At 39.9% G+C, this 288,358-nt stretch overlaps 1 protein-coding gene across 1 annotated transcript; it reads right to left on the bottom strand.

The window, feature by feature from the left end:
* Positions 1-106,457: 106,457 nt before the first annotated feature.
* Positions 106,458-229,837, bottom strand: LOC128746275 (uncharacterized). The gene is made up of 7 exons (XM_053843324.1): positions 229,319-229,837; positions 155,667-155,734; positions 129,521-130,361; positions 107,324-107,444; positions 106,996-107,257; positions 106,797-106,920; positions 106,458-106,721 (listed from the first exon to the last, which is right to left on the bottom strand). Exons 1-7 carry the CDS (start codon positions 229,835-229,837, stop codon positions 106,458-106,460), a joined length of 2,199 nt encoding a protein of 732 aa, XP_053699299.1.
* Between the last annotated feature and the right edge of the window lie 58,521 nt (positions 229,838-288,358).

Genomic DNA, 288,358 nt, shown 5'->3' with positions numbered 1-288,358 from the left:
GCATATATAAATATTTATTTTGAAACGATGATTCTACAATTGATGAAGGGACGGTAAGGGAAAGTAATGAAGAAGGATTTTTTTCCGGGAATGAAGGGGAAGGGTGGAAAGGAAGGGGGGGGGGGGGTAATAGGTAGCTATGGTTAACAAGTTGTCGCTGTGACTCCTATCTTTTGTGATAAGATAGGAGTCACAGCGACAACTTGTTAACCATAGCTACCTATTACCCCCCCCCCCCTTCCTTTCCACCCTTCCCCTTCATTCCCGGAAAAAAATCCTTCTTCATTACTTTCCCTTACCGTCCCTTCATCAATTGTAGAATCATCGTTTCAAAATAAATATCTAATTTCAATTATTTTAATATCAAACGAGAGGTTTTCACACTACGAATATATATGCAAAATTTCATAACAATTGGTTTTACAGGTCAAAAGATATTAACCCTCGAACACTCGCGCCAACTTTTATAACACAGTTACTCGCGCGCACAATAGCCCAAAACCAAAGAAAACATGCGCACTAGAGTTTTGACTAGGAAAACTTGGTTTTAAGTTTATCGAACCTTTGGAAGAGTTTCTTAAAATTGAAAGCTCTATCGTCTGGTAGAATTTGAATTTTGATTAATCCCCCTAAAAGTGAAATAAAAAAATTATTTTCCTTCAGTTTCAATATAACACATTGATGTGTTCTGCAAAGTTTTAGAGCATATTATTATAAGAAATTTTGCTGAAGACAGTAACCTTCTATCTCTTCAACGAAGAGATCTTATTTATTGTATATGAGTTTGAAAAATCAGTTTTTCTATTTTAGCTCTTTTTGTAATTGTTGTATGACTTTTTCAGGTATTACAAAGTTGTATAAATAATAAAAATACACAACTTTGCTGAATATAGTATACCTCTATGTTTGCTTGTTTACGAACTGTAGAACTTTGATTATAAAAAATACCCTGATTTTGACCCCGAATTACTCGACTACCAGATGGATACATTTTAAACATTTTACATTTGCTGGGAGTTTTGCTGCACACAGACACCGTTTTTCCATATGAAGAAACGAAAGAAAATTCCAGTTGGGGCCAATTGCGGTACACCTCACATGCTACTTGCTTCGTTTCTGTGATGTCGGATTTTGCTAATCTATTTTGCTAACAATTTAAAGTATTAATGCATTGAATAATTCTGACATTTTGCTAACATACATTCGTAACATACGATTTGTAACTATATAACAAAAACCATTCAAAAACCTACATATGGTGTACAAAATACAACAACGTGAGTAACCGAAGGTTCATAAAAATTTATGAAATTTATTCAAGAAAACTTTATTGTTGTGAATCAAACAGAATGGCGTTACAGGAAATTATGCATGGTTCAAAAATCTATTAACTAGACCTTTACTACGCAATGTATACGTTAAAGAATAATATTTCATCTTGCAACTTACTTTTACTTGCACTTACCCTCATTAGTAACAACTTACTCAGCAATTTCATGAGAAAAAAAAACTATCAAAATTTATAAGTGCTTCTGTGCTTCTATCTGGTTCAAATTTTGTAAACTTATTCAATTTCCAAAAATTTCATGTAAACCAAACGTGTCGATTTCTATCTCAAATTGCAAGTAAGACTGTATAACAAAGGTTCCTTTCACCACTAGGTGGATTAAATCAGGTTTTTAGTTGTCTTATCGTCTAGTTTAGCAATTTTATCATCGTCCTGTTCGCTATCAAGACAATAAAAAGCAGTCTTTCTACTGCTTTTTCGACGTTCTGTCGTCTTTCTGCCGTAAAGTCGCCATCTTTTCGTCGTCTTTTTGAAGTTTTTTGTCATGTTATTTTTTGTCCCTGTTTTACAGTCTTTCATCGCCTTTTCTAGATCTATTTGTAATAATTTCGTCATCTTATTGTTGTCTTCTCTTGGTATATGTCGTCTTTTTGTCATCTCGTTGCCATATGTCTGTCGTCTTTCTCATGTTTTTTGTTGCCATCATTTCAACGTGTTTTCGTCGTCGGTTCGTCGTTTGTTTTTGGTTTGCTTGTCGCCTTTTCGTACGATTTTGCCGTTTTCTTAGTCTTTTTTATTTTGACGCCTTTTATGCACTTTTAAAATGCTCTTTTGGTCGTGTTTTTGTTAGTTTTCTTTGTCGTGTTTTTGTTTTCTTTGTCGTATTTAGTCATTTAGTTTTTGTCGCTGTTTTAGCTTCATTTCGTCATCGTATTGTTTTTTTATATCTTTTCGTTGTCTTTTTGCTATCTTTTTGTGCTGTTTTATTCGTGTTCGTAGTCTTTTTGTTATCTCTTTGTCGAATTTCTGTACGAGCATTATGCCGTTTTTGATTCAACTTTTTTGTTTTTGTTTTGGTGTCTTTTCGTTGTCATTTAGTTGTCTTTTCTTCATTTTTGTTCTCTTTTCATCGCCTTTTGCTGTCGTTTTGCCGTTTTTGTTCTTGTCTCTTCCTCACTTTTTTATCAATTTTGCGCCATTCTGTTGGTTGTCAAGACAACAACAATGTTACTTTTCCACTATCTTTTCATTGTCATTTTAGGCATGTTACGTCGCACTATTAACGCTTTTTACACATCTTTTTCTCCATATTTTTATTCCTTTTGTTGCTGTTTTGGTGTCTTTACATCGCACCTGAGACGAGATGTGTCAACTTGTAGCTAATTTCTAGACCAGCGGCTGATTGGCCGAATCCGAACGCTTTACACGCATGGAAAAACACAAAAAGGACACTCAGCAGTGCTGTCAAGAACAACATATTCATAGCTTTTGCTGAAACTGCCAGGCAACGTGGAAAAAGTATCGAAAGCTTGCTGGAAAGAAAACAAAGAAGCCAATTGACATGTCCTGTCCGAGCATCGCACTTTCATGTTGTTTCCATAGTATTTTTGTCGTTTTTCGTTATCTTTTTGAAAACTTTTCATTGTATTTTCGCAATCACTTTTTCTTTTTTTTCGTATTTTCGTCGTATTTACTGCGTCTCTTCGCTGTAGCGCACCCGAGAGTTTTGTAACTGAAAAATTTCTCAACCGTTTCCATTTGTGAAAATCCGTAGATACGAGCACTTGATCCACAGGTCCGTAGAATATTCCTGAATCCGTAGATTGGGCATCACTGGGGATGCTCTTCAGTTTGAATCAGAGTTCTTTGTATACCTAGCTAAATGCATAAGAAAACATTTATCTTCTAGATTTACACTGAAACGGAACAATAACATATCGATATGATGTTAGGTTGTAATCAAAACTGAAGTCTTGTAAGAAAATATGACGAAGATGACAGGATTCCATGCAGTTTAGTTTAGTTCATTTGCTCACAACAAAAACTTAAGCCTACTGTCTTTTCTGTTCACGATTGGATCAGCTGAAGTGTTATTACAAATACTAAATAAAAAGACAAACTATCAAAAGTAATTAATTTAATTGAAATGCTCTAAAAATGCCTTCCTAGACCCTATTTTTGATGTAATTGTTTGAAGCTCAGTCGGTAGTTTATTCTAGAAAGCAATTCCTCTAATAAGTAATGATTGATTATGATGCGACGAATTGCTTGCCTCTATTGCTTCTCATAGGTAAATCCATTTGGAACTCTCACAGTGTTTTCTCACAAGACTTCAGCTTTCATTACATCCTAGCATCATATCGATATGTTATTCTGTGCATATCTAGGTAAATATAAATGTTTTCTAACGCATTTAGCTAGATATACACTTAATATTGATTCTGATTCAAACTAAAAAGCGTTCGGTGGTGAATTTAATCGCAATAATTAGCGAATGTGCCCCCTTAAAGGATGCTCCGCTGGTGATCATGTTTTCCGCATTTTACAGCAGTTTTCACCAATTAAAATACATGAAAAGATATACTCAATCGCCCGTGTTTTTGTACGAGACTTCTGTTTTGGACACATTCTAACCTGCCGTTCGAGCCACTAATGCTGAACACAAAATCGATACAATCGATCGCGCGGACAGTAGTCAGAGATTGTCGTGCATTTTTACGGCACGGTTTACTTGCAGGACATCAATTTGGTCAACGTTCAATCGAGGAAAATAACCGCCGACCTGTTGGGATGAGAGGATCCTGTCGCTGTTTTCTGCATTTGAGAAAGAACTTTTGAAGCATTGTGATTTAAACATGAACGCCTGGATGGCGTAGGACTACGTTAGGCAAGATTTTGTTAAAAAGAAGTATGGAATGGAGCTCTGTGCCCAGTAGTACGAACGTGGGTTTCACGAAGAACTACGAATGCAGGACAACTGGAGCGGTTTGTTGTGCAAATTGATATATTACTACATTGTAACAAGGCCATTACAAATATTTTATGAAGTTTTTGTCCTATCGCTGTTGAGGATGGAGGGAGTGGGGTCGAAAGAACATTTTTGATTGAAAGTTAAATCGTGAAAACCAAATCTATTCTTGGTTTCCATGTTTACGTTATTATTTTCCATGCATAAATCTACCAATAGAGAGACAAATTCAAGAAATTTTTTTGTCTATCCGGTTATTACATTGTTTCAATTTCCTTTTCTTTTTCATGTTTGTCTGTGGGCTCGAGTAATGAGTGTAAACGATTTTGTCGACGAGATGGTACAGATTGAAGTTACCTGCCGTAACCTCAAACGATGCGATATTTGATAGAATCGATGCTTTGCAAACGATATTATCGAAATATCGATATTTTTCTGTGATACCAGTATCGGATCGAGAATCGATGCTTTTCTAAATTTCAACGTCACCAGCCGGTGCATATTTTCGAGAATGCTTTCCAAATCATTTTCAAAAATATGCAAAAATATTGAAAATCGATCGGGAAACAACTAAGCTATTATCGCTCAAAAACTTTCATTTTTTTCGCAACGCTCGCATTTTTCGATTTTTTAGATGGAACCCCTATACCAGTTACCTGTCTGAAAGACGAAGTCCTACGTCAAAAATTGTTGAATAACTGCAACCTATATTCGCCTGGCTATAGTTTTAGCAAATGCATAGAAAGCATCTCCTAAAATATGGCAACGACTATAATATTGGTTTGCTGTTAGCATGTAGTCAAATCTGAAGTCTTGTAAGTAAACATGGTGAAAGTAACGGCATGTAATCTTATAACCTTTGTCATGTTTTCTTACAAGACTTCAACTTTGATCGTATTCTAACAGCACAATGTTTGCTATTTCACATGTACGAAAACATTTTGGAAAACAACCGAAAATGTTTTCGTAGATGTGAACCGGCAAGTGACTTCAATCTATACCTATAAAAATGAATTTCTGTCTGTCTGTATGTTTCTTATAGACTCGGAAACTACTGAACCGATTGGCGTGAAAATTTGTATGCAGCGGTTTTTGGAGTCGGAAAAGGTTCTTATGACGGTTAGAGACCACTTCCCCTTCGATGAGGGGGGCACCCATACAAATGAAACTCAAATTTATGCATAACTCGAGAACTAATCAAGGAAATGGAACCAAATTTGGGATGTGGGGGATTTTGGAGGCGTGAATTTATTATTTGATGGCAGCCTCCCCTTGCAGAGATCACAACTGTCTAGGTTTATTTGTTTTCCTAGATCTACTGACCTCTATTACTCACCTTCAGTTGGGTCCGAACGAGCGATAGCGAGTAAGGAGAGGATCACCCTTGCGAAATGGTACTTTCGACAGAAAGGGTTTCCGTAAAATGGTCCATTCCGCGTAAGGTTTTTCGCTCCGAGAAGGTTTTACTAGTTTTACTTTCATAGCTTACCGCTGTTACATAGAAGAGAACATGGCACGTTTTGAAAAGAGGTGTGGCTTACTAAGTGCTATTATACCATATCATTTGGATGCGAATCAGTTGGTATACCTAATTGTCGTCTGTGCCTGTGGAGCAAAGCAATTACAAGGAAGTTCAATATACAAGTTTGCAATTTAGTTCACAGTAAAGTAGGAGGGGGCTCTGTAGCCGCATGGTTACCGAGTCTGCTTTAACAAGCGAATGGTCGTGGGTTCGAATCTTAATAGAATCAGACCATTCGATGTCAAAGTGACTTTAGCATGGGTTTATTCTCAGGCCCCTCATCATCCTTCCTTCATGCTGAGTTCTACATTATCCCGCAGACGCTTCTTATGGTTAGTATACTGGTATGAGGACCTATTGTGGAGCAAAGCAATTACAAGGAAAATGTATGAACAAGTATGCAAATTGTAAATTCGACTAAAAATTGAACCTAAAATTGGATTTAAATTAGACTTGAAATTGCTCCCAAAATCGGACACGCAGTAGAAATTAAAATTGAACATGACATTGAACATTAAATTAGGCTAGAATTTGAACTAAATGTTTTACTTCAAACCGAACATGGACACGAAAATACACTAGCTTTACTTAAAATGAGGATTGACATTTTGAAGTAGGACTACTTCTTTGATTTCTATATTGGGGTGCACTTCAGAAAAACGAAAAGGGAACATGTAACGAAAAGTGGTTATGGTTTGCACGCTTATAACTCAGTCATCCGTCAACAGATTCTAGAGATATTGGTATCAATCGATTGGAAATTTTTTAAAAAATCCATAACAATACAATAGATTCCATGTTTCCCAAACAGACGTTTAAAAATTGAGAAAATATTAGACGTATATTCATTATTTCATTATTTTCATGTTTTTGCCTTCCCACGCCAATGCTTCCCTAGCACAGATGACAGAAATATATACGAGATGAGCTATGGTTTAAGCTTCCTTTGATTGTATTTAGTTTACGCCATGTAATAGAATCCGTTCGAAAATTGTTAGGCTTTAGCTGTTGCTGCTTGCTGCTTCTCCGGAATAAGGCATCGAAGACATCCAAATTCACTGAGCGAGACGCCAACAAACCGAAGAAGCCATCGACTCGTCCGCCAGCGAACGATATGGTTTTCGCTGCTATCAATGCCCTGAATAATCAACGGATCTTCGCTGCAAGCCGTCTTCAAGTAAATCGCCGCCAGCCACAATTGTGACGTTTCAAGCTTGGTCACATTCGTGAAAATGGTTTTGAAATTAGGTAGCTGTCGAAAAGGTCGAAAAGCTGGTCCAAACAAAGAGAGCAGGCGCTTCCGATTCGTTCAAGGTTGATAAAACGGACGATAACAAATTAAATTTGCTAACTGCTGTAAAGGCGGCTCCGATTAAAGCTGTACTACTGGAGTAAATATGCGGCTGCCCCCGAACAAAAATCTACTAAGCCAATGGAATCCACAGCAAAGGCACCGAAAGCCGCTAAAAGAAGTCGTTCCAGCGGAGAAGGTGGCCCGAAAAAAGCTGCTGCCCAGATGTAAATTTCCTTGATTTGCATTACTAGTATCTGGTAGAAAACAATCAGTTCTTTTAAGAACTACTGAGTAAGTAGACGAAGCAGTTAAATTGATTTTTCTCACATTTTTCCTCAATTTAAAATGAACATGACAAATTGGAAGTTTATCAACTATGCGCGTACGAGCCGCCAGTCATGTTTAAACTGTATTACATGGCAAAATCTTCTGAAAAGCAAACTGCGCCATTTCGTAATTCGAGGCGAAGCGTTTAGTGAGAAAATCGAATTGCATCTTCATGTATATATTTGGCCCTAAAAAGGGCCAATTGTTGGATAGTTACAGAAACCTGACCAGATACATTTACTATGAGTATTTGTACTTTGGTGACTGTTTCGGTACGTTCCGAGACGGCGCGCGCATGGCAAACTCACCCGGCAGCCAGCCACACTCACTATAACTTGATATTATGCTTGACTGAGCCGTAGTCAACAAACGAAAGAAAATAGCGTAGCTCTCCTAGCGGCGTGGCTTCTTCTTCTTCCTATCGCTTTTTGCGGCCTTTCCACTGGTTGTCGGTGCCTTGACATGAAGACTATGCTTGATCTACAGAAACTGGAAGCTTCAAACAACGTACAAAGTCACGCCTTATTTTCTTCTCTGCCATTCCCTTTTCTACGTGGATCAGCCTTTGTTACAAATTGCTGCTGTTTGCTCTGATATATAACCAACGGTAATCCGAGGAACCACATCATTTTCGCATGGGCATCGGTACCGAGAATAACGATCCAAAGCCAAAAAAAGTCGTTCCAAGGAGAATGCGGTCCGAAAAAAGCTGCTGCCAAGCAGTAAATTTCTTCGATTTGTATTATTAATATCTGGTAGAAAACAATCAGTTCTTTTAAGAACTACTGAATAAGTATATGAAGCAGTTGAATTGATTTTTCTCATGAATAATATTCCTCATTTAAAAATGCACATGACAAGTTGGCAGTTTATTTATCCAAGCTTTAACACGTACAGTAATTAGATGTTTAAACGGCATTACGACAAATATTGCGAACTCATGTTAAAAGCATCAGGTTATTGTAACAAATGAACAAACAGATGCAAGCATTCACAGTTTCATTTTGTTTTAATAAGTTGCCTTCTTTCCAGCAACTTTCCCACAACAGATCCATTATGGAGTCGAAAAGACCATTATAGTTTAGCCAAATTATTAAATATAAAAGTTCCACACCAATTTCCAACAGTTTCCATTAAATGCGCTCGTTAATGAGCAGAAAAAGTTATTGAATAATTGTCCTGTACTATAACATACTTACTGAATACAACTGATCATATACCTACATACATATGCAAAATTATGCCATTTCGTGATTCTTTCTGGAAAGCATGAAACGGAAAAGCCACATTACCTGGCAAAATTCTTTGAAAAGAAAACTGCGCCACTTCGTAATTCGAGGCAAAGCGTTTAGTGAGAAAATCGAATTGCATCTTCATTTATATATTAGGCCCTAAAAAGGGCTAATTGTATAGTTACAGAAGCCTGACAAGACACATTTACTATAGGCCGGTATACTTTGGTACCTTCCGAGACGGCGCGCTTAGCAAACTCACCCGGCACAACCACACACAACTGTGAGTGCACGTCTGCCATGCCCGTTGCCGTGCCATCCCTGTCGGCATTAAATGAAAGAAAATAGCGTTGCTCTCCTAGTGGCGTGGCTTCTTCTTCTTTTTCTTATCGCGCTTTGCGGCCTTTCCACTGGTTTTCGGTGGCATGAAGACGATGCTTCATATTAGGTTCAGATCCCTGTCACGACAGTTGTCAGCTGAAGCCGCCTCCGATAGTGGTGGTAATAGAGGTAGACAACAAATTTTGAAACAAAATTTAAACGAGACAACGTTTGTATTTAATGCTGCGCAGTATGACGAAAGCAGCGTGTTGTTTCCCTTTTTTTGTTTATCGTAAAAAATAAGACTATCAAAAGTCAGAATTTTTCCTATCTTATGTTGCCGATAGCACAAAAAAACGAACAGCGTTCATTATCTACATCCTGCATGCAACATATTTTCTGAACCATAAAACCCTATGATTGCGTAATTCTTACAGATGTTGTCAAAATCGAGCCAGCAAGCCTGGCTCAAACGGCTTCAAGAAAAATGTATGAGAATGACGTTCGTGCCAGGGATGTGATTAGGTTGCTCTGCAGAAACTGGTAGCTCTTCATTAAGGAACCATCGGACACCGGTTTTGTTCAAACAATGTACGGTTTCGTTGTACGTTGTACCGCCTTTCTTTCGTGTTTCTAGTTTCTTTTCGCATTGGCATCGGTACGGTGCCGAACAGACAGCAGAGAGTTGCGATTGTATCTCCCTCACTGGACTCGGCAAGGACAAACTAGTAAAACGCAGCGCAGCGGCAGCAGCAGCGGATCATTGTTTGGTGTAGAGTGCGCCGAACGCGTTGGTTGCCGGAGCATCGATCTATTATCAGCTATATTAGAACCAAATAGTTGCGGGGAGCGGAAGAGCTTGAATCAATGGAAAATGCTCTGTCCGGTAACCATTGTCACCTGGGAGGTGTTGTTTCAAACATTCAAGCCATTCTGCTGGCCGGATTTTCAACCACATAATTTACCATAACCCGTCCTTTTTAGGACGAACGAATTTGTTTATGAAGAGATGAAAATTTTCTGGTCCAAGCAAAGAACTGGCGCTTCCGGTTCTTTCGCCTACCAAACTTGCTAGCGAGAAGCAAGATTACTAAGTCAATGAAGACCATAGCAAAGGCATCGAAAACTCCAAAGCCAAAAGAAGTTCTAACGGAGAACGCGGTCCGAAAAAAGCTGCTGCCAAGCAGTAAATTTCTTCGATTCGTATTATTAACAGCTGGTAGAAAACAATCAGTTTTTTTAAGAACTACTGAATAAGTATATGAAGCAATTGAATTGATTTTGCGAACGGCATCATTTTCGCGTTGTTTGGGTTACAAATAATAATGAGAGTTACGACTTTATCTCCCTGTCCGGATCCGGACGCGGCAAAGGTGGTAAAACTCGGCAGCAGCCGATTATTGTTTGGTGTGGAGTGGAAATTACGCCGACCGTGTTGGATTCGAAACATCGATCGATTATTGTCAATTGCAAGGAAAATTGTCCAATCAATAAGTGCGCAATCGCTCATAAAAGTACTATTTTAGCTTATATCGTTTCGGTCTCTTCGGCGCACTTATTGCTTGGAAGATAACGAAAAAGTGCGCCGAAGATCGAAACGATTTAATGCAAAATAGCACTTTATGAGCGATATCGCACTTTGGATGGTACAATTTTACTTGCAATTGACAATAAGCTGCTATAATAGAATATTAAATATGCTAGAAAACCCTTTGGTCGCGGAAGCAAAGGGTTTAAATTGGTGGGAATAGTGATGTCCGAAATTTTCAATTATTCGATTACCGATTAATCGGTGAGCCTTGTCTGCACTAATCGATTAATTCAGCTATTCGTGCTAGAGAGCTTTCTGACAGCTCAAGCACCCACACTAGCGAACACGAAATACGCGTGTATATACATGATGTTTACCTCATTTTGGGGAACAGCTGATGCTGGAGGAACAAACCGAAAAATAGCGATTACTAGTTGTGTTTCTCCGTTTGCCACACTGCAGAGCCCATATTTCGGTCAAATTTTTCATCCTGTTCCAAATTCAAGCACATATTTTGAAAATTTGCTGGTATTTAAACCAGCGGAAGACGAAACTCACTCTGTACCTTGGTGACAAAGGAATGCATCTCTTTTGTTTACTGTTGTTGTTTGCCTCATTTTCAAGCAATAATACACACATAACTGGAAAGGTCTAGTGGTCTTCGATTAGAAATATTCGCATATTTCTTTGCATAATTCGATTAATCGAACGATTATGAACGATTACCGAGCATTATTCGGGGATTATACGTACTGATTGAACTATTCGATTAATTCAACTACCCGTGCTGGCATTATTCGATTAAAAATTATTCGAATATTCCTTGTGTTATTCGATTAGTTGAATTAATCGAACGATTAACGGACATCACTAAGCCCATCTGAAGGACGAAAGTTGACAATGGACACTACGAGTCAGAAATTTGAGAATGAACGAGATTAATGAACGGACCTTTTCAGGTCCACCATATAAATTAGCTGAAGAGTTGAAATTATGAATTTCTCACATGTAAGAACACAATTCTTTAATGCGCAACTTGAGCATCTATATATGAAATTCATACAAAAATCACCGGCTTTAGCATTGGGAGACGAATTGCGCTACATTCGTAGTCCTACTTCAAGCCTGCGCCCGTGCCACTAGGCATGGACCCTTATACTTTTTTTGTCTTATTCTCTCAGGCATTTTACCCCATTACTGTTACGTTTTGTTGATTTTCGATCTCTCGATTTTCTTCCATTTTTCCTCTTTTACTTTTTTTCCTTTTTGTCTATCCTGTCTTTCGTTTTTCATAGCATTTCTTCATTTCTTGTCCCATCATTTTCAGTTCTGTTTTTACTCAAGTTTTTACTCATTTTTTGTTCTCTTATGCTCTTTTATTCGTTTTCCAGTTTTCGTCTTCTAACTCTTTTTATCTCCATCCATTCTTGTTTTTCGATTTCGTCTGTTCCGTTTTCCTCTTTTTGATGCCTTATTTCTCCTTTCTCCTCTGTCACGTTTATACTTATGTCTTCTTCCTTTTTCCCTTTCCCCCTGTTTCGTGGTTCCTGTTCCCGCTTTTTTATTTACCGTTTTTCGACTTTTTCTCTTTCATTTTACCTCTTTGATCCATTTTTCCTGTTCTTCTGTTGTTCTTTTTCTGCCTCATTTGCCCATTTTTTCCCATCTTTCTACTTTTATATCCCGTTTGACATCTTTTCCCGTTTTTCTCCATCGGTTTTCTTTTTCTCTCTCTCACTATTCATTTTTCCTTTTTGGTTTCTCTTGTCTTCTGTTCCGTATTCCCTTTCTCGTCTCATTTCCCTGTTTTCATCGCTCGTTTTTTGCTGTTCCGCAGTTTCTTCTTTCTCTATTTCTTTTCGCTCCATTCCCGCTTTAATCAAATCAGTCATAATCATATCGCTATTATAACCCTTATAATCCACCATACAATCAACGGTTACAGTACATTCCAAAAACAAAAATTTCGATGGCATCTACCATTTACATTATGGTGCAACCATTATCGTTATGTTCATCATATCCAACGCTTCAAAAATATGTATGGAAAATCGCTCTTTCTCGTATGGTAAACATTCTTAACGACCCATTGTTTTTATAGTTACTTGTCGAATAACCATAACTAATATAGTTGATATTATACCAGGCAACAGTTTTGGCACAGTGTGGAGCCATTTCACAAATGGTTCTAGATTGGAATATAGATGGTAATGTCTATGGTTAGAGTATTGTTCCAATTAATGCGGGTTTCCTGTCCCATTTTTACACTTTTTATTTTGCGTGTCCTGTTTTTCGACCTTTTCCAAAGCCCTGAATTTTCTCTGTCCTGCGCTTGTTTTGACGTAAGACTACGTCTTACGTGTGTGTGTGCAGTGCATTGTGTTGGAGCTGGAGCACTCGTTTCGCTGCCGTGATGAAATATCTGGCTGCTGAAGTTCTGGAATTGGCCGGAAATATGCTGCACGCACCAGAAGCATCCCACGTCACTTGCAGCTGGCCACTTGGAGTGGTATTTCATCGTGATTCAGGACCATACACGAACGGCTTCGTTGATCGCATAGCTGCTGAAGCTCTCCGGCTGGTCCGTTGCCACAAGCTGTGCCTGGTTAGCGGTTATCGGTACTCCAATTTGCCGAACAGAGAATTACGTTAAGTGCGTTAGTGCAAGTTTATTGCAAGCTGGATTTATGATAATCAAACAATCGGTCCTTTCAAGGGCCACACAACGATTGAAGAGTTTATTATATTTTCTTGCCCAGTTAATACTATAATAACACAGGCAACGAGGGAAAAGTTGAATTTTTCGCCATTGAGGACGGCCAACAAATGGCGGAAATAAGTTTTCTGGTCACGGGCGACATTTTCTGCGACTTCCAAAACGTCTGCAGGTTGTAAATGCTTTATCAGTGTTCTTTTGTAAGCCGCAGAAAAGTTGCGCAAAATTTTCAACTTTTTGAAAACTCGCGCTACCGTCTACCGATTACCAGAGGAAAAGCACTATTCAACGTAGAAACATATCATACAAATTTATTTACTGTTTGGTTAAGTTACTAACTTGGTTTGGTTTAATAAAATAAATTCAATCAATTCATGGATATAACTCCAAAATCGGTTGAGGATTGAATGTATACAATGTTTCTACTTTGATAAACGTTACGGATGTAGCTTGTATACATGAAGAATCGTATTATTACATACATGGATACATCCTACTATCGCTACAAAGAGACTTACGTGGTCCTACGTCACCTATGCGGTCGTGTCTTGTGCACAACCCCTCTGATTTTTGTTTGTTTTTGTCTCGTTTCGACCTTTTCTGTCTCAGGTCTTGACATTTTTGCTTTTTAACTCCTTTTATATTCCGTTTTCCATATTCGTCTGTTGCGTTCTTCCTCTTATTATGTCTTGCTTTTCATCCTTTTCTGTTACGTTCTGTTTTTATTTTCCATTCTGTACTCTAAGCCTTTCATTTAATTTTTTTCTTTCCATTTTGTTCTTTTTCTGTTCCGTTTTTCTTCTTTTTGTGTTCTCGGTTTTCCATTTTCCTACTCCCGTATTTTCTCATTATTTCTCATCATTGTTCTCATTATCCGATTTCGTTTTTTTCCGGAACAATTGTTCTCCTTTTCTGTCCAATTTTACCTAATTTTCTATTTCTTCCCGTGTTTTCTTAATGCTTTTTCCTTCATATATTTCATTTTTCATCTTATCACTTTCGTTCTTCATGTTTTACTGTAAAGTGTCCTTGTTTTTTGCCTGGTTTTCTCTCTTTTACTTTTCCTTTTTCTTCTTCTCCACATTTTTATGTCCCGTTTTCTCTCCCATTCGTTAATTTTTTTTTTCGTTTTATTTTCATAACATATTTTGATTTCTTTTAGAGTTTACAGAGCAGATGGGGCACGTGCCCCAGTGCTCCAGCCTAGGCATGCCACTGATGGCTTGAATTAAAGACTTCTGAACCATTTATTCAATCTATTTATATGAGAGGCTTATGTCTGTACCGAAAACCAGGGCTCTAACAGGACGTCATAAGAGGCTTATCGGTAACTAAATTCAGGTCCCTGATAGGACGCCATGCATTCGTAGCAATGGGTTCTATTCTCAGTCACCTCACTGGTCGACTGCTGGACTGCTCGATTGCTCCACTGGTTGACTAGACTGCTCGACTGGACTGCTCGATTAGACTGCTCGATTTGATTGCTCGACTGGACTGCTTAACTGAACTGCTCGACTGAACTCTTCGATTCGTCTGCTCGACTCAACTGTTTGATTGGACTGTTCGATTCGACTGTTCGACTAGACTGCATGATTCATCTTTTCGTCTCAACTGTTCGACTCAACTGCTCGGTTCAACTGCTTAACTCGACTGCTCAACTCAACTGCTCGGCTGGACTGCTTGACTGAACAGCTTGATTTAACTGCTCGACTGGACTGCTCGATGTGACTGCTCGACACAACTGTTTGACTTCTGTTTGATTCGAAAGCTCGATTTAACTGCTCGATTCAACTGCTCGACTGGACTGCTCGACTGTATTACTCGACTCAATTGCTCGAATAAACTGTTCGCCTGGGCTATTCGACTGGACTATTCGACTCAATTGCTCAACTCGACTGCTCGAACGAACTGCTTGACTTAACCACTTGACCCGCCTACTTGACTGAACCATTCGATTCGACTGCTCGACTCAAGTGCTCGACTAGACTACTCGATTCAATTGCTCTATTGGACTACTCGACTTAACTGCTCAATTAAACTGCTCGATTTAACTGCTCGACTTGACTGCTCGACCGGACTGCTTGACTGAACAGCTTGATGTAACTGCTCAACTATACTGCTCGATTTGGCTGTTCGACTTGACTGTTCGACTCGACTACTCGACCCAACTGCTTGACTCGATTGCTTGATTCAACTGCTCGACTCGCCTGCTAAACTCGAACTGCTAAACTGCTTGTCGCGATAACATGGTCGATGTTAAATCAGACCGGACCAAGTCGCAAAATTTAAAAAAATGAGTTAATGATAGCAAACGAACAAGTATTTTCTAAGCAACATTCTACTCTAATCAGACTACATAAATGTCGCAAACAGCCAGAAGTTTTTATTCAGGTAAATAAAATCCAATACGACCATAAAAACTATTTGTTTCAGTTTCCGGCTGATTATTTTATGTAGAACAACTTAGTGCTATATTATGCAATATAAGAACTCAAAGAACTAATACAAAGATAAAACATCTTCGCAAACACTGGCCAATGGAATGTATCCGCAGTTTTCTGAATTCTATACCGACATTTATATTTTCCGGATCGTAAGATTCGGGCTCAACTAGTTTAATTATATTTATTGTTAAATATCTAGCAATAAAACTAATACGAATCTGCTAATACATCGAATTGCTGCTTATATATCGCAGTCAGACCCGTGGATTTGTATCTTAAATTATATATGTGTAGGTTTAACAAAGGTCCTTCCACTATTAAGTAGATTAAATCGGTTTTTTGACATATACTCGGGACTTGGTTCTTCAGTTTTGGTTTCCCACGAATTAAACTCTACATTAGTGTATTTTTATTGGTGAAAAATAAGTTCAGCAACACTCATTAAGATTTCATTAGTCCACAGTTCCCCAATCCAGGAACCGTATTTGACCCGAAAGGGTCGTCCACAGAAACACAAATGATCCTTCGATCCCAATTACGGTCGTAACGGACAAACGAGCGAACCGACCGTCACCTGGTTGGCTGCAGCTGCTGCTGGACACAATTTGGTTCGACCGACTGACCGACCGGCCGGTAGGCTGAAAAAATAAACAATTCGAAAATATGTATATATTTGTAATACCGCTGCTGTCACTGTACCGTCGTCGCCATCACCGTTTGCTCGTGTTTACAAATACGGTAGACGCGAGCGATAATACATCATTTGAGGACAATGTTATTATTTATGCTGTTGGCCGGCTCGGCCGGCCCGGCAGTCGCACACTGTATTTTCCGCCAACGCCAACACAATACGGTGTCGCTCGCTCCCCAAGCATTCCTGGAACGACCCGGCCGGGAGTCGTTGCATATGATGGGATCATAACTTTGATGGACACTCATTTTTAGTTCTGTGCAGAACGGTGGGTCAATTTGAACAGTCAGTGAAACGCACTGAACTTGTTTTGCACCGTGAGCTTGCAATCATTGATTTTTCCATATAAAATGTTTAATTTTTGATGAAAAAATGATAAAACTTTTCAAGGTGACAAGAGATGTACAGCCTTATAACTAAATTACCAAATTTGTTTTCTGGTTATTCCCAAAATGCGGTCAAAATTCTGGTGAAATTAAAGCTTAAACACCACCTGAAGATGATTTAAAATCTAGTTTTATTCTTTGATAAAGTTTTTCTGTACTTTGCGTTGGTTATGATAGCTCCAGTTTAAGACTAGGAAAAAATTCTCACAAAATGTTTCAACCTGATTGAAAATAGAAACATTGCGCTGAAATCAACCCTCCCGAACGACGCGGCCTTTTCGTTGCTTTGTGTTTTTTTCACAATTTTTCGAAGTCCACGCATCGTTACTCCACAATTCAATCAGAAGTATAATTCTGACAGGCTGCAAACATCACACACTGATCGATGTTCAGTAGCAGATAGGATGATTTATTCCTTTGGTGTCCTCGCTGCTGCGAATGATGGCACACGGCAGTGGCCGCAAATTTTGTTTGCACAATGTTTCCTGACGGTCGGTTGCTCGGCGGTTGTCATTGTTCCCCCCGGGTCAAAGCTTCGTAAGCTAAAGTACCAACAACACTGCCATGCCATGCCATGCCATCCAGCCAGTCAGCCAGCCAGCCAGCCAGTCGCCCAACGCCAGTCAAGTCAGGCTATGTAGGAGGTTGCTGCGCTTCATTAAAATATGTGACCGTGACAAATTTTCTGCGCCCGTCGAGTTCCCCACACCTCCCCCCCTTCAATGCAATGATGGCTTTCATCGCCATTCGTTCCGCAGGGACATCAATCGAGGAATATTCACTGATGGACTCTCTCGAGTCTCGACAGAGCAAACAATGCCGAGGGTGGAGGAGGGTGTCCGAACGACGAACGCGAAGCGACGGTGCGGTAGTCCCTGTGGAATTTCGGGTGCCATGGCCATCCGATCCACTCGATCTACCTACTACTTACGTACGACGCACCGAGCATTGATAACGAGGGTAATTGAAAGCTTTCAAATTTATTGATGTTGAAACAAGCTTGCTAATGGAGTCGATTATTCGATTGCTTATTAGATTTATCGCCACAGCCAGCAGGGGAATCTTCTCGGTGGCGGTGGCGAGTTTAGTAAATTTTTCGTGGCTTTACGCTAAATTAAAATAACGTTACAACCAAGTAAGTGGCTTTTATTTATGTCTTCCGGAAAAGTTTACAAATATCATTCACGCAGTAATTGAATTAAATACCATTGGCGCTAGACTGCTATTGAAATATTTTTTTCGATCATTTTTTACCTATTTAGCAACCTATAACCAACAGCATCACCGGGAAATTATCAATTCGAGAGATACATGTCGGTTTGACATCATATTATGTTCCAAAGAAATGTCAAATCACTGCTAAAGTTACTTTTGACAGCAACATTACCGAAATACGGCGTTAAATTATACAATCATTATATAATCGAATCTATTTCCGCCTAGCCGTAGTTCAATACATACATAGAAAGCATCTCAAATATGGCTATGACTACAGCATCGAAGATCGAACTGTTGTCAGGATTTAATCAAAGCTATTGTCTTGTAAGAAAACAAAGTGCAGGTGATGATATTATGACCTTCATTACCTTTGTCATGTTTTCTTACAAGACTTCACGCTGTTTATATGACTTGCGTCAGCTTCACTCTGTCTCGTCAGTTGTCTTACAATATTAACCGTGTTTACATAAATATTGTTTGACAACCCACGAGTTCCACTTTACATTAAAGCGTGATTTCTTCTAGAGCGAGTTTAACTTCGTTTCATCTGTTTTTCGTAGTTTGCTCTTACTCTTTTCATTGTGCAAGAATTCAGATAAGAAACGAAAATCATATTAAAGATCGCTATTCAGCAGAATAATTCAAGTGGTATCTCTCTAAGACAGAGATAGTTATCCTGAGACCAGTGCCACGCCGCAGTCCGCGAGTTGATTTGAGAGACGGCGAAAAACATGATGGAGTACTTACGTGGGATGTACGTGAGAATTCCGATGGACCGGACCGGGTAAGACTATTTTAAAAGTTTAGTGTAATTAGTCTTTTTTCTTTTCATACTTGATTAGCTGTAAATGGGACATAATCGTGAAAAGTTTTCTTTTTCAAGGTTTTATAGCAACATTCTGTCTAATGTAGTTCTACGTCAATCCATATGGTTGTATTTCGGTAGAACTTCTGATCTTTTGTTTAAACTCAGAAGAAAATCGACAGAATCCTCTCATCCCAACAGGTCAAGGGATGGTTTCTACGATTAAACCTTTACAGAATTGATGTCCCGAAAGTAAACCGTGCCGTGAAAATGCACCATCCCTGCCGTGTGATTGAAGAAACCATTCGTATGTTTTAGCTACAGTATTTTTTAAACCACAATGATGATCACGGTTCCCTCGTTTTAAGTGACACATTTACGAATTACTGCGTTAAAATACACAACCTGACTAACTTTAGTTTGAATTGGAATCACGTTCATTTACATGCCTGGGAAAATTCAATTAAAAACATGTTCCGAGATATGCAATGAACAAAATATCGATATTATGTTAGATCATAACCAAAGCTGAAGTCTTGTAAGAAAACATGAGGAAGGGGACGATACTATGCCCTTCGTCACCTTTATCATGTTTTCGTTCAAGACATCAGGCTAATGGTATAACTTTCATCGCCTTCAATCCATCACTCCAATTGTCGTGTCATATTTAGCAGTTTTGTCTAGATATGGCGCCATAATTGATTTATTCCAATTCAAACGAAAGTGCGATTTCTTGCAGAGTAGGCTTATTCTCGTTTCGTCTCGTTTTCTCGTCTCTTGTTCTCGTTCGCGGAAATATGACTAGCCAATTATTTGCAGCTTCAATTAAACATGGTCAAATCGTAATAGTTTTGCGCACTAAATCGAGCACGTTTTCGTTATAAGATACATTTGCAAATATTCAGTTCCATTCAATTAAAATTTTTTCTCAGCATTTCGTTGCTTATAATTGCGCTGTCATATTCTTCCTAGTTGCCTAGTTTTAGTAACAAAAGAAGAAGTGAAAATGATTAAAAATGATTTAAATGAAAGATATGAAGTTTTGCCGAAAAACATCCGTATGAGTTGACGTAGAACTATTTAGGCAGATTTTTGCAATAAAACCTTTAATAAGAATGTTTTTCATGATTATGACCTATTTACAGCCAATCTAGTGTAATAAGAAAAAAAGACTAATTCCAGTAGACTTTCAAAATAGTTATATCCGGTCCGGTCCCTCGTCACTCTCACGTACATCCCACTATCATATCTCCCACCTCACGTAAGTGTGCACCATCCTATTTTTCACCGTCTCTCAAATCAATCCGCGGGCTGCGTGCATATTAGGATAACTATCTCTGCCTTAGAAGCATACCCCTCGGCAGAACCTACGTCATTTCAGTTTGGGGCCATTTGTATATCGAATTAAATTCCTTTCGCATCCATGTAAGTTAATGTCTTCCAAGTTTCAAGATAATTAACAAACATGAACTAGCGATGGAACTATTTTGCTGTCAGAATGTGCTCAAAGTTGAAGTCTTGTAAGAAAACATGACTAAGGTGATGGTATGACATGTCATGATTTCTTACAAGACATCAGCTTTGATTATATCTTAGCATTAGATCGTTATCGTTCTCATCGGGCATTATGGGAAACGTTTTCAAATGCATTTCCCTTAGTATTCGAAGAGGATTGATTCAAATTAAAACTAAAGACGGTAAGGTCATGTATTTAAATGCAGCAATTCGAAAATGTTTCTCTTCACTCGGTTGCGATAATATTGCTGTGTGCGCGATGCGATGAATCCTGGCAACCGCACACTGCATCCAGTCAACAGCATCATCATCAGGGATCAGGGGATCATCATTTCAAAGAAAACATGTCGGTTTGATACCATATTTTATTGCAAATAAATGTCAAATCACTGCTAAAGTTACTTTTGACAGCAACATTACTGAAATACGGCGTTAAATTACACAATCATTATAATCGAATCTATTTCCGCCTAACCGTAGTTCAGTAAATACGTAAAAAGCATCTCAAATTTGGCTATGACTACAGCATCGAAGATCGAACTGTTGTCAGGATTTAATCAAAGCTATTCTTGTCTTGTAAGAAAACAAGGTGCAGGTGATGATATTATGACCTTCATCACCTTTGTCATGTTTTCTTACAAGACTTCACGCTGTTTATATGACTTGCGTCAGCTTCACTCTGTCTCGTCAGTTGTCTTACAATATTAACCGTGTTTACATAAATATTGTTTGACAACCCACGAGTTCCACTTTACATTAAAGCGTGATTTCTTCTAGAGCGAGTTTAACTTCGTTTCATCTGTTTTTCATAGTTTGCTCTTACTCTTTCCATTGTGCAAGAATTTAGATAAGAAACGAAAATCATATTAAAGATCGCTATTCAGCAGAATAATTCAAGTGGTATCTCTCTAAGACAGAGATAGTTATCCTGAGACCAGTGCCACGCCGCAGTCCGCGAGTTGATTTGAGAGACGGCGAAAAACATGATGGAGTTCACTTACGTTAGATGAACGTAAGAATACCGATGGACCGGGCTAAGACTAAGTAAGACTATTTTAAAAGTTTAGTGTAATAAATCTCTTCTTTTCATACTTGACTGGCTGTAAATGGGTCATAATCGTGAAAAGCTTGCTTATTAAAGGTTTTATAGCAAGAATCTGCCTAATGTAGTTCTACGTCAACCCATATGGTTGTATTTCGGCAGAACTTCTGATCTTTTGTTTAAACTCAGAAGAAAATCGACAGAACCCTCTCATCCCAACAGGTCAAGGGATGGTTTCTACGATTAAACCTTTACAGAATTGATGTCCCGAAAGTAAACCGTGCCGTGAAAATGCACCATCCTTGCCGTGTGATTGAAGAAACCATTCGTATGTTTTAGCTACAGTATTTTTTAAACCACAATGATGATCGCGGTTCCCTCGATTTAAGTGACACATTTACGAATTACTGCGTTAAAATACACAACCTGACTAACTTTAGTTTGAATTGGAATCACGTTCATTTACATGCCTGGGAAAATCCAATTAAAAACATGTTCCGAGATATGCAATGAACAAAATATCGATATTATGTTAGATCATAACCAAAGCTGAAGTCTTGTAAGAAAACATGACGAAGGGGACGATAGTATGCCCTTCGTCACCTTTATCATGTTTACGTTCAAGACATCAGGCTAATGATATAACTTTCATCATCTTCAATCCATCACTCCAATTGTCGTGTCATATTCAGCAGTTCTGTCTAAATATGGCGCCATAATTGGTTTATTCCAATTCAAACGAAAGTGCGGGCTGCGTGCATAGCAGGATAACTATCGCTGCCTTACCATACGCTGCCTTAGCATACCCGCATACCCCTCGTCGGAACCTACGTCATTTCAGTTTGGGGCCGTTTGTAAAGCAAATTGAATTCCTTTAGCATTCATATAAGCTAATGTCGCCCCTATTCTGTATTTCGAGCGAGTTTGTTTCGTTCGAAACTGACATTTCGTTCGAAAAAACAGCGGCTCGAACGAAAGATCTTCATATGAAAAAACAACTCGAACGAAATATTTGCCAAGTCGATCGAAATATTTCAACTCGTTCGAAATACAGAATATGGGTGAAATTGAATTCCTTTCGCATTCACATAAGGTAATGTTCTCCAAGTACCAAGACAATTACCAAATATGAATTAGCGATGGTGCTATTTTGCTGTTAGTATATGCTCAAAGTTGAAGTCTTGTAAGAAAACATGACAAAGGTGATGGTATGACAAGCCATTACTTTCTCCATGTTTTCTTACAAGACTTCAGTTTTGACTATACTATAGTCATAGCCGCATTTTAGGAAATGGTTTTCATGCATGTACTGGACTATGGAAATGGACACTGGGAATGATGATGCCCTTGTGATGATCATTGTGGTTTGAGAAATACTGCAATCAAATCATACATAAGGTTATATTAGGTCAGCTGTGTTTCTTCTGTGTTCTGTGTTTCACACAGTATGGATGGTGCATTTTTACTGCACGGTTTACTTTCAGGACATCAATTCGGTCAAGGTTTGAGCGAAGAAAACAAACCTCGACCTGTTGGGATGAGAGGATTCTGTCGCTTTTCTTCTGCATTTAAATGAAAGATCTGATGTTCTGCCGAAATACAACCGTTTGGGTTGACGTAGAACTACATTAGGCAGATTTTTGCTATAAAACCTTGAATAAGGTTAAACGAAAGGCCAATTCCAGTAAACTTTTAAAATAGTCTTACCTGTTCCGGTCTATCGGCATTCTTACGTTACTTTCTCCATGTTTTCTTACAAGACTTCAGCTTTGACTACACTATAGCCATAGTCACATTTTAGGAAATGGTTTTTACGTATTTACTAAACTAAACTATGGCTAGGTGGATATTGATTCGAACTAAAGATTGTGTATTTTAAAGCAGTAATTCGCAAAGATTTCCATCTAAACTAGCTTTTGCTGTTATAAAACAACTTTTTGAGACGTAATTTCAATAGATAAATTGTGTCAGGTAAATTGCGATCTTGTTTCGTATTTCTTAACTAAATTGTAATACAATGGAAAGAGCATTTTCGTTGTAACAAAAAACTACAAGGTATACAGCCCTAAGGGTTGTACGAAAGGGTGACGTAGGACTATATCAGATCATCAGATCAAAGACTAATGTAAACTGCATTTCTGGCATATGTATGTTTATAAGAATCTGTGAGTGCCATTGTTTAAGTGAATGTTTAAAAGAGAAGAGCGAAATATTCCGATTCAATTCTTCGTTGAATGCAATAGTGGCTTCGAAAATACGTGGACGGGGGTTCATAAGCACAACGCCTGCAACCTTTGAGACATAGATTTTTTTTTTAAAATCACTTGTGTGCATCATAAAGGTTGATATGGTAATGAATGACCAATTTCTGTTTTATTTGTATGAGAGTCCTTATCCTCCTACACAGGGGGTGAGGGGTCTCAAACCATCATAAAATAAATAAATTCAAAATAAATTCATGCCTCCAAAAATCCCCACATGCTAAATTTGGAGCCATTTGCTTGATTAGTTTTCGAGTATTGAGGAAATTTGTGTTTCATTTGTATAAGAGCCTCCCCTCTCAGGCCCCCTTTAAAATTGCTCTCTCACCCCTCTATAAAATTGCTGGTCATTTTATCTATCCAACGACATATAAATTGTTCAGTTTCGTTCAGTAGTTTAGTAGTTATTAGCATTTGAAATCTTTCATTCAAACGTTACACTTCTATTTTCGTTTTCACAAAGTGCTACCCAGTCCCAGTATAGTAAACAAAGACGTAGTCCTACGTCAAAAAGAGAAGAAACGAAAATAAACTCGCTCCACTAGAAATCGCGTTTTAGTTTAAATTGGTATAAATCGATAGTCCCGCGGTATTAAGATGAATGCTAAATATAAAATATCGTGTGACTACCGACTTGACAGAGTGAAGACGTTGAAAGTATTATCATTAATCTGAAGTCTTGTAAGAAAACATCACAAAAGTTGTGAAGGCAATAATATCACCACGTTCACCATGTTTTCTTGCAAGACATCTGCTTTGATTGCATTCAATCGTCACTGCGTCGATACGAAGGTGATTTCAATAGCGTTTTCGCGAATATTGAGTCCTGGAATTAAATAAAAATATTAAGTGATAAAGTAGTTGATTTCAATTTGCCCTGAAGCTGGTCGGCAGGATGCCAGTGGCATATATGGTGTAAAACTAACCTTCGAATTTCCCATCAGTGATTTATGTAAAATGTTGATTGCCACGAGTTAACACCCTACGTGAAATTGTGGGTTTCCTTTTAAACAAACAAATTTGATTCCTTGATTATTTTCGACAATTGACAGTTACCTGGACATATTTATTACTATCCCGCGGAAACAGCCGTTGTTGTTCTATGCCGGAAGATCCGGGTAAAGAGGAACGTTATACAAGTTGTAATAAGCGTTGACGTTCAATGACTCTCCCTCCCAATGACCCAAAAGCACGAGGTTCATCTACGAACGGAATGAAATCAGCTAGTTTTACTGCAAGTATAACAATTTCCCGATTCTCCGGTTGAAAAATACATTTAATAATCATACATTTAATAATCAAACACAATCGCAAAGCAAAGCAAAATACAATCAGCCTAATGCACAGTCGTTGATTGACTAAACACAACCCGCTCTGGATGCAGTCTCGGAACAACTTTGTGATTGAATTGAGCTCGATCAATAGCACTAAAATATTAATGCTCACATCTTTACACCATCTTGCCTAGAGCCAGCCAGTCCACCCATGAGAATGGACATGGACCGAACGAACAATAATGTCGCTCCCTTTAGTCGTAAGAAATCATTACCGAATCATCATGGCCATATAATAAATATCTACGTTATCCCGGAATCTTCTGCTTCCTTAGGCAAGCAGGTATATTTTTGATATAGACAAGTTTTGGATTCACCTTTGGAATCACGCACTTTTCTTATCGCAGGGGGATTGCTCCACACCTTGTTATGAAACAGGTCAAACCATAATCATTAAACCATAGACCCCGTAAACTAACCGAAGACAAAACACAGCATCTTCTTAACCGAATTATCCGTTTCAATAGGAGGAAGCTCCAGTCTGTCCTATGGAACTGTCCACACCGTGCGAGACAGTCATTCTAGCGAAGCCATCCTACCTACAGCCATCATGATTTATTTAAAACACTATTAATTTTAAAACAACCCACAAAAGTGAATAGTAAATTAGCAACCAGAAAAAGGCCGAAAGTTTTGTCGCCGTCTCTAGTGGACTCGGGCTCGGGGATGACTTTGCGAAACTTTCCAATCCAGCCATCCAGCGGCTAGGCTAGGATCAAATAGCTATTGCTGCCGCTACCAACCCACACAGTTACGTTACCGAAACGGGACGGTTACGGCTGAAAAGTTGATGGAATTCCGAACGTCACCGTCGTCGTTGTCCAGTGCCATCCGAGGAAGGTGAGGAAGCTTTTTACAAAGTAGCGGGTTGACTTTTCCTCGCCGCATTTGCGGGATGGTGGATCCTCCGGGCTAGAAGTGCTTAAGCCAGTTAGATTGACTAAACAAACAGACAACACTTTTCATTATTCAAATCCGGTGTTTACTACTGAGGTTTAAAGTAAACTTGCCGTCGCAAAGGGAAAAACCGAATTGTGTGAAAGAAAAACACCAGCCAGGATTACGTTCTTTTGGAAGAGTTTGAGCTTTTGAGGTATTAGAGTTACACTGGATTGGTTGTCATAAAGGAGAAGCGTTCAATTTTGAAACAGACTAATCGTCACAGTTAGTCATTTCTCACCCAACCACCTCGGCGGGGGTTGGGCTTGGGGAATTCAATTAGTGCATGTTGCTCCTTCATCTCTAAAGCTTCCACTGCTGCCGGATGGACCGAAGTGCGGGATTCCGCAAGTCAGCTGAATCCATTATTAAATATGGGAAATTTAATAAGTTTCATGAAACGTGACATATTGTTCGCTTGCTCGAGACACAAGCCGTAAGCTTTGAACTTCTTGGAATGCTTTCGGTGTGCATCGACTCCACTGGCACTGGCGCTGCTGCAGTAAATAGCCAAAAAAGTGGGTGCTATAAATAGCGTCGCAACATATTTAAATTAGTTTTTCACTTCACAGCCACAGCACAGCAGTGGCTCCCGGCTCCCGGCTCCCGGTGGGTGGTGTGGTAATAGCCATTTGACTATCATTTTGGAATAAAACTGCATGCCCTCACTACTCTAATCCTCCGTTGCGTTGGGTTGGTTCGAGGCGCCGGAACGTGTGTGCGGTTCGGGTTCTGTACGTGCGTTCCTGGCCGTCCTCTATATCAAGTATTAATGTAAATCCGTTTGGAGTGCCTGCTGGGACTGTGTGCTTTTGCATTGTGGGCTTCAATGTGCATCGACTAGCCACCACGACGGAAGGCACGAGTTATCTGTTTATTTAAATGTTTGTAAATGCAAATTTTATCTGATCATGACTTTTGCCACAACGGAACGGTTTACTGTTGTAATGGAGGAAATAAAATGAAATATATTTCAGCTAGTTATTGAATCATTATTTTATTCTTCAGAGAGTCGGCACTTCTTAGTCTTTCAATTTGTATTTGTAATTTTGAAGCAAACTTCGCGTCAAAGTATACCGTAAATTGCGAATGTTGTCATTTCGGTGCAAAGTGGGGCACGAGTCCCACTTTCTTTTTAAAATTTAGTATAAAACAAAATATTTTTTGTAATCCACAAGTCCATAGCTTTTAATTTAATCTGCCACTATTTTTGCGTCAAGCAAGGTAATTGCGTACCAATAGTTCCAGTTTTAAGTCCAATTACAAGTCCAGTTTTAACTTCAATTCCAAATACAATTTCCTGTACAATTTGAATCCAATTTATATCCAGTTTCAAGTCCAATTTCAGTTCTTTCTGTATCTTTAAAAGTAGAATTACAAGTTCATAAAATTGTAGTTTTCAAGTTTTCAAGTTTCCCCCTCCTAAAGAGGAGTGGGGTCTCAATTTACCATAGAAAAAATTCTTACCTTCTGAAATCCCTACATTCCAAATTTGGTTCCATTAGCTTGACTTGTTCTCGAGTTTTGAGGAAATTTGTGTTTCATTTGTATAGAAGCCCCCCCCCCCCTCTTACGCCCTCCTTAAAATTATTCTCTTACCACCCTATAAAATTACTGGGTGGATAGATAAAATATCCAACGACATATAAATTGTTTAGTTTCGTAGAGTAGTTTAGTAGTTATTAGCATTTGAAATCTTTCATTCCAACGTTACACTTCTATTTTCGTTTTCACAAAGTGCTACCCAGTCCCAGATAGTAAACAAAGACGCAGTCCTACGTCAAAAGTGAGGTCATACCGGACAGAAATCGGCCAAAAACAATAAAGAAGAAAAAGAAAACAAGATAGAAAAGGCGAAACAGAACAGGAGAAAACACTCGAGCCAGTGCATTGAGAGGTGAAAACAGAAATTGAGAAAAATGGCTCGCAACTTGGCTTGGGAAACGCTAAACAAACAGGATCAATCGAAAAACAGGACGTAACAGAAATGGAGGAAAAGCAGGAAGAAAAGAAGTTAACGGGGCAGAAAACAGGGAAAATATTAGAAAAAAGACATGAAATGGAACTAAAAATAAAACAATAAGTGGAAAATCAGAACTGAAAAGGGCGAAAAACGAAACAGGAAAAAAGAGAAAATAGCGCGTAAAAAATGAAAAACGAGGAAGTAAAGTTGGGAAAACCAGACAAATGGAGAGCAGGTGGAAAATAAAATGAGGGAAAACGGGATAGAATAAAAAAAGAAAAAAACGGAACAGAAAACAAGAAAAACCAAAAGGGGATAAAGAATAGCGAGAAAGGAAAAAGAACACCGATAGAGGAAACGAGGAAGGCAGGAAAACAAACGTCAAATGGGATGTAAAGAGTAAAAAATGGAACATAATGGCAACGGAAATGTGAAAATGGGTCAAAAAAAGAAGCAAAGGAAAACAGGGAAAAGGTAGAACTGGAAAGAAAAAGTCGAAGAACGAGAGATAGAAAAGGAAAACCGTGGAAAGCAAGCCAAAAACAGAATAAACGTGACAGAAAAGGCGAAAAATTATCTTTAAAAAAGGAACAGACGAGAGTGAGATACGAGTAGGAGAAGAATTAGAAAAATACGAAAACAGCCCAAGTAACAATTCAAAGCCACTTGGTTTTACTTGAATTTTATAAAGGTTTTATTGCGGTATGAATCATTACCACTGGATTTATGGCGGTATTGCGCAATACCAAGAGGATACGAGTCCAAACACACTTATAGCTAGCTAGAAAACCATAATAAAACTGTTAATAAAGCGAATTTATTATGGTTGCTTATATTACCACGTTAAAACTTGTTGGCTGCACCACGTCTCCTATAAACTTACCATAAGTGTGGCGTAGCAACACAAAATGGCGCACCAATCAAAATTGATCTTATCATGGTTACTTGTCAAACTGCAATAAATCTGTTAGTTTTATAGAGCTATTAAAATGGTAACACCCTAACCAAACAGTTTTTTGCTGCTATTATGAAGAATACCAAAGTTCACCACCAAAATCATTTTTTTATGCGAAGCCATATTGCCATATTGTAGTATTTTGTTTTAGCTCACAAACAAAAATTCATCAAAGCAAAGTATTTTGCATAAAGAAGGTCAATATCAATCAGTTTTCCTGTCAGAGGAAGCAACTAAAATGATTTTGCTAGAAACTGAGATTGACTAACTGAATATTTTCAATTTGTTAAAACAACCAGTTTTCGAAAATTGCAAAATTTCATTGGCGCGCTGATTTTATCGACCTATCGTATCAAAATGCACGATGAAATTAAATGCGCACATAGTGCAAACCAACGAAATTGCTTAAAATTAATAAATATTCTATGGGATATTTTATTCTGGTCGCTATAAACCAAATCGTTCAGAATGATCTGTCAGTAAAACTAAAACTTTTCTGCTCACGGATATATTTTCAAGTTGACAAAGCTACCGAACTTATCTGGCGTTTGCTAGTAAAGCGAAAAGCAAAAAGCGAAAAGCATAACGCGAAAAACAAAAAGCGAAAAGCTTTTTTAAATTATGGCGATGGCTGTCAAGTAGCGAAAGCTTAATCGGTTTTATTGCTGCTTTTAGCAGAGCGTGATACGACTACTTGAGTTTATAGCCTGATTCTTATAGCGGTTATGAAAACATTCTGAGGCGTGGGCCACTTGGTCAGAAAGCAGTTTTTTAGCGGTCATCAGAAAGTTCTGGTGGAGCTCATAGTTTTATTAGCGGTTTTATGAAATTGGTCATGAAAACCGCTATACGAACGTAATAAAACTTGGAATTGTTACTTGGGAGGAAACGAAAAAAAGTAAAAATGAAAGAGAAACGACAGAAAACGGGAAAAAACTTAAAAAATAGCGAAAAACAAGGAGTGATAATGAGAAAAATGGGATGGGAAACGAAGAAGAACGGAACGAAAACGGGTGAAATAGAAGAAAACGGAAGAAAAAAGCAGATTAGTCAGAGCAAAAATTAATAAAATGGTATAGAAAAGAAGCAAAAATGGATTAAAAACGGGACTAAAAAAGAGAGCAGATGAACAGAAAGGAGAAGCAAAAAGTGGAAACCGGAACTGAAAAAGTGAAAAAAGGAACCAAAAAAATGTAAAACGTGTTAGAGAGTAAGACAAAATACGCTAATCCTATCACTTAGTGACTAATTTGGTGTTGACGTTCAAATTCAAGCCTACTTTGAATTCCAATTTCAAGTCTAATATCAAGTTCGATTTTAATCTAATTTAGGGTATGTTGCTACTTCGTCGTAATTGCCTATTCCCGTCCTATCCAACACAAATTATTAAAAATATCGGCATTTTTATGACACACAATGCAAAACTGGTTATTCCCTAATATTTTAGTTTGTTGTCTATCATATGCGATCAATCAAAGTGAGCTGAGATCTATTTAAATACTTTTTATCATTAAAGAAGTCCTACCAGCCAAATTTCCTACGTTTGTTCGTGCGACGAAGACGAAAATGTCGACTAATCATTTTAATTTTCGTCATTCATAAACGAAAATAATTCACACAAGGCATTGTCGTTATTCTACAGCCAGGAAAACTTGCCTGACCTGCAGACATTTTGCAGAATAACATTTGTCATGCCGTCCTACACAAATACATGCGCGTTAGCTTCGTAAACATTGTAATTTTTAGTTCGGACGATGAAAAATTTTGATGGACGGATTTTAAAACGGTACGACGAATTTAAGAAATAAAGTCAGTTGCGTAATTTCAATAATATGCTTTAATAATCGCTTTTCAGTGATTTCAAAGTTCGCGGATCCGAAGGTAAGTGTGTTTTAGTCAAATCAGCACAAGAACTTTTGGAGTATTCATTAAATCCATCCAACAAATGATGAAAATTAGAATGGCTTTCTTACTACGACGGGAATTAGAAATAAACCCACTCCCGATTTCAAGTTCAAGCTGATTATAAATCCAAGTTCATTTTATGTCTAATTCCAAGCACCACTTCCAGACGAAATTATTTCAAATGTAACTCCAATTTCAAGTCCAACTTCTAGTTCAATATGAAATAAAGTGTCAGGTAAAAATTGGTCCAAATTCCTGTCTAATTCAATGCCCTATTTCAAGTCCAATTTCAAGCGCAATTTCAACTCTAATTTCTAGTTCAGTTGGTCGGTGTTAAGTCAGACCGAACCAAATGACAAAACCCTGATTTCGAGAAAAACACGTTCAAAGTTTGCTGCTCTGTATGGTTTATAGCCATCAATCGTTCGAAATCATCTCATAACTCTGGCTGTTTGTAGCATTTTTGTAGTCTGATTAGAGTAAAAGGTAGCTTAGAAATTTCTTAATAGTTTGCAGTCATTAACTCATTTTTATGAATTTTGTGACTTGGTCCGGTCTGATTTAACACCGACCAGTTGCAAGTCTAATTTCTAGTTCAATTTAAATTTTGATCTTAAATTCAACTACAATCGATTTTTTCCCAGTTTTCAACCTAATCCGGCGGTATTTTTGTGACAAGTAATAAAATGATTCGCAATCCTATGAGGGCTGTCGGGTGCCCCACCTTTTGTTTATGTCGGGACACGCAGGTGATTGTCACGTCTATTGAAAGCATTTACTTAAGATTGACATTTCCGAATAAGCAAACTATCAGAATTAGTAAATTGAAACACAACTTGCAAAGCTGGAGCTGTTGTTGTATTTTATTAGATTTTTTTTAAATTTTTCTGTGTTACGTTGAATGTGTATAGAGTGCCAGTAAACATTTGTGTTCAGAATCAGTTAATTTGTTTACATCATTGCGTCATAGCCGGAACAGGCGATTTACAAATAGTCATAGCGTACTAACCTATTAGACACTGCGAATCCAAAAACTAGAGGTAAGGAAACGCACAAGGCAGTTTGAGTGTGTGCCAAGAAAATATGATTGCAGCATAGTCATGGATGATGGAATGTAGGTACTATTGAGACATTTTTGGACAATAATTTTTTTTGGTCCGATCGGCAGAGTTCGCTAGAAGACTACAATATGAAAAGTAAAGCAGAGGACTTGTAATTTGCAACTTCGGACTGCAAAGCGATTTTATCGCAACGCCTAGAAGCCTAACCTGGAAAATTTATCGAACGGAGTGCCTTCACAAGAGGTTACTTTTCTGAAGCAGTGGGAACTTGACTACCTTTTTTGACCCTTCTTTGCAAGCTGTTGCTATCGACAATGGTACAACGACAATGACATCACTGTGACTCCTAAAAATTCTAAATCTTCCCGATAGGGTCACTTAAAACAGTGTCTGTTTCGAATGGCTGAATAAGCAATACTGCATCACGAAACTATTTATAGCAAAGACCACGCAAGGCACGCACAAACTCAGTACCTTAGTACAAAGAATGCCCGAAATCTGCTTGCTTATTGGAGAATTAGTTGGAAAAAGAAATTTGGCGGCCAAACTGTACGAAAAAAGAGCTCCGAATGTAGATACGCACGTTGCACACACTTCTTTCAAATGCCATATCTATCTGACTCAATGAAAGCAGGGCTGCAGAACGTAGGTCGTAGTGTTGGAATATCAGAAGATGGCTCGGTGGAGTCTGGTAGATAACCATATAAGCATATTGAGGATTGAGGACAAATTCTTCAAAAACAGGGTGACAAGGATAGGTCTTTAAAGACCTCCGGGACTACGGTAATTGCCACGTTTGCTGGGAAGATATCGAGAATAGAATGGACCCCTGAACTGGAAGTTCCGGTCGGACGTTGTAGCGGCCAGGCTCGAAGGTATATCGACTACCATCGAGACTGTTTTGTCAAGTCAGTTCAAAATTGAGCATCAGTATCGTTCCAGGCTGTTGACTATTTATTTGGTAGTTATAATGTTGATTGGGCCTATCGAAGGCTTCGATGGCTTTTAAATTTAAGCTCGGTCGCAAGCGACTGCAACGACCACACCATGGACATGGCCTGCACTCTTTTGGTCTACTGTCAATTGCCGAAAGTCTGAAAGGTAAACGCTACGGCTTTTCGGTCTCGGGTTTCTTACGAAAACTTTATTTTACGTTTTCGGCTGACGTTTCGAAGGTCTATGCCTTCATCCTCGGAGCAAAACGTTAACAAATGTTTTCTCCGAAGATGAAGGCATAGACCTCCGAAACGTCAGCCGAAAACGTAAAATAAAGTTTTCGTAAGAAACCTGAGACCGAAAAGCCACATCTTTTAACACAAATTCAACGGTCTATTATAATTATCGGTAAACGCTACATTCCGTTATCGAAACTTGTCCTTCTGTTTTTTATACGATAGACTTCGCAGCCAACTGTTAGAACACAGGACAATTGTAGGGCCATTTGTTACGATCCAATTGATTCCAACAGACTCTCCCAGCCCAAGGTTAGTCAAGAGAGGTTTTCTGATGTTCAAATTTGTTTATCACCCCCGCTGGGTTACCCTTGACGATCACCGAAATTTTCAAAGCGGAAGCTGTTGAATGTGTATTAACAACGTCGATGGTTGCCAAACAATCGCTCCGCGCACTTCTGTTCTACAAACTGTGAAAACTAGATCACCTATTTTAACACACCTTGTGCCAGCCGAGATTCGAACATACGACGACTGGCTTATCGAGGCCAACCGAGAGGCAGGTTAGCTATAAAGGGCCAAACCTTACTGCCGATGATTATTACAATTTGCAGTTACTCAGCTAAAATCTTGCAGGAACACTTTATGTTGTAACCTCCGAGACAACTTCTTTCGCGAGTGCGGCCAGGAAATGTGGGAGTTACAATGAAGCTGGTGCTGGGATTGAAGAACAATTTGAGGTAATTCATGTATCTTGGTACGCTTGTGATAGCTAAGTGAAACAACAACTTGTAGCTGCGAATAGAGAAGTTGAAAAGCCGTAGTTTACAAATTCACTGCAAAGCAAGCTGATCGATGAATGTTCGAAATCTTTGAGTTGTATTCAATACTTGGTGGTGAACCGGAATATGGAGTATGGCACAGGCGCAAGTCTTCAAGCATTACAAATTCGAAGGTCATTTTTTCACCGTACATTTCATTGACACCCTACTGAGGGTAAATTGAAATTAATTTCCTTACCACTGAGTCTTCGTTAGAACGTCTTTAAAATCATTCTCGTAACGATGCAGTGGCGATAGCAGCAATCTGCCGTTAGAACATAATCAAAGCTGATGTCTTGTACGAAACCATGGTGAAGGTGATGATATTATTGCCATCATCAGCTTTGTTATGTTTTCTTACAAGACTTCAGGCTGACGATATTACTTTCATCATTTTCGCTCTCTCTCGTCGGTTGTCCCACAATATTTACTATTTACCCAAATACGGTGGAACAATCGACAGTTTCCAATTTAAACTAAAGAATTCAGTTAGGGAAGAAAGAATCGTAATTAAGAGCGCTTTTGCTGAGATAATTTATCAATTGAATTACGTTTCAAAATATTGTTAAATGTTTATACGGTCAAATAAACATTGGCATCACTACGGATCCCTCCTGCCTTGTCTTGTTCATCATTTTCGAAAGAAATTAATCTAAGTATAATGCTTGACTATTGAGACTATGTAAAAAATTGCAAGCAATTAACTGCCGCACAGCAGCTAAAGAAACATTCAAAACTAGTCTCAAATAAGAGAGTCACTGATTTTGCTCCATCACGTCACATGCATAAATATCCCTTCCGTGCAAGACAACAGTTCCGAACAAATTCCTGCAGTATCTATACAGCTACGATCTGGCAAATGGAAGGGATGACCGCTCACTTTTCTATGAGTTTCACTTTCAGGACATCAACTTGGAGACTTAGACTAGATTCAATGTTTAAATATTAACTCGGTTGAAGAAAAGGGATAGTTTTATAATTTGACAAAATGGTTTACTTTCAGGACATCAAATTGCACTAGGTTGAATATCCAAACCATAACATCGGCTAAAGAAAAGGGGTGGTTTTACACTTTGGCGTACTTCCCAAGCACAGATGTCAAATTGGTATAGGTTTTTGAACGTCGTAAAGAATCTTCGACCTGGTGGGGCGAGGAGTTTCTGTCACTCTTGTGCAAACTTCTATGACGTCTTTTCCAACCAATCAGGATGCGAGGATTTCTAGTTGAACAATGCTTAATTATTTTTCGTTTTTCTATAGTCTACACTTACGTAATAATAGCGTTCTTCAGATGCGGAAGATGTTCCGTTCGATTGGTGCAAAAATATTTAAAATCGATCGGGAAACCGCTAAATTATTAGCGTTTAAAACCTGACCGCTTTTCGAGAGATTTTTGGAATGACACCCTATCTAGCCAAACCTTGCCGTAAGACGTAGTCCTACGTCAAAAAGATGTTGTTTTGTAGATATTAACTATCGAGCAATTATCTGAGGTAAATAGCGATTTTAAGTAAGGATTTCATTTTCTAAATTCTAGCGCAATGGGAAGAGCATAAGCCTGGCATGAGAAAGAGAAAAAGAGACAAAACGAAAATTCTACAAGAAATCGTGCTTTAGTTTGAACATGATTTGATAAGTTGTCGAACGACAGGTTCGTTTTAGGTAATTTAGGTAAGTGCCAATATGTTAAATATGGTGGGACAACTGATGTGACGAAGTGAAGCTGATGGAAGTCATATCATGGCCCAGAAGTCTTGTAAGAAAACACGACGAAGATGATGAAGGTCATAATATCATCACCTTCATAATGTTTTCTTACAAGACTTCAACTTTGGTTACATCCTAACATAATATCAATATTTCGTTCATTGTACATTTAGGAACATGTTTTCAAATGCATTTAACTAGCTATGCAAAGTTTCTTATGCGATCACCATTGCGGTTTAAAAAATTTTGTAGTTAAAACATACGAAAGGTTACATTCGGAGCGAACATCCTCGTTTCTTCGATCATACGGTAGGGATGGTGAAATTTTACGGCACGGTTTACTTTCAGGACATCAATTTGGTCGTGGTTTATTCGAAGAAACCAACCCTCGACCCGTTGAGATGTGATGATTCTATCGCTTTTCGTCTGCATTTAAATAAAGTATTTGAAGAGTTCTGCCAAAGCTACGCAAAGCTAAGCACATGTTATCTTTAACTCTCCCAAATGAACCACGCCAGAACAATAGTCACCTAGGTCAACAAGAAGAATCGTCACCCAAAGAAGAGGAACCCTGAGGTCCACATCGTCCCGGAGCTTAAAAGAAAACCAGTATGCCACGTGAAGACAGACAAAAGAAACAAGGTGATCGTAACATCAAAGAACCGACACCCTATCCGAAATAGTGCAACGAGTTAAGCGCACAAACCAGGACCGGGAAAGCGGAAAATAATCACGGCAAACGGATCACCCATGGAAAAGATTGCCAAGTGGTTAGTAACCGAGTTTCAAAGGATGCCCATAAAATTCCCGAGTCGGTGTGTCAGCAGCACACGAGAGTTTGTCGAGCACCTAAAAACGTCGGGAGAACTAACAGTAGACGACATAATGGTCTCTTTCGATGTTACGGCCTTATTCCCAAGCGTCCCCGTTGAAGAATCGATAAGCCTCTTGGAAGACTGCCTATTGAAACAACATGAGGACAACGCATGGAGAAAAAAGGTGGGAGGATATTTGAAGCTGACTCGTTTGTGTATGTAGGAGAATTACTTTACATTCAGAGACAGTTATTACAAACAACTGAAAGGTGCACCGCACCGATGGGCAATCCATTATCACCGTTCCTGTGTGAACTGTTCATGGCTAACATTGAAAGCAAGCTGGAACAAAACCAAGTAATCGAAAAAGTAGAACTGGAAACCATTCTAGCAGCACACAAAAACCTACACTTCACATACGAGATGGAAGGAAAACTTCTTTTCTTGGATATCGTAGTAATCAGACAAATGGAAAGTGAAGAAACTTTAGAATTTGAAACTTACAAGAAACCCACCAACACTAAACGCGTTATAGCTAGCTTATCTAACCAGTCTTTCAAACCAAATGGCGTCTTTCCATTTTATGATACATAGGATGGAAACATTACAGTTTGGAGAAACAAAAAGGATTGATATATGTTTAGAAACTGCAAAACTGAGCGGTTATCAAGAAAGGACTCTCCAAATTATTACGGCCAAAGAAAAAAAAAAGAAAGCCAAATTCACTGACAACACGCGAAATAAAGAGAGTGGCAGTAGAATACAACGATAACATAACACGTTCTCTCCGTCGAAAAATGAAGAAATGCGGAATCGACCTCGTTTCACCAGCTGAAACAACCAGCTCAAAAGTAAGTTGGCATCAACTAAAGACCCAATTGAGGAACATAGAAAATCGAGGATTTATGAAATCAGTTGTTCACATTGCGAAAAGGTTTACATCAGTCAGACGAGAAAAAATCTGGAAACATTGAACCTAAACCAAATTGATGTCCTGCACGTAAAATGAGCAACGATTTCTGCCTCTCAACGGATCATATCGGTAATTGTAATTGTACTCGAAGCTTTACGTGGTTTGTTTTTCACATGCCTATTTTTACGCGAATTACAGAATTTACGCGGAACCCATCCTTTGCGTAAAACGCGACTTGAGTTTGAGTGTGCAATTCAAGAACATAATCTACCTTAACTTGACCTGCCTAATAATCCACAAGAGAAGATGTGACACCTGTAAACCAAATGCTTCATCGCCTTCATCATGTTTTCTTGCAAGACTTCAGGCTAATGATAAGACTTCCATCACTTTCGCTCCGACACCTCAGTTGTCCTTCGATATTTAGCATATTTGCCTTAATATCGAGCGATAACTGAACAAACGATAAACAAAAGCACGATTACTTGTAAAGCAAATTTATTTTCGCTTCGTCTCCCTTGCGCGTTACTGCTTTAAAATACACAATCACCTTTATTCTTGTTTTCGGCCGTATCCTGCATTCGTACGAATAGTTTGTTTCGAACGAATCGGAAAGTACTATTCTCATATTCGAATGAACAAAAGGAAGAGGCGATCGAACGTTCGAATTGATTCGAATGAAAACAAGAATACGAATCGGTTTAACTTTCGAACGAATAGCATTCGAACGAAAACAAGAATAAGGGTGAACTTTACACCGCTATTCTATGTTTCGAACGAGTTGGTATTTCGAACGAAAGTTTTTTCGAACGAAATTTCCGCCAGCAAAATCAAATGGGCAAAACATCTCGTACGAAACAAGTCGAACGAAATAAAGATTCGCTCGAAATACAGAATAGGTGTGTTAAGTTCAAATCTATATCCGCCTAGCCATAGTTCGGCAAATACGTAGAAACCATTTCCTAAAATGTGCCCATGTAGTGATGTCCGAAATTTTCAATTACTCGATTACCGATTAATCGGTGAGCGTTGTCTGCACTAATCGGTTAATCCAACTATTCGTGCTAGTAGTGTTCGATTAAAAATATTCGAATATTTCTTTGATTAATTCGATTAATCGAACGATTATGAACGATTACCGAGCTTTATTCGGGGATTATTCGAACTCATTGAACTATTTGATTCATTCAACTACTCGTGCTGGCTGTATTCGATTAAAAATTATTCGAATATTCCTTGTGTCGTTCGATTAGTTGAATTAATCGAATGATTAACGGACATCACTAGCCATGACTATAGTATCGCAGTGTTAGTATGTAGTCAAAGCTGAAGTCTTGTAATAAAACATGGAGAAGGTAACGGCATGTAATACCATTCCGCATCGTCATGTTTTCTTACAAGACTTCAACTTTGATCATATTCTAACAGCAAAATAGCTCCATGGCTAATTTATATTTGCGAAAATGTTTTTGAAAGCATTTTTGCTTATATAAATGGCAAAGGAATTCAATTTGATACACAAATAACCCGAACTGAAATGACGTAGGTTCTGCCGAGTGGTATCTTTCTAAGGCGGAGATAGTTATCCTGACTGAGGCCAGTGTTTAGGTGGCCCACCGAGAATGCTCACGCAGCCTGCGAATTGATTTGAGAGACAGCGAAAAACATGATGGCGTATACTTCCGTGGGTTGTACGTGAGAATGACGATGGACCGGGCCGGGTATGACTATTTTAAAGTTTACTGGAACTAGTCGTTTTTCTTTTTACACTATATTAGCTGTAAATGGGCAATAATCGCGAAAATCTTTCTTATTCAAGGTTTTATAACAAACATCTGCCTAATGAGTTCTACGTCAACCCATACGGATTTCGGCACAACTCTCATCCCAACAGGTCGGGGATTGTTTTCTTCTATCAAACCTTAACATAATTGTCCTGAAACTGTGTTTCAAAGTTATTGAGCAAAATTGTTTTTTAAGTGCTCTTTTTAAACACATCATTATAGTTTGCAACCAGTAAGAGATAGATAGTTACTATATTAAGCAAAGTTGCTTATTTTAGTACGTTCTACAACTTTTTAGAGACAAATTTTTTTTTGAAATTATTTTAAAAAACAAAAGTTCGGATCAACCTAACAGGTGAATTCGCGGTCACCCTAATAGTGCAGAAAGATGCGCTATATTTTATTACTAAACTTCTTCAAAGACACTAACCTTCTAAAATTACGCGTTTTTTGCGTAGATACTAATAATCGCGTTTTTTCGAAATGGAGCCACTGTGCACTATGACGATCACAAGGCGTTCAGCATTTTAAGTGGTACGTTTGCGAATTTTTCTGCGTTAAAATAAACAACCTGATCATCTCTAGTTTGAGTTAGTAGCAATTTCCATTGGATACCTAGGAAAGTGCATTTAAAAACGTTTTCCTAAGCATGCAATGATCGGAAAATCGATATTTCACAATGCTAGGATGTAATCAATGCTGAAGTCTTGTAAGAAAACATAGTGAAGGTGATGACCTTTATCACCTTCGTCCTGTTTTCGTTAAAGAAATCAAGCTGATAGTATAATTTTCATCACTTCACTCCACCACTCCAATTGTCGTGTCATATTCAGCAAATTTACCTAAATACCAAAATTGATTTATTTCAATTTAAACAAAACTGCGAGAAATGGTTTTAAAAAACTCAGGAAAGTCAAAATAAAACAAAAAGACGAAAAAAGTCTTAAAGAAGAGGCAATAAAGGTAAAAAGACCGTAATAGGAGTCAAAAACGAGTCAAAAAATAATGAGAAGAAACAAAGCATACAATCATAAAAGAGCCAAAAAATCAAATAAGAATTTTAAAATTATCATTAAAAACCAAACCAAAGATGGAAAAATTTTCATAAAAAAAATTAAAAACACATTCAAAACGTATCAAAAAATAAAACCAAAAAATCACAGCTCAAAAAAGAATAAAATATATCAAAGACAATCCAAAACAATATTAAAAAGAGTATAAACGATTTATTTTTTCACTGAAAAATATCAACAAAACCTAATTGATGTTAAAAAGAGTTTAAAGCAAATCATAAAAGAAGCAAAAAAGATTCAAAAAAAAAAAAAAATCAAACGCGCATAAAAGTAAGTCTAAGAATCAGTGCCAATAAATCAAAATAAATAGTCAAACAAAAGTTCAAAACAGGTCACAAAGTTATGAAGTCAAAAAAGTATCAAACATGAGTTACGTGTCAGAATCTAAAAAACAGTTTAAAAAGAGTAGAAAAAACGGGTCAGAAATGAGTCAAAGAAGAGCTAATAAATAATCAAAGCGGAGGGCGTAAAAGGGTTAAAGTAGAGTCAAAATCGAGTCAGAAAATAAAAAAAAAGAGTCAAAACGCACTTGAGAAAAATGAAGCAGTCCAAGAAAGAGACGAAAAGTGTCAAAAACAAATGGGTCATTCCACGCGAAGTGTCCGAGTCATCTGTAATCGACCTTCACGGATTTCACAACCAAATTTGGTCAGATTGTTCGTTTTGGGCGAAAAAGCACGAATTCCAAGTTTGGTGCCGATTGAACCCCCCCTCTATTAATGAGCGAACAAAGACGCTATAACCTAGGTATTTACCAAGGCAAGTAAGTAAATGTACATGTCCCATCCCCGAAGGTCCGGAGTATTACTTAACCTTTATTAGCCAAATACTCCCAACGAAAATACAATTATCAATAATCAGAAGCGGTTGGTACGAGACGTCCCCATTTCTTCTTCCCCTGTTGATTTAGAAATGCATCTTTGTATGTTGATCAAACTCGTGACTTTAGTCATGACCTTGAAATGCGGTCAAGCATATATTAATATTTTATTGAAACGATGATTCTACAATTGATGAAGGTACGGTAAGGGAAAGTAATGAAGAAGGATTTTTTTCCGAGAATGAAGGGGAAGGGTGGAAAGGAAGGGGGGGGGGGGGGGTAATAGGTAGCTATGCTTAACAAGTTGTCGTTGTGACTCCTATCTTTTGTCCAATGCTGGAAGGTGCATGGGTCGAACCAAGCTGTAATCAGAGATTATAACCGGATTTGAACCCACAACACCTGCCAGGGCGTGTCGCTCACTGGTACCCGTGTACCTTTGAACCACAGAGGCGCTGGAGTGGGAAGGGGTCTCAATTCACCATAGAAAAGATTCTTGCCTTCTGAAACCCCCACATGCCAAATTTGGTTCCATTTGCATGATTAGTTCTAGATTTATGAAAAAAAATTAATTTCGTTTGCATGGGAGCCCCCCCTATTAGAAGGAGAAGGGGTCTCAGTACACCATCGAAAAAAATTCTACCTTCTGAAACCCCCACATGTTAAATTTGGTTCCATTTGCTTGATTAGTTCTCGAGTTTTGAGGAAATTTGTGTTTCATTTGTATAGGTGCCCCCCCTCCCCTCTTACGCCGTCCATGAAATTGCGCTCTCGCCACTCCATAAAATTGCTGGTCATTTTATCTTTCCAACGACATATAAATTGTTCAGTTTCGTTTAGTAGTTCAGTAGTTATTAGCATTTGAAATCTTTCATTCCAACGTTACACTTCTGGTTTCGTTTTCACAAAGTGCTACCCAGTCCCAGATAGTAAACAAAGACGTAATCCTACGTCAAAATAATGAGAAGAAATAAAGCGCAATCATAAAAGAGTTAAAAAATCAAATAAGAATTTTGAAATCTATCTAAACCTATAAAAAAGGATTTCTGTCTGTCTGCCTGTCTGTCTGTCTGTCCCTATGTTCCTTTTAGAATCAAAAACTACTGAACCGATCGGCGTGAAAATTTGCATGTAGGGGTTTTTGGGGCTACGGAAGGTTCTCTCGATGGCAAAAGTCCTCTCCCCCCACTAAGAGGGGGGGGGGGGCTCACATACAAATCTATGCCTAAAAAAATGGATTTCTGTCTGTTTTATGTTCCTTATAGAATCGAAAACTATTGAACCGATCGGAGTGAAAATTTGCATATAGGGGTTTTTGGGGCTACGGAAGGTTCTCTCGATGGCAAAAGTCCCCTCCCCCCACTAAGAGGGGGGGGGGCTCCCATACAAATCTATGCCTAAAAAAAGGAATTTCTATCTGTTTTATGTTCCTTATAGAATCGAAAACTACTGAACCGATCGGTGTGAAAATTTGCATATAGGGGGTTTTGGGGCCAGGGAAGGCTCTTATGATGGTTAGAGACCACCCCTTCCACTAAGAGGGGGGGGCTCCCATACAAATGAAACACAAATTTCTGCATAACTCGAGAATTAATCAAGCAAATGGAACAAAATTTTACATGTGGGTGTTTTTGGAGACAAGAATTTTTTCTATGGTGAATTGAGACCCCTTCCCATTTTAGGAGGGGGGGCTCCTATACAAATGAAATACAAATTTCCTCATAACTCAAAAACTAATTAATCAAATGGAACCATATGTGGCATGTGGGTGTTTTTGGAGGCATGAATTTTTTCTTTGATGAATTTAGACCCCTTACCTTTTTGGGGGGGGGACTCCCATACAAATGAAATACAAATTTCCTTATAACTCGCGAACTAACCAAGCAAATGGAACCAAATTTAGCATGTGGCTGTTTTTGCAGGCAATTATTTTTTTCTATGGTGAATTGAGACCCCTTCCCTCTTTAGAATGGGAAATATGACCCCTCTCCCCTTTAAGAGGGGGGGCGTCCATACAAATAAAATACAAATTTCCTCATAACTAGAGAACTAATCAAGCAAATGGAACCAAATTTGGCATGTGAAGGTTTTTGGAGGCAAGAATTTTTTCTATGGTGAATTGAGACCCCTCCCCACTTTAGGAGGGTGGGGCTCTCATACAAATGAAATACAAATTTCCTCATAAATCGAGAACTAATCAAGCAAATGGAACCAAATTTAGCCACAAAATGGACAAAACGCAATCAGCAAAGTGTCAAAATGCAATCAAAATAGTTTAAAAATAATCAACAAAGTGTTTAAAAATTATCAATGAAGAGTAAAAAAGGGTCATCACGGACTTAAAAAACAAAAAAGAACAGCCCAAAAAGTAGTCAAAAATGTTGCAAACCAAGCAAGAAAATATAAATAAAGACACAAAAAAGTGGAAAACGAATCATGGAAGACAACACAAAAATTGTTCAAAAAAGAGTCAGATAAGGATCAATAAGATAAGATAAGTCTGAGAATCAAAACAAAAAACAAAATAGAGTCAAAAAAAGTTTGCTAACAAGCCAACAAGAAATTAAACAGTTAAAAAAATCAAAACTCAAAAAAGTCTCAAAAATGAGTCAGATATGAGTAAAACGATTCAAAACGCAATCAAAGAAGTCAAAGCATAAAAAGCAGTATAAAAATGCTCTATAAAGCAACGTTGCGGATCGAGCGAGAAGTCAACCATGCCTACTCACACGCGAAAGAGTATGAGAAATATAGCATTCAACGCTGACGCCGCACACGCAGTCGTTTTTACGAAACAGCTGCCGGTGCTGTGTGCAGACATTCTGCTACCCACACACTCGCGCACGTACATCCTCATAGCTTATTCCCGAGTCAAAAAACTCGATTCCCCACGAGCTGTCCGCCCGTGAGGCTGGTGGCACACTGGGATATAAATTTTGCGTTAATTTTTCTTCTTCATCTTCGCCCTCGACGCTACTCATGGGCGGAAGCGCGAGCCGTCACGAGTAATCGACAGCAGCAGATCGGGCTGCAACGAGGAATGACGTGCGACGACTGCAGCTGTTAGCTAAACACACACTCGCATCAACTCGTTACAGTGCATGAAGAAATAAGAGCAGGAGTTATCGCCATGCAAAATTTGGCTTCAAACATCCGTGTCAGAGCCGAGTTATTTGACTTTTTCTAAAAAATGTCGAGCCGGTTCTAAGTGTTCGTTAGAATAAGTACGTGTGTGAGAGATTTAGATCACCGAATGTGGGCTTCGCAAAACTGTAAATAATACAAAAAGCGAAACAAAAATATGTGAAAAAAATCAGAACACGATCAAAAAGGAGTCATTTTAAAGAGAATCAAAAAACAAGCAGGCAGAGTCCTAAAAGTCCAAAAAAGCGCCAAAACATAGTCAAGAAAGAGACAAAAAAGCACCGAAAAATAAAACAATAAAATGCAAAAACATACCATAAAAGGAGAACAATTCGGCACAATTCGAAAAGTCGAAAAGATAAGTTAAAAAAGTTTCGGAAAAGAATCAAGAAAAAATAAGTCTAAGAATCAATCGGCCTTAAAGAACCAAAACGAGCGTCACAATACAAGGGTCAAAAAAAGTTCGAAACAAGTCAAAAAGAAGCCAAACAGTTACATGAAACGAAGAAGAGTTAAAAAAGAATCAGTACACCATCACAAATGAATCAAAAATAAAAACAAATTTAAAACAAGTATCAAAGTAGAGTAAAAGCGGTTAAAACAAGTAAAAACTCAAAAAGTCTTAAAATTTCCAAAGAATTGAAAAAGAGGTTGAGTGCTAAAAGCGAAACAAAAACAAGTAAAAAGAGTCAAGACACAATCAAAAAAGAATCAAAAAATTAAAAAAAAACTTAGTTTAAAAAGAATCGAAAAACGGAAAAACAAGGCAAAAAAACATAGTCAAGATACAATAGAAAGACGAAAAAAGAAAAGAAAAAAATCAAAAAAGAAAAAAAAAGAGTAAGCGTAAAGTGCGTAAAAAGAATCAAATAATTCGAAAAAAGCAAAACAAATCTCGAATAAAAATTTAGAAAGGGCCAAAGAATTGAAAAAGGCGAAAAACGAGATTTATTTATTGTTGAAATTTTTTTGCAACAATTTTTGCCTACTTTCCAATCAATACCGGCTAATATCTCCAGACACTGCTCGAAACAAATATGAAAACCTACTTTTCGACGGAAGCAAAACGCACAACAATCACATACAATCTAATGCGAAACACTAAATTCTTATCACGTACGGCTTTCAGTGCATATAAAACAGGCAAGATACAGATCCCGAAAAAGTGGAAGAAGCAATCCGCGCGAAAAGGAAACACATTGCTTCTTCTGCTGCTCTGGCACTGACTGCTATGCAAAGGCGCTGATGATGACGGTCATGGGGGTAATCAAGATTGGGGCGATCGGCTCCCGCAGGAAAACCACAGGAATCGGCAGGCTGGCTGGCTGCCATTTTTGGGGGACGGCGGTGGGAATAATAAAACATCACCACACTTTGCCCTGGCAGCCGGCTACACCTCACTCACATCAAGCCTATTACCGGTGTATATTTGTTCTGATTTGTTTCTAACACTTGTGAGGTTACTTTACTGTGAGTGGTCGGAAAATTACCATCGACAGTTGGATGGTGAGAAAATATGCGATGCGTTGTTAGTTTCCGGCAGAGCGGGAAGACTATCAATGGCTCCCGGTTGGGATAGGTAAGTTATTGATGCCGGTAATGCGCTGCATGTGTTACAAGGAATACGAATAAAACAGGGAAATTTGCTACACAAAAACCAACGAGACATCCCTTAACTTTAAACAGTTTTATCGCTGCTCCGCATCGATTTTAAAGCTGCACCACATTTGCACACCACAAACTTAATTTCGGCGATCTTATCACGAAACAGGTGTTGTGTTTTCAGCACCGTAGGTGCGCTTGCCATTCGTTCTTATTTGTCTGGGTACGACCGCCACACACCATCCACATCTATTATCATCAGCAAAGGTGGCCTCGTTCGGAGTGTAAGTACTTTCACCTGAAAGTTGGCTTCTTTGCCAAGCCAACCTTGTCGTCCGCTGGGTGGCATTCGGGTCCTTGAATTTGTGAAACAGAGCATCGCCAATCTAACGACTTAAAATCTCGAAAGACAATCGTCTTAACAACCTGCTGAAATCCGGTGCGGAATTTTTAAGCGGTCGTAGTTGGAGCAATCTTTTTCCCAGGATGCACCGCCTCAGTGCCTGGAATGATTGTTAACGGAAATCGGTCGTCGGCAGGGCAAAAACAGACGTAGAATCGAGAGCCTAAAGAAACGGGAAGCCGGATGTACTTGATGATGGTGGTGATAGAGACGGGTACAAGCACCGCAACAACCTTGCAGCCGACTGCAGGCAGGATTGGTGACTGAAAACCGGTAGCGTCACCTACCACCACCGGGTGCAGAAGACAATGGCACGACACCGGACCAGGTAATGGTGATCGTCTTCTGCTGTGTGCACCCAAACAACAACGCCGACAACTCATCGGTCGGGCAGGCACCGGGATGGGAGGTAAATCTTCCTTTTAAAGCCGGGTGTTATTATCTCTAATGCTTGTTCTGTCGTAACTTTTTGTTCGTGTGCATCGAGGAATCACCTTTACGGAGCTCCGCCGTGCAACAAGGCAGCACAAAGCATAAATTCTACCACGAGCAGATTGCGAAGAAATTACCTTCTCCTTTCTAGGTCACCGAAATGAGGAGAAAGTTTGTGAATTATTATTTATGAACACCGGTAGGTGCATAATTTAGGATGTTTTCCTAACTTAGTGGTACTTTGTGAGAGCTCCGTAAGTACGGTTTAAAGGTGCTTACAACACATTTCCAACGGCGGCGGTTGTTGCAAATCCTAATAGAGTTCACTTTTGTGTAGGTAATTTGCTTACAATTTCAGAAAATTTCTCACACTGATTTAATTCACTGCGTCTCTTGTGACCTAAAACTATTATAATTACCGAACGAAGCTGTGTCCAGCTCGTCGACTTTAATTTGACAGTAGCTGGTAACAATAATTTGCCAAATTCGCTTAACTAATGGCCTGCTGCGAGCCGCTTGCTACTTCCAGCAGCCGTCAGGCGGTAAAAATTTATTTCGAACACGATTGAGAAAAGTTTTTCTGAAAAAATGTGAAACACATTCGTACAGAATGAAAATAGTGTCACATTTTCGAACAACTTTTAAATCATGCTTAGTGCGAGCGATCCTGCGAGCACGTTTCTCAAACTTTTTCTTGTCTGTTAGCTTGCCTGGCATTTTTCTCGCCCTTTGCATTCATTATTTTTCGGATGACAATGATTTATAAGCGTACAGCCGACAGCCAGGAGCCAGCGTAATGTTCGTTTTTCGATGTTTTCTAAAAACAGATCATTTCAAACAGTTGTGCAATTGTTTTCGCAATAAATCCTTAAAATATTCAAATTCAACCATAACATATTAGAATAAACTATCATAATCACTTAGAAGCTGAAAACGTCCCAAACTTTCGATCGATCACCACCCTCCACTCCAGCCTAACCACAACAACACCAAGGGGGTTTGGTTCGCCCTGAGAGCAAAGGCGGTCAAACTGTGAAAGCCATTGAATCGTGCCGTTGCATTAATTTCGATGATTATTGCGTGGAGATATTTTGTTTATTGTTCAGAAAACAAACATTCCTCCGAAGCTCCGGAACTCGTGCCGAGCTACTTGCACTCCGACGACGACGTATCCTCCTATGCGTATCCGGCGGCGGCGGCTGTGGAAAACTCACACGCACCGGCAGGCCGGATGTTTATGATTGTTTGATGAGATGTTCACACTCGTCCTCCTGTCGTCGTTCCTTCGTAGCCCGGGGCCGTACGATTTGCCGTACGGATTTCACACCGAGCACTACCCACCTACCTACTCTTCGCTGGTGGTTGGTGAAGCTCAGCATGACTGCATAGCTTTGAATGCTTATTATATTCCTTAAGGTGGCCAACATTGTCAAAAACAGTTTTGCTTGAACTTTAATCCTGGAAATGAAATAAAAAGAAAACTTATCCAATTTAATTCTGCAATGTTCATTTTATTCCTGACAGATACGTATTTCGCCTACGACTTGCAGGCTTCCTCAGTGTCTGTTCGAACTCGAAAGTTAGTTCGACGACTAACACGCTCCAAAAACTTCAGTATTACAGAGTTATATCACAAACTTGTTGCAACTATCGTTTTGTTTATGCTATGGCACTTTTTCCAGGAATTTTATTATCAATGAATTTTATAAGTATATTATCGACACTCTACGACCCTCAATTTAATAGCGAAAATAATTGGTCAATTTCATGCTCAAATATTTACGTTGGCATAACTCCATATATATACGCCCGTTCCCTTGGTAACGTACGGCTACGACGGTCGTGGCCTCGGAATTGCAAACGAAGTGAAGTATTTCCTATCAATTCAAGTGGATAATTTGGGCAAAATCATTATAATATCTGACTAAATAACTGTTCGGGTGGTAAATTGAAGTTTTCTGTCCCTCAAGTAAAGTTTCGCCGAAAAAAATTATTGAAAAATCGACGGCGAAAAAGTGAAAATATAGTGATGAATTTTAAATGGGCTCATCTCAGTATTTAGTGTAATTTATGCCCTAAAAAGTAACAGAAGCTATAGAATGCACTGTTTAGTGCTTAGAGTTACAAGATCTTATTACAGCTAGCAGGTTAGTTGAACTAATTTTATTTTTTTTGTGATGGTTTCCCGAGTCTATGGGAGCATGTTGGTACACTGAAGAAGGGAAGGAAAGGGTGATATTCGGCGCCATACTGACTGCCATAAATTTACTCTGACGACCTTGTCTTCAAAAGCGCATGTTTTCCTTTGGCTTAGTATTGAGTCACCCTATTAATTGTGCAGTCATCCCTCGGTTGTACGAATCCTGAACGTACATATAGAGGGATGTGACAAAGTTGCTGCGTCGGCTGCAAAAACAGTAGTCCATCAATATTATTGTTTTATGTTTCCACGCTGCTCTGTCATCAGTCACCTTCAGCTAGCGTGCCTTTTCGCAATGCATATAGTGAGTATTTTACTTTTAACACTATCCAGGAAGACGTTAGGCTTATATTTCACCCACTGTTTATGGATCTATGTTTTGTGTTCGTGTGACGAGGCGACAATTACCGAATAAAAATTAATATAAACCTCGAGTCATTGAAAATCTGGACGCATTGTTTGCTTTACTGCAGCGCTCCTAGCGGTCGGATCTTTCCTCTTTCAGTGCTAAAAAGTTCCTTATGATTATTTTGGTTTCAAAACAGTTATACTTGACGGTGATAGCCATTTAACTCGATCAGATCCAAAAATCGCAAATTCTTCGAAATTGACTAAATCAATCGTGTGCAGCATTCCCAAGCATTCCGGTGAAGTAGTAGTAGCAGTAGCAGTAGCAGTAGCAGTAGCAGTAGCAGTAGCAGTAGCAGTAGCAGTAGCAGTAGCAGTAGCAGTAGCAGTAGCAGTAGCAGTAGCAGTAGCAGTAGCAGTAGCAGTAGCAGTAGCAGTAGCAGTAGCAGTAGCAGTAGCAGTAGCAGTAGCAGTAGCAGTAGCAGTAGCAGTAGCAGTAGCAGTAGCAGTAGCAGTAGCAGTAGCAGTAGCAGTAGCAGTAGCAGTAGCAGTAGCAGTAGCAGTAGCAGTAGCAGTAGCAGTAGCAGTAGCAGTAGCAGTAGCAGTAGCAGTAGCAGTAGCAGTAGCAGTAGCAGTAGCAGTAGCAGTAGCAGTAGCAGTAGCAGTAGCAGTAGCAGTAGCAGTAGCAGTAGCAGTAGCAGTAGCAGTAGCAGTAGCAGTAGCAGTAGCAGTAGCAGTAGCAGTAGCAGTAGCAGTAGCAGTAGCAGTAGGGGAAAGCCACCATCATTTCAATTCGTTTTTTGCGTCCAGATATTAAATGACTCTAGCTTTAATTCACGAAACAAGCGAAACAAAATAACCTTTATTGTTCTGCAATCAAAACGTGTTGTTCTAATTGAATGAAACGATAGCTTGCATTTCGGAGTTGGGGGCAAGAAATGAATCTCTACTCGACTCTACGAACCAGAAAACCTACTTGTTAATGTAGTGGGCGTTGCTGAAATTATTGTGGACTAGAACTGCAACTGGGACTGGGACTGAGACTGGAATTTCAGGGCAGTATACGATACAGTCGAGCGCGAACAGCTATGGCAGATAATGCATGAGAACGGTTCCGGACAAACTGATGCGACTAATCAAAGCTATCCAGGAGCGAGAGATGTGCTACTTGCTTATTTTGGAGGTACTCCCGAGTCCTTTCGAATCGCCCAGAGGGTTGCGGCAAGCGGAGAGAATGTCCTGTATGTTGTTCAACATCACTATTGAAGGTGTGCTCCGGCGAGCGGGCATCGCGGGCAACAAGAAATACGACTGGACATTATTACTAGAAACCTTGGGACGGTGAAGGCCATCTACGCCATACTAAAAACGGAGGCTAGGAGGATAGGGTTACAAATCTATGCGTCGAAATCCAAATATATGGTAGGAAGAGGCTCCAGAGAAAGCAACGTTTGCCTCCCACGGACAATGACTATTGACGGCGCTGAACTGGAAGTGGTTGATGAGTTCATATATTTGGGATCTCTGGTCAACGCCGACAATAATACGAGTAAGGAGATTCAATGACGCATTTATGTTGGAAATCGAGCCTCAGAGATCAGATCAGAAGTTCAGATTAAAGTCCAGGTCCAGATTCAGGTCCAGTTCCAGACACAAGTCTATGTCCAGATCAAGGTCCACGTTCAAATATAAATACGAATGCAAGTCTCCAAACCCAAGCTGAAACCTAAGCCGCAAGCGTTCTAAACTTTGGAGAATGCCATTGTGGCAAAACTAGAAGACGACGACGAACGCGATGAAGACGAGGATTCTGAACTGACGACTGGAGCAGGAAGAATCCCAAGTAACAATTTGGGTTTTATTACACTCTTATGATGGCGTTTAAGACCAAAATTGGTTATGAAAACCGCCATAAGAGTACAATAAAATTCACATTGTTGCTTGGATCCGCAGACAGCGCAAAACAGTGAGTTTCTATGGGACTGGTACTGGGACAGGGACAGGGACAGGGACAGGGACAGGGACAGGGACAGGGACAGGGACAGGGACAGGGACTGGGACTGGGACTGGGACTGGGACTGGGACTGGGACTGGGACTGGGACTGGGACTGGGACTGGGACTGGGACTGGAACTGGAACTGGAACTGGAACTGGGACTGGGACTGGGACTGGGACTGGGACTGGGACTGGAACTGGAACTGGAACTGGAACTGGAACTGGGACTGGGACTGGGACTGGGACTGGGACTGGGACTGGGACTGGGACTGGGACTGGGACTGGGACTGGGACTGGGACTGGGACTGGGACTGGGACTGGGACTGGGACTGGGACTGGGACTGGGACTGGGACTGGGACTGGGACTGGGACTGGGACTGAGACTGGGACTGTCCGGATGTCAGGAGTCTAGTGTGTTCTCGGTGTAAAGTCTATTGAAGATTATCGCGAGCTTCAAAGGCTTCTCGACAACTTCGTCGACTGGTGCAAAACGAACGAGCTGCTTATCAGTGTGCCTGAATGGTTGGTCATCTCTTTCAACCGCAAAAATGGAACTACACTATCGATGGCGAGTCACTGGATACAAACGATATCAGGCGCACTTTATAGATATCAGTATCAGGCGGACTTTGTGGGGGTCCATGCTACTACAGAACAAATTTTTACTCTCCGACAAATCCTCCACAAATGTCGGGACTATAACGTGCCCATGCATTATATTTTCTTGGATTTCGGGGCAGCATACGACACAGTTGAGCGCGAACAACTATGGCAGATAATGCACGAGAACGGCTTTCCTGACACACTGATGCGGTCAATCAAAGCTACCCTGGAGCGAGTGATGTGTCACGTGCGTATTTCGGAGATACTTTCCAGTAGTAATGATGAATAAATTACAAATTACTTTCGAGTCGCGCAGAGGGTTGCGACAAGGGGATAGCCTGTTATGTATGTTTTTAGCATCGCTATTGAAGGTGTGATCCGGCAAGCGGACATCAAAATGAGAGGACCGATCTTCGTCAAAAGTCCTCCTAGCTTTCGCAGACGACTTCGACATCATTACTAAAAGCATTGAACTTGAACTAGAAACCATCGTATATCTGGTGAAAGTTGGGAAACTACGGAGGACCGGCCAAGGATGCCAAATGCTACTAGAAGAAGAAGAAATAACAATATACCGGACGTGAGCAGTTACATTTAGTATCACTAGATGTGGTAAATAAAAGCGGTCCAGCCTTTCGTATATTCGCCAAATATTCATTTTAGCAATGTGGTTTGGTTTAGCAGCGTTGATGATGAATCCCCGGGTCCAGGTCTAGATCCAGTTCCAGGTCCAGAGCTAGGTCCAGGCCCAGGTCCAGGTTCAGGTCCAGGTCCAGGTCCAGGTCCAGGTCCAGGTACAGGTCCAGGTCCAGGTCCAGGTCCAGGTCCAGGTCCAGGTCCAGGTCCAGGTCCAGGTCGAGGTCCAGGTCCAGGTCCAGGTCCAGGTCCAGGTCCAGGTCCAGGTCCAGGTCCAGGTCCAGGTCCAGGTCCAGGTCCAGGTCCAGGTCCAGGTCCAGGTCCAGGTCCAGGTCCAGGTCCAGGTCCAGGTCCAGGTCCAGGTCCAGGTCCAGGTCCAAGTCCAGCTCCAGGTCCAGGTCCAGGTCCAGGTCCAGGTCCAGGTCCAGGTCCAGGTCCAGGTCCAAGTCCAGGTCCAGGTCCAGATCGTCTTTTTATTACGTTCAATTGCGAAAGCAGCAAAGCGAAGAATAGCATGCCATCAACGCATATAATTGTGAAGAGTTTCTCTTCGCTTCTTTCTCTCAGAAGAACTCGCAAGCAACAAAGTGAGTTTTATTGTACTCTTATGGGGGTTTTCATGGCAAATTTTGGTCTTAAATGTCACCATAAGAGTGTAATAAAACCCAAATTGTTACTTGGGCCATTAGAATAAGATAAAGATAAAGATAAAGATAAAGATAAAGATAAAGATAAAGATAAAGATAAAGATAAAGATAAAGATAAAGATAAAGATAAAGATAAAGATAAAGATAAAGATAAAGATAAAGATAAAGATAAAGATAAAGATAAAGATAAAGATAAAGATAAAGATAAAGATAAAGATAAAGATAAAGATAAAGATAAAGATAAAGATAAAGATAAAGATAAAGATAAAGATAAAGATAAAGATAAAGATAAAGATAAAGATAAAGATAAAGATAAAGATAAAGATAAAGATAAAGATAAAGATAAAGATAAAGATAAAGATAAAGATAAAGATAAAGATAAAGATAAAGATAAAGATAAAGATAAAGATAAAGATAAAGATAAAGTTAGAAATGTGCAAATGAGCTTCGTATTGGGTTTGAAATAAATCATCTGGTTGAAAGACAAGCTTTAATAACCAACTAGACTATAGATACTTTCATTGGACATATTTTGATAAAGCTCATTAGTATATTCGGTTCATAGCACTACTATAATAACTAAAATTCATCGCACCACACTAGACCGGATATAGCAATGCGTGCCCTCAAGACGACCGATGGACGCAGACAGACATACAGAAAAGCGAAGTAAGATATCCAACATCCCAATGAAATCAAAAGCATTCCCCACGTCGAATGATGCTGTCCGATATGATGATTGGCCTCTCTCTACCATCAGGTTTGACGTAAAGTGTGCTACTCCAGGATCAAAACACGTTTGACTTGGCCTAGACGGAAAGCAACAATCAGATTTCCGTTTTGGATTTCAGCGTTCGTTGGCTGGCTTGAACCAAGATATGTAGGTTCGTGACGTACAGTAGCGAATCCTGTCCGAAATCATTAGCACCGATGTATATTTAGGAAATTACGCAAAATTACGGACCACTTCGTGGCCTGATACGTTGCGAACTAGACGTTGAACGACATGGACAGATCCGGGAAATTATTTTTATCATGTAACTACTTGTAAAAAGCAGAAAGTGAAAGTTTCTCAACACTTGGAACTTTATTGATGGAAACCTGTGACTGGACTGGAATTGTGGGACTTCACCTAATGATAGAATAAAACACTTCCAGTTGGATTGGCACTCCAATAGAGTTAAATCTGGTGATTCTGCGGGGGCGTTATTTGCTTTTCCCCTTTGTTCCGAACAAAAAAAAATCTAATTAAATTTTTGCACTTAATTTATCGACACAAAACTAGGGCAGACGTATAGTGTAGGAACGAAAAAAAAAATCAACAATCGAATCAAAAAAGCGACACGATTACTATTTTACACAGCCGTGTTTTACCGTTTGCCGAATGAATTAAAATTAATTTCGATATAAATGCGCGCGCGTCCCTTCCAATCTCGACCATTGCGAAATTAATTGGATTCTCCGCTCTTGCGGCGGAGCAACACACAGCGCCAGTGCGAGGATATCGCACTAATCATCCATCCTCGGTGCAACGCAACGCACGTGAATGTTTGTAAAAGCACACGTTGATCGAGAGGTCATACCATAGAAAACAAAAAAAAAACACACACACACAAACGCTGGCTTTGTGCAGGAAGTGTTGTAGAGCTTTTCCTGATTATTCATGACACCTGGAATGGGTATGGAATAAGACTGTGAAAATTTAATTATCCTCACGCGCTGGAAATGCATTGTTCTCGTGCATAGTTACGATGCACAGATTTTTCAAGCAAGCAAATTCAAAGTAAAATGGGGTTATTTTCCGCTGGTATTTTCCGACCCCGACCGTGTCACAGATAAGAGATTACCGAAGAGGCTGGGACCAAAGCGTGCTTTGCGGTTTAGACTTACTTACTTGGCGATAGTAAGATTTAACAAAGATTCTTTCAACTTAGTTAGGTCACAGCCCCTGCAAAATAAGATTTTATCTATCCTTCATTTTTATTGTATGGATAGTGAATTCACTGTAAGCAAACATCTGTTTCCTATGGCTAGTGATAAATGGACAACTGTTTGCTTCAATTATTGTTGATATCAAATTGCAAATTACAATGAAGAACGATGACTGGAAAACTTCCTGCTTGGGCTGAATTATCGTCATTCAGAGAGGTAGGGGATTAATTACAATGGATATTCACAATAGCTGCTTTTTCTTATAAAATCAGTACAAAAACAAATGTCTTCACAGTGAAGGAATAATTGCTGACTAGGTAAATGTTTTTTAGACTAATTATAAATCGATTCATCAGTTAGCATAAATCTTTATCATTCTGTATTTGATTGGAAATCAAACAATCCTAGATTATCAAAGATGGTATGATAAATTCACTTCACAATTGTCACAGCCGGTGCACAGTAGGAACAAGCACAGCCTTCCAACTGTTAAACGACACAGAGGGAAAGAGAACGCTTCTGGCGTAGCTCGTTTTTCACTAATCTCGACCAAAGTTTTGATAAATAGAACCCGATAAACTCAGCTGGCGTCGCTGTCATCGTACTGTCGTCCTGCCGCTCCGGATAAAATCTCCACTACGCCGGCCAAGTGCAATAAAAACCATCTGGGCGTCAGCACCAGAAACGTGACTCTCTTCAAAGTTTTGAGGTGAGAGGGCTTTAGCCCCCCCCTGTCCTCTAGCTGCCAGCGAAAATTCAGAAGACCACTGTGCAATCCAGACGTCTTGCTACCTGCCGTAGTCGGAGAATCCCAGCTCAATTCTCCAAGATTTTAGCATAACTTTCCTGAGTTACTGCACACTTTGGTGATAAGCGAAGTTCTCCAGACGAAAAACCACAAAGTTCAACAAATTGAGTGGAAACTGGTTCTATTCTGCCGGTGGTGCATTCACTGAAAAGGCAGAAGAAAATTGTGTCAAACTGTGGGTTGGTTAGTGGGGGGGTGCGAGGTGTGATGTGATGGGTGGAAATATAAATAACCTTCCCTCCCCACTGCGCTTTGGAACGATGAAGACTCAATCAGGTGGTGGTTGGTGGTTGGTTCGTTCGGATTGGGAAAAGTCGGACAGCAGATTGTAAAGTTTTCTGCTTCATCACGAGACGAAAGTTCCGGTCAACAACAACAACAGGTTAGAGGTTGTTTCCAGTTGTTCCGAGACGTTCGTCGAGTTGTCGGATGGTACGGACAATATTTGCACGTGGTTTGAATGTACCCTGGATAGATTTTTCATTGTAACAATGGAGGGTAGTTTGTAGGTGCATTGTTATCACTCTGTTACCATTGAAATACGCCGGTTGTGGATTCCACAAACTGAGTAGTACAAGCTTAGCGAATGGTTTTTATTCCCATTTGCATAAGTGTATGAACTTTGCGGCCTAATCCATTGGTAAATCCTATTGTAACAATCAGCGGAACAAAAGCCTGCAGACTTTGGCCGAATTAATCTTAATAATTCTTCGATTGCAAGTTTTCCGACTCGAACGAAGCAATCCATCAAATAGAAAATTCCCACTCAACGTTACCCGCGCTAAACCTGAAGGAATCATTCAGAATCTGTACCGTCCTGTATATGTAGGACGTAGGTATGTAGACAAACAACCATCTCGCATCGGTTGAGTATTGTTTGCGCAACCTTTTTACCCCAAACTTTGCCAATCCGCATAAGAAGGGATCAAGAGCATTCCCCGATACCTGAGCACACCGTCCCACAATCTTCTCGTCCGTCGGTCGGGCGGTGGTTGGGAATATAAAAGAAACTAACTTTTAATCCCCTTTTCCCGCGTGCTCTATCCCATATCAACTCATTTCTTCGTCAAGAAAAGCAAAAAAAAACAAAATGGGAAAAGTCTGCACCCGGCGCGCACCTGTTCGATCCGACGACGGACGACAAAGCTGGTGAATGGGAAAATACCGAAGAGGCTCTTTAGCTTTGATACCTCCATATAACGTTTGACTTATTTTCAATTTCGGCATTACAGTATTGCAATATATTTTTCCGTTTCTATCGTCTCCCGGATAATACGTAAAACTATATTGAAATACTTTCGACGGTTCCGACCCGGATTCATTGAGTTTTACATGTGGTTAGGTCAAGCAATTCGAAGTGGAGGATAAATATATACAAAGGTTTAATTTAGTTTGAAGGTGTAACCCGGAAGTCTGGAAGATTCATTTCTTTCAGTTCCATTTTCCATGGAGTTTCCTAAATAAACGGGACTATTATGCGAGTAGCGGCAGTAAATCAATTGCGTAAAATTAGACCTAGTTTCAAGTCCAATTTCAAATCAGTATGCTTTCAAGATCAATTCTAAGCCAATGCTAAACTCCGATTTCAGGTCCGATTTCAAGTCCGCCTGCAAGTTTAGCTTAATTTCAATTTGAAGACGGATTTCACGCTAACTCGTCTATGGAGTTGGCAGCGTCCTCTCAGAATTCAATGAAACTTTGTGTGTGTGAAGAGTTCATGTAATTAAGCAACTTTGCATACTTAGTTTTTCCAAAATTGGTCTAGATTAACTTTTGGCGCAATTTTTATCCTCTTTTTTTAATAAAAAATAAAGTAATAGCAGTAGTAATAGGGGAAAGCCACCATCATTTCAAGGACTTTCCAATGTATCCAAAGATCCAAATTTGATTATCAAATGAATTTCACACTAATGCTGTTACAGAAGGGCCAAAAGGGATTGGACGGACCCACAAGCAGAGGCACTTGTGCGCATTCCGGGGTTATAAGAGTCGCCTTCCAGCATTAGGATCCTTCCATGTAATAATCAATTTCGCTGTACTAACTTTAACCCACGTGATGATTTGTTTGTTTTAAATTGAGAAGTGCCATATTTGCTTCAGACCTTAAGGATTCAGGTTGGCAATCCACTCCATCATCCAGTCTTCCACATTTATGATATCAATAATAATACTGTTAATAATATGATATTAAGATGAAATGTGGCATATATGGGTAAAATTAGAACAATCCCACCAGCAGTCCTTCGAATGGAATAGCGTGCTTTGAGGTTCCATAAGTGCTTCTAATAGTTAATTTAATTTTTCATTCTGGTATCCATGTGCAGTATTAAAACTCGTTTTGGCCAAAGTTTTTACTATATAGCAGGAAATGCTTCATAAACTAAAACGAAAAAAATAATTAAAATAACTTGTTAGGCTTACCTATTAGCTAGGCCGTGTGGCTCCCCAAAACTGCGCAAAACTGCGGTTTTGAGACCAGGCAGCCGGGAACCACCCAGCATCGCACCTCCTAGCTTGGCTACTCAATAGAGCATTACCAGGTATGGCCACGTGGAGGCGCTAGGTAGGGGCTTGGGATGGCTAGAGCTATATTGGACGCTCCTCATTTGCCTTCCCCATTTCATACCCTCTTTTTTTTTAATAAAAAATATAACTCGAAAACTATAGGACCTACAAAAAAATGATCTACGGGTGACTTTTAGAAAATTTTCTGAATATTCATTGAAAAATTCTGAAAAATTTAAAATTTAATTTCTTCACTGAAAAAAACCATTTTGAAGACTAAAAATCAATTTCCCAAAAAACGCCACCTCAGAAATTGATGAAATTTTTTTTGAAGATAGACATAATTATGTGGCCTAAAAATCTTCCATATATTGAAAAATGGCCAAACTGAAAGGAAAAAAGTTTTTCTAACAAAAACTTTTTCAAGTGCTTACCGGGGAAAAAAGATATTTCAATATTTCCTAAATTATAGCACCTAAAAAAATGATCTATGAGTGACTTTTAGAAAATATTTTGAGTTTTCATAAAAAATGCTGAAAAAAAATTATTTCTTACACTGAAAAAAAAGCATTTCAAAAATTAAAACTCGATTTCCCAAAAACGCCAACTCAGAAATTGATGAAAATTGTTTTAGAGATAGATAAAATTATATGGCCTACAAATCTTTCATACATTGTAAGATGGTCAAATTGAAGAGGAAAAAGTTTTCCTAACAAAAACTTTTTTAAGTCCTCATCGGGAAGAAAAGATAATTCAGTATTTCCAAAGTTATAGCACTTACAAAAAATGATCTATGGGTGACTTTTAGAAAATATTTTGAGTTTTCATAAAAAAATATTGAAGAAAATAAAAACTATTTTCTACACTGGAAAAAAAGCATTTCAAAAATTAAAACTCGATTTCCCAAAAAACACCAACTCAGAAATTCATGAAATTTTTTTTAAGAATGGATAATTATGTGACCTACAATTCTTCCATACATTGCAAAATGGTCATATTTAAGAGAAAAAAGTTTTTCTAACCAAAACTTTTAGCTGTTTATATCTTTTTTTCAGTGTGCATATGAAAAAGTTTTTGTTAGGAAAATTTTTTTCTCTTCAATTTGACCATTTGGCGATGTATGGCAGAATTTCCATTATATATAGGCCATATAATTATCTGTCTTCAGAAAAAATGTTCATCAATTTTTAAGATGGCGTTTTTTGGGATTTCGAGTTTTGATTTTTGAAATACTTTTTTCCAGTGTAGGAATTTTTTTTTATTTTTTCAGTATTTTTTATGGGAATTCGGAAAATTTTCTAAAGGTCACTCATACATATTTTTTTTGTAGGTGCTATAACTTCGGAAATACTGAAATATCTTTTTTTCCCAGTTTAGGACTTGAAAAAGTTTTTGTTAGGAAAACTTTTTCCTCTTCAATTTGACCATTTTGCAATGTATGAAAGATTTGTAGGCCATATAATTATCTATCTTCAAAAAAATTTCATCAATTTCTTAGACGGCGTTTTTTTGGAAATCGATTTTTCGTTTTTGAAATGCTTTTTTTCAGTGTAGGCAATAATGTTTATTTTTTTCAGTACTTTTTAATGAAAATTCAGAAAATTTATTTTTTTGTAGGTGCTATAATTTTGGAAATACTAAAATGTCTCTTTGTTCAGGTAAGCACCTAAAAAAGTTTTTGTTAGGAAAACTTTTTTCCCTTCAGTTTAACCATCTTGCGATATATGGAAGATTTGTAGGCAATCTGCAAAATTTTTTTATCAATTTCTGAGACAGCGTTTTATGGGAAATTGATTTTTAATTTTTAAAATGCTTTTTTTCAGTGTAGAAATTAATTTTTAAATTTTTCAGTATTTTTTATGAAAATTCAGAACATTTTCTAAAAGTCTCTCATAGATCATTTTTTGTAGGTCCTATAGTTTTCGAGTTATATTTTTTATTAAAAAAAAGAGGTTAAAATTACGCCCTTTCCAAAAGTTAGTCTTGACCAATTTTGGAAAAACTAAGTATGCAAAGTTGCTTATTTACATGAACTCTTTACACACACAAAGTTTCATTGAATTCTGAGAAGGTCGTGCCAACCTTTGGTCGAGTTGGCGTGAAATCCGTCTGGAGTAAAATCATATGTTCATTCTTCATTTTCAACTCTGCTTTCAAGTCTAATTTAAGGCCCAGTCCCATTTAACGATAACCTGATTTTTCGTGGGAAAACATTCTCTGACTGTCGGTGGTCTACCTTCTGTTTATGGCTGGGTACTTGCTTCTGACTTCTACCAGCATAGAGTCAGGGAAACTCACGCAAGTCGGCTTAAATCTGGTCGATACATCTTGCACGTTAAACCCCTTTATGTGATGGATGGTGATTATTCGCTACAGAGTAGGTTTGATCAGTCCGGTTAGTTTGCCCGGCAAACCGTTCTCGCGTAGTATCTATCATAGCTGTTCGCGCTTGACTGTATCGTATGCTGTCTAGAAATCCACGGAAATATGATGCGTGGATATGTTGTACTTCCGACATTTCTGAAGAATTTATTGGAGAGGGTAAATTTGATCGATAGTAGCACGGGCCCCCATAAAGCCTACGTGATATTACCCTGCGAAATCTTTTTTATTGGGGATAGATGACGTAACAAAATCTAGGAGAGTACCTTGTAAGCGGCGTTGATCAGCGTAATGCCGCGGTAATTATTGCAAACGAGCCGATCACCCATTTTGTAGATAGGACATTTTTCCTCCTCTCAAATCTTTGAAATTATCCATTGACGTGCCATTGCTAGTGGTGCTTTTGTACCATTTTTGTAAAGTTCTGCCGGAAGTCGATCCTTTTCCAGCGGCTTTATCTCTTTCCTAGGATAATTTCTGTTCCGTTTCCTGTCGACCAGCTCGCGCGCCTTTGTTACACCTTATAGGGTACGGGAGGGTATTTCCAGCACGCTACATTACATACATTACCTTTTTTTGCTGCGCTCTCCCAAATAAAATCTTTGCCGCTATATAACAATACTGAAACGAGTGTAGCACTCATAAGTTTTAATGTGTTATAACTATTTTCATAAAAATGTAAGTAATTTGCTAAATTTTAATCAATAAACGTCAAAACCACTGTTTTCCACTGGCACGTAATCAGGCTGAAAAAAACAGCAGCAATCGCTTACGCGTATCCGCTCTTGATGATGTTTTGGAAAACACACAATTATGATCACGTTTGGAAACTCGGGACGTGGAACTGCCGATCTCTCAACTTCCAAGGGAGCACTCGAGTGCTCTCCGACGTATTGAAGAGCCGCAAGTTCGACGTCGTAGCGCTACAGGAGGTGTGCTGGAAGAGCTCAACGGTACGTACGTTCAGAGATGGACATACCATCTACCAGAGCTGCGGCAACACACACGAGCTGGGTACAGCTTTCATAGTGATGGGCGAGATGCGGAAACGGGTGATTGGGTGGTGGCCAATCAATCCTCGAATGTGCAGGTTGAGAATCAAGGGCCGATTCTTCAACATAAGCATCATCAACGTGCACAGCCCTCACCTCAGAAGTACCGATGACGACAAGGATGAATTCTACGCGCAGTTGGAGAGTGAATACGACCGCTGCCCAAAACATGATATCAAGATCGTCATCGGGGATTTCAATGCTCAGGTCGGCCAGGAGGAGGAATACAAACCGGTGATTGGAAGGTTCAGTGCACACCAGCGAACCAATGAAATGGGCCTAAGACTTATCGACTTTGCCGCCTCCAAGAATATGGCCGTACGTAGTACCTTTTTCCAGCACAGAATCCACCATAAGTACACCTGGAGGTCACCAAATCAGACTGAATCACAGATCGACCACGTTTTGATCGACAGTCGGCACTTCTCAGACATTATCGACGTCAGATCCTATCGAAGCGCTAACGTTGACTCGGACCACTACCTAGTGATGGTTAAGATGCGCCCAAGACTCTCCGTTGTGAATAACATTCGGTACCGACGCCAGCCTCGGTTAGATCTCGCGCGGCTGAAGCAGCCAGACGTCGCCGCAAACTACGCGCATTCACTCGAAGCTGCACTGCCGGAAGAGGACGAGCTGGACGAAGCCCCTCTCGAGGACTGTTGGAACACTATCAAAACAGCCATCAGCAGTGTAGCGGAGAGCTCCATCGGGCATGTGGCCCGGAATCAGCGGAACGATTGGTTTGACGATGAATGTAGGAGGGTTTTGGATGAGGAGAACGCTGCGCGGGCGGCCAAGATGCGCAGTGCCACACGTCAGAACGTGGAAAGACACAAACAGAAGAAGATGCAGCGAAACCAAATCTTTCGGGAGAAAAAGCGCAACCTGGAAGAGCAGGAATATGCGGAGTTGGAGCGGCTGCATCGTTCTCAGGAAACGCGGAAGTTCTACCAGAAACTGAACGGATCCCGCAAAGGCTTTGTGCCGCGAGCCGAAATGTGTCGGGATAAAACTGGCAGTATTCTGACGGACGATCGTGAGGTGACGGATAGGTGGAAGCAGCACTTCGACGAACACCTGAATGGCGCTCAGGCGGAAAACCATGGCGGCGGGGAAAGCGATTTCGACGGTGCAGCAAACGGGGAAGAGGTGCCAGCCCCAACGATAGGCGAAGTTAAGGAGGCCATCATGCAGCTAAAGAACAACAAGTCAGCTGGAAAAGATGGCATCGGAGCGGAGCTTATTAAAATGGGACCAGAAAAGCTGGCCGTTTGTCTACACCGACTAATTGTTAGAATTTGGGATACGGAACAGCTACCGGAGGAGTGGAAAGATGGGGTTATCTGCCCGATCTACAAAAAGGGCGACAAGTTGGACTGTGAGAACTATCGAGCGATCACCGTTCTCAATGCCGCTTATAAAGTGCTGTCCCAAATCATTTTCCGCCGTCTATCACCAATTGCAAATAGATTTGTGGGAACTTATCAAGCCGGCTTCGTCGAAGGTCGGTCTACAACGGATCAAATATTTACACTGCGGCAAATCCTCCAAAAGGGCCGTGAATACAGAGTTCCCACGCATCATTTATTCGTTGACTTCAAAGCCGCATATGATACCATCGACCGGAAAGAGCTATGGAAAATCATGGACGAGAACAGCTTCCCCAGGAAGCTCATCAAACTGATTAAATCTACGATGGATGGTACGCAGTGCTGTGTTCGGATTTCGGGTGGATTGTCAAGTTCATTCGAATCACACAGAGGGCTTCGTCAAGGTGATGGTCTTTCATGCCTGCTGTTCAACATAGCGCTACAAGGTGTTATGAACCGAGCGGATATCAACACGCGGGGCACAATATTCAACAAATCTAGTCAATTCGTCTGCTTTGCCGATGACATGGATATTATCGGCAGAACATCTGTGGCGGTGGCTGAACAGTACACCAGACTAAAGCGCGAAGCAGAAAAGATTGGGTTAAAGGTAAATACGTCTAAAACAAAGTACATGCTGGCCAGCGGAACCGAGGACGAACGACACCGCTTGGGCAGTAGTATATTGATCGACGGCGATGAGTTTGAGGTAGTCGATGAATTTGTCTACCTTGGCTCACTGGTAACGGCGGACAATGATACCAGCCGTGAGATTCGGAGGCGTATTATCAGCGGAAGTCGTGCTTACTATGGGCTCCACAAGCAATTGCGGTCGAGCAGACTAAGTCCCCGTACAAAGTGCACCCTGTACAAGACGCTTATTAGACCGGTTGTTCTCTACGGGCATGAAACATGGACAATGCTCGAGGAGGACCTGCGAGTGCTCGGAGTTTTCGAACGACGAGTGCTAAGAACGATCTTCGGCGGCGTACAGGAGAACGGAGTATGGAGGCGGAGGATGAACCATGAACTCGCACAGCTCTATGGCGAACCCAGTATCCAGAAGGTGGCTAAAGCTGGACGGATGCGATGGGCAGGGCATGTTGCAAGAATGCCGGACAACTACCCTGCAAAGATGGTGTTCGCCTCAAATCCGGTAGGAACAAGACGACCAGGAGCGCAGCGAGCAAGATGGTTAGACCAGGTGGAGCGAGATCTGGCGGAGAGTACTCGGTGTCCGAGGAATTGGAGAGCGGTAGCCCTCAACCGAGTTACATGGAGAAATTTTGTTCAACAGGCTTTGTCTTAGGACGGCAAGCCACCTAAGTAAGTAAGTAAGTAATGATCACGTTTACTTATTCTAGAAACTAAACAGCTGTGAATATGGTATCACAGAACAATTTTACTTCTTTTCATCACGGAAGAACATAAAAATTCCCTTCTGATATGAAAATATAAATCAATTTTCATTCATTAGCACTTGCAGCATTTTGTTTTTAATTTCAGCATATGGTGCTCTATTTACACTACTATCAATGGGTGAGGCAGTTACTCCTGAAAGTATTCTATCGTGTTGACATAGCTAGTATTTGGGTGACAACCACTTACTTCAGGTGCTAGTGTATATGTACGATTCAATGATACACTAGCGCCAGCAGCAAACTGTTGTCACTGCAAAACTAGTTATCTTCAAAGCGCCGGTATCTAGGCAATACAGACATGTTATCCATCGGTCTCTTCTTTGATCTGTTTTTGTAAAGCATCTAATCCCTGTTCAGGCTGTTTCGGCCGGTCGGATTTAAAAAACACAGACACCACTATAGAAAATAGGCCCAATTTAGCCGCAACGACTTCATCATTTCTTGCGACTATAACTCAAATTTAGCAGCGTTTCATTAAAACCAAAATACACGTCGATATTCAGTAAATATTATTCTATCAACTGATATAAAAATCTTGTCTCGAATGAATATAGTTTCAACGTAATTCCTGAAAATTGTTTAGGCTATCGCTTAATGGGTTGAAAATACCCTCCCATATCCTATCTGGCTTCGGCTTGTATCCTTCAAAAGACTGGTTCACCTTCTCATAGAACTTGGAAATTTTTTTGCGCCCGGCTAGCTCTAGCTCTTCACGGTCTAAAAGATTACGTGTAAAAATAACAAACCAGCGATTATTTACTCTTGAAGAAAAGAAAGTAGAGCCTGCATTGCCACCAGAGCACTGGTGTTCGTGCTTCTGATGAACAAACTACCTGAAACTATCTTCCATGCAAAAATTCTGATATACGTAGACAATGTGAAAATATTTTTTTCCATTCAGTCCATGGATGATTGTTAGACATTGCAGCTCGTTTCCGGCAAATACTGTGAAAAACACAGATCAAATTCTAATACAAACGAGTAAAATAGTATCTAATTCTTTTTAAAAAACTTCATAATGTCGGAAACATCAATTGTTTTTATTGCTTGCTATTTAATGTGGTTTTAACCAATTGGTCATTCACCACGATTGTTTCTAGTTAACTGACATCGTTATCGCAAAATTTTGTTTGTTTGTTTCTTTATGTTACAAAACACTTCGAAAGGTGACTTTAAATAGGCAAGAAGTAGCTTCTGTTTCATCTAGTCCCACTCTCACGTCCTAAACCAATTTTTGTTCATTGAACCACAGTAACTGTCTAGCTTCAACCACCAACCAAGCTCGTATTTATTCGATTCGATACCTGAAACCTTTTTGACGGATCCTTCCGTCTAAGTCCGTATCCGCCTAGGTATTCGAATCAAATGAACCATGAAATGCTGACCTTCACTCACCACATCTCAGCATACAGGATGAGGTGCTTCATCGGCTTGCTTCACGTATCCTAACAGAGAACCAATCCGAAACGATTCAAGAACCGCCTGAACTACAAATTTAATTAAAACAATTCATTTCTACCGGAGTTTGTCGAGCGAAAGAGCTTTCGCTTCGAAATGAATAACCCATAGTTTTTGCGCGTTGTTTCGAGCCGCAAGTACCGCTTCAGACGGACGGAAGCTAGAAATCAATTTTCCAGTTGAATTTGATATCCAGCAACGTACGTACACCTTGGTACTTTCATTTTCCCGCTGCAGCGCAGAGAGCGTGTAGGTCTGCCTTTTTAGCTAAAGTTTATCGTTCATTCGGTACCTACATCACATGTGGGGAAATGAGAAATCGACCGGCAGCAGAAGGCGATCCGTTTTGAAAACCAGTGCAAACTGTTGACCATTGATTTAACGTTGTCGGTTCCTATTACCTGAGGAAATAACAAAAACTTTGTTGCTACCTTTGAGTTCACTTAACGAACATTGTTGCTTTTGAGTTCGAGAATTCGATGTTGCGAATTTTACAGGTTGAATGGATAATTGATGACTTTTAGTTACATTCCATAAGAAAATTGATATGAAGGGAATGGTTAATGAAAATTAATACCAAATATCCAATCTTGTGCAGCGACCACAGATATTATTTTCGAATGCGACATATAACAATGAACTTGGGGCATACCAGTAAAATTAATTATTAATCTATTCGGTTCTTATTGGTTCGGTTTCGGCAGATTGCTATAGAAACACGTTGACGTGCTTCAACTGCAGCAAAGAGAGCAATAATATGGTCTCGAAAGCCAGATTGAAGCAGTAACCTGAAGTCATTTCACTATATATTCCACGAGAAAGCTTTTCGCTGATAATCTCATATGCCATCGACGATTGAAATCGATGTCAATTGAGAGCTTTCCTATAGCAGCACACGACCATCAGCAGAAACATTTTGCATCGTGAGATTTAAATTAAATGGGATTTAACCTAGGGATGTCTAGGGGACCAGCTTAACCGTTTTGTTACGTCTTTACTAACTCAGCTCCGTTGTACATTTGTTTCTGTTTATTGTTGTTATGATAATTGTTTTAAAAATATTCTATTGTCTTACTATTTATAATTCATTGCATTTTGTGTTAGCCTAATCTACTTTTCTGTGGTCTTCATCATGTGTAAATTTGTTGCTTTATTAATTGGTATTAGTTGTAGCAATTCCGGGACTTGAAACTAAGTTTTCCTTCTTTCTTTGCATTTTGCCTTTCAACGTAGGGCTACGACTTACTAAAAGGTAGAGGATCATTCCAATATATCTAAAAGCAAGCTTCACCGAAAGTGGTCAGTTTTTGTGCGCTAATAACTTGGTAATTTCTCAACTGATTCGAAAAATATTAATGTTACTTAGTCAGAAATCTTTCTACGTATTGGAAAATACAGTGAAAATAATCTGTTTCAAAAATTCGTATAGTGAATTCACGAAAACTAGCTTCATCACAAAGGTGTTTATAGTATTCAAAAGTGAAGGAGAAAGAGCGGAAAATTAGTAAAGGGAGGGCCATTGAAGCAACGTGCTACGGATTTAGAAAGTGTTTACGGACCTACGAATCAAGTGCTCGTATCTACGGATTTTTATACATTCTTCTGAGACAAAGAAACAAAAAGAGTAAAGAATGTTTACTTCTCTATATGAGTAAACTAAAAAGGGAAGATTTACGCTAATGCTACGATATTGTCAATATGAACTTGCGTTTTTCACTTTAACGGTTGATGACATGATTCCTCACTTTCAGGTTTTCATTCTCTAACACTTATATTTTTCCTATTAGAGTATGGCAAAACGCGAAACATTTTCGTTTCAATTTCTTTGCATATTTTTATAATAATTTCTGTAGTGAGATAGAACTTTAAAATCGTTTACTATTGTCAAGTGAATATAGTTGTTCTTTAGAACCAGGTATTCTTGTTCTATTTGCATTATGTGGCTTCCGGAGAGCCTCAGGGCAGCAACGTCGGTCCCTTGCTATTTTCGCTGTATTACAATGATGTCTGCATGATACTGCCTCCAGGATGCAGAATCGTGTATGCTGATGACCTCAAAATCTACCTTGCAGTTCACTCAGTCGCTGATGGTATCGAATTACAAAAGCTAATCGATTTGTTTTATGGTTGGTGTATATGCAACCGGCTCAGTATCTGTCTCTCCAAGTGCTCTGTAATCAGTTACAGCCGAAAGAAGGCTCCAATCCAATACAGTTATTCCATAAACGACCAGAATATTGAACGCGTAACAGTTGTCAAGGATCTTGGTGTTCTGTTGGATACCGAGCTTACATTTCAGGACCACTACAGTAGCATTATTTCCAAAGCAAACAAGAACCTGGGGTTCATAATGAAAATTGCAAAAGAGTTTCGTGATCCATACTGCCTGAGAGCCTTGTATTACGCACTTATACGGAGACGGCAGCTGTTGTTTGGAACCCTTACACTGGCCTTTGGACTGCACGGATCGAATCTGTACAAAAAAGGTTTATCAGATACGCGCTTCGGGATCTGCCCTGGACGGATCTAGTCGAACTTCCTCCACACAGGTGTACACAGGTGTAAGCTCCTGAACATGGACATATTGGAAAAGAGCAGTGATGATATGCGTGCCTCGAGAGTTCTTCGCTCTACTGACTTCCTCAGAATTCCATTTCGTCGGACATTATATGGTCAAAATGAACCTGTTACCGCTATGTGTGCAGTTTTAACGCTGTGTTCTACCTGTTTGATTTTTATATTAGCAGTGAAACGTTCAGGTGTCGTTTACGTAATCGTAATCGTTCATTTTAATTTGTTAGTTAGTAGTTTTTTTAATTTCATGTTAACCTTATTGCCAGATGATAAAAAAATTAATTGGCATTACCCTTTATACGCGATAATCGAAAACTGCTTAAGTTCAGAAAATACAACAATAATACGATGAAAAGAGGTCCAAAATAGGAAGAAAAGTCAACGAGACGTTGTAAAGACGATGAAAATACGATGAAAAAAAAAATGAAAATGTGATGAGAAGTTGATGAGAAGAAATTGACAAAAAGACAAAAAACGGTAAAAATACGACGGAAACAAAATAACGACGAAAAGAACAAAAAAATCTAATAAGGGCGACGAAACATGCTATAAACGAGTATGAAAAGATAGTAAAAGGGTTGCATTTTTGTTGTCTTGACAACAAACAGAATGATAGAATCAGTGACGAAGAGACAACAAAAAAAAACGGCGACACAACGACGAAGGGACGCCAAAACAGCAATAAAAAAAATTGACAAAAACGGCACAAAACTAGAACAATACGACAGAGAGATCACGAAAAGATTACGAATACGGAAAAAACATGACAAAAAGGTGTCGAAAATACAACAACAAGAAGACGGAAAGAAACTACAACAACGACTAAAGAACACGACACGATAAAAAGTCGTTTAAATGTGTCAAAAAGGCATCAGAACAAAAAAAAAGATTAAAAAACAGCAAAATCCGATGAAAAAGCGACAAAAAGTACCAGCAGAATAGCAGACTATAGAAAACGACGAACAGATGACGAAAATACGTTGAAACGATGGCAAAAAGGTCATAAAAAGCTAAAAGCCGGCTAGAGTATCTCTGTATGGTAGAGACATGAGAAAAAGACGACGAATAGGCGGTGAAAAGACAATTAAAAAGTGACAGAAACGGCAATGTACGCTGAAAAATATCAGAGTAGTAACAAGAAATGCCAAAAAAGACAATACAAAACGACTAATTAACTTGAAATACATGTAGAAAAGGGAAGAGACGATAAAAAGATGCTAAAATAGAGGCAAAAAAACAATCAAAAAGGTGACAAAACACGCAAAAAAGATAATGAAAATGTGGTGAATATACACCATAACGACGACGAAAGAACGACCAAAAGGCAGTAAATCGATAGTAAACGGTTTGATGTTTTCACAATAAACGAGCATGACGAGAAAATTGCAAAAATAAACGAAAAAACAAAAAAAAAACTTCGAAACGATGACAAAGACGACGAAAAAATGACAATAAAAACAAGGAAGAGATGCTAAAATAACAACAAAAATATCGACCAAAGCGTAAAAAGCGCAAAATTAACAAAAAATGTGAAAATTGAAGATAAAAAAAACAACAAACCAACCGACGACGGAAATAACATAAAGACATTATGAAAACGACGAAAACACGGCAAAATAACGACAAACGAGAAACACAATAAAAATACATTTAAAAAGTGTCGAAAACACGACAAAAATGATTAAAAACGACGAAAAATAAGGAAAATACAAAAGAAAACCGACAAAATAACGTCAAAAACACGGAAAAACACCGACAAAAATGGCAAAAGGCCGTCAAAAAACCAACAAAGACAAAAAATACCACAGAGAACGACGAAAAAATATTTGAAAAGCGTCAAACAGACGACAACACAAACAAAAAAGGCCGACGAATATGGGACACAAGCCAAAAAAAAGAAACTATGACAGTCTTAACGATTGTTTTTCGTGGCAATTTTGGTTGTCTTGACAACAAACATAATGACAGAAAAGTGACGTAGAGTCAATGAAAAACGACAAAAGACTACGAAAAGACGCCAAAATAGCAAAAGGAAATATGACAAAAACGGCACAAAGCAAAAACAAAAATACTTCAGGTAGGGGAACTGGGGGAAAAATGAACACCCTTAGCAATTTCGCCATTTTTTCCTCCAGGAACCAACCAAATGCTGATCGCACTATATGAATTGAAAGCTGGATTCATATTCCACGTAGCAATATATAAAGATGTTTAAAAAAGGACTATTTGTCATGAAAAAATCCTTTTTTTCGAAAGCGTCACATTCGAGCCTGATTTTTTTCATGTGGGTAAAATGAACATGCAGTGAGGGCAAAATGAACATGTCATAGAAAACTAAAGTTAACATGCAGTTTGGATAAATTAAACATTATTTTACATTATCATTGTTCTACATAAGCCGTAGGTATTCAACAGGACTGTTGGAATTAAATTGGAACTCCACAAAGTTAACATAATGTATCTTCGCCACGTTCATACAATGCTAGACTTTTAGCTCGCAGGATTTTCCAGCGCTCGGTCATTTTCCGTCATTTTTCGAGAGACTCGATCGTTTTTGTTGCTTGAATTGCAATTATTTCGTAGCTGCTGATAAATGGAAAGTAAAACATCATGATACACACTATTCATTTTGCCCCCATACTGAAGTGTTCATTTTACCCCCAAAACACAAATTGTTTTCAAGTGTTTATTATAAACAAACAATTGATGAAAATATTTGGAATTTTCGACAGATCCGCAGGATAGGGATAAGCAAACAACACTAAATGATACCAATAGTCGAAATGTAATTTGTTTCGCCAAAATAGCTTATTTACTAATAGTGGAAATTACCATCGGCGTCAGATTTCTGCAAATATTTTTTACTTTTTCCATTTTTTTCACATTGGAAAGCTTATGATCACCACATATTGTCTCAAACAGCTTGAAATACTTGTAGGAGAAGATACCCATTGATCTGGAACAGATTTTAATCGGTTTACTGGGAATTTGGCTGCCTGTTCATTTTACCTCCCCTGTTCATTTTACCCACAGTTCCCCTAGATCACAAAAAGATGACGAATACGAAAAAACCCGAATTAATCCACCTAGCGGCGTGACCTAGCCTTTCTACTGCCACAATAATAATTATTTAATTTCTCAGGAACATCTATAATTAACTTGACTATATTTTTAAATATCCGTTCCGTATTCCACAAAGTCCTTATTTGCCAGTAAAATTCACAACGTATTGCGAAGAATAATTATATTTTCTTTCCTTGGGTGCGTAAATACTTGTAAGCGTCATTTATGTTATTTGATGAACACCTTATTTAGTTTTATAATCGGTCGGCCTTAACTTTCGGGTTTCAGAGCCACATACGAAACTTGTTTTGAACTGACAATATGAAATATGTGTTCATAGCAGATTTTTTGATATTTTTTTTGAGTGGTTTTAGCCCAAAGGGTAGATTTTTTTTTTGATATTTTGATATTAATACCATGCGTTCAAAAGTTAGCATCTTTGAAAAACAAGAGTTCAGAAAAATTATTATTATACTTCGCTTTTGAAGAAAAAGGATATCTACAACAAAATGATTAATCTCAAAATTTTACTATTAGTTTGCTTGGCTTCAATTTTGCAATATATCTGAATTAGAAAAAATAACTGAATAGAGCATTAGATATGAAAAAGAGAAATTGAACTTTTTCTTAGCTGGCGCTCCTTCAGATAATTATTTTTGCATGAAAATCAAAACTTAAGCTTCTTTTGAATGTACTTTCATGGAAAGATAGGCATTAGCTTGATCGCATCGTTTTTACAATGTTAGAGGGTTAGGAAAACAAGATGAGGTCGAAAAATAGTGCAAAAACTGCGCCATAAACATGCTTGAGAATCAGAAATATGATCGATATGATTTCCAGTGCTTGTCATTTTTGATTTATTTATTAAAACATGATACATGGCATAAGACATCTGTCCTTTAAAATGTCACTAACGAAAACAAATCTTACAAAGTTACTACCGTGCAACGTTTACTTCCTATTTTTCATATAACATTTCTAAGCTCTAGTATCTATTGATTGAAAAGAGCATCTATTGATGCGCAGAATTTGTTTGGAATTTGTACAAATTTATTTGGAAAAATCAACTCACTAGTATTTTTGATTCTATACACCACTATACCTACATGCTTAAATAAACTGCTTTTCTTCGCTTTTCGCTTTTCTTGTTCAATTGTGAGTAACAACAAGTGAAGAAAATGACACTTGAAATTTGAAATAAAATAAAAGAAAAAACTTTTCGATTGAATCCCACTATTTAATATTTATTTGCGACAGATACGTAGTTCGCCTACGACGTGCAGGCTTCATCAGTGTCTTACTTCAAAGCGTATACGTATCTGTCGCGAATAAAAATTAAATAGTGGAATTTAGTCGGAAAGTTTTTTTCTTTTCTTTTATTTCAGAGTTCGTATTCCACTTCAAAAACTTCAGACTATTGACATGTTTCTCACTTTTCTTGAATTTCATTGCAAATTGTCATCACATACACATACATACATACATGCATACATACATACATACATACATACATACATACATACATACATACATACATACATACATACATACATGCATACATACATACATACATACATCGCACACATTGAATACAATCAACATTTGATTGATACGTTTTGATTTCACACGTTTTAACGGTTTTATATACGGTGCTTAAGTGTTAAAGTTTAAATAACTTTTGAATGAACCGTCCGATTTTAAATAACTCGGTTTCGTTTGATAGATCTCAGCAGTAATTTTCAAATAATAATAAAATGTGTGATGTTTTTCATTGAATTAATTCTTAAATGTTACAAAAATATGTTTTAAATACTATGTTTTCACATTTCTTTATGTCACTTTCAAACTACAAGTCCAATCATCATGAAATTTGGAAGTTAAGGGTTTGAAAGGCTCCTCTTTCATATGCAATCAATTTTGTTCAAATCGGTTAAGGGATCTATGAGATAATGAAGTCCCATATTTTTCGTATTTTTATACATAACTTTTGAACTAAAAGTCCGATCAGTATGAAATTCAATAGCGACCAATGGGACACCTAGACCTTTCATTTGACACTAAGAACATTAAAATCGGTCCAGCCATCTCCGAGAAAAGTGAGTGAGATTAAAAGCGTTACATACACACACACACACACACACACACACATACATACACACACACAGAAAATGCTCAGTTTTCGAAACTGAGTCGAATGGTATATAGCATTCGGCTCGCAGGACCTTCTTTCCATTTCCGGTTTTCCAAGTGATTTCTATACCTTTATACTATATATTTATATAGTAGAAAGGCAAAACGGTAACAAAAAACGGCAAAAAGGCATCGAAAAGACAACAATAAGAAGATGGAAAGAAGCTACAAGAGTGACCAAAGAACATGACACAATAAAAGGACGTTTAAAGTGACAAAAAGGTGTCAAAACAACAAAAAATTGAAAAACGGCAAGATTCGACGAAAAAGCGACAAAAATACCTACAAGCAGACGACGAAAATACATTGAATTGATGGCAAAAAGGCAATAAAAATCCGCCATAAAGATAACAAAAAGACGACGCGTATGTAAAGAGATGACAAAAAGCGCCAAAAATCGCCTCAGCAGCAACAAAAAGTGCCAAAGAAGACAATACGAAACGACTAAGGACTAAGGTCATTTCAAATATTTTATAAAGTTTTTGTTATTCCGATGTTGAACAACTTAGGGGGGGTGCCGAAAAAAAACAGAGATTTTTTTTCATTTTTATTTAAAGTTTAACCGTGAAAACAGAATCTTTTCTTGTTTTACATATATGCGTTTTTTTTCATGCAAAAATTAACCAAAATAAAGGTTAAAAATCTAATTCGGTTGTTTTTCAGAAACATTCCTTGAACCTCCACTTTTGCATCGTACTGGAAGCGTTAATACACCTTCGAGTTCTTTAGACTATAAAGCCCACAGGTAATTGATTTGATACATAAAAAATTTACTCAAATTCATCAAATTTATTTACGCCCCCCGATTTTTACAGCCAATTTTGAAGGGGGGGGAGACAAAAATTTTAATAATAATTTGCAAAGGCCTAATTAACTTAAAATAGATGTAGAAAAGACGATAAAACGACTCTAAGACAGAGATAAAAAAAGCAAAAAGGTGACAAAACACTCAAAAAAGATAATGAAAAGATGGTGAATATACGACAGAACGATGACGAAAGAACGACCAAAAGACAGTAAAACGACAGTAAACGATGGGATGTCTTGACAACAAACAGGATGACGGTAAAATTGCAAAAATAAACGAAAAGACAACAAAAAACTTCGAAACGATGACAAAGACGACGAAAAGATAACAATAAAAAAAAAAGAAAAGATGTTAAAACAACAACTAAAATAACGACCAAAGCGTCAAAAGCCGCTGAAATGATTAACAAAAAATGAGATAAAAACACGACGAATCAACCGACGACAGAAATAACATAACAACATGATGAAAACCAAAAACACGACAAAAAGACATTTGAAAAGCGTCAAAAACACGACCGAATATGCAAAAAACGATGAAAATATAACGAAAATACAATAGAATTCTGACAAAATTACGACAAAAAGACGGCAAAACAGCGACAAAGACGACGACAACACAAGCAAAAAAGGACGACGAATATAGAACAGAATGACGACTAGCGACAGAACGACGACAAGATACTAAAGGAAATAAAAAGATAGTCTTTTTTTAAAAGTTAAAAAGGTTTCGGTTAAAAGGCCATTGCGACAGTCTTAACGATCGTCTTTTGTGGCAGTTTTGGTTGGCTTGACAACAAAAAAGGACGATGAGAAAAGGTGATGGTAAGACAACAATAACAACCAATGGAAAGATGACCAAAAAAACGAAAAAAATCGACTAAATCACGATGCCCAAAAGAAGGTGTCAAAACAGCAACAAAAAAGGTGACAATAAGCCGATAAGAAGTCGATGAAATTGATAATTGATAATTTAATTAAAAAAGTAGCTACTACAATTTCCTTTGGATACAATCAAGAACGTATAAAACCTATCTTACCTTTAAAACAAATGAATCGTTTGTTTGAGAAACCCCAGAAGCGCCATTTGACATGAGTCAATTTTCATGAGTTTTTGAAACTGAATAATGGATTAACAAAATAGAAAAGGAGGAAAAACGCGAGAGAAAAGCTGAAATAATAAAGGAAAAATGAAAGAAAAATGTTGATAGAGTGGACATGAAGAGAAAAAAATGAACCCGAAAAAATGAGAAAAAAACGGGGCGAAAAAAAGAAGAATGAACAGAAAAAGAGAAAACAAATTAAAGGAAAAAGAGAAAATGTTGAGAACGAAGGAAAAAAGATAAAGAAAGCAAGGCAAACGCGATAGAAAATGAGCACCAAATAAACAGTAAAGGAAAATACGGGACAAAAAAAAAGAAAAAGTGAAAATACTGGAGCAGCAAAAACGAGAACAGCAAAAAACGAAAGAATGCAAAGGGATAAAACTGAAAAGAGAAACGAGACGTGACAGAAAAGAAGAAAACAATAAGAGGTACAACAGAGAAAATGAAAACGAAAAAAATGAAAAAAATAGAAATGTTAAAAAGGAAAAAATGCGAAATCTGGGATTGAAAAAGAGTCGAATCGGGACAGAATATGACAAAAAAGCTAGAAATAAAAGACGTAAAACAAGGTATAAATAGAACATACGAAGATGAAAAACGAAAATGAAAGGATATTATAAGAGTTCGAAAAAGACGAACACTGGTAAAGAAAAAAGGTAACACAAATAATGGAAAATGGGGGGAAAAATAGCAAAAAAGCGAGTGAAAACAGTGAAACAAGAGAAAAAACAGGATTGAAAATAAGTAAAAATGCGCCAAACAACAAAAATCAATGCAACAATGAGACGGCAAACACGGAACAGAAAAACAATAGAAAAAGAACAAAACGGAAGGGGAAAAAGAAAACTAAGAGGAAAAACGGATCAAAAAGTGGAAAATCAGACTGGCAAACATATAAAACGTAAATATGGCAAAACGTATGAGACAGTGACAAGAAAAATGTCTATCGTAATTGCAAATTTAATGTTAAATTTAACAATTCTCATGCCAAGTCTAATTTAACTCCATTTTCAAGTTCAATTTTACGTCAAATTTGAATGTCTATTGACTTTCCAATTTGTAGTACTATTTCTAATTTAATACTAATGTCAAGTTCGATTTAAATTCAATTTTCATCCAATTTTAATTACAATGTTAAGTTTAATTTCTCCTCCAATTTCAAATCCAATTTTAATTTTAATTTCATAACCAATATCAAGTCTAATTCAAAATCTAATTCAATTCCAATTTCAAATACACGCTTCAAATTCTGTGGTAAGCCTGATTTCATGTCTAATTCCAAGTAAAACCTGCAGTCCAAATTACATCAAATGTAAGTCCAATTTCAAATACAATTTCAGGTCTAATTTCCAGTTCAATTAGAAGCTTCAACATAATCGGCCGGTTTTTCTGGTGATCAATTTCTTGACCTAAATAATGTCCTTTAGACTCGTTTTTTGTGTTGTACAATCCTCCTCGTGCCTTGCTGCTTATTTTTGACCATCAAAATCCTCACTTAAATTTTAATTTTGAACCAAGACAAAGTTTTTTGTTGGTCTTTCATGAAACGCGCAACTGATGTGATATTGCAATCTTTTTTATGGCCTACAAAGATTAATAATCGATCATCCCTTGCTTCATAATCCGTATAGAGGAGATAGACACCGAAATGAAATTCAAAATATGCGAAATTGATTCAAGGGCCCTAGCAAAATATTAATCAAGAAATTATTATGAAATACCGAAGAACATGTCCTATAGAAAACAATTGTAATATTCTTATTGGTGTTCAATTTAACACCAATTTTTTATTACTATTTTCTCACTAATTATATATGTACGCATTTTTATTTTATTTTCATAAATTAACAGTAATTGGTAACAGTCTTGAATTTAATATTACTTTTATCGAAGTGACACAGACAGAACCACCAAAGGTATTCCATTCATATCTGGAAGGCATTTTCAAATGCAAAGTCTTTTTAGCTGTGGTAGCGAATCATCCGCATGGTACAGCGAAAAAAGGATTCCGGAAACCGGTAATATTTACCTACTAGTTCATTGTGCATCGTCCAATGCACACACACGCACACACTCACACAAAAATAACGCGAACCATTCAATCAATTTGATTAATTTTATTTATCTCTCTTCATTCGATCGTATTAATTATGAAAATTGAATTTACTTCTGTTCGGCGTACATCCAACGAGCGAGTTTAATCATTCCACTTCTACCGCCTGTGTGGTTGCCCTAGTTTGGGCACCAATTTCAATTGCAATTTGGTGTTAACTTGAACAGTCGGTAGGCACATAGGTAGGCAGGTTTTATAATGGCAAACATCGCTAACTGTTCTAATCTAGTTTAGGCTGATGCAAATTATGTTTACATTTCATCCGGAGAGTGCCAGCTGAATTGGCATTGATGGCCGGCAAGTAAGCAGGAAACGCGCTGATTACATGTATCGGCATAATCAATTGCGGCACACACTTGTTTGAAAAATGATTGTTTTAGAACGGAACTCAATTATTAGGTGCGATTTAAAGCTTTAAGCCCACTTTAAGTCTCTAAATCAATATACTAATGTAGAAATGTAATTTAGTGTAATATCTTTGGAACTAATATTATTGTTTACTGCTGCGCATAAAATCCTGCCCGTCAAGGCGAACAAACAATATCATATTGACAATAGACTCAGCACTGGCAGAGCTGGCAAACCCTCATCAAATGGCAATAAAAGCCAGTCGCTGCCGCTGATTTGGTCCGCCTCCGGTTGCCGTTGTTGGTCGTGCCAACAAATCTTATCGTGAAAGTTATCTTCTATTCCACCACCATCGTCATCAGTATTAAATCCAGGAGGAAAGTCACCTATCCTTCAACCGCGACAGACAGGTGCTGTCGTGCAATCACCGTGGATCGATTTTTCCCGACCATCCCGAAACTTTCACCGTTCGAATGCAATCAAAGAGGGACATCATGCTGGCGTGGACGGCATTCGAGTCCGCCGGCGCCGACCGTTCATGGGAGCCAGCGAGAAACGGGGAAAGCGAAGAAGCGTGCCGTTTTTGACTAGAAGTTCGTGTCGTTTGGTAGCTTTCGACTTTAATTAACACCACTAGCGTGCCAAGACCGGGGAACACTGATGCAAAAATTACATAAAATGATTATGAAAAATAATACAATTATAACGCAATCCTGAAAAAGAAAACAAACACGACATAAACATTTAATAAAATGATAAAAAAAAGCCTCAAACTAGTACAAACACAACAAAAAAATACCCATATTAGACAAACGGTACAGAATTGAGACAAAAATGGCCTAAAAAATACAAAACACGATTTGAAAATGATACAAAATAAAACAAGAAAAGGAATAAACAGACAATGGAAGATGTAAAAAAGAAAAAAGAAACGAAAAATTTTACAAAAATAACATAAAGTTTATTTTAACATGAAAAAAACAAATACCAGAAGAAACCCAAAAAAAAAGAAAAAAGTGAAAAAAAAGACAAACTGGACTCAAACAGTAACATAACTGACATAGAATTGAAAAATCATGCAGAAAGAATATAAAAAATGACCAGTTTTGTATATTTTGAAATCTTTTTATGCGCTTTCGGTTGCTCTTGATGGTGTCTCTTCGCAGTCTTTCTGACATTTATTGTAGTTGTCCTTTTCTTTTCGTCTCTTCAGCGCCTTTTCGGTAACTAACCTATAACTTGTCATCTTTTTGGTGTTTTTCGGCATCTTTGCATATCACATTTTTTTCATCGTCCGTTCGGTTATTGGTCACCATTTTTTTTCATCTTTTTGGCGACTGTTTGTCGTCTTTTTGCTACCTTTTCGTCGTTTTTCGTCATCTCAACGTTCTTTTTTTGACGTATTTTTGTCAGTTTTCTGTCGTATTTTTGCACTCATCTCATTATCTTTTTGCCATCTTTTTTCGTTGTTATTTGACGATTGTTTTTAACATTCTTTGGAGCATTTTTGCGGTGTCTTTTTGTCATTTTTGTTGTTTTTTTGTGCTGCTGTTTCGGCGTCTTTTTATCATTTTCTTTGAGTCTTTTCGACAATTTTCCATCGTCTTTTCTCATTGTTTTGCCAGTTTTTGTTTATCTTTTCGTCTCTTTATTCCCATTTTTGCGTCGCCCTTTGCATGTTTTGTCACTTTTTGACGCTTCTCAAACATCGTTCTGTCGTTTTAAGTGGCTTTTTTGCTTTTTGTTCCTATTGTGGCAACATTTTCATCATATATTTAGGTTTTCGTCATCTCTTTGTCAACTTTTCATCCTGTTTTGTTGTTTACAATTTATGCAAAACTGACACCAAATTATACAAGAAATAATACAATGATAATAACGCTTAAATAACAATGAAAAAAGAAAAAGCAAAAAATTTGCACAGAAATAAAAAATGGTAAGAAAATGATACAATAATGACTTCAAAATTACACAAAAATAAATTAAAAACTGTACAAGGATTAACACGCAATTGAAAACTAAAGATAACACAAAAAAGACCACAAATCCATACTAGAACCATATGAAAACCGACATAGAAATGAAAAATTGTTCAAAAGAAGGCATCTGAAAAATAATAGCAAAATATTCAAAAACCATATAAAAATGGCACAAAGTGGATGAAATTATACAAAAGTAAAGCAATGATTGAACAAAAAAAAACACAAGAGGCCTAAAAATATCAAAAAAAAACTTAGAAATGCAAAATGGAGAAAAAAATGAAAAATGATTTAAAAATAATGCCTAAAAGATACAAAAACAACACAAAATAATACAAGAAACAGTTCGAAAATAACCGCATAATAAATTAAAGATACTAGAGACACTAAAAGAATCAGAAAAACGAACGATAATAACAAAAAAATGGAAAAAATATATTGAATAGCCCAAAAATACAACAAAAAAGAATCAAAAGGAACCCCAGAACAGGCACAGAAATAAGGAAAAATAGAGGGTGTGCGACGATGCCAGGTTTTGCTGAAGAAAAATCCGTAGTTTTACTATCTTTAATTTTTCGTCTTTTGTCTTTAATTTTTCGCTTTTTTTGCTATGTGTACTCCGGCTGCATGTCATTTTTTGTTTATTTTTTAATTTTGATTGTAAGTAGTCCCTTTAACAGCTTGGTTCATTCGCGACTTCTCACGCTTCGGCGTGAATGCTAACCACCACACCGGGATTGATCTCTTGTTATTTTGTTTTGTTGTCTATTGAACGATTGTTAGTCGTTTTTCCTTTTTTAGCATATGACTTTCTAGCATTTTTACATCGTCTTTTTGACTCTTTTCACCAATTTTTTGTCGTCTTTTGTAGTGTTTTGGGTTTGATGGAGTTGTTTGTAGACTTTTTGACATTTCTTGTCTCGAGTTTGCTGTCTTTTTATTGTTTCTTTAGTGCGTTTTCAGCATTCATTTATAGTCCCTTCGTTGTCTTATTTTTTCTTTGGAGTTTTTATCGCTTTTTTCGACGTCTTTCTGACGTCATGACGTATGTCATCTTTTCATTTCTCCTTTCTGCATGTTTTATCGATTGATTGTTTGACGCATTTTTAATGCCATTTTTTGTCGCAGTTTTGGCATCTTTTCATCGTATTTTCACGTTATTTTCATCATATTTGTGTCTTTTTTTGCCAACTCTTCAACGTATTTTCGCAATCTTTTTATCACAATTCCGTCATTTTACATTACATTTTTGTCATCTTACCACTATCTTCTCACCGTCTCTTAATTGTCATTTATACGCATTTTAGTCATCTTTTCATCGCTTTCTGAAGGCTTAAATGTTCAACAATTTTTGTTTACCGCGTGAAAAGTGCATATGGACGTTTAATACATATAGAACAAGGCTTCTTTCTTCTAGAAAGAATAAAGTTAAGGTTTTTCGAGATATTATTCACTGCATGTAGCGTACTCGTGGCTTTTGTAGCTAAATTACACTTTCCATCTTTTCCGCAAAATTTAGAAAAATCCGTAGATATGAGAACTTGATCCGAAGGTCCGTAGAAAATTACCACATCTGTAGAACTAGGGATAAATTCTTAGATCTGGCATCCCTGGTTAGGCATACAGACTTTAGGCATACGGAAAGTATCCTCAGACTGAGGCCGTTGCAGGAAACCTTTGTCGGTGAATTACCAGTTGCGGTTTTCGAGAGGAACGCTCCACGACGGACCAAATATTCACCTCGCGACAGATCCTCGATAAATTCCGGGAATTCAACTTACAGATTCACCACTTGTATATAGACTTCAAGGCGGCGTACGATTCAGTTAATCGAAATGAGCTGTGGCGGATTATGCTTGAACATGGTTTTCCAACAATACTGATTAGGATGATACGTGCTACGCTTGGTGGTTCAAAATCAAGCGTCAGGATAGCGGGTGAGATGTCGGACTCGTTTGTGAGGTTAGATGATTTGCAGCAAGGTGACGGACTATCGGATTTACTGTTCAACACTACATTGGAGGGTGCTATTCGAACGGCAGGCGTGCAGAGATAGCATCATCACGAAATCTCATATGCTCCTAGGGTTCACGGACGATATCGATATCATCGGTGTTAACCGTAGAGCTGGGGAAGAAGCGTACACGCATCTTAAGGAGGAAGCTACCAAAACAAAGTATATGGTGGCTGCTGGCTGGTAGAGAGCGTGGTAGCCTTTCGGTGGTTGGAACTGCGGTGGTGATGGATGGAGATACTATTGAAGTGGTACGTTAGTGACATGTAGCAACGATGTGAGCCGTGAAGTATAAAGGCGGATAGTGGCTGCAAACCAAACTCGCGTTCTATAAGACGCTAATTCTCCAGGTGGTACTCTACAGCCACGAAGCGTGCATATAAAAAGACAGCGACCGACGAGCTCTTGGCGTTTTGGGGCGTAAAGTATCATGGATCATGAAATATACAAAGATGCGGATATTGTGAAGTGATTGAAATACGGCAGTCTACAATGGGCTGGCCACGTAGCAAGGATGCCGGATGAGAGAACAGCGAAAATAATATTTAGCAGAGAACCCGACAGAGCCCGACGACTTCGAGGCAGACCCCGTACCAATTAGATGAGCGCTGTTGCCATGGATGCTAGAGCAGCGGATGTGGACCGAGAATCGAGAAATGTGGAAATGGCTCCTGAATTCGACATGGATTCGATAAGCGGATTGTCACCGAAAAAGTAAAGTAAATAAGTTTGCCATAAAAACTTTGGCTTAAAAATAAAGGATCATTTGGCAGAAAAACATCTGGCATAACTTCGTAATCTGTCTAAGTTCATTTGCTTTCCTAGGTCTACCGACTTTTGTTAGTTTTCCCTAGCCCTCGCATCGACGAACCGGGCTGATGCCGAATGGCCGAATAATACATAGCCGAAATCCATATGGCCGAATTTTAACAACTGTCACAGAAGACCGAAATTGTAATTGACTGAACCACAAAAGGCCGGGATACGAAAGACCTTAAGCGCAAATAAGTGACGCTCATTATAAGGGGCGATACCTAATTACCGTGTCAGTAGCAAACGTTTCTTAGATTCGCAGGCAACCAGCCGTCCGAAGCGGCTGTCTAGGTGATCACTTCTGTTTTTGTGCATGCATTTTCTTAGGTTTACTGGCTAGTAGGGGTTATCACTTAGTGGAATTCAAGCGAGCGGCAGCGAGTAAGATCAGGCTGCTATGCCTTAAACAGTTTAAGTTGTTGATATTGAAGAGGGCCTCATGTGGAGACCGAAATACTTGTATATCGTTGGACTAAAACATGGTAGTAGGATTAAAGGATAGTAATAATTTTTGTTTTCTTTTTTATCGTTTCAGATGTTCTACTAAGACGTTCAAACAAACAATGGTTAATTTGAAAGTTATTGAGCACCATGTATAAAATCACGGAAAATTGAGGTAAAATTTTAACCTAGAAGTATTATACTAACTTATCATAAACTAATCATAAAAAAGTTAAAATTAAACTCAGTAAAAGCAATTCACACAAAATCGGGAAAACGAAATTGAGATAAATCGAAATATGTGACGATATGTGAAAAAAGGCTTTATTTCTCTTACATTGGAGGGAATTTCAGAGAGCAAACAGCCTACACAACAGAAGGGGAGCTGACTGGGAGAGAACCAACAGGGAGGAATAGGGAATGTGAATATAAATATATGGTCCGCCATAACTCTGAAACGCCTGGACGGGTCTTCATCCAACTAAGTACGCATGTTCCTTGACATAAAAGAATCAGCGCAGGGGGCAATAGGAGGGTCCCTGAAAAGGTGGATAAGTTAAAGGGGTTGCGATTCTCTTGCATTTTGACCGATTGCAGTTGTGTAAGGGACTGGGTGACAAGAAGCGAGGAGGAGTTATGGAGGGGGAAGGATACATGGAAAAAAAGCTTTGTTTTGCTTCTGTAATAGATTTTCAGAGAGCACACAGATGGATAATTGGCTACGTAACCCAAGGGAAAGCTGACTGCGAAGGAACCAACAGGGGGGGGGGGGGGGGGGGCGAGAAATATGTTCATGATTGTATGTCCCGTCATACGCCAGGACCATGCTTCATCAAACTTGACACACGCTTTTTGACATAAAAAAATCGACAAAAAGGAGAGATGATCTTTTATATAAAAATGGATTTCTGTCTGTCTGTCTGTCGGGATGTTCTTTATAGAATCAAAAACAACTGAACCAATCGGCGTGAAAATTTGCATGTAGAGGTTTTTGGGGCCAGGAAAGGTTTTAGTGATGGTTAGAGCCCCCTCCTCCCACTAAGAGGGGGGGCTCCCATACAAATGAAACACAAATTTCCTCATAACTCGAGAACTAATCAAGCAAATGGAACTAAATTTGGCATGTGAAGGTTTTCGAGGGCAAGAATATTTTCTGTTGTGAATAAGGACCCTTCCCCACTTTAAGAGGGGGGCTCCTATACAAACGAAATACAAATTTCCTCATAACTTGAGAACTAATCAAGCTAATAGAACCGAATTTGGTATGTAGGTGTTTTTGAAGGCAAGAATTTTTTCTATGATGAATTAGGACCCCTCCCCACGTTAGGAGGGGGGGCTCCTATACAAATGAAATACAAATTTCTTCATAACTCGAGAACTTATCAAGCAAATAGAACCAAATTTGGCATGTGGAGGTTTTTGGAGGCAAAAATATTTTCTATGGTGAATTAGGACCCCTCCCCACTTTAAGAGGGGTGGGCTTCTACACAAATGAAATACAAATTTCCTCATAATTCGAGAACTAATCAAGCAAATGGAACCAAATTTAGCATGTGGGTGTTTTTGATGACAAGAATTCATTCTATGGTAAATTGAGACCCCTCCCCTCTTTAGAAGGGGAATTATGACTCCTCTCTCCTTTAAGAGGGCGGGCTTCCATACAAATGAAATACAAATTTCCTCATAACTCGAGAACTAATCAAGCAAATGGAACAAAATTTGGCATGTGACAGTTTTCGAGGGCAAGAATATTTTCTATTGTGAATTGGGACCCCTCTCTACTTTAAGAGGGGGGGCTCCTACACAAACGAAATACAAATTTCCTCATAACTCGAGAACTAATCAAGCAAATGGAACCAAATTTGGCATGTGGGAGATTTTGGAGTCTTGAATTTATTTTATGATAGTTAAAGACCTCTCACCCCTGTGGTAGGGGATATGGACTCTCATATAAATAAAACAGATTTTTTTGCGAAACTCAAAAACTAATCGAACTCGAGAAATTCGAGACCCTTCCATAAAACATTAGTCAATAACAGGACCACAAAAACTATCTATAGTAACTCTAGATGATTCAGGACGAGACGGTCGCGAGTGTTGCCGGCGACCCGCCGTCGGAAGCGCCGTTCACTGGGGGGAGGCAACTCCCCGCAGAAATCACTACTGTCTAGGTTTATTTGTTTTCCTAGGTCTACCTGGGTTTCCTGGAACGAGCAACAGCGAGTAAGGAGAGGATCGTGAAATGGTACTTTCCACGAAAAAGTTTTCCGTGAAATGGTACATTACGATTAAGGTTTTTCGCAAAATGACATTCGGCAAAATGTTGTGCAATCATGGCGAATATTACTATCCGCTTTCTGGCTATTCAATGAGGGGACAGGGGAGTTGTTTTCTACTGTAGTGTGAGGAAAAAATGCAAATTTGTAAATTAAACTACCCATTCCTGGTAACTAATAAGCATTAACATAAGCAGCAAATCAGCGTATCTGGCATTTTATACTGCACGTTGTTGTATATTAGTTTTTTGACTGCATAGGTGTTGTAAATTGGCATCCAAAATCGTATTCAATTTCTTCGTGTCGGTAATTAGCTGTAAATTAGCATTGTCAGCACTATTAGAAGGTTATCAGTAAAGTAGCTGTATATTTTGCCAAAATAGCATTTAAGTAGTATTTAAGGCGACTTAAATGCTTATTGGCATACATTTGAATAGCATTGGTGATGCTTATTGGTAATACGAAGTTTGTCGGGTCAGCTAGTATCTTATAAAAAGGAAGGAAGGGTCAAATGGGTATCGTGGTGCGTTTCTTTTACATTAGGAACAATAGCAGTTGTAAACGTGGCTGAACGACAAGAGGGGATTTCTGAAAGGAGGGAATAGGGTGGCCATTAACAAAGGGGAGGCATAGAAAAGCTTTTCCTTCGTTTTATAGGGATTACCGAAAAGAAGATTTACAAGTGACCGGCAGAAAATAAGAGGGGAGTTGACAATGTGAGTAGACACGTTCAAATGAAGAAAAAGAATTTTGTTTTTAGCATTATGAGAATTTTCGTTACAATAACAAATGTGCAAGTGAATGAGAGACAAACGGGCCCCGAGTAAGAGCGGGCAATCTACTAGTAGTTAATAAAAAAAGCAATATCATGAATATTTAGATGAAAAAAAAAATTAAAATATGTTTGGGAATATGTTTGAGTGCATTGAAATGAAACCCAATTTAAAGTTATATTGCATTAATTAATACAATGAGCAAAACGTGTCTGCTGTAGCATTGCAAAAGCTTGGAGTCCCACCTTCTATCAAGGCCTGGGCACGCTAGTGATTGACACGCATCGTTCGCTGATTGCCGTCAGGAACCAACCGGTTTGTCGATTTTTTGCTTTATTAAGACATGCAAACCTGGCTCGATTACTAGACATGGTGAAACGGATTGAACAAGAATCTTTAGAACAGACTGCACACACCGGTTGAGGATGGATGCTAGTAAATCCCCATCGGGAAGCTTTGATTGTGCCCAATTTATCGGGCATTTAGGATTGAATGTCTTACTGGAAATACAAACCAAGAACATTAGTACTAATTCTTAACCTAGCAAAGGCCAAATTACCCATAACTAACTGAATCCAGATTTAAGGTTACTTCCATTCCCAAAATCGACCCTGCCAACCAAGTTGTGTACACAAAAGCAATCAACTAATTCCTAAATGAAACGCCATCACAGTCAACCGCCAGTAAGTTGTAACTGTCACAAACCGGCATTCCCGCAACCAATTTTCCGCTCTTCAGTGTCGCAATAAAGCTATCACTATCATCCAGCCGGATCCAGGACTGGCAAGACTGGCACGACAAATAAAACAAGTGCAGGGGAGCAAAAAAAAGCAAAAACCTCCCATACGAACATAGAACATTTCTCGTAATAAAAGTCAAATAAGCGAAATATTTATGCCACCACGGAAGGATGGACTTTCTCTCTCTCCGTCGTGCTTTCCGTTGCTCACCACCCAGCCAAACAGCCAGCCAAGCAGCCAGCCGGCTGCAAATGGAGATATATTCCTAGATCGGTGCTAGATTGTACTGTGAAAAACGCCAGACAGCTTCCACCGCAGAGTGTGCACAGCGTGCAGGTAGCTACCGAGAATATGAAATATAATCGCTCTGTTTCGTTTCATCCACCCAACTACCGTCGGGTCGCCCAACCATCATCGTACCATCGCATCTTCGTAAGGTATTTTCCTGAGCTGAAGAAAAGCCAAACGGCAACAGGATAACCCTAATGGATTTCCGATATCATCGTTTGCTGCTGCTGCTGCTGCTTCTCGGACGGACTCCTCGAGCGGAACTACGACGACGACGACGACGACATACCTGAGTCGAGAGGTGCTTCGGAACGATCTCGACTGACAGCGGCGTCGTACAGCATCGCATCGCATCGCAACCACCCACGTAAACGGAGGGGAAAAGCGGGAAAATCTTCGTCGTCATCTTGCCTTTCCGAAAACTTCGGTTGATTGGCACTGTCAGAATTTTAGCGAGACATACCACTTTATTCGATGGAATTGGAATCGTCACAAATGTAGTTGAACTGGACTGAACTGGAGCTTGACCGGTATTTATAGAAACGCACAGGGATTCGTGTTTTTTTATTGGAATTGAACTGCAAAGTTGTGTTGTCCGGTATTTATGACAACCCAGTTACGGTTTAGAATTTTCACCGTGCTCAAGCTCCCCTTCCCTTCGAGAGCCATCGCATCGCCATCGAGAAGAAAAATGTTGAAGCTCTGAACGTAAAGGTATCATCATCGTAATCGTATAGAGATGATTTTTTCCTTCTTTGTTGAAACAGACGGCCCAAGGACAGATATCTCGGCTTTTGTGGTGTGACACAAAAGGGCAAAATATTGTTCCGTAAGGTTGCCTGCCTGCGTGGCCCCTGCCACGCCAGTCAGTATCTAGTAGTGACGTTCTTCTCCGACCACCACCGGAGGGGCCGTAGACAAACAGGAAGCATGATTGTTGGTCGAGAAGCAGTAGAATCTGCGGTTTTCACTCATCACCGACGACGGTTGCAGAATTATTCCCCTTAAACTACCGGGTTAGCCACATTTTTGTTGTTTTTTTCTTCACAAAGGTAATCTACGTGATGGAGTGATGTATTTAAAGGATTGTTAAATTTTTATTCTTTTCTCTTTTTGCGAATCATTATCAAACATTTTTGCTGTATAATTGCTTATTAAGAGCTTGATTCTTGAACATTGGCTATATAACAGTTGAATAATCTACTGTTTAAATAAAATGTTTGTTGGACATGCAGCAGTTGAAAAGTTTGTTATTATTTAGTTCTTGCGATCTTTGTTATTTCATACTTCTTACTAGGGGGTAAATAGTCGGTGTTAAGTCAGACCGAACCAAGTGGCAAAACCCTGATTTCAAGAAACAAGCGTTCAAAGTTTGCTGGTCTGTATGGTTAAAAGCTATCAAGTCATCTCATAACTTTGGCTGTTTACAACATTTATGTAATCTGATTAGAGTAAAACTTAGCTTAGAAAATTCTTAAACATTTGCTATCATTAACTCATTTTTTGACAGTTTGTGACTTGGTCGAGTCTGATTTAATACCGACCAAATGTATTTTCGTGAATGTTCGTTACATTGGAAGAACTGGAAAAAATAATTTGAAAACTGTAAAAAATACTTGAACCCACCTTCTATTAAATTTTTTTAACATTCTTTAACGAATTTACAATCGTTAACCCAGAGGGTCATTCACCATTTAACAATTTAGAATCATGTATATTAATTAATATGACTAAAACGCACAAAATTTTATTAGGTACTGGCTATGTAAAACCCATCCTTTCAAGAAACGAAATGCAGTCCCACAAAAAATGTTTCTCTAAAATCAATTATTGTAAATTAATCATATTAATAGGGTATTGTCGTTATCGTCGGGCCACTGTTATGGTCGGGCCACCTCGATTTTTACAGTTTTAGTAACTCATAATATCTATGTACAAACATTGTAATACTTCTTACTGTGACAGCTAACTTTTCACAATATTGTGAGTTTCAATCGTTTATTCAAAACACGCGCACTGAATTCAGTGACTAAATCTGACCAAAAAAAGTTTTGCAGGCGCAGTAAACTTTTCTTCGAGAAACGATTCATGGAATGCAATTTTCGAGATAAATGTAGAAAATGTATTAAGTGTGTTGTGCTTCACACGAAGACTATAGAAAAATACTCTTCAGTAAGGTGTTTGGGAAAGGTAAGGTGAAATACTAGAAAAACGCTATTTGTAAAGGTCGGGCCACTTGAGTAGTCATGGTTGGGCCACCATTATTTTAAGCGCAGAAGCGCAATAATCGCTAGAGAATGTCAGTCACGTAAAATGTGATGAAATAAAACAAAATTAATACGATAAAAACCTAGATTTTTGTTTTTTTTTTATTGTAGTTGTACACTTCGGAAAAGGCGATTGTAGCAATCATGATTTTACAAGATAGCCAAAATTTCGCAAAAATGCCATTAAAAATATGGTTTTTGTACCTATATGAGCCGTTGTTCACGGAATTCATTCTTTTCATGTCTCTATATAGAATTTCAATACGTATGTCTTAGATTTTCTGCGGTGGCCCAACCTGTACAACATGGCCCGACTATGACAACATTTTTTGTCTTCAAGTAAATACCTATAACCTTTTTATTTTTCAAGCAATCAGTTCAAAACTTTCCAGAAATATGCCTTATTCTTAGACCTTTGTGACGATGTATTCAGATTTCCAAAATTCCTTTTGAAACGAAAGTTATGGGCGAATTTCAAAACGTGGCCCAACCACGACGACACTCCCCTATTTTTTTTGAAATGGTAATTGTTACTTTTGTACAATTTTGTTGTATTTTTATGAACTTTTGTGCCTTGACTATGTTACTTTGTTGTTTTCTTTTGTCTTATATTTGTAACAGCCATTTTCTGACGTTTTTTTTATCAACGTTGCATAATTTTTGTAACATTTTTGTATACTTTGTCAATTTATTTCTGTTAGATTTCTGTCATTTTTCTTTGCATCAGCTTTGTCAAATTTTTGAGTCATTTCCAGGCAGTTTTTGCCAATTTTGTGACTTTTTGTAAGATTTTCGTGTTACTTTCATGGCTTTTGTGTCGGTTTTGTTAGATAACGCGTTGGTTTTAGTTTTTTTTGTATATGTGTTATTATGTTTTTTGTATTAAATAATTTTTATATACTATTTGTTGTATTTCTGTCACTTTTTTATGCCTTTTTTGTGTCATTTTTGTCTAATTTTATACTGGGACCATTCCTGGTGACGTGGTTAGTGGTTCTGGCATGGCTTACAGCCTACATTTAGGATTCAGTCATAACACGTGATTGAAATAGAAAGATTAGGGTGGCTCACACTCGCCGATCAAGAGAAACCAATAAAGCTTATGGTTTCTTTGTCGCAAAACGAGCGCTTTCTAGACTTCGCAAAGCGCGAACGAGCAAGAGATTCTCTTACATAATTTCTATCAACCTGCTTTTATTTCATTGTGTAATGCGTGTCGGTGACCGATTTGACGAGCCACCTGTATCGCACGACTGGTCCTCTCGCTCAAGTATTATCATCAAAAGAGGTAGCATGCTTGCCAACACTTGTTCATTTCGTCTGTGAGAAGCAAATTCTAACTCATTGACATTCACAGTTTGGCAACAAAAAACTATTCACGACTATGTTCACTTTTGAAATGAGCCAAGCGTGTCAAATAAACTATTGATTGATTTCCATCAGCAAGAGTAAATTCTACGCGTTCATTTCTAAACGTCGGAGCGGACTATTGCGATTCGATTTGAATGAATTTTCCAAAGCTGAGCTGCTACACTCTGGCGGCTTATGGGAGACGGAAATTAAAACCTTGAAGAACCACCTCCAGAAGAACATCAGTTCAAGGATAGTAGAAATGGACAAAGTAGTGACTGTCAGGGTAGATGCTCTAGTAGTTGAGTTAGTACCAGTAGTGGTGATTCACCAGTAAATGGTGAATTGTTCCATTATATTTGCAGATTTTTGTCCAAGTTTAAATCGGCGCAAAACGAATCTGCTTGGCAGTGTGTAAGTTAAAAGTATATATTTTGCATGACTAGCATCTTATATATAAAAATGAATTTCTGTTTGTCGGGATGTTCCTTATAGAATCAAAAACTACTGAACCAATCGGCGTAAAAATTTGCGTCGGGTTTTGGGGACAGGAAAGGTTTTAGTGATGGTTAGAGACCCCTCCCCCCACCAAGAGGGGGAGCTCCCATACAAATGAAACACAAATTTCTGCATAACTCGAGAATTAATCAAACAAATAGAGCAAAATTTGGCATGTGGGTGTTTTTGGTGACAAGAATTTATTCTATGGTAAATTAGGACCCTTCCCCTCTTTAGAAGGGGAATTATGACTCCTCTCCCCTTGAAGAGGGGGGCTTCCATACAAATGAAATACAAATTTCCTCATAACTCGAGAACTAATCAAGCAAATGGAACCAAATTTGGCATGTGAAGGCTTTCGAGGGCAAGAATATTTTCTATAGGGAATTAGGACTCCTCCCCACTTTAAGAGGAGGGGCTCCTGTACCAAAGAAATACAAATTTCCTCATAACTCGAGAACTAATCAAGCAAATGGAACCAAATTTGGCATGTGGGTGTTTTTGGAGACAAAATTTTTTATATGATGAATTGGGACCTCTCCCCGTTTTAGGAGGGGGGGGGCTCCTATACAAATGAAATACAAATTTCTTCATAACTCGAGAACTAATCAAGCAAACGGAACAAAATTTGGCATGTGAAAGTTTTTGAGGGCAAGAATATTTTCTATGGTGAATTAGGACCCCTCCCCACTTTAGGAGGGCGGGCTCCTATACAAATGAAAAACAAATTTCCTCATAACTCGAGAACTAATCAAGCAAATGGAACCAAATTTGACATGTAAGTGGTTTTGGAGGCAAGATTTTTTTCTATGGTGAATTGAGACCCCTCTCCTCTATAGAAAGCGAGTTATGGCCCATCTTCCCTTTCAGAGGGTGGGCTCCTATACAAATGAAATGCCAATTTCCTCTAATCTCGAGAACTAATCAAGCAAATGGAACCAAATTTGGCACGTGGGAGTTTTAGATGGCAGAAATTTTATATATCCGAAATATATCCGAAGAGACGCAAAAGTAACACCCTCTTGCGGACAAAAAGGTGACTAAAAGTTTTTTGTAATAAAAATTTTGAGGCGTGCAACCAATACGTAAGAAAAAGGTGCGGTAGGCAGAATATGCTATTTCTAATGCTATGACGTCATTCTTCGAGATGGTACCGTTAGGTATAAAAATTAGTTGTGTTACTATCCATACCATACCGGTTCCTTTGTTTACATAACAAACGATAGAATCCCAGCAGAGATTCTAGTGTTAAAACGGCATGTTTGTTGTTTAAACAGCAGCATAACTGAATTAGACGAGCGGTTATACCTGTAAAATGTGCAACACACACGCTATATTCGATATAAATGAAAAAGAAAATAGTTCAAAATTTACACAAAGGCGTCGGTTATCTGTCAATTGACGGCATGATGATTTGGTTTATTTCATGAGTGCAAAAGCGATAGAGCTTCTTAATCGTGAATTGAAGATAGAACCAACAAAACGGCGAATGTCGCAGGCGCGAACAAACCGAGCGAGAGCTGATTTTCTTAAGCTGGTCCCTCTCCTGTTTTGTTTACATTTGCGACTTTCACCCTTTTGTTAATTCTATCTAGAATTGGCTAAACTCTATACTGAAAGTTGAGTTGTTTCCGATAGACGTGTCGAATTTACGGTGTACATTGGTAACCTTTTATGCCGCTATGGCGCTAGTAGTCGTGCCTTCAGGATTGTAGAAGAGTGAACTATATTGTTAATACAATATATTTGAAGATACTCTCCCAGATCCTGTTACGCCGGCTGTCACCGATAATACAAAGTTTCGTAGGGAATTATCGGGCGGATCTTATGGGGTCCGCGCAACTACGGACCAAATTTTCACCATCCGACAGATCTTGCAGAAATGTTGGGAGTACGACGTGCCCACGCATCACATTTTTGTTTGATTTCAAAGCAGCATACGATACAATAGATCGAGACCAACTATAGCAGATAATGCACGAACACGGTTTTCCGGATAAACTGACGCGACTAATTAGAGCTACATTAGATCGAACGACGTGTTTAATGCAGCGGGGTGGTGTGGCTGTCAAACTACATACATTGTCCATGTCCCACTCATTGGTTTTGGTACTTTTGGTTCTGGTGCCTACTTAAAGGTTTATTCATTTTAAGACTGCTGAAGCTTATTAGAAAGCAGTTAAACACAGCCTTTTAGCTATAATTTAACTAATATTAGCTGTTATTTTCGGTATGCTGGCTGGTTCCAAGTTGTCGCCGTCCATGAATATTTAGTCCGCAAAATTTTGACAATTTCACACCCTGGTTTCATGCGTATCTCGGGGACACACTCGAGTCCCTTTGAGACGCGGCGAGGGTTGAGACAAGGTGACGGCTTATCCTGCAAGCTGTCCAACAACGCTTTCCGACAAGCGGGCATCAAAACAAAAGGTACGATTTTTACCAAGCGTACGCAACTACTAGGCTTTGCAGATGGCTTTGATATCGCGACGGCGGAGGCAATCTACGCCAGACTGAAAGCGGAGTCTAGGAGCACTGGACTGAAAATAAATGCGTCGAAGACCAAACAGCTAGAGCAAACGACAACGCTGACAACGATGACGATGACCCATGAAAATAAAACGCACTTTTCAAAAAAAATGAAGCAAGATGGTGCCAGTATCAGTGGAAGGTTCATGTTTCCTCCTGTCAAATACGCAGGTTAATTGTAATCCTTAATCTGGAAAGTTCATTTAAGAATCCTGCTTTTTAAGACGACTTTGCGTGGAATTGCTCTATATGGATAGAGCACCGACGATTGGGGCTAGGGAAGTTAATATTACCCGGGCAATTGACAATGTACAAGCTTGTTCGAAACAGTAATGCAAAATTTAACTTTTTGGATGGACCAAGCGAGAACTCAAGTGGAAAACACCAATTTTTTTGATCAAATTAAAATTTCATGCACATGCAGCTCCGGTGTGCTGGCTAGATTCCACTCCTTGGGAACCACAGTTGGGTCGAATTGAACTAATGACTGCTTACCAAGTCGGACCAGAAAAAGCAGCAATAGTTCATGGTCCCAACAGTTACAAAAGCACTAATTTTCAGTCCGCAGTTGCGTGCATACGAAGGTGCTTTTTCGAAAAACTTCTTCTGTTGCAGGCTTCCAGATCAAATCTGACAATCGAACGAAAAATTAAATTAAAAATTAGTGAACCGGTCATACGGCCTCTGAGAGATACGAGATGATCATCAATCGCTATTTTATCGAATGCTGATGTTTTTTGATATGCGACACAACATACTTTACTGATGCTGATGCCCTTAATGGGAACCGGTTCCGGATTTATAGTGTCCCCCCGGATCCGGATGGTGCGCACCATGGCTCATAACTGCGGCAAAGTAACTGATATGTCCATAGTCGATGATATGTTTACAAAAATCAACAGATTTTAAACAAATTTTAAATATTTGGCAACTTTATTTAAAAAAGCCATTTCTCGGTCCCCCAAGGAACTTTGGAATAACTCCGGGACCATGTGACATATGGCCATTATTTATAGATATTATGAAAATAGAAAATATTTTCGGCAAAATTCCCAAATTTGGTGAAAAAATATTGAAAGATAAAAAAGTTATGGCCATTTTAGTGAATTTTACGGTGCTAAAAATGATGTAGACCTTAGAGGGGTTAATAATCCATAATTATGTAATAGTCCTTGTTACAGGGCTCTTTTGAGCTTTTCTTTAAATTTGACTTTTTCTTGTGCCTGAAAACTTTTCAAACCAGCGCTTATGTTTAGCTTCCAACCAAAGGATTACGAAACTCCGACATTTTCAGCGCGTCTTTCGATGACAATTTCGCATTCCGTTTAAAAGTTACCACCTTTGTCAATTGAATTTTAGGCTCAACTGCCTTTGCTTTTCTGTCCAAATCCGGGTGTCCTGTCGATGGTCGAATATTCTCCAAAACTCCAAATGTTGTTCAATACACTCGTAACATAGTTCAGTGAAATTTGAATATTTTCACTTACAAAATAGATAAATGGCAGCATTTTTTGTGTATTTTCTACTCGAATCTTGTTTACTCGCAGAGATCCACACACTCTGGGGATTGTGCTAGATGGAGCTGACCGGAAAAGAGAATCTTTCTGGAAGCAAAAACAACGAAAGAATGGTCTTTTTCTTAAAGAACGAATCGTAAGACGAATGAAACTTGTCTCATTTAAAGTAGCAAAGCTGGCCCTGGAACTGGAAATGACGAAAACCCCAAACTGCCCGGGTTCAAACCAGCGTGGAAAACAATTAGAATTAGAATCCGCACCAGACGACCAGACAGAAAACAAGCAGCTTTTGGTTTTTCACTAGACCAATGGAAACACAATTGTTTCCGCTCGCTCGGTTTTTGTCGAAATTGGACCGAAATGGGACTCGTTTTGTGTGTGTGTTTTGGTTTGCTGTCAGGTTTCGCTGTTCACTGTTCTGACGAAACAGAGAGAAAGGCTACCGTCAATCAGACAATTAACTCTAAGCCGCTTAGGGTGGAATTTGTCGGGATGCTGAACGTGAACCAGTTTGTTTGACGAAATTTTGTAGTGTGACCGTTACTTGCTTTAATGAGAAACGTGAGTAAATGTGCGTCAGCACAAACGCAGCACATGCAAAGTAATTTATATAAAAGGTGCAACTAATATTTTAATCACACTTTCCCTTTAAACCAGTGCCTTTAACGGTGCCTTGTGAGAGGATGAAACATTACTCACATTCATTATCGCACTCACCAATTTGCCGTGTGGCACCTCTAAAAGCTTATGAATTTGTTTTGCCCGACATTCCAAAGCGGCCAACATCAGCCAACGAACGAACGAACGAACGTTTCCACCGACAAAAACGTATATGACGGGACGGGACGGTCCGTTCTGCGTGCGTCCCAGCAGACAACGGCCAGAATCCGTCGTGTCGGTCCTCGCCTCGGTAGCGATGATGTTTTGTACATTCACGTTTAGTAAACACACACCGTACCTACCTACCTACCTACCACGTAGTATATGTGCATGCAATCTGCCACAAATGGAGACCGGAACCAAAATTTTACGAGCTTAAAATTTTCAACATACGTCTTTTCACACTTGTCGACTCATCTGGCCCCGGCATGCCGTTGCCGTTTTCCCAGTTGGCAGCAAAAGGACCGAAGCGTCGTCAACGTCGGGGATGGGTAATAAAAATGCATATATTTAATCACTTCCTGTTTATGGGAGAAAACCCTTTTCACCAGTGTTGCCAACTAATTATGAGTCGTTGAAAGGTGAAGGGCTTTCCTTTTTTTAGTGTTTTTAATGCTTCCTAAGGCTACTTTGGTTCCACTGCTTTGAATCACTGCATCACTGTGCTTCGGTCTTCAACCAGAAGCAGTAAGATAAACTTGTTTCTAGTTAAAGTACCCTGAGAGACTGGCTGATATCCGGATACAAACGAAGACCTACTTAGCCGTAGAACCGATATGGGACCACAAATTTTCAACCATTTCGATTAGTAGGTACGTGGCTATGCTGAAAAGTAAGTTGCATCTTTCCCGAAACTACAAAATAACCTCACACAAGCACCACTCATTCAAGCATGTTAAAACGAAAAGGAGATCAAGGATCCCTTTCCCACGACATCGTCTGTCCGTTCGCTGTTCATCGTCGTCGTTGTTTGTTGCGTCAGGAGATGAAGGCAAAAAAAAAGAAACACTTTTCTTGCCGTTATCAGCCAACTGGCAGGCCAGCCAGACTCACACATTTCACTTTCTGGTGCTGGTGCTGGTGTTTCGGTACCTAGCCTAGGAAACCCAAAGAGAAATTACTTTCACCCTTTGGCCGTCAACCCAGCATGCTCTCGTATGAAGACAACACAGCTCGAGCATGCATGCGATGCGGTAAAGGATGATGGGCCGGTTCGGGTGTGTACATAAACTGTAAACTGGGGAATCTGTATCGTACGACCTTGGCGATGCCAATGTTGGCCAATGCTGACTTCATCCGGTAGTAACCATACGGAACACTAGCGGAAGGCAAAAGCCGGTTGAGTTTGCAGCTGTACGACTTACGGTTTTAGAAGTTTGATGATGGGCGGATTAAAAACCATAATTGTTTAGTTATTATGGCTGGATTCGTTAGGCCACTTTTAGGCGGTCGAAACCTGGCCACCAAAGTATGGGGTTTAGTGGCTAGTTTAGTTCATCAATGTTGTACCTAATACCAAATGGTACCCAGCTAGCATTTTCATATGTATAAAAAAGGTAAAAATCAGTATTACGTACAGATATACATGCTAAATAAATCGTATTTCATGCGCAAAATTGGCATATCCGTACTGTTTTGGAGGCGATATACGTGATTACGAATAATTTTGAGCGTTACGACTATATAAGTATTTATATACGATAATATCCGATTAAGCGCGAGTCGCTCCGTACTACTCTACGAGTTTGTGCTGAAAATCGTATGTATGTCAGTCATTATCATTATATACGACAAAAAATCAACTTGATCCCACTTTATCAAGCTTTAGTTACGACTTCGAGTAACAAACTCGAAATATTTACGATAGTTTTCGTACATTGATATACGAGTTGGTGCTAGCTGGTTATCGTATTCCAAAATAAGGTTTTGATATCGTTACAGTAACAACTTTGTAAAACTTTGGAATCAACGCGCTGATGTAGTTGTAATGTAATTTACTGCGCTGCTCTCACGTAGCTACGAGAGCAACAACGCCGTCAGTGTTGAATCGCACGTTTCATTCGCTCCTTAACTAAAAAGTACCAGTCAAGGTAAAAAAAGTGCACTCAAGGTAAAAATGTCATCCGATGAGTCAGACATCGGAGAAAATCGACAAGTCCAGCACAGATTTATTTGCGTTACGACTTACAACACACTTGAAATGGTTCTTGAATGGTTTTACGCCTGCTTCCCAAATGCTTCCGAAATGGGGAGAAATTCCGGTTGAATTTTGCGTGACTCGCACGTTTGCGTTGCCCACTCAATAGACCAATGTCCCATAATAGTGAAGACGTCAGCTTTGCATTTCGACCTCGAAATGGCCAAAAAAGCGGGCGAAAGTCCACTTGGAAATGACCGGAGATGAACAGATCTGCGTGTTCATTCCAACCCCTTCAGGAAACACTGAATCTCTGTGATCCGATTGGGCATCAAGCGTGTGATTTAGGATTGAACCAGCGGAGTACGTTTGTAGAATCGAACCACCACGATCCAGGCGTAGAATCGACTATTCACGAAGAGCTGCAACACGAGATTTAGACGTTTTTAAGTGCGAATAAATCAGACCGCTTTTGTCAAGAGTTCCGGCCAAGAAACGTCATAGAATCAACCAAGAGGATAGTTCCACCGAGCGCTGCATAAAAGTTTTCTAGATACCTGTAGTGATTAGTATTCGACTCTTCTAAAAGCGCCGGGTCTTACGACCAGTCCGAGTCTCATAGCCCCTACACAACTATGTTCGCATTCATGATAACTGATCCAGAATGCCCTAATGGATCGAAAGGTATTTCGGAACCAACAATCGGAACGACAGGACCCTTGACGTTAGAAAATGTCTCACTGGGAAGAACCACAACAATCCCAGCGTTTTGAACTAATTAACGATTGAATTCTAAATTAACGGGTTTCCCAAGACACCTCAGTAGTATCATCCTATCGTTTGAAGTCCATTTTTGAAACATAAGCCCGGCTAATTTCCCGTCTACTCTATCTACTAACATTCCCATCTACTGCTTAAAAGTAGCCAACACCGACATGATCACGCACCCCGAAGTATGATGTAACATACTTAGGCCTGTCTGAACAGTTTTTTAGCTACGACTATGATGGCAAATTGAGGCATCCAAAGATTTGCGACGATCGAGAAAAATACTGACTAAACTGTCGTTTCAACAACCAAAGCATCATTCAGGAATAGTTTGGTGAAACACTTCAGATTTTTTGGTCATCGTACTCTCCCTACTAGCGCAATTGTTACAAAACAGTTGTGGCAACCGATATGTGACTAATTTTAGTCATAAATAAGTTGTTGCAACCAGAAGTGCCTACAGTGTGCTACTTGGGCTTTCTCCTCTCGCAGCTTAGAGCCGGGGTGGCTTGTGCTGTAACAAGAATTTGTCTTCATTATACTCGGTCCTGGACTACTCGTCGCCAATTCGTAGAGCATCGTGGCTCTAGCAAGTTGGCTTTAAACTGTTCGAGCTATGTACGAGGGCAATCTCTCCTAGTAGTACCTGTAGCGCATGGATCATATACCTGAGCTACTCTCCGCTTTCCGTCTGTATTCCACTTACTCGTAGTGTTGACGGCGGTGACCAGAGATCTCAAAACTATGAACTCGTCAACCAGTTCAAGTTCATCACCGTCAATAGTCACTGTCCGTGGAAGGCTAACGTTGTATCTTGAAACTGCCGGATACAAAAAAAAGTCAGTACAACTTGACTAATTCTTTTTGCGCTCCAACGAACATTGAATAAGCATTGTCGCTCCTTATATCTTGTGATTTTCATCCACTGGCGACGAAACGTTTTAGAGCCGCAAGAAACGCTTCAATTACTGCTAAGCAAACAAATATTGCCACAAAGCATATTTTACTGGCCTGTTACGGAGGCTAGGCTAACCAATCAGGAATGGACCAAATTTATTTAAATTCCCACTTTCAAAAATAGTAATGTCACTCGTTTTATCTATGTGAAGCAGGCCGATATGTGTCGAGACTCAAACGGTAATCTTCTCACGAAGGAACGTGAGGTGATCGAGAGGTGGAAGCAGTATTACGACGAGCACCTTAACATCGATGTAGCTGAACATGGAGGTGACGATATGGCAATAGATCTTGGAGCACGTGCAGAAAACGACAGAATACCAGCCCCCGACCTCCAGGAGGTAGCAGAAGAGATCGGTCGGCTGAAGAACAATAAAGCGGCTGGGCTGATCAGCTACCCGGCGAGCTGCTGAAATACGGTGGTGACGCACTGGCTAGAGCGCTGCACTGGGTCATTGTCAAGATTTGGGAGGATGAGCTACTACCGGAGGAGTGGACGGAAGGCATCGTGTGTCCGATCTACAAAAAGGGCGACAAGTTGGATTGTTGCAATTACCGCACAATCACACTGTTGAACGACGCCTACAAGGTACTCTCCCAACTTTTATGTCGTCGATTATCACCATTTGCAAAGGAGATCGTGGGGCAATATCAAGCGGGATTCATGGGTGCCCGTGCCACCACGGACGAGAGGGTTACGGCAAGGTGATGGGCTTTCATGTTTGCTGTTCAACATCGCTTTTGAGAGTGTGATAAGAAGAGCGGGTATAGACACGAGTGGCACGATATTCACGAAGTCCGTCCAGCTTCTTGGTTTCGCTGACGACGTTGACATCATTACACGTACCTTTGAGAGGATGGCGGAAACGTACATCGGACTGAAAGCTGAAGCCACACGGATTGGACTTGTCATTAATGTATCGAAAACAAAATACATGAAAGGAAGAGGTTCTAGAGAAGTGAATGCTGACCTCCCTCCCCGGATTCATTTAGACGGTGAAGAAATCGAGGTGGTAGAAGAGTTCGTGTATCTGGGCTCACTGGTTACCGCAGACAACCACACCAGCAGAGAAATACAAAGACGCATTATGGCAGGAAATCGTGCCTACTTTGGACTCCGTAGGACGCTGCGATCGAACAAAATTCGCCACCGCACGAAGTTAACAATCTACAAGACGCTGATTAGACCGGTAGTCCTTTACGGCCATGAGACATGGACTATGCTCGTGGAGGACCAACGCGCCCTTAGTGTTTTCGAACGGAAGGTGTTGCGCACCATCTACGGCGGAGTGCAGATGGAAGACGGAACGTGGAGGAATGAACCATGAATTGCATCAGCTGCTTAGGGAACCACCCGTCGCTGCCACCGCAAAAATCGGTCGCCTGCGATGGGCTGGGCATGTCGTGAGGATGTCGGACGACTGCCCGGTTAAAAAAGTTCTCAATAACGATCTGACTGGAACGAGACGGCGGGGCGCGCAGCGAGCAAGATGGATCGATCAAGTGGAAGGCGACCTGCGGACCCTACGTAGACTACGTGGCTGGCGAATTGCGGCCATGGACCGAGTAGAATGGAGACGACTTTTTCGTACAGCAGAGGAAACCATGGCCTGGAGCTGATTAAGTAAGTAAGTAAGTCGTTTTATCGTTACCTTCGGTTCGCTGTTACTTGTCCAATTTGTACTCTTCGACAAATCCTCCAAAAATGTCGGAAGTACAACGTGCCCACGCATCATGCTTTCGCAGATTTCAAAGCAGAATACGATACAGTCAAGCGCGAACAGCTATGGATGCCAGCTAATGTACGAGTACAGGTTTCCGAATAAACTGGCACGACTGGTCAAAGCTACCCAAAAGCGTGTGATACGCTATGAGCTATGTTTCGGGGACACTCTCGAGTCCTTTCGAATCGCGCAGAGCATTACGGCAAGTGAAGAGACTATTTTGTATGGTTTTAGCATCGCTATTAAAGGTGTGATCCGGCGAGCGGACATTGAAACGAGAGGAACGTTCTTCAGCAAGAGTACTCTTAGCCTTCGACTAGCCAGACGACCTAAAGATCATTACTAGAAACCTTGGGACGGTGGAGGCAATCTATGCCAGACTAAAACCATCCAAGCAACAATGTGAGTTTTGTTGTACTCTTATGGCGGTTTTCATGACCAATTTTGGTCTTAAATGCCATGATAAAAGTGTAATAAAACCCAAATAGCTACTTGGGCGAAGACTAGGAGGATTGGGTTACAAATCATTGCGTCGAAACCCAAATATATAGTAGGACGAAGCTCCAGAGAAAACAACATTAGCCTCCCAGAGGCAGAGACCATCGATATCGGGGAACTGGAAGTGGTTAATGAGTTCATATATTTGGGATCTCTGGTCACCGCCGACAATAATGCGAGTAAAGAGATCGTTGACATTCAAGCTGCAAACCAAACCAACTTTTCCCTCCGTAAGACGCTACGATCAAGGAGCATACACAGGCGCACAACGCTGTCGATATACAAAACGGTAATCAGACCGATAGTCCTCTACGGTCTTGAGACAGTAACCTGGCTTACGGAAGACATACGTCCACTTGCCGTATTTGAACGAAAGATGTTGCGGACTATTTTGAACGGAGTACAAACAACTCGTTTAACTGAATCGTACGTCGCCTTGAAGTCTGCAAACAAATTGTGAAGCTGCAAGTAGATGCGGAAGAAAATTATGTATGCAAAGTTGAGCAGAATGATGGCCCGATAATAATTGCTACATTTGAGTCGATGGCGCTTTTTGTGAATGGGCAAATGAGTTCATCCAACCAGTTTGTAGCTAGTTACTGTTCAGTCCATCCCCTTAGTATAATCTGATGGGTTGCATAATATACAGCCGTTCGCTGTCGACTTTCGAAAAGACGGCAGGGATGCATATCGCATCACAACATAGGGTACGAGTGGGTATTTCCAGCCCATTAAGCGGTAACCTGAACAATATTTAGGAACTACGTTGAAACTATATTTATTCGAGACAAGATTTTTATACCAGTTGATAGAATAATATTTACTGAATATCGGCGTGTATTTTGGTCTTAATAAAACACTATTGAATTTGAGTTATAGTCGCGAGAAAGGATGAAGTCGCTGCGGCTAAATTGAGCCCATTTTCTAGTGGTGTCTGTGTTTTTTAAATCCGACAGGCCGAAATAGCTAGCACAGCGATTAAATGCTTTTCAAAAACAGATCAAAAGAGACAAGAAAAGAGAGACCGATGGATAACTTCTCGCTATTGTTCTGGGCTCATTGAAAATAATTAGTTTTGCAGTGACAACAGCTTGCTGCTGGCGCTAGTGTATCATTGAATCGTTCATATACACTAGCGCCAGTTGTCAGTTAAATACCAGATATGTCAGCACATATATTGGTAGTAGTGTAAATAACGCACCATATGCTGGAATTAAAAACAAAATGCTGCTAATGGCTAGTGAATGAAAATTGATTTATATTTTCATATGAGAGGGGAATTTTTGTGTTTTTACGTGATAAAAAGAAGTAGAATTATTCTGTGATAGCATATTCACAGCTGTTTAGTCTCTAGAATAAGTAAACGTGATCATAATTGTGTGTTTTCCAAACCATCATCAAGAGCGGATACGCGTAAGCGATTGCTGCTGATTTTTTCAGCCTGGTTACGTGGTAGTGGAAAAACGGTGGTATTGATGTTTATTGAATAAAATTAAGCAAACTACTTACATTTTTATGAAAATAGTTAGAACACATTAAAGCCTATGAGCGCTACATTCGTTTCAGTATTGTTAAATAGCGGCAAAGTTTTTATTTGGGAAAGTGTAGCCAAAAAAGGTAATGTATGCCGAAATTAGTAGCGTGATGGGAATACCCTCCCGTACCCTATATCTGTCACACTTGACTGTTTTCGCCGAGCATGTGAAAGAAGCACTTTCGTCGGTAGATTTCTCAAAAGGTCTTGGCCTTGAATGCTTGCTGCTTCCCTCACTTCACCCGTGTCTATAATCTTCAATCGGTCACTAGATCGTGGCGATTTTGGCGTTATAGGGTAGACGCACCATTAGTGGTGGTAGTACCAATAGTGGTGGAAACTCGAATTATTCCATTATTTTTGCAGATTTTGGTACAAGTTTGATACTTATCAAATAATACTGTTACTAGTAGTTCGATACTTATCAAACTTGTACCAAAATCTGCAAAAATAATGGAATAATTCAAGTTTCCACCACTACTGGTACTACCACTACTACTGGTGCGTCTACCCTATACATTGGTTTCAGCAAGGGATTCGATTAAGTTCCACACGCAATCACAGTAGAAAAACTGAGGTGCTTGGGATTACCAAACTTGGCGACACAGTGGATCCAATCTTATCTTACCGACCACTCTGCTTTTGTCAGCATCAAAGGAATTAATTCGTGTTGTTTAGAGATACCATCTGGCGTGCCCCAAGGTAACCACCTAAGGCCTTTGATATTTGTACTTTTCGTTAACGACCTAGGTGGCTTTTTAAGCTCATCGAAGCTTATGTACGCCGACGAGTTAAGATATTTCGCGAAATTAAAACCAAACTTGATTCTGCCAAATACGTCGAGTGCAGACGATAAAGGACTTGGGCGTTGCTATTGATTCCAAAGCCAGATTCAACGAATACATTTCAACGATCCCTGCTTAGGCCTTCGCAATACTTGAATTCACGAAAACAAAACACCAAAGCATTCCAGGACATATACGCGCTTAAATCTTTCTATTGTTACTTGTCCGCAGCATTCTGGACTACACTGTTGTTGTGTGGGCATAATATTCGGCTGCTATGCATATCAACAGGATGGAGGCCGCTCAAAAGAATTTTTGAGATATGCTCTGCGTCTTTTGTCCGATGCAGGAACGATGCAGCAAATCTACCAACCTACGAGGAAGGTTGTAAGCTCCATGATCTGCATTCATTAACTGCTAGAAGAAAATTACTGCAAAGGTTCTTTGGTTTACTGAGTGAAGATGTCGATGACAGCATTCTCTCTCTTAAGCCAGGTAGACATCCATGTTGCCCGAAGACAGCTCCGAAATCGTATCTTACAGTAGCAGCTCTCCCATCCCAGTAGTTTATGAACTACGGGTACAACGAACTTTGGGTCATGTGCTACCGTGTTTTCTATGAAGTTTTTGTCTTTTTTCGGTGATTTTTTGTTATTTTTTATCATCTTTTAAGTATTTTTAGCAAAGGAATGTAGCTTTTTTGACACCTCTCTAACGTTTTTCATAACGTCTTTTTGTCGTTTTTAGAGGTTTGTAGAAAAATTGTGTTTTCTTTATTCGAAACAATGTCGAATATATGGTGAATGACCATTGGTTAAAACCACATTAAATAATAATAAAAAAATGTCGAACATGGGTACTTGGATTTGCTAGACAAAATTGAAGGTTAGGTTTTCCAACCGAGACTTCAATTGTTGTGTATTTGTTGAACTTGCTGAGAAAATTAGTCCCAAAAATAGTAGAAATAGAATTCAAAAAGAAAACTTATCAACAGACAAATGGAAGGAAAGTTAAAATGAATCAGCAATTTAAGGCCGAGTTCGGATTTCGGACGTTTCTTGCACTAAAAACCACCCGCGCACTTCACTTGGTAGCTCAGATCTTTATTTCTGTCCCTTTTTACCGCACCGACCCAGGCTAGGCTTGTAGGCTCTAATGTATATGATATGTATATTTGTATGAAAAACTAAACCTCTCTGTCAGCGAATATGACTATAGTTACGGTAGACTGTTGGTTTTATTTATTTTTTTAACTTTCCCTATTACTTCGTTAGACTGTGGTGACTCCGCCGTTTGCTTCGCTTAGTAGCTATGGTTAATTTGTTTATTTGTTCCGGTTGCTTTGTATTTTTATTTCTTTCTATTGAAGTTATCTAAACTGAATTCCTACCTTCGTTTCGTTTTAATGCCATGTTATGTTTTAATTTTATGTTTGATGTTTGATATTAGAACGCAAGGGATTAGTACGGAATCCTAAATGTCACTACTCTACTGCGCTTTTCGAGTTTTTTTTGCTAGTTTGATCGTGGTAAGCTCTGATGGATTTTTGTTGTTTTTGTTAGAAAACAAAAATTGGTTTTTAGGAAACAGATCGAAACGTACTAATAATTGTCGAATCACACATCTAACCGGTATCCTAACGCACAATAAACTCAACCAAATTTGTAACGTTTGAGAGAAATTCTAACGGATGCACCTTTTAGGCATTGGTGAAATGTTTTTCTTTAATTGTCTATACGTCGCAGAAAGTTTTATGTAACCTACTTTTGAATGCTCTATCCATAATGCTTGCAAGTAGGCCACGGAAAAAAATCTGTTGTTTTCTGTTTGGCTCCAATCTACTGAAACAGCGTTCGACTTTTACTGCTATCTAGAGATCTTCGAGAAATATTCCTATCTGGTGTGGAGTGGTTGACTAACTGCAGGAGTTTCTATGCACAAATATTACCTGCAGATGGCACTGTCGTCGGTAGCGCAAATGCTGTGGGCGGGGGCGAGGAATAGCATACCGTTTGAACACACGCACAGCTGGTAGATTTTGCTGTGTCCAGAATACGTTGTGGAAGAAGCAGGAGAAGACGACGATGATGAGCTGCTTCCGCCCGCGCCAATGTGGTCCCGCATCGATCCAGACGATCCGGCAGCAGACGTTGGAGGCTGAACGGTTTTCAAATTCGGTAGTAGGATGGTGCTGGCATCCAGTCGGATCTGTGGAAGGCAAACATCGTAAAGCCATTGTCAGTTAAGGTGGGAGAAATTTTTGAAATAGTTAAAAATACTCACACTTCCAGCAACCGAGTGAAGTTTGAGATCATTCAGGCAGTTGGCTTCGATGCTACCGGCTCGGGATTGCATGAAAATTTCCTGCGTGGCTCGCACCTCCAGTGACCGTGTGGGGGATTCCAATCTGCCATCGCAAATGAAAAGTTACGATTAGTGGATTGTTTTCGTCTCGGCATGAAAAGGGTGTCAACAAACTCACTTCAAATCCTTGCCGGCTTCGGCTCGAACCAGAGGCGTCTGGATGGAGTCTTTGAAAATGACACCCCCTTCGCCCTCGACCCGCAACGATGTGGCCCCGATGCTGACTTCGTCTCGATCGACGGCAAACAGAGTGGTTCCGTGTGTGTCCGCCACCCGAAAATGGTTCGCCAGCACCTCCAGCCGGTCGTGACCCAAGAAGAGTTGGTTTTCCAGATAACCTTCGGAGTCCCGCGTGTTCAGGCTGAAGTTTCGCGAAGATTCTAAATAGTAAATTGGCGATGGTTCCAGTCAGCCTTTTGAAACAAGAAATTTTAGTTAAATCTTACCGATAGAAATTGGTTGCCCATGTTTAGACCGTATCGAGGAAGCTCGCAGAATGTCCAACACCAACGCCTGACCGGTAAGTTGAATTCCACCGGACACAATTTTCAGCTGGCCCATTCCATCCTGAAATCAATTTGAAAACATAGACAAATTTTAACAAACGGTAAGAAAAAAAATCACCAGTGGGAACACTCGATTTTTCATGCCGTTGATTTCATCCTATAAGGCATTAAACATCTTCAGATAGTAATAGTAGTCACCCGTTTCATAACTTGCGTGACCGATGCAGGTAGTTAATCCGGATGGTTCGGATTTTCCTTTTCGCCGGTTAGGCTGAAAAGTGAAAACTGTAGACTTTCTGGTGGAATTGGATTTAAAATCAAAACTAATTGAAGTTTTTAGAGTGTCTTAGTGGCAAACGAAGATTGGAATTACTGAGAAGTTTTTTTTCACGATTGAATTCAACTATTAAATTTATTCATGACAGATTTCGCCTTCGACTTGCAGGCTTTATCAGTATCTGTCTTCGATCACCGTTACGAACACAGTTCGAAAACAGACAATAGAAATCAGACTTCAAACTGGACTAGCGTTGAAGTTGACTGGTTAGAGTTGAAAATGAACATGACATTGGACATTAAATTATACTTGAATTTGGACTAATTTCAACTTGAAGTTTTTTTTTCGAACCGGACGTGGTTACGAATTTATAAAGCTTATAGGACGCTGTATTTCTCCATATTTATTTGGTCTTTTTCGATCACCGTGCAATTTTCTTTTCAGATTTAAATTGACTCTTTTCGTTGAATTATTAAATTAACTTAATATTGTTAACGTTTCCGCTTACTTTATTCAGCCATCCTCAGAAATTTATGACAAACAACTTATAATTTAAATTCAAACTTGAACGTTTGTCGCCGCTATCGTTTTACTGTTTCCTTGTCTGTAGTGATCTGATTTGATTTACCAGTCCATGGACTGGTAATTTTCGATATAAGTTAATGCAAGAAAAGCTAGGATGAAAATATAAGTAAGAGAGGAGACGCGAAGAGAATCTCTCATTTGTAGTTATGACCTATTCAAAAATCAGGCCAGAAATTATGACTGTCTAAGTACCATTACCAGGGAATCAAAATATCATTGTTCATACACAGAAATAACCGACAAAAACGTAGAGCGATAAACCAGTTATTCTTTGCCCATAAAACAAACTTACGTAGCAACCAGAATGTATCACGATAACAAAATAACAGGACAAAAGAATGCCGCTCCACATCAGTGAGATGGACAACTTTCGTTGAGAATCTATTTGAATACACACTCGCTCTCACAAGCGCTTGTTGCTGGTGATACAATAATATCACCAATATTATTGTCATGCAATATGTCTTTGTCGCAAGTCGGCTGGTTAAAAACAATACTTTTTCAGCAACTTGAACAAAAGGGACAAATAGCAAAAACCTTAAGAAAAAGACTAGCTTGCTTCGACCTAAAGTTTGCTACGTACAATACGTATTACATACAGCAGTGTGTCTTTTTCACAGGCAACAACATAGTTGTCATGAAACATCTGTATCCACGATAAACAGCTACGATAACTTGTCATTGTCCTAACTTCCATGCAATAGTGACAATAGGGACTATATCTTTGTCTCTTGTGCTTTCGTCATTTTTGATTCTCTGACCATTATCATTATATTAAATTCATAAAAAAAGATAAATTTTAGATTTTATTTTTATAAATTCTGGCTTTCAAGAAAAGTTTCGAATGTCCAGGTTAGTCTCATATAACCGATACTTGCATGCTGAGTGTCGTTTGGTATGGCAATCGGGCATCGTTTGCTTTCGTGCCTCACTCGTTGCATTTATCCGACAGTTGTTGAAGGTCATTTAGAATGCACTTGGGCACTCTTAATAATGATGAGTTTACAAACCGGAACTAATATTGAAGCGTTATAAACGAGATATCTCATACATTCGAGTTTCTTACACCTACCTAGCGCCTCCACGTGGCCATCCATGGAAATATTTCAATTTGTATAATTGAATAGTCAAGCTGGGAGGTGCGGAGTCGTATAGCTTTCAGTTCCTAATCTTACAACTGTAGTTTTATATAACCACTAGCTGACCCGACAAACTTCTTATTGCCACAAATTAAACTATGTTGTACATAAATCGTGAATCTCGGATGACCTTTGTCATAATCTTTGCAAGTTTCTGAGGAGTTCATGGGTGTTTTAATATACAAATTTTCCTCACAATAAAGTAGAAAACAACTCCCCCCATCGCTCAGCCTGATAAAATAAAGCGGATAGCATTTAAATATTCGCCATCATTACGAACCATTTCGCCGAATACCATTTTGCGGAACACCAATTCTCGGTTGACCATAACGCGGAATATAGAGTTTCGCAGAATATCATTTCGTGAAAAACCTTACGCGGGATGTACCATTTCACGGAAAATATTTTCGTAGAAAGTACCATTTCGCAGGGGTGACCCAAACTGAAGGAAAGTAATAGAGGTCAGTAGATCTAGGAAAGGGGGGTGAGGGGTCTCAAACCATCATTAAAAAAATCATGCCTCCAAAACCCCACATGCCAAATTTGGTTCCATTTGCTTGATTACTTCTAGAGTTATGCGGAAATTGTATTTCATTTGTATAGGAGCCCCCCCCCCCCCTCCTAAAGCAGGGAGAGGTTTCAATTCACCACAGAAAACATTCTTGTCTCCAAAAACACCCACATGTCAAATTTTGTTCGATTTGCTTGATTGGTTCTTGAGTTATGAGGAAATTTGTATTTTATTTGTATGGGAGCCCCCCCCCTCCTAAACAGGTAAGGGGTCCTAACTCATCATAGAAAAAATTCATGCCCCCAAAAACACCCACATGTCAATTTTGGTTCCATTTGCTTGATTAGTTTTCGAGTTATGAGGAAATTTGTGTTTCATTTGTATGGGAGCCCCCCATCTTAGTGGGGGAAGGGGTCTCTAACCATCATAAGAACCTTCCCTGGCCCCAAAAACCCCTATATGCAAATTTTCTCGCCGATCGGTTCAGTAGTTTTCGATTCTATAAGAAACATTCGGGCAGACAGACAGAAATCCATTTTTATAGGTATAGATTTGAATGGGAGCCCCCCCTCTTAGTGGGGGAGGGATCTCTAACCATCATAAGAACCTTTCCTGGCACCAAAAACCCCTACATGCAAATTTTCACTCCGATCGGCTCAGTGGTTTTCGATTCTATAAGGAACATAGAGCAGACAGAAATCCATTTTTATAGGCATAGATTTGTATGGGAGCCCTCCCTCTTAGTCGGGGGGGGGGGGGGGGTCTTTTGCCATCGAGAGAACCTTCCCTAGCCCCAAAAACCTCTACATGCAAATTTTTACGCCGATCGGTTCAGTAGTTTTCGATTCTATAAGGAACATACGGACAGACAGACAGAAATCCTTTTTTATAGGTATAGATTGAGCCATATGACTTTATTTTCTAGGGTTATATTTTCATAGAGCGAAATAAGGCGCTCTATCCTTGGCCAATTGCAGCCTGGTTTCCGGTCTAAATGCCATTAGTTCATCCCCGAGAACCCAGAGCATCACTTAACCTTTATTAGCAAAAATACTCCCAACGACTGTAAATAAATCATTTTCTATATGGGATGCGTTTGGTACGGGAGGTCCCCGCGTTCTTCCTTTCCCTTGATTTCAACGGATTGAATGGAATTAGGTATTATTTCTGGTTTCACTTGATACCTTGAAGTTCTGCGGTACAAGCTGCTCAGCTGGTCTCGCAATTGACAAGAAAAATGATTGATTCAAGTAATCATCATTTTCCAGGAGGCTTTAAAGAATTGGCTGTGTTGGTATGCGATTAGATTATTCTTTTACATACACGTTTTACCTATTCAGGTTTACCTCTGTTCAGGTTTTTCTTTTTTCCAGTCCCGTTTTTTTACTTTTTGTTCCGTTCTTTCTACTTTTCTGTGTCGTTTTTGGTTTTCATTTTGGTTTTCGCTCTCGCTTTTCTGCTTTTTCCTTCCATTTTTCCTCTTATTTTTCTGTTTTTTATTTTCTGTCCCAGGAAACACCCTGTTTTGTTGTTACATTTTTTTCGTTTCTGTTCCATTGTTTTCATTTTCTTTCCTATTTTTCCTCTTGTTTTTCACTTGTGTTTTAAAATTTTGTTACCCGTTTTTCATTTTTTCTCTTCTATTTTTCCTTTTCCCGTTTCCACTTTTCGTTTTTTTCAGATCTTTTTATCTTCTTTCTTTCTGTCAGGTACCGTCTTTTCTGTCAGGTTTATTTTATTTTAAACTCCATTTCTTCCCTTCGTTCTACAGGTTTTCTTTTTAGTTTTCGTTTTTCGTCTTTTTCTTAGGTCCTTTTTTCATGTTGTTCTCTTTCTGTCGGTTTTTTTGTCCCAACTTCTCGTTTTATATCCCATTTGATCTTTTTTACCGTTTTTCCTCGTTTCCTTCGTCGGTTTTCTTGTTTCTTTCTCGCTATTCTTATGCTACCTGTTAGTTTCTCGTCCCGTTTTCCGTCTTTTTTCTCCCGTTTTCCCACCTTTTCTGTCACGTTTTTTCAATTCCATTCTCATTTTCTACCTTCTATTCCCCTCTTTTCCTGTCCCCTCTTCGCTTTTTTCAACTTGTTTACCCTCATTTTATCCTGCTTACTCACCCTTTCTCTCCTTTGATACTGCCCACGAATTCCTCTTTCTCTGTTCTGTTTCTTTTTTCTCCTATCTCATTTTTGCAGTCCTGATCTCCTTGTTTTTCTATATTCTGTTCCGTATTTCATCTTTTTCCTTCCATTTTTCCTTGTTTTCAGATGCGTTTTTCCGCTTTTCCACCCGTCTAGTTGGTCTCGAGGTACGATGCTGGTCTAACAAGCCAGTCATCGTATGTTCGCATCTCGGCTGAGCTGTGCTGCTAGAGTCAGTAGGATCGTTGCACTAGTCCTGTAATTATCCTGTACTCTAATTAACCGACTGCGAAGTCTATCGAAAAAAAGGGTAATGTCTAAAGTAGGGCTTTAACCGATTCTTTTTTTCTATCGCAGCTATACCACCGTGCATTCAGATTCACACCGTCCGTTTCGTGGTGGCATATGAATGCTATGCATAACACAACCAGCTCACCAGTTCGCTCAGTCATACCTCCGATTGTACAGCAAAACGAATGCGTTCTGATCTTTTTTTACATTTTCGTTTCGAGCACCGAATGATTGAAAAACAGTCAATTGACTGGCAGTCACTACAGTAACGAAAAGCAACCGCGCTATCGTAAAACTCAATACTACAAAAAATAAACAACCATTAAACCACTACATGCGATGAAAGAAGTCGGTCGGACACCGTCCGACGCAAGTGAACATTTTAATTCGCGACCAGGGTCCTGACTTAAAGGCCTATTGCTTGACGTAGCGCAAATGACAAGTGTTCTATAACGAATTGAACTATTATTTTTATTTTGTGTATTTTGTTTTGCATTGGGATAATTAGGAGAAGTAGAGAGCTCCTTCTAACTCTCAATAATCCATAACGTGGCTAAAAAATATAAATAAATTTGAAATTAAAAAATAATACTATCTCTAACGAATAATCATATTTATTCACTAAAATTTGAATACAGTGGACCCCCGTTCGTTTGAACGATTCCTCATGCAAACTAACGGGGTTACTTTTTAATTTGAACAACTGGTAACCCGAAATATGCTGAAACCTGTGTGAACTGGCCGCCCTACTCTTTGTTATTGTTTTGGTGGTTTGTTTTAGTTGGCAGTTGCAAGTGCGAATATTGCATTTTCCGATCGGATTTATATCTTAATCGTTAGGAAAACGAAATATAAAACCGATTAAACACGCTAGGTCAGTATAAACAAATCGTGTTTATGTGCATTGTCTGCATAAACAAATGATGTCATGTTGAGAATGACATTTGAACCATTTTTAATTTGCACTTCGTGCAAACCAACGGGGTTCAAATTAAAAAGTGTTCAGATTAAAAATGGTCAAACGAACGGGGGTCCACGGTATCATCGAGTCACTACTGCTCTGCTGACCTGGTACTAACCTTTAGCTGCTAAATGCTTAAAGATTTACTTAAAAAATATCTATAATACTATGGCTAGAAGTAACTACAAAGCGGAATTGCCTAAAAACACATGATTCTATAAAATTCAATAATTGAGTCTTTGCGAAAAATGCGGGTATGATTTTTAGGAAGTAGACTAAATCTATACCTATAAAGAAGGATTTCTGTCTGTCTGTCTGTATGTTCCTTATAGAATCGAAAACTACTGAACCAATCGGCATGAAAATATGCATGTAGAGGTTTTTTGGGGCCAGGAAAGGTTTTAGTGATGGTTAGAAACCTCTCCCACCACTAAGAGGGGGGCTCCCATACAAATGAAACACAAATTTCTGCATAACTCGATAACTAATCAAGCAAATAGAACAAAATTTGGCATGTGGGTGTTTTCGGTGACAATAATTTATTCTATGGTAAATTGAGACCCCTCCCCTCTTTATAAGGGGAATTATAACTCCTCTCCTCTTTAAAAGGGGGGGTTTCCATATAAATTTCCTCATAACTCGAGAACTAATCAAGCAAATAGAACCAAATTTGGCATGTGAAGATTTTCGAGGGCAAGAATATTTTCTATAGTAAATTAGGACCCCTCCCCACTTTAAGAGGGGGGGCTCCTGTACCAAAGAAGCACAATTTTCCTCATAACTCGAGAAGTAATCAAGCAAATAGAACCAAATTTGGCATGTGGGTGTTTTTGGAGACAAAAATTTTTTCTATGATGAATTGGGACCCCTCCCCGTTTTAGGAGGAGGGATCCTATACACATGAAATACAAATTTCCTCATAACTGAAGAACTAATCAAGCAAATGGAACCAAATTTGGCATGTGAAAGTTTTCGAGGGCAAGAATATTTTCTATGGTGAATAAGGACCCCTCCCCACTTTAAGAGGGGGGGCTCCTATACAAATGAAATACAAATTTCCTCATAACTCGAGAACTAATCAAGCAAATGGAACCAAATTTGACACGTGGGTGTTTTTGGAGACAAAAATTTTTTATATGATGAACTGGGACCCCTCCTCACTTTAGGAGGGGGGGCTCCCATACAAATGAACAACAAATTTCCTCATAACTCGAGAGCTAATCATGCAAATGAAACCAAATTTGTCATGTGAAAGTTTTCGAGGGCAAGAATATTTTCTATGGTGAATGAGGACCCCTACCCACTTTAGGAGGGGGGGGGGCTCCTATACAAATGAAATTCAAATTTTCTCATAACTCTAGAACTAATCAAGCAAATGGAACCAAATTTATCATGTGGGTGTTTTTGTAGGCAAGAATATTTTCTGTGGTATATTTTCTATGGATTTCCCCACTTTAAGAGGGGGCGGGGGGGTCTCCTATACAAATGAAAAACGAATTTCCTCATAACTCGAGAACTAATCAAGCAAATGGAACCAAATTTGACATGTAAGTGATTTTGGACGCAAGATTTTTTTCTATGGTGAATTGAGACCCCTCGCTTCTTTAGAAAGCGAGTTATGGCCCATCTCCCCTTTAAGAGGGTGGGCTTCCATACAAATGAAATGCAAATTTCCTCTTATCTCGAGAACTAATCAATCAAATGGAACCAAATTTGGCATGTGGGAGTTTTAGATGGCAGAAATTTTTTCTGTGGTGAATTAGGACCCCTTCCCCTTTTAAGAGGGGAGCTCCCATTCAAATGAAATTCAAATTTCCTTATAACTTGAGAACTAATCAAGCAAATGGAACCAAATTTGGCATGTGGGAGATTTTGGAGTCTTGAATTTATTTTACGATAGTTAGAGACCTCTCACCCCTGTGGTAGGGGAATATGGACTCTCATACAAATAAAACAGAAATTTTTGCGAAACTCAAAAACTAATCAAACTCGAGAAATTCGAGACTCTTCCATAAAACATTAGTTAATACCAGACCACAAAAACTATCTATAGTAACACTAGATCATTCAGGACGAGGCGGTCGCGAGTGTTGCCGGTGACCCGCCGTCGGAAGCGCAAGGGCTTGCAAAACTCGAGATTGTGACAAAGATCATCCGAGATTCATGATTTATGTACAACACAGGTTAATTTGTAGCAATACGAAGTTTGTCGGGTCAGCTAGTTCTACATAAAACATGAAAAATGACGGTTATCTCCCTTTCCCAAAAAAAAGATGCTCAAATCACATGTATGCCATTATGTTGAGATTTGTAGTTAATATATTTTAGAGTGTACTCGATTTTCGTCAATCTGCAAAATATGGTACTATGTAATCCATAACCATTTTAATACCAAATCACGTTTTCTTTGTGTGGAAATGCCTAACAGAATACGATTAAAATCAATTTTTCGAAACAACCGTTGAATGAAAAATGTGGTAAGCTGTCACACAAACTTAAGATTCAACACATTCTCCAAAAGGCTGGATCATTCCTAGCGCTCTGAAATTTTGGAATATAGTGATTTGATCTGTCTACATTCTTACAAAAATAATATTTCATGAAAAACTTCAACTCCGGTTTGGGTGTTTTATTCTATTTTTTCCAATGTGTGACGTCAGGCGACAAACTTTCACTGTGGGTAGCTGATTTGGAAACAAAGCTTCTTCCTTTTTCCTCTTTTTCTGTGCCGTTTTTTTGTTATTTTTTAACATTTTCGTAAGAAGCAGTTGCTCTACGTTGTTTGGTTCATGAGATATGATTTTTCAAATAAGATAAATAGGCTCAGTAAAACAGAGCTTTCGACCTCAACTCAGGAACAACAAAAAATATTATAATGGAAATTTTATGATTAAAAGATTCGACCAGCAAGCAAAAAAATATTTCAAAAAATTCTATGGGACAGAACACAAATTTTTCTTTCGACTTTTCTTTGCAGTTTTCCATAATCCAATTGAGCTTGACATTGTATGAGGAATTGGACTGGAAATCGTTGTTGAAATTGGGCATTAAACCTAACTTGAAACTTCTGTGGCTTGTATCCTATTTGACCGATCAACTAGTAAGATTCAGAGGAAATCAATCGAACTCTATGAATGTCAAGTCAAGACTCCTCAAAGCGCACATTTAGGACCTCTACTGTTGATTCTGTTTGTAAATGACTTATTTTTCATTTTGAGCGGAAATTTTCCTTGCGTGAATGATTTGTATATTTCACCGAAAAGTATCAATTTTTAAACAAATGACCAGAAACAAATGTCAAAATCACAAAGAAGCATCATTCTGCTAGTGCACATCTATCATCTATAGAGTAGTTTTTTTTAAATGAACAATTAAAAGAAATGCGTCTAGTTCGACCAGTAATTCATGTTATAGTTCCTTTACTACTCGTAATATGACTGTCAGATGTGTGCAGGATAAATAGATACATTCACGTGTAGACACATGATGAAAAAATCCACTACCCATTAGATCGAAAACAAAAAAAAAACAGTGTTCAATCAATAACCGAAGACTAAGTAACGGAAATGAAGAAGTTTCTTTCCACCCAAAACGAACAGCGGAAATCAAAGATCGTTATCACTGCTAATACGAGTTAGCAGAAGAATCAGTCCGACGTGGATGAAGTGAATGGCAAATAGGACCAGAAAAACACACTTCCCTTTCAGCATAAATAAACAAACACGTGTCTGTCTCTCAATCAGTGTGGTACGGTTTTCTCGCTCTACCGCCCGATTCGAAGCGGACGAAACACTGCGCCGGAGTTGTATGTTATACGACTTTTCCCACACTTTTCCCGACAAGCGGCAAACTGAACGAAAACGGCTCGCTTTCAAGACTGGACACTGCAAAACGGTACGGGATAAACGGCCTCTTTCGAGGGTAAATCATGTGCGAACGTTGTTTAATCTTGCGATATGTGCTCTTTGCACATGTTTCTCGGGCGTTGTGCCGTGAAAAGTTTCAATTTCATCCGTCATAGCGCCCGCTGCCGCCACCAGACGCTTTGCTGTCTGGGTATTTTTCGAATGAAGTGGAAAAGTTGTTGGATGAAGTCGACTTCCAGTAAACTCAATCTGCAGTTCGGGGGGTCCACCACATTTTTCAGCTAAAAATGAATTGAAATTTTGACTGATTCTTTCACTTCAAATGGAGTGCAAATTGTTCTCTACCTCGTTATTTTACGAATCGCAAAAATCTATAATTTACATCGTCAAAACCCTTGACATCCCCGAGAACAATCTGTCGTGTTCAGACAAAACGAGAAAAAAACGGAAGAAAAACACCCCCCGCCAACTTCAAAGTGACGCGCTCGATGATGCCCGAAGAAAAACTGCTCAACTTTTTTCCTGTTTACGCCTTCGCTCGTTATCCTCCCAGTCAGTTTTCCCACCATCAAAACGACCAATTCCAATAGAAAATGAGCAACTTTCGTGCTCTTTCCGGTTCACCCCCGACGCGTCGTCGTCGCCGTCGCCGTCGCCGACCCGGCAGTGAAAAGCCGGTAACCGGAGGGAGGTGAGCGGTTTTCCCCAAGAGCTCGCACCTACTTTTCGTATTTTTTGCTTCTTATTTTCACAGCACTGACTGACTGGCTGGTTGCTGGTGCGTTCGCTCACAGACGGACGAACCGCTGCTGCCGAAGTGCGGAAAAACAAAGATAACAGAGGGATAAAGTTAATAAATTGCGGTGTTTTATGGCTTAGCACATAGCTGTGGATCGTCGGGTCGTGCCCTCCTCCGTGGTCAAAGAAGGTTGGGCCACGTTTGTCACCCTCCACCTAATGGGTACGGTAGGAAAAATGCTGTTTAACCTGAAGTTTTTTTTCCTTAAACAGCTACAAACAGATTTTATCTCTCTCGTTAATGATTTAAAACACTTTGAACTGAACATGGAAAGGTAAAATAAAATTGGGAAACATTTTCCAGATTCCCTCCGTGCACTCACAGTATTCAGTCGTCAAAAGAAGCCGAGAAAGCACACCATACCAATCCAATCGAATGGAATCGGTAATCGGTTTCTGATATCTTTTGTTTTATTTTACTTTCCTGCTCCTGCTCTCTAGTCGTCTTATGGTGGCGCTAAATGGGACGACGAAACTGGGGAGCATAGCCGAACCCCCGCAGGTGATAAAGACGAAACGGGTCGGAGTCGGAGCCCCATTCACGCTGCTGGGACCGGTGAGTTGCTGGTGGGTTGCGGTTGGGAGTGTTTATAGAAGTCATTAGTGGCAATTGACCGGCTGAGTAAATCTGTGAAACAATACGGAAGAATCTTTCTGCTGTGGAGGTGGAGAGAAATTAAATGAAGAATGAAGAAGTTTATTAAGCCATCGTGGTATTGACTAAATTAGGATTGGACCATTTGTTGTGGATAGCGTGGCTAATGACTGAACAATGGACATGCCTCTGTGTGTGGTCAGCAAAAAGTAAACTTATCTGGTGTTTCACGGTGTTTGAACAAATTTTGCTCTGGGATTGACGATAACTGACTCAATTCGGTTGGAAAACTGACAATTATGCAGTACAATTCTTCGTTCACAAATATCCGGTTCGATTTATAAATATTTCTACACATTTCTATATATCTTGAACACATCTGGGGAATGTTGAAACTTAACTATCAGGAACGATTGAGACTATTTCACGAAGAATTCTCCCAAAAACGCTGAATAAATGTGATATGACTAACTGTGGTATAATCTGGTCATATTTGGATATCGGGGTCAACTGATACCACGAACCAAATTTGGCATGGGGCATGGGGACTAGAAAATTTGGCATATGGGGATTTTTAGAGGCAGCCTTTGGGGCTACCCTGTATGGCATAAATTCCACTTAGCATAATGGTCATTTGGTTATGCCGCATTGTTGTTTACAAAAGACGCATCCATGCGAGGACCTGGCAAGAGAGCTGCAGAAGATAAAGGTCAAAGTGGCAACCTTTCAAGAAGTGCGAAGCTTAAGTGTTGGTGTTTTCACCACTTTTTTCTTTTATGCCTTAGCCCGGGTCCTAGCCCTAGTCCTGACCCTAGCCCAAGTTCAGATCCAAGTCTAAGTTCAGATTCTAAGTCCAAGTTCAGATACAAATCCAAGCTCAGATCTAAGTTCCGCCACAACAACCTATCTATGTCAATCAAGCGCGCTTCACTTAACCATATATTTTCATCGGTATGTAATGTAACCACCGCGCCGCGTGGATGGTATCGCGAATGAATAAAATGGCAGGAGACCTCTGCTCAGAACACAAAATTTAGCGTTTGCTAGAAGATAAGAAATGATTCTCCAAACGTAACGGCTGATTTTAGGTACCAGTCGGGATGTCACGGGGTCGGATCCCACCGCTGTCATCACAATGTATGCCCCTTAGGGTGGCTCACATCGGTCGGCATTCGACTACGAAACAAGTTACTTAGTTTACTGTTACTTAGTTTCAATTTCATGATCATGTAATTCCCTAACCCCCAAATACACGAGAAATCTCAGTCCCAATCTCAGTGCAGATTTTTCTGCTTTTTTATCGAAGATAACTGTCTATGTCGGGACATGAATGCAACCATTCCTTGAAGCGTTGTCCACGTGCTGATTCCTGGGAAATCCCCTAAGGATCAACGCAACCTGAACCTTGGGGTTCTAATGGTAAATTCATTAGACCGATAAATGCTATCATAATAGCAAGAGAATTCGTAGGGCAGTATCAAGCGGGCTATGGGGCCCATGCAACTACGGATAAAATATTTGCTCTCCGACAAATTCTCCAGAAACATCGAGTGAACCACATACTTATGCATCATATTTTCGTGGATTTCAGGGCAGCATACGATACAGCTGTCGACTAGTGGAGCGCGAACAGCTGTGGTAGATAATGCACGAGTACTGAACAAGTTTTCTGAACAAACTGACGCGGCTGATCAAAGCTGCCCTGGAGCGAGTGATACGCTACGTGCGTGTGCGAGGATACTCTTGAGTTCTTCCTTTCGAATCGCGTAGAGGATTGCGGCAAGGGGATGATGAACTGTCCTGTATCACTGTGCTCCCCCAGACCGTTATTTTAAAAAAATGTTCCATAAAATCGGATCTCACCAGTCGACTCGTGAGGTTGTACTGAACCACTGGTGGAATTTTCAAAATTCTCCTGCGGTGGAAATTTGAGTTACGCCCTTTTAAGTGCCGTAAGTACCAAAAACAATGTAAAAACGACGAAACACTCATTGCACACCGCTTGTTAAACCACCAGTTCACGAAAAAATCTGTAGATAGTGCTCTACACATTTCAAATACAACGTTACATGATCTTTACACCTGCTGGTAAGTCTATTTTGAAAGTTTAAAGGGCGTAAGTGCATTTTATATAGCTAATATGTTAAACGTATAAATTCGGCTACCATTAACGTTAATCAGTTGTATATAGAAAAGAACAATATTATGGGGTCAGTCCCGGCGTAGTGGTTAGCATTCACGCCTCTCACGCCGAGGACCTGGGTTTAAATCCCAACCCCGCAGAAGTCACGAATGACCCAAGATGGTTAAAATGACTATAATCAAACAAAAAAAAAAAGAACAATATTTTATGAACTGGTATTTTAAAACGTGGTTTGTAATGAGTGTTTCATCGTTATTATATTGTTTTTAGTACTTACGGCACTTAAAAGGGCGTAACTCAAATTTTCACCGCAGGAGGGTTTTGAAAATTTCACCAGAGATGCAGTACAACCTCATGAATTGACTGAAGGTTCGAAAACAGACACTGAGGAAGCTTGCAAGTCTTAGGCGAAATACGTATCTGTCAAGAATAAAATATACACAGTAGAATTAAGGTGAAATTAGTCGTCATCCATTCTGCAATTTCAAACGCAGTTTTTTTTGTTTAAAACAAAAATTCTGTTCAAGAAAATATATTTGAAGTGTTCAGATTCGCAAGAAGAATGCAGTACATATTAACAATTTTAAAAACAAAACTCCGCTTTTGGGTCCAAAAACTGCTTACAAAGTTGAGCTCTCCGACGAAAAGTTGATGACTGCTAATTTATCGTTAAATTGGATTAGGTTTTCTTTTTATTTAATTTCCAGGCTCACGAATCGACTGGTGAGGTCCGATTTCTTGGAGCATTTTTTTTCATAATAACGGTCTGTGAGAGCATCGTAATATGTTATTCAACATCGCCATTGAACATCGGACATTGAAACGAAAGGAACAATCTTCAGCAAAGGTAGCCAAATCCTATCCTCCGCAGACGAGCTCGACATCATTACAGGCAGCTCATTACCACTGTAGGCACTACTTGCAGAGATTCCTATCGCTTCGCTTATTCAGCCGAGAGCCGGGGTGACTCTTGCCGTATCAAGAATTCCTCTCCATTGTACTCGACCCTGGACTACTCGTCGCCAATTCGTTGCGCGTCTCGACACACGCAAGTCGGCTTCAACCTTGTCGAGCCATCGTGTAAGTTGAGCCCATCTATTCCTGGTGCCGGTGGGGTTCTTGAAGAGAACGGATTTCACTAAACAGTCGTCCGGCATCCTTGCGACGTGGCCAGCCCACCGTAGTCTGCCAAATTTCGCCAGGTGTACAATGGGAATCTCTCCAAGCAGTGCCTGTAGCTCGTGATTCATACGTCTCCGCCACTCTCCGTTTTCCGTTTGCACTCCGTCAAAAATAGTCCGCAACACCTTTCGTTCAAAAACGGCAAGTGCACGTATGTCTTCCGTAAGCAAAGTTACCGTTTCAAGTCCGTAGAGAACTACCGGTATTATTAGCGTTTTGTACATCGTCAGCTTTGTGTGACGGCGTATGCTCCTACATCGAAATGTCTTGTGGAGGGAAAAGTAGGCTCGATTTCCAGCTTGAATGCATCCTTGAATCTCCTTACTCGTGTTATTGTCGGCGGTGACCAGAGATCCCAAATATACGAACTCATCAACCACTTCCAGTTCATCGCCGTCAATAGTTACTGTCCGTGGGAGGTAAACGTTACTTTCTCGGGAGCCTCTTATTACCATATATTTGGTTTTCGACGTATTAATTTGTAGTCCTATCCTCCTAGCCTCCGTTTTTAGTCTGGCGTAGATTGCCTCCGCCGTCCCACGGTTTCTAGTAATGATGTCGAGGTCGCCTGCAAAGGCTAGGCGTTGGCTACTCTTACTGAAGATCGTTCCTCTCGTTTCGATGCCCGCTCGCCGGATCACACCTTCAATAGCGATATAAAATAACATACAGGACAGTCCATTCCCTTGCCGTAACCTTCTGCGCGATTCGAAAGGACTTGAGAGTGTCCCCGAAACGCGCACGTAACACATCTCTCGTTCCAGAGTAGCTTTGATCAGCCGCGTCAGTTTGTCCGGAAAACCGTACTCGTGCATTATTCCTATCGTACGGCTGGCGAAAATAGGGAGGCTATGGTGGGCCGGCAACGTTGCAAGGATGTCGGACGACTGTGCAGTGAAATCCGTTCTCTTCGAGAACCCCATCGACACCAGGAATAGGAGGAGCCCGACTAGATGGCTCGACAAGATTGTAGCCGACATGCATTCAACGAATTGGCGACGAGTTACGAGTAGCCCAGGCCCGAGTACAGTGGAGAGGAATTCTTGATACGGCAAGAGCCACCCCGGCTCTCGATTGGTAGAAGTGAGAAGTAAGTAAAGAAGGATCCTACTACCTCTAGCAGCACCGCCTCGCCGGGATTCTAACATATGATAACCGACTTGTTAGACCAAAATCGTAATTCGAAATTAACTGGGCTCATGAAGCAATATTTTCCAAGAAAAGTTGTATTCTTGGTATATAGAGGTATTCTTGGGAGCTTTGATTATTTAGTACAACATTTTTTATGGACTGTGCTAATCTCTCCCGGCTTCCACCCATGTGCGCACTCTTACTCAGAAGTAAGAACATCCATTTAGTATGTGGTTTTACCGCTTTTAAGCTAGTAGTATTGTTATTGTAGTCTACGGAGTGCAATACTCAAGCTAGTTCACGTTCCGCACAAGTAAAATTCGTCCCAGTAAACCATTTGGTTTGTATATCTCGATTGCAACTGAGAAATACGACATCATATGTGAACGAAAAAGTTATATTTTACGCCAGATAAGAACATATAAGTACCACAGTGGAGGCAATATACATGTGAAAATTTTAACAATTATTTGTAATTCTATCTTACATTTCATACAGCGGTTTTTATAACGCGCAACCTAATACTCGTGGATATATGAATAAGATTTAACTTAATATTGCAATCATCTATACTGCTTTATAATTCACAGTCATGAGTTGTATATGAGGACACGCACGACTGCAAAAAAAAAATTATTGTTCACTTTGTTTTGACATATTCTGATCATTACACAATTCCAAGATAAAATTGACATAAACACGATTTAATGTGAACTTTCCATTATGTTGTGTTATCTGGGGTTCCGTCAAATTTTCGCATTTGGTACTGCGGCTATAACCACAAGTAATGCAAGTTATTCCAACAATGCACCAAAAGAAGGGCACTGTTTAGAGCAGCTTATGAGCTGGTGATATTGTTTATTGTTTATTGTACATTAGTTCATCTGACCTTTTTGGGTCTCAATGAAACTTAGGAGTGGGGCAAAGCCCACTTGAGGTCAACCCCCAAGTGCGCGTAAAAACCCCACTATCTTTTAATACTTTGACACTATTTCAAATTACAATATTACAAATCGTTATGAAGCATACACACTACATACAATTATAATATTAATATAGCACAAATTTAAAACATGAACACATTCTTAACTTAGCGTCTTACAGTATTTGTCTTAGTCTATTCTTAAAAGTAACACTTGGTAAATCAAAGTCAAATAATTCGAACGCGTTATTGAAGACGTCACGCATCACCCTAAGAGGTTCGTTTGTCCATAATCAGTGCGGTGGAATGTAAGGCGCAGAAAAACACGTGATCTTGAGTTTCTGGAGGGGACGATTTCGGAAAGACTGTCTGGAGCATCTATTTTCCTCGAAAAAAGCTCGAAAAACATTTCACCTCTTTACCAGTGTGTCGATGCCCAGCAGTCGACAACGGTCAGCATAAGATGGCAAATGGTTGGGCTTTTGCCACGGTAGAAACCTTAGAGCGAAACGTAGGAACCTGGCCTGTACTGATTCAATCCGGTTATTCCAAATTTCGGTGTAGGGACTCGATACTGTGGCCGATGTCTCCAGAATGGAACGGCCAAGTGAGAAGTACAATGATCGCAAGCAAAACGGGTCAGTGAACTTTCTGGCTATCCTCATAATAAAGCCAAGGTTTCTATTAGCACGTGCTATGATGTGAGAGTAGTGATGTTTAAATGAGAGTTGTGAGTCTAGTAGTACACCTAGGTCTTTAATTACTGTGACCCTTTCGAGCATTTCTCCGGATAATGTATAGTTAGACAATATTGGGCTTTTCTTGCGTGTGAAAGAAATTACGAAACATTTCGATACACTAATAATCAATAAATTTCACAAGCAGCAGTTAGAGAACGAATTCAAGGATCGTTGCAGTTCAATGCAGTCCGTTAGATTTCGGATGACAAGAAATAATTTCAGATCATTAGCGTGAATGAGTTTACAGCCCGGCGGGATAATAAAGTAAACATCATTGAAGAATAAAGAGAACAGCAGCGGTCCCAGGTTACTCCCCTGCGGAACACCAGACATAGTAGTGAAACTGTCGGATTCAATGTAGCCTAATTTAACAGAAAGCGTGCGGTCGCCGAGATAAGATTTCAGCCACTCAGAAAAATGTATTGAAGCTCCGAGGCGTTCAATTTTAGCTAATAAGATAAAGTGATCGACACGATCGAACGCAGCTTTCAAATCAGTGTAAATAGTGTCCACTTGCACGCCATTTTCCATGCTTTTAATGCAATGCGATGTGAACTGCAGTAAATTTGTCGTCGTTGATCTGCCAACGCAGAAGCCATGCTGATCCATGGAAATACATGACTTGAACTCACGTAGTAGTACATTTCGAATCAGTATTTCAAATAATTTTGATCCAGCAGAGAGAGAGGTAATTCCTCGATAGTTAACTATATCGTGTTAGTCTTCTTTTTTGAACACAGGAAACATAACCGATTTTTTTCCAGTACTCAGGGAATATTGCTTGCGGCAACGATTGGTTAAATATCATTCTTAGCGGGACACAAAGCGCAGTCGCACATTTTTTCAGGATAATAGCTGGAATACCGTCTGAGCTACTTGATGTTGAGGGTTTTAAGTTTTTCATAGCTTCAAGTACATCTTCGTAGGAAAAACTAATACCACTCAAGTTTATTGCATCACGACGGATGTTGCGAAGGGCATTTTCTATTTGTGTCCAACTAGCCGAAGTCGAATTGAACACGCTCGAAAAGTGTTTCGCAAACAAAGTGCAGATGCCATCAGATGTGCTAGAGCTTTCTTTCCCAAAAACATACTGGTAGGAAGGCCACTTTCTTTGCGCTTACTGTTTACGAATGAGCAAAACCGTTTCGGATTCTGACTGAGTTCTGACTGTGTGCATAACACATGCCTAGAATACAGAAAACGGTTAAAGATTCTATAATTCCTGGTTGCGGTAGTGAACACAAGTTTTGTCGTCGGATTTCGTCATCTTCTATAATTTCGGAGCGCTGCTGCCCTTAACCGCTTCAACTTCCGAAGTCGTCGGTTGAACCATGGAGGTTTTCGCCTGGGACGAAGCGATGGAACAAAGTGTCAACGAAAATAATTCTACTCTGCCATTAACGTCAGTTGCTTGGTTCAGTAAAGTTTCCCAGTAGATTGTAAGTAGAGTGTAGGTAAAAAGTAGAGCCCGGTAAAATCGTCACACACCGCCACACCGTGGTAACGATCGTCGCACTACCGCCAATGGAGTCCACTATTAGACGATGATTACGGACTTTTTGACGTAGGACTACGTCTTTGTTTACTCTCTGAGACTGGGTAGCACTTTGTGAAAACGAAAATAGAAGTGTAACGTTAGAATGAAAGATTTCAAATGCCAATAACTACTAAACTACTGAACGAAACTGAACAATTTATATGTCGTTGGAAAGATAAAATGACCAGCAATTGAGGCGAGTGAGCAATTTTATGGACGGCGTAAGAGGGGGGGGAGGCTCCTATCAAATGAAACACAAATTTCCTCAAAACTCGAGAATTAATCAAGCAAATGGCACCAAATTTGGCATGTGGGAGTTTCAGAAGGCAAAATTTTTTTCTATGGTGAATTGAGACCCCTCCCCTCTTTAGGCGGGGGGGGGTGGGGTCCCATACAAATAAAATACAAATTTCCTCATAATTCGAGAACTAATCAATCAAAAGTAATCAAATTTTGCATGTGGGAGTTTTTGGAGGTGAGAATATTTTCTATGGTGTGCTGAGACCTCTTCCCCTTCTAAGAGGGGGGGCTCCCATACAAATGAAAGGCAAATTTCCTCAAAACTCGAAAACCAATCAAGCAAATGGAACCAAATTTGGCACGTGGGGGTTTTTGGAGGCGTGAATTTATTTTATGATGGTTTGGGACCCCTCACCACCGCACAGTGGATCCTCTCCATACAAAAGCTGGACAAAAATAAAAAAGTTGTCCAAAGATGCTGAAAATGTCACCTAAAGGTAATTTTGGGTCGCTGAATCTGATTTTTGCATCTAGAAACTTCTAAAATTATCATATGAACGTCTAGGCTTGATTAAAAAAAATATTAATACTGTAAATCATATACTTTATTTTTCTGTATGTATATTTTATGTATTCTGAGTGTTTTGAAACAAACTGAACTACTAATATTAAAATAAATTGGGCAAGCTCATGTTTCCAATACATAACTGTGTTTCAATTTGAAGTATTATTTCATATTCACGTATGTTTTGAAACAGATTAAAACTGTTTTTTTGGTTATAGTGTTTCTTGCTATCCTTGAAATTTTGAAGCAATTTGAAAGATATTGATGGATAACAAAAGTAATGACCTAATATGGAAGCGACATATGAATCAGAGAAAGATTTCGTTCGATTTCAGATATTTAAGATGATAAAGAAATAATAAAGAACCAGGCATGGCACAATCATTTTGATACAATTCACATTCATTTGACAGTACCGTCTCAATCAAGCAGAATCTGAAAAAGTTATATATGGGGCATTTGTAGAGCTAGTTATTATCTTCAAATTTACTGAATAAAGCTAGGCTGTATCTTTTGTATTTAAGGTACTATATGGTTGCTACCCCGTTGGTAACCAAATGAGCGTTCACTACCAACTACCAACGAGGCAGCAGCATTGTAGCACAGTGAATACAAAAGATACAACCTAGCTTTATTCAGCAAAATTGTAGATAATAACTAGCTCTACAAATGCGACATATGTAACTTTTTAAAATTTTGCTTAATTGGGACGGTACTGTCAAAAGAATATGAATTGAGTCAAACTGATCATGCCAACCCTGTTCAGAATTCATCAAATTTGAGACCTTGGCGCAGAACGGCGCAAGATGCCACTATGATTTTTGAAAACTAGACAAAATTTCCAGTAAAATGAAACATAAAAATCGAAAGTCGATTTTGGCATTTTTGTCCGGCCCGGCCCCTCTGTGCACCGTGGTCGAAGGATAAGGACTCTCATACAAATTAAGCAAAAATTTTTGCGTATGTACCATATTTTGTGCTATACAACAAGCGGTAAGCTGTGAAAGTAAACTAGTAAAACTTTCTCAGAGCTAAAGACAGTGAATCGACGCCGTTAAATTACGTGCTTGTTGCTATTCATGTCAAAAGAGAAGGACATTCGTATTTGCGATGAATGTGCTTTGGCTTTAATGTTATTTGTAACCAATGGCCCTTTTAAAGGTCACAAGTGAGTACAAGTAAGATTGTTGAAACATGCCAAGCTACGCCTAATCATATTTACTACAATAATCTGTGGGCTGGTCATTCATTACTATTTCAACCTGCATTGGGTTTGGCCGGTATGTGATTTCAACAAGACGGCGCTACTTACCACAAGCTATTTATTCGAAGCAATGGACCAATTGAGAGGCGAATGAAATGGGAGAGCAATTTATCTTTTGTTTTGGACCTATAGGACCTGCTTGGACGTTAGTCTGTTTGAATTATGGTATAACGACCTTTTGGCATAATTCTGAAAAAAATATTTTACGACTTCTCGCAGAAATCACATCTGTCTAGATATACTCGCTTTCCTATGTCTACCAGCTCTTGTCAGTTTTCTCTAGCCCTCGCATCGACTCACCGGGTTTGCATCAAATGACCGAATAACCAATAGCCGAAATCCAAACGACTGAAACGGAATTTCAACAACTGGCTCAAAAGGCCGAAATTCTATTTGGCCGAATCAGAGAAGGCCGAAACATGAAAACGAATTGGCTGGATCTCGTCGAACACTATTTTTGAATAATATTGATAGAAATACTATTTTCAAGGCCAATTTTAAGCTGATTAAGCTATCAACAAAATAATTAAAAGTAATTTGTGTTGTGTTTGTATTTGTATGAAATGTATGTATTTGTCTTTTCATATTTTCTGGTTGTTTTAGTAATTTTCCTATAGAGTCAAAATGGTGAAAGACAGTCTTCGCTTGCGAAAAAAAAATCAAGCTTTAATCCAAACTTACAATACAAACTGATTGTCTTGTTGTTTTGATTTCATCCTTTTACCCAACGACACACTGTAAAATAGCTAAACTTTAATCATTTACTTCAATGTATCAACAAGTAAAACTCTTTTGCTTCAACAACTAGGAGGATCATTGCAGAAAGTGTGAAAAACGGACGCCACAAAGTGCAGTCAGGTGAAAAAGAAAATTCTTCCAGCCCAACAGTAAATATTTTTCCACATACCAACAACCATAGCTCTGTGTATGAGCAAACCGTTACATCCATCGGTGGCAAATGAATGGAAGAAATCGGAAGAAATAATATGGAAGCAGCAGCAGTTCAAAATTAAGGCACTTAAAAATGCTATTCTCAACAGCCAAGCTGTTTCACCCTCCACGGGTGGTCTCTCACGAGGGAATACGAGCTGTAATTGCATTTCAAGCTTTACTTGCTCCTCCATTCACGGGAAAAAGATTGCTTGCTCGCCTGTAGACGGAAAAGTGTGCTAACTTCACTCTACAACGACGGTTCACAAAGTTCATACATCTGGTCTACCAGTCTGGCTAACTGGTCAGTAGGACTTACCGAGGAAAACTCCATCACCTTCAGTATCCACAGTGTGAGCGCCAAATTGATGATAATCATAATCATCAGCACCAGTATCACCGTATAAAGGCATTTCTTCCGCCATCCGTACAGGGTTAGCTGGACGCCCGAGACACTGCCCAACGTTTGCTGTGTGACGGCAGTGAACCGAGGTGCGGCCACTTTTCCACTTGCCGCGGTCTCACCGCGAAAATTATTAACACTTGCACTAGGTTGCGCGCTACCGCTATTATTTACATTATGATTTGTGGCACTACCGCACGGTACACCCCCACTTTTCCCCAGCGGAACACCCCCACTAACACTATTCCCATTCCGACTCCGAGGCATTTGAATATCCACCGGCTGATGAGTGCCACTTCCGGGAGCCGTCGATGTGGGGGTCGTCGTGGCCGTACTGCTAGTCGGCGAAGGTCTGAAGGAAATTCGCAAATTGTCCGTAGCACTCGTCGGCGGTTCAATCGTTATTTTGTGATTTATTACGGTGGGGCTAGCACCGAAGTTGGCACTGGTGCTGCCGATGATTCTCGGTGGTTGCGCCTGATAGAGACCCGAACCGGCGGACCCAGCCAGCGAGCCGCCGGCCACGGGTTTGCTGTTTCCGAATCCACTCAACGACGAGGGCGGCACGTTGCTGGCAAACGTGGGCCGCTTCAGCATTCTGTCGGCTGCCGATGACGATGATGATGAGGTAGAAGGAAAGGCAGCAGCAGCAGCTCCGAAAGTCTCCGGCTCGCGCAGCTCACAATCGGATTTGGGTTCAGCGGTTTGGCTCGTTTCTCCGCTGGGTTGGTTAAAGAACGATGCTCGTGCGCCATTTCTAGAACAGAAAAGAAAAATCGGACCAAATGGAAACATTGCATGAGTAACGTGGTAGGTCTAGAGCAAACGAAGTTAATCGGAATGATTCAGTTAATTGCATTCAAATTGTTTCGAATTTCCATTCGAAGCTTGTTGCACAGGTTGCTCCAAAGCTCATGAATTCAAATTTACTACCCGGTCGTTTCGGTTCATTCAAATACCCTTGAGAGCAGGGAACAACGAGTGCAACAGCTGGTTTGCTTTTCAATGGTTGCATCCGCCGGCAAATGTATGCAGCTGAGAATGGAGTTAAGGAACGGTCGGCCTACACGGTAATCATTACACGGTGGTTAACCATCATCCCTGGATCGAAACCCGAGACTCATTTTCACAAAATATTCACTCATCGACGTTCAAAGCTCCGTGAAAGGCAGTATAACAAATAGTAGTTAATTATTCTATCCCAAAAATTTATTAGAAAAAAATATTGAATACAGCAATTTGCATTAAGTTGGTTCAATCAGTCTTTAAAAACTAAAAAAACAGTTAAATAGTAATATACAGCAAAACACAACATCTCATCATCAAAGCAATGAAACTGAAACCAAACACACTAACAACAGTGTAGAACAAATAAACAGAAAATTGTTAAATTATGTTTAGATACAAACCAGCTGCTGTCGGTCGTCGGCGTGTGCCGCCGGTTCGAAATTGAGTGCGGTCCGTGTCCCGATCTACGGTGGATACCAACCAGCATCCTCCACTACTAATGGTAATTTCATCGTTTGTGTGTCTTGTTTGAATTGATCTGACCATTGATTGACGATAAGCTGGACGGCAAACAGTACAGAACGGCTAGTTTAATGTGCACAACTACAGAGTATATTTGTTTGCACCAAAGTTTGACATGGTCTAACAACTAACATGCAAAACATGTGCCGATTTGCTACTGATAACGTCCGAGTTCGTGCAGTATCTATCGCGGCTCGGACATATGCTGAAATAATTACAAATCCCGCGATCGCGAATGGTGAGGTAATTGAAATTTACGAGTCCCCGAGTAGTGTATGAACACTGCGGAATAGACCACACAGGCGGTGGATGCTCAGCTCATACATTATGTTGGTTTATGCAGTGCTTTTGGATTGTGGACAGAAAGCATATACACACGATATGCTTTCTGTACACGCTAGTTTATCGGTTTTACGAGACAATTCTTAAAGATAGTACCCAAGGTGAATAATTTTGAAACATTTGAATAAACTCGAGAAATTTTCATATCATAATATAGAAAACGTTAGTGGCTGTGAGAGTTGCCAGTGCATACAGAACCATATCATCGGAGCTACAGACGAAGACATATCAGAGGAATTCAGAAGCTGACCAGAGAGGAATCGTAGGCTAAATGGCAGCAAAGATTGGGCCAGGGCCGAGAACGGTAGTTAGACGTATAGGCTTATACCGATCGGTACTGCCCTAGTAACAATTTGGGTTTTATTACACTCTTATGATGGCATTTAAGACCAAAATTGGTCTTGAAGACCACCATAAGAGTACAATAAAAGTCACATTGTTGCTTGGGTGTCGACCTGGTTGAATAGGAATCATGGGCAAGTTAACTTTTACTTGAGGCAGCTTCTTTTCGGGGTACGGTCGTTTCAAGTAATACCTGCACTGGTTTGGACACACAGCGACACGTGTCTGTCCACCATGAGCGGCTAGCACTTTCCGGTAAGCATGGTCGTGAATCGATCATCGACGTTATTTTTTGCAGCCCTTTGCTAATGGCAAACCGGAGGGTTTGTGGGGAGTATACCAATGGTGACCATCTCGCGATCCGGAACAGCGCAGGTCAACAGAATGCTGTAGCAGCACGGAGGACAAAAAACTATGAGCGGAATGGGAAGACAAATACCTTCGACAAGGACCTCTTTGTTGACGCACTTAGAGTGCCCTAGCACTAGCACGGTTGTTACAAAGTAGTTGTGGTAACCGAATTATGACTAATTTCAGTCGTAATTCGGTTGCTTCAACTAGATGGACCTAAAGTTTGCTACTTGGGTGGACGTCTAACCTATAAATCGTAACGCGGAATGGCTAACGAACACGTTAGTGGGGGCATGCGATGCAACATTGCCAAGAAAGCTGGAACCGAAGATTCAATGGCGACCTGCTTATTGATGGAATGAGCAGCACAGCGACCTCCGCAGTAGCTGTCTCACAGCAAGAAGACGGACTCAGAGAGCTAAAAATGCAGCAGAACGAGATGAGCGAAGGTTGGTCTTCCAAACGGCAAGCGCTGCATTAGAAGCAACAATGAAAGCATTCCCGGACATGCTTTGGGTGGTGCTACTCGTACAGGAGGAAGATACAGTTTAATATTACTGCCAAAACTGAGAAAGCCTCCGGAATATGCAGCATCGTGTAGACAAATCTGTCTCCTGGATACACTCGGAAAAAAGTTGGAAAAGATCCTTCGTCAACAGGTTGACGATTTACGCAGAGCGCATATGGTACGTCGAGGATGCAGGCGAGGATTTCGGAAAGGGAAGTCAACGGTTGACGCTATCCGGACAGTAGTCGAGAAAGCCGAAAAGTCGACCAAACAGAAGCGAAGGACCGATCGATATTGCTCGGTGATAACCATCGACGTCAAAAACGCTTTCAATGCTGCCAGCTGAGAGATTATAGCCGCGTCAGTGCATGCAATATCCTGAAGAAATACTCTCAAGTGTTAGTGTACGAGATGGCCAAGAGGCAGCGATCGGTGAAGAATACGGCGGGAGTCCCTCACGGTTCTATTCTCGGTCCAACGTTATGGAACGGGATGTACTGTAGAACTGCCCAAAAGGGGCAGGTATCGTTGGCTTTGCCGACGACATTTTACTGTTGGTAGCAGGTGAAACGCCAGAAGAGGTAGAAATGCTGGCCACGGAGGCAACCGGTACGATTGAGAGATGGATGCAAGGTCCGAAGTACACTTCATCACTGCCTGCAGTGCATGGTTCATTCGCCATTCTTCGCTTTCCGTTTGCGCTCCACCTACTACTGATGAAATTCTATTCGCTACAAAACACAACAATCAGAACACTCAGATAGAAGAAAATAAAGTGGCAAAGATGATATTAAATTATTTAGAAATTTTTCGGGAGAGATCTTTGAATCTCTTCAGAATCCGCTATAAGCAGATTCATCTTCGATAAAGTAACAAGGTATGAGAACGAAGTTTCTGAAGTAACAGTAAATATGAACCGAACTTTTTCGTTTTTGAAGGTTTATCATTCTAAGAATGGAAGAAACCGACAATTATTCGAAAGAAATGGCAGTTGACTGTGACCAGTCAGTGTTGCGAAGCCCGCACTTGTGTGGGCTAATTTTCTCACACACGCGTACTCGTTCTAATGAACACGCCGGCATAAGCATTCCTTTCGGACTCTCGCTCTTGTTTATTCAGGCACTGCAACGACTTTTGCGAGTGTGTATTTAGCTAACAGTCACGGTCATCGCTCTCGCACATCATTGCAGCCTGAGCACCTGATACCGATCACTCGCGAGGACTCGCACTCCCACCCGCGAGTAGAAACGACGGCGTAAGATGAAGAAGAAAACAAAAAGTAATGCAAAATCTGTATCCCAGTGCGCCGCTAGCCCTCACGGGCAGCTGGCTCTCGCTTCTCTTCTTCTGTTGGGTACCCTTACAACTGCATCCATTATTTTGAACTATTGTGCTATGCCCCGTTTATTACTTTTCTGTACGCTTCAAGCTAACCTATTACGGGCAGCTGGCTGCTTACGAGTTATTTGCCTCGTGAGTGGTTATGCAGAAAGACGTACGAAACTGTGCGTTTGTGAGTGTGTAGGTAGTAAAATGTCTGCACACCGCAGCTCCGGCATTTTGGGAATTTGCGTGGAGCGATAAATTGGCTAGCGCCGACCCTACCTGAAAGTCCGAAGTTTTCAATCTAATCACTACCGGTATTTTCGTGATATTGTTGTAATTGTTTATGACTGTACACGCTACTGTGTAGGTGCACCTACAGCTGGTCCGTGCACCTCACGAATACTCTCTTATCCGGGGCAGAATTTGTTGTGGGTTCGAAAAAGAAGTTGGTGTTGTAAACATAACAATATTCGTGTACAGAGGTCAGTGCCCTGGTTAAAACCCCAGTCCCAGAGGATAGAACTAATAATTATTATGCCATGTTATAATCGAGACATGCATCAGTAACGTTGTTGCATCTAGCGTTAGAGGTACATTAAGGCTTGGTCATACTTGGTGTCTTTTCGCTGAAGTTATAGAAAATTTTGTTGAGTACCACTGATTCGCTCTCAATTAGACGCGAGACGACACACGTGGGCTGTTGCTAGTTTTTTTATATTAGGAATTATATACAAGATGGAGTACAAGCTCATCCGGAGACTTGAAATTGGACTCAAAATTGGACATTACGTTAATCTTTGGACTTGAATTTGAATTTGAATTCTAACTTAGAAACTAGATTTGAAGTTATTTGAATTTGACTTGAAATCAGGCTTCTTTTTGCTTATCTTAACTATAAAGAGACATATGTCGCTCAAAACGACCAAGTGCTTTTGTTTTTTGTTCAACCATTTATTCTTCATATTTTTTGAAGCGGTGGTTCTAGAATTGACGAAGGGACGGTAGGGGAAAGTAATGAAGAATTTTTGAATGGAGGTGTAAGAGTGGAACGGTAAGGGGGGGAGGGTTATTGGTTGGTAGCTATGCTTAACAAGTTGGCGTTGTGACTCCTACCTTTTGTTCAATGCTGGAAGGTGCATGCGTCGAACCAAGCTATAATGTGAGATGGCGGACATGGACACATAAGTAAGTAAGTAAACTTTCTTATAAGTCAACTGTCCGGTTTCGTTTTATAGACATTCCGCTTGAAAATACTGGCTACTCTGTTAGACGTGATAGCGGCTTCCAGCTTTCGGTTTTCTTCCGATTCATGATTTCTAGCTGTCAACAAATTTGGCTTGAAAGGTTTCGCTGATTCGACGTGCGAATAGTTTCTCACTTTAGCTTGGACATCATTTTGATTACGACATGATGATTGTTGAAGTTTTTTAAATGCACGATTCACAGAAATGCGTCAAGTTAAAGTCTTCTAAATTTTTATTATAACACCCTTTAGAGGTTATAAATCACTTGAAAATCCAACCAGGACGGTGGTTCAACTTTTTTGTGTGAGAACCTTTACAAAGTGACTTATTTCCAAAAGGGGGCTTTTGGTAGTCAAAAATTTATATCTAATTAAAAGATGTGGCTTTTCGGTCTCGGATTTCTTACGAAAACTTTATTTTACGTTCAGCTGACGTTTCGAAGAACTATGCCTTCATCATCGGAGCAACTATTGTTATAAAACATTACAATTATTTAAAGAATCTTCATCATTACACATATAATTACTTACAACGTTGACAAATGTTTGCTTAGTCAAGTGTTTAAACATGAAAATGTTAATTTTGTTTAACCCTTTATACTGAAAGCATAACAAAATGAACGGAAACGGATTTTTACAAACTAACTATTGTATTAGATAACTTGTTTTCGCTATCACTTAGTAAAATTCGTACCCATTTTGTCTTTGGTTTTAACTACTACACCATCGTTCATGAAGTTTTGTATCATTTTCGGCATATTACATATGAAATGGTTTTAAGCAGATATTGTTCATGGATATCAGGAGAAGGTATTTTTTAGTGATTGTTGTGAAAAGAAAGTATTAATTTAATATCAAAGAATAGTTTTAGTTTGAATAAAACAGTTTACTAGCAGTGTTAATCATAGAAGGTTACATTTCAGTTACATTACAGTTACACGTAACCTAAGCCTTCGGCCTAGTTATGCTATTGGTTACGGTAACCAATATTAAATCTGTTGTGGTCACCTAGTAACTAAAATATTTCTTACGTCGTCCTTTCTAAGTTACACTGTAACCTAGTTTCATTGCTGGTTTCGTTTCGATGTAACTTAATCGTTTCGATGTAACTTGATCGTTTTTACGTTTGAAAATAATCAAAATTTGTTTACTTAATACCAATGTCTGTGCGGAGAAGATTCCAAATTCCATCAATTTAGTAAGTAAACGCATTTACAAGAGCATTTTACAACCCGTGCACCAATTGCTTATCTTAACCATTAGTAAAATTCTTAGGATCTAGTAAATCCGTTGTGTTTACAAGGAACAGTGAACAAGTTGTTGCGAAAATGTTACTAGCCGACTTCTTTTTTGACTTCCTAGCTGCTCGTAACGGAAAATTAACTGTTTTGCAACCAGCAAGTTGATGACAGTTTGGTAAAAGCTTTCATTTGTGTCATTTGATAACTATTTGGTAACTCGTAACTGAAAGGTGACTGTTTTGCGACGACCAAGTTGTTGACAGTTCCAAAAAAAAAGGTTTCAATTTGGTCATTTGGTAACTACCTCGTAACTTTTTGAGATTTTTGTCACTAGAAAACTAAAAAGTAACTATTTTCAATTTAATGTAACCTAACTCGTTACATGTATCCTAAATGTAACTGGTGTGCAACCTTTTTTTTATTTTTATAAGGCCATTGCAAATCATTTTAAAAGTTTTTGTCACCTCCAACCCCCTCCCCCTTGGAAATTGGCTTGAAAAATCGGGAGGGCAAAAATACTTTGTAGGATATGAGTTAATTTTTTTTTAAATCAATTGTCTGGGACTGTACAGCTTGAAAAACTCAAAAAATGAGTGTACGAGTTGAGTTAACGTTTCTAGCACGCAAACAGTGGAATTTCCAAAACTCGGCCAAAAAAATTTTCTTTCGTTTTTGTCTTTTTGTTCGTAGATTTTTGCATGAAAAATAACAACGTATTTATTAAAAGCAGGTTTTCACCTTTAAACTTTAAGTAAAAATGCCTACAATCCATATTTTTTTTGCTCGATTAAAAAATTCTCCTTGTTTTTTTTCGCCACCCCCCCCCTCTTCAGTGGCCCAACACCGGAGGGACAAAAACTTTTTTAAATATTTGTAATGGCCTAATTGATTTAGGCAAGGGAACAATACTAGATCATCTGTCCTAGAAAATTCCAAGGCAATTTTTCCGATTTTCTCGAACATTTTAAAAATTTATGTTTTAGATCAAGCATTGTCTTATAAAAAGGTTTTCTTAATGAAAATTCAATTTTATAACTTTTCTCAGCCACCCAAAAAAATACTATCTGGAAAAAAGCCAGTAACAAAGTAACTCATAGATTTTAAATAAATATTGTTTTGTCAGTTACGAATCTTTTAATGGAAAAATTGATTAAAATAGTTTTTATGTAGCATGAAATATAGTATAGCCCACATTTTTACTGCCGAAATTTACTCATAAGTACACCAATGCAATGTAATTGAATGAAAGAAATACCCTGAGTACTTCACAGTCACCCGCAAATTATACAAAAACCAGGGCCAGTAAATTATCGGTTTCCCCCCAAAAAAAAAACTCTTCCTCTTTACCCATGATGTTGTGCAGGCATTTTTCACTATAATTTAATTATGAACGAACCCCTTGGTGGCAGCAAACGGGTGCGTTTTATTTCCGGGAAGGCCGCGTTTTTATTCATTCCCGTTCCACTTCCCCTTTCAATTTCGAGCAGTGCAGTGCAGTGGTGAGATGCAGCAGCACTTTACAGAAGCAGCGGTGGCAAGGGCGCCGGCGGTTTTGCCGGAATTAACGCCATCAGAGCCCGAAATTACTTTCATGGTCACGTTTCAGACATTACGGATTCACACTCGTTCGTTCGTTCGTTCATTTTTATTCATTAAGGTTTGCGTTCCGGCCTCCGGCCGGGGAAAAAAGTACTCCGGAATGTTGTAAGAGTTAATATTTTTCCCCTAAAGTCTAAGCTACTGTAAGAAGAATAATTTTAAAATTTACGACAAAAAATTTTCTGCTCAAACTGGTGGGATCGTTTGCTGGTAAAGGAATTTATTCGTACCTTTATATTAATCAAACGGTGAGGCAAATTATTTCGTTCACCTGGCATCGTCTATGCAAAACAATTTATTTATAAACTATCGTTTGTCGTTGTCATACTTCGCAGTGAACAGTACCTACCATTCCTGATGGTACCTCATGGACAGTGACCTAGATCCGTCAGCGTCGCCGGTACAGTCGGTTGACAGGCCAGTGTGGTTCTTTGCCAAGCCGCCTGGTTGCTGGTTAGCGGTGGTACCGGTAGGTATACGTATGGGAAAATCCGTCATTCGCTAACCGAACCTCACTTAACTGGCGCACGGTGTGCGAGACCAACAGAAGAATCGACAGAGCAATTTATTTATAGTCCGCAAGTGTTTGCCAACTGCAACGCAACGTACGGCCGCCGATTACCTTTGAATACGGATTGTCCACGGTCGTCGCACGGATCGGCTCCGAACGACGAAAATCCTCCATTCATGCACAGGAAAACATCACCACCAGCGCCAGCGCCGCCGCATCCGAAAGTGCGACAGTTGACGTCACGAGAGGTCATAAATTAACTGGCGCGATCTGACTGCGCGTCGTCTAACATTAAGCCGCGTATAAACTCATACGTCATGCTATTTATTAATGGCGCAATCACGACTGTGGCGGCGAAGTGTTCGGAGTGCAAAGTGCTGTCCGAAACTGTTTACACGGAAAGTAAGTAGCATTTCGAAGCGATGTCTTCGGTTGTAAACTGCACTTAAAGTAAGCCGTTAAGTTATATGCAGAGGGTTTCCTAAACACTCTACTGATTTACAACCTTGCCGAAATTGACCTTCAAATTTTACAGATTTCTCAAATTACGCAGCCTTAAGATATTCCACAGTTTGGAAAAAAATGTTTCCTAGTTATTTTGCAAAAATCGAGTTTCAGGAAACAAAGGTCCTTTATATTATTGGTAAATCATTTCTCTGATAATTCGAAATTCGCGCTCAACTACCTACAAAGTATAATAACGCATTTATATTCGCTCAACAAAATCCAACCGGATAGCAAATGGGTGTAATTTTCCGACGATTCCGAATAATGATGATTAGTGGCCACCACATCCTAACGGGGAATGCATTCCCGAATTTACGTTGTACAACAACGGATTCGTGCACGCACCGACAAACTATTGTCCGGCGCGGCGCGGATCTAATTTCGGTGACAATTATGCCGGTGATGGAGCTGCCGCAACATAGACGGCGGGAAATTACCTAAATTAGAATAATTCGAGCATGCCATCATTATGCTCCAGGGTGCGAAAAGGACGATTAACGAATGCGAACGCAATCAGCGTACGCTGCTGTTCCCATCCGTCCCGATCCGATTGGCAGCCGGTTAGCATGAAACCGAGCGTAAAATTCTTGAATTACTGCCAACAAGTGGGGCTCACAACACGCTGCTGCCACGTACCTGCCCATATTTTAGCTTTCCCCTGCGAGTCGGGTTACAGGCCGAATGCAGAAGATGACTGCTGCGCTGCTGTCTGGTCATGGCTGACCATGTCAGAAGGATGCTTCTTTTGGAGACTGTTTCAAGGAAAAGATAAAAAACCAGACGCAAATGGCTGTCTAATGTCAAACGTCGTAAAACATCGAAATCGATGTATTTAGAGCATCGAGTCTTTATTTACAATGTTGTGCCCAGACAGGGGTTTTGCCAAACGTCTGTGCAATAAATTTTACTAGCCACGGGCCTATGTCGTAAATCCAGTCCAGCCTAGGGGAGTGCTTACGGGCAAAGAAGCAGATGTCGAACTATCCTACGGATTGGCAGTTGATAATTTGTTTTCTAATAGTACACACTTGCAGAATGTTGAAAGCCTATAGTTTTTCGTTAACGACCTAAAATTATCAGGAGAAAAGTATTCAGATTTAGAATCAAATGTCAAATTTAATGACTACTTGTCAAGCGTAGCTACCAATATCCCCCCCTCCTTTCCTTTCCGCTTTTCTCCTCCATCACCAAAAATTTTCACTTCTTTCCCCTACCGTCCCTTCACCAATTGTAGAACCATCGTTTCAAAAAATATTAATATGGAAAGGCGCCAGCAAGGAATTTTTGACATAGGACTACGTCTTGGCTGTCTGTCGGTCTTTTTTTCCTTTTCTTTTTTTACTTGAGGAAACGTTCAATGATGTATTGCTACATCACGTGGCATAGCTTGGGACTCTTACCCACTAAAAACCTCACGGGCGTCTGACCTTAACCCCCCCGGAACTACCGTTAAGTCTGTACACCCCTAGCCGGAAGATGACGACCGTCATAACGTCCACTCCTTCACATTCACCCTCGCAGGGTTCTGCCGTCCTTGATGCTATTACATGCTCCTTCACCGTCCAATTTCTTTGCACCTATCGAGACGTGTACCGATCCAGAGATGGCGACCGTTATGACTTCCATCTCCTCACGGCCACCCTCGCAGGGTTTCTTGTTGGGCTCAGCATTACTCCATCGAGTTCGCCACTGCACTTTCACTTCACCTGGCGAGACGCGCACCGATCCAGAGATAGCGACCAACATAACATCCATACTCTCACGGCCGCCCTCGTAGTGTTTCTGTCCAAGCTTGGCTTGCTCTATCAAGCTCGTCACTCCACCGATGCATCTGTCAAGATTGTCTGCTAATCGGGATTGGTAGTTCGCTGGTTGTTTCTACACTGTCGTTGCAGTTGTAACATAATCTGTGCTACAACGTCGGTGACACATTTCACCCACTAGGTTCTCCACCGTCAGGGGCGGCGCTTCCCTTCGTAGCGCGGCAAATCGAGGACATGCCAAAACCGCATGCTGCCCAACTAGCACAGTTGTTACAAGCTAGTTGTGGTAACCGATTTATGACTAATTTCAGTCATAAATAAGTTTCTGTAACCATAAATGCGACAAGTGCGTTGCTTGGGTGTGGTGTTTCTACCGTCTCTCTGCATTCCGGGCAGACTGGTGTCGCAGCGTGCCCGAACCAGTGCAGGAACCGTGACCCGAGAGAAACTGCGTCAAGTGAAACCCGACTTCTCCATGTTTCCTGTTCAACCAGGTTGACAGAACCTGTATGAGTCGGTGCGTCCATCTACCATTCTCGGCCCTATCCCACTCTTGCTGCTATTTGCTCAGCGACTCTTCTCTCGCCAGCTTCCGGGCTCCTCTGGTGTTTCTTCGTCCGTAGCAGTCGTTATCTTCCACGAGCATAATGCTGATGGGGATCATTCCAGCGATAACACATACTGCCTCCGACGATATTGTTTTATACGCATTGTCAACTCATACAGCCATGAGTCGGAAGGTACTATTCAGCTTCACGCGATTCCGCTTCGATCGTAGTGCTGCGATCCAGGCTGGAGCTCCATACCGCAGTATCGATGATGACACGATGACACACTAGCCAGCAGTCTCCGCTTGCTACTACTCGGTCCGTAACAATTCAGCATGACTCTGGCTATCGCATTGATAGCCTTCGCCGCCTTCTCGTAAGCGTAGTCGACGTGGCAATTGAAATTCTTCCGGTCGTCTATCATTACTCCCAGAAGCTGGACCGCGCACTTTGAAGTAATAATGTGCTCTTCGGCGGTGACGACTGCATGTTGTGCGGCTTTACAGTTGCTAACCAGCAGAACCTCCGTTTTATGGTGGACGATTTGTAGCTATGCACCATGCATCCAGTTCTTGATAGTTCTAATCGCCTCTTTCACCAGCATCTCTACCTCCTCCAGTGACTCGCCTATCACCGATAGCACGTGTCATCTGCAAAGTACACAGTACAGTACACCGTTGTACATCTCATTCCAGAGCGTTGGGCCAAGGATGGAGCCTTGTGGGGCTCCAGACGTAATGTTCATCGTCTTACGCCCCTCGGCGGTCTCGTAAACAAGCATCCGATTCCTGAAGTAACTCCTCAGTATTCTGCATAGATATCCCGGGACATGCATTCTATGCAGCGATTCGGCAATGGCCTCCCAACTGGCGCTGTTGAAGGTGTTTTTTACGTCGATCATTACAACGGCGCAAAAACGACCTCCTCTTCGCCTCTGTTTGGACGACTTCTCGGCCCGCTCGATCACTGTTCGAATTGCATCCACCGTGGACTTCCCTGTCCGGAACCCAAACTGCATGTTTGACAGACCTTGTTTGCCTTCTGTATACCTCGTAAGCCTATATTCAGGATTATCTTTACCATGAGTTTTCTGCATGTATCCATTAGACATATCGGCCGGTATGACGCTGGATCCCCCGCAGGCTTTCCTGGCTTCGGCAACAGCACTAGCTTTTGGATCTTCCATCTGTCCGGGAAGCTACCAGCATCTAAGCATTTCTGCAGCACGTTCCTGAACAAATCCGGGAACGCTTGTATTGCTGCCTTCAGAGCCACGTTAGGAATCCTATCAGGACCAGGGGCCTTCTTCATTTTCAACTGTCTTGCCACTGCCACTATTTCATCGATGGAGACTTGCAGACCGTCAGCGCTAGTCCTCTCTTCTGGACCGTACGGTGTTGTTGGCCACATCGTAGGGGCGTGCGTCGGGAAAAGTCCCTCCACGGTAGCCTTCAGCTTATTCCGACACAACTCCCTCCCAAGTAACAATTCCAAGTTTTATTACGTTCGTATAGCGGTTTTCATGACCAATTTCATAAAACCGCTAATAAAACTATGAGCTGCACCAGAACTTTCTGATGACCGCTATAAAACTGCTTTCTGCAGCAATAAAACCGATTAAGCTTTCGCTGCTTGACAGCCATCGCCATGATTTAAAAAAGCTTTTCGCTTTTTGCTTTTCGCTTTTCGCTTTTCTAGCAAAAACCAGATGAAGTTCGCTAGCTTTGTCAACTTGAAAATATATCCGTGAGCAGAAAAGTTTTAGTTTTACTGACAGATCATTCTGAACGATTTGGTTTATAGCGACCAGAATAAAATATCCCATAGAATATTTATTAAATTTTAAGCAATTTCTTTGATTTGCACTATGTGCGCATTTAATTTCATCGTGAATTTTGATATGATAGGTCGATAAAATCAGCGCGCCACTGAAATTTTTCAATTTTCGAAAACTGGTTGTTTTAACAAACTGAAAATATTCAGTTAGTCAATCTCAATTTCTAACAAAATCATTTTAAATGCTTCCTCTGACAGGAAAACCGATAGATAATGACCTCCTTTCTGCAAAATACTTTGCTTTGATGAATTGTTGTTTGCGAGCTAAAACAAAATACTAGAATATGGCAATATGGCTTCGCATAAAAAAATGATTTTGGTGTTGAACTTTGGTATTCTTCATAATAGCAGCAAAAAAACTGTTTGGTTAGGGTGTTACCATTTTAATAGCTCTATAAAACTAACAGATTTATTGCGGTTTGACAAGTAACCGCGACAAGATCAACTTTGATTGGTGCGCCATTTTGTGTTGCTACGCCACACTTATGGTAATTTTATAGGAGACGTGGTGCAGCCAACAGGTTTTAATGTGGTAATATAAGCAACCACAATAAATTCGCTTTATTAACAGTTTTATTATGGTTTTCTAGCTAGCTATAAGTGTGTTTGGACTCGTATCCTCTTGGTATTGTGCAATACCACAATAAATCCAGTGGTAATGATTCATACCGCAATAAAACCTTTATAAATTTCAAGTAAAACCAAGTGGCTTCGAATTGTTACTTGGGCTAATTGCCACAGGACCTTTCACTTTCGCCATAACGATACGGTACGCGTCACCTCAGGGGTTGGCGTCAGCTTCTCGGCACAGCTCTTTGAAGCAGTTGCGTTTGCTTTATTTTATCTCCCGTTTCAATGCAGCCCTGGCCACTCTAAACGCCGCGCTACGCTCTTCCCGATCTGCTACAGTTCTGGCTCTGAGACAACTAGCACGATGGTTGCTAATTGCTACATTTCACCAATAAGCCGGTCGCCGCTTTTTTCTCGGTTCCTGTTTTCTGGGCATGCTAGCATCACATGCCCTGATCAATATATCCGTCAACTCGTTCTCATTCAAGATCGATCTCCCACCGTCCACCCGGAGTGCCTCGACGAAAAGATCCCTGTCAAAGGCCGTCGTCTTCCACTTCCGCTCGTAGGTTCTAGCTGTATGTCTTATCGCTGGATTTCGTCGGCCGATACTATGTTTAATCGCCTGGTAATAACTATGGGTATACCCTTTGCAAACCCTCCAATTTATGTTCGGCATCGGGGATGGACTGCCAAAAGGGACATCCATGATGGATTCGCGATTGTCTTTATGAAAGGTGCTAACGGTACGGTGCAATTTCCAGCTTCTGTCCAGCTCCAGCTTCAGCTGTCTGTCTGTCTGTCTGTCTGTCTGTCTGTCTGTCTGTCTGTCTGTCTGTCTGTCTGTCTGTCTGTCTGTCTGTCTGTCTGTCTGTCTGTCTGTCTGTCTGTCTGTCTGTCTGTCTGTCTGTCTGTCTGTCTGTCTGTCTGTCTGTCTGTCTGTCTGTCTGTCTGTCTGTCTGTCTGTCTGTCTGTCTGTCTGTCTGTCTGTCTGTCTGTCTGTCTGTCTGTCTGTCTGTCTGTCTGTCTGTCTGTCTGTCTGTCTGTCTGTCTGTCTGTCTGTCTGTCTGTCTGTCTGTCTGTCTGTCTGTCTGTCTGTCTGTCTGTCTGTCTGTCTGTCTGTCTGTCTGTCTGTCTGTCTGTCTGTCTGTCTGTCTGTCTGTCTGTCTGTCTGTCTGTCTGTCTGTCTGTCTGTCTGTCTGTCTGTCTGTCTGTCTGTCTGTCTGTCTGTCTGTCTGTCTGTCTGTCTGTCTGTCTGTCTGTCTGTCTGTCTGTCTGTCTGTCTGTCTGTCTGTCTGTCTGTCTGTCTGTCTGTCTGTCTGTCTGTCTGTCTGTCTGTCTGTCTGTCTGTCTGTCTGTCTGTCTGTCTGTCTGTCTGTCTGTCTGTCTGTCTGTCTGTCTGTCTGTCTGTCTGTCTGTCTGTCTGTCTGTCTGTCTGTCTGTCTGTCTGTCTGTCTGTCTGTCTGTCTGTCTGTCTGTCTGTCTGTCTGTCTGTCTGTCTGTCTGTCTGTCTGTCTGTCTGTCTGTCTGTCTGTCTGTCTGTCTGTCTGTCTGTCTGTCTGTCTGTCTGTCTGTCTGTCTGTCTGTCTGTCTGTCTGTCTGTCTGTCTGTCTGTCTGTCTGTCTGTCTGTCTGTCTGTCTGTCTGTCTGTCTGTCTGTCTGTCTGTCTGTCTGTCTGTCTGTCTGTCTGTCTGTCTGTCTGTCTGTCTGTCTGTCTGTCTGTCTGTCTGTCTGTCTGTCTGTCTGTCTGTCTGTCTGTCTGTCTGTCTGTCTGTCTGTCTGTCTGTCTGTCCGTCTGTCTGTCTGTCTGTCTATCTGACTGACTACTGAACCGATCGGCGTTCAAGACCCCTTCCGCCTCTAAAAGAGGGCAAATTTCTGCATAACTCGAGAACTAATTTGGAATGTGGGGGGTTTTGGACGTAGGTTTTTTTTCTATGGTGGGTCGATAGATATGTCAATTGTGCAAGTAACTGAGGCATTCCCAACTGTTACTTCACTATGCGGCACTCTAGTGGTTTTCATGACCAATTTCATAAAACCATTTAAAACTATGAGCTCCGCCAGAACTTTCTGATGACTGCTATAAAACTGCTTATCGAACAAGTGGCCCTGAAAGTCAGATTTCGTAGTAGTTCCAGTTCTTTCAGCGTTTGCTCTTCATATTGCACCTTCCAAGGCAATGTTGAATAGCAGGATAGAGAGTGCATCGCCTTGCCTCAGTCTGTCCAACGTCACGGAAGCGGCTGAGGTCTCCCCCGCTTTTCTGATGCATGCTTTTGACCCATCAGCGTCGCACGTATCAGCGTAATTAGCTTCGTCAGAAAACCATGCTCTAGTATTATCTGTCATTTGCTCATTTCGTTTGACTGAATCGTACGCCGCCTTAAAGTCCACAAACAGATGATGAGTCTGCAAGTTGAATTCCCGAAAATTGTCTATGTTTCTTGATTTGGAATTGCTTACACCTTATTTACAAATTAAGACGTGCTTATATGTTCATGTAGTCGTGCTGTCTGTCAGCCCTGCAAAGGACCTGCTGGAATTTGGGATTGCGCGTTTAAGGGACTTCATTGTCCAGCTGGTAAAGACTGTCTTGCAAGCAACTTAATTCGAGATTATTGAGGCTAGGCTGATGGTTCACTCCCCATCCGATTGCTTTCTTTTGACTGTCGACGGGGGGACAGGTTTCATATAGGGGAGAATAGTCAACAGTGAGACAACAGGAACAGTGAGACATCGGGAATAGCTTCGCCATAAAACATACAAGATTCATGATATTTTCCTGCAAAGTAAAGTTTGTGAATCTATATCACATAATGCAGTTTGAGAAAAATTTGTTAATTTTTTAGTATATTTTTCAACAAAAGTCGTTTTTGGGGGGGCCAAAGTAAATTTTATTGCGATCATTTTCAGGTGATTTTTAACGACAAATCGCATAACTAATCCAAATTAAATTTACTACATGGCATCTCATAGGAATGAGAGATAAAAATAAAAAATATAAGACCATCGAATTGTTTGCTAACACCACTATTTCACTATTTCTTATAAAACATTCCTATTGGGAACAGTGAGACAAACAGATGTGGGTAATTTTCAAAAAAAAAATTATGTGTTGAATTGTAACTCATTCCATATACATTGATTGTAAATGAGTTCTGAAGTGTAAGTTGAAGGTCAGATAACCAGGATTTGACCTTTATATGAATATAAATGTAGATGTGAGAAAAATCGGAATTTTCAATAATGCACAACAATAATGTATCCTTTATGCACAAAATAAACAGTATGACCTCTAAATTATTCTTTGTAAACAAAAAATATGGTTTAGGTTTAATTCTAATATATGTCTCAGTATTCAATACTCGTTGTCTCACTCTTCCCACCTACTGGGGAACAGTGAGCCAAAAAGACACCTTCACATTTGCGTTTGTAACTATTTTATCTTTTAATCAAAAGGGCTGAAACTTTTTTTCAGACAACTAGAAGGATATACCTTTCAAATGGATTGAAGACCTCGTTGGTAACTATCACCAAAAAATTTTTAAAATTTTTGGAAAAAAAGTGTCTCGTTCCGCGGGTTTTTAACATGAAGCGCAGTGATACAGAAACGTGCCAAAAAACGTCTGACCAGCTGATAAAATATAAGTACTCTTTTCCTGCTCGTCATCGGGAAGTATCCAATTTTGTCCTATTTTTAACCAACATTTAAACTTATTAGAGTAAGCAGGAATTTGAGGAACAAAAATTTAAGAAACTTATTATTTTCTGTAAAGAAGTTCGTAAAATCGAATAGGATTTATTCCTATACTATACATTCCAAAGTCACTGGTTTGACACTGGGCACACCAGTAATCCGTATCAATCCCTAGACAGATAAAACTCGGTTTTTATCTATACACGAAAGTAAAAAATAGCCCGTGAGAATTTTTTTCTGCTGCTCCGAATTTTCCACCGTAATAAAGATATAGCCACACCGAAACCGACGTGTTTGGTAAACATTGCGAAATTCGAGCTAAAAACGTTTTGCAGACCAAACAACTTTGTCGGCCTGGTTCGAAATGCAACTGGGTATCTGCTAGGCCTCCGTTGTTGCTGTTAAGTGTTGTTGAAATTTTCACGCCTTCCTCCTGATGGCGGTTCCGACCGGTCTGAATGACACTCGAAACGAAACAAACAAGTGATTTTTTCGCTCGGTTCGTCCCGCACATTCACGTCAAGAGGATTGAAAACTTTTGATATTGAGTGCTGATGCGGACGCTTAATAGATAGATCGGTAGATAGGTAGATAGATAGATAGATAGATAGTGATCATCTGCTGTGAGTGGGTGTATCCGAGTGCAAGCGAAACTCAGCGATAACAGATTGATTATTTGATACTTTTTGTTTGGTAATCGATTCCACTGGTGCTGTATCTCTCTGTAAATTGCGTTCTGTTTGCTTTGGCGAATCCTGATTTTCAAATCGAATGTTATGTATTGAATAAACTTTGTTGTTTCTGAGCGCCAAAAAACAGTGTTCACAAATTTTCGATTCTTTTACCCAGCAACCACCACGCTAAAATTAAAACACTTCTATTCAGTTTCACGCTGGCTTCAGTTTCTCCATCAGCCTAAACCAAAACGCCAGCGAAAAATACGGTTTTATGCGGTTTCGGTTGTGGCCTGGAAAATTATCGTTCTGGTTGCCGTTCGATGCCGGTGTATATTCACGACCATATCGGATGCTGTACAATTTAGCCCACACACCACCCGGTGTCGGTGCTGCGTGCATCGCGTACATTATCCGTAGCGTGGCTGACCGCGGCGAACACGCCTGTATTTACAGGATAAATTACGCGTGCCGACCGCACACTTGCCGGATAATGAGCAGCGGATTCGTGCGTGGCATTTTGTTCATCCCGTCGCCGGCCGGCACACCGGCGGGTAGCCCTGAGTCCTGAGATCGAATGACATCGCACACCGCATGTTGAACATTGCAACCGGTGAGAGTCGGTCGAAAAGGGAACACGCACTAGGCCGCGGTGTGCCACCGGCGACGGCGACGACACCTTTTGCTGCTCTTGAGCTGCAGTGCCTGTGGTTGGTAGATATTTTTGGTAGAGTGTGTTTAAGCTAACCTGATATTTCACCAATTACTGATATGCAATATTTTAGGGAAGCAACGCAGAGCAACGTAAAATCTTTGAATAAGAAGACTTGTTTTGCGGCTGCGGCGGATATACCAATGACCAATTGAAAGGCCACAACTTATAGGAACTAGAAACTTAGAGAAGATTTCCGAAAAATTTCTCAAATTTGGTGAAAAACATATTGAAACACCAAAAAAATTTACTATGATATCTGAGACACCCTTTGAAATGCTGTAATAGAGCATGGTTTCTTAATCTTCATGCATTCATTTTCAATTCTTCCTATCTTTGGGCTGTGATGAATGGCAAAACTGGTATATGGGTGATCATTATGGCTACTAAATATTGTAGTCTCAAGTAAACCAAGTTAAAGTATAGCTTTATCTGCCATTTATGGGTACCAAATGATACGCAATGTTGTGTGCAAATTTCAGGTGTTCAGGTCGAACAAACTTAGACCCGTACAGAGTTTACCCTGATACAAGACATTAGACCAGTTGTTCTCTACGGGCATGAAACTAGACAAAGCACGAGAAGAATCTACCAGTGCTCGGAGTGTTCGAGGGAATGAACCATGAATTCTATGAACGCGAAACTCTTCGGCGAACCCAGTATTCAAAAGGTGGCTAAAACCAGGCGGTAGGGAGGGCATGTTAGAATGACCGATGATTATTGAAGATAGTGTTCACTTAAAATCACAGTGACCATATTCAAACTATCTGGTACACGAGTACACGGTGTCTAAGGTTTTTTAAGAGCGCTGTGGTTTTAGACTGCTGTAGATTCAGAAAATCCTACTCGCCTGTTTACCGTATGTAAACAAAATGTCACCCGTAAAAAAATATTTTTTTCCGTGTAGTTGCAAATTCCATGGGTCATAGAAAAAAACTTCGAAAACAAAAGTGAACCAAGCCTGCTACCTTGGAAAACTTCGCATACACTACGTAAAAGCATTGTTTCTTCTTCTGTACTGCGTGACTATATTGGATAATTGTAATTGTTGATAAATTTCAACAGAAAATCTGATTAAGGTCATGGGTTCGTCTATGACGAGTTAACGAATATAGCGACGAAAAAGCACCATTAGAACCAACTTTGAAGCGAATTACATTCAAACTTTGTCGTAATATTTATGCAATGCCTCATCGCTACGGCTAGGGCTAGGGCTAGGGCTAGGGCTAGGGCTAGGGCTAGGGCTAGGGCTAGGGCTAGGGCTAGGGCTAGGGCTAGGGCTAGGGCTAGGGCTAGGGCTAGGGCTAGGGCTAGGGCTAGGGCTAGGGCTAGGGCTAGGGCTAGGGCTAGGGCTAGGGCTAGGGCTAGGGCTAGGGCTAGGGCTAGGGCTAGGGCTAGGGCTAGGGCTAGGGCTAGGGCTAGGGCTAGGGCTAGGGCTAGGGCTAGGGCTAGGGCTAGGGCTAGGGCTAGGGCTAGGGCTAGGGCTAGGGCTAGGGCTAGGGCTAGGGCTAGGGCTAGGGCTAGGGCTAGGGCTAGGGCTAGGGCTAGGGCTAGGGCTAGGGCTAGGGCTAGGGCTAGGGCTAGGGCTAGGGCTAGGGCTAGGGCTAGGGCTAGGGCTAGGGCTAGGGCTAGGGCTAGGGCTAGGGCTAGGGCTAGGGCTAGGGCTAGGGCTAGGGCTAGGGCTAGGGCTAGGGCTAGGGCTAGGGCTAGGGCTAGGGCTAGGGCTAGGGCTAGGGCTAGGGCTAGGGCTAGGGCTAGGGCTAGGGCTAGGGCTAGGGCTAGGGCTAGGGCTAGGGCTAGGGCTAGGGCTAGGGCTAGGGCTAGGGCTAGGGCTAGGGCTAGGGCTAGGGCTAGGGCTAGGGCTAGGGCTAGGGCTAGGGCTAGGGCTAGGGCTAGGGCTAGGGCTAGGGTTAGGGCTAGGGCTAGGGCTAGGGCTAGGGCTAGGGCTAGGGCTAGGGCTAGGGCTAGGGCTAGGGCTAGGGCTAGGGCTAGGGCTAGGGCTAGGGCTAGGGCTAGGGCTAGGGCTAGGGCTAGGGCTAGGGCTAGGGCTAGGGCTAGGGCTAGGGCTAAGGCTAGGGCTAGGGCTAGGGCTAGGGCTAGGGCTAGGGCTAGGGCTAGGGCTAGGGCTAGGGCTAGGGCTAGGGCTAGGGCTAGGGCTAGGGCTAGGGCTAGAGCTAGGGCTAGGGCTAGGGCTAGGGCTAGGGCTAGGGCTAGGGCTAGGGCTAGGGCTAGGGCTAGGGCTAGGGCTAGGGCTAGGGCTAGGGCTAGGGCTAGGGCTAGGGCTAGGGCTAGGGCTAGGGCTAGGGCTAGGGCTAGGGCTAGGGCTAGGGCTAGGGCTAGGGCTAGGGCTAGGGCTAGGGCTAGGGCTAGGGTTAGGGCTAGGGCTAGCGCTAGGGCTAGGGCTAGAGCCAGGCTAAATGACACTGCATTTTAAAATTCGCCAAAAATCCAAAATTCACGTGAAACCTTCATAAAAAACGATTTCATTGCTAGTTAAGGGGATATGAACGTCAATTTTTGTTAAAACTCACTATTTTTAAATTCAGATTTCAATTTTACAAACTTGTTCGCTTATTTTGATAGTAATCTTATGATGATTTGACCACAGGAAGTGGATGAAAAACAATTATACCCATTCGTATTCCAGTCAAGCATTGGACAAAATTCCTAAGAGTATCGATAGTTGAATATCGATATCAAATCCGCCGCTTTATCGATACCAGCAACATATCGCTCGTGAAGTATCGATATTAGTTTTATCGATACTATTCAAGGCGGCATTCTAGGATTTGAAAATGCTACACAAAAAAGGGATTTATAAAAATAACCAATAAACAGCATGTTGAGTAAAGAAAGTGCCTCCAAAATACGCACGCAACACATCACTCGCTCCAGTGCAGCTCTATTTCAGCCACGTCACTTTGTTCAGAAAACCGCACTTGAGCACAGCTGTTCGCGCCCGACTGAATCGTACGTTGCTTTGGAATCCACAAAAATATGTTGGGCGACACATTGTACTACCGAGTCCCGACACCGCAGAGCAAAAAATTGATCCGATTGATTCTGCTACTTTCTCCTCCTCAGGATCGCGGTCAACTCATTCCTCTTGGCAATACTTAAACTGACGTAAACAGAGATGTCAAAAATAATGTTCAAGTTTTATGAACACATATTCTACTGTGACGTGTAAAAAGTTGGAAAGTCTTTGTTAATGCCGTACTCTCTATGCTCTCTGATCAGTTCTGAATTGCTGAAAATCGCGTATCGTATGCACTGTTCAATAAGCGTTAAACATTTAAGCGACGTTGTTCAAGGTTTTGCATAAGACTCACTTCCAATAAAGTAAATTTGAGAATCAAGCTTCTTAAAATATAGCTTTCTTGAGCATTTCTTGTCCCATTTTATGCCATATTTTTTCAGCTGCGTATCCCGCTTTATCAAAACAGTATCAGGAAGAAAGTATCGATTTAGCATAATCTCGGCGTCGTAGGTATCAATGAAATATATCGAAATATCGGCCTTCGAGTATCGATGTCGCGGATATCGATACGGTATCGCCCAATACGTATATCCAGTCCAGTGCCGCACGGAACAAACTCGTAGAGATATGATTTGGAGTCTTCAGAAAAGTTGTAGGACACAGTAAAATAGACCACTTTGTCAAATACTGTAACTTTCCATTCATCAAAAAATAGCATACTTTTCAACACTTTTTCTGAGGTTTCTATTGAGATCTCTTGATGAATTTTTTTTGTATTGACAAAATATAGTACTTTCTTATGAAAGTTGTTTGGTTTGCCCGAAGTTCTCCGAAATTAATTTTTTTGGATAGTGCATTTTTTTCTTAAATATTTCATAACTCTTTGAATATGCGTTAGAGCGACAAATGATTTTTACGAAAAATGTGTAATTTAACATACTGAATAATTTTGCAAAATATTTAAAAGCAATGAAAAATCGTATCTGCCCGAGTAGATAACGGTCCATCTTCACTGTGACAAAGAGCAATCATACAAAAAATAATATCGTCGCCGAGGCGAGTGTGTGGTGCAAAGATGGAACTATAGAATTGGTAAAATGAGAACAAAATTGGATATTAGATTACCTAATATAAGTCAGTAGTTAAGAGCAATAAAACATTCGACCGGCAATCGAAAAAGCGTGGGTTAGATTCCCACCTGCCATTGAACAACTCAATACATTTTTGGCCTACTCAGGGTATTCGGTAGCTTAGTGCAAATATTTCAGGAGGTGATAGAGGAAAAAAATCCTTTTGGGCATATGGTAAAATCTGAATCGTTACAATGTTATGTTGTTTTCCATAAACGTTCGACCGTGTCCGTCGCATGCTGTGATCTAGTGTGCTATGCGTGATGTATGAATTCGATCGTGCAGTATTCAGAAACAAATTTAACACTCAAAACGATACGTTTAAAATTGAATTGCATAGCCGTTTCATGTCAAAGAACGAATTGTAGAACAATACCAGAGCTTGTAATTGGTAGATAAATGCTGCATTTAAAATGCAATCAACTTTATTATGCTTTTTTAAGAGAAATTTGATGAAAACACTTTCAAAAACACTTTAAAGCTCTTTGCTTGTGAAAAGTTAATAAATTTCTTGAAGTAGGAAGTAGTTCGGAGTCAATTTTCAGTACAAAACATTCTCAGTTTCCGAATGAAAGCAACAGAATTGAATAAGCTAGCATATTCTGTGTATTAGAGCTAATTGCCTTGAATTGGAATGGAACAGAACCGAAAACTAAATACAGTGGGATGTCATGGTTCGATTTTGGCAACATAAGTATCCGTTTTTGGCAACACAAAATATTTCACTTCCAAAAATATGCTTAAATATCGTCCAGTTACCGCATACAAGCTTTAAATGACGATAAAATGATGCACTCAGTGTGTCCATGAAAAAAAGTTTGCAGTTATAGAATGTTTTGAACAATAACATTTTTATTGCCGCAGGAGTACGTCTTACCGTACGTTGCCAAAAACTTATTTGCACCGGACGGATGGCTCTTGGCGGACTTTTTAAACATACAATAGTTGCAATCGTTGATTAAAAGCATTTAGTCACTTTCTAACGCTTTTACATTCAATTTTTTCTTATCAAAAAAGGGTCTCGATTTTGGCACGGTTTCAATTTTGGCAACATCGGCGACGTGCATTTGTTGCCGAATTCGAAGTCCTACTGTATGTTCAACGGGAAATTAGTAGTCATTAACATTTGAGAGATGAAATGGCCCAATTTCGGATGCAGTTTTTTGGCTCAAAAATGGGGTTTTGTTTATAGACACCTGTATATAGAAAACTTTATGTTTTCGGCAGGACAATCATACGGCAAAGCAAAACGACACTTATTTATTCTATGCCCGAAGTTTCGATGTATTTAACATCTTTCTCAAGGAGTCAGAACCACGTATCGTATTTTGCCTGGTGGCTTCTGTAGCCATAGCCAAATAGTGTACCGATTCAGCCAGGGTGTATGTTAAAACGATCCGCAAGAATTTCGTTCGAATACACTCGGTTAATGCTAGTATTACTTATTAATGTGACTAGTTCAAACCTTCTACAGAAGCCACCAGACAAAATACGATACGTGGTTCTAACGCCTTGAGAAAGATGTTAAATACATCGAAACGTCGGGCATAGAATAAATAAGTGTCGTTTTGCTTTGCCGTATGACTGTCCTGCCGAAAACAAAGTTTGGAATCATAAACAGTCGATAGCTCCACTTCGATGTTTATAGAAATGTATTCACTGTATTTTTTTTGCCAATCTGAACACAGCGAATACATTCATGAACAGAATTTTTGTTGGAAACAAAAAAAATTGCTTTCGAAATTTGCAGAATCGATGACGACTAATTTCACCTTAATAACTCTGTAATGATTGAGCTTTAACCATTTGCGTAAAAGTTTTTTTTCCTCAAATGTGGTTCTGTTACCCCTGGAATACTTTCCAGTTCGTCTAGTTTTAGCATGCTGCACACCTCCCCATTCTACAAAAAATAGTTTACTTCTTGACCGAGTACAGAGTCAGATACCGAAAACGCACCTTGTTTTGTGCACCGCCAATTTTCCTTAACAATCATAGCATTCTTAAATGAATAGCTCTTTGTACACATACTTGCCTAGGTGTGTTTTATTAAGATAAAAAGTTGCGGGAATTTGGAAGTGTTGGCTGAAATGTAAAGTGCGCAAAATTAGGCTTCATGCGCAGAATTAGGTGCATTTACACAGTACAAGTACAAAAAGAACAAAAAGAAAAAGATTAAATTAAAAGTTTTTTTCTCGCAGTTTGAATAAACAAACCATAACTTTATCTCGAAGAGTTTGCTGTTTGTTGTAAAATTTTGATGTCTCATTTTCTAAACAAAATTGGACATTCCAAAAACAACAGCACATAAAAATCTCATAAAAATAAGCCTTCTAAAAACACTAAACCCACAATTTTTAATTTTCTTCAAGCTTGCATCAATTGTAAAAATCACTTATTGTTGGCACTTATTGACAACATTCTTCACATCATATCGGTTTTTATTTTGTGTCAATGGATTATACCGAAATACGTAACATTTCCCGCAAGTCAACCGCACTATTTGGCACCTGTCTGTCAGACAGGCAACCGAAAAGATAAAAAACAAACACGCACACACTTTCATGTTCGCATTTCGCGCTGTCAAAACTTGTCCCGTTCGTTCCTCGCCCGTTCCGCAACGGAGGACGTTCGCACGTTCCATCAACTAACCTCAAATAATAGGACATATTGTCGTCCCGGTTGCCCGAACCGTCACCGAAAATGCCGTTGTTGTCGTCCTGCAAAAAAAGAGAAGAACAGAAACAAGCGAAAGCCCAAATGAAATTGATTTCAATCAAATTGTCTCAGATGATGGGAAAAAAATTGAAAAGAAAAAAAAACGCATCGAAAAAAGCCAATAATTCGATTAAATTCCCGTATCATTATTTTTTCAGCTACCACCAGTCAGTGATACCCTATTGGAATTAACATTTGAGCTGGTCGCTGCCCGCTCGTTGAGTGACTGAGTACAAGGCATAAATTTTATTCCTGGGCAAAACACCGAAGAAGGGGAGACTTTCCACTTTCATGAAATTTAATTTGAGGATCACCGACATAAATATTTAATTTGTTTCTTTCAACATCACAGCCGGGAAAACAAAACTGACAGCACCGACCATCGACCATCGACCGTGGCGTGGTGGTTACATTTACATAGTAGTTGGTGGTAGTTAGAGACAAAAAAAAACACCGTAACGTAACGCAGCATGGGTGACAGACGTAAAAAAATCGCTTACCGAATATGCAGTTTCAGCTTTTCCTCCCCCGGCCAAAGTTGCTGGTGGTAGCCTTTAACGCGGAGTGTCACATCACAACGGGAGCGCGCGCGCGCGAACGGAAAGTTGGCCGAATTTTCCGCAAAATTATATATTATTTATTCAGCGAACAGATCACAAAAAGCGGAAAAATGATGCTGTTTGCTGCTGCTGGCTGCTACTGCTACTGGCTGGCTGGTGTGGTTACGCGCACCGAACGATGAAAACTGACCGGGAGAGAATGAGTTGACGGCAAGCGATGTCGATGGGTAGCACAAAAAAGAGTAGCAACAAAAAGCAAAAAATAAAATAAAACACACGTAGAAAAACCTCCGTAGAAGTGGAAATCCAAAACGAAAATTAAGCGGAAAAAAAGAACCTTGAAGACTCGACTCGAGAGGGATTTTTCTTTGGTCGGCTCGCTTCTGAATGCGTGATCTCACTCCGCACCGTACGTTTGTACGTAAGGAAGGTGAGCTGACTGACGACGATCGTTTAGGGGAGCTTGTGGTTCGTGATGGTCGCTGGATCGTCACTTTTCCAAACTAAACTGCCGCGGGACAGTCATTTCCCGTTTCCGTTGACCGTTAAACTGGGCAACACGCCTATCCACTTTGTATCGCCGAGCCGCGAACCTAAGTTTGTATCATTTTCCGGCGTGAAAACCTGCAGGTGTTGACGGAATTTAGCTTCGATGAAGATAGAATGTGCAAATGGGAAAATTGTTTACTATAAGCACAGTTATAGTGTTCTTCTTTTCTCGGATGCCGGCTCGGCTCTGAGAAATCCAATTTTTCTCGGAGCAAACACGTCTTCGAGCTGGTAAATACGTACAATGTGCTAAACTGATCGGAAAAATGTGAATGAAAATTGCTGCTGCCGCTGCCGTACAACAGGTCAGCAGGGCGGGCAGTCATATTCGAATTATTATGCGCGCTTTGCGATGTTTGTTTTAAATTTATCCACTCCTTCGAAAGTAGAGCGATACACAAAAAGATCGGATGAATCATATGGAAAAAACGGGTGGCAAGATTTAATTGGACGCCGTCTGATAGAGTCTCTCGTCTGCTGCTGGGGGGCACTGCTATCTAACTGGAAGATGTTTAGAAATAGTTTAGTTTCGAAGACATTTTTAAATATCAGACAATTCAAACTAGGATTATTTGTGAGTTTAATTCTGTCTTTGCCGCATTAAGCGTGTCGCTTATGAAGCCGATAAACAATCTTTCTCCTTGCTTATCCAACAACATTTGGCATGTTGATGAATGTTCAAACCGTCTTGTTGCAGTTTTTTTAGTCTGTCAGCAGCACACACTCAAAATATTAAATATATTATATACGTAGAACCGCTTTTCTTCCCGGGACGTTGTTATCTAAACTTCCACAAACAGGTACCTTCATTTTGTACTGTAAGTTCACAATCACAAAAAATAGTCGAACCAGTGTGATTGATTCGACAGTACAACAATTTTGAAGAAAGTCTGTTGAGGTGTACAGTTAAATGAAGTAGTGTACATTTAAACTAACTTCAACACTGAGAACGGCAATCGATACTCAATGATTGCCGTTCATAGTGATGAAAGCATAACAGCAGGAGCAGGACGCTGGAGATTCTGTACTCCCTGCAGCGGATCATTATTTACCGCACAACTCGTGGGATTTCTTATGGAGAATCGTAAGTTTTAAAAAATCATCATAAATAATTTTTCGGGCTTTGATCGAAAAAAATGCAAATTGAGCAGGAGAAGGACAAAACAGAAAAAAAAACATTCTGAATTGTTTCCGAGCGGAAAAGGTAAACTTTAAATGTTTCCATCGTTGGATGATTTTGTTTTCAATGAAAATTACTGCAATTTCGATCAGAAATGTTAAAATTATAAGTAAGAAAACTGAGAGCTGCAGTCATGAAAGAGACGTATCAAAAACGAGAAATGAAGCTAAAAGCTCTACGAAGAAATACAAATAAAATCTTTTCTTATATAAGATCACGGATATGGATTACGCAGGTAAAATCTATAGAGATACCATTTGGTAGAAAATAAGTTCTATGGCAGTATTAACGACTTTTTATTTATTCATTAATTTATTTTATTTGATACATTCATCTGACAATGTCTTAATGAAGGCCACACAAACTCTTACAAAGCTTCAGTTCTTAACAATTTTTGAACAAAAATTCGAGTAGGCTCTCCAAATTCGTACAGTTTTTCGACCCGAGTGAACATCCGGATGCATGACGTCACTGGTTCGTCGTACCCAAACGTGGTTCGGTGGAATTCCGTGTGCAATAAAGCTGTAGTTCGCAGAGATCTTTGAAATGCTCGGAAATTCACTTTTGAAAGCAGCGTCGGCGAATTAATGTCGTTGTTCAAAATTTTTGCTACAAACGTTGCCTGCTGAACTTTTCTGCGCTGTTCCAGTGTGTCCAACCGAGCAGAAGATAACGTTCACGATAAGAAAGAAGATTCTCTGGGTCTCTCCAAGGCTCTCTGAGGGCAATACGGATAAATCGTCTTTGGATGCGTTCGATTCTTAGAACCCGGCCTAAATAGGCAATTTCCAAATTTTGGTTTGACTGCTTTCTTTCTTTGATGTAGCACTTTGCCGAGAACAGCTTTTTGCGTTGCAATGAACTGTTGCATCGTCAGTTCTGAGTTCGGGTAGTCCCTTGGGATAATGCCTACCTTCACACTACTTACTACATCCCTGTACGATGGTTTAGTCATAGTCCCAGATGGCCCCGCCCTAATCAGATCTAACCGATGTTGAATAGATTTTCTATTCACATTCCCTCTTGATATCATGGGACGACCCTGTTTTTTTGGGACGCGGATTTTCGCCGCTGCTGTTGGACTCGCTGGTCCGAAAGCGTTTTCCAGGATCAGAATTGGGAGTGAGCAAAGGTAAAGCAACCAAACGACGTGCTTCTTCCTGATTGATTCCGCTGTCAAAAAGGCGTCTGTAATGCTTTTTTCCCGCCCCACTTAGAGGTTTGATTGAGTCAGTCCCCAATTTAGTACCAGTTTGGTCCTGCTTGGGGAAAGTAGTATTGATATCTATTTGTTGTTTCGAAAGCAGAGTTACATTTACATTTTCATCCGAGTCACTTGCATAATCATCCATTTGCCTCTCATTGCGAGGCGTATTCAAAATTGACGAAGAGCAAGATAGTACATCCTCATCTAAATTATGTTCCTCTATATCCATAACTTTATTATCCTCCATTGTATATTGACTGTATAAGCTACGTTAAACTTGACTTTACTTCCAATTGCATTGCTGAAATGGAGCGCAAAGTGCAAGTAGACGTAATATATAGGGGAAGACTGTCCAGAACGCACCGTGGGGATAGAATGGGCCATGCTATTAATTGCTTAAAAACGCGGCAACTATTTGGTAAAATTATGAATGCGCATTTTATATTGGTGTAAAACACCCTAATTCATAATTATGTAGCATGTAAAAGCATCAAACATAGCCACATCCAATAAAAACAAGCGATTATCCGCGATCTCATTCCACATGTAAGAAATCACGGTTTTCTCTTAAGCTTTTACCACTAGTCGGTATGCAAATTTCATAATAAATACAGTCTATCTAATTGATATACTGTCATACTCGATGATTCATCACAAAAACGGCATTAACTATGCATATTTTTCACATATATTGCAAAAAACTTCAAAATACAAAACAGGGGCAGAATGCATCACAGCGGGATCGAACAGTTATAAAATATTTTTAATTTGCAGTACATCTTTTGTTTCGGATTATTTATTAAAAATGTAGCAATATTATGTATTGTATAGGACTTAGAATTTGCCTTAAACCTAATTGTACATTGTTTAACTTACAATAATTCATCATACATCAGTTAGAGAAAACTAGATGATTAAATTTTATTGCCAATTATGTTGAGATATGAACCTATTATGTCCCAGCAAACAAGCGTTTGCAACAAACGCTATAACGAACGCTTTCGCCATTTCGGCAGCCTAGTTTTAGGAGTTTATTTAACACGGGATTGAATGGTAAATTTTTTGGTTGCGTTTAACGCCTAGCTGGGCAAACTAGGTGCGTTTTGTCCACGGGCTTTGGCGTTCTGCCTCACATAATGATTTTGACTCTTGCCAAAAATCGTCAAAAATAACAAAAAATACTGGTTTTTGTTAGGAAATTTCACCAGGAGTAAGTGTAAAAAAGATCCCAAAGTCTTCTAGAAGTCGAAAAACGTGTAACAAACACGCCGTTGCTGTGGAAAATGATGTTTTGCTTAAGCGGTGCATTCTGCACCACCTTACCCTACTGATTTAAAAGCTGCCTTCGATCGCATCAATCATCGCATATTGCTTGATAAAATATTATGACTAGGTGTTCGCAACAGTTTGTTACATGGTTACGCTCGTATTTGTGCGACAGAGTTTTACATTGAAATTTGGCTCGAAGATATCGTCCCCGTTTACGAATCAATCTGGTGTCCCACAAGGCAGTAACTTCGGACCATTTTTATTCATTCTATTCATTAAAAACGCTGCCTCTGCCCTAGAAAGAGGATGTAGACTGGTTTATGCTGATGATTTTAAAATCTACTTGACGATTCGTTGCATCGAGGATTGTTATCGCCTTCAACTTCTCTTGGGCACATTTGTAAATTGGTGCAAAGTGAATAACATGACTATCAGCGTTTCTAAATGCGAGATTATGACGTTTCACCGAATCAAATCGCCTGTAGTTTTCGACTACAAAATTGACGACCAGATACTAAAAAGGGTTGAGCATGTGAATGACCTTGGTGTGATTCTCGATCCGAAACTAACTTTCGATCGTCACCGTACAACGATGATCTCCAAAGCGACTCTCCAGTTGGGATTTATTGCAAAAATTGGACGAGATTTTAAAGATCCGCATTGCCTTAAGGCCCTGTATTGCTCCTTAGTTCGTCCCCTTCTTGAAAATACGTGCCTAATTTGGACTCCACATCAACTCTATTGGACAAGAATTTATTCTATGGTAAATAGAAAGGAAACCCCTCCCCTTTTTATGAAGGGGAATTATAACTCCTCTCCCCTTTAAGAGGGGGGGGGGGGGCTTTCATACAAATTTCCTCATAACTCGAGAACTAATCAAGCAAATGGAACCAAATTTGGCATTTTAAGGTTTTCGAGGGCAAGAAAATTTTCCATGGTGACCCCACTTTAAGAGGGGGGGCTCCTGTATAAATGAAATACAAATTTCCTCATAACTCGAGAACGAATCAAGCAAATGAAACCAAATTTGACATGTAAGTGGTTTTGGAGGCAAGTTTTTTTCTATAGAGACCCCTCTTCTCTTTAGAAAGCGAGTTATGACCCATCTCCCCTTTAAGAGGGTGGGCTTCCATACAAATGAAATGCAAATTTCCTTATAATTTGAGTACTAATCAGGCCAATGGAACCAAATTTAGCATGTAGGAGATTTTTGAGTCTTGAATTTATTTTATGATAGTTAGAGACCTCTCACCCCTGTGGTAGGGAGATATGGACTCTCATACAAATAAAACAGAAATTTTTGCGAAACTCAAAAACTAATCAAACTCAAGAAATTCGAAACTCTGCCATAAAACATTAATCAATAACAAGACCACAAAAACTATCTATAGTAACAGTAGATCATTTAGGACGAGACGGCCGCGAGTGTTGCTGGCGACCCGCCGTCGGAAGCGCCGCCCACTGTGGGGAGGCAACTCCCCGCAGAAATCACTACTGTCTAGGTTTATTTGTTTCTCTAGATCTACCTGGGTTTCCAGGAACGAGCGACAGCGAGTAAGGAGAGGATCGCGAAATGGTACTTTCCACACAAAAAATTCCGTGAAATGGTACATTCCGCTTAAGGTTTTTCGTAAAATAATATTTGGCAAAATGTTGTACAATCATGGCGAATATTACTATCCGCTTTCTGGCTATGCAATGAGGGGACAGGGGAGTTGTTTTCTACTTTACTGCGAGGAAAAATTGCAAATTTGTATATTAAACTACCCATTCTAGGTAACTAATAAGCCTTAACGTAAGCAGCAAATCAGCGTATCTGGCATTTTATACTGCACGTTATTGTATGTTAGCTTTTTGAATGCATAGGTGTTGTAAATTGGCATTCAAAATTGTATTAAAATTTTTCGTGTCGGTATTTAGCTGTAAATTAGCATTGTCAGCACTATAAGAAGGTCAGTCAGTCGATCAGTAGAGTAGCTGTATATTTTGCCAAAATAGCATTTAAGGCGACTTAAATACTTATTAGCCTATATTTGAATAGCATTGGTGATGCTTATTGGTTACCTGGGATGCTTTCATAGTTACGTAACTGCCAAAATGAATCATCTAAGGTTGTACTCCTCAGAAACTTGCAAAACTCGAGATTGTGACAAAGATCATCCGAGATTCATGATGTATGTACAACACAAGTTAATTTGTGACAATACGAAGTTTGTCGGGTCAACTAGTAAATAAATAAATAAGGAAGATTAAACGATGGATTTAAGTTGGAAGTCGAGCCTATTTTCCCTACGCCAGACGTTTCGATCAAGGATCATACGCCCCAGCACAAAGCTAACGATGCACAAAACGGTACTCAGACCGGTAGTCCCCTACAGACTTGGGACAGTAACTTTGCTTACGGAAGACATACGTGTACATGCTGTTTTTGAATGAAAGGTATCGCGGACTATTTTTGGCGGAGAGAAAAAGCGATAGCGGAGAGTGGCGTAGGCGTATGAACCACGAGTTGCAGACACTGCTTGGAGAGATTCCCATCGTATACCTGGCGAAAGTTGGGAGACTACGGAGGGCCGGCCACGTCGCAAGGATGCCGGACGACTATGCAGTGAACTCTCAAGAACTCCACCGGCACCAGGAATAGAGGGGTCCAACGTGCTAGTTGACACTACCAGCTTGAAGCCGACGTACGTGTGTCGGGACGCTCAATGACAAGTAGCTCATGTAACGATGTTACAAAATAAGCTTGGTAACAGACCCTATTAACCAATCCCACACACAACCTTCACCAAAAGTCTTTTCGCGTTACCTGTCGTTATCCCCGGAAAAAAGGTTAGGGTACCGCGACAGTAAACAAACCCTGCTAATGCCCACCGGATGAAACCTGGCGAAATTAGCCGAAGTTGGGTTATTGGCCCCGTTCGAAAGTCTTGTACTTGGCAGGCACAAAAGTCTGGGGAATGAGCCATTTTGGAAGACAACCACCAAAGAGACAATACGTACGGACGGAGACAGAAGTTAGTCACGGTAAAAGACAGAAGAAAGGCATAGATTCTAAAGTGAAGTTAAACGAAAAGTAGGAAAAATAGTGACAGTACGAAGTGGATAAGCAGAAATAAAAAGAAGTGCAAAGTTGGTTAAAACCCGATCGGTAGGAAAATTGAATAAAGATTAAAAGTATATTGACGCTAAACGGACAATTGGGTTACAGGTTAGAAGCTGTAGACGCTATACCTAGATTAGGTTGTGAGTGACGTGAAACTATATTACAACAGGTAAAATTAAAATTAGTAAAAATTATTATTGTACCAAATCCAAACCAAATGTAAAAATGTACTAACACCTGTGTGCAATCCGTTTGAAGCACCCTCCTTCAAACGGAGGTCTAACCCTAGGGCCGGAGAGCGCGACCATCGTCAGTCGGCCTCCCCACGTTTTCGACCTTCAGTGGGCTACCGATTTCCCACGAAGCCAGCCGAGTGGAATTGGATACCCACGTCGCACGCAGTTGCGACCGTTCGTGGCGCTATACACCACCGATCGCCCAGAAGCAAACCGTACCGATTGCCATACACACCACGTCCGTGATTGTGTCCGTTCGTGTCCCTATACACCACCAAGGCGTGATACCTGACGGTCGTCGGAGTCCGAAAACACACACACAACTCACCACGTTGTGTCCATCATCACCGTAGCCGATCCGACTCACCCGCAGGCGGTTTGAGGAATCGCTGAAATCAGCCAGCCGCCGGCTCTGAACGTACGCCGTAGGAGAAAACAAAAAAACGAGAGCAGCAAGCAGGAAGCTACCCCCCCCCCCCCCCCCCCAAAACTAACCCATAGACTAGTTAAAGATAAGCGAAACCGGTTCAAATGAAAATCTGTTACTAAGTGAAATGATGTTTGCTAATTACGGTTCCCTCAGAAAGTAGTCGTTCCCGAATGTGCTCCCCCCCAAATCGGTTCGCGAGTTAGCCCCCGGTAGGTTGGTTTAGGACGCCTAGGGGCTACTACACTAGCCGATGGTTGCCCTTTTTGCCCTTGTTTGGTCGGCCGTACGATCCACCCGATGCTAAGTTAGTCAGCTTCTTGTCCGTAAGTTTTAGTGAGACGTTTGAAGGACCTGCCCTGAGGTAACCTAGCCGGACCGGGATTGATTTACGAAACACGCCCCTTCACGGCAAGATCCTACTTGCCTGGCGCTTAAGTGAAGGTTGTGATTGCTCCCTGCCCTAAAACCAATCCCGCCCCGTTACACTCAGTACTGAGTACAGTGGAGAGGGATTCTTGATACGTCAAGAGCAGGGCTTTGACCGATCCTTTTTTTCTAGCGCAGTCACACTAACCCACATTCAAGTTCACACCGTCCGTTTAGTGATGGAATACGAACGCTATGCATAACACAACTGGCAGTCTGCTCAGTCAAACGCCGATTGCACGCAGTAGAACGAACGCGTTCTAAAGCTTTTTAACATTTTCGTTTCGATCAAGTTGCCTTTACCATTTGGAGCAGTGAACAGAGATGCCAGAAGTGAAGACATGTCTTCATTTTGAAGACATTTTTGTTACAAAAAAGTGAAATGTCTTCATTTGAAGACATGTGAAGACCATGCAATTTAAATGGGCGGAAAGCCGAAAGCAGACAAATGAAGATATTTTTCCTGGATTCGTGAAGACTTTTCAAAAAATCACCTGGCATCTCTGGCAGTGAATGACTGCAAAACAGTAAAATGACAGGCAGTCACCTCGCTAACGAAAAGCAACCGCACAATCGTATGATTCAATACTACAAAAAAATACCACTAAATGTGCATGGAAAAAGTCGGTCGGACTCCGTCCAATACAAACGAATATTTTGCTTGCGTCGGACCGACGTCCGGGTCACAAACTATTACTGTGAGCAGCCGATTTGGAGACAAAAAGAGAAACGAAAAAATACGTCACCGTATGCTTCCAGTCAGTTTGCAGTTTATATTCTCAAAGCGCAAAGCAAAACGGAAGATTGACTGTTTGTTTTTGCTGAGATGCCGCATGGATTGTAAGACGGCAGCAGCGCAAGCAGCAGATTGACTGGATTCAAAAAACAGTCAAATGATCGTTCACGACTGTCACGACAGTCACATTCAACTTGCGATCCCTTTTCAAGCCCTGGTCAAGAGTCACCGCGGCTCTCGGCTGGTAAAGCAAGTACGTATTTGTCTGAAAGCCCCCCTCCCCCCGCTTCCAGAGGACGGGTCTCGAGAGAAGGGGTCTCGAACTATCGGAAGAACATTTTCCGGCCCCAAAACCCCTGCATACACATTATAACGCCGATCGGTTGCGTAGTTTTCGAGTCTATAAGGTTCAGACAGACAGAAATTCATTTTTATAATAATAGATAAAGTGCACGCTAAACGTAAACCAGCTTCCAAATAGTTTACATCATGACCGCGTATAGTCATCTACAAGAAAATAAAAGAGAAAAAACACACCCGGTGGTGGTTTTGGATACGAGACTAGCCACAGCGTAAGTGGGCAACGCACTATTTATTTCGATCGCATTGATTGTCTATCTTCTCGACGATAGAAACAAAGAGCAGTCATACAAAAAAATATCGACGCATAGGAAGTGTTTGGTGCGCATACGGGGAATGATAGAATTGGTCAATAAACACAAAATTAGATAATAAACTACCTAACATAACGGGCGACAGTAGTTTATTGAGCAAAACATTCGGGCGAATGAGTGTGGGTGCGAGCCCCACCTGCCTTTTCACAACCCGGTGTATTTTTGGTCGAACTTGGAAAATCAAAATTTTCCAGTTCATCCAATTAATCATTTCACGCATTGGACACTTCCTTCCTTTCCATAATAATTAAATGGAACCGTTTCTAACTTCTTCATTGTTGTATTAGAATCATCGCCACAATGCAATGTTTGCTTGTTTCGATCGACGTTTTTCGGTAACCAAAAAAACAGTTTTAAATTCCAGTTTGCCCGAACATTTCGAGCTACGCACTGACTTTTGCTCATCATCTGCGGTTACTAAAAACATATATTAAGCACATTTATACCATAGAACTTATTACAAATTCTTAACTTATACCTTTTACGTCCATTATGTTACACTTAGTTTAACTTTCTCTTTGCTCTATCTTAATTTCTATTTCTCTCTCTCTCTCTCTCGCTAATATTTTAATTTTGACTTCGTCAAATTCGTTGGTATACAATAATTTTTCATATTCCTTAATGTTAAAAATATCCTTAAAGCAGCCAACACACCAGTTACCCAAATTTCATTAACAGCAACTGTCTGTCAAAGCTAATACAATGTCTCAAAGCTCATTGACATTTGTAAAATCCCCAGTAACTGCTGCCCCGTCCGTATACCTTCTCAGAATCAGAACGTCACCGACGGACGGACGTCTGCGGAAATCATTACTTTGAACTTGAAACCGGCTCCGACTCCCAAAGGATGGTAATTCAGCCGGATGAAAGCCCGTCCCGCCGGGTGCCCTAGCTGACCCTTTTTTGTATGCTGCAATATTTATCGGCCAACCACAAAACATGGAACCGATTTTTCATACGTTGTCCCAACACTTCCTTCCTCCGGCGCACACACACACACCCGTCCGAATTCTCGAACTCAGGAAAACTCATTTCCACACATGTGCCATTCCTCGGTTCGCTCCGTTACTTTAAAAGGAAATGAGATTTGCTGCTGAAGGAAATTAAATCCAACAGTCGAAAAGTTGAATGTGCGAAGATCAGTGCAAACCGTTCGCCGGTCGACCCGGTCGACTCGTCCGGTAAACAAACGTGCAATTTTCCGTGCACGGAACATGGCAAGGCAGCGAGGATAAGGTACGTGCCGAACATTCGTGCGAGTTCAGTCAAGTGGAACGCCAACAAGATGATTCCGGAGGATGTGCTGGCATTTTTCCCTTCCCTTCCAGCTGCTGTACCGCGCTGGTATGAAATGACGCGGGTACACAGTGCTAGAAGACGAACATGACGACGACGGCGACGACGACGACAAATGTGGCAGCCGTCGCCAGGTGGGCCGTAATGTCGTTTTGACTGTCGAAGGAGATGAACCGGTGGAAAGGAAGTTGTTCTTAAATTTTGCGAACTAATATGACCTGGTTGTTCCTGTGTAAAGCTACGTTTCAGCAGCTGCTGTTTTCCAACGTGATGCGTCTAACATCCTCAACTGTACATTGAAAAAAGAATGACTTAACAAAATAAAAAATGATGTATTTGAAAGCATAAATTAATCCATCAAGTCGTATTTACACATCCGTCAAGCAACCGCTCTAAACTGTTTGGACAACGCAATCTGTTCGCACTTTCCCGGAATTGCTTGAGTAGTCGGTGAAGAATTCGACAGCTTCCCTGACATCGGGAGAAAATCAACGTCAGCCGGAGTGGCCCGCCGACGCAAGAGCACTGAGGATGCCCGAAAATAGATCCAATAAACCGGAACCAACGTGGAACCAGTAATGTGTTTATTTGGATGAGCAAAAGTGCGCGCGGTCATCCAACAGATTGTAACAGATTAAATCCGATTCAAACTGACTATGAACCATTTGGCGGCACTTTGCGGCATGAAGCGGTACCGCAATCCAAAGCTGTGCTCTGAAGCTGTCCTGCAACTTCGACCGTATACTCAGTCAATAAAATTATACCATCTGAAAGTGCAACCATCAATTCCCCGCGCTGGGAATAGACCCAGAAAGTGCAAGTGTATCCAAATTGCATTCATTTTGCAGTTTGTTGTTCGAAACCCCCAGCTCCCAGAAGTAGTTAAAAACTATGGTCTCACTCAATAACGTCGGTTGTGAGCGCAGCTGGCCCGAGTGATCGGACCGGCCGGCGAAACAGAATGGAACTCGCAAATATGATGTAATAAAACGGAAGGCCCGTTTACAGCCGGTCAATGAAGAAATTTATTACCCGAATCCACTCTCATCTCCGTGTGATCGGAAAATCTGGGAGCAATAAATTTTAGTGTTTATGGTAAGATGGTGTAAGGTGGCACGCAAGGAGGGCAGAAAATCACACACAGGAATCGATTCGTGAAAACGATTGCATTTCACATTAAATCAATTTCGATCCCGTTCCGTAAATTGTTTGTTTATTTCAATCAGTGGTGATGGCGATGAGTCGGCCTGCCTGCCTGCCTGCCTACCGAAAGATTAAAGCCGATAAATTCCTGCATTGATTTATTGGTTTGTTGCTGCCCGGTGATTAACGGTTGCGATGATCGTTGCGATCTGTCGGTCGGCCGACGGACCGGTATTTAATGGTTGTTAAGTGAACCGTCGGATAATTTGTCTCGTTAAAGACACACTGATTGAATGGTTGCTACAAAAATTAATTAAAACTTGACGATGTATGATTAAGTGCTATTCTGTTTAACAAAGAAGTATTGTCAGTGGTTTGAGATTAAATGAACAATGCCAATTACTATACTTGCAACTTGCAAGATGAAATTAACTGAACTTCCATCTAGACCTAGATCTGGAGTATCCTTTTTTATCGCTCTCTACTTTGCTGTTATCAATTCTCGAAACCGCCGAAATTAAAATTGGACAAGACGGAGAGCCAGAAATTACAAGGGCGATTGTTGTTATTAAAATCTTCAGCAGCTATGAAAAGACTGTTTCCTCTTCTAAAATCCTCTTTTAAAAGTATGGAGGTCTGTGCCTACAGGCACGAACTAGGGGTTCACGTGAAACTACGTATGCGACAGTACTTCACGTTTTGAAAATGTTCAGCTGTTTTTTACGTCAATTTATATTCCGCTGCTCTATCGGATTCTTTGCTAACATCTCGAACATACTTCGAGTTCCTTCGAAGACGGTTGAAGCAGAATACGCTCCGTCAACGGAACGACGGCTACCGCGGCATTAGTTTTCCAGGCTCCAGAGTGATAGGGTATGTTGCTGCTTCGTCGTAATTGCCTATTCCCGTCCTATCCAACACAAATTATTAAAAACATCAGCGATTTTTATGACGCAAAGTGCAAAATTAGTTATTCCCTAATATTTTAGCTTGTTGACTATTATACGCGATCAATCAAAGTGAACTGAGATCTATTTGAATGCTTTTTTTCACTAAAGAACTCCTAGCAGCCAAATTTCCTACACACTTAAAAAACTCAGCAAAATTTGCCGAGATTTGGACAGCCGAGCGTTCGGTAAAAATTTCAGTTTTGCAATTCGACGTTTACGGATCTTTACTAACGTTTGGCATCATTTTTTCGTACGACGAAGAAGATGTCGACTAATCGTTTCAATTTCCGTCACTCATAAAATGAAAATAACCCACGCAACGCATTGTCGTTATTCTGCAGCCGGGAAAACTTGCATGACCTGCAGAAATTTTGCAGAATAACAGTTATCATGCCGTCCTTCACAAATACATGCGCGCTAGCTTCGTAAACATTATTGTGATTTTTAGTTCGGACGACGAAAAATTTTGATGGACGGATTTCAAAACGGTACGACGAATTTAAGATATAAAGTCAGTTGCGTAATTTAAATAAAATGCTTTAATAATCGCGTTTTAGTGAATTCAAAGGGCACGGATCGGAAGGTAAGTGTGTTTTAGTCAAATCAGCAGTAGAACTTTTGGAGTATTCTTTAAATACACATAAGAAATGATGAAAATTATAGTGACTTTCCTTACTACAGCGGGAATTAGAAATAAACCCTACAAAATATTTCGTTTTATGGGGCTGGGGAATACCAACAAGTGGTGGAGAAAAAAAATTGCTTGGAGTAATTACTTGAGCACTACCACTAGAGAGAACTTGATCAAATACTGAAGAGTAAGGAACGAGGAAGCGAATCTTATCACAACCGAGCGCGAGAACTGCTTCCACTTGTCGACCAGGTGGAAGCAGTTCTTCGATGAACACCTCAATGGCGAAGTTGCGGAAAGGCAGTTAATCTAGGAGTGCCTATGGAAGATACTAATGTCCCAGCATCTGATCTCTAGGAAAACAAACAAGAAATTGGGTTGCTGAAGACAAACAAAGCCGTTGGTAAGGAACGCCTACAAGCAGAGCTTCACAAACATGGCCGAGAAACGCTGGCAAAGGTTTAACAATGGTTTATTTCCAAGATGTGGGAGGAGGAGAAGCTACCGGCGGAATGGATGGAAGGAGTGGTTTGTCCTATCTACAAAAAGGGTGATCGGCTCGACAGCTGCAACTATTGCGGCATAACGCTGGTAACGCTTGTACCTTACCGATCGTTGTCAAGCTTCTTTACAACCAATTTTATCTGGAGTGCCACAAGGTTCTGTTCTTGGCCCTCTTTTATTTTTGCTTTTCATTAACGACTTGCCAACCATCTTAGACTATTGCTCTATTCATTTATTCGCAGACGACGTTCAAATATAAATACTGTGCCAATGATAATTTTAATCTACAGGATATCGCAGCAAAAATTTACCATGATTTACATAAATATTCCTATGGTCAAATACCAACCTTTTGTCCATTAATCCCAGTAAGACTAAGGCTGTGTTATTTTCTAGAAGCAACAGTAACATTACTCCTCCCCAATCATTCCTACAAGGAGAACGAATTCCATTTTATGATAAAGTTACTAATTTAGGTGTTATGTTTACATCCCAGCTTAAATGGGATGCTCAAGTGATTTCCCAGTGTGGTAAAATATTTGGCACGCTGAAGCAATTGTATTTGGTCACTAAACATCTTCACACATCAACCAAGTTGCAGCTTCTCAAATCTTTATTATTACCTCATTTTACATATGGCGATACACTGTTTGCTAATTCTTCCGTAGGAACTCCACCTGCAAATAACGAATCTCGGTAGAAGCATATTCCCCAAGCAACACAGCTTGTTATAGAACAGTATAATATTACATATATCAGAACTTCTCTATTACCTGAAAAGCGCAAAAAATTGAAGTCTAATGAAACAAGTATTGCAAGAAGTATGTATCAGGTTATTTCATACCAATTTAAAACGTTATTATAGCATAAGCTACAACTTGTTCTTCCAGTAGTTTAAATTTAGTAATGGAGACATAATAAAAACTTCGTGTTGACATGTTGACAAAACAAACATTATTCATTTGATATGAGCTGTCAAATAAATTCATGTTATCACAATACATCTCAAAACCTTAATAATAACGACATATGTTTTCAAAGTACGTTTATAGTACTCTTAAGCGACTACTTTCCACGAATATTATTTTCTAACTTGTTTTGTGTGTTACTTGGTGTGTTACATCGATCGATGAACCTGAAAATACTGAGAACCTGAGCAAAGGGTCCAAAGCCCCCAAAAGAGGATGGTTTCAATAGCTGTTATCCATGGCTAAAAGTAAAAACGTGAATGGATACACCCCTAATCCAAGGTATCATGCGACCCGTGTCGAGGGAAGAATGGTGGGGGGGGGGGTTATATATATACTTAGCCTCAAACGGAGCCTGTGGAGTTCCAGAACACCCTCCACAGTAATCAGCCCTACTGCTGAGGGGCTCTGTTACGGCGGATTTTTCTTTCCCCTCAACTCGTGGGATTCTTTATGAATAATCGAAATAAAACAAGCCTAACTTCAGTGGCGCGGACGGATTAGATAATCCGTTCGCAAGAGGTGGTATCCAGACATCTTCGCCGATGGATACGAGTAGAAGCGCCAGCGTAAGCGGACAGGAAAACGGCACACCTGTCGCTGCAACTGCATCTACGCCGGACGCAGCAATGAACAACCCGTCGCTAATAAAAGCAGTAGCAGGAAAGAGAGACATGCTACCAAGAGTGGTAGCGGCGTCTCATCAGCTCGATACTATTATCGATTTCGTGGCAGGTCGCAGCACCCTAGCGAAGGACCTGAAACAAAGTCTGCTCATGCTTCGGGGCACCATGCGTGCTGCGACGAAGGAGCACAGCGAACTCGAAGCGCGAATAAAAGTTGCAGAGAAAGACTATCGAGGTCTGCACAAACGGATGCCTGCTTGTCAATGACTGACCACACCGCGGCCCTCGCAACTACGGAGCAGTCCAACGACAACAAGGTATCCACCAAACGCGCAAGGCAGTCCCCAGGGGAAGAAACTGCCACGGGCCCAAAGAAGCGCCTGATCGCAAAGGGTCGAAAGCCACCCGAAGAACCCACTAAGGGTAACAAGACGCTGTTAGCGTCCGACAACCAATTGGAGTTAGTCAAAAAGAAGAAAGCCAGGAAGAAAGAGAAGGATCGAGCTCCACCGAAAGTGTCCAGAAAAAAGAGGAGCAAAGGCGATGCCCTTATCCTCAAAACTAAGGGGCCTAAATATTCGGAAGGTTTTTAAAGGCCATGAGAGGGAATGATCAGTTGAAAGGTCTTGGCGCGGATGTGCGGAGTATCCGCCGCTCTCGCACAGGCGACATGATCCTTCTTGAGCTCAAAAAGAATGCCACTGAAAAGGGTTATGCTTACAAAGTACTGGCAGAAAAGGTCATTGGCGATAGCGTACAGATCCGCGCACTAACGCCTGAGATGACTCTCCAGCTTAAAAACCTGGACGAGATCACTGAAGCGGGCGAACTAGCACGAGCTCTCAAGGAGCAATGTAACGTGGTGGTGACTACCGAGGCAGTTCGTCTGAGCAAGGGACCGGCGGGAACCCAGTTGGCAACTATAAGACATCCGCTGGTAGACGGAAATGCAGCCCTGTAAAATGGCTAGGCTGAACATGGGATGGTCCGTATGCCCACTGAGCGTGTTCCAGCAGCCGGAGGCCTGCTTCCGGTGCTTTGAGAGAGGGCACAAGTCCTGGACCAGTAAGGGGCCAGACCGAAGCCACCTGTTTAGGAGATGGGACTGTACTGCGCCGCCCAAGTGCCGGCCAACAGGACGCTAAGCACACAACAGGAGGCCCAAAGTACCCGGCAGGCACGCCGGCGAATAAAACGTAGTGCAGGTAACGCAACTAAACTTGAATCACTGCTACGCGGCCCAGCAGCTGTTGTACCATGCAATTACTGAGTCGTTGACGGACATTGCCATTATCGCGGACCCATACCGCATCCCTGTCGGAAACTGTAACTAGGTCTCCGATAGGTCCGGGACGGCGGCTATATGGGCGACAAGCAGGTTCCCGGTTCAAGAGGTTGTGTCAACTGCAAACGAGGGATTTACGGTTGCCAAAGTGGTTGGAGTGTTCTACTGCAGCTGATATGCTCCGCCGAGCAGTTTACGCGGATGGTAGACCAAGTATCAGTTGTGCTGACTGATCTAAGGCCGTGGATGGAAGACATTATGCTTCGATCTCGAAGTATTTGTGGAAGCGATCCGAAGAGAGTGTGGTGATCGCGGTATGCCCGATCCGAACGCTGATCATTTGGTTGAGGTACTGTCGTGAGCGTGAAGCGAAATTGCGGGCCCCCGCAGAACAATCGCCAGAGATGCTGGAGCAGATCATCGAGGTCCTCTTTCCGCGCCACGAGTCAAGGCCCTGGCCCCAGGCCGCTGAGTCGTCCAATGGCCGACGTTCCAGTATCTTAGACCAAAGCATAGGATGGTTGGCCTCCCAGTCGGACATCCAAAGTAACGTGGGCGTCGGCGGTTTAGAGATCGGAGAGGAAATGACGGTTACGAGGTCAACGAGGAACTCATTGAGATCGCTAACTCTCTAAAGGTGAGCAAGGCACCGAGGCGAGGCGGAATCCCGAATATGGCCATTAAAGCGGCTATTCTACAGGCTCCCGAATTATTCGGGGCAGTAATGAGTAGATGCCTGGAAGCTGGCCACTTCCCGGACAGATGGAAGCGACAGAACCTGGTCCTATTGCCGAAGCCGAGAAAACTCCCGGGTGTCCACTCGTCATATAGGCCGATCTGTCTGCTCGATACTGCCGGCAAGGTGCTGGAGAGGGTTATCCTTAACAGACTCGTACAGTACACTGATGGTACAAACGGTCTGTGAAAGGAACCAATTCGGCTTCTGAAAAGGCAAATCTACGGTGGATGCCATCTTGTCTGTCAAAGACAGCCGAGGTGGCAATCCAGCGCAAGAGGACAGGCATCCGCTATTGCGCAGTTATCACTCTCGACGTTAGAAATGCGTTTAATAACGCTAGCCCAATGTCAAGATTTTTCATATACTCTTTCCTAAGAAATTACTAAGTTGTTGTTGTTGTCTTATTATTTTACTGCAATAAAAAAAAAAACTCACATTCACTGTATTTTTTATTCTTACCGCATCAGGTATCAGGAGGCGAACAGTTTACTTCAATTTATATTTACATTTAACGAATTCCTGATTTAAGATGATTTCCATTTTAAGTACTTGATTGACATAATAATAATGTTAAATAGTAATAACAACAACCCTACAGAATAATGGAGGTTAACGAACAATAAGGGAGCGGAATTTGGGTCGAATGGGGGACGAATTTTAGACGGCTCTGGGCGAAATGTGGTACTAGAAGTTGCTGCTCAAAACTGAGTCTTATGCTATTTAATTTGAATTTTCGTAATTGGGAATAACCAAACTAGATAGAATATTAATAAATGTTTAAAATGTACAGACTAGTTGTTAAATCATAAAATGTCGTAACTACGCAGAATATGGTACCTACACGGTATCATTTTCATTGTGTTTGCACGCGCCCCTTCTGGTGATTCAGGAATTCATTCCCTCATTCATTCGATCGTATACCTACTGTTAGTCATTCGGCAAAAATTTCTTATCTAAAGCAAACAGATATTCGATGGAACATGAAAGCTGCCGAATGCGGAAAGTACCGTTATTCGGCGTACACGCGATCACCCTATACGTAAGGGACGGTGACGCTTGGCGTACGTGACCCGAAGGCGAAAAATGATTTTTGATGATGACTAATGATCTCCTTCGCTACCATTGTACACTGAGTTGCCTTCGGGTTCGGATCGCAATAATGGCCAACCAGGGCGGCGCGACGGGTTGTTCTGTTCGGCGGTGTGTCTGTTCGGTATTCGTGTTCACCGTGTTAGTTCCAGCTTCCAGTTGTGTTATAAATTACTAGCTGACCCGACAAACTTCGTATTGCCACAAATTAACCTGTGTTGTACATAAATCATGAATCTCGGATGATCTTTGTCACAATCTCGAGTTTTGCAAGCCCCCCAGTGGGCGGCGCTTCCGACGGCGGGTCACCGGCAACACTCGCGACCGTCTCGTCCTGAATGATCTAGTGTTACTATAGATAGTTTTTGTGGTCTTGTATTGACTAATGTTTTATGGAAGAGTCTCGAATTTCTCGAGTTCGATTAGTTTTTGAGTTTCGCAAAAATTTCTGTTTTATTTGTATGAGAGTCCATATCCCCCTACCACAGGGGTGAGAGGTCTCTAACTATCGTACAATAAATTCAAGACTCCAAAATCTCCCACATGCCAAATTTGGTTCCATTTGCTTGATTAGTTCTCAAGTTATAAGGAAATTTGAATTTCATTTGTATGGGAGCTCCCCTCTTAAAAGGGGAAGGGGTCGTAATTCACCATAGAAAAAATTTCTGCCATCTAAAACTCCCACATGCCAAATTTGGTTCCATTTGATTGATTAGTTCTCGAGATAAGAGGAAATTTGCATTTCATTTGTATGGAAGCTTACCCTCTTAAAGGGGAGATGGGCCATAACTCGCTTTCTAAAGAAGAGAGGGGTCTCAATTCACCATAGAAAAAAATCTTGCGTCCAAAACCACTTACATGTCAAATTTGGTTTCATTTGCTTGATTAGTTCTCGAGTTATGAGGAAATTTGTTTTTCATTTGTATAGGAGCCCCCCCCCCCTCTTAAAGTGGGGAAATCCATAGAAAATATACCATAGAAAATATTCTTGCCTACAAAAACACCCACATGATAAATTTGGTTCCATTTGCTTGATTAGTTCTATAGTTAAGAGGAAATTTGTATTTCGTTTGTATGAGAGCCCCCCCTCTTAAAAAGGTAAGGGGTCCTAATTCATCATAGAAAAAATGGTTGCCTCCAAAAACACCCACATGCCAAATATGGTTCCATTTGCTTGATTAGATCTCGAATTATGAGGAAATTTGTATTTCATTTGTGTAGAAGCACCCCCTCTTAAAGTTGGGAGGGGTCCTAATTCACCATAGAAAATATTTTTGCCTCCAGAAACCTCCACATGCCAAGTTTGGTTCTATTTGCTTGATTAGTTCTCGAGTTATGAGGAAATTTGAATTTCATTTGTATGGGAGCCCCCCCTCCTAAAGTGGGTAGGGGTCCCAATTCATCATAGAAAAAAATTTTGTCTCCAAAAACACCCTCGTGCCAAATTTGGTTCCATTTGCATGATTAGTTCTCGAGTTATGAGGCAATTTGTATTTCGTTTGTATAGGAGCCCCCCCTCTTAAAGTTGGGAGGGGTCCTAATTCACCATAGAAAATATTATTGCCCTCGAAAACTTTCACATGCCAAATTTGGTTTCATTTGCTTGATTAGCTCTCGAATTATGAGGAAATTTGTATTTCATTTGTATAGGAGCCCCCCTCCTAAAGTGAGGAGGGGTCCCAGTTCATCATAGAAAAAATTTTTGTCTCCAAAAACACCCACGTGCCAAATTTTGTTCCATTTGCTTGATTAGTTCTCGAGTTATGAGGAAATTTGTATTTCGTTTGTATAGGAGCCCCCCCTCTTAAAGTGGGGAGGGGTCTTAATTTACTATAGGAAATATTCTTGCCCTCGAAAACTTTCACATGCCAAATTTTGTTCCATTTGCTTGATTAGTTCTTCAGTTATGAGGAAATTTGTATTTCGTTTGTATAGGAGCCCCCCCTCTTAAAGTGGGAAGAGGTCCTTATTCACCATAGAAAATATTCTTGCCCTCGAAAACTTTCACATGCCAAATTTTGTTCCATTTGCTTGATTAGTTCTTCAGTTATGAGGAAATTTGTATTTCATGTGTATAGGATCCCCCCCTCCTAAAACGGGGAGGGGTCCCAATTCATTATAGAAAAAATTTTTGTCTCCAAAAACAACCACGTGCCAAATTTGGTTCCATTTGCTTAATTACTTCTCGAGTTATGAGGAAAATTGTGTTTCTTTGGTACAGGAGCCCCCCCTCTTAAAGTGGGGAGGGGTCCTAATTTACTATAGAAAATATTCTTGCCCTCGAAAACTTTCACATGCCAAATTTTGTTCCATTTGCTTGATTAGTTTTTCAGTTATGAGGAAATTTGTATTTCATGTGTATAGGATCCCCCCTCCTAAAACGGGGAGGGGTCCTAATTCATCATAGAAAAAATTTTTGTCTCCAAAAACAACCACATGCCAAATTTGGTTCCATTTGCTTGATTAGTTCTCGAGTTATGAGGAAATTTGTATGGAAGCCCCCCCTTTTAAAGAAGAGAGGAGTTGTAATTCCCCTTATAAAGAGGGGAGGGGTCTCAATTTACCATAGAATAAATTCTTGTCACCGAAAACACCCACATGCCAAATTTTGTTCTATTTGCTTGATTAGTTGTCGAGTTATGCAGAAATTTGTGTTTCATTTGTATGGGAGCCCCCCCTCTTAGTGGGGGGAGGGGTTTCTAACCATCACTAAAACCTTTCCTGGCCCCAAAAACCCTCTACATGCATATTTTCATGCCGATTGGTTCAGTAGTTTTCCATTCTATAAGGAACATACGGACAGACAGACAGACAGACAGACAGACAGACAGACAGACAGACAGACAGACAGACAGAAATCCTTCTTTATAGGTATAGATGTTAGAAAATTAAGATTATCATTTTATTCGGTTTTGAAAGAAATTGTGAAAATATATTTCCAAGTGTTTTACGGCAAGTTTAATTTCTCAGACTAAGATAACCTAGTTTTGGTAGGAGCAGAAAAGAAAGTTTGCTATGGAAATACAGCTGAATCGTGGATCGAGCTGGATCGGGAAATTTGGGAATGTGTTTTGTTCCTGCTAAGCGTTGTTCATGTTGGTTGTAGTTTTGGGCTGTGTGATATATTCTAGTAAAAAAAGAAAATTGGAATTTCCGTTATCGTGGAAATAGTTTAAAGAGTGTTTTTAGAGCAAATGGTGTAGCTTTTCAGTGCGACTGCTATCTAAACATGGTCGAGATAATAGTTTTGGAAGTAACTGAAAAGAAAGTGACTTCAAAATGTTCCTGCCATTGTTTCTATTCCTGTCGAATTTTCCGTAAGTTTACAATGAACATGGATTTGCAGCTAAACCGCCAATGAATCGCATCGAGTCGAGAGATTTGGGTATGTTTTATATATGTTTTCTGCTTTCATGTGTGCCTTTATTTTTGTTAAACTGGGAAAATGTCTAATTTCGTACTTTCGCTCGCGCAAGGAAGCAAAATTTTCACCCTGTCAAATAATTGACAGTATTTTTTGATCAATTGAGCACATGATTAAAGGAATATTAATAAGTGCAATAACAAGTCGATCTTATCAAAAGTCATTTATGTGTTGATGCCGTCCCCTGACTGAAGTTGAAATGAAGACTGGGAGCTATAAGAGATGTCCGTTAATCGTTCGATTGCTCGACTAGTCGAATAACAGAAAGAATTTTCAAATAATTTTCAGTCGAATGCTACCAGCTGAATAGTTGAATTAATCGATCAGTGCAGACAATGCTAACCGATTAATCGATAATCGAATAATTGAAAAATATGGGTTGTGAGAGCTCAAAAGATTGGAAGTCTTTGGAATCGGGTTGCTATCAATTCTCCTGTCGGGTGGTTGGACGGGTTAATATAGCACACCTAGAATATACGGATATTATGCATACAGTCAGTTGAAAAACAATCACATGCAACCCAATGGTCGGAGTAAAATGGAAAAAAGAAGACTGTTTTTAATATTATAGCACACCTTTCGCATAATTATACAACGATTACTGTTGAAAGCATTTGCTAGTTTTGATTAAAATATTTTGTTCGTTAATTATTCTCACCCAACGCAACGAAACATTACTGGCATCCCTTTAAGGGTGGTTGGTGGTGGTAATGCATAATAATTTTTGTTGTAAAATTTCGCAACAGACGAGTTGATAGGTGGTCATGGTCGACTGCGGGATAATCTGCAACATGTTGCTGCAATTGCCATTTACTTGTCGAGCAAAAATACTGCAGGGCTGGTGGTCGCTTCGAGAACCATGGGCTCTAATTAGCGTCAGCTAGTATGAAATCTGGCCCATTTATACACCGGCTAACCCGCGTCACGGTGGTTCCAGTGAATCTAGAGGACACGGGCTGTACACTTTACGACACAACTGGGGGGAAAAGTGCCTTTTACGGCGAACTTTCTATACGTTACAAGGTATTTGATTTCGTCAGGACAGGAGCGTAGCCACCAAGGGGGTACTTCGCCGTCGTTGTCCCAGCAATAATTTCGACAACTGTTTCAAAAACCATTTCTATCCTATCACGGAATCACCGGTCGCCGGTAGTTCGGGTTGTGTTTAAATAATTCAAAAACTTCTTTCGCTACTATCCGAAAGCTTCTAGAACGGAAATCTGCTGTTGATGCCGCTGACCGCCACCGGACATGCGGTCGGTAGTTGAGGCTCGCTCACCACACTTCACCGTCGTCCATCCGTGAGGTTTGTGAATAGAGTGCAAAGTCATGTTGCTTTATTCAAACTTCGCGGTTGGGCCACCACCGGACAGCATCTCACAACTTACCGAAGCTGGAAAGGCTAGCCAGCTAGCTAGCTAGCTGACTAACCTGCGAGCGAGATTGTCGCTGAAAAGGTGCAAAATTATGAGGTAGGTAATCCTGTTTTTTTTTCATTCGCCTGTCTCATAGAGTCCTGCTGGCCATGGTTGTTGGCCAACTACACCAACTGTTATGTTGGTCCGGCTCGGTCGGTATTCATGACAGAACGGTCGGCGGAAAAGTGGTTTTTGCGTTTATTTTTATGACACAATTTCAACGAGCGTTGAGCAACGTTGATGCTAATAGTTAATTTTCCACTCATGAGTGTTTCGTTTTACCTGGCCGACAGCACCAGTAGGGCCAAGGGTGGTTTGGTACGCTAGTTTAATCACAAAGTGAAAGGTTATGTTTGTTAATTTTGGAGAGTAATTTTGTTCCATTTTTTTCATAGCAAGGCTCACGAAATTGATAGTTTCATATTATCGATTCATGGGAAATCCAACCAAAATCTGTCACTTTCGAGGAGTTCCACGCTGCCGAATCCTGTGCGCGCGCTTGATGCAGCACCAAACTTTCCGTTGTCTTCAATAAGCTCAATTTCTGGTATCAAAGCACACTCATCATCACCGGCGAGAGCCGTGCGCCTCATAAGCGACCGCCAAACTTTGCCCCATGAAAGCGTAGGTACGGTGGCCGCATCGTTAAGGAAGCATCTTGTGCTGCCGCTAAGTCTATTTTGCTTATGAAAACATATTTCATTATGTGCCACGTTTGCGAAGAAACATTTTTTTTAATGTCAAAAGTTTTCCTTCCGTGAGCAGCGGCAGCGGCATCAACATCTCGGTGGTTCGGATGAACGGAATGGGAGATCGCTTTTCCTCCTCCCGCACCTGTGCTCCTGTGGCTGTGTGCTGCTGTCGATGCACCGGAAACTACAGTCGAAAGTTTAAAATGATCTTTCACCGACTTTGCGGAGGTTGAGTTTCCCACCGAAATCGCCTATTTCTTCGGGAAATATGAAATCCTTAGAGGGAAAGCACCAGAATGCAATCTAATAAACTTTAATAATACCATCCTCCCGTTCGGTTGCTTTAAGTTCGATCGGTTAGTGGTGGCCATTCTCGGAAAGGACAACGAGGGAAGTCATGGACCAACGAGCGGCGGCAACAAGGAGCCAGTCGTACGATCGTAAAAACTCCAAACCAGCAACGCTCAAAATTCGGAACCGGTTTCCTGTTCAAACATTTGGGCCGGCCGGTATTGTCTCGTTCGATACTTGGCTTGGCTTGGCTCTGGCCTAGCTGTCTCAAACTCTATTGCTTCCGATTTCCTTACCTCTATCTATCTGCAAGTCCTATATCGACAGGACAGGGAAAATTTATTCTTATGTGAAAGTTGGCACAATAAAATTTCTGTCCGTCCGAGGCGGCGTGGATTAAACTTGCCGATTGGTGCAGTGTTGCCAATTTTTTTTGTTGTGTTTTGCAGCAAGCCCAAATGATTACCACTTGGGAAGCTTGAAGCTACAAATTTGCGAACCCAATTCAAACTGAAAATACCTTGACAGTTCCTAGTAACTGGCAACATGCTTTGCATGGAATATATTGGAAACGGCAGCAGGTTAGACCGTACTGTTTAAATTTCGGCTTTCTGGTTAGTTGCATTCAGCCAATGTAAACTCGGCTATGAACTCTGGTTTGCTTCCACTTGGTCAAGTGATGCCTGAGGTGCGTTTTGGGTAAAACACTACAGTGGCCAATACAACACTCAAAATTTAATATTAGAACCTAAACTGAGGTTTCGTTGAAATTATTATTCCGAGGGAAAAAACCAAATATTCAAAATCACCTTCAAACGGAATTTACTAACCGCAGTCATGCAAACCGGTGCGGTCACTCTAGGCGGCGATGGCATCCCTCTCCCAGGAGGGATCGTAGGACCGTGAACAGCCGCCGCTCGTTCGCTTCAATTTGCTGCTGGTGATACAAATTTTGGAAATCACTTTGCCTCTACCATCACCGCCTTGCCCAGTTCCTTGACCAGCAGCAGCAGCAGCGTGTTGTGTGTAATGCAACTCGCAATAATTTCATGCAATCCGTCCTGGCAGGAGGGCAACGGAGGGGAGTGGGGCTAAAGTTTCCTTTCCATAACATTTTCCGACTCGACCTCGGCATAATTTGCCTGTATCGGACAGTTCGTGTCTATTCAAGAAGAACGTTATAAATTTATTTAAATAGCACCAGACTGCGAGGGACCCGGTACGGTTCGGTTCGGTCCGGGTTTCGGGAACCGGGTGTTTTCCGTCGGGCCTCTGCCCGACACACCGCATCGCACCGCATCGCACCCGGGATCGGGATGGCAAACTTCTCGAGCACATGCACAAAACATTTGTTTCGGGCCGTTCCGGAGATCGAGGTTTGTCAGTCGGGGTCTCGAGACGGGGGAAAAACTTTTCCCACGTCAGCAGCCAACTGCAACCGGTGCAATTCAGAGCTTCGGATGGAGAAAAACAGTTCGTTCTCATTATTTGTTTGAATTTCTTGTGATGTAGCTTTTTATTATATTGCATCGTAACGTGATTTCCGGGTGCAGGCTGCGACTCTCGATTTATGACGCTGGCGGTCATGAACACGCTTCAGTTATAAAATATTGAGTTTAAATCTGTTTTTGTGTTGATGTGTTGTTTGAAGTTCCGTAAAGTTTGAATTGGCTTTGAAAACCAAATCACATATTTGACTAAACGTTTATGACTTTCAAGCTTAAAATACCGTTAAGTCGTCCTTTTTAGCGCTGTCGTCCGAAGTGTTGACCTTAATACACTAGCCAATAACCGAATTTCTAATCGAATCCTCTTGATTCGGTCGTCAAAATCTTCCTTTCCACAGTTACTTATTTGTTTCTCCTCTTGCATCCATCGATTGCTTTCATTTTCAAATTAACCTCTTTGCATGTTATGCCAGCTATTTACAGTACAATTTGAACAAGCTTTTGAGTAACAACCTAGTGAACTAGTATTCTACATTGCGTTATACCCACACCCGCTATTCCTGGAGCCGGTGGGGTTCTTGAAGAGCACGGATTTCACTGCACAGTCGTCTGGCATCCTAGTGGCGTGGCCGGCCCATCGTAGCTTTCCGACATTCGCCAGGTGCACGGTGGGAATCCATCCAAGTAGTGCCCGCAGCATTTGGTTCACGTGGTTCCGCCACTCTCCGCTTTCCATTTCTACTCCATCAAAATAATCCGCTAAACCTTTTGTTCAAATACTGCAAGTGCACCTACCTCTTCCCTAAGCAAAGTGACAGTCTTAAGTCCGTAGTGGACTACCGATCTGATTAGCGTTTTGTACATCGTCAGCTGTGTGTGGCGGTGTATTCCTTGATCTTGCGGAGGGAAAAATAAGCTCGACTTCAACCTTGAATGCGTCGTTTAATCTTCTTACTCTTATTATTATCGGCGGTGACTAGAGATCACAAATATACGAACTCATCAACCACTTTCAGTTCATCGCCGTCAATAGTCACTGTCCGTGGGAGGCAAACGTAACTTTTTCTGGAGCCTCTTTCTATATTTGGTTTTAGACGCATTGATTTATACCCCAATCCTCCTAACCTCTGTTTTAAGTCTGGGGTAGATTGCTTCCGACCTTCCAAGGTTTCTAGTAATGAAGTTGGGCTCGATGTTAAATAACATACAGGACAGTCCATTCCCTTGCCGCAACCCTCTGCGCGTTTCGAAAGGACTCAAGCCTCCGTCGAACTTTTTTGATTTTTCGTAGAAATCGCACCTCAATCAATTTTCACACGACCGGTTAACACGTGATTTCCGGAGTACTATTCCAACACGTGGAATTTACTAATGCAACCCGTTATCAGAACTCACAGAACAGAAACGAAGTAAAGCACAGAAGCAAATAAGCGTGACCTAGTTAAGCTATCACCATTCGTTGACCAGTACGGATGGCTAAGGGTAAATGGTAGAGTTGCTGCTGGATAGATACTGGCCTACGAGACGAAATTTCCTATCATCATGTCAAGAAACCATCGGATTACGGAACTGCTGCTGGACTTCTACCATCGGTCGTGCCAACAAAGAGACCGTAGTCAACGAGGTTCGCCAGAGATTCCACGATCCACGCTTGCGAGTGGAAGTTCGTCTGACCAGAAAACGCTGCGTGTGGTGCCGTGTGTACGAGACTTCGAGCGGTACGATAGGAACCGTCTGTGCGTCCATTCACCTACATGAGCGTAAATCTCTTCGGACCATATTGGATAAAGGTCGGACAAAGCGTGGCTAAACGATGGGTAGGCCTTTTCACATGCCTCACAATTGTTGGGGCAATCCGGGTGAACTGCAGGATGAAATTAGCAGGATTGACTCACTCATACCTTCACGAATGCCCAAACCTAGTGGCAGTTTAATCCTCCTGCTGTTCCTCATATGCGAGGCTGCTGGGAGAGAATGGTTCGAGCTGTAAAATCTGCGCTTGGATACGTTCCGGTAGTAAGAAAACTGGACGATGAATTGTTGTTAGAAGCGGAAAGTATGATATGAGGTTGCAAGTGAGAGATATGAAATCATATCCGCACGAAAAAGTTATATGTCACACCACATAAGAACATATAACCCTTTAAATACGGAGGGTTTTGGTTATAATATTTTTGGTTTTTGGAGCAACATATTTTTTTTATCTCTCAAGATAACAAAACCAATATATTCTACACATTGCAATTAATATTTGATCAAATTTAGCAACCTGCACAGTTGTGCGGATTTGACCTTATCTTATACCAACCTTATACCACAGGGTAACCTATGTAACTGCGATGCATAATAAAATCGAATAGTAACTATGTAATTATTGTCTTAAATACGACTGCAAATCAACTTATGGTACATTTCGCTTTGACATACTGTAATCCCAACTAACATTTTCGTACGTATATCAAAGTGAAAAATGAGAAATATGTACCGATATACCCCAATTCTCCTAACCTTTGTCTTAAGTCTGGGGTAGATTGCTTCTGACCTTCCAAGCTTTCTAGTAATGAAGAAGTCGTAATGAAGTTGCTATCTTGAAAAATCGCACTAGATGCGCGAAACCAGCATATGCGTACTAGTTTGGAGGCGATATACGTTCTGCAGATTATTCGTAAACATTCATAAGTATTTGTATACGATGAGATCCGACTCAAGATGATTAATTCCATAATTCTATACAATTCTGTGATGGAAATCGTATGAAATTCAGTCGCCATCATTTTGTACGATTGAATATAAACTAGGGCGCGATTTAATAAGCTTTGTGTACGATTTTGATTTCGTTTAACGACATTTAAGATGATTTTCATATAGTGTAATGCGATTTGTGGTTTGCTGGGATCATTATGCAATTCCAACATAAAATTGGCATGCATGCCCAAATAAGTTAGCTGAATAAAATGTTCAGCAAAGTTAAAGAACAATAAATTTTGAATTACTTTGCCAAAGAAATTAAAGTCCTATCTGTTACGGTTGATAAGATGGAACAATTTAAAGTTTTTTGGACGGAGTGGACCTTAAAAATCCGTTTTTTATCCTAATATCTCCTTTCGTGTTTATTTCTCACAAATCTTGCCTACTGAGCACTTTCACATCCAATGAAAACATTCATTTTGTTTGAAGGAATCAAGTCGCTATCACCTTCGGATCCGTGGCTATAGGCCTTTTTTTAAAAAAAATATGCATTTTTCAAATGTCAGTAACGTAAAAACTGCTCAAAAGCAGCAAATCAAATTTTGTATAGATGATTCTTTGCCTCTCAGTTGGCTTCTAGGTACGACGCTGGCCTAATAAGCCAGTCGTCGTATGTTCGAATCTCGGCTGGGAGAGGCTGTTAGAGTCAATAGGATCGTAGCAACTGTCCCTGCAATTGTCCTGTTATCTAACAGCTGGTTGCGAAGTCTGCGTATAAAAACAACAGAAGGTCAAGTTTCGATAACGGAATGTTGCACCTAGGCTTGCTTTAGGTATTCTTTGCAGCTTTAAGCTGATCATATACAAATACCGTTGATTGATCACTCAAAATAAATTTCACGTCGAAATTACGGGAAAAATTGTGTGAATATTTTCTATCCAACTTTTCCCGTACTATTTACGTGAATTTAACGTAGTTGGCATTAGCATGCGTGCATTTACGAGTAAATCAGATAGATGTTTTTGTATTTTCCAATAATGTTCAATTGAAAGTCACGTAACTCCCTGTAGAAAAATTTGCGTGATTTTTCACGTGGAAAGGACGTGTGATATTTGATATTTATTGAATAATTTCAACCGACTCATTAGTCTAAATGAAATGCTGGCTGGGACAAGCCGCCTTGAGAATGCCCAAATCACGCATCCTCAAAGAGCCATAAAAACCCAGCATCTTTTCAGCTGTTTTTCAATTACATGGTGATTACATGGTGAACTTATCATTAACTTAACCATAAATACATTTTAGGACATGGGCGTAGCGACGGGGGAGGGGGGGGGGGGGGGTTTAGGGGGTTCTTCAAACCCCCCCTCCCCCCAAAAGAAAAATTGTTCTACACTTTCAAGCTTGAAATTTCACTGCCAGCAGCTTAGAGCAGGGCCCGACAACATCACTTTCAATTGCAAATTGTCACCCGACAATGAAGCAATATAGCTTCGGTTTCCATTGAAGCAACTCCGCTTCGCTTCAAATCTGGTTTCAATCTGCGTCAGTAAAACAGGTTTCACGTCAGCATGACGATCGGTTTTGAAGTTTCATTTTCACTTTCCTATCAAACATTCAGTAGAGGGTCAGTAACTTTTAACGCAAATAAATTTAATTTGAGTAACATTTCCTACAATATAACGCATGTAATATTTAACCTACTTAGTCAACATCGACAAATCGTGTTCGTGCCTGAGTTTCAGTTGTCGTCACTTAAAAAAGTAACCAACTTCAGCTGCCGCTTGCTTGAAACATTTTGTTCAACAAATGAGATCAGTCTCTTCATGTATGATGTGAAGGTAATAGAAAGTCAGCGTCTTTTATTTGTTTCGACTATGCTGGGTCCTGGTTTAGAACACAAGAAAATTTGCGGGGCTGGTTATATGATCTTCGTCGTCGTCGTCAGCAGCTTAGAGTCAGGGTGGTTCGTGGTGTTTTAAGCTTCATTTAACTTGATCTTGGGTTATTCGTCGCCCATTTATCAGGCGTTTCTGAAGTTGTAGTCCACCGTCCACAAGGGCGCGTATGTCCTTAGTGCGCATTGTCAAATCCCTAAAAACTATCGGTCCAGAGCGGGGTTTATACATTGTCAGCTTCGTACGGCGGCTTATGCCTCTTGATCGTGCCGTTTTACGAAGTAGGCTTGATGTCCTGCTTGAATACGTTGCTGGATCTCCTCATTTGTGTTGCTGTCCGTGGCCACCAGCGATCCCACATACGAGCTCATCTACCACTTCTGGTTCGTTGCTGCCAACAATTACCGTCCGCGAAAAGCACACTTTGCTCTTGTTTGAGCCTCTACCATTTTGTCTTCGACGCATTTATTTTCAATCCAATCCTCCTAGCCTCCGCTTTCAGTCTAGCGCAAATGACCTCCGCCGTGACAAAGTTTCTGGTTTTAATATCAAAACGCATAGTCTGCGTAGTTTGCTACATTTACTGAAAATCAAACTTCTTTTTTCGATATCCGCTTGTCGAAATACCCCCTCAAGAGCGATCTTGAAAAGCATGCAGGATAAATTGTTAGCTTGTTTCGACGCTGGCGGAAGAGGCTCGATCTTATGGACTTTTACAGCCTCTCCCAGCCGAGATTCACAACAACATACCTCGATGCCAACTGAGAGGCTAAATTTTAACATTTGTCTGATTTTATTTCAATTCGATTTTTTTGTCAAATGAAAAACACTCAATTTCAACCTAAATAGCGTTTAACTGAAAATAATTTCCCATTTCTTGAATAAACTGCCTAAGGTTAGGTTACGTTCGATTTTTTTTGTAAAAGTACAGCAGGGCTATCGTATATCCCCACTAGTATCTTGTGTGCCATACTAGCGACGATATCTTTCCGCCGTTGTTCAAGTGAGGTAATACCAATTAAACTACTTAGGATTTCGTAAGATTGTAGACTTTCGGGATTCCTCCAAGGCAGCATATGGCAAATTTTCCTGACAAAGCGTTTCTGAATTCTTTCAATTCGTTGGGACCAGTAGTTATAGTGGGGGATCCACACAGCGCAGCTTGTTTCTAAAATGGAACGAACCAGCGAGCAGTATAAAGCGCGCAACGTTGCAGGGTCTTGAAATTCTTTGCCAATCCTTAGTACCATTCCCAGTTGTCGATTTGCTTTGCTGATGATCATCTCGTAATGTTGTATAAACGTCATTTGCTCATCCAAAATAACTACGAGATCAATAACCCCATCACCACGTTTCAAGACTTGGTCATTTATGCGGTAGTCGTATACCAATGTATGTTTTTCCGGGAGAAACTGAGGACGGTACATTTTGGGATGCCTCATGCAAGTGCACCATTCAGAAAACCGGTCAATCAGTTCTTGAAGTCTCAGACCATCGTCGGAGTTGCGAACGATCATGTAGATTTTGGCATCATCCGCATAAATCAATCTACTGCCGGACGGTCGGAATGGTCGGGATATATCGTTTATAAACAAAGAAAACAGTAGTGGTCCTAACGTGCTACCCTGAGGTACTCCCGAATTGTTTTGGAACCAACAAGATAGAGACGCACCAAGTTTTATTGCCATCCTGTGGTCTCGTAGATGAGAATGGAGCCAGGCGTTTCTACCAGCAGACACACCCAGTTTATCAAGTTTAGCCAGCAGAATTTCTTGGTCCACGCGATCAAATGCAGCCTTCAAGTCAGTGTAGACTGCATCAACTTGAAAACGCTGGTCCATTGCGCGCAAGCATAGAGAGGTGTGGATTATTTTGCGTGTGCAACAGAGGCTAAGCAAGGACCACTATTTTATCCCTGGTCTATTTTATATATGCAAGTACGTGAGAGACTGATGTTACGCATTATCTAGCCGCTCACGAACCATGCTTAATTCAATGACCCTTCCTTACCTAATTTTTCGCTTGACGTCTTGTCACGCCCTGGAGATACTACCAACACCTTTGTCTCATTACTTTCTTCTACTGCTCGCTTCGTCTATTGGAAAGACAACCGATAAAAGAAATAATTATTGCTTGACCGGTCAAGGTCAAGACAACAAAGTGTGAGGTTGGTATGGTACTAAGAGGTATGTACTATAAATATGCAAAATATTGCAAGAAACTGCTTAGCTGTTTCGTTCAGTCGAATCCAAACACGTTGAAAAAAAAACAAATTATTCATTTATCATATATTGATTACAAACTGAGCACCTATTCTTGGAATTCTTGAGATCGGAAATTAGACTTTGTGTGCTGAATAATGCTATTTGCTAATAAATAGAGAATAATATAAATTTAAAATATTTAGGCTTGCCGTATCTGCGCAGTATATGGTACCTTGACGATATTATTTTCGTTGCCTTTTCGTGCGTCCCTTCTGCTGATCTCTAGAATTCATTCACTCATTCATTCGATCGCACATTAACCCAAAATTTCGCTATTCTCTGCATCTTCTAATCTAAAGCAAGCAGAAATTCGATAGAACATAAGCTGGCGAAAGCGGAAAGTACCGTTAGCCGATCATCCGGCGTGGCGTACGTGACCCGAACGCGAAAAATGACTTTTACGTTACTTTTTCTAAACGAACTAAACGAATGATCTCCAGTCTTGTCGAGTCAGTTGACACTGACTTGGCTTCGGGCTCGGATCGGATCGCAAAATGGCCAACCAGGGTGGCGCGCGGCGGGTTACTGTTGTGTCTGTATCTGCTCGATACTCGTGTTCACCGTATTAATTTCAGCTTAGAAAATTAAGATAATCAATCGGTTTTGAGATATTATGCAAATGTTTCCAAGTGATATTCCTACGTGGCAAGTGTTGTTACTCAGTTTGATTGCTATCTTATAAATATCAAGGTAGTAGTTTTGGTAGCAGCAGAAAAGAGCAGCTATGAAGGTGCGGCTGAATCGAGCTGAGAAGGGAAATTTAGAAATGTGTTTTATTACTGATATGTTTCAATTAATATTTTCTGTGTTTGTTCATTACTCGTGTTGGCCGTATTTTTGTGCTGTGTGTTAAGTTTTACTTGAAAGGAAATTAATACTGCCATTTTCAATCAGTTTTGGGCTATTGTGGAAATAGTTTGAAGAGTGTTTTTACAGCAAATGGTGTTGATTTTCAGTGTGACTGTTGTCTATTTATGGTCAAAATAGTAGTTCTGGTAGTAGCTGAAAAGAAAGTGGCTTCGAAATGTTCCTGCCATTGTTTTCATTCCTGTCGAATGTCGGAATCGCTCATGAATCGAGCCGGACTGAGTGAGATGGGTATGTTTTTATATATTTTTTATGCTTTCACATAATTTTATTTCTGTTAATTTTGTAGAATATCTAATTTTGTACTTTAAGTTTTTTACGATTGAAATAAACAACGCTTGCGGAAAAAAACACTAATAAGTTGATCTTGATCAAGAGTATCTCGTATAGGGGAAATGTGTATAATGTGCCCCCTAAGAATAAATGGTTATATCTCCGTTATACTTCCCCAAATTAACGTTACAACTACGTGTATATGTTGGTGTTTAAGCTGACAACCAATTGCAATTGTTTATTTCATTTAGTATTGTGGAATATACATGCTAGGAATTATTTCATAAAAGCAGCTAAATGTTGTGTTTCTCGTCTGCGCGGGGTAAAATGCCCCACCTGCGGTATAATATGCCCAATGCGGTAATTTGAGTATTTCTACCAGTGACAGACCAACTCTATTTTGTAGAAAGTAAAACTATTTCCTTTGTTTTGCAAAATATCGTTATTTTATGTAAAATAAACCTAGTTTCGGCCTTCTGGTGCACTTTTTCTTTTCTGCATGGGCACATTATACTGCAGCTGTGGCGTTTTGTACCGGGTAGTTGAATTACCTAGAATTTGGACGTTGGTAACAAATTATTCCCACCACGGTTGCTCTACAATACTAATTGAATTAAATAATGGCAATTGGCTTCAACTTAGATCTGTTTACCTATGTTTATAGCCACATTTGCAAGGGGGGCAAATTGCACCACCGCAAGTGGGGCATTTTGGCCTGCTTTTACTTATTTGAAAAAATATTAAATGCTAAAGCAAATAAAGCGTTTTATACCGTAATTTTTGGCAGGGATGTCTTTTTGAAGTTCACTTTACGCAATCGAATCACAACAACCGGTTATTTACAGATTTTGACAAGAAAATAGCTTATGGAAATGACGCCAAAAGTTACATCGGAAGCTGCTCAAAAACAAATTTATTTTTGTTTTGTTTTTACAGCATGTGACAACTGTCATACTTGCATAGTAGGCTAGTTCCATCAAATACTATGGTTTCTGGGTGGTTTTGCATTTTGATTTCGCTTGTTTAGCGAAAAACGAAGGGGGGGCACATTGGCCAGGGGGGGGGGGGGGGGCACGTTATACACAATTCAACTACCTGGATCACCTGATAAAATTGCAATGAAGACGTAAAACTATGCATATGGAATGTGAAAGCTCAAGGGATTGGAAGTCGGTGATCCTTTTCCGCTAACTAAAGTCTAAATTGTCAACTAAAATATATATTACTCAATTGATAACTGATATCTTAACCGTACAACCTGACATCCGATGAGTTTTGCTAAATCAACTCCAAGTCAAACGGTATAGTAGTAGGTACAGAGCGTAGACATCAATTTTCCTTCATTTCATCCGCTGAAAGGTGCCACTTGAACAACTTGAACCCTCGGTGGCAACCGATCTGCTGCTACTGTCGGCGTACCTAGAACGGCATCGGAAGTAGATTATGGCTAGGGCACGTTTTCCCCTCGAATCGTTCCAGTTTGACATGGCCACCACCAGCACTGCACTTTGCTGCTGTGTACGAATTCATCCATCGTGCCGATATTTGCAGTCGGACTATGTTGCCACCGGCTGCTGGAGAGGTATGGAATTTCCACTCCCAACCCAACCGTAACCCAACAGCAACAGCATGCAATGCACTTTATTGAAAATCGTGCCGCGTATAAATTCACTTTGCAAATAGCAAAGAGAAAGGTTTTCTTCGATTTCCTTCCATGCTCGACGACAACTTCTCTTCCACTCGTAGATTTGGGGATCTTCTTGTGGCCCCCGAGTGCACCGGATGGATGGCTGGTTGGATGGATGGGAGCGAGCGAACACTACCTACAACGATGCCGTTTGATTTTCTATTAAATCCCTTGAAACGCGAACCAGCCATGAGTTGAATTTATGAGGAAAAATAATGCCAAAGAATGACGATAAATTATCCGCTGGTCCGACGTTTCCGGCATTTTCGCCCTTGTCAGCAGCTCTCCAAAAGCAGATTGAGATCCCTTATTTTTTCCTTCGTATGTGAGCACCGATTGCAATCGAGATTGAGTTGTTCGTTCGAATTGAGAAATACCGGTTTGAATATGGGAAGCTACATTCGGCTGAAAATATATGTATCTGTTTCAAACCGCTGCTGATTGATAGAATCACATTTATTTTTGCGCCACGCGCTATTCGCCTGCGGCCAAACGGCCGCACGGTTAGCACGGTCAGCATGGATTTCATCCCACCACAGCCGCTGAGTCGTGTGTGGATCGTCATCAATCGTCAATAATGCAAAAAAGTACGCCCCATCAATCAGCGGTCAATCACTGCCCTCTGTTCTCCGGTGTATCGAGTTCTGGAGTTCCCACTGTTCCCTGCCGCTATTCCGTATGCAGGTACCTACACGGGGTCAATTTCCTGCTTGTTTCTGTTTTCGCTTATAGCCACAGTTGGAGGGTTGTCTAGGGATGCGCAAGATATGGTGTGCCATCATTTCAACTGAAATCTGGTGTATGGTTCAAACCAAATTTGTCGAACGGTCTATGCGGTGCAGTAATATTTAGAATTCTTTAGTATCATCATTATCTTTATAAATAATATTTACTATTGAACATTCTTGGGCGATTTGCCCCCTTCTTTGTCCGCATACGACCCTAGTTTCCACCGGTTGTCCGATTTCCATTAAGGAACGTATCACGGATGGTACCACGTCTTGGTTTAAAGTCGCAATAGAATTGAAAGCCAAGGTTAATTAATTAAACACAAAAAAGATTTATTAATGAAAAACGAACTTATCACATTGAAAGCACATTTAGTTATAAAGATAGAAAATGGCTACCGCCACTGTTTCCGCTGCTGCTGCTCTGTTGCCAAGTCTGCTTCGCAGATAAGCGCGTAGTTGCGTATACACACACACACACAGATACGTTGCTGTACGTGCACATAACAGGGATGCCATGAATGTTGCTATTCCAATACTCCTCCTCAACATTGGTTGCCATCACGTGCAGTTAACCCCATCATTTCAGCAAACTTCCTTTGTTTGACGACACCAAGCGGTTTTGTTAGAATATCTGCTACCATGTGCTCCGACGGACAATATTCCAGCTTCAGCACTTCGTTGTTACACAAATTTTTGACGTAATGCTCCCTCGTCTCCACATGCTTCGAACGCCGACTTGTTCGTTCTGAACCCACGAATGTTATACAGCTCTGGTTGTCTTCCATCATGGTCACCGGTCCCTTATATGGTTCACCAAAATCGCTTAGTAGCTTCAGTAGCCATAGAAGTTCTTGACTTGCCTCGCTTAGAGCCACATACTCCGACTCCATCGAACTAAGCGTTACACTTGATTGCTTCCGACTACACCAAGACACAGCTCCACCAGCATACAGGTAAACAAAACCTGTGGTTGACTTCCTGGAACAGATATCACCAGCCCAATCCGCATCAGAAAATCCGACCAGTTCGCCACCACAATTTCTGTACCGTAATTGCCAATCCTTTGTCGCCTTTAAATAGCGTACAACACGCTTCGCAGCCACCCAATCTGCTTCAGTGGGCGCACTCACCTTTCGTCCTAGGATCGACGCACTCACTGCTATATCAGGTCGAGCACAGACCGCTATATAAAGTAGCGCACCGACGAGGCTTCTATATAATGTACCATCAGAAAACGCACTGCTTTTGTTTTCTTCTTTTACATACCCAATTTCCATCGGGGTCTTAGCCTCTTTGGCATCACGAAGTCCGAATTTTTCAGTAATCCGGTTAATATAGCCTTCCAAAGACACGCTATATCCACTTTTATCACGGTACACTTCCATTCCAAGGAAGTAACTCAATTCCCCAAGATCAGTCATTTCAAACTGCTTCTTCAGCTGTTCGTAAACAATTTTGATCTCGGAATCGTCCACGGAGCCCACAAGAATATCATCTACGTACACGAGCAAGTAAACTATTTTTCCCTTTACGTTTTTCGTGTACAAACAAGCGTCCGCTGTGCTCTGCTTGAAACCCAAATTTTTCAACACAGCATCCAGGCGCCTATTCCAGCATCTTGCCGACTGTTTCAAACCGTATATGCTCCTCCTCAAGCGACAAACCATGCTCTCTTTACCTTTGACTACATGTCCAGGCGGTTGCACCATATACAACTCTTCGTCTAGTTTACCATGCAAGTAGGCCGTTTTTACATCAAAATGATTCAACGTCATTCCTTTCTTGCTTGCCAATGCTAACAGAAGCCTAAAAGTTGTGTGTGTGGTTACCGGTGCAAAAACCTCATCGTAATCCTCACCGTAAACTTGCAAGAAACCTTGCGCTACAAGGCGAGCCTTATATTTGATTATTTCGCCAGCCGCATTTTGCTTCAGTTTATAAACCCAGCGGCAACCAACGGGTTTTCTTCCCTCAGGCAAATCAACTAAATCCCACGTTCCATTTTGCAAGTGGGACTCTAACTCATCTACCATTGCCGCTTTCCACTTTTTCTTTTGCTCACAGGCCATCGCCTCTTTCAAATTCTTGGGTTCCACTGCTACAGTCTCAGCTGCGAAAATTTCTTCGATCAGCCTGCTTGCTGGAATCCCCCGTGTCGAACGGCGAGAGCGTCTTGCTATTTCGTCCATCGGGAAACCATGGAACGAAGAATTTTCATCGGTAACACTTGCATCTTGTAAATCACTGGTAACATCCTGAACATCACTAACATCACTAGAATCTTCTTCTAAAGTTAGTTCAACAGGATGCGAAACAAGCGGAACATCAAAACAGTCTTCTTTCGGTACGGACTGCACAGGCACGGAACTTTTCAAACTGCACTGCTCAAGAAATTTTGCATCTCTACTGATCGTAATGATCCCCGAATGCACGTTCAAAAAACGATACGCTTTTCGCCCTTCCGCGTAGCCAACAAACACTAGCTTCTCTGATTTGAAATCCAGCGCTCTACGCTTTTCTTTTGGAATATGCACATATGCCTCACTACCGAAAACTCTCAGATGACTATACGACGGTTTGTTTTTCGACCACATCTCGTACGGTGTGCACACAATCGATGCCGACGGGCAGCGATTCTGCAAATAGTTTGCAGTATTAATCGCCTCTCCCCAGAACTTTTTCTCCAAACCTGATTCAGCCAGCATACAACGCATCATCTCCTTAAGATAACGGTTCTTCCGTTCAGCTACACCGTTCTGCTGCGGCGAGTAAGGCGCCGACATCTGCTGTACGATTCCATTTGCCACAAAAAACTTTTTCAAATCACGGCCCGAATACTCTCCACCACCATCCGATCTAATGCACTTCGGATAATGCCCAAACTGATTTTTCATCATGTTGCAATATTCACGAATCTTTTCTTCAGCATCGGATTTGCGTTGCAGTAAATAAAGCATCGAATAGCGACTATAATCGTCCACCAAGATTATATAGTAACGATTACCTCGCGGCGTTGCCACTTCCATCGGCCCGCCCAAATCACTATGAACGAGTTCCCCAACTTCACTTGCACGACTCGTAGACGCTTTCGGAAAGGACTCCCGGCTCATTTTCCCTTCAAAACACGGTTCACACACCGCAGTAGCATCACACTGACTAAGCTTTAAGCCATGACCGAGATTCTCACTCACTATTTTCTTCACGGCATTTGAATCTCGATGCCCCAGGCGACGGTGCCACAAATGTTCGCACGAATCACTGTGTTTTGTTTCACTCAAGAGTGCCTTATCATGAAATTGCTTCAAATGATACAGACCACCCTTCCGTTGCCCAATCAACATTACTTTGTTTCCTTTGAGCACTTTACATCCAGACTTTTCGAACAACACCGTGAAACCAAGATCAGCGATTCTGCTTACCGACAATAGATTACCCGCGAGCGACGGTACGTGAAACACATTTTCTAATCCAACCTTCACTCGAGCACCTTCACCATTAACGCAACTAATCTTGCTAGAACCGGCACCGGTTGATTTAATCGTGTTTCCATCAGCCAAACAAATAGTAGCTTCTTTGGACCTGTCTAGCTCAGCTAAAATTTTCGAATCACTTGTCATGTGCGAGGTGGCACCTGAGTCAAGGTACCAAACACCAGCTTCACCGAAACTTCCAGCAACTAAACACATTTCGAATGTTTCGTCTGATTCGACAGTCACATTAGCCCGCTCTCTATTTTGCCGATCTTGTGCAAATTTCCGACAGTCGCGTCGAAAATGCCCCTCTTTGCTGCAATAATGACACACTTTGTTCTTCTTCACTTTCTGCTTTGCACCACAAAACTTTTGCTTTTCACTGTTCGATCCCGTTGCAAGTGCCTTTTCTTCTTCCGGAATCTTTTCAACTCGTCGCCGACCTTCATCGAGTAATTTTCCTTTCACAAACTCAACTGTGAGATCTTCGTCCGGACGACTCTCGAGGGCCATTATCAGACCATTGTACGATTCAGGTAAGCTAGAAAGCATCAAAGCAACAAACCAGTGATCTTTCATTTCTTCACCCAGCGCCGAGAGCCGAAGTCGCAGCTCCGCCATCGCTTTCAAGTGCTCTGCCATGGATTCACCATCCGACATACGAATGGATACCAGCTTACGCACTACGTGGATTTTGCTAGAGAGAGATGCACGTTCGTGGTAATCCTTCAGTGCATCCCACATCTCTTTCGCCGTCGTCTTCTGCATAACGTGAATAAGCTGCGTGTCCTCTAGCGCCAATCCAACCAATGCCTGCGCCATCTCATCTTTTGAGACCCAGGTCGCATCCGCATTTTCAGGTTTCGGTTCGGTCACCACACTCAGCACTTTTTCCTTAGTTAGTAAAAGCCGCATTTTAAACTTCCAGATACCATAGTTCTGGTCGTTTAACTTTTCAATCGAAACTTTCATGTCAGCCATTTTGTTTCCAACAGCACACTTTAGTCTTTCTCGATATTCCACAAAAAAAAACACTAATCGCGACGTTTGAGATACAAATTAACCACTTTACTTTCACGCAACTGGGCCCATAACCTCTTGGTTTAAAGTCGCAATAGAATTGAAAGCCAAGGTTAATTAATTAAACACAAAAAAGATTTATTAATGAAAAACGAACTTATCACATTGAAAGCACATTTAGTTATAAAGATAGAAAATGGCTACCGCCACTGTTTCCGCTGCTGCTGCTCTGTTGCCAAGTCTGCTTCGCAGATAAGCGCGTAGTTGCGTATACACACACACAGATACGTTGCTGTACGTGCACATAACAGGGATGCCATGAATGTTGCTATTCCAATACCACGAAGAGGTCTAAATAGGAGTTGCTGAATAAGAGGCTGTGGAACCACATGGTGGTTCTGGAGCGCATTATTCAACCATTTACCATCCATCTTAAAGCTTAAGTCGAGTACTATAAACTTGTATGGGTTCCACTTGTCCCCAACCACCCAAATGAGAGTACAGCAAGCATACGTTTCATGTGTTTCGCGTTCGCGGAAGGCTCAATACGCGTCCATTTTTGTGTATTCGTAGTTATACACATGATTTCTTCGGCAAAGTTATACAAAATATAAAGATAAACAATTTCGCTAAAGAAATAACATTTCCATCTCTATCGAGTGCAAGCTGTAGAGTATTTTATTCGGAAATTCTTTAAAAATAAGTTTTTCATATTTAGCGTATGTTGGTTGCATTATACAAGACTATATGGTTCCAGGCGATTATTAAAAGACTCAAAACACAATAAAAAATGTTTTTGCAAAAGGTTGCAAATCTCTAGGACCTTTCCTTACAAAGTTATCGATTATTTAAGCTTAACTTTTCTTTAACTTCACGAGCCAAAAGCGATAACTTTTTGTAAGGAAAGGTCCTAGAGATTTGCAACCTCCTGCAAAAACTTAAAAATTTTGAGTCCTTCTATAATCGCCTAGAACCAAATATTCCTGTAAAATGCAACCAACATAACCTAAGTATGAAAAATTAGTTTTTAAAGAATTTCCAAGGAAAATGCTCTGCACCCTATAGGAATAGAAATGTCATTTCTTTAGCAAAGTTGTTTACTATTATATTTTCCAAAACTTTGCCGAAGAAACCACGTGTCTATCTACTAACACAAAAAATGGACGTGTATTAAGCCTTTTGCGAACGCGAAACACATAAAACGTATGCTTGCCGTACTCTCATTTGGGTGGTTGGGGACAAGCGGAACCCATACAAGTTTCTAGTAGTCGACTTGAGCTTTAAGATGAAGCGCTGATTTCATAAATCCGCTTGCCCCATTTTACCCCATGGGATCGTGAAACTATGGAAATTTAAAGCTTAAATGTGCGATAACTCAGCAAGTTAGAGTTCAGGAGCTTTGCGGTCTTCTGCGAAAACGTGTATTTTGAGAGTGTCGATAATTGCCTAGACCATTGTATTCTTGTAAAATGCAATTAACAAAAGCTAAGTAGCTAAGCCAATTTTTAAAGAATCTTTAAAGAATATGCCCTATAGTTCAACACTCAATAAAGATAGAAATTTCATTTCTTCAGCAAAGTTGCTTGTTTTTACAATATTTACAACTTTGCCGAAGAAACTATGTCTATATTTCCTAAGACAAAAACCCGAATTAATCCACCTAGCGGTGTGACCTAGCCTTTCTACTGCTGCAATAATTAGTTTTTAATTTCTCATGAACATCTATAATTAACTTTACTATATTTTTAAATATCCGATCCTTATTTTTCAAAATCCTTATCCAAAAAGAATATCTGAATTTGAAAAAAAAAACTGAGTAGAGCATAAGGTATGAAAAACGAAAAAGAGAAATTGGACTTTTTCTTAGTTTGCGCTCTTTCAGTTAATTATTTTTGCATGAAAATCAATACTTGATTTTAATGAAAAAATAGTCATTAGCTTGATCGTATCGTTTATACGATATTGCCCGTTAGATGTTTTAGGAAACGATGAGATCAAAGAAACAAAAGCAGCACCATAAACATGCTTCAGGATGGGAAATATGATCGATATAATTTTCGGCGCTTGTTATTTTTGCTGGTAAGAGTGGACCCATATTTATTTATTTATTAAAACATGATACATGATATATGATATTATCTTTTAAAGTGTCACTAGCGAAAACAAATCGTACAGAATTATTAGTAACTTTTTCTTGCTCTTTTTCATATAAAATTTCTAAGCTCTAGCATCTATTGATTGGAAAAGCATCTATTGATGCGCAAAATTTGTTTGAAATTGGTAAAAAATTTATTTGGGAAAATCAACTCATTAGTATTTTCAATCCTATACGCCACTATTCCTATATGATTAAATCAAATACTTTTCTTCGCTTTTTGCTTTGCTCGTCCGATTGCGAGCAGCAGCAAAAAATGACAATCGAAATGTTTCTCACTCTTCTTGTATTTCTATGCAAATTTTAAAATTGCAAATCGCATATACATACATACACGCATACATACATACATACATACATTCATGCATGCATACACACACATACATTGAATACAATCGACCCATAATTGATTTATTTCGTTTTTATACATTTTAAGTAACGGTTTAATATACGGCGCTTAAGTGTTAAAGTTTGTATAACTTTTGAATAAATCGTCCGATTTTCAGTAACTCGGTTTCGTTTGATAGATCTCAACAGTAACTTTTAAATGATAATGAATTGTAGGATATTTCCCTTTGAATTAATGCTTATATGTAACAAAAAGCAGTTTTAAATACATTTTTTCCATATTTCTTTATGTAACTTTCAAACCACGAGCCCATTCGTCATGAAAACTTGAAGTTAAGGTTTTGAAAGACTCCCCTTTCATATGCAATCAATTTTTTTTCAAATCGGTTAAGGGACCTATGAGATAATGAAGTCCCATATTTTTCGTATTTTTATACATAACTTTTGAACTAAAAGTCCGATCAGTATGAAATTAAATAGCGAACAATGGGACACCTAGACCTTTCATTTGGCACTAAGATCATTAAAATCGGTCCAGCCATCTCCGAGAAACGTTGGCTCAATCAAAAGCGTTCCACACACACACACACACACACATACACACACAGAAAATGCTCAGTTTTCGAAACTGAGTCGAATGGTATATGACACTCGTCCCGCTAAGCTTTTTTTCGATTTTCGGTTTTTCGAGTGATTCCTATACCTTTATACTATATTTTCATATAGTAGAAAGGCAAAAAGATTTTTTTTTATTTTCATTATAGTAAGCAATGACGAACTTTTGACAATTTTAGATTAAGGGGGATATTCATACGAACAAAAGTGCTGAATACCATAAGTGATAAAATGAAAGTAAAAGACACTAGGAACTTCCGCTTTTCGCCCTTTTGGACCACTGTGGGATGATATTTGGCGGAGTACAAACTGAAAGCGGAGAGTGGCGGAGGCGTATGAATCACGACCCTACTAGCACAGTTGTTAGAAACCCGTTGTGGCTACCGGTATATGACTAGTTATGAATAAGCTGCTGCAACAAAAAGTGTCAAAACTGTGCTATGGTGAATGACCCTTTGGGTTAAAACCACTCGAAAAAAAAAACTGTGCTACTTGGGGATCTACTGGTACTACTTGGAGAGATTTCTATCGTACATCTGGCAAAAGTCGGTAGGCTACAGTGGGCCGGACACGTTGTAAGAATGCCAAACGACAGTGCGACGAAAACAGTTCTCTTCAACAATCCCACCGGCACCAGGAACAGAGGAGCTTAACGTGCAGCAAAATGACTCGACTAGGTCGAAAGGGATTTGTGACTTCTGAGACGACTGGGAAATTGGCGACGAATAGCTGACGAGTTGAATGGCAACGACTGCTTGAAACAGCATGAGCCACCCACCAGCCCCTCTATGCTGCTGATGACGACGACGACGACGTATCTATGATCTATGTATCTCCTGAGGTGCGAGAATGGTCCGCCGCTTCACATGATAACAGTTTTAAATCGTTAAAGTTATTGTAGAGCTTATTTGTGTTCTACTGAAATGCCAAGATAGATTTATCCTTGGTCTTGACGGATGCACTAGAGATGGAGCTGTAGTTTAAACTGGAGCGGGAATTCTGCCGGTGAGGGCTGTTTTCAAGAAATTGGACGTTAGGGGAACTCTCGTTAGGTAGCATCATAGACCTAATGGCAATGGCCCATGAGCCTGGACTGTACAGAAGTACAATCTTGTCGAGTCTCCAAATGGGTCGGTGTCCAGAGCGGGTTGTTGTATCCTACCTGTCGGTCTCTGGTGTCTGCTTTTCCAATCCTCGAAATAGGAAAATAGCATAAATATCTCTGATTTCTCGAAATTTTCACTGAACGCGCCCCAGCTGTTTTGACGTAGGACTACGTCTTACGGCAAGTTTTGAGATAGGGTGTCATTCCAAAAAATCGAAAAATGCGAGCGTCACGAAAAATGAAAGGTTTTGAGCGCTAATAGCTCAGCGGTTTTCAGATCGATTTTCAATATTCTTACACCAATCGATCGAAAAATCTTCTAAGAATTGACCCAAATGAAGAAAAGTATGGATTCTTGATGTTGAACTATTGAAAAATTGAAAATAATGAATCTATGTTTTACCAGAATTCTCGCTTCGTGATTGGTTGGAAGATTCTTTAAGATGTCTAAGCCTATACCAATTTGATATCTGTGCTTGGGAAGTAAGCCAAAACAAGTGACGAAGTTTCCTCATTTCAACAAGATTTCTTAACACAGCGATTAAACCTAGACCCTTTTGATGTCTTTGCTTGGGAAGTACGCCAGAAAGAGTGACTAAGCTCCCTCATGCCAACAGATTTCTTACGAACGCGATTAAACTTAGTCCAATTTGATGTCTGTGTTAGGGAAGTGTGCCAGGAAAAATGACAGAAGTTCGTTGCCCCAACAGATCGCAAATTCTTTACTGCGAGGCGAATAAACCTCGGCGAATTTGATATCTGTGTTGGAAAAATGTGCTGCAACTGTAATGTTCGGTTATAATACGACTCTGTATTAATACGCATGCTTGCCGTTTCATTAGAAGTGCAGTAAAAAGCTGTGCTGTTAATGAAATAGAATTGAACTGGTGAAATCCCTTCAACGTGGGGAACCATGGGTAATAAAAACATTCTTTAATTTCAGTAAGGTAGCAGGAAAGCAATAGTTTGTGTTATTGATTTTGTTAAATTGTTTTCAAATGCAATCTTTTGAAAATTGAACGTATGCAATGTTACTACTTTGATAAATGTTACATACAACGCATGTAGCATGTATATATGTTGCATATAGCACGTATATATGAAGAATCGAATGATTACAAGCATGAATACATGCTACTATTACTACAAAGAGACTTATGTAGTCCTGCGTCACCTATATATGCGGTCGTGTCTTGTACACAACCCCGCTGATTTTTTCATTTATTTGACAGCTAAATTTCATTTTCGCTTAAACTTTTTCTCGCCACTTGTAGCTGCGACCTTCTGCTTCTGCGGGAAAACAGTGACGCCATTGTCATTGTACCATTGCAATAGTGATAGCTTGCCATGCCGCGGCAGAAAATGGCAATCAACATCTTTTAAAAGCAATGCTTTTGCTAAATTTACTAGTTCATGGTTACAGAAGTCACCACGTTTTAGTCCGTAGCTAAAGATTATTTGTCAAACGAAGAACTTTTTTGAACTTGATTGAACAAGGCATAAAATTTTGTCCAAATTCGGAACTCGGCATTGATCGGCTATTTCTCGTTGAGCTTCCCTGAACTCTTTGTCTCCGGATTCTGCTTTGCGTCGTGTCCCGGTCTTGATCAACTTTATTGTTTGCTTTCTCGACTTTCTGGAGGATACTTCCGTTTTCACCACGTTTCTGCCATTTGCTGGTTTTCTATCGGTGACCAGACGTTTTCCAAATCGTTTCAGGACGTCATACATCGCGAATTTCGCGGACAAATCAACCGTTTTAACTAACTCACGACCTCACAGGACATGATTTTCACTGCGTGAAGTTACAGTATCAGTTCAAATGGTGTTTCATACCAACTAAAATTTAATTTTTCATTCATATCCATAGGTTCGGTGTGTTTATTAGTTCAACACAAAAAGCCGAAACCCGTATGTGGCAATATTTTTCACTAACGCTTTTCACGATAGTGTGGGGAAAACCGTTCCCAGAAGGGGGTGCTTCTGTGCAGCTAATCACAGTACAGGCGCCAAACAAAAGGCTGAGCTTTCACTTACGGCCGCAAATTTTCATTTTTCCTGCCTATTTTCAATATTAGTAGGTAAAGGTAAAAGTACAGCAACCGCGTGTGTCGTTCCACCACGTTCGAAGGCTTCCTCTACTCCCGTTTCTATCGAGTGGAAAGGGCTTACAAAATTTATGAATATAATAATCTTAGTTAAAGTACTGTGGTACAGTAGCGGACGCGGAAAAAATTTGGATGTTGTTTTGAACCATTTACCTACGTTGTAGTGTGACCAAATGTGGTCACAAAACTGTAGTTAAACTCTTATTTTGTACCTAACCAAGAATAATGTTTTAAAATCGATTCCGATTTCTTTAAAATTTGTCCGCTACTGTAACGATGGATACGTATTCACTGAGAATATGTTAGCCTTTCAACGACGGCGACAGAAAGGGTTGCTTTCGCGAGCTGCTCGCAGCCCAGGATGCTTCATCCGAGCAGGTGTAGAAAATCTCACACGGTTGTTAGGAGGAAAAATACGGCTGGCACATTACGGCTGAGTGCACACCGCCGAGTGACGAGAACGCGTTGGTTGGTACTCGCGCGGATGGAAAATCCTGCTGCTGGATGCCGTCGCCGTCGTGTGGCTTTCTTCAGTTTATTGCTACTGAAGCGATTCAGTATAGCTCCGACTTGACGTAAGTGTGTTCTCATTAATTCATCCGCTATCCGCCTGAAGGGGAAAGAGAAAGGTTTCAATGGCAGTGCAGCGAAACTTTTCGGTGCGCTGAGTCTTTGGAATTTCTCTGATACTATTGAAATGATCATTGTTCCACAAGGAGCCCTATGAATAGTGCAGTAGCGTCACATAAAGTAGTGTAACATGTGTTCGAACTGGCTGTCCTTCAGAATTTGTCCGCTGATAATGGAATTTCTTGTCGGTTGTGAAGCAAAGGAATTTCTTCGTTAAAAGTTTTTCTAATAAATTTTCTTTATGAAATAATATTTTATAATTTTTTAAGGAAACCGAAGCAACTGAAATTAGAAAAAAAAGCTGCGACACCTCCCCCCTAGCGGTTACTTCGCTCAATGGGAGCGATGCTGTGAGGGCGCTCGGCAGAAAGAACCCAAGCAGTTCCCGCGAGGGATCTAAGGGATAATGGTTAAGACAATAAAACCCAATGACATACTGCTCTGTCCTTTTCCAGTCGTGTCAATGGAAGCTTCCGCACGGTAACGTTGTTGCTGTTGCTTCGGCGATGAGTTCCTTCTTCCGGGAGAAGGCTATTAAAGGGTTGCTTAATTAATTTGTTTATATAGGCACATTATCTAGCAGCTTTACAGTACCTACACTGGTTTTCGTTACTTTAAAGGGCGTCACAGTATGAGCATGTGTTATTTGAATTCGTCCGTGAATGTGCCGAATGAGGCACATGAGGTGACTTTAAAATCTACAAAATTGTAAATTCATTTGTTGACTATCAACTTAAAAGAATGAAAAAACGGAGCTGTTTGTGATGGAGCTGACTTGAACCTTTCCCATTTTTCTTATTACTTATCAAATAAAATAGTTTGAAGTACTAGTCCATTTGCTAATAAAACTTCCCCATTGTTGCAATGAATTGATTTATTGATTTTATTGAAAAGCTGTATCAAAATACAAACACAATTTCCAATCCTGCCCGTACCTAGTTGCTTTTATCACGATTTATTACTGTATCTCAATAAAATTGATCAGCTATCCGTGTTCGGAAAATAAAATACAGCAAACAAACAATGAACGCTATCATTCAATCTACCGTTGGTCAAATGTTTACCTCCCAATCGCACCATCGCATCACACACCCACCAAATGGGATAGAATTTCCCACCAATTTTCAGTATACCAAACCGACCAAACCCGTTGCTGATGGATCTGAAAATGCGTAAATGTCCAGTGCGTGAGCAACCAAAGCCCACAGCGAGACCTGCTCCAGCTCCTTCTACTCCTCGTCCTCACTCGGACGCTATCGATACGTTGCAAGTATTTAGTTGATATTTGATCCCGGCCTGAAACAAAGCCAATAATTGCTACAACCGAAAACATTTGATTTATTCACCAACCCTGAACCCCGACGTAGCTACTGCAGGGCTGCTGCTCTACCATTTTCCGAGCTAACCTGTGAGGCTGACCTATTCGCTAGCTAACGCTCCGGTTTAGTTTGCATGCTCGCTCGGTAAATATCCGTGTGCTAGGTATAAGGATTTTGATCGGTCCCCCCAACCGCCGGGTAACCGGGACCGGGGTTTGGCAAACAGCAAACTGACCGGTGAAATAATACGCCTCCCCACCGACCACCGTGTGGGCGGATCAAAGTAAACCGGTAAAGTAGGCTGTAAAATTGAAATATTTTCGGCCGTCAGAGACGTGAAGGTTAAGCAAAGAAAACATTATTGATATTTGGAGAAATGCCTCGGATAAAAAGAAATAACAAAATTGTGACGTGTTAGCTTTATAGCAGTGAAGATAGCAGTTATAGCAGTTTGTTTCACAAAAGTTCTCAATATTTAAAACTTGAGTTTCAAGTGTCGCAGCTGCAAATTTATTGAAATAAACCCAGGTAGGTAGAAGATTTATGAATTCATTCTCAGCCACTGCACTGATATCTGTGGCAGCGTTTGTCAATTGACTGTAAATGAACTGAACGGCTGAACTGGTTTGAAACCGCAAAAAAGCTGCAAGTCAACCTCATCGGTATCGGGTAACAGGTCCTGTTGGAGCATGTTTTGAATAAATGATGCACCACTCCAACGGAGCCAAGGGTTGGTGTGCCTTGCACCGAAAGTTCTCTACAGTTGTCTGTCACTATATAGAGAAAAACCTGGAAAAAGTAAAAAATTCGAACACGTCTTGCCCCGAGTGGAAACTGAATATCAATTGGGCTGCATGCGATTGAATCACTAGGGATGTTCATAATAAATCTCGATGTGTCCAAAATTACGTTTACTGTAAACTATTTAACCACTCATAAGTGTGGATTTTCTAAGCAAAGTTACAAAAAAAATAGGATCAGTGAATTCTTTGGCTAGCCTTATAAATAAACCCCAAATTTCTGTTCGCCTTTGCAACGACATGGCAATAGTGATATCTGAAGGACATTAGATGATTCAGAAATACGCTTAGATCCTTAGACTCGCTAAGACTACCGTTAATCTGATGAATGGTTTTCCAGATAGAAAATAATTCCAGTGAATTGAGTTCTTTTTGCGTGAGGCAGAGATCACAGAGCACTTGGACACACTCAGGATAAGCAAATTTCGAGATGTCGTCGAAGTTCGATGCAATCAGCTATTGAGCGTACAACATAGTGCTATAGGTCATAAGCATGAATTAAGTATCGGCTTGATGGTATTATCTTACCGACAACGTTGGAAAATAATAAAAAAAAAATTGTCTCAGATTACTTCTTTGTGGCACGCCCGACATCTTCGTGAAGCATTGTGATTCATATCCACCTATTTTTATGCTTTCAGCCTTTCAATTATGGTGGCAGAGGCTCCAAGGCGCTCGATTTTCACCAACAGGAAGAGGTGGTCTACGCGATCAAATACTGCTTTTATATCTGTACTAGCTGACCCGACAAACTTCGCATTGCCACAAATTAAACTGTGTTGTACATAAATCGTGAATCTCGGATAACCTTTGTCTCGAGTTTTGCAAGTTTCTGGGGAGTTCATGGGTGTTTTAATATACAAATTTTGCCCACAATTAAGTAGAAAACAACTCCCCCCATTGCTTAGCCTGATAAAATAAAGCGGATAGCATTTAAATATTCGCCATCATTACGAACCATTTCGCCGAATACCATTTTGCGGAACACCAATTCTTGGTTGACCATAACGCAGAATTTGGAGTTTCGCAGAATACCATTTCACGAAAAACCTTACGCGGGACTATTTCACGGAAAATCTTTTCGTAGAAAGTACCATTTCGCAGGGGTGACCCAACTGAAGGAAAGTAATAGAGGTCAGTAGATCTAGGAAAATAAATAAACCTAGATAGAGGTGATCTCTACGGGGGGCTGCCCCCCCGTAGTGGCCGGCGCTACCGACGGCATGTCGCTGGCAACACTCGCGGTGTATGGCCGACTCGCGCTGAATTATCTAATGTTACTATAGATAGTTTTTGGTGGTCTTGTAATTGATTAACTATTTTATTTTTATCGGTTGTCAGTCTTAATAAATCAGAACAGATTTTGTACTTTCTTCGACGTTTCGACTATATTTTGTAGTCTTTATCAAGGATTTCTACGATACATTGATAAAGACTACAAAATATAGTCGAAACGTCGGAGAAAGTATAAAATCTGTTCTGATTTATTAAGACTGACAGCCGATAAAAATAAAATAGTGAACTTTACAGTCGACAAAACATACCCAGTTATTGATTAATGTTTTATGAAAGAGTCTAAAATTTCTCGAGTTAGATTAGTTTTTGAGTTACGCAAAAATTTCTGTTTTTGCATGATAGTCCTTATCCCCATACCACAGGGGTGAGGGGTCTCAAACCATCATTAAAAAAAATTCCTGCCTCCAAAACCCCCCACATGACAAATTTGGTTCCATTTGCTTGATTACTTTTCGAGTTATGAGGAAATTTGTATTTGATTTGTAGGAGAGCCCCCCGTCCTAAAAAGGGAGAGGGGTCCTAATGCATAATAGAAAAAAATCATGCCTCCAAAAACACCCACATGCCAAATATGGTTCCCTTTGATTAATTAGTTCTCGAGTTATGAGGAAATTTGTATTTCATTTGTATAGGAGCCCCCCCTCCTAAAGTGGGGAGAGGTTTCAATTCACCATAGAAAAAATTCTTGTCTCCAAAAACACCCACATGTCAAATTTTGTTCCATTTGCTTGATTAGTTCTCGAGTTATGAGGAAATTTGTATTTCATTTGCATGGGAGCCCCCCATCCTAAAAAAGTAAGGGGCCTCAATTCATCATAGAAAAAATTCTTGCCTCTAAAAACACCCACATGCCAAATATGGTTCCATTTGATTAATTAATGTTCGAGTTATGAGGATATTTGTATTTCATTTATATAGGAGCCCCCCTTCCTAAAGTGGGGAGCGGTCTCATTTTACCATAGAAAAAAATCTTGTCACCAAAAACACCCACATGTAAAATTTTGCTCCATTTGCTTGATTAATTCTCGAGTTATGCAGAAATTTGTGTTTCATTTGTATGGGAGCCCCCCCTCTTAGTGGGGGAGGGGTCTCTAACCATCACTTAAACATTTCCTGGCCCCAAAAACCTCTACATGCAAATTTTCACGCCGATTGGTTCAGTAGTTTTCGATTCTATAAGGAACATACGGACAGACAGACAGACAGACAGAAATCCTTTTTTATAGGTATAGATTCCCAGCATCTACTACGTTTTGTTCGTCTCCTTTTTTAAAAATTGGAAACACTCCCGATTTTTTCCAACGCGTTGGGAATATCGCCTTCACCAGTGAATGATTAAGTAGTACTTTCAATGGAGCACATAGGGCGTTCGCAGATTTTATTAGTACTATCGACGGGATTCCATCAGGCCCTGCTGATGTTAAAGAGTTCAATTTTTTTAGTGCAGCAAAAATATCATCGTTCGAGAAGCGGATGTTTCTAATGTTTAGCACATTGCTCGAAATGTCACGGATGCCATTTTCGCCCTGAATCGGACTAGCTGAAGCAATTGCAAATACACTCGAAAAGTTTTTAGCAAAGAAATTGCAAATGTTGGTCAATTTGCTGGATATTTCATCTGCCAAAAACATGCTGCAAGCATAAATACTGCGTAATTGATAAAGAGAATCTCAGATGTTCCGAACTTTGAAAATAACTGGAACGGTCCGGTCTGAGCTAAGTTAAAACAAATGGTTCCACCGCAACCCCTTATTACTGTTTAGCATAGCATAGCATAGACAACCGTACACACCATGGGTGGCTGATATGGTGTACCCGTAAGTACACCGTACACCTGGCCTTGTCCTTACGATTGTAGAAATGGGTACGTTAGTTGAACACCTACTTTACGAGGATGCCTAAAAACTCACGCAATCTTCATATGTGTTCATTTACCCAGTAATATACGATATGTTTATAATATGAATATATAAGCGTAAAAATAAAATGAAATAGAGGTTATATGGGCAAAAATAGAACAATCTCACCAGCAATCCGTCGAATGAATTATAATTGCGTCACCTGAGTTTCCATCAGGGCATCTAATATCCAATAATTAATTTAATTCTTCATTCTGATATCCATGTGCATTATCTAAACTTGTCACGGCCAAAGTTTTCACTGTACAGTAGGAGGTGCTTGATGAGCTAACACATAGACAAATTATTAGAATAACATATTAGGCTTACCTGGCTTTGTGTCTCAACCGTCTGCCCAAAATCGCAGTTTTGAAATCAGGCGGCCGGAAATCACGCAGCATCGCAGCACCTCCTAGCTTAGCTACTCAATAAAGCATTGCCGGGTATGGCCGCGTGGAGACGCTAAGTAGGGGCTTGAGATGGCAAGAGCTATGTAGGTCGCTTTCTTGTTTGCCTTCCCCATTTCATACCCCGCTACCCCTTATTACTGTATGGTCATAAACTAAAAGCATTCGGTACAATAATTGTTGGTGAAGTTTATGGTTCGGTACGACCATAGGTGCATGAAATGGTTCGGCACAACCATAAGTGAAAGAAAATGATTCTGTAAGGCATTTAATTAAAATGGTTCGGTACGACCATTGGTAAATAAAATGGTTCTGTATGGCACAGAATTGAACGGTTCGGTTCGACCATAGACAAACGAAATATTTTGGTACGTTTAATGTTGCATAAAGAAAATATCTTATGACTAGGTTGACCCGTCGTGGTTAGCCACGATGCCAAAACTTTTGAAAATGTAAAAAGGTTTACAGTTCAGTAGCACGTAAAATTTATTAGTGAAACAGCTCTCAAATTGGCAACCTTCTATTAATTAAAACACATGTACTCTACAAAGGAAGCAAATGGGGCTTAGATAAAAGGGCAAAAATCCGTCAAAAGCGAGGAACGTGCTGCTCGAGGAAGTATATCTTGAAAAAGTACTCAGTTTTAAAACCGTGTCTCGATTCAGTCTCGCCAAAATTATGATTGTATAAAATATCGATGGAATTATACCGGGCAGACGCTTGCTGCTCAATCCGTTATCACTCGTTGGACCACAACTACAAAAACAACCTTCGTTTTAGTAAACCGGACAAACTCTTGGATTAGTTATTTGTTTGAAATCGAGTCAAAGCAATACAAAATCATTGAATATTGGAGATTTCGACGGCTTTTTAGCGACCTAGTTCTTTAAAAAATTAGTATACTTTTAATATGCTTGAAATAAAATACTTTACAGTAAATGTCTAAAGCTACTTCTACTAAATTCTTAAAGTTAGAACCTAAATTTGCGAATTTCAATATTTATGTTACTTTATATTGAGATATTTCATGTTGGGTCAGTTTAGCAACAAAATCATGGAACAACACGTTTCACATAAATCACATTTTGGTGAATTCTTGCTTTTTTATCATCAAAGTTTGAATGTGTTCCTTGATAAAACACCAGACTGTGTTTAAGAAAACACGCTACATCACCTCTGTGTGATTCAGATATCCCACACCTAATTCGGGAAGGATTTTAGCTACGCTTCTCGTCAGAAACTCCGAAAGAAGCAAATGTACGTATAAAGATATTCAACAGGATATGCGTTTTCGCGCTTTAATTGAGTGTGCGCTACTTTGGCAGCTTCTGATAATCGATTATAGCTTGGTTAAATCATAGGCTGTCCTTATCATTACGTACCAAATCACACGTTTACTCCATCAATCGTAAATGGTTGACGTTTTCTTCAAAAATTTGTTTTAAAATCAAATATTTTTATTCAAGCGCAGTACTTGTTGAAATCAGTATCGCATTATGTGGCAGCCCGTCAAATTGTCTATTTTACCCACCCACCCACTGACTGAAATCACCGTTACCTTCACAACGCATATTGGAGTCTACAAAAAAAAATTATTTAACGGCTTGCTAGGATCTAGCGATACAGTCAGACACAAGGAAACTATATATATTAATGCCATAATTTCACCGATCGAAATCAATTTGAACACCCGCACATAAAAGCGTGGTGACTAAAACCAAATCATTGTTGAATAAAGTAAATGGTTCGAAACGACCATAGATAGATGAAATAGTTAGGTACGACCATTGATGAGAAAAATGATTCAGTACGATCCTTGTTGAACGAAGTATATGGTTCGGTACGACCATAGTTAAATGAAAAGATATGGATCGGTAAAATCATAGATGAATGAAATAGCTTGATACGTAGTGGTAAATAAAGTGGTAATGATCGTACAATCATTGTCGAAAAGATGGTCAAAGGAAAGCGGTATCAAAAAAAATACACAGATTACAGAAAAATCTATACCTATAAAGAAGGATTTCTGTCTGTCTGTCCGTATGTTCCTTATAGAATCGAAAACTACTGAACCAATCGGCATGAAAATATGCATGTAGAGGTTTTTTGGGGCCAGGAAAGGTTTTAGTGATGGTTAGGAACCCCTCCCCCCACTAAGAGGGGGGGCTCCCATACAAATGAAACACAAATTTCTGCATAACTCGACAACTAATCAAGCAAATAGAACAAAATTTGGCATGTGGGTGTTTTCGGTGACAAGAACTTATTCTATGGTAAATTGAGACCCCTCCCCTCTTTATAAGGGGAATTATAACTCCTCTCCTCTTTAAAAGGGGGGTCTTCCATACAAATTTCCTCATAACTCGAGAACTAATCAAGCAAACGGAACCAAATTTGGCACGTGAAGGTTTTCGAGGGCAAGAATATTTTCTATAGTAAATTAGGACCCCACCCCACTTTAAGAGGGGGGGGCTCCTGTACCAAAGAAACACAATTTTCCTCATAACTCGAGAAGTAATTAAGCAAATGGAACCAAATTTGGCATGTGGGTGTTTTTGGAGACAAAAATTTTTTCTATGATGAATTGGGACCCCTCCCCGTTTTAGGAGGGGGGGATCCTATACACATGAAATATAAATTTCCTCATAACTGAAGAACTAATCAAGCAAATGGAACAAAATTTGGCATGTAAAAGTTTTCGAGGGCAAGAATATTTACTATGGTAAATAAGGACCCATCCCCACTTTAAGAGGGGGGGCTCCTATATAAACGAAATACAAATTTCCTCATAACTCGAGAACTAATCAAGAAAATGGAACAAAATTTGGCACGTGGGTGTTTTTGGAGACAAATTTTTTTTTCTATGGTGAAGTGGGACCCCTCCCCACTTTAGGAAGGGGGGCTCCTATACAAATGAAATGCAAATTTCCTCATAACTCGAGAATCAATCAAGCAAATGGAACCAAATTTGGCATGTGAAAGTTTTCGAGGGCAAGAATATTTTCTATGGTGAATTAGGACCCCTCCAACCTTAAAAGAGGGGGGGGGGTCCTATACAAACGATATACAAATTTCCTCATAACTCGAGAACTAATCAAGCAAATGGAACCAAATTTTGCACGTGGATGTTTTTGGAGATGAAAATTTTTTCTATGATGAATTAGGACCGCTACTCACTTTAGGAGAGGGGGCTCCTATACAAATGAAATTCAAATTTCCTCATAACTCGAGAAGTAATCAAGCAAATAGAACCAAATTTGGCATGTGGAGGTTTCTGGGGACAAAAATATTTTCTATGGTGGATTGGGACCCCTCCCAACTTTGAGAGGGGGTGCTTCTACACAAATGAAATACAAATTTCCTCATAATTCGAGAACTAATCAAGCAAATGGAACCATATTTGGCATGTGGGTGTTTTTGGAGGCAACCATTTTTTCTATGATGAATTAGGACCCCTTACCTTTTTAAGAGGGGGGGCTCTCATACAAACGAAATACAAATTTCCTCATAACTCTAGAACTAATCAAGCAAATGGAACCAAATTTATCATGTGGGTGTTTTTGTAGGCAAGAATATTTTCTATGGTATATTTTCTATGGATTTCCCCACTTTAAGAGGGGGGGGGGCTCCTATACAAATGAAAAACAAATTTCCTCATAACTCGAGAACTAATCAAGCAAATGGAACCAAATTTGATATGTAAGTGGTTTTGGACGCAAGATTTTTTTCTATGGTGAATTGAGACGCCTCTCTTCTTTAGAAAGCGAGTTATGGCCCATTTCCCCTTTAAGAGGGTGGGCTTTCATACAGATGAAATGCAAATTTCCTCTTATCTCGAGAACTAATCAATCAAATGGAACCAAATTTGGCATGTGGGAGTTTTAGATGGCAGAAATTTTTTCTATGGTGAATTACGACCCCTTCCCCTTTTAAGAGGGGAGCTCCCATACAAATGAAATTCAAATTTCCTTATAACTTGAGAACTAATCAAGCAAATGGAACCAAATTTGGCATGTGGGAGATTTTGGAGTCTTGAATTTATTTTACGATAGTTAGAGACCTCTCACCCCTGTGGTAGGGGGATAAGGACTCTCATACAAATAAAACAGAAATTTTTGCGAAACTCAAAAACTAATCGAACTCGAGAAATTCGAGACTCTTCCATAAAACATTAGTCAATACAAGACCACAAAAACTATCTATAGTAACACTAGATCATTCAGGACGAGACGGTCGCGAGTGTTGCCGGTGACCCGCCGTCGGAAGCGCCGCCCACTGGGGGGCTTGCAAAACTCGAGATTGTGACAAAGATCATCCGAGATTCATGATTTATGTACAACACAGGTTAATTTGTGGCAATACGAAGTTTGTCGGGTCAGCTAGTGATTTATAAATGATACGAAAACTAAACAAGAAATAAGAATAAGAATAAAATATCGCCCGTGTACTGCTACTTCGTTACTGACCAGGACTGATGAAAATGATGATGAAATGATAAAAATGGTGGCGAGAAAAAGCATATTTGAGAAAGCACGTTTTTACGAAACCTAACCAAGAAACAATACAAAAACAACGGAACATTATAATTTAAAAAAAAACACGAAAAGACCCCAAAATCGCAGCCTATTTGGCTGACTTAGATTTGAAAAATGACACTGAAATGTTGAAATAAAATGCCCTCGCAATGATACCCGATATCTTAAGCCGTCAAAGCGAGTTACTGTTTGCTTTACCTCATAATAAGCAATGGATTAAGTAAGTGGAGAATGTCAGCATACCAATCTTTATGTTAACTTTAGTTCTTCAAGCTGTCGCCACTGAAAGTCGCTATTATTAAGCTAAACTTCTGATTTTTTTACATTATAAACTCAGGCGCTGGAACTAAGTTTAATCACCCAAACGCATTTTAATCACCAAGGTGCTTTCTTAAGCACTCCTGAATTTAACTGATGTATTACAATCACGTCCCAAAATTATCACTGTTATAAGCTTGTGACCATGAGCTCAAATGACGCAAGTGCTTGACTTTTAGAAATACTGTAATCAGTGTGCGCAGTAGCGAGGAGGCGATCTTTTTCAGCAACTGAAAAAACGTAAGTTTTTTGACAACAATTTTTAATTTATCTTATTTCTTGTTGAAAACACAGTAAATTGTGTTTGAATGATGCAATTATGATTAAGTGATTCAAGATGATATTCCTATCAAACGATTCTGAACAAAAAACTAATTATTTTCAACCGATTAAAATAAGCGACCCCTGATTAATCCTTTCCTTGCGCTAAATAACGCAGTGCAATGAAGCAAAAATAACACAAAAAAGCAACAAATGAATATAACACAATTGATCCACTAGCTAAAATGAAACAAAAATGATTCAAAGATGGCCTAGGAAAGAACAAACAATGACAAGAAAATGATTTAGAAATGATACAAAACTAGCATAAAATGATACAACATATAATACAAAATCACGCAACAATAAAATAAAGCATGAAAAAACTCAACAAGACACGAAAAAGAAAAAAAAGTCACAAAATTGATAATTTGATAAATAAAAATGATGCAAAAATGGCACCGAAATCAAATAATACAAAGTATCGCAGAATCCCGAAAGGCACAGAAAAGCATAACACAAAAATTGCATAAAAAAATTAAAATCATAGAAAAATGATTCATAGGTAAATGATACAAAAACAATGCAGTAACAAAAAATGATTAAAAAAGACCCCAAAATCGCAGTTTAATATTAGAAAATTGACCATGAAGTAATAATATAGGATTAATACAAAAATGGCCTGGAGAAGATACAAAAAAGGCACAAAATGATACAAGAAATAATGCAGAACTTGCACAATAATTAAACAAACAAAAGGATTTGAAACGGCACAACAAATCAAAACAAAACTGCTACAAAAATGAAAAATAATACAAAAATGGCTCAGAAAAAAAAACAAAAATAACATGAATGACATGAAAATGGCACAAAATTATTCAAGAAATAATTCAAAACCAATCAAATCAGAGAAAGGAGTAAAAACACGCAAAAACTAGGTCTTCAGACGGTCTGACCGGTTGGAGGGTTAAGGTATTACAATGTATTATAAAGATCATCAAATTTGCTTTGTTGAACAGGTCCATAACGGCCAAAACACAGGGTATTCAACCAGATTCCGATATTAGTATTTCGGAAGATCGTTGTGCACGAAGTGACAGGAGAAATGTTCGGAATTACAGAGGCATCACCTCCTTATGCTGCTGTTCAACATTTTTTGAGATCATTACCGATGAAGCGCTTTTCTGCTCATGTGAGAATTACATTTCAACTGCTCAGCATGGATTCTATCCTAAGCGGTCTGTTGCGACAAATTTGACCGAATTTACATCACTATGCGTTCGCACAATGGACAACGGTGGACAAGTTTATGCTGTCTCTACTGATCTCAAGGCAGCACTTTATCGTGTGGATCTCAAAATTCTGTTAAGCAAACTAAAAAAAACTTGGAGTCTATAGATCTTTAATCGCTTTGCGTTAAGATGGGAGCTGCTTGCTTTGAAGCGTTTACGAATGTTTCGGGTGTCCTCCAGAGAAGTAATCTTGGACCCTTTTTGTTCTCGCTATTTTCCAATGAACCTTTTGCTATACTGCCATCTGGATGCCGCCTGTTTTACGTCGACGACGTTAAAATATAAATGTCATGTAATATCATGCAAGAATCGTCGACAATTCTTGTCGTAAGGTCGTTACTACCAGAGCAAAATTCGTTAAATATTAAAATGAACAAGAATCACCCCGACATACCGCTTCGTAATACACCAAATTTGTTTATCAAAAAGGGTTTATGACCGTAAGGCAAGTCTCACTCTAACAATTCTAGAGTTAGTGTAGTTATAACATTACCATAAATTAGGTCAAGTTCTGACGCTAACAGTCTGTTATGAAGTCCATAAAATAGAATATTCAAACCTCTTCAAAAGTACCATAACTAAGGCATTGCTTTTTTACGTTAACCAATATAAACAAAACAAAACTGCAAAAACTTATCACAGAACACAACTGAACTAAATTCCTAAACGTCACCATCACCGGAGATAATAACAGATTAGCACACCCAATTGGAAGCCAAAGTTCGAAGCCGCCAAAGCCAGCTTAGCCACGTTCAATTAACGATCTTTTCCTGGACATTAATTCTACCTTTTCGCTCCGAAGCCCGAGCAAAAGTGAGGTTAATTAAATACTTTCAAACAATGCAATCTGCCACAGGTTTTCCACTCTCATTATCGTCTTCCTTGGAACCATGTCCAAACGAATGGCAATAGTTAGTCGGTCGTACTGACTGCCCTGACTGGTTGAAAACTTCCTCTCATTCCGCACTTGTCACCACCGGAAATAGCCCGGAAACAGCGGAGCGGAGGTTCCGGTTTTCCGAGCTATAAAAGCAGAGACACACATTTATACTAGCGATGATCACCGAGCTCGGTTGTATGAATAGTACTTTAGTGTCGGTTGCGATGTTTATTTTTATAAACCATAAACGAGCTTTATATTTGCACATTTCAGAAAACGCAATCTGCTCTCGGAACTCCCGGAGAATCCCCCCTTTCGGTTCATTAGGCTAGTTCGGTAGACTATGGGATGATATATTTACGAGCGGTTATTCTATGGAATATACGCCGAAAACGAAACTAATGCGCTCCGTTCCAAAGCTGGTCAGTTATTATGTTCCATAAATCCGGTTCTACTGCCATAATCCCGATGACGAAATTTGCCAACTCGGACGTGTTTATTGTTTTTGTGCATTCCCCCAAGCTCACGGCACAGCACAGCACAGTTTGGCCGTTCAGTTCAATTCTGTTCGTTTCAATTCCGACTGAGGAGGATACGAGCGTCGAGCATCACATTCTATGCTCGGTTAATCTCGTCCTGTCGTTTCAGTTAGTCAGTTGCATCGTAAATTTTCACATTAAAAAATTTAGATTAGCAGTTTCGTAAAATTTTACAATTGTTTTCAAATTTTCAAAAGCAATCGCTTTGAACTTTACCCCGTCCTACCCGTCCCTATCTGGTTTGATTTCGACAAATTGCATATTCCGCTTTGAAAATCCTAGTGAACCGAATATTTCAACTGACTGAAGCGTGCAGGACCACCAGCAGGATACTGTGTGGAATGTGCGTCCACGCTCGAACCCACCGCGTTCAAGCTCTTATTCGGTCAAATTGTCACCAATTCTAATCATCGGATTGGAACGCTCATCAACGATAACCGCGGCATTCCGATTTCGGTTACTGGCTGCGCAGCTTTCAGCAGATGATTACAACCACTGGCGTGCCCAGGCTGGCTATAAAAGACTCTAGCAAATTTAATGTAAATCAAAATAATTTCTGTAATCCATGAGCCCGTTGTTTTGAATTTGGTCGAGCCACTATTTTTGGCAATGAGTAAATCAATTGCGTAAAAATTGTTCCAGCTTCAGTCCATTTTCAAGTCCACTTGTAAATTAAATTTCAAGTTTAGTTTTAATCCAGTTTAGGCTAAATTTCAAGTCTAACTTTATGCCCAATTTCAAGTTCTATTGCAGGTCTGGTTTCAAGTTCAATTCTAAATACAGTTCCAAGTGCAGTTTAAATCCAATTTATATCCAATTTCGATTCGTACTTTGGGTTCAACTTTTGTTTCTCCTTTTTAGTTCCTTTTGGCATGGATTTCAACTCTTATTTCAAGTCAAATTTCAACTTTGCTTTTGAGTCCATCTTGAAGTATAATTTCCAGTCCAATTTAGATCCTATTTATTTCCATATTTAAAACCATTTCTAAGTTAAGTCTATTTTTGGAAAACAAAGAAGTGTCTGACGCGCAGAATGATTAATTGGATGAACTAGAAAAATTCTCTAAAGACCAAAACATATTGCGTTGTGCAATGGCAGGTGAGACTTGTACTCACGCTCTTTCGGTTGGTACCCGAATGTTTTACTCACTAAACTACTGCCGCCATTTATATTAGACAGTCTAAGAGCTAATTTTGTTTAACTCTCCAATTCTATCATTCTACATTCACACCAAGTTAATTTAACTTATGGTGGAAATCTCCAAAGAAAAATCGTAAATTATATTCTGTCAAATAGAAATTTTTTGAAATATTTTTTTCTTGTTTTGTCAATTTCTAATGTTTTCATGATAACATTATTTTTGTTACTGAATTATGGCTGAAAAATTCAGGTTTTCTGAATATATTCCTAAGATTATAAAGCATAAATCTTCCATTGGACTGTGAGGAACGCACTGCTGAACGTTTCACTCAATCAAAAATGTATATTTCCTGAACCAAACAGCATAGAGCAAACAGTTTCTTATGAGAATGTTAGGTAGTTAATTTACATAGCATATTCACAGATGGATTACCGATGAATCTAGAGGTAGTCCGTCACCTGCTGATTTCCAGAAGAAAAGGAAAAATGAAACATATGGAGAAAAAACGGAAAAGAGCACGAAGGAAAACGTGACAAAAACTGGACAAACGAAGTACAACAAGTAGAAAAACGCCAGAGAGAAACAGAATAAAATCTGTTATGGAAAAAGGTAAAACGAAAGAAAAAACCTGAATGGGAAGGGAAACGTGACATAAAACAAAACTTGAAAACAAGAAAATGGAAGGGAAAAAGAGAAAAAGTAAACAAAATACCAAATCACCCTACAAAAAAAATTAAGAATGGAAGTAAACAGAAACAAAATAAAAGAAATAAAGGAACAAGCATGATGAAAACGAAAAAGAAAAAGAGGATTACTTGGACAGAAAGACAAAAAAAGGAACGAAAGTTAAGGAAAAAATTGAGTAGAAAAAAAGATACACAAAGGACAAAACACAGGGCTAGGGAAATGGAGAAACGAGAATAGAAAAAGAGGAAAAACGGGTCAAAAAATGAAAGAAGGACAGTAAAATGAAAAAAAAGGAATTAAAAAGCGAAAAACTCAAAAACCAGGATCGAAAAAGTCAAGACGGGACAGAAAATGACAATAAATAAAACCGGAGAACAGGAAAACGGGCTTGAAAACGAGGACAAACGATAGAATAAAAGCAAAAAAATGGTACAATGAAAATCCAGGACCCAGGAAAGAAAAGAAACAGAAAGAGGAAACAACGAGCAGAAAAAAATGAAAAACGAGACAAGTAAAGACTATTGAACAGAAAACAAGAGAAATCAAAACGGGAAAGAAGAATAGTAAGCGAGAGAAAACAGAAAACCGATAGAGGAAACGGAAAAAAGGACAAAAGGGATATCAAAGGAGAAAGAAGGGATAAAAATGGGAAAATGGGACATATAAAGAGGAAAAGGAAAACAGGCAAAACGGATTAAAGAAAGGCGAAACAAATGAGAAGAAAAGAACGGCAAATAGAAAAGGAAACCCGAAAAGGGAAGGAAAAAAGGGGAACAAAAACAGCATCATAAACTTGACAAAAAAAGGAACAAAAGGCATCAAAAAGAGGAAAAACGAAACAAACGAAGAATGTAATAAGATAAAAATAGAGAAAAGAAAATAGTACAAAAAAGGAGAAAATACGGAACAATAAGAGAAAAAACGGGACCAGTAAATGAACCAAAATGGAAAGAAAAGCGAAAACGAAGCGGAAAAAACGGGAGATACAATGGATAAAACGTCAAAGAAAAACAAACATAGTCAGATATAATAAGAGGAAGAACGGAGCAAACGAAAACGGAAAGGAGTTAATAAGCGGAAAAAAGACGGAAATCGGGACCGAAAAAGTCGCAACGGGTCGGAAAATAACGAAAAACGAGACTGGAAAGGAGGAAACTCAGGAGTAACAGGACTGAAAATGAAAAGAAATGGAGTAGATAAAAAAGAAATAAACGAAAAAACGGAAGGAAAACCGGAGGAAAACTGAGCGCAAAAACCAAGAAAATGGTACGAAAAAGGAGAAAATGAGAAACAAAAAGTGGAGAAACGGGACTGGAAAAGTGACTAAACTGAAAAAAACTCTAATTTGCTCAATTTGAAGCACAATTTGAATTCTAATTTCAAATGTAAAATAAAAACGAATGAAAAAATGTGACAGAACAAGAAGGGAGACGGGATAGTGCAAAATAGACAGCTTACAGTAATAGATGAAAAATGGAAGTGAAGAAATGAAGAAGAAAAATGAGAGTGAAGAAGAAAAAGGCGCGGAATATGGAAGAAATGATGAAACTAGACAGAAAAAGAAAACACAATGGGAGAAAAAAGAGAAACAGGATAGCAAAAGAGGAAAGGAAAATGAAAAAACATGGGGGTAGGAAAATTAATAAATGTGAATACAAAAAGAGAAAAAACGGGACTGGAAATGAAACAAAAAATGGCAAACAAAAATTGGGGAACAGGAACGAAGAGCCGAAGACAAAGAGAACGGATAACACGAAAAAAACAGAAAGTGACAGAAAAGGATAAAAGGATGATTGAATAGAAGAACATAATAAGAGGAAGAATGAAGAAGACGAATACGAAAAGGGGAATAAAAAAGTTATAAAGCGAAAAAAGATTGAAACCAGGACCGAGAAAGTCGAAACGGAACGAAAAATGACAAACGAGACAGGAAAACAGGAAGTACGGGCCAGGAAAAATGAAAGAATACCGTTTGACCGTTTTTAATCTGAACACTTTTTAATTTGAACCCCGTTGGTTTGCACGACATGCAAATTAAAAATGGTTCAAATGTCATTCTCAATATGACATCATTTGCTTATGCAGACAATGCACATAAACACGATTTGTTTGTACTGATCTAGTGTATTCAATCTGTTTCACAATGCGTTTTCCCAACGATTATGGTAGAAATCTGATCGGAGAATGAAATATTCGCTGCTTGCAACTGCCAACTGAATCAAACCACCAAAACAATAACAAAGAACAGGGCAGCCAGTTCACACAAGCTCCAGCATATTTAGAGTTACCAGTTGTTCAAATTAAAAGCTTACCCCGTTAGTTTGCATGAGGAATCGTTCAAACGAACGGGGGTCCACTGTACTGGCAAAAACAGTGGAAATTGAAGACTCAGGAAAAAGGCGAAAAACCGGACAGAAAATGAAAAAGAGGAACAAAAAAAGAGAAAGCAACGGGCAGAAAAAAGGAAAAACGAGAAAGAAAAAAAGAGAAAACAAGACAAGAAAATAACACTGAAGAGAAAGTAAAATAAACCAGCAGGGAAAAGAAGAATAGTAAGAGAGAACAAAAAGAAAATCGATAATAGAAATTATGAGAATGGAAAAAGAGGTCAAATATTATATAGAAGGCAAAATATGGGACAAAAATGGGAAAATGAGACGGAAAAAAAGAAACAAAGGCAAAACGGGTAAAACGGCAGCGAAAATGAAAAAGGAGCGGGGAAAATGGTTGCCAGAGCCAGAAATAGAATAAACACAAAGACACTTTACAGCAAAAGATGACTAGTGGAACACGGGGATAGGAAAACGGAGTAACGAGAATAGAAATATAGAAAAAAACGGAACAGAAAATATAAAAAAGGAAAGCAAAACGAAAACGGAATGGGGAAAACTAAGCGGATAACTACTTATTTATAGAACTACAACTACAGAACAGAACTAGAACTACAGAAGACTAAACTAAAGAAAACTAAACTAAAGAGAACAAAAAGGAGTTAAAAATGGAAAAAAGATGAAAACCGAGACCGGATAAATCGAAACGCGATGGAAAATAACAAAAAACGAGACAGGAAAAAAGGATACACAGGCCTAAAATCGAGGAAAAACAAAAAATAAAGGCAAAAAACGGAACAGTGGAAAATCAGTGGACTCTTCTGAAAAGGGTGAAAAACGGGGCAGAAAAAGAAGACAAAAGGAACAGAGAAAGAAGAAACAGAAAAAAAAGAAAAACCAGAGAGAGAAAAAAAGAAGAAACAAGACAAGAAAAGACTACACTCATGTCGTTTTTTACGCAAAGGATACGTCTCGCTTAAATCAAAACCGCGTAAATTCCGAAATTAACGTAAAAAAACCCGAATTAATCCACCTAGCGGCGTGACCTAGCCTTTCTACTGCCACAATAATCACTATTTAATTTCTCAGGAACATCTCTAATTAACTTGACAATATTTTGAAATATCCGTTCTGTATTCCTCAAAATTCTTATTTGCCAGTCAAATTCACAACGTATTGCGTACAATAATTATATTTTCTTTCCTTGGGTGCAGAAATACCTGTAAGCATCATTTATGTTACTTTATGAACACCTTATTTAGTTTTATAACATTTACGTGATTTATAGAAACATAATGTAAACACACAAGATAATTTTTGCAGACCTGAATGAATATATATATATACGGGTCTACAGACAGCCTTAACATTCAGGCCTTAGAGCCACATACGAAACTTGTTTTGAACTGACAATATGAAATATGTGTTCATAGGGTAAGCGTACCAGTAGTGGTGTATTTAGTAGTAAAATTCCAATTTTTTGGTCAAAATACAGTGATATCAGGATAAACATACAGACCCGCGCACACGATATGATTGAAACATTCTTAATCTTACTGAAAATGACGATTGGATTCATTAAACATTCGAATTTCGCTAAAGAGAAAGATTTTTTCAACCATCATTGGTTTGCCTATAGTGGTGGTATGGTTCATATCGAGGTCCCTAGAGTGGAGGCATCGTGAACTAGAATGGAGGCAACACATTAAACATTCAATTACTACAATAAAAATTTATACTAACTGGCACGCCTTGTTTGCATGAGATTAAGTACTTACTCTATATGCTCCAAAAATTTAAATTTCTTAAATTCATAAATAAATAATATCAGAAAGATATAAAATTCAAAACCTTTTTCAGTAGCTATGCAGAATTAAATTTTAACCGGGAAATCTTAGCAAAACCAGTGGAATACTAATTTTACCGCTAAGAGAAGAGACTTTTATTTCAAGCGAGCCTGTATAACCCAGGTGCACAATATATATATACGTTATTTAGAAGAATAATTGCATTTTATCTCATAAAGGGTGTATTTTATTCAAGAACCACCACTATTGGTACTACCTCCACTAAGGGTGCGCTTACCCTAGCAGATTTTTTGATATTTTGATATTAATACCATGCGTTCAAAAGTTAGCATCTTTGAAAAACAAGAGTTCAGAAAAATTATTATTATATTTCGATTTTGAAGAAAAAGAATATCTACAACAAAATTGTTGATCTCAAAATTTTACTATTAGTTTGCTTGGCTTCAATTTTGCAATATATCTGAATTAGAAAAAATAACTGAATAGAGCATTAGATATAAAAAAAGAGAAATGGAAATATTTCTTAGCTGACGCTCATTCAGATAATTATTTTGCATGAAAATCAAAACTTAAGCTTCTTTTGAATGTACTTTCATGAAAAGATAGTCATTAGCTTGATCGCATCGTTAAAGCTGTGCCATAAACATGCTTGAGAATGGGAAATATGATCGATGTGATTTCCAGTGCTTGTCAATTCGATTTATTTATTGAAATATGATGCATGACATAAGATTTCTGTCTTTTAAAGTGTCACTAACGAAAACAAATCGTACAAAATTACTACCGTACAATGTTTTGCTCCTATTTTTATATAAAATTTCTAAGCTCTAGTATTTATTGATTGGAAACAGCATCTATTGCATCTATCTATGCGCAAAAATTGTTTGTAATTTATATAAGTTTATCTGGAAAACTCAATCCATTAGTATATTAAATCCTATACACCACTATATCTAAATGCTTAAATTATCTGCTTTTCTTCGCTTTTTGCTTTTCTTGTCTAATTGCTAGTTACAGCAAGTGAAGAAAATGACAATCGAAATCTGAAATTAAAGAAAAGAAAAAACTTTTTCCGATTGAATCCCACTACAATGGGATTTCGAATTTGGCATGGTTCGATTTTGGCAACAAAAGTATCCGTTTTTGGCAACACAAAATATTTTACTTCCAAAAGTATGTTTAAATATCAGTCAGTTTCCGCATTACTTTAAATGACGAAAAAATATTGCCCTAAGTGTGTTCATGAAAAACGTTTGCAATCATAGAATGTTTCGAACAATAATATTTTTATTGCCGTAGGACTATGTCTTACCGTAGGTCACCAAAAACTTACTTACACCGCATGGATAGGTCTTGGCGGATTTTGTGAAAAAGGTTGCAATCGTTGCTTAATAACATTTAGTCAATTTTCAATGCATTTACATTCAATTTTGTCATATCAAAAAGGGTCTCGATTTTGGCACGGTTTCGATTTTGGCAACATAGGCGACACGCATTTGTTGCCAAATTCGAAATCCTACTGTATTTAATATTTATTTGCTACAGATGCGTAGTTCTCCTACAACGTGCAGGCTTCATCAGTGTCTTATTTCAAAGCATATACGTATCTGTCGCAAATAAATATTAAATAGTGGAATTTAGTCGGAAAAAGGTTTTTCTTTTCTTTAATTTCAGAGTTCGTATTCCACATTCCACTAAGAGACTTCAAAAACTTCAGACAATTGATATGTTTCACACTCTCCTTGAATTTCAATGCAAATTTCAAAATTGCAAATTGTCATCACAAACACACATATGCATACATACACACATACATACACACATACATACATACATACATACATACATACATACATACATACATACATACGTACATACATACATACATACATACATACATACATACACACATACATACATACATACATACATGCATACATACATACGCACACACATACATACATACACACATACATCACACACATTGAATACAATCAACATTTGATTGAAATGTTTTGATTTTACACGTTTTAACGGTTTAATATACGGTGCTTAAGTGTTAAAGTTTGAATAACTTTTGAATGAACCGTCCGATTTTAAATAACTCAGTTTCGTTTGATAGATCTCAATAGTAATTTTCAAATGATAATAAATCGTGTGATGCTTTACATTTAATTAATGCTTATATGTTACAAAAATATGTTTTAAATACAATTTTTTCACATTTCTTTATGTAACTTTCAAACTATAAGCCCAATCGTCATGAAATTCGGAAGTTAAGGGTTTGCAAGGCTCCTCTTTCATATGCAATCAATTTGGTTCAAATCGGTTGAAGGACATATGAGATAATGAAGCCCCATATTTTTCGTATTTTTATACATAACTTTTGAACTAAAAGTCCCATCAGTATGAAATTCAATAGCGACCAATGGGACACCTAGACCTTTCATTTGACACTAAGATCATAAAAATCGGTACAGCCATCTCCGAGAAAAGTGAGTGAGATTGAAAAGCGTCACATACACACACACACACACACACATACACACACACACACATACATACACACACACAGAAAATGCTCAGTTTTCGAAACTGAGTCGAATGGTATATGACATTCGGCCCGCAGGACCTTCTTTCCATTTCCGGTTTTTCGAGTGATTTCTATACCTTTATACTATATATTTATATAGTAGAAAGGCAAAACCGCGTAAATTCCGAAATTCGCGTAAAAAACCCGCCTCAATTCCAAAATTCGCGTAAAAAGAACCAAAATTTCGCGTAAAAAAACTTTGTGGATTTCAACACTACGCAAAAAATAGAAGCTTTGAGCACATCCGCGTAAATTCCGAAAGTCGCGTAAATTCTAAAATTCGCGTAAAAATAGTCGCTTAAAAAACCGCATAAAAAGCGACTTCAGTGTACTTAAGAGAAAATAAGAAAAACTAAAAACAAAAAAGAAGAATAGGAAGAAAGAAAAAACAGAAAACCGATAGACGAAATGCGAAAACGGAAAAAAATACTTCTAAAGGTATATAAAAGGACAAAAAGCGGCAAAATGGGGCAGATAAAGAGGAAAAGGAAAGCCGACAAAACGGATTAAAAGAAGGTAAAACAGCTGAGAAGAAAAAGTTAAAAAACGGAAAATAAAAAAGGGAAGGAAAAAAGAAACCCAAAAAATTTCGTTTAAAAAAGGCAAAATTATTGATACATCAATAATTAGATATACCGACGAAGCTGAAAACATGAAGGAGTTAAAAAAGACGGAAACTGAAAAGAAAAAAAAAACAGAAAATAAGTAAAAATGTCAAAATACGGCAAAAAATAACAAAAATCTAGTAAAAAACAAGGTAAAACAGGACTGAAAAAAGGAAATGGAGCATAAAAAAAGATAATGAAAGAAAGAGTGGCAAAACGAATGAAAAGTGAAAACAAAAACCTATAAAACGGTACAAAAAAGGAGAAAATTACAAACAAAAAATGGAAAAACAGGACTGGAAGAAATTATATTATGTGTTCTCTAGTGGTTTTCAAGATCAATTTCATGAAACCGCTAATAAAACTATGAGCTCCATTAGAAATTTACCTTGACTTGATGATGACCACCGTAAAACTTCCTTCCGATGAAGAAGCCCACTATTCGGAAAGTTTTTATGGTGGTCTTCAAGTGTCAGGTCATGAGGTCTGGTATGCTGGCCAAAAATGCTGATACCTGCTGCTTAAAAACCTAACTCACTCAGGCAGCTTTGTGAACTTGAAAATATACACTCAAGTCGCTTTTTACGCGAAGGATACGTCCCGCGTAGAAAAAACTGCGTAAATTCCGAAATTCGCGTAAAAAACCGCGTAATTCCGAAAATCGCGTAAAAAACCGCGTAAATTTCAAAATTCGCGTAAAAAACCAAAATTTCGCGTAAAAAAACTATGGATTTCAACACTACGCAAAAAAACGTTTTGAGCACATCCGCGTTAATTCCGAAAATCGCGTAAAAAAACCGCGTAAATTCCGAAAATCGCGTAAATTCCGAAATTCGCGTAAAAAAACCGCGTAAATTCAGAAATTCGCGTCAAAAATCGCGTAAATTCCAAAATTCGCGTAAAAATAGTCGCGTAAAAAAACCGCGTAAAAAGCGACTTCAGTGTATTGCCGTGAGTAGAAAAGGTTAAGTTTTACCGTTAGATCATTCTACTCGATTTGATTTACAGCGCCATTACCATAATAAAATGTCCGAACTAACATAGTTTCAGCAATTTCCGTAGTTGTGCAGCATATGCCTATTAAATTTTATCGTGCATATTGGAATAATCAGTGGCTAAAATTAACGGGCCATCAAAATTTTGCATAAAGCTAACAACCTCATTGCGGTTTGACACGCAACCGCAAAAACATCAGCTTTGATTGGTGCACCATATTGTATTACTACGCCCCACTTATAGTAAGTATATAAGATATGTGTCGTAGCCAACCACATTTATTGTGGTTATAACCAATCACAGTAAATCTGTTCCATTAACAGTTATATTATGATTTTATAGCTAGCTATAAGTACCTGAAATTAAAAGAAAAGTTTTCTTTTTTATCTAATTTAGGTTTCGAATTCTGCTAAGACACTCCAAAAACTTCAGTAGCTATAAATAGTTTTTGACTTGTATCATCTTGGTATTGCATAGCACCACGATAAAACCAGAGGTAATGTTTCATACCGCAATAAAACCTTTATAAAATTCAAATAAAACCGCGCGGTTTTAGAATGTTATTTGGGAATTCAAGTCTAATTTAATCCCTAATCTGAAATTAAATTAAATAATTAAATAATAGTTATTCCCCAATGTCATTGTGAAGGCCATATTAATCCAAAGTCAAGCCTAATTTAATGTCTAATGCCAAGTCCGATTTCAAGTTCAATTTCAATTTTAATTTTTAGTTCAGTTCCAAGTCTAATTTCTAGTGCAATTTACACTTTGATTTTAAGTCCAATTGCAACCGACAATGCGAAGTTTTCAACCTAATCGGTCGGTATTTTTGTGATATTAAATTAAAATAGTCATAAGAGATTCGCCATCCTACGATTAGTCCGTTTTACCAGGCCAGGACATTATTCTAAAAGGTTTAGTGCCCCACCTTTTATTTACATCTGGGCACGCTAGTGATTACAACCAGATAATTTTGATTGAAATCAGCAGAGCGGAAGTAAACCACAGCGGTTTGGACGGGAAGAATCGTTTTGTCAAAATGTCGAAAAGTTAGAAACGAAAGTCTAATAAAAACAATCACCCCGCAATTCAATTCGAGAGTTCTTAATTGAAGCGACTTATCGCGCGGCTGAGCTCACTTACCAGCAGGATTCCGAATCCATTTTCACCAAATCCTCCAACGGCAGCAATGTTCCCGTCGATTTCCTGCAGCAGCTTGAGGGCTTCCTCCGTTTGCGGTAGCAACGGGAATGACGGATGTCCGGGGCCGGCTGTCCCGTTGCAGATATCCTGCACGGATCGCCGATAATCGTCTTTGCAGTCGGAGTAAAAATTCCAATTCACTTGTCGCGCGAGAAGATGCGGATTTGGGTTTTGTCGCCTTTCGCATTCATCCGCTGTAGATTCGCTGGCACGATAGCGCAGATAAGCCGGCCGGGGCTGCGTTGATTCGAGCTGGCCGATTGATGCCGTCGTCGTTGTCGTCGGTTGTTTGCCACCGAACAGTGCAGTTCCCTGCTGGATGTGCTGGATCGTACCTAGACCACCGACGCTGCTGGAAGCGATCGAAGAGGACGAGAGATTACTCTCCTGCCGGGATGCATTTTCACTCCGCAGCAGCGATGATTGATTGCTTTCAGCCGACGCACCATCAAAGGTCATTACAATTCACGAACCGCCGGTGCGGCGGTCCAAATCGGGAAGCTATTGTTCATGCCCGTTGCACCGGATGACACACAGCACGGGCACAGCGGATTGGAGAGCAAAAGTCAACACTTCTACTGTCGAATCCGTTTTCCCAGCAGTGGGACGACAAACTATGGCCCAGTAACGAGTTTTGGGTTCTGCAAGACAAAAAAAAAGGAAATTGGAACGTCAGTTGAAAAATTAAACCAGCACATATCATTGGTTCAGGATAAAGTACATATTATGAAACATTGAAAAGGACAAGGTTCGACATCCGTCGAACCAAATCGGTAATCTCCGCTCCCGTTTTTATTTTAAACAATAAATAATTCTCTCAATCGAAAGCACTTCCAAGCACATGACAGCTGTTGCCATTCTGTCCTACCTTGAACACCTTGAAATCCTGTGTAGTAAAAGCAATAGTTCACACCACCGCACCGCACGCCACCCGGTAACGGTGTTTACACAAGGCACAGCGTAGAGCAGAAAGTGAGTGCGACAACATTGACACTGTGGTTTGGCGATGGCGATGGCGCTGGCATGGCGTGGCGTGGCACACCGGAAGAACAATGCCGGGACACAATGGCTGTTTGCATTTCACACTCACACATACGCGCAGCAGGTCGATGAGCTCCACCGCACCAGTCCGTCCAGGTGAGCGGAAGCGGTTGGCAGACGCAGGGAACTCAACCTGTGCGGTTTGATTTATTGTTAACAGTTACAATGGCCCCGGCTTGTTTGCCATACATCCTACATGGAACTGCTTTCAGACCGGGCTCGATAACAGTAACAACAACATTGGTCGGTCGGTATGCAGTTTTCCCGGTATTAATCCGGTAAATTGGACCGATTTCCGGTGGAGGTGCGAAACCGGTGGAGCGGTGCGACGAGCATGTTGTCATGTTCAATTCGGTGTGATTTGTTACAATTTGCTGCTTCAACACCTTGACAAATTGTGTGCTCAATGGAGGATGTTGGCCCCTTGGCTTTGCGATAAGGCTGTACTTCCACTGCTGGTATGCTTAGTAGAATGCACTATATTGAATTAGACATACTGCTGTTATTTTTTATTCTGCATCAAGATAAGATTCATCTATGTTTTCTCTGTATTTGTTGAGAGTAATACCATTAGACTTTATGCCAAGATCATTAATCATGAGTGGACGAGTATATTCTCGGAAGCGATTTGCACATTTTGAATTTCTTTATAGGCTGAAGAGGACAGATTCCATTATATGTACAGTCAAGGAGTACTGTAGACTGCACTGCACTTCATCCCTTTCGATGACAATTTAACAAAAATTAGACAAACGAGATAGAAAAAAGGAAAAACATAAAAGAGAAAAAAAGAAAACCTGGCACGAAAAAAAAGGAAAACGAAAGAAAAATCGTAACACAACGGAAACGAAAAACGGAACGTAAAAAGAGAAAAACTAAAAAAATAAAACGGAAGATAAAAAGAAAAAACAAAACAAAAAAGGGTCAAAAATGAGGAGACTGGACCGATAGGGACAATAAATGGAAGAGAAACAAGGAAAATTAGAAAGAAAATGAGCACAAATTGGGCAGAAAGCGAGGAAAACGGAACATAAATAGAACAAAACGGGAAAGATAAATTACGGGAGCAGACAAATAAGGAAACGAGAACACAAAAAGCGGAAAATGGAGAGAAATAACGGAATGAGATAAAACGAAAAACAGGAGGCAGCCGAAAATGGAAGAAAAAGAGAAAAGAAAAACAAGAGGCAAATTAGGACTAAACAGGGTAGAAAACGGGACAGCAAAGGAAGAGAAAGAGGGAACTGAAAAGAGGAAATCAACCAAGAGAAAATTGGGAAAACTAGAATAATGTAGGATATTTAGATATATAGACAGAAAAAGAAAAACAAACGTGACGGAAAAAATGGGAAAATGGAAAGAAAAAGAGAAAACGAGAAAAGGAAAAAGGAACAGAAAAAAGAGAATCAAAAGGGAAAAGAAGAAAACTCATAAAGGACCAATAAAGACAACGCAATGTGGTGTACAATAAATAACTAATAAATAAGGCCATTGCAAATTGTTTTTAAAGTTTTTGTCAACCCCCCCCCCCCACCTTGGAAATTGCCGTGAAAAATCGAGGGGCAAAAAAATAAGTGTTCGGGTGGAGTTAACGCTTCTAACACAAAACAGAAATGGAAATTCGAACAATGAAATTTCAGAAAATCGGCAGAAAATTTTTTCTATCATTTTTGTCTTCCTTTTTGTAGGATTTTGCTTGGAAAATAATAACGTGTATGTAAAAAGAAAGGATTGATTTGGTGTGCACCATGGGCGTAGCCAGAAATGTTTCCTGGGGGGGGTTTTACAAAAAAAATCTAACATAGCCTAACCGTCAGGAGTTTATTCAGGAAATCGGGAATTATTTTCAGTTAAAAGCTATTTTGGTTGAAATTGAGTGTTCTTTTGACTAAAAAGATAATATTAAAATAATAGAAGCCAAATGTTAAAAATTTGCCTCTCAGTTGGCATTGAGATACGTCGTATGTTCGAATCTCGGCTGGGAGAGGCTGTTAGAGTCCATCGGATTGAGTCTCTTCGGGACGCAATGATGGTGCTGCTAACAACTTATCTTGCATGATTTTAAACTTCGCTCTTGAAGTGACCCGTCGAGTAGATTTCGAAACCGGTGGTTTGATTTTCAAAAAAGGCAGCAAACTTCTTGGCTACGCAGGTGACTTTGATATTAAAACCAGAAACTTTGCCAGTGCAGAGGCCATTTGTGCTAAACTGAAAGCGGTGGCTAGGAGGATTCAGCCTAAAATAAACGCGTTGAAAATTAAATTAACCATTAACCAAAAGTGGTAGATGAGTTCGCGTATGTGGGATCGCTGATAGCCATGGAGAACACAAATAAGAAGATCCAGCGATGTTACTGCTCACCGATTACGGACAGCACAAATCCGCAGACGAAAGCACGATACCCACTATTTTGAACTTATCCTGTGGGCCAGAAGACTAATAGTATCAGCTTTCAATGGACAGCGAAACAGGACAAATTTTCATCAGAATAAAACACCGCATGATCGTACTTGACCATCTATATTACGCAACTAAACTATCTCGGACAACAGTATTCTATTTATACGGATGTTACATTGTTCTAATCTTCTTACATTTAACAAAGCTATTTGTCTCGCAGAGAATCCAGTAATATCTTTTATCTCAGATAAAACAAGCGACGTAATCAAACAGGACATCGAACCTGCTTTGCTCTTCGTAAAACGCTGCGATCAAAAGGCATAAGCCGCCGTACGAACCCTCTACTAGATCGACAGTTTTTTATAGATTTGACAAGACTGATGCAGGGCATACGCGCCTTTGCGGACGACATTTGGAGGAGTACAAGCTGAAAGCTAAGAGCAGCGTAGGTGCATGAATCAAAGGTAATAGATACTGCTTTTCGGGCGAACCAACCACTGGTTGAAAACGCCATTGAAAAAAGTTAATTAATAAATAGATACAGATTGGGGAGACGTACATTTGGCGAAAATCGGTAAGCCACGGTGTACCGGACAGGTCGTAAGGAAAACAGTTTTTCACAACAACCCCACCGGCACCCAGAACAGAGGGACTCAACGGGCGAGATGGCTCGTTCAGGTCTAAAGTGACATTTTTTATTTTTTAAATAAAAAAACTGCGACTTCAAAGACGCCTGGGAAATGAGCGACGAGTAACCCAAGATCGGGTTGAATAGAGCTTAAAACAGTAAGAACCCACCCGGCTCTAAGCTGCTGCTGACGACGACGAGGATCGTACAACGTGCCTCGTAAATATTCCTGTGCTCTAAACAGCTGGCTGTGAAATTTCAAGCTAAGTATAGAACAAATTTTGGTCTGGGGGGGGGGGTTTGAACCCCCAAAACCCCCCCCCCCCGTCGCTACGCCCATGGTGTGCACGATTAAAGTTTAAGTAAAAATGCTTAAAACGCATATTTTTTTGCTCGGTTGAAAAAATCTCTTTGTTTTTTTTCGCCCCTCCCCCCTTCCCTTCAGTGGCCCAACACCGGAAGGACAAAAACTTTATAAAATATTTGTAATGGCCTAATAAAATAATAAAATCAATTGATACAATTGATAAAGTAGCCGAGAAAAACGGGAAAATGAGACAGAAAAAGAAAAATGAAAAACGGTAAAAGGTAAAACGGGAAGGAAAAGGCAAAAAACGGAAGACAAAAAAGGATATTCGCGAAACAATTGAAAAAAGGCAGTCGAGAACATAATAAACGTCACAGGAAAGATTAAAAAAATGGAAGAAAACCTTCTCGTTAGAGTTAGGAGAGTTGAAGCAGGAGAGTGCGAAAGAGACGAAATGGAAACCGAAAGAAACGAAAAAAGAAAAACGGAAAAAAACGGAAACGGAAAGATATACACAAGAAAAAATTAAAACAAAGAGGAAAAACAGGACAGATAGTAACAAACAATGAGACAATAAACACGGGAAATAGTACAGAAAACATCTTTCGATGACAATCTTACCAAAAAATTGACGATTTGAAAAAAAACTTGACTAACGGAATAGAGAAAGAGGATAAACGCAGAGAGAAAAAAAAGAAAAACTGGTTCGAAAAAAAACGAAAAAAGGAATGAAAAATCATCCCATCGTGAAACAATGGGTGGGGGGGGGGGGGGTTAACGGGACGTAAAAACAGAAGAATTTACAAAAAACGCGGGAGATAAAAAACGAAACAGAAAAGTGGAGTCTGGATAGAAAACTAGAGCAAACGGGAGAGAGTAGAAGAAAAATGAGAGAAAAGAACAAAAACAATAAGTAAAACGAGAAAAAAACTGAGGACAAACCGGACAAAAAAGGAGAAAAACGAAACAAAAATGAAAAAAAAGTTGGAAAAAGAGAAAAGATTTACATTTACATTTATTCATTTAAAAGAGAAAAAGAAAAGATTAAGATATAAGGGCACGAAAATTAAGCAACGAAAACAGAGAATGAGCAAAATGGACAGAAAAATGAATACGAAAATAGAACGTGATAGAAAAAAAGAAAGAGCAGATCGGAGGACAAAAAGAAATACGAAACAGACTAAAATAAAAAAGATTAAAAGCAGCAGAATACCTGAAAATGGAAGAAACAGACGAAAAACGGAACAGAGAGAGGAACATAAAGCAAATCAGAACTAAAAAGTGCGAAAAACGGGTCAGTTCAGAAAGGGAACTCCGGGAAGGAAAAAAAGAAAAACGAAAGCAAAAACTGGTACGAAAAAGAGGGACGTCGGAGCTAGAAAAGATTAACGAAACAGAAAATAAGAGAACCAAAAGGTTCTTTTACCGAACAGCGAGAGAGAGAGTGAAAAGATAGCCGCTAAAGAAAACGATAAAGTGAATGAGGAAAATGGGAAAATGAGACAGAAAAAAAGAAAAGATATAGAGAAAAAACGGCAGGAAAACGAAAAACGAGGGATAAAAAAGGAAAAGTAAATTGAAAAAGTGGAGCTAAAAACGTAACGAAAGAAACAAAAAAAAGGAAACAGAGAAAAGGAAAGACGGAAGACGTAAAGAAAATTACAAATAAATAAGTGAATTACCAGAGGAAAAACAGTACAGGGGAACTTCGATATAACGTACATTTTGATTTTCAAGTTGTACGTTATATCGAATTGTACGTTATATCGAAGCATACAAAAAGAACTCAAAAATATAGCTTATATTACTTTATTTTGTTACTGTTTAACTACATTTAACCGTTATGTGTGCGACAAGGTACCCGGGTACCTTTTCAGTTTTAAAATAGTTATAACTCATTCAATTTAAAACATACGTCATTGAAATTTTGCGACATCGTAAAACTCGTTGATCTTAAGTAATTGAGGCTTTTTTGGTGCATATCCATAAAGGGGTTTAGCAATGAGAGTCACTTGAATTTTTTTATTACGTAGGAGGGCGACAAGGGTACCCGGGTACCCATGATTTGCTATCTTCATAACTTTAGTTATGTTGAACCGATTTGGATGAAACCAGTGGCATTTAATTCGTACATTTATCTAGTTTTGATTAGATAAAGCATTTTGCCATCAAATGACAAGTAGTTCCCGGGAATCGGTAATTCCGGAGCAACATCCGGTAAAACGTGGGAAGCCGCATGTTTTGAAAGAATATCAGCTTTCAGTAAACCTATTAGCTTTGAACTTGACACTGTGGACGCTTTTTTCATCTAATTATATAAATTGGTGACTTTAGATCGCATTGGCCACTCCAGAATTTGGTTCCTGTAGGGATACAGATGGCGAGTTGGGTGCCTAATCCAATATTAGAATTGGTTTAGCGGATCTTTTAGATGTTTGGAACTGATATGGCCAGTTTAGTACTGATTAATAATTTCGGAACTGGTTCCAAATGTATAACGGATGGTTCTACGTTTTGAACGGTTCTGATAATGCTAAGCATTATCTTGAATCCTGCGGTATCATCTGTGACCCCGTAGAAACCATTTTCGAAATAACCAATCAAAATACATCGAAATGTAAAAAATATCACCTACCGAACTAATTCCAAGAACTTTGATACCCATATTGCTAGGTTTTACCTCCAATCCTGGACTGGCCACCCATGACCCCACAGGAACCTACTCCGGAATGGCCAACCTGATTCATCTCATTATATGAAATAGTACATTGTATGAATTTTTAGAGTTTTTATATCCGCATGACTGATTTTCCTGCAATATAATCATTTCTCTTCCTCACAGCGGACACTTTGTCGGAATTCCGGATTTTCGGGCCCCGTATGTCTTTTAGTGGCCAAATAGCCAAATGATTCAAAACTAGATAAATAAACGAATCAAATGACACCTATTTCGTCGAAATCGGTTTAAAATTGTTGATGTTATAAAAATATCAATTTTGGGTACCCGGGTACCCTTGTCGCCCTGCTAAAGGTGTTTTTTTTGTCGCACACATAACGGTTAATAAACAGTGATAATATAATCCAACTAGAAGGATGTAGCAACCTTTTTCGTGTTTTTTCCTGTATGCAGGCTACTAACTCTTTACAAAGAAATCATTATATTTCGCAAACGATAAGGGATAGATAGTTACTTTATTCAGCAAAGTTACTGGTTTTGGTGTGTTATACAACTTCCCCGATGAAAAAATAAATTTTGGACGTATTTAAAAACACAAAAGCTTGTATCACCCTAATAGGTAGATTCACGGATTACACTAATTTAATATTAAACTTCTCCAAAGACATTATCCTTGAAAAATTACGTGAAATACCCTAATTGGAACTCAGGAACCTTTACCGAGGTACTAGATGGCCATTATGAATCTGTGAGATTGACAGTGTATTTAAAGGATTGCGAATGAAGCTTTAAATACAGTTTCTGAAGAAATTTGCAACACTTGAAAATATGTACGTTATATCGAGGTAAATTGTACGTTATATCGAGTGACGTTGTATTGAGGGTACGTTATATCGAAGTTTACCTGTACTGAAGAGCTTAGCTTAGGTATCGGGACCCGGTTCGAAGTTGGATTCATCACCACAGGATCGATACTCATAGGATCTGAATTGAACACTATTGGACCGGCGTGGCTTGGGTGAACCGCCATTTAGATCACTTCAACTATTGAAATTGAACCAACCCGAAACCTAGGACCCCGGAGTGATTGGGATCGATCACTATTACTTCTTTGTCATCTGGGCTTGGACTTGACCGAATCAATGGATTTTGTCAGGTTGGTGAAACCTTGCATGCTATATATCCAACAAAACTAGGGCAAAATCGTCGCTCATCCATTGGAAGGAAAATTTACTCGAAATAGAAAAAAATCATTAACTGAAAGGTTGTCTACAGGGAGAGCCAAACAACCTCATCGATACGCTACAAATTTCGAGGGCCAACATCTTCGGAATTTCAAAGATGCTGAAAAGACTCGTGAACATAATGTACCCTTATTTTGGGGGTCTATGGGAGACAGCAGTCCGTTCAGGTAAACGTCACCTGAAAACTTCAATATACTGCTTGTACAAATAGACACTTGGGTCAAGTCTCGCTTCCTCACCCATCAAAAGTGACGCTCCAAACGACTTGGAGCCGCTGACACGAGCTCATTTTTGGAGCGATGCATCACTGCAGTCGAGTCCAGAATCGGAGTTGGGAACTATGCCAACCACTCGACTCCATTGTTACAAGCCAATCCAGCAATGATCTGTATCAATTTTGGAAGAGATGAAGCTCAAAGTATCTCTGACAATTACAAGCTAGAGCAAAGAGTTGCGGGTCCGGAAACTGTACACCCAGATTCTGACGAAGCTTCATTGTCAAGGCGAACTTCCGGCATCTTCCGGGGCTACTGTTTTACACCGCCCAGCAAAAGTTTGATGATCTTCCTCCGGAAGCGGTAAAAAATAGAAACTTTCGAAATTTGCCAAAAAATATATGATTTGGCAAGCGTTCTGCTCATGTGGTAAACGGAGTGCGCCGTTCGTGACTACCGGAACTGTAAATGGTCCGATCTACCTCAAGGAGTCTCTACAGAAGCGTCGTCTGCTTCCTCTGTTGAAGCAACACGAGGGCCAGAAGCTAGCTTCGTGCCACTATTCAAAGGATGTCCTAGAGTGGTACAAAGCCAACGGGGTCACTTTCGTTCGTACCCAAGGACATGAACCTTCCCAACGCTACGGAGCTAAGGCCCATCGAAAAATGAAGCAGCCCCTACGGAAGTATCTCAAGGAGTTCCAATTTGGGGAAGACTTGAAGAAAAAGTGAGTTTCCGTATAGAAGAAGCTGCAGCTAGATGTTGTACAGAACCTTGTGAGTGGAGTTAACCGCATGGTGCGAGCAAAAAGAACACAAGAATAGAAGAACGAGTTGGAATTTTTTTCCACCTTTAGCGCCACACATTGGGCGGCAGTTGGGAGCGGTTAATCTGTAGTATATAAAAAAACTTGTCTGTCATCTTTTTCTCAAAGAAGCTTTCTGAGGAAGTTTTACGAAACTTGTTAACTCTGGTAGATAATATCATTAACAACCGCTCACGAATGTATGTTAGCATCGATGACGACTGGTCTCCGACATGAACTCGGAACTTCTATTGGGGTTCCTGGACCGAACCAAACCAAATCTCCCGTTACAGACGGATCGACGAACAATCGAAGGAGTGATAACAAGATAGACTGTCATCGAACCGGTGAGTTCTCTTTTCTGGGCGTATAAGCAAATCTCAAATAGTTGCGTATGAAAATCAGGTCGACATCCTAGAACCTAGATCATGATGTATTGTAAGCTGGGCCGGTCGTAGTGGCAGGATGTCACTACAGTTTTGGGCCTTTCTGAAATTTCTAGAAGCACAAAAGTTGCTCTTTTATATGTTTTCTAATATAGTATCTCCTTGAAAACATAGACAAATTAATACACGTGAACGAGTGTCTGCAAAAACGTCTGCTACCTTTCCTGAAGCAATACGATTGCGTTCCGTACTGTTTTGGCCGGATTTGGCATTCTGCCTTTACGGAATAAAGGCCATGGAGTGGTATGTCACCAACAACGTGCAGGAACCCTCCCAGTACACCAAAGCTATCGTCAAGCGGAATCTGAAGAATTAATCAAACTGGCGTTTTTCGGCGCCCAAAGTGGACGAGGTAGCAGGATAAAAACTTTTGACAGAAGTTAAACGGAATGCCCGAAAATTCTGATTCCATTAAGCTGAAGCTTGGCGAAATATTTTTTCGCTCAATTCAAATTTTTACTTGATCAAAGTTTGATCGTAGCACCCTTATCATCGAGTAGATATTTAGACCACCCTCAACTGGTTTGGAATCAATTTAAAGTATTTGCAGGAACGAGTTCCAGCCTCAGTCAACCCAACTTCCGTGTCAGACATCGTTCACGCCGCGGCTCGTTACCGGACGGTATTCGAAATAGACTGCATCGGGAAGCTCATTAAAATTGCATTTTCTGTACCTTTACCCGTGTACTATCCTCCAGTTCGCTCCAGTTTTGTTTGCATTTAACGTCGTTCAAGCCACAGTGATTACAGTATAACTAACCGTAACCGGTGCGATGGAATAAGTGAAACAAACTCCTGCAGGTGGTGGTGGCAAAGCATCATGTCACGTCAAGCGCGGGTACGTTGAATGACAGTTTGTTAGCTTATGTTACTTTGGTCAAGGACAGTAAAGCAAGGATGGTACTGAAGACGATGTTCGATTTACGGTCTACTTTGCACGAACAACTGTAGTCCTTTGTTATCGATTAAGTTTAAACACTTTAGTTTTTAGTTTTTGATATTTAGTCATTGGTCTTTAGACTTTAGTGTTTAGTGTATGGTCTTTAGTCTTTAGTCTTTAGTCTTTAGTCTTTAGTCTTTAGTCTTTAGTCTTTAGTCTTTAGTCTTTAGTCTTTAGTCTTTAGTCTTTAGTCTTTAGTCTTTAGTCTTTAGTCTTTAGTCTTTAGTCTTTAGTCTTTAGTCTTTAGTCTTTAGTCTTTAGTCTTTAGTCTTTAGTCTTTAGTCTTTAGTCTTTAGTCTTTAGTCTTTAGTCTTTAGTCTTTAGTCTTTAGTCTTTAGTCTTTAGTCTTTAGTCTTTAGTCTTTAGTCTTTAGTCTTTAGTGTTTAGTCTTTAGTCTTTAATCTTTAGTCTTTAGTCTTTAGTCTTTAGTCTTTAGTCTTTAGTCTTTAGTCTTCAACCATGTTTCCTAATTTCTCTTCCCATTTTGTAAAATAAAATGAATAGTAAAAATTAAACCAAAAAGAGTGGTTAACCAAAGCGTGAGAAATTCGGCCTAACTGCTTTGTGAACCGGAATTGGAAAATCTACAATCATCCTTCAAAGATCCTGACCCGAAGTATGCTAAACACTGCCGTCCTCCCCACCCCGCTTTGCTATGCATTGCATTACTCTTATCCCGAGCAACTCTCGCTCTCATTCATATTCATGACGGGTGAAATTGTTGCTCCCAACCACGGACTATTGTAGGTCCAATTACCCCTCCAGCAAAAGTACACTTCACTGGAGAGTATCATTGAATCACGCTTTCCATCGTCCCGTTCCAACCTGCCTCCGTCACGCTTGCATCGGGATCGGAAGCCAAGCGATAGAACATCTGTAAATCGTCGGGTGGGGGTGAGAGGTTTTCATGGGAAATTCCAAACATCACCCGTCAGACTGCGAACCGATCTGGCCTTTGCCGGCAGTGCCGGCTTGCGTTTTCCGTCTTTCGCTTCCACCAGCTGCTGCTAGGTAGGACTATGAACGAAGGCGATGAGATGGAAAATCCAGACGTCTGCCGACTGCTGCCGGTTTCAGGCTCCGGGTTTCATTCAATCGGACCGGTTTGAACTGCTGCCGGGGAGGAGGGTGAGGAAATGAACGGGGTAGCCTATTTTTATTTCAAGGGAGGTTTATGCAAATTTTCGCCTTCCATTATTGAATCAAGGTTGGGGGCGCCGGAAGGATCTGCGAAATATCTGAAATTTTGGTAGTAAAAGAACAATTGTTCTTAGTAAGTGCTGTGTACTCTTACGAGTTCTTCAACAAAATTAAGTATTTTCGAACATGTCGGGTACACTTTTATTTTCAGTAACTTAAATTAGGATGAAATACTCACGTCATAATGAATTAACGTGACTCTTAAATTGTCACATACATTCAGAGAATCACAATTTTTCATGAGGCGTTCCGACAAGGAAATTTACCGGAAGAAAATGCTACCGAACTACACTTATCCGAAACATAAGCTTTATTCCCTTGTACAGCTTAAGAAAATGATCCCCCAGGTTGGAAAACCTCTCCCCGTTCGGGCACACTCCGGGAGGTTTACCGTACAGCACAGTACAGTACAGCACAGCACAACGCTAATGACACTTAATTATTTAAGCACAAGTGGAGGCAGCAGCAGCAACAACTTGTAAGCTTCTTAGGGAACAGGAAAACTAGCTGTTTCAAGGCTGCAAAGTACATTCTTCGAGAGAACTCGCTACCGGTGTGGGTGACGGACCAGCCTCTTTGGCCGTTCCGTCCCGTCCAGTCCCGGGAAGGGCGGCTCGTGAGAATTTAACGAGCAAAAGAGTTTCCTTACTTTTCCAGGGTCGCAACATGGTCATTACCGTGCTATTGGGAAAGTTTGATTTCGATCAGGTCTTTTTTTGCACTGAAGAACTTATTTTCCACTCCTAAGATGAATTAGTCTAGTCATGCAATGACAACCACACTATTCGTTCATGTTCACTTAATTTTATCTGGCAGTCACCACAATTTTACAGAACAGGAAAAGTTTTCTGTGAACAGAAAGAAAAAAAAGAACCAAAACTAAAAGGCATGCAACCGAACAACCAAACAGAACAACTCTCGGTGCGGTTCTGCCTGGCACAAGGTGTCGCTGGAAAAACGAAACACCCACCCACCCTACTGGCTACACCCACCTCACAGCAGAGAGCTTGTCAGGAACTGTTTTCTAAGTCCTTTTTACGTCTGCACCCACTCACTAACCCCCACCCAACCTGCAGCGCAGGGGAGCGTCACGCTTTCCTGTAGGGAAAAATAATACACTCGAGGAGCAACAATGAGCCGATTAAAAACATTTGCCTTTCAACAATCTGCTTAACAGGAAATGAACAGAAAAGTTTTGCTGCTACTTTGGTTTGCTGGCGCTCTGCGAGCGCTAGCCATCCTACAGTTACAGTTTGGAATGAGAAAATAGTGGGTTAACCACACAACATTGTCATTCCCGGAAGGTTAAATCAATAAATCGTGACCAAAGCTTGCGGCAATAAGTTAAGCATCATTAGTGTGGAATTGATATCCTTGAAATTGTGCGTCAATGCTGGATAAAAACAAATTCAGAACAGTTCACGCCACGTTCACGGCTAGCCCATTAGTCACCAATCAGTCGGTCATCACGTCAGGATGGTTAATATTTGGTCACCGTCAGTGTCATTTACTGTTGCCTCGTTTCACCGTAAATTGGGTGATTTACCGACTTAGATATTGAATTCTCCATCCTTCCCTGCCTGCGTCGGTCTTAACCAACTGTGTAAATGCACACGTGCGAGACGAACGAGAAGCGTGCGTAGTAATAATAAATCCATTCCCACTTTCGCGGCTTAGGAATGTGCTGGAAGTAAACCAATAATCATAACAATAAACCGAGTGTATAAATATGAAATATTATGTGTATACACACAGTCATTTCATGTTATCCAAATACGTAATAACTAGGGGGAAACAGTAAACAGAGATGGCGAGAAACGGTTCGTTTTGATTTGGTTGCCATAAACTTTCAGAAGGTTTAGATGAAACATAACCGGTACCGCTCTCTAGTCTAATGTCTTGTCTGTTCTATATTTTTAATTAAAATATAAAGCAATAGATCAACAGAAACGGGATAAGAATTCTGAGCGAAGCCCAAGCTGGGGAGTCACCACAACAGGAGAAGGTTAAGAAAGCAATCCCGGCTGAACTACTAAAAGTGGGAAGCGAACGGTTGTTCGAAGCAATCCACCGGATCATTGTCAGGATCTGAGAGGAAGAACAATTGCCGAAGGTGTGGTTGGATGGCCTCATTTGCCCTAGTTTGAAAAATGGACATCGACTCGAGTGTATAAACTATTGCTCAATTCGGCCAATAGGGTCCCGTATCCTGTTCTGTAGATAGAAACCGTTAGCGGAGTCCTTGGTCGACGAGCATCAAGTAAGTTGGTTTTCGTGAAGGTCGCTTCACATCGGATCAGATGTTAATCCTGCGTCAATTACTAGGCAAGTTCCGGGAATACAATTTGCAAACTTATCATCTGTTTGTGGACTTTAAGGCGGCGTACGATTCAGTCAAACGAAATGGGCTGTGGCAGATAATGCTAGAACATGGTTTTCCGGCGAAACTAATTACTCTGATTCTTGTGACGCTGGATAGGTCAACATTATGCGTCAGAATAGCGGGTGAGACCTCAACCGGTTTCGTGACGTTAGATGAACCTAAGCAACGGGATGCACTCTCTAACATGCTATTCAACATTGCCATGGAAGGTACAATACGAAGAGCAAACGTGGAAAAACGGGACTATTATGACAAAATCTGTTATGATTTACGGTTGGTTTTACGGATAACATCAATATCATCGGAATCAACCGTAGAGCAGTGGAAGAGGCCTGTTCGATAGCTAGACTGGTTCCTACCTACCCACCGATCGCAGTTTAGTCCTTGGCACCTAGCCTGATTAGGATGCCAACGGTTCTCGGGAATCCTTAGGTTCCTTGGGTTAAATCCGTCACCAAGATGGCCAAGATGTTCGGCACAGTATATATTAAAACCGGCTTAATGTATTTAACTATACACTGTACTAAACTTTAAACTTTATTTAATTAAACTATAATATAATTAATTGTATACAAATTTTCTCGACGTGGTCGCCAGCTCTAGTGATCAATACCCCACACAGATGGGAACTGAAGGTGGATCAGCTCAAGATCGTGTGATTAATAGCGATGAGTGTAAGATGAGTTACTGACGATCGGCAGTGATCGTGAGTGATAGCCGTTATCGGTGCTGCAGTTTGTAGGGGTGCTCGAAACATTTAGCTTGAACTCCGACAAGGCCTTTATGCCTTTTAAAGGATAGGACAGCGAGATTGCGAGGACTTACAATTAACACCGCCAAAACGAAGTATATGGTTGTTGGCTTATATTATCGTGGATTTCAGAGCAGCATACGTTACAGTCGAGCGCGATAATGCTGTGGCAGTTATGGCAAAAAGCACGAGAATGGTTTTCCGGACAAACTGACGCGGCTCACCTCAGAAGTTGGCGAGTGAATACGACAGCTGTCAAAACATGATATAAAGATCGTCATCGGGGATTTCAGTGCTCAGCTCGGCCTGGAGCAGCAACACAAACCGGTGATTGGAGGGTTCAACGCACACCAGCATACGTAGTACCTTCTTTCAGCACAAACTCCTACCCAAGTACACCTGGAGGTCACCAAATCAGACAAAATCACAGATTGACCACGTGTTGATCGACTGTCAGCACTTCTCAGACATTATCGACATCAAATCCTATCGAAGCGTTGACGTTGACTCGGATCACCACCTGATGATGGTTAAGATGCACCCATAACTCTCCGTTGTGACAATATTCGGTACCGACGCCAGCCCCGATTAAATCTCGCGCGACTGAATCAGCCAGACGTCGCCGCAAACTACGCACTCACTTGAAGCTGTGCTTCCGGAAGAGGGCGAACTGGACCAAGCCCCTCTCGAGAACTGTTGGAACACCATCAAAGCAGCCATTTTTAGAGTAACGGAGAGCTTTACCGCGCATGTGACTTGGGCGACCAATGAAATGGTCGAAAAAAAAATACCGGGGCTATAGCCCCCCCCCCCCACACCCCTAGAAATGAGCACTAGCTCCGCCAATGACTAAACACACAGTTAAACTACATGTTTATCTAATTCTTATTAGGTTTTTTACTTTATAGTTAAGAAAATGTCGATTCCCGCGAAGGAAAAATGTAAATTCTGCCAATTTGTTTGCCATCTTCATTCATGAATGTGTGCTAGCTTTTTCCGCGGCTGATGTTTTCTCTGGCGGTTAATTCTCTTTCGCTCTCTGGTTCGTTGTGTGAAATGCCAGCTGTGGAAGAAGTAAGCAAAATACTCACAGCTGAATTTGGTTCACATCGCATAGCAACAGAGACATCGCCAATAATAGCGAGAGAAATTCATATGTGAGTTCGGCGCTTCTGATCAAGGTTGAAATTTCATGGTGCTTGAAATCTCATTGAGTTTTTTGCTGCTATGAATTTTTCGACACTGGTCAGAAAGTGAAAAGACATAAACAGAAGAAGATTGAGCGAAACCATATCTTCCGCAAGAAAAAGCGCTGCCTGGAAGAGTAGAAATCAAGATAGAATTAACAAAAGGGCGAATGTAAACAAAACGAGTGAAAGTTACTTTTTGCTGGACCAGCGTAGGAAAATCAACCCTCACTCGGTTTGCTTACGCTTGCGACATTCGCCCTTTTGTTAATTCTATCTTCAAATCTCAAATTCAAAGGCTTTGTGCCGCGAGCCGAAGTGTTTCGGGATATGAATGGCAGTATTATGACGGATAATCGTGAGGTGACCGATAGGTGGTAGCAGCACTTCGATGAACACCTGAATGGCGCCCATGCAGAAAACAATAGCAGCAGGGAAAACGATTTCTTCGGTGCAACGAACGGGGAAGTTAAGGAGGCCAGCATGCAGCTAAGGAACAATAAATTAGCCGGAAAATAAGGCATCGGTTTATTAAAATGGTACCATAAAAGCTGGCCGTTTATATGCACTGGTTAATTGTTGGAATTTGAGATACGGATCAGTGAAAAGATGGCGTTATCTGTCCGTTCTACAAAAAGGGCGACAGGTTGAACTGTGAGAACTATCGAGTGATCACCGTTCTCAATGTCACCTATAAAGTGCCTATAAAGTGTCACCACTTTCCGCCGAGCGCCGACTATCACCAATTGCTAATAGATTTGTAGGAACTTATCAAGCCGGCTTCGTCGAAGGTCGGTCAACAACGGATCAAATATTTACACTACGGCAGATCCTCCAAAAGGGCCGTGAATACAGAGTTCCCACGCACACCATTTGTTCGTTGACTTTAAAGCCGCATATGATACCATCGACTGGAAAGAGCTATGGAAAATCATGGATGAGAACAGCTTCCCCATAAAGTATATCAAACTGATTAAATCTACGATGAATGGGTAAACAGAGCTGTGACGGATTTTGGGTGGAATATCAAGTTCATTCGAATCACACAGAGGGCTTCATCAAGGTGGTCTTTCATGCCTGCTGTACAGCATAGCACTAGAAAATGTTATGAACCGAGCGGATATCAACACGCGGGGCACGATCTTTAACAAATCTAGTCAATTCGTCTGCTTTGCCGATGACATGTATATCATCGGCAGAACATCTGCGGCGGTGGCTGAATAGTACACCAGGCTAAAGCGCGGAGTAGGAAAGCTTGGGCTAAAGGTGAATACGTCTAAAGCCCCCGTGCAAAGTGTACCCTGTAAAAGACGCTTATTAAACCGGTTGTTTTCTACGGGCATGAAATATGGACAATACTCGAGGAGGACCTGCGAGTGTTCGGAGTTTTCGAAAGATGAGTGCTAAGAACGATCTTCGGTGGCATACAGGAGAACGGAGTATGGAGGCGGAGGTTGAACCATGAACCCGCACAGCTCTATGACGAAGTCAGTATTCAAAAGGTGGCTAAAGCTGGACGGATACAATGGGCAGGGCATGTTGCAAGAATGCCGGACAACTACCCTGCAATGATGGTTTTCGCTTCAAATCCGAAAGGAAAAAGACCACCATGGGAGCAGCGAGCAAGATGGTTAGATAAGGTGGAGCGAGATTGGGCGGAGAGTGTTCGATGTCCAAGGAATTGGAGTGCGATAGTCCACAACCGAGTTAACTGAAGAAACCGTGTTCATCAGGCTTTGTCTTGGGACGGCAAGCCACTTAAGTAAGTAAGTAAAATTACTCATAAAAGTCCTTATCCTATGAAATCCTTTGATAAATATTGCTCCATTTCAGAAAAAGTTTCAGTATGCTGCATATCAGCTTTATTTTTCCTAAAAAACATGTTAGGTCTCGCATAATAGTCGCAGTATTCACAATATCTTGTCATTGATGTTGTACGTCTATCAACCTTACCTTGCTGAGGTAAATGGCCATGATACTCTACCAATGCACTATTTTAATGGTTCCAAAACATTGTCCTAAGTCATTAATAGACTTCGGCCATGGCCCTTTCGCCAGTTCAACTTTAATACCAATTTGCCAAACTGTTTTACCATCTATTTTTGATGTATACGAAACATCGAACATATGCCATTTGTTCAATGATCGTTATTATAAGCCAAAGTGTTCAAATGCGACCAAAAATCCGCTACCCAGTATTCAATAATACTGCTTAATTGCTCACAAACCTAAATACTACCTGTCGATAATAAAAGATAGAAGTTTCCTTTTATTGTAATAGTATGTAAATCAATTTTTAGAAGATGAATTATATTATTACTCCAGTTGAGTTTCCGGTTGATTCAATCAATCTGTATCCAAAATTACTCTTAAATTGTATTTGAAAATGAAGTTTGCTACCGCTTTGGGATCAATCTCAATAAATTCCGATGTGATTGACCACGTCTTTCTCGTGTGAAATTTAGCCTTCCCGACTTCATTAATATGCGATGCATTTCATTGCGCTTCAAAAATATATTCCATTTTTCTTAACCTCATATTTTACCACGTAATTCATCCCGAAAGTTCGATTAGGCAATAGATCGCCAATGTGATAACCTGCTTGTTCACAATCTCACGACTGACTGAATGACTCTAACCCTTTCCCTCTGTCCCGTTACACACATTGCACATCACATTATAAACAAATCCTCTAATCTTCTACACCTATAAAAATGGATTTCTGGCTAACTGTCTGTCTGTCGGGATGTTCCTTATAGAATCGAAAACTACTGAACCAATCGGCATGAAAATTTGCATGTAGAGGTTTTTGGAGCTAGGGAAGGTTCTTATGATGGCTAAAGACCCCTCTCCCCACTAAGAGGGGGGGCTCCCATACAAATGAAACACAAATTTCTGCATAACTCGAGAACTAATCAAGCAAATGAAACAAAATTTAGCTTGAGGGTGTTTTTGGAGACAAGAATTTTTTCTATGATGAATTGAGACCCCTCTTAAGAAGGAGAATACTCCTCTCCCTTTTAAGAGCGGGGGGGGGGGGTTCTTCCATCCAAACGAAATACAAATTTCCTCATAACTCGAGAACTAATCAAGCAAATGGAACCAAATTTGGCATGTGAAGGTTTCTGGAGGCAAGAATTTTTTCTATTGTGAATTAGTACCCCTCCGCACTTTAGGAGGGGGGGGGCTCCTATACAAATGAAATACAAACTTCCTCATAACTAGAGAACTAATCAAGCAAATGGAACCAAATTTGACATGTGGGGGTTTTGGAGGCAGGAATTGTTTTTATGATGGTTTGAAGCCCCTTACCCCTATGGTAGGGGGATAAGGACTCTCATACAAATAAATCAGAAATTTTTGCGTAGCTCAAAAACTAATCGAACTCGAGAAATTTTAGACTCTTTCATAAAACATTAGTCAATAGCAAGACCACCAAAACCTATCAATAGTAACATGAGATAATTCAGCGCGAGACGGCCACAGGCCGCGAGTGTTGCCGGCGACCTGCCGTCGGAAGCGGCGGCCTCCGCGGGGGGCAGCCCTCCGTCGAGATCACATCTATCTAGGTTTATTTATTTTCCTAGATCTACTGACCTCTATTACAGATTTAAAGTCCGAATCCAAATCAAATTCAATTTCAATTTAATTCTAAATTTAAAACTCGGTTGTTAAATCTTGTTTCAAGTCTAATTTCAAATGCAATGTCAAGCCCAATTTAATTCAATATCAAGTTCTATTTCATGTATCATTTTAAGTCAAATTTTTAATTAATTTAATTTCAATTTATGAACAACTTAAAGTTTTATTACAAGTCAATTTTAATCCCAGTTTCGAGGTACACTTTTAAGTCTAGGTCTGTGCCCCACCTTCACTTTACGTGCCTAGACGCCAGTTAGTGTCTACGCCGTCTACAACTTATAGGCTAAAAAAATAATCCCACTATGATCCGGAATATCTCCAAGACAGTGGAGCCAAATTAAGTCAACATATTTTTTCGTCAAAGTGAATCTAATACGTTTTTAAGGGCTTAACTATTGCATAAAAATCGAACATAGATCAATGAAGAAAGAAAGGGAGGAGGTATCTGATGAAGAATAATTGAATGAACTGAAAAATTTCGATAGAGACAAAAAATATATCGGGTTGGGCAATGGAAGTTGGGGCTCGCACCTACGCTCTTTCGGTTGGTATCCGAATGCACTAAACTACTGCCGCCCGTTATATCAGGTCGTCTAACATCTAGTTTTACTTAATACTCCCAATTCTATTATTCCCTTGTATATACACCACATATTCTTATGCGGCGATATTATTTTTGTATGACCGCCGAGCAGATAGACACCGAAAAGTTAAACGAGACAAGAATATAGGGCCTGTTGCAGCTTTGTCGTAATTGCCTAATCCCGTTCTATTTAATACAAATTATTAAAAATATCAGTGTTTTTATGACACATACTGTAAAATTAGTTATTCACTAATATTGCAGTTTGTTAGCTGTCGAGTGCGATCAATAAAAGTGGGCTGAGATCTGTTTAAATACTTTTTATCAAAGAATTTTTCCACCTTTTTTCGTGCGACGAAGAAAAAATGCCGACTAATCGATTCAGTTTCCGTCATTCACAAAATAAAAATATCTTACGGAACACATTGCTGTTATTCTACAGCCGGGAAAACTTGCATGATCCGCAGAAATTTTTGCGGGATGACATTTGTCGTGCTTTCCTACACAAATACTTGCGCACTAATTTCGTAAACATCGTCGTGATTGTTGGTTCAGACGATAGAAAATTTTGATGGATGGATTTTAAAATGGTACGACGAATTTAAGAAATATAGTCAGTTGGGTAATTTCAATAAAATGCTTATAATAATCGCTTTTGGGTAAAATTAAAGTGCCACCGGAGACCGGAAGGTAAGAGTGCTTGAGTTAAATCAGCATAAAAACTTTTGAATTATAGTCAAGTTTTTTTTACACGATGTTTTTTTCGATTACTCCAGAACGGTGCAAATGGGGGACCATTTACAAACTACGTGACGAATGTCGGGCCTCTCCCAAATGTATTGAGAAATAAATCAATGGTCCCTAAATTGCCCTGTTGTTAATAATCGAAAAAACAAACCGTGTAAAAAGTCTTGAGTGTATTCGTTAAATTTATTCAAAACGCAGGAAATTGAAGCGGCTTTCTTAACAACGACAGAAATTAGCTATAATCCCTCCATACATGAGAAGAGTAAAACAAAACCAGGTATTAGACTCATTAATATAACGGGTGGCAGTAGCTTAGCGAGTAAAACATTCGGGTACCAACCGAAAGAGCGTGGGTACGAGCCTCAACTGCCATTGAACAACCCAATTTATTTTTGGTCTATATCGAAATTTTTCAAATCATCCAATTAATCATACTTTGCATCAAACAACTTCCCAAAACCAAAAGTTTCATTGTAAATAACTTAATTTTTTATGTCGGGGAAATGTGCTTGCGGTTATAGAAAAAGTCACAATCAATGTTTTTACGTGTCGCTCTGTTATTAAGTTTATTACCTCTGAGATACAATTCAATGTAACCTGAATGTTCTAAATAATACATTCTAGCATAATTCATCATAGCATGAAACATCGTATTCATATCAATAAACCAAAATAATGCCCAAATTGCCGTCTATCCGCTCACACGATAACACCAACTTTGTTTCAAACTGCGAATATAAAACATCCTGCTGTACATATTGTGACACCACAATTTATGATGTTTGAAAATGATGATGATCACCACCGCTACCACCATCATCAGCACCGTCATCATCATAAAAGCAAGCACGCTGAGTAATAGGTAGCAGCAAAAAGTACTCGGCTAGAAGAGGAGAAAAATCGAATATTGTTCATAAAAAATTAACCCCCTGCTTCAGTATAGTGGCACAATTTTGGCGCTCCAATCCAGCCGACCGAACAAACGGAGCAGTAAAGTGCACTGAAAGGACAAATCAGGCTGCATGCTGCATAAAAATCTCTTCTATAGAATATTTCCGAGTATGAAGACCACCGACCACCGACCTGGTGCCTGGTGGTGGTGAATTCCTGGAATACGAGCCATGAATGCATCGTCATAAATTTGCTACCACATTCAGACAGGCTCCGATCCGATATTTAGCTCTCCTGCCAGTCAGCTAGCAGATTCGCAGATTCACGCGATTGCAACCCATACGCAATCCATAGAGAAACGACAGCAGCACTTCAACTGATGCGTTGTTTTAGTAACAACATTCTAGTGGTTCAGTGCCTGTTGGATTAACCGATCAAGTAGATAAAAGGAAAAAATAACTCATCAACCACATAGTGTGTTGTATGGACAAACAATAAATTTTGAACGTCCTATTTGAATTTGAAATATTTTGAAAACTTGAAGCTCCATTCTAAGCCATTTATAGTTTCAATTCAATTCATTTATGCTCAACTTTTCCAAATGCGTTCCAGCTTAAATTGTTGCGGACAAATTTCGCCTCCTCGAGTAACCATACCGAACCCGCACCGAGCTTTGCGTGGGATTGGCCGGAATCCGCTAATCTACGTAGGTGGTAGAATAGATAATTTCTCGTTTCCATGTTACGGGTGCATGACGGTGCGATAAAGCAAAACCCCAACCAATCCGAGTCAGTCCTGTTCATATGTACCTAGGAATATATCGGAAACCGCACGCGAACGCATCCGGAATCAAACGCAGCCAATTACGGTTGTTCCAACCCGTATTCAAACACCGAACAGCTATCAGACAGTGGCCACAATTCTAACTAGAAAATAAATTATATTATATCGATTGAATGGTATATCGTTCGAGTGATGTCTAATATAATCTAATAAAATAAATTATCATTTTTAATGGATACGCATGGTAGGTGCAGTTTCGGTCCGTTTTTTTTTGTCCAAAAAAAGTTTTTTTGTTCATTGAACGGGGAAACCTATCAAGCAGTTATTGCCCGGATTCAACCGGGCCAACAGTCCACCTGCCGTCAAATAAATTATCACTATCACGCAGCTACCGAGGCCGCACCCTTGTCCAGATTTGTCCACCCGGGAAAATTAATTGTTCCATAAATCGAATTCATTTAAAAACAAGAAAAAAATGCTTTTAAACATTGTGAGGCTTGTGCGAAAAATACTGCCTGTTGAACCAGCGGATTTCAACTTTCTTTGGACCGGTTATTTGATTTGTAGAAAATTGAACACGTTCTCTAAAAGACCAATCTAACAATCCGACCCCAACCCATCCCGGATCACCACCCTGATAATTGTTTCATTAAATCTGTTTCAAACTTCACACAAACCGTCGATTGATTGCCAAAATAAACGTGCGCTGCGGAATGCGCTCCGAGCTCCAAGCATAAGTAAGAGTAAACAGCTCCGATTTTCACAGCTGGGCAGCATCCCCCGCGCCCCGAATGGCTGGCGGGCGGCGGCACCGCCGCTAGGCTCATGGCTTTCACACCGAATCATCAGGTAATCCGGTCGCAACCACTTTATGAATTAATAATTATGAACATGACCGCGACATACTGTTGCGAGGACGACTGCCCTGGCTGGGTGAGCTGGGAGGATGGTTGACGGAGGAACAACGCCTGAAAGCGATATCACGACGCAATGCCCAATGTGAGTGAGCACCATATTACCGCTGTCGGTTACTGATGATGATTGTTATTGTTATTGTTCAATTTGTAGCATATGATTTCCGGTCTCGTGATTGTTGTTCGTAGTGGGGCGAGACAGAGAGGGATAGAGACAGTGGAAAAAAAAGCAACGCACTTCCGCTCTATCAACGCCCGCTGGCTGCTGGTGTGATAATAGGTAGTTTGAAAGTCCTCAACCGAAAGCCTGCTGACGGATTGAATCCGTTTCACACGGACTCGTTAAAAACAAACAACCACGCTGCTGTTTATGGGTTAGTGTTGCCTCCGTTTACGAGCATTTCAGCTTGAATGTTTCATAGTCAATTGATTTTATGTTTGTAAAATGCTATAAAACTGTGTAACAATTTGTTCGTATCATGCGCGCTATACTCTGTTGGTCTGCGTGGTCGAAATTTTCAATTAATTGATGGTAGTAAATCTACAAAGTAAAGATCCCATGGATGGATTAACATTGTGTTTAGTAATTCGAGTGAAACTGCCAACGATCTGCTTGATTATCTTCGAACCTAGGCTGGGTAGTGCAGCTAGAGCCAGTAAGATTGCACTTGCCCCGTAATTGTCCTGCATTCTAATAACCGGCTGCGTAGTCTGTCGATAAAGAAGGGTCAAGTTCTCAACAGGACGTTTATACCCATGGCTTTGTTGGTTTTTGTTTGAAGAACCATTTACTTCCCATCGTCAAAAAACATTATTAAGGATGCACCATACTGCTTCCAAAAAGATTCCGCACCGTCTCACCAGGCGAAAGCTACAAACGCTTGGTGTGAGGCAAATTTTCCGGATTTCGTTTCTTCGGAAGAGTGACCTGCCTCTTCACCTGATTTGAATCCTGTCGACTTCTATGTATGCGGTTATACATGCTAGGAAAACTAGGGAGCACGAAAGGGTTGACTGTGGATACTTTCAAACAGTGTTTGAAGATCATTTGGGATGGAATGCCTTCGGGTATCGTGCGCACCAGCTGTAGCACATGTCAACAACGATTGCCACTGGTAATTAAAGCAAAGGGAGAAAGATTTGAATTCAACTAATTTAAGAATAATGTTATGGATATACTTCACGCGAAATACTCTCAAAATTAAAATTTATTATTGTTATTATTATTATTATTATTATTTATTACAAAAAATTCATCTAACTGTTTGTCTTAATGAATAAAATAATTCTGGCTTCTATTGAAAACATTGACTAGTCGCTCTCGAAAAACATGAACTGGAACATTGAAGTCAAATAACTCATACATTTCATTGAAACGTTGGCACATAATTCTGACAGGTTCATGAGCTCCAAATTGGCGGTACCGCGGCTCTAGGTACAGAAAATTCCTTTACCGTAACTGCCTAACAGGAGCATATATGTTCAACTGCTCCAGTAGCGAAGGACAGTCCACTTGGTTGGATAGAAGCTTCGCAGCGAAAACAGCTTGGGCAATTCGTCGTCTCAACTCCAAAGGCTGAATACCAAGAAGTCGGCAGCGATCTTCGTATGATGGCAGGTTCAACGGGTCACTCCAAGGCAAATGGCGAAGCGCGTAGCGGATAAATTTCTTCTGCACCGCTTCTATTCTGTTGCACCAGTTGGCGTGAAATGGGCACAGAATTAGTTTCTAGGATCGATCTCACAAGAGCTCACAAGAGCTCACTCACGAAACTCATCAGCAATTTTGAAAATAAATCCAAGCTGGCGGTTAGCTCTAGAGATGATACTTTCATAGTGGTTCCTGAATGTTAGCTCGTTGTCTAGCAGCACTCCCAGGTCTTTGACACATTGCACACGGAGGAGGCAATGGCCCGAAATAGTGTATTTATGTTCGATTGGCGCACGCTTTCGGTGAAACGAAATTATATTGCACTTGTCTATGCTTAATGTTAGACAGTTTGTTGCACACCAGCTCACAAAAGAATTCAGGTATTCCTGTAGTTCCACACAGTCGCTTTGGCACGTGATGACTCTAAAGATTTTTGTATCGTCAGCATAAAACAACCGACAGTCCTGCGGAAGCAAAAGCGCAACATCGTTTATGAAAATTGAGAAAAGAAGCGGACTCAGGTTGCTGCCTTGTGGAACTCCAGATCGATTGGAGAAGCAGTTGGAAACAGCAGATCCTACTTTGACACATACATTTCGTTTCGTTAAGCAAGATCTAAACCAGCAGATGGCGTCCGTGGATACACCCGGTCGCACCATTTTCCCTAGCAGTATTCCGTGGTCTACACGGTCGAAAGAAGCTTTCAGGTCTAGATAGATAGCATCGGTTTGCAGGCTAGAGTCCAAGCTTTGCAAACTGCGGGAAACAAACTGCATCAAATTTGTGATTACCGATCTTTTTGGAAAAAATCCATGCTGCTCAGCATCAATGTAAAATTTACAGCAAGCAAACAAAGCGCCATTAACAATTATCTCGAAAAGTTTTGAGCAAGCGCACAAGGATGTGATCCCGTGATTAGTTATGTCGCGTTTATCGCCTTTTTTATATATTGGAAAAAGATAAGAAAATTTCCATCGGTCAGGTAATTTGCGTTGCTGTATCGACATATTCAAAAGCTTGGCGATAGGAGAACTAAGTGCAGTACCGCATCGTTTCAATACCGCAGAAGGGATGCCATCCGGTCCAACTGCGTGCGAGGTCTTCAGTTTACTCAATGCAGCAATAACGGTATCAGTATTAATATGGGGCAGCTCGAATGGGAAAGCGTCACGTGGTGCTACGTTGCTGGCTTCCTCAATTTGTGCACGAGAAGCGATGGAGTCGTTGAATGTTAATTTAAAATGTTCGGCGAAAAGATCGCACTTCTCACGTTCACTGTTGGCGACGCAATTCCCTGAAAACATGGACGACGGAAGTCCATATTCCTTGCGCTTTGTGTTTACAAATAACCAGAATTGTTTTGGTTGCAGACGAAGATTATCTTGGATGCACTTCACATCGGTACAAATAACGATTGTAGCTACGGTATTGGTGGCTTGCAATATTAACCTGGAAACTTGTAGTACGGAGAGCGATGGCAACAGTACTTCCGTAGTGCGGCTGAACGCAAGCGCTTAAGCGTGCGTAGGCGTGCATTCGACCACGCTGGCTTCCGTGGTGGTGCACGAACAAGAACTATCCGATTGATGACGACTTCCAGAATACTGCTGAAATGGCATACGGCATCGTCAATACTGGGGGAGGCTTCGAAAAATGTATTCCAATCAACATCAGACAACGCAGCGCTGAGTGCTAGATAGTTAGCCCGACGAAAATTCAATCTTAGATTTTGAGACGGCTGGTCGTACAGCACTGGTAGAGGAAGATTTAATGACACAGCTATAGCAGGATGAATAGCTTCCAGGTCTACCAGCGGCTTATGCGAAACAGATGTGGCACAGTTGGGCACAGCTAGATCGTTCGCAAGAATGAGATCCAGCATGCGACCGTCCAGATTCAATATGGTATTGATTTGAGTCAACCCATGCAGGTTAAAACCGTCTAACAAGCAACAGCAGCTGACAGGCATTTGTGAGCACATCGTATCCACTACGTGTAAGCCATCATCTGAAAATACCCAGTTCAAACCAGATTGGTTGTAGTCGCCGAACAGTAACGCTAATGTGCGTGGATCCACACGAGAAAACACAGAACCGATTGAATCAATATGCTGTTGAATAAGCTGAGAGTCAGATTTTCGGTCGGGGGGCAAATATATGACACCCACACTGACAATAGCACACGACGTTTCTATAATCACCCACAACTGTTCGAGAGTGTTATAGATAGGGGCTGGATCGATGCGGCAAATAAAATTATTCGGAAATAGCTATCAGTACACCTCCACCACGCACCTTACGACTATTCAGATGAGAGCGGTCGTTCCGGAACACGGTATACTGATGCAAGCGTCTTATTTTTGTGGATCTATTATTATCTGTATTTTTTTCAATGCAAAAACAATTTTTTAATCAATAATACTTCTAAGAAGTAAACATATTCCTAAGATGCTAATGATTAATTTGATTACTAAGGTCTTTTAGAAAATGACGGAGTTATGAGCGTATAAAACGTATCCACTTTTCGAGAGCGAAATAAGGCGCTATAACCTTGGCTTATTGCAGCCAGGCTTTTGGTCTAAAAACCATAAGTTCATCCCCGAGGGTCCGAAGTATCACTTAACTTTTATTAGCAAAGATACTCCCAACGACTGTATACTGTATAACGTAAACTGTAAATACACCAATATCTTTACGGGAAGCGTTTGGTACGGGAGGTCCACGCTTCCTTCCTTCCCTTCGATTCCAAAGAGTTGAATGGAATTAAGTATCATTTATAATTCCACTTGATTCTTTGAAATTCTCTTTGCGGTATATGCTGCGCAGTTGGCCTGACCGTTGACAAGAAAAATGATCGATTCAGACAATCGTCATTTTCCAGGATGCCTTCAAGTATTGGCAAGTATTAGATTAAATAAAACGTATCCACTTTTCGTTATGTAGTCATTTCTTTTTCGTATCATAAAGTGCACCCCAAGAACGTAGTAAAATTATATTTAAAAATAATAGTTTTACATGGTCCTACGTCAACAGGCGGTAGAGTCTCTGAGGCAACCTTCCACTTTTTGTTTAGTATTTTGCGCGGAAATTTTAAAATACGTGGTCTTTCAGCCAAGCAAAAAAGGCATTTTTTCGCGAATAGTATCAAGCCAACAATGTTGTAAACAACGAGTACCGAAGGATATGTGGGGGATTGTCTCTGGTTGTGAAACACTCACCAGTTTTGACGTGTTTATCAAACTAGCACTACCAAGTTACTACCAACGTTTCGTCTCATTATATTTAAGCTTTTGAGCAAACAAATCAAAATACAGCTTGTAGAATTTTTTAAGGGGTTTTAACCGTAGAACGGTCATTTACCCCAAAGCTTGTAAAATGTTTTGCAGGAAATGTGAATGTTCGAAAAATACCCGAAAAGGTTTTTTTTTGTATCAAATAGAATAGAAAAAGGCAACATAATGCATGTTCTGGACCTCTATTTTAAGTGAAATTATTGATTCAAAGAATTTTTTTAAAAAATTTACAAACTGGCGACCGCCCCGGTAGTGTAACAGTCAAGTTCTCCGGTTATGAAAAATCCAGAAAAACAATTATTCAATTACTCAACGATCACAAACGTTTTCAGTACACTTTTCAGGCACATGCGAGCGAAATCTGCATAATTTAGATCTCGAACTTCCTGCTTTTTACATGCGTTGATTGTAATTCAAATTTGGATGATTTTAAGAATAATAAAATAATCTAATGATTGGGATTTTGGCTGTTCAGGCATTGAATTATAGTAGACGCTAGATTTTCCTTTTTACGCCAACGTTTCGATCCGGATTTGGATCTGACACACTCCGCGGGCCGGTATACCAACCAGACATTTCAGAAAAGTTGCTTTTAGCATTGTTGTTTATTTTTCCATGATTAGGCAATGTTTGAACCTTTCAAAACTGCCATAACTGGTAATCTGCCACTTTCAGAAGTTATTTAAAACGTGTATCGAAAGGAATATATGCTGAATCCATCTATTCCAAAAATAGTTTGGATGTAATCTTGCAGTTATTTGGTATTTCAAGTGGGTGAAAAGGGTCATTTTTTTCGCTTTCGCAGAAAAGTACAAATTCGAACAATCTAGTAATCCGTATTCTCTTTGAACTCAAAAATACCTTTAAAACGCTCTGAAGACAAGTTAAGTAGAACCTAAGTTACAACTGATTATAGCTCGCGTTGTAACGTCACGGCGGGCAGCCGGATGGATTCAAAACAAGTGAGACATAGTGACAAGTGAGTAATAGCATCGAAAACTTAAGACATAGCATAATAGTTGCTTCAAAAAAGTTTCTTCATTTAACCCTTAAATGCGCTATGTTGCTTTAAAACAACATAGTGAAAAACATCCCCAAAGTAAATTATGTTTATGTATGTTATAATTATAAGTAAGTTTTCTTTTTAAATGATTTTTTCAGCGTGCGCATTTAACGGCTAAAAAGCACTTTCTAGTGATATCCATAAGTAGATACAAAAAATATTCTTTCTATTTCAAGTCAGAAACAGGGATGGAATTTTTGTGATTTTGATAAAATCTGTGAGTTATAGCCACACGCACAGATCACGATCCGTACAGATCATGACAAATAATCAATCTTTAGCATTTATCACAAGATTTTGTTCTCTAAACAGTCTCAGCAGTCGATCACAGTGTTGCATCTTACCTAGCTGCGCGAAAAAAGGTCACACATATTGTTTGTATTGTGATTCAAACGATACACACAACCAATCGTCTGTATCTGTTATATTTCTCAACGCAATCATGCAATGAACATGATCTGACATGAGGTTTGTCATAATCTGTACGGATCACGACAAAGTGTTTGTCGCTTAAGTAGTGATGTCAATGAATCTGCATCTGATCACTTCTATGATCTTGAGCGCTAGAAGCGATTTTTTCCATCCCTGGTCAGAAATGGTTGCTGTCTACAGAAAATTTGTAGAAAAACTAATTTCAAGAAATTTCGTTGAAAACTGAAGATTACTATTTCTTACATGAAAAAAGTTTGTGTTCCTGATCCACGTCAACGGTCTTAATTTAGTGCTAAAATGCCGGAGACTGTCTTTTGCTGATGATTTTAAATTATTTGAAATCGTGAAAGATTTTAAAAATGCTTTGTTCCTGCAAACTCAGATAGAAAGCTTCGCTAACGAGATGAACAGAATGATCCTAAATCCCAGCAAATTCTCTGTTATCTCTTTCACTGAAAAAACGTTCATTAGTTTCCTTCGATTACAACATCTCTGCAACTACAATTAACCTTGAGTCACTGGGATCTTGGAATAAAAGGATTCCCTCCAAACTCGACTTTAAAATAGAAAATGCTCAGTTCGAATGTGATTTTCTCGATTTCGATTTAATCGTTCTAGTAAGTGAAGCATTCAAGCTACAGTGGACAAATTTCGCACGAATTTCATACTCATAGACATCAAACTAATAACCAGTATTCACAGAGTACGTACCGTGGATAATGGGTCTTAAATCAACTTGAATTAAGCTTTTTTGTGAAGAATTATGTTCAATTATGACTGACTTTCAAATATGAAGTTAGTCGCCGCCGTTACTGTAAATGCAGCCCGCTATCGGTCGATAAGCGTTAGGTTTTGTCAACATGTGATTTCCACAAGACGGCGCTACTTGCCACACAGTACGCGAAAGAATGGATCAATTGAGAGGGAAATTTAGTGAACAATTAATCTCGTTTTGACTCACGCAATTGGCAGTCCAAATCGGTCTTTTCCGCTCACATGAAAGAGCACATTTATTGCTGCTGTCAGGATTAATTTAAACTTTAAATTAAATACATCTAATATTGGTGAAAGTCTGAAAACATTCTGAGGTATGAAAAAAGATCATAAATTTAGTATCTTTTCGTAATGTTTGCATTATTTTGAATAAGAGACGTTGACAGGATAACAAAAATATTACACCACCGCTGTAGCCATAAATCAATTATTCCCACGACCAATTGTATCTACTCACCAATCACTATTTTTGACACATTGCAGCAATTAAATAATTTGAAAAATCCTTTTCTAGCCGATTGTTTTCTTAACACTTCTCAACTCTTCCCAGGCACTGAAACGTTTATCGCTTCCCTCTAACTGAAATCTCCGAAACACCGCAAAACAACTTCTCACATCGGATAGTCACCCTGTTTCTTCTACGGTAACTTCTTGTTCCGCCAGTTGGTATCTCTCACAAATTATCGAGATTAAGTTTTCACCAATCCCAGCCCACAATCAGCACAAATTTCAAATCCGGTTTAATAACCTCTGTTTTTTCCGCGTTAATTGTTAACTTCACTCGCACCAGTAGTCACCTCACACAAAAACCCTCACCACACGGCACAAACGGAAAAACGAAGCGCGCGCCAAACAGTAGACCGCACGCCGAGCACGATACCGTATTACTGAAAACGGAAAAGCCAGCGAACCTGAACCCGTCACCAGATGGGGGATGCAGACTGGACCAAACGAGCAACCCCCGACCGACCGACCGACTGTGCCGGATTCCGAGCGCGGCAAACTTCGGCCCGCTCTCGAGGATTCTCTCGGCGTACTGTCGAGAACAACAGAGAGTGCGATTTTCCCAACTCGACTCCCGCGCGTTTCCGGTTGGGTGGCCGCCACACTCACACCGCACCGCAACAGGCGGATGGCAGCAGGCAGGGGAGGCCGTCGGTTGCATTTATGTGGTTTTTTCTTGAGCTTCCAGTTATTTTATTGGATGATGTTATTTATTTGGAGCGTGTGCGCGGGGGATGTCTTAAGAAAGTTATATACCGCCAGCAGCCGGCATTCGACGAATGGAGTGGAGAAAAAACAGGAAACAGTGTCGCTCCCGCTTCGGTTGCTCTCTCCCACGTGCTGCGCTCTGCACAGCCACATACACAGGCTGATAGATTCTTCCTATCAGCGGTGCTGAAAGTCGGTTTGTTGACTGGAGTGGGACGGATCGTTGATGAGTTGTGTAGGGTCATGTTTTGAGGGAAATGTGGCACAAATAGAGTTACAATGTTAGGTTCCTTCATTAATTGCAGTGAAAAGAAGATATATTTGTTTAACCGACTTTTGGTTTTGGATCCCAAAATACTTCCTTGTGGTACATATACTATTTCTCACGCAATTCGCCTATTTTGTCGGGTACAACAGAACATTACAATTCGTTTTAATTTTTCTCGATTCGGTGGCTTTATACTACGCACAAAAAGATCCAACAAATTTCAACAATGAATAAAACTATGTAAGCCTACATTCAATTGGGGGTATCCTCTTAAATCAGAAGCGAACGCAGGATGAAAATAGAAGCGAATGTTTTCATTTTATTAGAGATGGAAAGTAGCACTTTCAACACGTCAAATCGGCTACAAACATTCATTAGAATTGAAAAGTTGCTCTGCTGAAACGGCACTCCAGCTGGCTACAGCGGGCGCTGTTGATAACCGATCCGACCAACAACGCATGTATTGTGATAGTATTCACATCATCATCATCGTCACCGACGCTGACGCCGACGCTGCTTTGACTGCTGCCGGTTAGAGGAGTTTCGCTTTCACTGGGACTCCGCTGAGGTGGAAAACATCACAATGTTGCTGTAAAGCTGTATACAAGTGCGATGCAATCGACCGTACTGTGAAGATGTCAACATTGTGTGACGTGAATCGGTACAATCGCTATCGGTTTTCGACGCCCTTTAGACGTTCGGTTTAAAAGCAGTAAATTTTAAAGAACAGAAACATTAAACGAACGTTAACTATTATCCAAAGTTTTTCAACAAATTTAGAACTTTGTGTCGTAATTTATTGACGACCCCCGAGTAACGATATGTTCGCTGCGCAGTTCCCGCATATGCACATCGCACACGCCAGCAGCCAGCAGGAGCGAACTTCTGGGACCGTTCCGTTCTGTTCCGCAAACTACTTGTTATTGTTGTTGTTCAAATCACTGATTAACACCTGTTAGTGTTCTCACCCGACTGCATTAGCATTCCGGCTGAGTGTGTCTCTGAGCCATGCAATAGGAATAGAACCGACTGTCTGTGGGTAGGATGGCGTGCGGCAAAGCCGCCGGATGCCATAGTTCTGCTGGGCTGAAACTTGGCGTATAAATTTCATTTTAAATCGAAATTATTCCCTATCCTGCCTGCCCCGGAATGCGGAATGGAGTTAGATGGGTTGGTACACGCTAAGCAGCGAACTTGTAACCGAGTTTGTTGCGAGTGGATGTGCGCCCCGGAGGAGCACCCGTTACGGCGGTGTCCTGTGGTGATGTTCAACATTGCCTAATAGGATATCCTAACCAGCTTGATGAGTTGTCGTTTTGCGTGAAGCTGCACACGGAGCAATTCGTTTGCGAAAAAACAAATTGACACTGTTGTTTAAAACTGTATGTTCCACAAATTTAAAATCTTACACATTTCAAAATTATCAAGAAAAACTAGTTTTGATTTTTAATTGAATCGTTACCGTAGTTGTTTTGGAACACACTTTTTCCAACGCGAGTTTTTCCGTGCGCACAGCTAATCCAAGGCGTACTGGGATTTACTAACTTCTCCAATTTCCGCTGACGCACATAAAGTGTCAAAACAGAACAGTTAACCCGCGCCCGGAGCCCGCGCAGAGAAATGAAAACCGGTTGTTGGACGATGCAACGGAAGTCTTTGTTTGGACTGTATAGCTGACTCTTATGAAGTCAACTGGTATCCACGGAAATACTGATACATAAACAATAATAAGTTGGAATAGATTCATAAACCCTGTTAATTTACTCAAATCATCATCATTCAGAGAGAGAGAGAGAGAGAGAGAGAGAGAGAGAGAGAGAGCAAATTGAGAAATGGCTGCGAAGTACTTGTAATGCATATCCCTAGTTTGGGTAAAGATGGACGGTACACAACTTCATAAGCGTTGCTTCAATGACTGTCTCTTACCTAATTTTCTTCTCTTTCCCTTTCACGCCTGCTCCCGTTGTGTTGGATCCTATCAATACCTCTGTTTCGTTATTTTCTTCTACCGTCCCCTCTGTCGGTTGTAATAAGCATTACCAATGCCATTCAAATCCAAGTCAATAAGCATGTAAGTCACCTTAAATGCTATTTAAAAGCTATTTTGGCAATATATACGGCTACTTTACTACTAATCCTCTTACAGCGTAAATAATGCTTATTTGCAGCTGATCACCGACAAGAAGAATTTGAACAAAATATTGGATGCCAATTTAACGCAGTTAGGCAGTAGCTTTTTAATAAGCAGCAACGTGCAGTATAAAAAAAAACAAGACAGAAAGAGGATACCCAAGTAACCAATAGTTTTGATAAAAGGGGATTATTTGGCTTAATCAGCCAACGCAATGATTATGAATGGAACTTCATTCTGCTTAATTTCTAAGTAATTAACCGTACTTTCAAGTTCATATTTGATGATTACACTTCGAAGGGAATACAAAGCATCTTCTAACAGAACTAGAAAGTTCGCAAAAAGTCCACTTAAGTCGCTATATAGAACACTGTTCGGCTCAAAAAGAAACTCCAATAATCTTAAAAATTAAAAAGATTGGGAGAATTTTGCCACTTCTTCCTGTTTTGTAGATTCATGACATTACCCATTTAAACTAGGGCATTTTATTTCGGTTAATAGTGATAACCAATATAAATTATTTTATTTCATGAAAGATCATCAGAAGAATAATCGACTGTTTTTAATAAATATTAATTTATTGTAAGTTACCATACCCGACCAACCAAACCTTGGAGATTTGAATTCGAGTACTCCCTTTCGGTGATTTAGATGCATACCACTGCTCCGTGGTTGGATGTGCTAATTTTTCATTTGCCACAACCCCGAAACGAACTTACACTCAAGAACAACTCATCGGCAAAATTCATGTCACTAGCGGCGTCAGAGATGACGCCATGCATCTGGATAGGCTTGCAACACGGAATGCTCGGGTTCAAATCCAGCAGCGGTAGGTGTTTGAGTTTTTTCATATGGTCTATCTTAATCGCATGAACCGACTTTACAGAAGTTAGAAGGAGGCGGAGATAGAAAATATAAAAATAGAACTCATAGTGCTATTTTATAAATGCTTGACAAAGTTTCTTTAGAAGCTGCTTAGCGTTCTATGCAGCGAACTCAAGGCAACTTTGAAGCTCGGTTAATTACAGGTAAAGCTGCTTAGCAAGCTGTAGATCCGTAGGCATAAAGCTTGTTAACCTTCCTTAGACACCATTATCCTAACTTTTAGTTACCTTCAAGTTCCACGTTGAACTTTCAAGGTGCATGTTGAACTGTCAAGTTTTTACAGATATCCCAGCTAGCACCAACTCGTATATCAATGTACGAAAACTATCGTAAATATCTCCTAACAAACACGAAATCGTAACTAAAGCTGGATAAAGTGGGATCAAGTTGATTTTTTGTCGTATATAATGATAATGACTGACATACATACGATTTTAAGAACAAAATCGTAGAATAGTACGGAGCGAATCGCGCTTAATCGGATATTATCGTATATAAATACTTATATAGTCGTAACGCTCAAAATTATTCGTAATCACGTATATCGCCTCCAAAATAGTACGGATATGCCAATTTTGCGTATGAAATACGATTTATTTAGCATGTATATCTGTACATAATGCTGATTTTTACCTTTTTATTTTACCTTTTTTTATACATATGAAAATGCTAGCTGGGATTAACGGTACTTCATTGAGAATGAAGTTCGGTTTACAAATCTAGTGTCTGGGTGTTCAGCAAGAAAGTTCTGTGGAACTAAATTTGAGCCAACTATGAACTTCCAAGTTCGTTCCTTAAGTGAAATTCGAACATTTGGTTGCTTAGGTATTGCACCAAAAAAAACAAATAAGACAAAGGAACGCAAAATGACAAAGAAAGAAGGAAAACGAAAGAAGAAAAATAGAAACGAAAAAGGAAAAGTAATAGGAGTAAAATAAAAAAACAGAAAATGGTCCCGTTCTGTTGGATCCTATCAATATCTCTGTTTCATTATTTTCTTCTACCGTCCCCTCTGTCGATTGTAATAAGCATGCATTACCAATGCCATTCAAATCCAAGTCAATAAGCATGTAAGTCACCTTAAATACTACTTAAAAGCTATTTTGGCAATATATACGGCTACTTTACTACAAATCCTCTTACAGCGTAAATAATGAAAAACAGAAAAGGTGAACAAAATAAAATTAAAAACAGAACGTGACAGAAAAGGAGGAAAAGGAAGACGTAATAAGCAGAACAATGAAACAGACGAAAACAAGAAAATAAAATAGAAGTCAACGGGACAGAAAACAAAACCGACACTGAAAAAGAAGAAAACCGGACCTGAAAATAAGAACAAACAGACGAAAAAAGAGAAAAACGGAATAGAAGAGAGGAAAATCAGGACTGAAATGGAAGCAAAACGCGATAGGCAAACGAGAAAAAGAGGAAACAACGGGCAGAAAAACGAAAGAGAGAAGGAACGAATATGAGACAAATAGAGAGAAGACGGGACCGAAAAAATAAAGAAACGTGATGAAAAAGGTGGAAAAAAGCGAAAGAAAAAGAGAGAAAACAAGACAAAAAATGAATTAGAAATCAAAGTAGATTACAAGGAAAAAAAGAATAGGGAGTTAGAAAAAGAAAACCGCTATAAGAACGATAAATAGGGGAAAAAGAGGGCAAAATGGAGAAAGATAGAACAAAATTCAAATGGGAATGGGGTAGAAAAATGAGACAGAAAAATTAGGATAGCATGACAGGAATAACGGACCATAACGGAAAAGGTAAAACTAGTATAAAAAAGTTCTTCGTTTTTTGACGTAGGACTACGTCTTTGTTTACTATACTGGGACTGGGTAGCACTTTGTGAAAACGAAAATAGAAGCGTAACGTTTAAATGAAAGATTTCAAATGCTAATAACTACTAAACTACTGAACGAAACTGAACAATTTGTAAGTCGCTGGATAGATAAAATGACCAGCATTTTTATAGGGGGGTAAGAGAGCAATTTTAAGGAGAGCGTTTGAGGGTGGGCTTCTAGACAAATGAAACAAAAATTTCCTCAAAACTTTAGAACTAATCAAGCAAATGGAACCAAATTTGGTATGTGGGGATTTCAAAAAACAGGATTTTTTTCTAAGGTGTACTGAAACGTCTTCCCCATCTAAGAGGGGGGAGGATCCCATACAAATGAAATACAAATATCCTCATAACTCTAGAACTAATCTAGCAAATGGAGCCAAATTTGGAATTGGGGGAGATTTCAGAAGGCAACAATTTTTTCTATGGTAGATTGAGACCTCTCTTCTCTTTAGGAAGGGGGCTCCCATACAAATTTCCTCATAACTCGAGTACTAATCAAGCAAATGGCACCAAATTTGACATGCGGAGGCAATAATTTTTTCTAATGTGTACTGAGACCTCCTCTCCTTCAAAGAGGGAGGAAATTTCCTTATAGCTCAAGAACCTCTAACGAAGTGACATGACACGTAGAAGAAAATCCTTTAAAAGCCATCGTCCTACACATTTTACGTGCACACTAGCACCCTCTGTTATGCATGTTGCGGAGTAGCTTGCATTTGCTGGGTTTTATGCTGTAGGGTTTTTACATTTGTATGGTTTTATACTGAAAACTCGAAGCAACACTCGAGCGCCGCGGTATGGCCAAGTTGCGAAACATGCTTTTTTGAAAAATGAGTGGTTTTTGATTGGACGATGGATTTAACGCGAGTGTCTCGTCTGTTTGTCTGTGCTAGCCAAATTTGGCTAACCAAATTCAAAAAAAAATTTGTGGGATATAAGTTAATTTTTTTTATAAAATCAATTGTCTGTGTGCTCTACAGCCTAAAAAACTCGGAAAATAAGTATACGAGTCGAGTTAACGCTTCTAGCACGAAACAGAAATGGAAATTCTAACATTGGAATTTCCGAAAATTGGCCAAAAAAATTTACATAGAAAATGATAGCGTATATATGAAAATCAAGAATAGATTGGGTTTTCACGTTTTAACTTTAAGTAAAAATGCTTAAAACACTTTGCTTTTTTGCATTATTCGGTTGGCCCCCAACCGAAAGGTCAAAAACTTTATAAAAGATTTGACCTAACTAAGACAGAGAAGAAAAAACAGGAACAAAAAGAGGAAAAACGGATCAGATGAAGACGAAAAACGCGAAATAAGAAAGACGAAAGACGAAAAGACTAGAACAGGAAAAACAGGGAAAAAGGGGAAAGAAAAAACAAAAACCGTGAACGAAATTCACAAAAGTATGAGTGCAAAACAAGTGGAAAAATAGGACTGAAAATAAGAAAAATCGGGATTTCTGTCCCAAAGAAAAACTGTCTGTCTGTCAAAGAAAAACGAAAGAGAAAAAGAAGAAAAGCGAATGCGAAAACCAAGAAAACTCTACAGAAAAGAAGAAAAAAACGCAGAAAACGAAACTGGAAATGAGAAAAAAGGGACAGGAAATAGGTAAAACGTGTGAGAGAGTAAGACGAAATATCTCAATCCCAATTTCAAGTGAAACTTCGTATTTAATTTTGTGTTCATGCCCCAATATTCAAGACTTATTGAATGTCCAATTTTAAATAAAGCTTTTAATTCTTCGAAGCCCGATTTCATGTCTAGTTCCAAGTAAAACCGAATTACTCCAAATTAAAGTTCAATTTCAAATCTAAATTTTAAGCCCAATTTCCAGTTCAATTAAAAATAAAGATTAAATTAGTCACAATTGAAGACTTTAAGTTCAATTTCTAGTCCAGTTCCATTTATCATAGGTAAGTAATGATTGATTCTCCACCCTGTGATTACTCGATTTTCTTAATTCAATTTATTCTTATACTAACGCAGCCGATTCTTGGAAGCATCCTGGAAAATGATGATTAAATGAATCTATCATTTTTCTTGTTAATGGTCAGGCCAACTGCTTAGCATGTACCGCAGAGTGCATTCCAAAGAACCAAGTGGAACCAGAAGTAATACCTAATTCCATTCAGCTCCTTGAAATTAAGGAAAAGGAAGAAAGCGTGGACCTCCCGTATCGAACACTTTCCATATAGATAATATTGTTTTAAGTCGTTGGGAGTATCTTGGCTAAAGGCTAACTGCTACTCCGGAACCATGAAGATTAACTAACCGCAGTTGGACCAGAAGCCATATAGCGCCTTATTTCGGTCACTGAAAATAGATTAGAGACACCAACTACCAACAGTATTAGTTTAAAAAATATAACACTTTAAATCCTTTTCCCATCCCAAATGAAACTTGACGGGCTTATTGGAAATAATACTAATGAAATCTGCAACCTTTTTGCAAATTTCTTTCAAGAAGTATATACAACATTTACCGAAGAAGACCGCGACCAGGAATATTTCTCTTTTATCCCTGAACTTTCTCTCAACTATCAGAAATTGACGTATTTGAAGCCCTCAAAGGCCTGAATGAGTCAAAAGGACCGGGACCTGACGGAATAGCACCCATATTTCTCAAAAATCTGGCCGAAGAACCTTGTACACCATTACAATGCCTATTTAACATGTCTCTGAAAAATGGAAAATTCCCGGAAATATGGAAATCTTCGTATTTAGTCCCTATCTTCAAATCAGGAACCAAATCAGACATCCGAAACTACCGTGGAATTGCCATTATCTCTTGCATTCCTAAACTATTTGAATCAATTGTAAATGAAAAACTTTGTCAACAAGTAAAACACAGAATTACAAGTCAGCAACACGGCTTTTTTAAAGGCCGCTCTACTGCCTCAAATCTTCTGGAATTTGTAACTTTTACTTTGAATGCAATGGACAATGGCAACCACGTAGAAGCTATTTACACGAACTTTAGTAAGGCATTTGACAGAATAGACATACCATTATTAATCTTTAAATTAGGAAAAATTGGAATAGAACCGAAGCTCTTGAAATGGCTTCAGTCATATTTAACGGAACGCAAACAAATTGTTCGCTTTCAAAATGCCCTCTGGACCCTATTCAAGTCACCTCTGGGGTTCCCCAAGGTTCCCACTTAGGGCCACTTCTTTTAATTTTGCACGTAAATGACATTTCCTTTATACTTAACCACTCAAAAGTACTTGTATATGCAGACGACATGAAAATATATATGGAAATAAAAAATGCCCATGACGTCGCAGTATTTCAGAATGAAGTCAATATATTCAACACTTGGTGCAACTAATCTTTATTAAACCTGAATGTAAAAAAATGTAACTCAATAGCATTTAGCAGGAAAATTCAAACTCCCTCTATTGACATATACTTAGGAAACAATATTGTACCAAAATGTAAAATTGTTATAATATTATTATATGTAGTCTAGTCTACAAATAAATCTATAAATTAAAATTAAACTAAATTAAAATAGTCGTGTATAGAGGATTATTCGAAAGGCTGAGTGTCCCACCTTTTGTTTATGTGTGGGCACGCTAGTATTGAAGCGTATGTCCCGTCCGTTTCAGTAGTACTCTCAACACAGACCTTCCTGCTTTATAGATTCTGTGGAATCTCCCAGCGCTGATTATTTTCGACGATCATTTTTTCGAGGGAATGATAGTAAATTGGCCTTTCGACGAGCAGAATCATTGGCCTTTCGATTGTGGTGGAATCAGTTCTATCTCTCGGGTTGACTGACAGACACTAAACTATGCTAATTGTATTGATGACGCCGCCGAATATTTTCACCAAACCATCTTGTAGTTACTATATTGATGACGCCGCCAAAGCCTTTTTGGTTGACGCAACCTAAAATGGTTAAGGGCCAGGGCTCTACGAAGACACTGCGGAAATCATTCTCAGCTTACAAAACAGAAATTCAACCGTGCAAGAAACGAATTTCAACAGATTTCTGTACCAACGATGTAAAATAGGCGGCTTCCAGATGGCAATAACACAGTTGGAAATAACAAGTTCGTTGATAAATAACGAAAGCAAAAGGGGTCCTAGATTACTCCCATGAGGGACGCCGGGAATATTCGTGAATACTATAGAGCGAGAAACTCCGATCTTAACGCAAAGCGATCGGTTTGCCAAATAGGATCTTAACCAGACAATCCAGTACATGGTAGTCCTCAATGTTCTCTGTACGCAGCCATGTAGCCAGAGGTGGGGGCCAGGAGCCCTATCTTGGCTCCTAATACATTATTCAAAAATGATTCGCATTGAGGAGCAAGTTGCTTATTCTAAAATTGAGATGTGTGATGTTTTCAACCAATACATATTTTATGAATTCGTTCAGCAGGCTCTGCCTCACTTGATGAAGTCACCATTGCCATCAACGAAGGCCCTAGTGATGCATTTGAGTTCCGCCCGTTCACATTAATGAGTGCATCGTCATTTCTGTTTTCCAAAAATTAAAGCCTCGATATGCTGCGAGTCCAGATGGCATTTCAGTGTCCGTTCTGAGGTTGTGTTCGGAGGAGTTGCTTTATTAGGTTGTGTTTTTTATCGACTGAATTCAATTGTAACTGTTAATATTCGGCAGGGCAGTCTTCGGAGAAATTTATCAAGACTGAAGTTTGATGTTTTCCCGACGTTTCGACACTTTGTTGGTGTCTTTTTCAAGGGGTAATATCATTTAGTCTTTTGTTCTGGTCTTTGGATTGTACATATTACGGTCATGGAGGGTAGTAGTTGGTACATTAGTTGGAATATTTAAAAATTCAAATAGTTTTTCTTGCTTTGAACTGTACTGCGGAGCACCAAACGCACTAAACGCGTCGGGAAAACCTCAAACTTCAGTCTTGATAAATTTCTCCGAAGACTGCCCTGCCGAATATTAACAGTTTCTTTATTATTTAACAGATTATTTAACAGGTCACTGCGTAAGAGTAAATTTTCTGAACGGTGGAACACCTCATTTACGTTTCCTACTTTCAAGCAAAGGGACAACTTGTCTCTTGTCCCGGACAAGAGAGACGGCCATAATTACAGTGGTGTCACCTCCATATGCTGCTGTTCAAAACCTTTTGAGGTCATTATGAATGAGGCGCTTTTCTACTCATGGAAAAATTACGATTACCACTGCTCAACATTAATTCCATCCTAAACGGCCTGTTGAGACAAAGTTGACCGAACTTGCATCACAAGTGGACAAGTTGATGGTCTCTGACCACAAGGCAGCATTTGATCGAGGTAATCACGAAATTCTGTTAGGCAATCTAGAGAAACTTGGAGTCTACCGATCCTAAATCGCCTGGTTCAGATTCAGATCCTATTAGATAAATCGATCGCTTTGCGTTGAGGTCGGAGCTTCATGCTCTGAAGTGTTTATGAATGTTTCGGGCGTTCCCCAGGGGAGTAATCTTGGACCTCTTTTGTTCTCGCTATTTATTAACGAACTTTCTGTCATACTGCCATCTGGATGCCGCCGACGTTTTTCGCCGACGACATGGAGAGTTGGTGCTCCCGGCAATTTTTTAACGCTTAGCATCAATAAATGCAATATGATTACCTTTCATCGCAGACAAACAAGATCGGTTTCAGGTTTTCTAATTGAATTGCTGGACACAGTCTTGAGCGGGTTTAGCAAATTAGCGATATAGGAGTTACACTTGATTGCGAGCTGACGTTTAAACTTCACTACAACGGTATTCTGTCGGAAGCTAGCAGACAACTTGGCTTTATATTCAAAATCTCCGAAGACTTCCGTGACTCGTTGTGATTGGGGCATTATTGAGTTTAGTAATGTGTGCAGCTCGTAGTCGACAATACGGACAAAATGAGCTAATCCGTGCCATTACCAGCGCATTCAACGCCGCTTAGTTGGTTTAGACTTTAGAAGTATGAGGATTGTTACACTAGCCTCGTAACTGTCCTGTTCTCTAACAGCCAGCTGTGAAGTCTGTCGATAAAGAAGGGTCAGGTCTTAGAAAAGACGTTTAAGCGCAAGGTTTTTTTTTCAATCTCGCTTACAACATTTTTGACTTTGTTATGAAATTTTTTTATAAGATGACTATCATGATTCTGTGTTCGTTTCTTTCATTAAGGCATAATATTGTCATTCATCTGTACAATAAACAATAATAATAATAATTCATCCTTCTGTCTGAGTCCTGCGATCGACTTTCCTAAACTCATCGTCTTGATCGACGCACTTGGCAAAACGCTCGCTACCTACTAGGTTGAATGTACGCATGCAAATGCGACCTATCAGCAAGTCAATTATGGAGAATTGATTGCCTGTCTTATCAGCGTAACTACAAATCACACCCTCTAGTCGCAGAAGAAGCGCTACATCCTGCGGATTCGAGCGAAACCCGACTAGAAATGCAGTGCAAAAGTTCTGAAGACACGCGAGCAGATGATTTTCGCCAATTTTGATATTCCACGGAAGGAGCTTCCATAGCTCGGGTAGCGCCATTAAGCATACATCCTCTTGGTGAGTGTCGACTTCCATTCAACACTTTCTCGTAACTATGCCAACGGTCGTACTCCATCACTCGTGCTCGGTGGAACCCATTCCTCGGAGGAAGGTAATTAATAAACTAATTTGTTAGTATAAATCATTGATAAATGAACTCGATACCGCAAATACAATATTATAAATTATCTTCACTCCGCACCGGTTTGCGTTGTGATGGTCCGGAACCAGCCAGCTTAGCCCGGGCAGGTGGAAGCAGGAGGGGTGGTGATTTTCCGATCCGGCAAATGCTCTGGTAGGCATGAAATATAGATCCGTTTGCGAAAGGTTCAGACAGTGTGCAGTGCAGTGCAGTGGTGGTTCGAATCAGTGCCCGTTGCCAGTTGCCGGTGCCAGAGGCATTCATTCACTACTTACTTGGCCATTCGGTCGTCGGTCTATCGGCTATCGGCTTGCCGACTAAGTCTGGGTCACCGTTATGTTAGAGAGTGTAGGGTGAAATGCAATTTGTTGGTCGGGTGCTATCTTGTTCCAACAACATTTGTGGGGTAGCCGCAGGCCAAGGAAGCAATGCTTCGTGTAATAAATTACCACACGATCTACAGTTTGCGGTACCGGCAGCTGATGATAACAACTTCGACAACACAGTACTGAGATTGGTAGGAATTTCTATTAAGTAATTATTTGTGAAATGGTCTTTGTTCCGAAATGCAATTCAATGATTAAAACCATTCCTTCTCTATTGGAAGACTAAAAATATTTACAAATTTTACAGTAAGGCAGCTCTGCTGCAACGCAGTGGCCAACACCAGCATCTAAGATAGTGAGGACTTGCAAGAATGCAACATATTTTGCTTCCCTTCCCGGTTAGATCCGGGGTTGAAGCGACTGCCGCGTGATAACCGCCGACGACTTTCGCTCGACGTTCCTCTTTACCTATTAGATTGTAATGAGACGTTATCACGCAAGGCTAGCTCCGTGCCGGGAATCCACCCGTGGCATAATGCGCTCGCTCCACACTACATACACACACACACACCTCCTGCAACCTGCAGTATGCAACCCAGGGAATAATTATTCCTGCGAAACGCCAACCGGAGGATATATTTATTGTTTTAGCACCTAACCGCGAAATGCACATCGGCCATATATTATCTCCAATTACCGACTCCCTTTTTTTGTCGGTTTTCACGTGTGTGTGTGTGCTTCTCGCAAAAAAAAAGAAAAATCTTTCACGAATTGCATGCAAATGCAAAGTAACTTTTCCGCAGCAGTCTACCTAGCACCGGAGTACTTGTTTCTGGTTCAACTTGTAGTGCGGTATTTTTTCTGTGATGAAATGAAACCGCACATCTGCAACGGAGTAGAAAATTAATCTGGTGAAAGCTTGTATTAAGCTGCTTTATTGTTTGCTCACCTTGTGCACTACCGCCTGTTTTTGTGAGAGGATTTTTTGTTCTACGAGGGCTGAGAATATGTTTGCATAATGATAATAATCCGGTAGCTCGAGAGTGACACATAAGGTCTTTATTGTTCATATATTATTTATCAGGGATTTTCATAAATTTTTCAATTATTCAATATTTGATTTATTCGAGTAAACATTCGGTTTTAAATAAAAGGACAAAACTATTATATTTCCCATTACAAGCGCGCACACGTAGCCAATCCTCAGCTATAAAATATTATACTTCTAAGGGCTACAAACTTGACACCTATTTAATTGAGAATTTTTCAAAATTATTGTACAATTTGGGTCGAAGGATCTTGAAATTCTATGCAATTTTGAGTATAGACATTGTTGATGGACTTGTAAATGGTGTGAAATGGGGAAAGGCAAATGCTGGGCGTCCAACATAGCTCTGGCCATCCCAAGCGCCTACCTAGCGCCTCCACGTGGCCATACCCGGTAATGCTCTATGAGTAGCCGAGCTAGGAGGTGCGAGGCCGCATGGTTCCCGGCTGTCTGATCTCAAATCCGCGGTTTTGGGCAGACGGCGGAGCCACACGGCCTTGCTAATAGGTTGAATAGTTCTATTACATGATGCTCATTTGATGATAATTAATGCTTCCAACGACGAAGAAAGTATTAACCACTGTCGTTCCTCAAGGTAGCAATATGAGACCTTTGTTCAATCAAAAGTTGCATCAAAATTTCACAAAAAATCTAAATCACAAGACGAACAAAGAACCTGACACAGAAAATAAAACAAAATTTACACGTTACATGAAACGTAAATACCCAAAAATGGTAAAAATTAACTATGCTCAGTTTTTTGTTTGAAAAAACTACAGTTGGTCCACCATTTAGAATCACGCATTTAAGATAAATGCTGAAATGCCAAAAATAACACAGAAATGATAAAAACACATCAAAAGATATAAAAATACACAAAAAATATGCAAAAATGATATAAAAGTTGAAAACGTGATAGAAAAGTGATGAAAATATTGCACAAAAGATATCAATATGATATCAAATTAACTTAATAATATTAAGGGATAACTACTGTAATACTTTCTTTTACTATAATACTTTGTATTTAGGCAGTGATATTCGGCATTGTATCATTCCTACGTCTTTTTGCATCATTTTTGTTTAATTTTGTCATTTTAATATCAATTTTATATTGTTTCCGTATCATTTCTGTGATTTTGACCTTAAAATGCTCAAGACTAGGTTTTGATGTTTTCCCAACGTTTCGACACCTTTTGTTTCCCGAAGTTTCGAGGGGTAATGTCGTTTCACGATATTCCTCTCGAAAATTTTCTCTGAAGATTGCCCTACCGAATATCACTAATCCAGTCGATTAAAGCATAAGCTAACAACTATTTAAAACTGACCGAAATTACAAAAATGATTTGAAAATAATATAAAAATGACATTAAAATGGCAAAATTGACTCAAATATGACTCCAAAGTAATAACTGGCACAAAAAGACATAAAAATGATATAATCGTAACAGGTGACAAAAAGATGTAAAAAGGATGCAAAAAGTGATCTACAGATGATACAAAAATTGCTGCACAATCGTACAAGATTAGCATTAATAGATTATAACAAGAGCAACAGCATCCCAGTTGGCTCCGAGGTTTGACGCTGGCCTAATGAGCCGTATGTTCGAATCTATTTTATTAAAATGAATCAGTCACACTAAATCAAACAGTAAATCATGAAAAATGATCTGGTTCTACGTTGAATGGTGCTTTTCCTCTGGTAATCGGTACACGGTACGCGCTAGTTTTCAAAAAGCTGAGAATTTTACGCAAAATTTTTCTGCGGCTTACAAAAGAAGAAAACTGATTTACAAGCTGCAGACGTTTTGGAAGTGGTAGAAAATGTCGTCCGTGATCAGAAAACTTATTCCCGTCATTTGTTGGTCGTCCGCAACGGCGAAAAATTCGACTTTTCCCTCGTTGCCTGTGTTATTATTGTATTAACTGGACAAGAAAATATAATAAACTCTTCAATTGTTGCGTGGTCCTGAAAAGAACCGATTGTTTGATTATCATAACTCCAGCTTGCACTAAACTTGCACTAACGCACTTAACGTAATTTTCTTTTCGGTAAATTGGAGTACCGATACCCGCAAACCAGGCACGACTTGTTGTAACGAACCAACCAGAAAGCCACAGTAGCTATGCGATCGACTAAGCCGTTCGTGTATAGTCATGAGTCACGATGAAATACCAGTCCAGGTGGCCAGCTGCAAGCGACGTGGGATAATTCTGATCTTTTTGTTGCCGTGATTAGCACTTCCGCAGTTAATTATTCCATCACGGCAGCCAGCTTCAATAGTTTCCTTTCCTCAGCAACCAATGAATACGACTGAATGGGAACTGCAGACGTGCACGACTCGAGCGTGACTTTCCTTGATGCTTTCTCCGTTGTCGCGTCCAGACATGCCAGTCAGATGTTGGCAGTAGACCAGCTAGCGTTTGAATAATGCTTTTCGCTGGCTTATCTCGTGTTATGTACTCGAACAAGCGACAAGAATCGGTTCCGGCTATTTTTCATGATCCGTCATTCCATCATCTACGTTGAAGAAAATGAAGCATTTCAATTTCAGCCTGAACAAAAAAGACAAAGTTACCACTGAACCGTTCACCTTTTTGCTGCCAAAGAAAAATTACGCTGCGTATTACTGCAGCATTGGTGATGGATAGATTTGTGTTGCTAAAGAAACCCTAGTGAAAAGCCTTAAGTTCCAAGTTTCCTAAGTTTCATTAATTACCGAAAACCGTTCTTTTAAGAATGAACAAATTCTTATATGAAGATGCAAAATATGTCACTGAAACTGCTAATTAGTACTGCTTTTATGAAGATATAAAAGATTGTTGTTCCCCGCTGATCACAATAAAGTTTTATTAATTTTAATGCATTTTCCTGTGCATTTGTTGCGGTCAATAGTGTTTAATTTGGTGTTGACTTGGCTTTAATTGCTATCACTTGTTCACGGCAGACAAGTTTTCAATGTAACGATTATTGAAATTAAAATTGCTGCGGCACCGCTCGTGTTGCCGTCACAATAAGAAATTATCAAGCCAATCAGCAATCAACGAGAAAGGGTAGGATTACATTGAATTCTCTTGTAACTTTGTTATAGTAGAATTGAATGGAATTTTCCATCAACTTTCTCGTTGGTTCCTGAATTGTATCAAAACTTATTCGAAAATAATTGGAAATTATTCCAACCAATCACGAAGCGAGAATTTATACTTCGAACAAACTGCTGTCTAACTACCGAGTTAGAGTTATTTCCAATTTTTCAATGGCGCGCATTGAAAATCAATAGTTTTCTATATTTTTCAATTTGATTTTCTGATCTATTGGTGTAAATAGCTTGGAAATCTATTAGGAATTGACTGAATTATAAGCCGAAGCCTGAAAACTCATTACCACTTTGATAACGTCATTTCCAACAACCAATCACGAAGCTAGGATTTGTAGATGGACTAGGCTTCATTATTTCCAATTTTTCAATAGTGCGCACTTAAAAATCAATAGTTTTCTTTATTCTTATAGATGCGTAGAAGATTTTCCGATCGATTGGTGCAAAAATATTTAAAATCAATCGGAAAACCGCTAACCTATTAGCGGTCAAAATCGTTCATTTTTCGTGACGCTCGCATTTTTCAATTTTTAGGAATGACACCCTATCTCAAAACTTGCCGTAAGACGTAGTCCTACGTCAAAACAGAAGGTCAAGTTTTGTTAACGGAATGTAGCACCTAGGCTTCGCTTGGCTTTATTTTATTAGATTATAACAATTGTGCTTCAAAAACATACAAAAAGGATACAAAAGTATACCAAAATTACACAAAACCGATGCAAAAAGGAAAGAAAATTGAAAAAAAAATAGATTCAAGCAAACAATATGCAAAAATCAATTTCGTACAACCGCTGATAAAACTATGAGCTCAATCCGAACTTCCTGATGACTGCTATAAAACTGCCTTCAGACCAAGTGGTCCAACAGGTTTTTATAACCTCTTCAAGAATCAGATTATAAGCTCAAGTGCAACGTATAACGCTCTGCTGAAAGTAGCAATACAACCGATTAAGCTTTCGCTGCTTGACCGGCGCCATAATTTAATTAAAGCTTTTCGCTTTTCACTCTGGTAAAAAGCTAAATCAGTCCGCCAGCTTTGTCAACTGGAAAATATATCCAAGTGCAAAAAAGTTAACCTTTTTATAGTTAGATCATCCTGATCGATTTGTTTTATAGCGACCACAATAAAATATCCCATAGAATATCTAATAAATTTTGAACAATTTCGGTTGGTTTGCAGCAAATGCGCATTAAATTTTATCGTGCATGTTGATACTGGTGGATAAAATCAGTGCGCCATTGAAATTTTGCAATTTTCGAAAACTGGTTGTTTTAACAAAATAAATACATTCAGTTAGTCAATCTTAATTTCTAGCAAAATCATTTTGCTAGACAAGAAAACTGCGACAAGAAAACTGAGTGATAATAGCTTTCTTTCTGCAAAACACTTCGCTTTGATGAATTTTTGTTTGCGAGGCAAAACAAAATACTAGAATATGTCAATATGGCCTCGTATAAAAACCTGATTTTGGTGTTGAACTCTAATATTCTTCATAATAGCAGCAATAAATCTGTTTGGTCAGGGTGCCATTTCGAAAGCTGTATAAAACTACACAAGCAACAAACAATAAGATCTATTTGGATTGGGGCGCTATATTGTATTGCTTCGCCACACGTGTGGTAAGTTTATAAGAGACGTGGTGCAGCCAACTAGTTTTATCGTGGTAGTTTAAGCATCCAAAATAAATTTGGTTTATCAACAGTTTTGTTATGGTTATTATAACTAGCTGTTATAAACACATTTATGTTTTAACTCGTATCTTTTTGGTATTGCGTAATTCCTTAATAAAACCAGAATATATGATACGGATTTTCATGTGGTGACAGAACGCATAAGTTTTATAGTTTTAGGTTTTATTGGTTGAAAAACCTGAAACATTTATTTGCTGCTGGAATAAAGTTATAATCATTAGCTGATGTCATCGAAACAATACTGTACATGAATCAATCCATAATTGGACTAATTAAAGCTACATTTTGTCAATACCTACAATTAACAAAACGAGTCTACTTCGTTTTTTTTTCAAACAGTTGGCCCATCATGACTATGTTTCATGTTAAACATAGTCTTTAAGGTTTAAAATCATGAGGAAATTCTCTTCATATTTATCTAAAACAAGTTTTTCCCGTTCAATTCAGTGACGATTGTCTAGGATTCCGTTTGCAGTACGATTTCCACTTACGCCGGAGTAAGCATCTTTCTCGGACGTGACCTTCCTGAGGGGGGGGGGGGGGGGGGGTGGAATCACAACCTCACAATCCACACTCGCAAGCTGCCTGCAATGGAAACGAAATGGACGAATGAGTTTATGAGCATCCATAAACACACGTTTTCGCCGAGTTTTCAATCCTCGCGGGATAGCGAGCAGTGCGGTACCCTCAGGTTTTCCCTATCGAACGGCGGCTGGCTAAGGAGATGCGATGATTTCTTCTGAGACCGACCAACCGACCGCCATCAATGCCAAGGCCCCAGGCCCCGTCAGCCTGGCTGGAGCTGTGTGGCCGAAGCTAATATGTTTGTACTTTATTTATTGCATTTGTGTCGATGTTTCACGTCGTCTTACCTTCTCGGATGCTCGTTTCCACCCGTCAGACTCCGACGGAATGTTTTATTTATTTACAGCTTTATTGATTTATATGTTCCATGATGTTATTGGCGCTGAACGAATCAATTATTAAGGTTTCTCTTGGAGCGTTTGGCAGCAAAGCATGTTGATCTATGAAACGTGTACCTGCTTAACAAGAGAGATTTAGTGAAACATATTTTTGGGTTACGTGTTTGCTGGAAATTTGCTCGTAAAAATGAAACTGTCTTCCTAAAAAAACATATGATGTACCTAATTCACGGATTGTCTTAAAATATAAAAATTAAAACGAACAGTTTCTTCCTCCCAGAGTCCGTCGTCTTCGGGGCACGTTCGTCAGAAACAGTTTATTTATGGGGTACGCTTCCTAACACCATCAGTCATGCCCCAACTTTTCGGGTGGTTGGGGTGATACGTTTTGGCACCTAGCAAACAACCGTAAAAACCCGAAACGTGCCGGGACCGCGCCTGTGTCCGGTCTGCTTTTGTTTTTACGACCCGCCACGACAGTGAATCCTTTTTTCGGTAAATCCTCCGAAAAACTCATTAAAATTATTATATGGAAATTCACATAATCATAACATCGCCATCATTATCTCACTGCTTTTGGGGTTGAACTCGTGTGGCGGCGGGGTTGGCTAGGTGAGTAGGAGGGGAAAAAGTACCAGCGCTTTTTTCCCACCACACTAGTTCCAAACGGCCCTGGTTGTTTCTGATCGTCTCATCAACGGCAGATTTGTACGTATGTCGTTGGGGTGACAATGAACTTGAAGAACTGATTGAATCCTACCGCAATTGAAATTTTAATGCTTTGTCACAAAAAATTAGACAAAGTCACTAATTCGGTAAAGATAAAATAAAATACAGTTATAATCATGATCATGAGGTCATCATAACTATGAGCGCCTTAATCTGTTCGTAACCAAAAACAGGCCCCTGACAGGATAGGCATTGGAATCACGCTAAAACCTAAATTTCGAAAGAAAGCTCAGCAGGTCGAGTGTCATATACCATTCGACTCTCTGCCCTCTGACATTCTCGTAACCCAGCACTCTTTTCTGGAAGTAACTCTTCGAGTTCTTGCACAGATAGTCAAGGAACCTTCATTCGGTGCCGTGACGGATCGACTCTCAGTTACGCTATTGAAAGCTTTTTTGACGTCTATCTTTATAACGGCGCAATGCTGGTATCCACTTCGCTTCTGCTTGATTGACGTTTCCGCCTTCTCGAATACTGTTCGGATAGCATCAACCGTTGACTTTCCCTTTCTGGTATCCATGTTGCATCTGCGACAAAAACCGTGTGCGGTCTCCGTGTGTTTCATCAGTCTATTGAGGGGTCTTTTCTGGCTTCGGTATCAATACTAGCCTCTGTATCTTCCGCATGTTTGGAAAGCGACTTTCTTTTTTAGTGCGGCCCTTGCTACTTGGAACACCAACCCTACTAGCACAGTTGTTATAAACTAGTTGTGGTAACCGATTAATGACTAATTTCAGTCATAAATAGGTTGCAGCAACTAGAAATGACAAAAGTGTGCTACTTAGGAACCTACGCTCTTCTCGGTCTGACGCAATTTTCGCTCCCTGCACTTGACTTTTAAATCAGAGGCAACTAGTGCGGAGGTAACTGAATTACTAATTCCACCAATACACCAGCTTTCCAGCTTTCGTGGTATGATCGCGTCACATGACCTTACCAACATGTTCGAAAGCCCTAATTGCCTAGATGAAAAGATCCTTGACGAAGAAGTCCAGCCTTCCTAGTAGCCGCGTAACAACTGCAAATGTAGATTCCCCGTTAATCTTAGCGATTGGCATCTGAAGCATTTAATACATCTATGGTCGTTCCGAACCATGTAGTTCATTTAACAGTAATCACACCGAATCATTTTACTTAGAAATGATCGTACCGAACTGTTTTAATACTCTATGTTTGTACCGAAACATATACTTCATTCAACAATGATCGTACCGAATCAATCAATTCATCTATGGGCATGCCGAACCATATGCTTCAGTCAACAATTATCGTATCGAATCTTTTTACTTTGTAACAAGCGGATTGCACGGTCGCGCTTAAGACTCTAGGGTCGGCACTGCTATGCTGGAGAGGACTCAAAACCGACACCTTTCCTGAGTACAATCGACAACTCATAGATTAGATGCACATACAAAACAAGACAGATCAAACTCAGTAGAAAGCAAGTATTATTTTGACATTTTAATTAAACGATGAAACAACTCGTTGCGGCTGTTAGGAACTGATGACAAGAACAGATGACAGGAATGGGCATGCGAATAAGGGAGAGTGTTAATCATACCTATACCAGAGGTACCAGAGCTCCTCCAGTTTTAACGTTCTCTCGTTCCACCGTGCTCGCAGATGAAGATGGAACTCATTGGATTGAACAACGAGGAGCGGGGGCCAGGCTCAACCAGTCCTCTCCGAGTTTTCTCCTCAGAAACGGTCATACCCTTCGATGAAATGTGTGTACTATAAACGGATTGCACATTTTCGACGGCAAACTACGGCTGGCTCACGACCACTTTCTTCAATTGCGGAAGCCGGTTACTGCTGGAGATAATCTCCGGCTATCGGCGCACCAGGAAAATCGTTAAACGATGACAACTTTTCCTTACACCACAAGAACTACTTCTTTTCACATAAAATAGTGTATTCGGCGGTATTCACGGTTTCTCATTTCAACTTCGTCTCGGATCAGGAAATAGCGCTCCTTTTTCGATGCAGGTCCGCGTTCAACTCCCCCTTGGATCATTTAGTGCCTCTCGCTCGCTTCGCTAAACTCTCTCTCCGCCCAAAAAAACAGGATGCAGTCGTACGGTAGACTTTTCGCCTACAAATTCAACGTGAAACCTAAGAGAGACGTGAGTAGTTATTTCAGGGGTGGTAATTTAGTGCGGTTCTTTGCCGTCTTTTTTATGGTCTGTACAATGTTTTAATATTTTGGCTACATCCTTGATCTCAGACAAAATTTTTTTTTTGGCAGGTTAACTATTTATAGTGTTGATAAATTTAGGGTTAGCTTAAATCTAATAACAAATTTATGTGACTTTTATTTACGGTTAGGTAAACAAATAATTATTTAAACAAAACAAAACAAAATGTATGGCATGCATGAGCATGAGCATCCAATTTTATTGTTCCAGTTAGAATCGGTAAAAACTTACCAATTGTCGTACCGAACCTTTTTGTTTATTTATGGTCGTACCGAACCTTCTTTTAATTAGATAATGAACGTACAGAAATAATTCAGTCATATTCGGTCATATCGAAGTTTTTTGTATCACACGACCTTCTTAACGTATGGATATTTGAATAAAATACCTCAAGCTTACTCACTGAAGTTCAAATTCTTATCTTATCTGGCATAATAACTCATAGCGCAACAAAAAAAATGGAAAAATGTGCCAAAAAACTCACGAAAATGTGGGGTAAAAGGACCGAAATTATAATCAGAAAATTACCTTTCGCAACGCCTCGTTCTTTTAGGTCTGCAGTTCACCTGACGTGGTTTGAAAAACGATTAGCATCCACTGGCAACGAAATAATTCTTTTTTTCCTTTTTGGTGTTTTGTTTTATCACCAAATTACCTTCAAAAATAACACTTTTTCACTCACATGCCCAAAATGAAGTATTTCTTGGGCGGTTCTCTAATGCAGACAACAAACCTGTTGTGGAATAAATTCCTTGGATTCTGTTGAGGCAGAAACTGTCCCATCGTGGTCGCCATTGTATAAAACCCAAATTACAACCACAAAGTTTGCCCCAAGGCTTGCTTGTTAACCAACTGCAGACGACCGACTGTGATCAGCAGTTGGGTCGTTGAACGCTGTTGGAATCTAGACGACACCGATGACGCACCGAACTGTTCGTACCGTTTGTCGCGACGGTAGCACAACGTAACACTGCCGAGACATGCTGGTATATTGCGCCAAATATGCTCTGATGCTGGGATAAGCAATATTCTGTATCAGGGGTATTCAGCCACTACCAAATGTGTGTATTATTTTTCCATTACAAATTTATGCACAAATTTCAAGCTAATTTTGCTCATACATGGGACTGTCATGCAATAATTTTACCCCATCCTCATGCAAGACGCTGCCATTGCACCATTTCTTTGGTTTCATCTTATTTCCTTAATTTCTGCTTTTCGGCAAATTTTTATACACATCTGGATAAAAGATCACGTGTATGTAAATGAAACTGCACATGAATACTTTTAAAAATAAATAACAGAATAATTTTTTATTATTTTGGTATCAAATGAAGGTCATTTATTGAGTGTTTTAGAACAAAATATTGAAAACCTTGTATTTTCTGGATCTTCCAAAAACATCTAAAATGTACGTTTTTTCGTGATTTCATGGTTTGATGCCAATGGGGCTCAAAAAGCAAAGTCTTAGCGCAACATTCCGACGGAACCAGTATGCCAGAAATGTAAAGAATTTGAACTTGAATGAGTAAACTTGAAGTATTTCATTCAAATATCCATACGACCCAAGCAGGTCGTGTGATAGAAAAACCTTCGATATGACCGAATATGACTGAATTTTTTCCGTACGTTCATTGTCTATTTATAAAAAAAGGTTCGGTACGACCATAAATGAACTGAAGGGTTCGGTACGACAATTGATAGGTTTTTACCGATTGTACAGAGGTCTTCTGCCTTTTTGTTCGACAAACTTCGCAGTCAACTATTTGTGTACAGGACGATAGCGCGGCTAATGCTGTGATAACCTGCTTGTTCACCATCTCACGACTGACTGGCTGGATGACACCCCCATTTAACGTGGGACGCTATCAATTCACTGTATTCCTTTTCCTCTGTCTCGTTATACGCCACCGGCAACTACCTACGTAATGTGTAAATAACACACATACAGGCAAATGCTCTAATATGGTATAAATACCAGGATTCCACATCCTTCCCATGCGGAAAATGAACAATTCAATTTATATTATTTCAGATCAATTACAAATATTTTACATTGCTGCATTCTTCAAATTATTCCTGCTTGTTATATTGAATTTCGTTGACTCTCAAACATAACCTGTAAAGAAAATCCGTTTTGTAATGTGACGATCTAAAATAGAAAATACTACTTGTCCAAATCTTTGTTAGGACACGAATAATAGTCTCAATATCCACCATACCTTATCATTGATGTTGTACGTCTATCGACCTTACCTTCCTGATAGATATTATAGGAGAAAATGTTACAAATGCGACCAGAAATCCGCTACCCAGCATTCAATAATATTGCTAAACCGCTCCCAAACCCTAATACTATCTGTCGATTATAAACGATAAAAGTTCCTTCTATTGTAATAGTAAATCAATATTTAGAAGATGAACTATAATTCTATTCCAGCTGAGTTTCCGGTTGATTTATTCAATCCGTATCCAACATTCCTCTTAAATTGTATTGGAAAATGTAATTTCTTGCCAACTGATGTGCTAACCCAGGAAAATTGTATCTTATATTTCGCTTACTATGAGTTCAATCTCAATAAAAGCCTGGCTTGTCTTGTGTAATTTAGCCTTTCCGGCTTTATTAATATGCGGAATAATTCCATTTTTTTTCTTACCTCGTATTTGACCACGAAATTCATCCCGAAAGTTCGATTTGGCAAGAGATCGCCAATGTAATAACCTGCTTGTTTACCATCTCACGACTAACTGACTGACGCCCCCATTTAACAGGGAAAGCTGTCAACTCACTCTAACTCTTTCCCTCTGATCCGTTATATGCTACCGGCAACTAAGTAATGTGTAAACAACACACATTGTGCATCACATTACTACAACTAATCCTCTTATCTATACCTATAAAAAAGGATTTCTGTCTGTCTGTCTGTCCGTATGTTCCTTATAGAATCAAAAACTACTGAACCGATCGGCGTGAAAATTTGCATGTAGAGGTTTTTGGGGCCAGGAAAGGTTTTAGTGATGATAAGAGACCCCTCCCCCCACTAAGAGGGGGGGCTCCCATACAAATGACACACATATTTCTGCATAACTCGAGAACTAATCAAGCAAATAGAACAAAATTTGCCATGTGGGTGTTTTTGGAGACAAGAATTTATTCTATGGTAAATTGGGACCCCTCCCCTCTTTAGAAGGGGAATTATGACTCCTCTCCCCTTTAACCCTCTTTGTCCCAGGGCTGTTTTGGTGGTTTACAGTTTTTGATCATGTAAAAAAGCTATTAAATAACAATTCGTCAAACGCAACTATACACCTTGTAAAACAATGTTTTTACTACGTCACAAAATCAAAATATCCATATTTGAATGCCTCAAAAATCTTATCGGTCGATTTTAGTATCGGAAGTCATGGAGCACCTGTGCTACCATGGGACAGAGAGGGTTAAGGGGGGAGGCTTCCATACAAATGAAATTCAAATTTCCTCATAACTCGAAAACTAATCAAGCAAATGGAACAAAATTTGGCATATGAAAGTTTTCGAGGGCAAGAATATTTTCTATGGTGAATTAGGACCCCTCCCTACTTTAAGAGGGGGGGCTCCTATAAAAACGAAATACAAACTTCCTCATAACTCGAAAACTAATCAAGCAAATGGAACCAAATTTGGCATGTGGGTGTTTTTGGAGACAAAATTTTTTTCTATGATGAATTGGGACCCCTCCCCACTTTGGGAGGGGGCTTCCAAACAAATGAAATACAAATTTCCTCATAACTCTAGAACTAATCAAACAAACAGAACAAATTTGGCATGTGGAGGTTTTTGGAGGCAAAAATATTTTCTATGGTGAATTAGGACACCTCCCTGCTTTAAGAGGGAGGGCTTCTACACAAATGAAATACAAATTTCCTCATAATTCGAGAACTAATCAAGCAAATGGAACCAAATTTAGCACCTGGGAGATTTTGGAGTCTTGAATTTATTTTATGATAGTTAGAGACCTCTCACTCCTGTGGTAGGGGGATATGGACTCTCATACAAATAAAACAGATTTTTTTTTGCGAAACTCAGAAACTAATCGAACTCGAGACTCTTCCATAAAACATTAATCAATAACAAGACCACAAAAACTATCTATAGTAACACTAGATCATTCAGGACGAGACGGCCGCGAGTGTTGCTGGTGACCCGCCGTCGGAGGCACCGCCCACTGGGGGGAGGCAACTCCCCGCAGAAATCACTACTGTCTAGGTTTATTTGTTTTCCTATGTCTACCTGGGTTTCCTGGAACGAGCGACAGCGAGTAAGGAGAGGATCGCGAAATGGTACTTTCCACAAAAAAGTTTTCCGTGAAATGGTACATTCCGCTTAAGGTTTTTCGCAAAATGATATTCGGCGAAATGTTGTACAATCATGGCGAATATTACTATCCGCTTTCGGGTTATGCAATGAGGGGACAGGGGAGTTGTTTTCTACTTTAGTGTGAGGAAAAATTGCAAATTTGTATATTAAACTACCCATTCCTGGTAACTAATAAGCATTAACATAAGCAGCAAATCAGCCTATCTGGCATTTTCTACTGCACGTTCTTATATGTTAGCTTTTTGACTGCATAGGTGTTGTAAATTGGCATCCAAAATGGTAATCAAATTCTTCGTGTCGGTAATTAGCTGTAAATTAGCATTGTTAGCACTATAAGAAGGTTATCAGTAAAGTAGCTGTATATTTTGCCAAAATAGCATTTAAGTAGCATTTGAGGCGACTTAAATGATTATTGGCCTACATTTGAATAGCATTGGTGATGCTTATTGGTTACCTGGGATGCTTTCATAGTTACGTAACTGCCAAAATGAATCATCTAACGTTGAACTCCTCAGAAACTTGCAAAACTAGAGATAGTGACAAAGATCACCCGAGATTCATGATTTATGTACAGCACAGGTTATTTTGAGGCAATACGAAGTTTGTCGAGTCAGCTAGTA

This window comes from Sabethes cyaneus, chromosome 1 (assembly GCF_943734655.1).
Source record: "Sabethes cyaneus chromosome 1, idSabCyanKW18_F2, whole genome shotgun sequence".
Taxonomy (NCBI): domain Eukaryota; kingdom Metazoa; phylum Arthropoda; class Insecta; order Diptera; family Culicidae; genus Sabethes; species Sabethes cyaneus.
Note: the sequence above shows the minus strand (reverse complement) of the source record. Positions and strands in the feature narration are given on the sequence as shown.

What these genes read in the sequence shown, in the direction of transcription:
- LOC128746275 (XM_053843324.1), bottom strand. Translation starts at nt 229,837, where the DNA reads ATGACCTTTGATGGTGCGTCGGCTGAAAGCAATCAATCATCGCTGCTG. An exon ending in AATATGTCCTATTATTTGAG is followed by an intron (nt 130,362 to 155,666) that starts GTTAGTTGATGG and finishes TTTCTGTTCTAG; the next exon opens with AAATGGCGCACGAGCATCGT. An exon ending in GAAGCCGGCAAGGATTTGAA is followed by an intron (nt 106,921 to 106,995) that starts GTGAGTTTGTTG and finishes TTGCGATGGCAG; the next exon opens with ATTGGAATCCCCCACACGGT.